Genomic DNA, 222258 nt, shown 5'->3' with positions numbered 1-222258 from the left:
TAAGCAGAGAAAGCTCAGGGCAAAGGGAGGCACAGGTGACAGCACTACTTCTGCTGAGCCGGTTCCCGTTCTGCAGCAGGGCACTCCCCGTGGTGCAGTGTTGTTGGGTTCAGAGCGATGTCATGGCTAAAAGTAACAGTTACGCTGGCACTATTTCTGTCACGCCAGCTCCCTCGGAGAATTGATCTCCAATAAGAGAGGAAACTAGTTTGCACTATATTTCCTAGTCTAATATCCCTAACCAGTCTCAGGAGGGTGTGCCACCCCGATCAGCATCGTCATCATCGCCACGCACGTTTATTTAGAGCCAACAGACACGCTGATTCAGCAAACTGACTAAAGAGGATTTAAAGGGAAGAGTAGAGGCAACAGAAGCCATGAGATTCTTATCACTTTATAAGTAGTGAATAAATATAAACTAGACAAGAGGCAGTTCTCCACAGTTCATGTCGACTTTGTAACCCTCTTGTGTTCATTGGTCCACTTAGACTGGAGAAAGATCCGTTTACTCTTCAAGCAAGTTGCGACTTTTTACTATGTAATGGCATTTCACTGATCTCAATAAAACACTAGTATTTTAGCAATCGGTCCAACAGCAGTTTAATTTTTTTTTTTAAATACAACCAAATTCCAAAGCCAATTTCCTTTGTGTGCGCCCATTTTCTCTGGGGAACTGGTTCATTTTTAGTGGAAATGGGGCCTTTCTTTGAGCAAAACCAAAACACGGCCATTTCTGCATTTGTAGCAAAATGCAAATAAACTCACATTTTGCGCTGTTTCCCGTCACTTTGTGCGTATTTCACAGGCCTCTATTTTAGCACTCGTTGTCAGTCTAAAAACAGGGCTGAATGCACACAGGCTATTGGGGAAGCAGAAACACAGCCTGACTGATTTGAGTCAGGCTCCTCAGCAAGCTCTAGCAGCTACAGGAGGAAGTGCAGCTGCTGCTCGCAGCTGAGCAAGACATGACATACAGGCCAAACTGCAGGAATACATGTCAGGCAAGATGCCTTATACTTGGTGGGACTGTCCCTAACACCCCTGGACCTCAGCACCTGGTCCCAACAACCCACTGCTTCCTTCCCCAGTTTGGGGCCACCACATGGGACTGGAGCTCCACCCACTGACTGTCTCTCTCCTTCCCCTCTAACATTCCCTCCCTCTCCCAGAGAGCTGGGCTGCATTGATAGTCCTCCTCCCTCTCAGGACCGTGTGGTTCTTCCACTTTCTGTGAGAGACAGAGAGGGAGCACCTGGCCATGTTCCCCAATCACACAGACTCTGCTTCAGAGGCTCACCCCCACTTCCAAGATAACTGTTAGGATCTATAACCTATCCTGAAGGACGACCCATCACTCTCACAGATCTTGGGAGACAGGCCAGTCCCCCAACCTGAAGCAAATACACACCAGCAACCACACACCACACAACAGAACAACTAACCCAGGAACCTATCCTTGCAACAAACCCCGTTGCCAACTGTGTCCACATATCTATTCAGGGGACACCATCATAGGGCCTAATCACATCAGCCACACTATCAGAGGCTCGTTCACCTGCACATCTACCAATGTGATATATGCCATCATGTGCCAACAATGCCCCTCTGCCATGTACATTGGTCAAACTGGACAGTCTCTATGTAAAAGAATAAATGAACACAAATCAGACGTCAAGAATTATAACATTCAAAAACCAGTCGGAGAACACTTCAATCTCTTTGGTCACTCGATTACAGACCTAAAAGTTGCAATTCTTCAACAAAAAAACTTCAAAACCAGACTCCAACGAGAGACTGCTGAATTGGAATTAATTTGCAAACTGGATACAATTAACTTAGGTTTGAATAGAGACTGGGAGTGGATGGGTCATTACACAAAGTAAAACTATTTCCCCTTGTTTATTCCCCCCCTCCACCCCCCACTGTTCCTCAGATGTTCTTGTCAACTGCTGGAAAGGCCCACCTTGATTATCCCTACAAAAGGTCCCCCCCCGCCCCCGACCCCGCTCTCCTGCTGGTAATAGCTCACCTTAAGTGATCACTCTCTTGTTACAGTGTGTATGGTAACACCCATTGTTTCATGTTTTCTATGTATATAAATCTCCCCACTCTATTTTCCACTGAATGCATCCGATGAAGTGAGCTGTAGCTCACGAAAGCTTATGCTCAAATAAATTTGTTAGTCTCTAATGTGCCACAGGTACTCCTTTAGTTTTCTCCTAGTGCCCGCTGATTGAGTTAGTTCTGTATCATGGACTGCTAACATTGAGCTACAATGCTCAAGGTTCAGCCCCAGCTGGTGATGCGTGATTGGGGAGGGGGAGGCTGTTACTGCACCTAATAGAATTTTCTTCACTTTTTTCCCTTAAAAAAGGATCTAGGGAATTAATTAAATACAAAAAACGTTGTTAAAAGAACATTGGTTAGGTTGCAAAGTCAAGCACTTGAAAGTTAGGAAATTCCAGATGTATAATTGCCTGTCCAACGTTAATTCTGCCTCATTGTACGTTGGTATTATGATGAAGTCTTCAATTACGTAGCCACGTACTGTTTTTTCCACGGGACTCCGGCCTTGAAGGACATAGTGTAGGTACTGATATGGCTCACCATTATAATCGTATTTGAACATTTTAAGGTATATTTACCCGCAAAAAACCCCTCTGAAGTAGGAAAGTGCTATTATCCCCATTTTACAGACGGAACTGAGGTATGAGAAACTGAGGCCCAGAGACAGAGTGAGTGAGTTTAATCTGGTTTCTCAAGTCTCAGGCTAGAACCCTACTCACAGGGACCAGCCCTCCTTCATATAAAAGCATAAACACACCCTCTTCAATTTAAAAGGAATCTATTGCTTCTCGGTGTCTAATAGCTTGTAATTAAACAGAAAACATCTGTACCCTCATTTTTAGAGATGAGCCTGATCCAAAACCCAGAATCCAAACAGACTATCTCAGACAGATGGAAGTTTGGATCTGGATACAGATTTGTATCTGAACTTTAGTGTCTATAGCTACCTCTCTCCGGATCAAACCAAAACCCCAAGTCCCAAAGGACCGGAGCTTTGCAGAAGTTTAGAACCACCCGCATGAATTGCAGTTCAGAGCCTCTCTTATGTTGCAATGTAGGAATTTCGCCTCATAAAACAATGTTTTTTGGGGGAAGGAGTGGGGAGAAAGAAAAATGCAGTTTGGCAAGGAAGCACCTAGGGGGAAAGAGGAATATATTGGCACTTCTTTCTCCTCTGTTACTTGCTCGTGTATTGAAGGAGAAGCCCTGGGGGATTTGGCCTTAGTTTCTCTGTTTTTACTCAATTATATTACAATTATGGCTTCACATTTTGGCACTATCTGAAAGAGACTCACCCTTGCAAAGGCTTCAGGGCAGGTGATTTTGCTGCTGTACCCATTCTTCATCTTTTTTATTTGATTTTATTTGACTTCAAATCCTTATCACAAGCTACCACAATGTGAAGAACAAACTCTGCATCAAGGAGTATGTGCATTTAAGTGTGATAAGGAGAGAGAGGCATCCCTGAGTTGTATAATAGATCCAACTGCTGGTAAAGCTCCAGGTATTTTGCAGGAAGATGAACTGAAGTACAAGGCAATATATACACAAGTATTGAGACAACCACTGAGTATTCCTGAAAATGCCAGGTCTCTTGGGTGACTAGTCACATAGTAAGAAAAATGAGTAGTGAAGAGTTGAAACAAATAGTTCATAGCATGAAAATCATTCATCCAAACTATTTGAGAAACAAATGATGAATCAAGAATGGTTTGTTGTTTGGAGTGCGGGGGGTTGGAAGGGGAGAAGAGGGCAAAAGACTACATTTGTAACAAATACTATTCACAACAAAGTGTTTGATCCGCTCTCTTTTAGCTGCCCCTTCTTAAGATTTGAAGCATACAACGCCTTAAAAATGGGAGGGATGGGAGAGAACAACAGTCCTCCTGAGTATAAGCCAAACAACAGCATCTGACAAAAGTAATGAGACAGTATAAAACTTGTCATTGGTTTTCTTGTCCAGGTAATGACAGCATACTTTAAGTTGTAGTTCTTCCAGCTCCCTCTTGATGTATTGTTTTCAACTTTCCAACTCTCTCATATGCTTTTACTGCCAGCTGGAACATGGGAACTGGTTGGTTTGTTCTCCGGGGTTGCATGTTTGTTTATAGAAGGGGTGGCACAGGGTAACCCAGAAGGACTAGTAGGAGGTAGAAGTTGCTTTCACCAGCCTTAGCTTTCTGTTGTTCTGTGACATACCATTGACAATTTCTCCGCCCCCTCTCCCCCGCACCACCTAGTAGTAGGATCCAGGATACCTATCTGACTGAAATTTTCTATTCTTTTGGGTAACAGTGGAAGTGCTTCTGGATATCCTGATAAAGCCCAACCTACCAGCAAGGGTTGGGATTTGGCTGCAACTCCCAGAAACACAGAATATGGGCCTGTGAAGAATATGGGCTTGTGAAGTATTTAAGTCCCAGTTTTAGGCTCCATTGCAATCCCCAAAACTCCCACCATAGCCTGTAAGCACCTAACCTCACTCAGTGACTAAATTTTCAGGGTAAAAATTCTCTCGGTGCTTAAGTTTCTACCTCTGAGTACATGCACTGCTGCCTTGCTGTAGGCATGCAGGCACTTATCTCCCACCTGAGCCTTCAAGTGATCCATGAGTCAAGGGAAGATAGGTGTTCAGCCACCTAATCAACATGCAGGTAGATCCGGCGGGCAAGTGCAGAGGCCGCCTACCAGATTGGGTTCCATTCAGAATTGGGGGAGGGGGTTGTTTGCTGCCCACATTATGATTTTTTTCCTAGTGGTTAGAGCACTCTCCCAGGAAGTGAAAGACCCACGTTCAATCCCTCCCCCTCAGGCATAGGAAGAGGAAAAAAATTGAATAGGGGATCTTCCACCACTCACAAGAGCGCACTAACCCCTGAGCTATGGGGTATTCTGGGGTGGGGCTCCCTCAATCTTTCCTGTTGAAGCTGTTCCACTGCGGATAACCAGAGTAATTGGAGCACGGTACTGGACCCTGAGTCTCCATGTGGGCGCCCTAACTACCAGACTACCAAATCATTCTCACTCTCTCTCTGGCCCAATGACATTTTGTGGATCCGGACCTTAGTACCTCCTGAGGGCAACTCAGTACTCCAAACCCTATTGGCTTCCATAGGCGTTGACGGGACCCATCCTCCTCTTCCAGGAAGTATTGCAGGAAGAGTGGCTTGTATTACTAGGAATGAAAGAGAGCAGCTTCCTTCCCCACACCAAACTAGCAGTGTTAAGGAATGAGTGATATAACATTAGCCACTGACTGGTCATGTGGCAGGAGTATAAACGTTTGTAACCTTGAGTCAGGGCACGTGACTCAGGCCAGGCAGTGAAGTTCAATCTCTTACCAGTGCTCCATTGTGTCACATTTTTATTATAGCTGTCACAAGCCCTTTCAGAATCACTTCCACTCTTTTTGAAAGAGAATTTGGCCCGCACTGCTCCCTCAGGAATGATCCAGTTCCTCCACTGCTAATTTTTCCAGCAAGGACAAAGAGATCTGACAATTAGATTTTAATCGTTCTATCACGTAGTAATAAGCATCATATGGAAGCTGGAGTGTGGGAAAGTTTTCCCTTTACCTCTGTATGCCAGCTCTCTTTGCCAGGCCAGTTCACACAAAGCTTCCCCTTTTACTTTGCTACCATCTCAGATGCACTTTCCTCGGACACCGATTTCCTCAGTTGGCAGGTCAAATGCCAAAACGTCTCTGCATAGTTGTAACTCTTTGTTCAGCCTGAGGAGGATAATTAAAAAAGAAAAAAAAACAGTACTAGGCTTCACACATTGCTTCTGTCTCTTCATAGGAAACATCCTTTTGGATAATAATGCCTCTCTCACGCTTGATATTTAGTTTTATTTGTATGTTTAAGCCATGAATGCAGAATGCAGCATCAGAAAAGCGTTAGCTTGGCTACAGTGACTCATTCTATAATGAAGTTAGAATCACAGAATATCAGGGTTGGAAGGGACCTCAGAAGGTCACCTAGTCCAACCCCCTGCTCAAAGCAGGACCAATCCCCAATTTTTGGCCCAGATCCCTAAATGGCCTCCTCGAGGATTGAACTCACAATCCTGGGTTTAGCAAGCCAATGCTCAAACCACTGAGCTATCCCTCCTCTGTTGTGCCAATAGAGATGTGTTTATATATAATATACACACTGTCCTCTCCCTTCATTGGGCCACAAGAATACAGTCTTCTATAAAGACTATATAACAAATTCAGAAAAGAATTGACAGATACTGAGGTGAAAGCGACAACTAGCAGCCAAATGTTCAGAGAAGCTAATGAAACTGATCTAACCCCATCATGCTTTAAGTCAAAATGAATGAGGAGAAGTAATTGACTTCCTTGCATAACTGAGAATTGTTCCTAACTAGACTTATGTGGTCAGCCGCTTTCTCCAGCAGTGGCATTAGGAGGGTTCCCTTGTTTATGCTGTGATAAGAGGACCAACCTAATAGAGCATGGGCTGACCTCATTGAGGATGTGACATTGACAAGGAGACAGAAGTATTGCATATCTCTTAGCTATGCCATCAAAGTGAGTCTTTGGCAGTACGTAAAGTGCTCCCAATGCTGTCCAAGCAGACCTCTGACAAGATATCAGCCTCCCTAAAACAGATTCTCAGTGTTGCCAGTTCTTGCAATTTTGTCATCACAATATTTGAGGTTTTTCTTAGTACCCTAGGTCCTGGCATCATGCAACTACAACAGAATCTGCGCTTTCGGTGTTTGGGGGTTTTTTTTGTTGTTTTTTTTTGTTTTCTAATCCTAATCGTTGTGGAGAAAAGCTTGAAAACGTGACCCAAAAAGGTTCAAAATCCAGAAGGCAAATAACAATAACTCCAAATTATTATTTTTTAAAATATGATTTTTAGGGCCTAAGTCATGATTTTTGAACACTTGTGTTTGCCAATACTGGTTTCCAGCCACATCCCTACGCTGGAATAGAACATCTACTGAGTAGGAGAATAATTCAGAAGAGAAACAGGGGACCATGGGCAAGCATGGCTCTCCTTCCTTTGTAAAGAGGTGCTTCCCCTCGAAGCCAGGACTAGGAGAGAAGAGGGATGTTGAATGGAGACATTTGAGCTCAGGCTGGAGCCCAGGCTCTGAGACCCGACAAGGGGGAAGGGTCCCAGAGCCCAAGCTCCTGCTTGAGCCTGAACATTTACACTGCAATTGTATAGCCCTGCAGCCCAAGTCAGTGGACCTGGGCTGGTGTTTTATTGCAGTGTAGATTTACACTTAGTTCACCAGTTCAAATTGAGCTAGAGTCATGGCTGAAAGTCATTACCATCAGACTCCTAGGTCGTGGCCTATGCAGAGCGAACAGTATTATACCGGTGTCTAGCAGACAGCTGTTTTCATCACAGAAACTGCCACCCACAACTGGCATCCTAATTGGCAGTCCCACAACCGGGGCTGATTGGAGACTGAAGTACCCTTTTATCCCTAAAGGTGTCCCTCTGCGTGGCAGCAGGGATGGGTCAGGTCTAAGCTGTAGATGTTATGCGGCTAAACAGAGGACGTGAGTCCATGGCACTGTCACTTCAGCACCTTTTGAGAATACTAAATTGACACAAAGCTGGTTTAGGGTGGGGGTTTTAGAATGTGTTTAACTGGCTAAGTCATGCTTGTTTCCTCATCCATTTTCTTTATGAAGTGTGCACCGTCCCAGTCCCAGAGCTGATAGGACAAGTGCTGATGCAGCAGAATAGGATTGCCAGTCAGTTTTTATGACATACCCATATAAACCTATCTCAGCTATGTAATTCGCATAAGTGTTCAGTTATAATCCACAGATGGTAAATCAAGATAGCAAAAAACCCTTCCCCTTGCAATAGGGGTCAGAGAAAAGAATGACAGAGCAAAACATAAAACCAGGCATTCATGGAGGTTTTTCTGTGCAGTGAACTCGTCAGCCTAACCCCAGGGAGATTTTTTATTTGTTTTTTTAAAGCTAGGGGGGGGGGGGGGGGGGAGGGCAGTGGTCTGTACAGTGTTTTTAATTTGGCAAGTCCTGGGAGTGTAACTGCTTGTCAGCATCAGAGCAATTACAGTGGAATCTGGAATAAAATGATTTTGGGGGGCCTGATGGGAGGGCGGTGAAAATGTGAAAGAAAAGATAAAATTCACACTGTGTTCGAGGCCTTCTTCACAAAAGACTCATCAGGAGAAGCAAACAGATGAGAGCTCTCGCCAAAACAAACCATCGCTGTGTCTGATGTGCACAGACATCACTGTCAATTAGAAAAATGGAAAGAGACAGTCCTGAACATTTTTTTCCTCCTTAATTATGGATAGACTGGTTGCTCAACCCTATTTTTACTTCAAACAGCCATAGTCAAGTCTGTGGCTCCCTCTAAGGGCTAAAGTCAGTTGTGCTTCAAAGGTGCAGGAAGGCAGCCAGGGCAGGAGTGTTGCTTAACAGCATAATGCAGAAAGAATCAGAATTTTAAATGCGCACACACACACACACTCAAATGAAGAAAAGCAATCAATTCAATTTAGAACTTGTGTCATGATTTTTTTCTTCAGGCATAGGTTATGCAAGTTGCTAATCTTAAAGGAAGAAGACACAAGGTTTTTTTGTTCCACAATGGCTAGTACATGCACATAGTGGTTGCTCTTGTAAACAGGGGACAGCAAACCCACCTGTTGTCCAAAGGACATTCATGGTATGTAGCAAAAAAGAATTCCAGATTCCTGTCACTGCATGTGCTTGAAGAATTCACTGATTCTGCAGTTACTTCCCTTAAGGGTTTTATTTAATTAATTTGTTCAGGACTATGTACTTAATTCAGCTACTTAAGATTGGAGCCTGGCGACTATGGGTCAACATTTCAGGAGTACCTCTGTTTCTTGCATTAGCTCCACAGGAGCTCATTAGCAAAAGGCACTTAAGAAAGCATCTTTCAGTCCTCTGTTGTAACTGCTTGGCTATGTAGTGCTTTCCATCCCCTGCTGGGTTGCAAAGACTATATACCATGTAGCCTAGAATACTGAAGCAACTAAAAAGATCCTTCATCTAGAGAAGTGATTGTTAAGTGACCAGCTGAGAATAGCACACTGAAATGGTATGAAGGTACATTTATTTTACTGTGGCTTTATTTTTCCATATTTCTGAGTGGGACTGCAGACACTAGCTAGATTGCCAGCTCTTTGGGGGCAGGAATCATGACATCAGGTACTACCAAAATTTAAAAAATAATAAAATAATAATAATAAAAAATAAAAATAAAAGAATAGAGCTTTATATAGCGAGCTCTGAAGAAAATGGATGCTGTGTGACCTATTTGAAAAAGGCTTATATCCTACAGAGATAAAATGCAGTACAATATCAAACAAATTAATAAAGATGGATGGTAGGGGCCTGATTCTCCTCTCATTTACATTGCTGTAAGTCAGGAGTGATGGCTTGAAGACCATGATTTTAAACAGAATAAGGACACTTTACACCAACCAAAGAGTGGAGCCAACAAAGTTACATAGGTGTAAGTGAGAAAAGAATCTATATTTGTATATATAGGAGCCCTATGAAACACTTCTGGCATCCTGTTTAAGGCTTAAATCTTTGCACCACTGCAACATTCATTAGCTCTTGAGACCTAGCTCCTGGGTGGGTGTAGCTATTATAAAAGAGCCCTGATAATCGGTCCAACATGCACATCAGCAAAGCCAATAGAGAGCTTTAAAATTCATTGACAGTTATATACCCCTTTTCAGTATGAATACTTGGCAATTCTCTAGGTGCTTTCTTCTGAGCATTTCCAAGCACTGAAATTTAAAAGACTCCCAATACACGTGGAAAGTGTGTTTTGTTATGCTCATGCTACAGATGAGCAAAAGGACACATACGTGAAGAGACTTCCCCCCATGTCTGATGACAACTCTGTTACAGACTTGGAAATAGGCTCAAGGACCAGTCAGTCATCCAGTCACCTCTTCCAACCACTTAACAGAGGAAGTGTGGTGTAGAATACAGATGCATGCCTTTTTGCAGTGTGGAAGACAGAAGCACACCCAAAGCTTCAGCCCTTATTTTTAACCCACAAAGGGAGTGCGAGCAAATCTGCAGTGGAGAGGCCTCTAGATGGCAGAGGTAGGAGAGATGGGATTCTCATCTCAAAAATGGGAAATTCCCAGAGTAAGTTTAAGACTTCCTAAAAGGACAGATTCTGGATATCAAGAAAAAAAAGTTAGAGGAATTAATACAAAAAACACTTTATTTGCAGTACAAGATTTCAAAGATCTAATCATTCTACTAACACAGAGAGAGGTTTTAGGTGAATTCAGTGCTTTGTAACACTGCTTGTCCTTAGTAAAAGTCAGCTCAGCATTAGTTTTGCCTAGCAGCAGTTCCACCACAGAAGATGACTTTAGATCTGTCCCATTGTGTCCCCTGCCACCACTGTTCTACATCTGATTACTCTGGGGCCTGTGCAAGTCTGCGTAGTTCAGCAAAATTCCTCAAAGCTTTCACAAATTGGTTCAGAAAGGGCAGCACTTCAATTTTTGTTCCAATTGGTTGTGGGCCTTTGAAATTCTGACCTACATTACAAAGGGCCGAGGTTAATACAACTCTGTGAACTTCCCTACCGATAGTTTACAGAGTTTTTGTGATTTCCCTCCCTTCACAGTACTCTATATGGATTCAACCTGAATATTAATATCTATGCAGTGCCATTAGATAAACTCAGCTGAAAATAGGTGAGTGTGCGAAACACTTAGAAGGTCCTGTGACTTTTTTTCCACACCTGGAGAGGAACTTACATCTTGACCCTGGATGACTTTTATGGTAGGTTAAAGGAAACAAGAAAGAACAAAAATAGAGGCTCCATAAGACAGAGCACAAGTGGCCCCCTCAGGCTACGTCTGAACTGTACACAAAAACGCAGCGGACTTCAGCAGACTCCTAGAAATTTAAAGGCACAGTTCAGAGGGCGGAAAAAAGGGTTACAGATGACTAATACATACCTACCTAGCACCAGAGGGCCCTGCCATGTTTTGCATAAAAACATTTGGGCCACATTCTTCTCTCATTTGTACTGTGTACCAATGTGGTGTTATTCCCTATTTACACAGGAGTAATCAAGCTCTTTGGGCCAGATCCTCTGTTAAGGAGGAAATCTGCTCAGTGTGTTAAAGAATGCAATCTATCAGGAAGATAATTATGGCTTCCTGAGTTTCTGCATGCCTCTGACCTGGCTTTGACATAGGTTATAAAAGCCTGGGAGCTGCTCTAACCTGCCACCTGAGGATACCCATAGCACAGTGCACCCGTGCCCCACCCCCTATAACAGACCAGAAAGCTACTCTCCATAGACGTAGGTCGGCCATGGCAATCCGGGCATATGTGATCCCCTCAGGGTTAATTTTATACTTTATATTTAGGACTGAAGCACCCTTAGCACCAACTGGTACAAAATACAATAGTCCCTCTTCCCAGGAGTAGAGAGGTCCCAGTAGCGTAGGGGTAGGCTGATTCCTTCCCCCAACTGATGTGGAGCTCTGAAGTGGAATGAATTGACTCTGGCTGCTCAACTGCTAGGATTTTTCAGTTTTAAGACTGATTGAACCTCTTCTTTGCTCCTCCCTATGTGACTTCTAGAATAGAGAAGTCAGCCAAGAAGAGAGCTGTACATGCAGGTTGCTAGCCCCAGCTTGCTTTAGCACATCACATCAGGCTCACTGAATTCCTCCACTTCCACTTCCAGGACCCCCATTGCCAGCATAATCACAGGCTTTCTGCCACTGGGAAATAATTCAGAATCCTGCAGCTCTAGAAGATGAAGTGTGTCTCCTTTAGAAGAGTTAATAGGGGTATCTGTGGAGTCCAGGAGCCAATTGCCACTGGAACTCATTCCTTCAGGATCAAGTTCATTTTCAATGAACTTCACTACGATAAGCTCCGTAAGAAATGTCTTGTTACAAGTTACATGTGCTTCCTTTCTCAGACATATATTCATTTAGCAAGATGCTTAGTAAATTCACCCTTTCCCTCTCATCTTACTGTAAATGCACCAAATGTACCATGTGAGTGCTAGTTTTCTTTAATACAGTTCCTGGTACAAAACAGCAGTCACAATATATTAACGTCACATCATATTTCACCCTGCATTATAACAGCTAAATTAATCAGTGGTGTAACTGAAGCCCATCGATAAGAAAATTGTTAAGCAGTTTTATGCAAAAATAATTCCTGGATTAGTCACATCATGTGACAGATTTTGTAGCAATGCATGAGATTTTGCTCATCTAAGCCAACCCTCCCCATCACCTTACTGGGGAATGAAACCCTGTATGTTTTACAAGAGGCAGGGCATAACCCTTTGGGCACATTGCATGATATTCCCCTTGACTATAGGGCTGCCATCATCTGCGGGACTGGGCCGATCACACAGTAGATGCTGCCAGTTGCTATCTTGAATTGCAGCAAAAGGATGCTTTCCAGTTGTCTCTGTATGTGTTTTACCCTCTCACAAAAAACCAGATTGTCCCTGGCCCTCTCCCTTCCTTTGCACATACTGTGCAGGGACCAGGAATAACAGCATTCTTTGTCCTCTGGGGAGCGCATAGATTACACCTTCTGTACATCCGTGTCTCATAGGAGGTGGAGTCCAATCCCTCTTCCTTCCATGCTGGCCTATTAAGCACTCCAATCACCCCAGGTCAGAGCAGCCTTCTCATTCCTGCAGGCCCCAAGGAACAGCCTTACCCTGCTCTCCCACTGGGGCAGGATGACACAACCTTACCCTGAGCCCTGACTATGTCTAAACAACACAACTTAGTCCAGAGAATTCCTGGTCACTTGATCCATTAAGGGTGCAGATATATTGGATAAAGTGTTTATAATTTATTAAAACATCTATTTATGGAGAGCAATGTATTGCTTATAACCCAGGTTAATTAATAGAGGATAACCTGGAGTTTAGCTTCACTCTGGACAATCCAGGTTTCCTTGTCTACAACTCCTTTCTCTAAATTGAGAGAATAGGATTGGTGTAAAGAGGGGTTGGGCTTTTAAGGGGAGTTGGATACAGCCCCCCACCTGTGATTAATGAGCAGCCTCTCAGCTGAGCTGTGAAGCCAGAGATCAGGTGATAGCTTCAAGCCCGGTCATAGCTTGAAGCCTTGTCCTCATGAAAATCAGCATGTAGCTGAGCTGATAAGTGAGAGCAGCAGGAGTAGACTGACTTCTGCAGGAGTCCATGCATCAGGGAAAGGATACATAAAGAGTGTTACAGGCAGCTAGGTGAAGAAATTGGCTGGGGATATCTGCAGCGTAGGTTGCAGCAGCAGCCCTCTGAAGCAGAGGCCTTAGGAGAGGCCAGATGGCAGGTTTTGGTGTTCCTGTTTTGATTCACTGTATTTGAACAGTACAGGCACCCCTTGGAAAAGAGACTGAAATACTGACACTGGTGAGAGATTCGGTTGATGCACTACTAGTGAGTTGGCCTGCCAGCTTGCATATGTGGAGAAAGTGAGGCAGGGTCCTACACTGGGTTGGGCTGGTTCCAGGGATGCTGTGAGCCCCAGTTAGCAGCAGGTTGTTAGGGTACATTTTGCTTCTCCCAGTTTTGGATTAGATCATCACAGTCCTTATTTGGTTGAGCAGAACAAGGAGTAAAGCACCCCCCTGCTTGGCCCTGTTTAGAGTGTGACTTTGGTTGCCATAAAGAGAGCAGGTGCAACTCATGCGATACGCTGTGCGGAGATAGGCAGGGAGCAAAGGAAGTCTTGGTTTCATGCTCCAAGAGTAAACTGCAAATGCTTGGGCCCTGGAACAAGTGAGTGGGACGTGTCCAGACAAGCCTTTACAAAGGTGCTAACTGGCAATCCGTTAATTTAAGAGCTTGTCTGCCGTAGATATTTTTACTTTTAGAGTTCCACAGGCTCAACACAGAGCCTTCTCCATTTCCACCTCCTTTAAAAAACTCGATTTCACTTGCTTCCATAGAAATGACTGTGGGGATATCTACGCTGCAATGTAAGCCTGGGCTCAGACTCAGGCTCAAGCCCAAACCACCCTTCCATGTACACACAATTCTGCCTGACTTGGACCCAGGGCCTCACAAGAGTGGAAGGTATGAGCCCTTGGTCTAGCAGGAGCTTAGGCCCAAACTCCATCATTCTGCAGCATAGATGCAACTCAGGCCCCGACCCCCTGGACTTGTCCCCTGAGAGTCCACCACTGCTGTCCCACAATCCCACGGGCTGGTGGTCTTTGTCTCTCTATCCCAAGCGTAGCAAGTCAGCTCTCAGGAAATGGGAGCAACCCCCCTTGTTCAAGTATGTTAGCTCGGCCTTTAACCCTTCCATTTCATCCTCACTCATGAGCTGCAAACACGTTAAATCTTCTCCTGCATTTGCAATGGCCACTAGACAAAAGCAGTCCTTTGACAAGCTCTGTGCTTCCGGGTCACAGGAGCATAGCCACACTTTGGTGAATCTCCAGGGCAAAGCTAGCAAAAAGTTTGATATTAGCAAGAGTTCCAGGAATGACCATTCACACCAGCAAATAGCAAAGAAGCTGGCAGTGTTGGGGATGCACTGGACCGATGACCAGTGCAGGGAGAGGACTATGTGACACAAGACTGATTATCAAAGCTAGGAATAAGAACTGCAGCTCTGGGTACTGCACAGAGCCACCAGCGAACACTTTGGACAGTTCCATGGGTGGGTGGCTCAAGCAACCGGGACTTAGCAGCAGCTGGATAAGGCAAATCAACCTCCGGCAGTTTTCTACCCCTGTTCAGGCCCCCACCCCACTGAAGACCTCCACACCTATGCAGCAGCACCAAGCATGTGCTCAATGCACACGAATGGTGTCATGCTCCTGTGCCAGATATGGACTGGCTCCAGAGCTTCCTTCTGAGCCACATACACACCAGCTGGGTTCAGTGTAAGATCCTTTAATGCCCTGCCCATATGGCTGATGTTAGCATAAATAAGGTCTGTTATACACAGGGCCGACTAGAGGCTGAGCAGTATAATTCATTGTAGCATTCCATTACAAAAGGGAACAGAGAACGGGCCAGAGGACACACAAAATTAAGGGATTGTTTTGATGGCACTTGACTTGTGGCAGAGTGCAAGTTGCACCCTGCTCACTGCGGTTGCTGCAGCCCAGAGAAGGCTGCAGGCCTAATTGGAATCAATCAGCCTGTTACTGGTGGGGAGGATTACTGACACTTGATGGCTAGTGAGGTAATTGGCTTAGTAAGGGGAGGAACAGGAAGGAAAGGAGGGAGCTGGAAAGCTGTTTAGAAGGCTCCTCCTGCTGTATATGCCTGTGCTATGTCCTAACCTGTTTGAAAACAGAGAATTAAAGGTGCACGGGGTGGGAAAGAGTACAGACTGTGTGTTTGTTACTGAGAGACCACGAACACAGGCAAAGCAGTGCTGCTCACTGGGTAGCTGAAGAAGCACTCTGTGACAGCACTGGTTTCATTGTTTGCACTGTTTAGTGCTTGGTTTATGCACTTTGATTTATTTCTGGTTTTGGTATTGGTTTATGAGTATTGTTTTGGCATTCTGATGGCAGCTGGCTTGCCTGGCAATGCTATAACAATTTTTTGTAGTACATCTCTATTCACAAATAAAGGCTTTTATTTAATGCAGAAAGTTTTACTGCTATCACTACATCACATCACACAATGTGAATTTCAAGTGACATGCCACGTCATCTGTGAACCTTCTTAATCGATTCGGGACTGGGCACAGCCTTTGTGCAGTCAACAAGCAGCGCTGGGGTCTTCAAGACAATCCAAGCTGCAACTGCAGCGCAGATCAAACAATGATACATATTGTTGAGGAGTGCCTGCTAACAAAATTCAGCAGCTGGCTCCAAGAGCTCCACTTTGCCACCGAGAATGCCATTGCTTGGCTCGGTGAATATGCAAACACTAAATAAAATCAATCAGTACATTGAGTGATGTGACTTCTTCATATACTGTAAGTATTACTGTACAAAAACATTCAGGAACTTGCTATTATCCCTCTTTCGTTGGCCCACGTAGGTGCCATAGTGAGGGAGCACAGAATATCCCTGAGTTCTGTTGCCTAGGGGCAGTTCAGCAATCCATTACTGTCTTAGCTGTATTCAGGGGCAAATGGCTCACCTTTGGCTTCACAGAGGTAATAATGAGCACAGCAAGCCACAATAATGGAGTCAGCACTGATGACACAGGCATCTAAATGTGTCTGTAAACAGCACCAGCAGGGGTTCAGGCTGCCAAATGCACATTCACCCACCTGCTGGGAGTGTAATTGAACCTTCTTTTGCCAGGCACTCTGAGATCAGGCTATGGTTTCATAAGCCAAGGCCAAAAAGAGTGTACACAATGTCCCCCAGAATAACAGTGGGAATAGTAACTCCATTTCTGACAATATCATTTGGTGGGAATAGCATCCCAGCCTGTCCATGAATGTGGACTCACTATCACTGGAAAACCATGGCATCATGAACTTTTCCAATGCAGCCCACACTGCCATCCATAAATCAGCCTCTGTGGTCCAAAAATGCTTGCATAATAATGGAGTAGTATTCTTTGAGGTTTAGGTATTCGTTCGTGCTCCTTGAGGAGGGCAAACTATGGGCACATGAGTCCCATCTATGGCCCCGGTGCAGTTTCACAACCGGCAATTACATCAGCGATATTGTTTATGCCCACCACCTTGGGTAAATCACACGCCTGATTGTCTCAGAAACCTGTACCACTACTTCACCCACAGCTCACTTTGCAACACCAAAGTTGTTAGCAATGGACCTGCAGCAGTCTGGAGTAGCCAGCTTCCAGACGACGATAGCAACCTGCTTCTAGACCAATATGGCCATCCTCATACATGTGTTGTGATGCTGGGCGGGGCAAGCTGCTCACAAAGCTCCAGATATATAGCTTTCTTGATGCAAAAGTTCTGGACCCACTCCTTGTCATCTCAGGTCTGCATGATGATGTGATCCCTCCTGTCTGTGCTTATGGTCCTGCTCCACAAGTGCGAGTCTACATAGGAGTCATCAGCGGCTATACCAAGAATCATGAACCGCATCTGCCAATTCAAGTCTGTCATGTCTGTATTGTCATCCTCCTCCGCCATCATCGGGGGATTTCAGTGTGCCGGATAGAAGTGCTGCCTGTTTCACTTTCACTCCAGCCTCAGGAAAGCAAGAGAAGCTCTTGAAATGGTGCTTGTGACCCTTGCTGGGAATGGGCAGATTAAAATGTGTTGGAGGTTTGCAACAACTTACCGTGACATGTGGGATGGAGAGTTTTTTCCCCCCACACTGTACCATGAACCAAAAAGGTTAGAGTGGCCACATGTCATGAGGGCTCTAGGAAGTCTGGGATATGGTGAGTTGGACTCAGGTGTGCATACCAGAGCCTGGGTGTAGGGCCCAGGCTCAAAAATTCTTAAAGTAGGGTGGCCAATCAGTGTGGATGCTCAAGCTGTGGGCTTTCAAACCCAGGGTCCACGGCCTCGAGTCCCTTACATTGCACTATAGACAGACCCTGGGTCTCAGTCTTTATCCTGTTACAATTCAGAGTACCCAATCTACCTGATCCAACCCCACATATTGGTAGCCACCTGACATGGCTCCTATCACACCCTAGGAAATGTGGGCAGTAGGTGTGGCTAAAGGATCAGAGTTAAGTTTTCAGAAACCAACCTCACTTAAAAAGACCCATATGACTGGAGAGTTAATTACAGCATGATTAAAATAACTTACAGATTTACAGTGGGCCAGATTCTCAGCTGATGTAAATCAGCATAAGGCCAATGATCACCAAGGAGCTCATCTGATTACCACTAGCTGAGCATCCAGACCAGTAAATGTATCGTAAGTATTTTGTGTGCACATGTGCCAGAGGAAAAGTTTGAATCAAGATTGTTTATCTTTCTAAAAGATATGCTCAAGCTCAGGGATCGGCAACCTTTGGCATGCGGCCCACCAGGGTAAGCCCCCTGGCGGGTCAGGCCGGTTTGTTTACCTGCCATGACCGGAGGTTCGGCCGATCGCTGTTCCAGGCCAATGGGGGCTGTGGGAAGTGGCCTGGGCTGAGGGATGTGCTGGCCGCTGCTTCCCACAGCCCCCATTGGCCTGGAGCAACGAACCATGGCCAGTGGGAGCTGCGATTGGCCGAACCTGTGGATGCGGCAGGTAAACAAACCTACCCGGCCCACCAGGGGGCTTACCCTGGTGGGCTGCGTGCCAAAGGTTGCTGATCCCTGGTCTAGCTCAATCAGAATTGAAGGATTACACAAGCCTCAGTATCTCAGTGGCTGAAGTCTAAACACAATGCATTGTCACTTAAGGTTAATGTTTCCTTGAGTTTATGGTTAAATCATAACTTGCGAAAAATATGAATACATTGTTTTGTGCATCGTTAAAATCACCCTAATTAATATGTATAGCAAATTGGTACTCTGTATGACATTTTAATTACCAGCATATATTGAATACATCATTTTAACCATATAATATTCATTGGGAAAGTATACCGTATATACAGCGTAACCACCATTCATTCACCCTTGAACACACTATTAGTTTTTTGTTTTTGTTTGATATACCTTAGTAGAGTTTCAGTGTGGTGTTTAGAAAACAGACATTAGACAATTAAGAGTCAACCAATTTTTAAGGGGTAAATTAAGCCAATACTGTCCAATTTAAGGTATATATACATAGTATTTACATTTTCATTAGTACTGTCCATTTCTACATATTAACTTTTCTATACAAACTATTTCCTTCCAGAAACCTGGTTGAGTATCAAGTTTAGCATTTCCTGAATGCTTCTATAAGTTTCCACTTCTACTCACCCAGCACTTGGTTCAGCAGAAAAGTTCTCAAATATAATGTTAGTATATAGATATTTAGGCCTGTCTGTAAAGGCCTATATTTTAAGAATTTGGGTATATGTTTATCATTTAGCTAGTTATAGAGGTATAAAAGAAAGAATCAAAATCACTGTCTGCCTGTGTAAGCACCTTCTCTCACTGTGACAGTCTGAGGCCCTGTTCTTAAGCTAAGGCCTTTGGCTAAGCAGCCATAAGCTGGAAAGCGTATGGTCACGTCCTCACACGTTTCAAACCAGTCATATTGAAATAAGGCAGTCTGAGCTATTAGAAAGGTGATCCGATCTATCACCTCCAGCTAAAGAGAAGAGCCTAGAAGATGTAAAAGGAAATTTAGTTTGATAGTTTTCTGTTTGGTAAGAACTCACTTATCAGTAGACATAGTTGGGAAACCCTTATGTCTTTATAGATGTAGTTATGAAATCCTCACTTCTGTATTGTTTTGTCATTATAGTTCTCACTTTGCTATTGTTTATTTGCATGGTCTCTGGTTCTGTGATTGTTTCCGTCTGTTGTATAATTAATTTTGCTGGGTGTAAACTAATTAAGGTGGTGGGATATAATTGGTTAGCTAATCATAATACAATACGTTAGGATTGGTTAGGTAAATTCCTGTAAAAACACTGGTTAAGGTATAGCTGAGAATATTACTATATAAATTAGGGGAAAACATGAAGTAAGTTGGGATTCGAAAATAAGGAAAAAAGAACTTGGATTTAAGCTTGCTGGAAGTTCACCCCAATAAACATTGAATTGTTTGCACCTTCGGACTTTGGGTATTGTTGTTCTCTGTTCACGCAAGAAGAACCAGGGATGTGGGAGGGTGAAGGAATAAGCCCTCTAACATATATCTGTTCATGGGTAATTGTTCTGAGCAACTATGTTCTTTTGGGCCCTGATTCAGCAAAACCATTAAGCATATGCTTAACTGCACTGACTTCAAAGGGATTTAAGCATATGATTAAGTGGTTTGCCAAACAAGGCCCTAGTTAGAGCTGTTAAAGAGCCATTGTCTGTTTGAAAATATGTTATTTAAAAACAAATTGTGCTTCCATAACATGTCTCCATGGATTTTTTTCTTCCCTCATTTTCTGTTACTATATAGGGCCCCTGCATGCAAAGCATTATTCTTGTGAGTAACTTTAAGCTTAACAAAGTGAAGATTAAGGAGTGACTTGATTACAGTCCATGTACCTACACAGGGAATAAATATTTGATAATCTAACAGAGAAAGATAAAACACGATCCAATGGCTGGAGGTCGAAGCTAGACTAATACGGACTGAAAATAAGGTGTAAATTAACCACCGGAACAATTTACAAAGGGTTGTGATGGATTCTCTCTCACTGGCAATTTTTAAATCAAGACTGGGTTTTTTCTAAACTGTATGCTCTAGAGATTATTCTGGGGAGAGTTCTAAGGCCTGTGCTGTACAGGAGGTCAGACTGGATGATCACAGTGGTTCCTTCTGGCCTTGGAATATGTGAATCCCACCGAAGTCAATGGGACTAGCCAAGTGCATAATGGTTTGCAGGTTGAGTGTGCAAATATACCCACAAACCAAGTCCCCCATGTTTCCCTGCTGCTTACTTCCCATCCCCAGCCTTATACTAGGACATCACAACTAGCTTCTGTGAAGACAAAATTAAAACTGAATTTTAAGCACCATAGGAGTTGCAATAACTCTTGTGAGGTCATTCTGTTCTCTTCTATGGAAGCAAGGGAGATGGTGAATTTGCCATATCAAGCTTCATACTCTAGTGCTGCAGGGCAACTGGGTGAAGTTTAATGGTCTCTGTTATGCCGGTGGTCAGACTAGAAGATCTAATGGTCCTTTCTGGCCTTAACGTCTATGAATCTGTAACATGAACTCCCCAAGGAGTGAAAGACTGTTTCCAAATGGAGATTTCACTGAACAGTATGCCGAAACCAGCACTTACACATAACTGCCAGCAGGCATTGGGATAATGCAACGGTCTTAATCTGGTAATTTTATTTAGTCTGTACTTTGATCACAAAAAATAATAATCCTTATAACTTTAATAACTGTTAGAGAACTGAAAACTAAGCACTTTTTATCCTTCTCTAGGATTTATTGGATTTGCTTGCAGATTTAAAATCTTCAATTACTTCTTTCTTTGTCGGTCCTGCTGAAAGTGGAGAAACATAGGCCTCAATCCTGCAAAGATTTAGGCATGTGTTTAACTGTTCGCACTCTGAGTGACACAACTGAAGTCAATGGGATAACTCATGCTACATATAGTTAAACATGAGTTTAAGTCATTGCAAGATCAGGGCTGTACATTTCACACTCCAGAAAAAAAAAATATATATATGGGTCAGATCCTAAGCCTGAGGATTCCCCCACTACAGAGGAGGAATTCCTGGATGATGTAAAGCCAGTGTAATAGCTCTACACTCCCTGGGTAGCCTTCCCCAGCATAGGAGGCCTGGATAGAGAAAACAGACTATATGGCTGGAGTCCCCATTGTGCTCTGGGTAGCACCTCAAACCCTTGGGGCAGAGGGCACTCAGGCATAAAACTTACAGCAACCCTGATGTTTCTCTGAGTTACACTGGGGTTTGAACTGGCCCAAGCAAGCCCCAGGGTTGAGAAGCCAGAAAGGAAGCATAAAGTGCTTCCCCGATCACTCCAATCTGCATTAAGCATGGCTCAGCCAGATCTGGTCCTAAACGTAGCTAAATAATTTTAGCTTTTCTTTTCCCCCTTCTTTGTTTCTTTCGCCATCAAGTCCATATAAATATTTGGAGAACTATATTTATTTGGCTATTATCGCTCTGTTCCAAAAATGCTACATAACCTTTTATTTTCTGAAAAGAAAATCTGTTGCACAGCAAGTGAATTATGTTTGCATTTCTCAGGCAAGGCACCACAGACATACAGTATGTAGAACAGAGATTAAATAGACTGTAGCCTGAGAAAGTATTAAGCTGCAGGAAAATGCAGAGGGTTGATAAGTAGCCCTCTTAAATTCAGAGCTGTGGTGTTTTTTTTAAATGGACAAATTAGAAAAAAGGGAGGAGAAGGAGAGCAATGTCAGTACTGGATTTTGTGTTTAAAAATAAAACAAAAGGAAGGAAACTGAATCTATCCCAATTCAACAAAGTTGAACACCAAACATTTTGGCATGCTACCAGTATGTGAATGAGACTGGAAACATTTCCCCTGTCACTGTAAATAACGGTTCTTAATGCTCCACTTCAACTTCAGAGGATTATCAATGTTTACTTCTACTAGACACACAGGCTTAGATGCTTAAAGGTATTTAGGCACAGAAGTCAGTGGGAGTTAGGCACCTAAATATCTATGGTGATCAGGACCCCAGTCTTTGAGGTTTTTGTATCTTGTGCTTAGTCTTGCCTAATGCACACCGGTATTTTCATCTGTCAATGCATGCCCATAACTCTCATTAATACAATGGAAGTGTACAGTTACTATTTGAGTTGAAATTCATTAATGCACTTGATATTTATGTGATCTTCTGCCATTAGCTCTGTCTGCTTGGCATGGAAACAGAGTGCCCTTCTCCTTAGCACATAAAACTCAGAACAAACTTCTCGCTTCATCCTCCGGCACAAAAACAGCTGAGGAGAAGGGGGCTCTGGAACAGATTGTGTTCAGACATATTTTACTAGAAAGCCAATCTCTACTTGCAGGCTGCACACTGATAGACAAGATGTGTTTGTTCAGGAATAAGGTGCAAAGATGTCAGTCCCCATTAAGTCAAATATTTCTACAGAAATCTAAGGATGGATCATGATCAATAAGGCCCATAAGAGAGCTCAGAAAAAAGCCCCATTCTATTGAGCATTGACAGTTACCTGCATCTACACTGCATATTTTGGGGGGACGGAGTGGGGAAGAGACAAAGGGCAGATAAAGTTCCTACAGCATTATGGCTTTGCAAACTGAGGTCAAGATGTGTCAAATGTGGCAGGAATAATAAATCTTTCTTCTGGCTGTGAAACACATTGCACAACCCTTTAGAAGTCTGAGGTTTGGGCATCATCTACCTTTTCACAGGTGTTCTTTCCAAGAAAGAGGAAATGGGGTATTCATGTGAATTTTTAATCCTCACACAGGTTTAGAGTATTGTAGTCAGAATGCAACTAAAATTTTCCACTAAGTAGTAATTTGAGTCTTTTGTGGTACAGAACAGCATCAAGTATGATATATATATATATATATATATATATATATATATATATATATATATATATATATATTCTTTTTTATTAACCAAGTCAGAATACTACTTCATCTAACAAAGAGTACTTAACCATGGGGCAACTACACTTAAGGAACTCCTTTATGTGTCAGTTTGGACCCTCACCCACCATCTCTGGCACTTCTTATATCAGGGACTGCAACCCGACCTTAGCCACTTTGGACCTGGCTGAACTGCAAACTCCACCTGTTTTCCTCCTATGGGGGGCAGCCAGCCAGCAATTGGGTCCTAATCTAAAGGTCACTGAAGTCAATGGGATTCTCCATTTATTTCAAATGGACATTGCATTAGCCCCTTGGACCCTTGATATTAACAATCAAAGGTGAATAATACAACATACAATAAAAACAAAGACGGAAAGCCACCCAATTGATAGGGGGCTGAAGAACAGGAGAGGTCACCAAAATGTAACCTTAGTAATGAAAAAACCCTATTGATCTCCATTTGAGAACATGAATGGGGCATACAAAAGAAGGGGGGGAAGAAAACAGAGACGAGATTTTTTTAAATGTAAGTAATAAATTACATACACGACAATCTCTCACTAGTACTTTTCAAGTAACAATGTAATAAATTGCATCTAATGTTCAAGAGTTTGGAATCTTAGAACATGAATGAGATTAATTGAAAACAATTGAATCTGAAGCTCTTTTCTAAACCTTTCCCTTGAGTGATAAGTACTAATTGTAAGAAGAAGAATGACCTTATTTTCCATGTAGTACGTGCTGCTCCACACAGGGATGATATTAGAGCTAGTTGGAACATTTGATTAAATTAAATTTTGTCAAAGCCAACACGGTACATGGAGATGTATTGCTTTTGATGAGGTTTTTGCTGAGGGGGAATAGGAGCAAGAGTGACTTTCTAAAGTCTGATGGTTATGGCACTAACCCTGTTTTTAGATGACCCCACTTCAAGTGTCTGCACTGCCTGATTCAGGGTGATTGGATTTTTAAAAAGTTGCTCCAACTCAAGCAAGACAGTGCCCTACACACCAGGCTACAGCAGAATATGCACATTTTCAACTTAAGAAGTTCAGATTTTAATACAAAAATTGATATTTTGGTTTAATTCCAATGCAAAACAAAAAAACAAATTTCAAAACTCAAAAGTTGCTGCAAAACAGAAATGTCATCCTCCATTCAGCTCTGATAGCGATACCTGGCATCTAGAAAGGTATGTGTAGCAAGATTCACCATCTCACAGCAAGACCCAGCAGCCTGCCTCAGTTTTCCCATAACAATCTTCAGCCTACTCCCACAATAAAGGTGACTTGTTGCAGTGTCTTGTCCCTCCAGCTAACTCATTGACCAATGTCCACCCCTTCCGAGGAACCCAAGTCCAAAACAAACAGAGTATCTGGCAGAGTCTCAAACTGGACCAGCCTCTCCTTCCCAAGGGATCTGTCTTCAAGTCTTCCACACACCTTTACCTGCTTTGCACTCTCCTCTGACTACTCAGTGCCTTGTGTTCGCCCTCTAGCCAACTCTTTGTTGCTGGGTTTCCTTCCTCATAAAACCAACATCCAATCCATGTGCAGTGGCCAGGTGGCCCCGTCTTCCCCTTCCTTTCCTCCCCCCAGCACTTAAAGGGGCAAACCACCCTGTTACACTGTCCTTTTACTGAACCGAGTAAATATCAAAACAATATGTATAGAAAAATCTGACCTGGGAATTTTACATCCATACCACATGCAGAGGTCTTTACAGTACACACCACAGAGTAACACTTCTTTTGCTTAAGGGGCTGGTCAATATCCTTCAGGATTGTCACTAACTGCAGTTACCAAATATTTCTTCCACAGAAAACTCAGTGGAAGGAAGGTAGAAAACTGCAGGAAGCTTCTCTTGGGGAGTTTTCTGGGAAGCATCCACTTATGTAGGAAGGGTTTGGAGACCATAGATTTGTCAGGAGGTGATGTCTCCCCACTCCACAGAGCTCAGGGACCAATGGTGGAAAGGAGCCTCCCTCTTGCTTTGAGTAATAAATAAAATATTGTAAAAGATCCATGGTAATCTGGCACTTCACAGCTGTCTGTGTGCTGCACATTATGACATTCAAAACTTTACAGTGGCAGTAGGGAAGAGAAATTTGATCCTGCTGCTCCATAACAAAGTGCTCTACTACTTCAAGTAAAGAAAAATCTCCATTAACTGTTAGCAATATAAGGCATATGACATATAGATGAGCAGCTCTTATTCCATTCAGTAGATAGCAGGGGTGTGCAGTGTACACCCATTTTCCCAGTTCATCAGAATTCTGTATTTTGCACTTCTATAGCATCTGAGGGCTTCAAACTGATCAACAGATACTAATCAGTTAGGCCTTACAATGCTCCACTGAGGTAGGCAAGTAGTGTCCCTATTTTAAAGTTGGAAAAACTGAAATACAGAGAGGCTCCCAAGGTTTTCCAATGCCACACAGCAAGTCAGAAGCACAGCTGCGAATAGAATCCATGTAGTGAATATTCTTGGTATAAGCTTGAAGGCATATATTCTCCGCTACTTTAAGAAACCACCAGAGAATTTATGATAAAGCACAGTAGAGGCTCACATCACCTTAGAATTATATAGTCCCTTTCACTGACACAAAATACTTTACAGCTTGGGGTCCATACATGTATGGCCTTTGCATGAAGAACAAAAACTCTGTAGAAGTCAATGGGAATTTCACCTGGGATTAATAGAGAGAGTGATCTTCTGTCTCTACTTCAAGGATCCCTTTACCTAGTGCTGGAATGCAGCCTCATGAGGGCTAGAATCAGAGCAGTCATTCTGCCCCAGCAGCACTACTCAACAAGGTTTTAGGGAAGGGAAGAATAATTGTCCAAATCCATAGCAAGGGCAATGTAGTCCCAGTATTGGCATAGGAATTTGGCCAACATGCTGAGACTAATGATGCTTATGGCTTTGAGAAAGCTGCTCTGAGCTCCTCCAGTGACACTTCTGCAGACCCAATCAAAGGAGGCTAAAAATAATGTTTTGACAAGTCTGAGAAATGTTAGCATGTGGGCCTTGTGAAAATGATTCATGCAGGAAAAGAAAAAGGTAGCATAACACAGATACCACTGGCTTGAATCTTTATGTACAAGCTTCCTAACTAGAACTAAATTCAACCCAGATCACATGCTATTATGCATATTCCTGTTAGTCACTTGTTCGCCCTCCAGGAGTACCCTCTTTCTTAGCAGCATGGTGAGTGCTCTTCATCTGCGTCTTCTCAGAAAGGGAGTTTCTTATTGGCCCCAAAAAAGCATAACTTCAGCTCCTCCAGGCCTTTGCTTGTCATCTTAGAACTGCAGATAAGCACCTTATAAATTTCTCCGTCAGCTCATAAAAAGCATGAGGGAGGAAAAGAGAGGATAACGGTTCTTTTTAAAGTTGTGGAAGTAAGATAGCAGGCTGACTGGAAAGGGGTATGTACTGCTTTTCCATTGTAGCCAGGCATTTTTATTCTGTACTAAAGAGCATAAAAATCAGTGCATATATATTTTTATTATAGCAACAGCACACTAAATTCACACAAAAATTAAACTGGACGTAAAATGTGCTAGTTAAAGTGTTGCAGTAAGGGAGACGGGGGAAAGACAAACCGTCAGAAAACAAGGGCACTTGACGATCATTATCCATTAGTAGTAGTATTACAGTTGAGATCGAGGTCCAAAGGTGCTAGGCACTGTAGCAATACTTAGTAAAAGATAGTCCTTGCTGCTAACATCTTATATTCTAAATAGACAAGACAAAGTATGGCAGAGGAACACAGAAACAAAAGAGGTGAGGTCACACAGCAGGTGAGTGGCAGAGGCAGGAATAGAATCCAGTGCCCATCCAGTGCCACACAGCCGCATAGCTTAAAGGGTTGGAATGCCAAACTATGAGCCCTGCCTATCTTTGTTTTTCTTTTCTTTTTTAAATGTAAGTAGAAGTTTCCACATGGCTCAGACCTACAGAAAATGGATCTACGGGGGAAGTAGGGGGAGAGGGGAAGAAGGATTAGAAGTGGGAGGGAAATCAGCCAGCAGAAATATTTTTTCCCCGTGTCTCTAGTTGGCATGTTTTTATTTGTAGTGCATTCCCAACATTTCCTTGATTAATCAATTTCCTCTCCATCGGACAAACAAAAGTTTTAAAAGTATAAGAAGTCAGCCCTTACTTTTCTCATGGGATATCCTTGAACATATTATCTGAGCAATTCGATTCCCATGAGGGACATTTTGCTTAGAGATGTTCTCTAAGGTTCCAATCCAGTTTATACTAAGTACATGCCTGGTCTCATTGTGTCAGTGACAGGGACTGGGGAAGTCATGCCCAGTGGTTAGAGCAGAAATCAGGAATCGGAGCTCAGGCTTAGGACCAGGTTACCTGGAATGAAGCAAGGCGGGGGCAAGGCGGGGGCAAGGCTAGAGGGGACTTGAACAAGGCTGGAGCAGGGCTGGGAGCAAGCAGGCAAGGGCACCATTACAGTCATGGGCAAATGCTTTGAGTAGCTGCTGAACTGCTGCTATTGCTGGGCTTAAGATTCTCTCTATTGGCTGCAGCCCCTGATTAGAAGAGTCAATCAGGCAGCCTATTACAGGCCAGATTTGCTTGTAAGGTGGCCTAGAGACTGAAAATGCCCTGCTTCCAGACTGGCTGTGCTGCATGCCCTGATTCCTGACATATTAAAGTCAATGGAATTACTCACTTGCTTAAAGTTACACATGGGTTTAAGAGCTATGCTGGATCAGGACATAAACAGGTACAAAAGAAAAACATAAACCAAATCCAATGTGGTGCATTGTGCAGAAAGCCTGCCGTTTACAAAGCAAGAAATAAAAATGGAATGTACGAGAACCATATTGCTCAAAATGATCTACTGCACACTACAGGAAAATATTGTTCCAGAGAAAGATATGTACTATACACTTACAAACAGGAGATTTGCCAGAGTAAAAATTCCTGGATTTGGCCCTAGGGCAAAGATTGTTTAATATAGTGCATGGTTTAAAAAAAAACAAAAAAACCCAACAATGTACTTCTAAACTGTAGATAAGACTTGTAGTTTAGGACGTCATCTTCAGTAGATGAATAGCCTTGTTATTTACACTAGAAAATCCTAACAGTTTGCCATAAATCATTTTGTAAAGTGATTTATTTAAACCAAAGCACACACCTGTGTACCCTCTTATTTCAGTTTAAGATGGCTTCTTTTGGTTTAGCATTCATGACTAATTGACTTTAGTTAAACCAAAAGAAGCCCCTCTTCAACTGAAATAAGAGTGTTTGCACAGCCTTTTGTACCAGATCAGTTTAGAATCACAGCTATAGTTCAAACAATGCAAAAATCTCATGTAGACAAGCCCATGGTGGGCTCCTTATATTACTGTATGTGCTTTTGTGAGTTATTTACACAAATGAATAGCATCTCTAGTTATACATAGTTTTAAGTAATAGTGATATCATTTTCATTTACACAGCCTGTTTCTGAAAAGGATCTCTAAGCACATTATGAGCATTTCTCTGGACTCTTCATTTTCATGCTTCGGGGGATAAACTGATTGCCAGTTGCAGGCAGGAAAGTCATTTATTAATAAGCAATTTCCTTAGAGAATGTTCTAAGGGCTAATGCAGTAGGCTTGCTTTCCTGTGTCCTGTGGAGGTGTGGGAGGATTGTGCATATCAGACGCACAATCCCTCCCAGAGCTCCGCATGGGGTAGTACATCTCTGCACCACCTCCAGCACACTGCTGTGCTTTTCAGGCACAACTGGGCCCTATAAAATCCTTCAGGGTGAAATTCTAACCCTAACTGAAGTCAGTGGGAATTTTAGCATTGACTTCAGTGAGGCCAGGATTTCACCTCTAGTTTTCTAGAGCATCACATCTTAATTCAAATTCCCTTGTAAGTAAGTGTGTTAAAGCATGATCCTGAAGCCTACTTCTAGCATCTACCATTCTCACCCTCTGTTCTAACACCTCCGCTTTCCCTTCTGTTTTACTTCGATTTATTTTAAACTCAGTTACAGAAATGGCATGCTTTGCAAGTGATGGTTTCTTGTCTTAAAATATTCAATTGCCCCCCAAATAATTCGCAAAAAGAAAAGGCGTACTTGTGGCACCTTAGAGACTAACCAGTTTATTTGAGCATAAGCTTTCGTGAGCTACAGCTCACTTCATCGGATGCATACTGACAATTTATTTGAGCATAAGCTTTCGTGAGCTACAGCTCACTTCATCGGATGCATACGATGAAGTGAGCTGTAGCTCATGAAAGCTTATGCTCAAATAAATTGGTTAGTCTCTAAGGTGCCACAAGTACTCCTTTTCTTTTTGCGAATACAGACTAACATGGTTGTTACTCTGAAACCCCAAATAATTGCATCTATTGGAGCCATGAACAGATTAGAGTGTCCTTTCATTGGTATTCAAAGAAGAAGAAATCTGATATCATTCAAAGGAGTTACTGACTGTATGGTACCCAGCATAGAGGAGGCCTTTGATAACATTCTCTTTGATTCCTAGTTTTCCCTTTTCATATCAAAACAGGTGTCCAATTTTATCTGAAATGAGGCTGTTTTACTTACAATTATATAATAGAATGCATCACTTTTTTCTCCTCTAGAAAAATCCAAATGCATTTGTTGACCAATTTATGCTAGGGTGATATATATCAATTCCATTATCAATGTGTTAATCACACCACATATTAATACGCATTGAGCACAAAATATTATAGATATTTCTAGCAGTTACATGGCCAATTCACTTCACCTCTGTGCTTCTGTTTCCTCTCCCATTCTTTGTCTGTCTTGGCAATTTAGGTTGTAAGCTTTTCAAGAGCAGGGACTGTTTCTCACTATGTATTTGTTCAGCCCCTAGACAATGGGGCCCCAATCTCCTTTGGGGTCGTTAGGTGCTATTATCATATAGTTATTATACAGTATGTCCACTTCAGTGTGTGAGAGAGAGCAATATTAGAATTGTAATATAATTTTAGATTGGCTTATTCTGCCAATCTGGATTCCCATCCTGTCTTATTTTGCAGTAATCTTTGTAGCTGATTAGTTTGCACATAGAACCACAGTTAATTTGGCACAGGATTTCCAGACCTGGCTGCTTGAGTGCTTTGTGCAATAAACCTCTGTTGTCCCACTGATATTCACTGCATCTTGGTGTGATACTGAAGATGAGATCATCAGATGTACTTTCCTCTTTGCTTCAGCCAGATAACCATATACTTTATTTTGCTGCTTTTGTTGTGTATAGCCTTTTGCAAAGAAAAACTATTCCTACTTTCTACAGCTATCTCTGGGCCTGACCCAATGCTTGTTGAAATCCATGGTAAGATTCCCACTGGATGGTGGATGAGGCCCCCATGTAGGCTGGATACTACTGGCATGTTCAATGCTATAAAACCACCACCTGTGACTCTCTGTATTGGACTGTGCCTCTGTGCTGGTTTTGTACTGAATTTTGTCACTCTTTGGGCTATATAGTTTCCTGTGTGTGCCTCTGAAATGCCAGTATTTATCCCTCTTGCTTGCATTTATTCTGAAATTCTACTACCTCTGCACATGTTTACAGCATGTGGCAATTCTAGTTTGGATTTTGTCAACATCCTAAACCCAATATCCAGATCTTTGATGCCCAGCAGCATGCAGTTATGTGTCAATTCATTATGCACACTTCCACATTTACACACGGCAGCAGGCTCTCTGTATTTTGTGACATACTCATCTACAGCACTGGCTGTTCTTGGTCTCTTTTAACACGTCATGCGTATCTATAATATTCTGAGTGCCTGGAAACATTTCTCCAGTACACTGATGCCTATGGAACATGCTGTTTTTCTGCATCTGCCAGCATGACATGCTGATAAATATGTAAGCAGCTTTCCCCATTATTGAATGTAATGGAGCTTAGGACCTTTATTTTCCAGTACACTTACAACTTCATACACATCCCATTGTGACTGAAAAAAATATCCATTTACCAGTCAGCTTGCCCTCCTGGCTCATGTGGAGTGGAGAACATCCATTTTAACCTTTTTTTAAACTTATCAATAGACATTCTAACAAGTCCAGATTTTCTGTTTCTTTACTGGATTTCCAAGCTTGAAGCTGGTTAAAATAATACCCATTGTCTGTAGGATTTAGTGATTTAAATACAATAAACACAACTCAGTGGTCCTAGCACCATGATTCAACATAAAGTATCAGTAAGGCTAAGATTTAGTCACTCATGGACAGGTCACAGGCAATAAGCTAAAATTCACAGCCGTGACCCATCCATGACTTGTACTATAAATACCCATGACTAAATCTTAGGTAGGCCGGGGGGGGCTCCTGGGTGCCGCTGCTGCTCCTCTGGGGGGCTGGGATGCTGCTACTGCTTGGGGGCAGGGGCACCCAAGCAGCTGGCCTGTGCAGCTGGCCCCAGGGCCGCCCCAGCTGCTTGGGCAGCACTGGGGTCAGCTGCACTGGCTGCTGCAGAAGTCACAGAGGTCCTGGAAAGTCATGGAATCCATGACTTCCGTGACCTATGTGACAGACTCACAGCCTTAAGTATCAGTAACAAACTTTATTGAGCATTGTGCTACTATAACCAACACTAACATTTAATGCCTGCTGGGTGGTACCACACATGGCAGCTCAGTCTACTTTCTGATACAATCTTTAGAGTATTAATAGCCATAGAGTTTTACCCTTAAATGCATACTAAGCCACAGCGCAGGGTTTGTAACTGGTTATAACTGTCCCCAGTGAGCCAAATTTCACTTCATTTGTTCAGCTGTTAGATACTTGACTCACAAAATAAAGTAGGGCTGGTTGAAAAATGCAGAATAAAAGTGAATTTTTGAAACTCTTAGTTGAAAAATAGCAACATTTTTTCTTGCAAAACATTTCAGAAAATGTACTAGCAAAAAAAAAAACAACAACAAACCACAGTTTGAACAGGGCAGTTTCAGGTTTTGACAAGATGTTTGTGAAAAAATATACAACTTTTTGTAGGATGAATATGAAGAGTAAACTATGATCAACTGAGTTCAAATGCTTAGGACCAGGCTTTTGAAAGAACACAGCACACAATGGCTCTAAATAAACACGCCAGATTTTCAAGAATGCTCAATACTGAGTAACTTCTGGGTGCTGAGCGCTTTTTAAAACCCTCAGTGTTAAGGTGCCAGATGGGATCTGGGCTCCTTTGAAAACTTGGCCCTTATTTAGCTCAATTGTCACACCCCTAAATGAGAGCAGAGGCAGATTCAACAGAAATTTAAGTTCCTAAAGGTTCTCTGCTGGCATAGTAATTACTGTGTTTCCATTTCTGTTAATGACATCTAAGAACTGGAAACACAAGCAGCGGTGGGGGATTAAGTAATTAGGGAGTATTAGATGCATTTGAAGATCAGGGTCATAGAAAAAGAGGAGAGAGAGAAAGCTGTGGGCTGCTTGTCTGCCTGACAGCTATAAAATATTCTCCTTATCCTCAGCTTGGAAGCTGTAAAGGACAGAGCTTCACGCTACAGATCGGCTATTCTTTTTTGTCCCAATTTGGAGAGCTGTGGTTTTTATGGGTGAGTAAAGCTTATGCTAAATATAGATAGAAATTATATTTAATACATGGTGTTTAATTTTCTTCTTCACATAGGAATTGCAAAAATGTTTGGGATTTCTTATAAATATAAGATTGCCTTGGGATCATTTAATTATGGAGGTTGATATTCTGGCACATGCATTACTAAAGTGACCTGAAATCTTTTGTGTCACATATCAAACAGTCTGAGAATAAAAACAGTCCCAAAAGAATGCAAACAATAAGGTGTATTTGAATATTAACAAGCTGCAAGAAAGCATCAAATTCCAATTTCATACGGACCCACCAATTCACACCAATTTGTAAGAACAAAATAAAATGCAGCACAGCAGTTTGAGGAGGGAGGTTAATTGTTTCATTGCCCATTGGATGCACAGGACAAGATACATTGTAGCTTGTATATTTATGGATCTAGATGCCACCCGGAGGAGAGAGGGAAGTGCTGAATTTAAATGGTTTGGTCTTAAGTGTGGGTTAACAGGTTTCAGCAACTGGCTAGGTAAAGGAGGAGGGTAAAGCCTAACTTTGAATTGCCCTATTTTGTGAAAAGGGTCACATTTATAGTAGAGTTAAAACATATTTGAGATTTAAATTCTGCTCTTTGAATGATCACCAAAAAATACCAGCAAGGGCTAATCAAATATTAAGGGCAAGATTTCTGTCACCCTAAATCACATTATAGTAACTTACTTTTCAATTAAACCTAATGACATCACTGGGACTAATCTCCGAGTAAACATGAGTAAATGTGAAAGAAGCTGTCCCTAAATGGATTATGACAACAGAGCAGCTGCGTGGAACAATTACCTTAATAAATAAATAATAGAACAAAGTAATTTAAAAATAAAGTACAAGCTCTTCCCCTGTAGCATTCAGAGCATTGCACACACACATTAAAATACAATTAAACAGTATAAGAGCCAGATATATTTATTATTTTTATTATTATGTATTATTATTATATCCTATGTAGGGTAAACCAGTATAATACAAGCTTCTTGGCACTTGGCTCTAGCCTAAAGGGTAAATGCTAGAGATGGCTGAATTAGAGCTTTTTTATTTATTTATGCATTCGTCATCAATCAGTCCCATTTTCTGTATTCAGTGAATATTTCAAAAGAATAAGCTACAGATTATGGGTTGCTGGCAAATTGTTCACTTCTGCTCTTTTGTAACTGCTAATCAGTGTGAAATAGGTCACATGACATTATTTCTGGTCCCTGGTTAGATTAATGAAACTTTGAACAGCAGAATAGCAAATGGAAAAGAACATCCCACTTCAGGTATAGATTTGTGACCCTTTTTCTTTCAAAAAAACAAACAAACCATTCATTTGTTTGAAACAGTTTCATACTCATATTTTTCAGCAATATTGCAACCTAATCTAGATGCTGGCAATTCTTTACGTGTGTGGCTCTCATTTTCCACAGTATCTGACCATATACTGGTTACTTCTTCAACAGCATTACACTAACACACCAATACCACAGGGAAATCCCAAAGCTGCTGCCTTTGATTCAAGCTTTTTTCAGAGATTTGGGGGGTGGGAGAGAGGGTCAGATGTGCTTTATAGATTGGAGTCAGCAAAGCTTGTTGTTGCCTGTGCCTGAGGGAATGTCAGCTCCCTCGAAGTCAATAAAGTTACACTGACTTACAGTAGCTGAGAATCTGGCCAATTGGATTCAAACATGCGTGGTTTTGAGTGACCCTGAGCATCCTCAATTCCAATTGAATGTGAGGGTGCTCAGCACCTTGCAAGACCCAGGGCCAGATTAAGTTACAGGGAATTTAGGCCACTTTACTCTTGAGTGACAGCATCCACATCTAGTTGGTTAATGTACTTTAAATTATTTTCATTGACTTAACACCTTTTAGTTGATTCACCTCAGCTGTCCTACATGTCACCATTTAGACAAGCCCTAAGGTTTGTGTAACTAAAACTTGACAAGGACCCAAGGCCAGCAGTCCCTCAATCTGCTGGTCATCATGTGATTTTATTTTTTTTTAACTGGGTTATCTTTCTTTCATCATATTCACAGATAGAACTTGAAAGACTTTCATTGACTGACTCTTTTCTGTGCTGATCAAAGTTGTCTTCATCTGCTTTAAATATAGTTCCTGTGGCTTACTCAATAGTGATTAAAACAATGTTTTTAAAATACTTTTATGTTGCATTAACACTTTTCTGCTTAGATACCCTAATGTCCAAGACACATGTTCTATATTTATTTAGACCCTTTAATAATACATAAGAATCCATTCATCCAGAACTCGGTCCAGCAAAATCATAAGCACGTGCCTAACTTTAACCATGTGGGCAGTCCCATTGATTTCAGTGCTTTGCTAGAAGAGCAAATGTAGAATAGCCCCAGAATAGCCCAAATGCAGAATGGCCCCAATCACTATTATATTTGGATTGAAAATACATTGCGTCAAATCCTACTCCTGCTTATTACTGATGTAAACCTGAAGACACTCCATTCATTTGAACAAAGACAGCATCTTCCTGGTACCCTGGACCTACCCAGAAATGCAGATATTACAATAAAATATCCTCACATGTCAAAAAGTGGACTGTCAACTCTGTCTACAGTGGATGCCTATTCATAGTTACTCTGGCTTTACATTGGTGTAAATAAGAGCAGAATTTAGCAGCATGGTTCTCATTGATCCAGATGGATCTCAAAATACTTTACAAACCACATACAGAGTAGAATCCTTTTGTCCACCATGGAAATGTGAGTGATTATATGACTTTTACAGCAGTCAGAAACACAACTGTTTAGGAAAGGTGTCTGATTATAATAGGGTCACAGTCCCTTTCCTGTATTATACTAAGTGCCCCTTTATGCCAACTGGCAAAGGAAACACCCTGCACTCTCCTGTCACAATATTTAGCAAAACAGTGCCTTGTAAGGTATCATATGCAAACTGGTCATGAGTTACCATCACGCTGGTCATGAGTATCATTGTGTAACTATATATACAGGTTACGTATAAAGAGTTATGCTGGAAATAGGTTATGGAGGCAATTGATAAACAAGCCTGCCCCAGACAAAGGAATGTAGTTTTACCTTTCTGCATGGATCAAGCTAATGGGTGGCTAAGGAAAACAGAAGTACATCTGTATCCAAGGTTGATAAAGTGATCAAGCCAAATCGAGAAAGCAAATTGACCGGAGGATGAAGGGCTATAAAAAAGGAAGAAAGGGGACTCAGTTATCCATTTCTTAGGGGACAAAGGGAACAGCTCTCTTTGATTGTGGGAGAAGTGGATCCTCCTAACTGAGGGGCTGGAGATGCTGATCACTTGATGTAAGTGTGGAAGGTGCTTAGCCAAAGACTATGGCTCGCTGAAGTTAAGTTTTAGACTCTAGAAAGCATGTTGTTATTGGTTTGTTTGTAATCATTCCTGTCTTTTTCTCTTCCTAAGTATCACTTAGTATTACTTAAATCTATGTCCTTTTAAAATAAACTTGTGCTTAGTTTTTCTATAAATTATCTCCGTGCTGAGTATTAAAGTAAAATGTTTGAGTGAGGGCCCATAAGGTGGTGTGTGCATTGTCTCTCTTTGGAGGCAGCAGACTTGGTTAACTTTCTGTGAGTGTCACAGTGGGAGGAACTGGACACTGCAGAGAGATAGAAGCCTCTGGGGAACTTGGGATTCACTGAATGTTAGCGGCAAGGCAAGGTTTAAGATTCTGCCAATCTAAGGCATTTGCTGGTGAGACAGACTGGTGTGGCAGGGAGCTGTCACACAGCTTAAGCTCCAGCAAAGCACTCTTGCGGAGGCAGACAGGTAACACCATGGCTTATGGTTCTGGACTCCCTAAGGAGAGTGTCACAGGGACCCACACAAGTAACTTAAAATGTAACCATCCTATGAGTAAATATCCACTACTGTCAGAAGAGGTAGCCCACATCTGAAAAGGGAAGGTATTTCATTGTAAGAGCTGCATTTCTGGCAATGTCAGAGAATCTCTCTGATACTCCTTTGTTTGACCTGTTAACGGAAATAAATATTTTGCATACCTGAAGTTTCATATTCTACCTAAACTATTATCATTCTTGAGTCACTTCAATTTTTTAAAAAATGCCTGTGTTTATGATTTTTAAAAAAAGGAAAAAAATGTAGACCAAAAATACCCAATATCCTGTAGAAACAAAGAAGGCCAGACAGTTGAATTTCTCACAGTATTGTATGAGCTTAAAGACAGCCCTTTTGTAGAGATTCATATTAGTCTGTATCCAGGCTCTAACAGCTAGAGAAATCACAGATGTAAAAAGGCTAGTAGGTTATCCTGTCCTACCATCAGTTTACCAATGCAGCACTTGTTCACAGTCAAGTTTTGGAGGCACTGTAAGACATACAGAAATGGACCTTGTCCAAACACTCAAACAAAAGGAAAGGTGAATAATGCCATATCAGAGCACTGAGGGAGGGTATGTATCAAAGCAGAACCTTTGCCACTCATTCCCCAACCCCCAATTATCTGATCTGATTTGTTCACATAAAATGGAAACCACCTTGACCTGAAGAAAGTGTAAGGAATGTAGTTTTCTCCCTAGTTAGAAGTCTTTTAATTTTTGTTAGGGAAACAGAGAAACCGAAAGACCTGTCCCAGCAGGCAAAAGCATTTTCAGTCATTTTAATTGTTAGTCCTTGTTTCTTCTCTCTAATATATATCAGTCAGCAGGGCAGGCAGCTGAGTTGATGTGTAATGCCAATACAGTACACAAATCATCAGTCAAGACACTCTGAGAAGGGCAGTACAATCATCCGTCATAGATGTTTAGCTGTATCATTTATCTCACGTACAGAGAGGGGCCAGAGTCTCAAAATTAACTCCCTCAGTTTTGGGCACTGACACTAAATGTTCAGATAAACCCACTGAACAGGGAGGTCTGGGGTCACAAAGTTTTTAGATCTGGATTTGGATCTGAATCTGAGTTTAAAAACTACAGGAAAGTTCCATTTTGTAGTGTACTGTAGTCAGTTTCTTTAAGGAGAAGGTTGGGTGGCTCACATCTGTCCAGGAAGGAGGCAGAACCAGTGAAATACTATTTTTGTGGACCCTAAAGAAATCGGGGATTTTCCTGTATTTTAGTTATCAACACGTGAGATGTTTAAAAGAACATTTAGAATCTCTAGGCCTTTGGGCCATTAGACTTCAAGCATTTCTAAATAGCTCAGGTTTGGGGCGGGCGGGGGAAGTTCAATAGTGTCTTTAACAATTCGGTATGGAGCGGTCAAATTTTGTGACTCTACCAGTCACCCTCAAATCTCCAAACACCCAATAGTCAAACCTCATCTAAACATCAGAAGTTAATTGCTTGTACTTATACCTTCCTTGACAGATTGTCAGAAGCTGCTTGTTTGACTTCACCTGCAAATAAAAATGAAACAGCAGTTAGTCAGCTTGGACCCCCCCCTCCACCCCCTTACAATTGCAGGCAGAGAGCAAGAGGTGCGATGTTTTAGGGCAGGCATCCTGGCTCCAATTCCTTAGCTTAGTTGTCTCTAGTCAACTGCTCCCTTGGGGCAGGGAGATGCAGTCCTGGGTGAGCCAAAGGTGGGAGGATTCAAAGAGAACTCAGTGTGTCCTAGTGATTCCCAGCAAAACAGATTGGTCTGTAGGGGACTGCTCTAGCTGGAGTAATTTAGAGCAGCCCCAGTCAGGCAGAGGATCTGGTGAGTGGAAAAGTAGCCTAGATGCATCTTTCATCCCATGCACATGTACACAGGTCATACCCAAAACCTTGCAGGGCTCGTTTGGCCACAAGGCTGCAAATTAGGGATCCCTCTCTCCAAGATAGCACAATAAATTGTGCATTTTTTTGCAAGGCATTTTTAAAAAGTTAACTAGCCTCCATGTTTATGGGAGTGAAAGGGAGAGCACAGTCATTCTTTTAATTGCCTTCCACACAGAAACAATAGTCACTCTTCAGAAAAACAAATAACCTTCTCCTACCTCTATTTGTTAACATGGGTAATGCAGGGAGTAGCAAGAATTTGCTTGGTTGGTACAATCCTGAATATTTACTTCTATTTGAAATTCTTTATGGCTACAGGCTAGGCAGAAGTAACCTACAACACTGTCCAAAGAAACTACAAAAAAGTAAGGTCTGCTGAGAAATTGTTAATTATGTCCCTGTAAACTTTTGGATACTAGCTTTAAATCCCTTCCAAAGTGCTTTTTAATCTGCTGATACAGTTTTAGAATTCTCGTTACCCTTGAGTTCAACGACAGCACAAGACACATAGTCTAACATGGATGTAAGTGGCTTTTCACAGAGACTGAGATAATGGTTTATCTGACTTGAGACAATTTTCCGGTTACAGGTTTAAAAGTCTGAAAGAGATGGCAAATCTGTTCCTTTACTGTATTTTATGCTCCAAGATAAGACACTTATACTGGAAACAACATAAGTCAGCCAATCCTGAGACATTGTCATGCCTTTGCAAAGATGAAATATAATCAATCATTCACTAAAGGCTAGCTCCTAATACCTTTATGCATGTTATGTAGCACCTTATGCCACGAGTAGAGTCTCGCTGCAGTCCATGGCGCAGATTCTGCAATCCTTGATTTCAGTTAGACTGTGCAGAGTAATACATTATTTCTCATGTGCAAGGTTAGGCTATTTGGCCTCATGTTTTAGTTAGTTATTGACACATGCCAGTCACCAATATTTGTTCATATTTGATTTTTATCCCTCTGTTTCATTACCAAATACCTGATCTTTCTCCTAGGGGAGGAGGACTGGAGCCTTACATTTCTTCCACTGAGTATGCAGGCAGGTTTGTTGTAGAGTTACTCATGAGAGTTGAAGAGGAAAAATACTATGAGAAAACAAAAGCTTATAACAAGCTGCATGGCTTTTGAAGATGTATACGAGACTAAAACAAGACTTGTCAAATTGTTTTTGACTGCCCATAGAAAGACCCTACAGCTATTTTTCCAGCATTATGAACTTACCATGTGCTTTCTTAACCTGAAGCAGAACTTCTAGCATAGCATGAGCATAGACTCCCATCTACTATACACTATGCTCTTTAGATTACCTAGAGAGCATTCATATTCCTGGCTTTAGAAATTTCTTCTCAGAAATTAAAGATTAGCAGATGAAGGGTTTAGTTAAGTGCAGGGGTGCACAAACTACATTCCACATCCAGCCCCTCAGGGCTTTGGATCCGGCCTACGGGATTGCCGCTCTCAGAAGTGGCCAGTACCACGTCCCTGCAGCCCCGGGGGAGGGCGGGCGGGCAGAGGGCTCCCTGCATTGCCCTTGCCTCCAGGCACCACCCCCCAAAGCTCCCATTGGCCAGGAATGGGGAACCACAGCCAATGGGAGCTTCGGGGGAGGTACCTGGAGGCTTGGCAAGGGCAGCACGCGGAGCCCTATGCCCTCCCTCCCCCAGCAGCTGCAGAGGGACGTGGTGCCAGCCGCTTCCCAGAGCAGTGCAGTGTGGGGCCAGGGCAGGCAGGCAGGGAGCCTGCCCTGGCCCCGGTGCATGCTGCCGCCGCCCCAGAGCCTCTTTTAGGTAAGCAGTGCCAGGTTAGAGCCCGAACCCCTCCTGCACCCCAATGCCCTGCCCTGAGCCCCCTGCTGCACCCCAACCCCCTGCCCCGGCCCTGAATACAATTTTCCCCACCCAGATGTGGCCCTCAACCCAAAAAGTTTGCCCACCCCTGGTTTAGTGTATAAAATTGCTGGGGAAGAGGGAAAGGATCAGGTAAAAAAAAAAAAACTAGACATAAATTGGGGTCGTCCATTGAAATGAATGGGGCTATGCTGATTTACACCAGCTGAAGATCTGCCACATTTAAAAAAAAAAAGGCAAATAACAGAGAAATGGTTTCCTGTATCTCCCAACATTTAAGAACTAGGTTCTGTTTCCTCTGCTAGAATTTGAGATCATTGGATGAAGCTAAAGCTAGACTAATTCAGATTAGAAATTAGGCACATTTTGATGAGGGTAATTAACCATTGGAACAACTTACTTAGTGATGTGGTGGATTCTCCCTCAACCGAAGTCTTTAAAGCAAGATTTGGATGCCTTTCTAAAAGAAACATTACAGCTAAGACCGAACCTATGGGCTTGATGCAGGAACCACTTGATTTAACTCTATGGCCTTTGTTACGCAGGAGGCTAGATTCTGTGATGATGGTCATGTCTGACATTCAAATTTATTAATCTACAGCCATCATTTTTTTTCCCCCCTGTGTTCCTTGCAGTGCAGCTGCTGCCACCACTCAGATGATCGTGAAACGCCACATAACACACACTAACATTGTGTAGCTCCTTGTACCTGTTCTACTGGTTAGACCACACAGAGGGGTGAGCCTGCTACTGCACCTGTACTGATGGTTGTGACCCTTTAGCTTAGTCACAGGCTTTCACGCCCGGACATCCAAAGTCCACTCCCTGCAGATGACCCACCTAGGGGCATGGTTAATCAGCTTTCTCCCTCACAGCCCATTTCACGCACCCTGCCCCAGCTCAGTCACAGCTAGAACTGACAGAACAGATTTCCGTTGATAAACGCTATCTGGACTGAAACATTCCGTAGGAATGCACTGATTCCATCCAACCTTTGACAGAAGCCAGGCGGGCTGTCTAACCAGCCTGCTTTCCTGGCAGCTCCCTAATAGCCTAGGCACCGAAACAGATTGCCCTGTTTTGCCAGAAATTCTGCAATGTCGATCTTGGATTGCAATGTGGAACTTCCTTTTACCATACAGCTTAAGGCATAACCTGTATTTGTGCCATTGTGATCTGCTCTCAATGAAAGGGTTGAGGTGACTTTTTTTTTTTTGGCCACAACTCCACTTTAGGCTCAAACAAAGGAAGATGAGTAGGATCAGTCCTACACTGATTACACTCAAGCTCTAGTAAATAGCAGACAATTTGGGGGTCGGGGGAAGATGGGTAGCAGCATCTAAAGGAGCATATTTAAAAAAAAATATTTGAAAGTTTTTTTCTTCAAGTCAGTCTTTCTTGAACATAGCTTTTATTCTACCACTTTTTATTCTCTCTTATGGAATTAAAATAACCGCTATAACACAATGGATTTTAACCAAATGGAATATTTTCAAGGACTGAGTGTCATTGTGCATATGGTGTTACTTTGACTGATCTAGTCCCTAGAGGAATAACAAAGCACCTGGATTTTTAATTACCAGTCTACATGAATAGCCCAGGATAATGTTGATTCTGTTGCATGCTATTTTTAAAACAACCTCCTTTGAGTTGATATGATTTTTCTGCCTTTTCACTTTCAAATATTAGAGATTTAGTTTGGAATTTCTTAGGACAGCTAAGATATCATTGCCATGATTAGAGATGAAGCAGATTGTCTTATGGGGTTGGGAATCTTTAAAAGGGAGAATCCTAGAAGGCACCAGACCGTTCACTCTGACCCCAATCTGCCTCAATATTTTTGTCAGCATTTATAACCCTGCCTGTTAGCTACATTTTAAGAAACGTAACCTAAAGACTGCACAACTGTCAGGGTGGTTGTTGTGGCATTTCTTAAAGCTGCATTCTGGAATCATTTAACTCAAATGAAATCCCTTTAAGATATATAATTCTGTTACTTTCATGTGCATAGCCCTACAGAAAGGGAGATAGCTACAGTAAGTTAGAAGAAATGGTTCTTCTTATCCACTTCCCTATTCCAGGGGAATAGGGTGTGTTTGCACCACTAAGCAATGCTATAATTTCTCAAGTTGCTTTGCTTTGACACTTCCCCTGTTGGTTATGTCTCTGTTGTCCTTTGTATGTGGTTTTGGGGAAAGTTAAGTGCTCAGACAAAAGCACAATAGGTCTTTTAATTATAAAACCTCTCCAATACAGATCAATGTCTACAGTGTGTTACTCAGGATAAATAAGGACCTTGAACAGAGAGAAATTGATCAAATAAATCCTTTTGGGAATCTGGCCCTTTTTAATAGCACAGCAATTATATTTTCACAGCCAAACTGGCCAGTGGGGGGAAGAGATGTGCAGGGGCTGGTAGGGGGCAGCATGCTGAGAGAAGCAGAGCATTTGATCACGTAGATCCCTGCTTAGGGGCCTATAAAGGCAGCCAGCCAATGGCACAGAGCTGGAAGCAGGGGAGTTTTAGTAGGAGTTTCTAAGGGGAGTTTGCAGGAGGGAGTGCATGTGTGCCTTCTCTTTGACAGGAGGGAAGGTTATGACTGCTACATAGACAGCAGTGGTAGTTGTGACAGGTTGGGTCACAGAAAGCCCCTTGGGACTGCCACCTGATTTGCTGAGACTACCTCTGAGCCTGTTTTTTCTGGCAGCTTGGGACTTCAGTACCCTGTTGTTGAGCCAGACACACTAGCCTGCTGCAAACACAGACCCAGGTCTGAACCACATACCCCAAAAGCTACAGGCTTAACTGAAAACAGCTTAAGAAGTGCTCCTGTCTCCAGCACCAGGATACCCAATTGCCAGTGGGGTCCAAACCCCAAATAAATCCGCTTTACCCTGTATAAAGCTTATACAGGGTAAACTCATAAATTGCTTGCCCTCTATAACACTGATAGAGAGAGAGAGAGAGAGAGAGAGATGTACAGCTGTTTGCTACCCAAAGTATTAATTACTTGCTCTGGGTTAATAAGCAAAATGATTTTATTAAGTATAACAAGTAGGATTTAAGTGGTTCCAAGTAATAACAGACAGAACAAAGTAAATTACCAAGCAAAATAAAACAAAAACACACAAGCCTAAGCCTAATACAGTAGGAAACTAAATGCAGCTAACACTCACCCTCAGAGATGTTCCAATAAGCTTCTTGCACAGACTAGACTCCTTCCCAGTCTGGGCCCAATCCTTTCCCTGGTACAGTCCTGTTCCGCTCAGGTGGTAGCTAGGGGATTTCTCATGACTGCAGCCTCCTTTGTTCCCCTTATATGGCTTTGGCACAAGGCAGGAATCTTTTCTCTCTAGGTCCCCACCCCTCCTTCTAAATGTTAAACCAGGTTAAAGATGGATTCCAGTACCAGGTGGCAGTCACATGTCCTGTGAGACCCCAAGCCTTCATTCTTCCCAGCCTGACTCACAGGATGGCTTGCAAGTAAACAGAACCACCTTCAGTCAATTGTCCTAGTTGATGGGAGCCATCAAGATTCTAAACCACCATTAATGGCCCACCCTTGGCATAATTACAATAGTACCTCAGTTATATTTTTATACTTCTAGTTTCAGATACATTTATACAAATAGGATGAACACACTCAAATTATAAGCTTTGTAATGATACCTTACAAGAGACCTTTTGCATGAAGCATATTCCAGTTACATTATATTCACACTTATTAGCATATTTTCATAAAATCGTATGGAGTGCAACGTCACAGTAGTGACCCAGGGAATGGAGAAGACAATGAAGATCTTCAGATGTGGAAGGTGGCATGTACATTATCTTGGAGCAGGTAGCTGAGAAGTGCTTCATTTGTATGAAATGCTGCCTGATAGAGCTGATGGAAGAGAAGATCTGAAGTTTGGAGACGTAGATAGAAACTATGGTCAAGTTTTGAAGGGATTCGAGCAGATGATGGAGGCATGGCAAGAAGCGGTTGAATGGAAAACTCAAGATGTGCAGATGCAAGCTGGACTGGAGAACTGGGAGGGGAGACTGCTGGATAAGGAAAGTGGAAGCATGAGACTGAGAACTAGCCAGAAAAAAAGACCAGCTAGTGAAGTAGAGCTCAGGAACAGGTTTGCTGAGTTGGAAAATGAATCGCAGGCAGTAACAGAAGGTGGGAGGGCAAGAAAGAAAAGAGCAGCTAGTCCTACAAGAAGAGAGGGAAAATCAATGGAGATTGCAGATGAGAACAAAAGACAAGATGGCTTGCAGCCAAAAAGAACAGACTGGGGAAGGCTGAGAATTGCACCAACACCAGGAAGAGGCAGATTCTCGTGACTGGGGACTCCCTACTAAGGCCTGTCATCGGAGCAGATCCAGAGAACAGAAGGGAGTGCTGTTTACCAGGAGCTAAGATACAGGATGTGGACCTGAGGCTGAAAAGCTCCCCAATGGGAGCTGGAAAGAGTCCACTGATGTTCCTTCATGATACTGCTTGATTCTCCTGTATTACATCAAGGGAGACTATGCAAAGCTGGGGAAGACACTTAAAGAAATAGAGACCAAGGTGCTCTTCAGTGGGAATCTACCTGTCCCTAGAGGAGGACAACAAAGGCTAGACAGATTATTATGATCAACAGATGGCTCAGGCAATGGCGCTAGAAGGAGGGCTTTGATGTTAGACCACTGGAAAGCATTCACAGGAAAGGACTGTTGTCATGGGATGGACTCTACCTGAATAGGGAGGGAAATTGGCACAACTGATTAAAAGAGCTTTAAACTAGAAATCTGCGAGTCTCCCAACCATCTCCACCAATTTCTATGCCTGAGTCTAATGTTGAGGGGAAGGAAAATCAAATGAGAGGAATAGAAGGTAGGAGAATTGATGTCAAGAGGAAAGGTAGCACCAGTACCAATGATACTAACAGTCAGGCAAGCAGTACTGGCAGTGGAATGACTGTACCAAATCAGGCAAGGAATTGAGGTGAAGCCAAGCACAAACAACTTAGATGTCTATACACCAATGCAAGGAGACCTGGGTAACAAAATGGAGGAACTAGAATTACTGGTGCAGGAAGTGAAGCCAGATACTATAGGGATAGCAAACCTAGTGGAACAGTAGTTATTACTGGAGCACAGGTATTGAAAGGAATGTATTGTTCAGGAAAGACAGAAATAAAGGTAAAGGTGGTGGAGTAGCATTGTAATTTAATGATTAGGTAGATTATAAAGAAATTAGAAGTGATGGACTGGATAAAATGGAATCTGTTTGCCAATCATATGTGGGAAGAAAGGTTACAGAAGCTCTACTCGGATGGTGCTTGGGGTCAGCTACAGGTCCCCAAAGATCCAATTTAGGTATCGATAGAGATCTCTTTAGTATTTCATTGAAACGAATAATACTGGAAATTGTGGGATTATGGGAGATTAATTTCCCAGCTATAAATTGGAAGACAAGTGCTACTAATAATGGTAGAGACCAGATATTCTTGAATGTGATAGATGAAAGATTTCTTCACCAAATATCCACCAAGCCATGATGCCATTTTATATTTAGTATTAGTAATTAAAAGGACCTCAGACAAACTGATTGCAGAGGACAGCCTTGGTTTGAGTGATCATGAGCTAATTCATTTTAAACTAAATGGAAGGATAAACAAAAAAATAGATCTGCAATGAAGGTCCTTGGTTTTTTTTTAAAGGGAATTAGTTAGGGATGTGGACTGGACTGAAGAACTCAAGGATATGAATGTGCAGAAGGCTTGGAATTCCTTTAATTCAGAGTTGCAGAAACTATCTGAAGCCCGCATCCCAAGCAGGGGAGAAAATCACAAGGAAGGGTTGTAGACCAAACTGGATGAGTAAGCATCTCAAACAGGTTCTTGAGAAAGCAGTAAGCCTACAAGGAATGGAAGATAAGAAGGATCAGCAAGGAAAGCCACCTCTTGGAGGTCAGAAAGTGTAGGGATAAAGTGAGATCTGCCAAAAGCCAGAGTTGGACCTTGCAAAAGAAATTTAAAAACTGATACTTAAAAGATTCTATAGTCCTCAGTGCTTAGGGTCCCACTTCTTTCCTTGTATTTATAGGATGTGGTGGAGACTAAAGATAATCTAGGAATGGCCCAACACCTAAATGAATATTTCCCTCAGTTTTTAAGAAGGGTAATGAGGAGCTTAGGGCTAGTGGCAGGGTGGCCAATGGAAACAAGGATATGGAAGTACAAATTACTACATCTGAGGTGGAAGTCAAACCCAAACAGCTTAATGGGACCAAATCGGGGGCCTGGATAATAATCCAAGAATATTAAATGAACTGGCACACAATTGCAAGTCCCATAGCAAGGATTTTTAATCTGTAAAGTAATGGGTCATACCCTAAATGGGAGAATTTCTAATGTAGTACGTATTTTTAAGAAAGGGAAAAAACAATCCAGGAAACTACAGGCCCGTTAGTTTGACCTCAATTGTATTCAAGGTCTTGGAAGAAATTTTGAAAGAGAAAGTAGTTAAGGACATAGAGGCAAATGGTAATTGAGATAAAATACAACATTGTACAAAAGGTGCCAGACCAACATGATAACTTTAAAAAAAAAAAAAAAATCAGTTCTCTTATTAACTAAATAGGAAATGCAGTAGATCAAATCTACCTGGGTTTCAGTAAGGCATTTGATACATTTCCACATGGGAATTTATTAGTTAAATTGGAGAATTAAAAAGGTGGATAAGAAACTGGTTAAAAGGGAAATCAATTCATAGAACCGTAGGCCTGGAAGGGACATCCATAGCAAATTGTTTCAATGCTGAATTACCCTGACGGTTAAGAAGCTTTTCCTAATGTCCAACCTAAACCTCCCTTGCTGCAATTTAAGTCATTGCCTTTTTGTTGTAGTATGTCTACTTTAAATGGACACAAATCGGGAACAGTAACATACACAAGCCAGTAGGAGAACACTTCAATCTCCCTGGACATTCTATAACCGATTTAAAAGTAGCCATACTACAACCAAAAAAACCCTCAAACATACTTCAAAGAACTGCAGAACTAAAATTCATTTGCAAATTTAACACCATTAATTTGGTCTTGAATAGGGACTGGGAGTGGCTGGCTCACTACAAAAGCAACTTTCCCTCTCTTGGTATTGACACCTCCCCCTCAATAATTGGGAGGGGAACCACATCCAACCTGATTGAATTGGCCCTGTCAGCACTTGTTCTCCATTTGTAAGGTAACTCCCTTCTCTTCATGTGTCAGTATAATAATGTTTGCATCTGTAATTTTCTCTCCATGCATCTGAAGAAGTGGGTTTTTTACCCACAAAAGCTTATGTCCAAATAAAGTGAGCCTTTAAGGTGCCACCAGACTCCTCATTGTTTTTGTGGATACAGACTAAGACAGCTACGCCTCTGAAAGTTGGGAGTATTGCCAATACAGTAGGACAGGAATATCATACAGGAAGATCTGGAGGACCTAGAAAACTGGAGTAATTAAAAATGGGATTAAATTTAATAGTGCAAAGTGGTGGTTAGTCCATAAGTGCATAAGAATTTTTGCTATAAGCAACTGAAAGTGACAGAGGAGAAAGACCTGGGTGTATTGGCTGATCACAGGTTGACCATGAATTGCCACTGTGATGCAGTCGTGAAAAAGGTTAATGAAATCCTAAAATGCATCAAGTGAGGAATTTCCAGTAGAAATAGGGAAATGGTATTGACGTTACACAAGGCACTGGTGAGTGTTTACCTGGAATACTGTGTGCTATTCTGAACCCCCATGTTAAGAAAGGTTAATTCAAACTGGAACAGGTGCAGAGAAGGGTTACTTGGATGATCAGAGGAATGGAAAATCTGCCTTATGAGGAGACTCAAGGAGCTTCACTTGTTAGCCTAAATATCTTGAAATTAGATGAAGGTTTCTAACCATCAGAGGAATGGAGTTCTGGAACAGCCTTCCAAGGAAAGCAGTGAGGGCAAAAAACCTTACTGGTTTCAAGACTGAATTTGATAAGTTTATGGCGAGGATGGTATGATTGCCTACAATGGCATGTGTAACTGCTGGTAGCAAAAATCTCCAGTGGCCAGAAATGGCACACTGTAGTAACTCAGAGACCTACCTATCTAGAGAATGCTTTCCCAGATATCTGGCTGATGGGTCCTGCTGACATGTTCTGGGTTCAGCTGATCACCATAGTTGGGGTTGGGAAGGAATTTCCCCCCAGGCCAGATTTGCAGAGGCCCTGGGGTTTTTTTTGCCTTCCTCTACAGTATTATGCCTGGCTCACTTCTTGTTTTAAACTAGAGTAAGTCACAGATTCTCTGTAACTTGAAGTCTTCAAACCATTATTTGAGGACTTCAGTAACTGAGCCAGAGGTTAGGGGGTCTATTACAGGAGTGGGGGGGGGGTGAGGTTCTGTGGCCTGCAACATGCAGGAAGTCACACTAGATCACAATGGTCCCTTCTAGCCTTAAAGTCCGAGTCTAATTGCTTTTTTCCATTTCAACCAAAAACAACTTTTGCCCCATAGGCAATAATAACCTTCAATATTGCTCCACTCCCTTTAAAAACAAACAGCACAAGACACCAGTGATTTTGCTGGAGAAAAACACCTCCTGCACAGCATGCACACCAGCATTTAGAAAAACTCACCTCACTTAATCAACATACCCAGAGAGAGAAAATAGCAAAAATGTCACGAGCATCACTACAACACCAAAAATGGGAATGATGAATTATCACTACTAGGAAAACGCAGAAAATTTTCTGGGGTGAGTCTTTGCAAGTTTTTTTATGGAAAAACAAACTTCTTAGTGACCAGTTTGTGGAGTAAAAATTGTTTTATTGCAGCTCCGATAACAAAGGCTCAGCACACTTCAATGTAATTTCTGTAGTCTACATCCCACGAACTCAGGCCATAAATCATCATGCAAGTACATTTTATGCTTAGTCTAGCACCCCACCAACATGACTGGGAGTGGTATACATTCATTGTGGGTTTCTGGAAATAAGTGTGAGTGATTACTCTGATCTATAAAGAAGCTTGAATGATTTTCTTAAAAGTACAGATCCTTGTTTCAAAATCTTCTCTTCCCCATCACTGTTCATCCAAAACCAAATATAACATATACCCCCACCCCCCAAAAAAAGTCTAATCCCTTCTAGGAATGGGCAACACCTGAGCTACTTTTGTTATTGGTTCTGCCAAATTTCCTCAGATGCATGAACGTTTTATTACACTGAAACCATGAGTGAATTGGTCAGGGTCTCATTTTATTCTACCAAAGGTCATGTCTGCAGAGGAGGAAGAGGTGCTTGGGGGCGGGGGGGGGGGGAAAACGGTTCTGATTTTTTGTCCCTCTGTCTAGTCATTTTTCTTTCTCAGCACTTTTCAAAGTACTTGTTGTTTAAAAAAAACAGTACAGTGGGGCGCGTGTGTGTGTGTGTGTGTATATATATATATATATATATATATATATATTAGTTGCATATCTATGCAAGGCAGTATTTTCTTGTATACTTGACCTTGGTAAACTGTACTCCTGTGCAACTGCTAGTTGTGGCCCTAGCTGATACAGGAATTCTGAACTCAAGTAAGACAAAATGAGCTCGCTAATTAATATGTCTGTAATACCAGTTGGGATTCCCTCAGACCTTTTCCACTCAACTGATCCAGAACATGTCGCCAGTTCTCTGGGATCCAACAATTCAGTTCAGCTCCAGCTCATCACTCAGGTTACTTTATTAGCCAAAAGAAAAGGAGAACCTGTGGCACCTTAGACTAACAAATGCGTTTGAGCATCAGCTTTTGTGAGCTACAGCTCACTTCATCGGATGCATGCAGTAGAAAATACAATGGGGAGATTTTATATACACAGAGAACATGAAACAATGGGTTTTACCATACACACACTGCAACGAGAGAGAGCAGGTAAGGTAAGCTATTACCAGCAGGAGAGAGGAAAACCTTTTGTAGTGGTGATCAAGGTGGGCCATTGCCAGCAGTTCACAAAAACGTGTGAGGAACAGTGGGGGAGGGGGAAGAGAATAAATATGGGGAAATAGTTTTACTTTAGGAGTGGATGTGTCATTACACAGTCTCTATTCAGGCCTAAGTTAATTGTGTCCAGTTTGCAAATTAGCCAAGTAATAGCTCTATGCCCACACTTGGCAGGCCCAGACACTGGGGATTTAGGTATAGTTGATACTACAATTCCAAATCATATCACAGACTACACAGTTTATGTACACTTTTCCTAGCTACTAACATCTATACTACTTGAATGTAATTGGTTTGGACACTGTATTGGTCCTTACATGCTCCATCACTTATGTTCTCACCTTGTCTACACTTCAAACTTATCAGTTCAGTATGTTCTGGCTTATCTTGGTGAGCCCAGAAATATTCTCTTCAGCACACAGCTTGTCACACTCTTGTTTACAGTCTAACCTTACCTTCAAAGGTTAGGCAAGCTTACTAATGCCCAGCAAGATCTATGCCTACACTACCTAGAGTGCCTTTCCACCTCAGACATTTCATAGCAATTCCGTTATCTGAGATCTGGGACAAAGATAGATTTGGGCCACTCTTTTCGATGCAATATGTCTTCTTGTGACTGTGTTTAATAAGAGTGCCTAGACCCTTCATGAAATGGCATCATGGAGATCTGCTAAAATCTGTTTCCTCTTTAAACAGAGTCCCTAAATCAACACCTGGAATGTCTCAAAATCTTTGGAGATGAAACTGAAGGTCAGATCCTTGAAAGTTTAAATGGGATTCTTCTGGCTCTGGCCAAAGACAGTTAAGTATCAATCCGAACCATTTTTCATTGCCTAGCCGCACCAGCAGACTTCCTGAGGACTTGTTACCTATCATGACTATATCTATTAGATAAAGAGATCACTCCTAAAATGTCCTGTTTGCTGCTGTTTTGGGGAGTGGGAAGTCTCTGCTGCAAACAGGCTAACTGATTAATTAATTTGTCCTACTCTACCAGGCGAGTGCTTTAAGGCAGCAATATTAAAAACAATATCTAGCTCCTAGCTAATGGGCCCATAAATTCCTAACCCTTCACTGGTTTCTACACCAGCATAACCCCGTGGAGCCCCAGCAGATGGATTTCTAGGGGGTTCAAGGGCATTGTGTGGGGAGATATTTGAGGGCTGCTGCTGAGATCTGTCAATGGAGGGGATGATCCAGCCTTGATTATTTAGCTTCAGTGGAAATTTCCTATTAGTCCTCAAAAGGTACTTGAGACTAACGAATTGCAAGCCAGTTGCTTGAACTGAGGTTCTTTATTGGAAGACTGACAACTGTAGAACCTTAAGAGTAAATCAGAGCTGGGAGGGTTTAAGCAGAAGAGAAATAATTGGGATAGCCTTAAAACAAACTACATTCCCTCCTAGGCTGAGATTTACAAAAGGGAATTATATCTGCTGATTCCAAACTATAGCCATTAGCTACAGTGTAGTTAAGATGATATGAAGAGACTTGTATTGAAGCTGCTGGCCCATTCCCTATTCCATTTAAATCAATCATTTGAGCAATGTAAAACTCTGGGAGTCTCCTCAAGTCTGACTGAGCAGACAAATATACTGTTCAAAAAAATCTGAAGGGGCAAAGAAACTCTAGGTTTAATTTCTTACCTAAAATATGCCTGAGTCCTAAAATCATCTTTTGGTGACTTTCCCCAATAGATTATTACAGCTAACATATGATAACAAAGTACTGGTCTAAGTTATACATTTAGACAGGAATTAAAATACTGAACTGTGATTAAAGGTTTATGGCTAGAAAACTAACTGCAGCCTTAATAAATCTGAAGTCTACACTCACTGGGACTTATTTTAATAAAGAAGTCATACAAATTTCTTCTAAAAGCTGATTCACTAATAGCGACATAGTATCTACTTTTCACTTAGGAAGCACTGCATTCAACTTTACAAAGTTGGAAGTTCTGTTACTACTGTAACAAACTTCAGTCTACAGTTTGATCACATTGTACACTTCCATTCTGTTCCTCATTGTCCATGGTGTGTGGTTGGTCACTTGTCACAAGTTATTTTTGCTCCCTGATTGGATTTGTGAATTCATTTAAACAGGAAAATGAACAAACTTCTGCTAGGAATTTTCATATGAATAAACATGCGCTAAAATTCCAGAAGTAGTTTGGATTTGTGACCATCTTCAGGAATAAACCATGCTTATCCAAATCACAAAATGAATATTGCAGTAGAACTTCAGAGTTACATACACTGGAGTTATGAACTGACCAGTCAGCCACAAACCTCATTTGGAACTGGAAGAACAATCAGGCAGCAGCAAAGACCAAAAAACCCCCCCACAAACGTACAGTACTGTGTTAAATGTAAATTACTAAAAAAAAAGCAGCACTTTTTCTTCTGGATAGCACAGTTTCAAAGCTGTATTAAGTCAATGTTCAGTTATGAACATTTCAGGGTTATGAACCATTGCCATTCAAGGTGTTAACTTTGAGGTCTACAAATCAAACATGCCACTTTTATTCACAAACAATTTGCAAATCACACCATCTATTAACCCCACTTTTCAGGCCCCCCCCCCAAAGAAAAGATGAGGAGACAGAAAAGATGAAAACACTAGGCTGTTGCAGATAAGAGGAATGTTACAAAAGCCAACCTAATTTCAAGCTGCCTTTCTACTGGACATCAGGGAAATGCTGTTCTTTCATTATTATCAAGGGGTCAGCTCACACTCATTCACCATGGGCTTAAATATTAAAGCTGCAGACAGTGACAGTCATCTGTACCATACAGGCTAGAGCTCACTTTCCATTCTCTGAAGCATTGTCAGCCTATTAGTGTTGTTTCCAGAGGATGCTGTGTAGAAAGGTCTGGCAGTCCCAACCTATCCCCAGAGCCCTTTGCTTCTCCCAAGTATGTTGCTTGCAAAAATAAAATAAAACCATGCACCTTTGAAGATTCAGTAAATAGGCCTGTCTGGGGCCTAATTTCTTGTTACTTGCAGCTTCACTTATTTTTTGCTGAGGTGGTGGTGGGTTGGTTTTACCTGTCAGCATTTGCTTGGCACTATTGCCTCTCCTTCAGAGCTTGGGGATTTATTCAGTTGCCATGGCAATGTGGCCTGCATTTGAAGGTTAGACTCTGTGCAATACACTTGCATTTGACAGCTCTAGAAAGAAACCCACTAATCATATTTTCAGAACTTTATCCTACCTCCTCATTTAATTTATTTCAGACATTGACCCCTGAGGAAACTCAAGAATAAATGTTTCAAGTAGATTTCAACTATTCTTGTGCCCTCTCCCCCACCTGCAGAGGGGATGACATAAGAGCTCTTATGCCTATTCGGTGGCATGCAAGGATCCCTCTGTCCTGGAGTGGATCTTGCCCAGTACTGCCAGACATCTTCCTTACTTGTCCACAAGTAAAAGGTTGCAGGACTGGGCTCATCGCTGTTAGAAATGCACCAGAGATTTTCTCGGTGATTTTTCTGCATAACAAAGACTTGCATAATTTGGCACAGGTGGTATTTTCTGCACACTGGGGCACAGGACTGGAAAAAACAGAATGTCATACTTAAGGATTCAGTATATTAGAACAGTATTGCTGGGGAAGCTTGCACCTGTCAGCACAGGCATGTACTTTGGCACCAAATTCCTCAATCAAAAATATTATGCAAATGCTGATTGCAGCTCAATATTTAAAGTTGTGCTGAGTTTTGTACACAAACCTCTTGTAATCTTATTCTTAATCTAAGAAGGAAATCTTGTTAGCTGTGTTTGCGGTAATATTTACCTTGTTATTTGCAACTTTTTACAAACATGTTAGTTTTACTTATTATAGTGTATGTAGTTACTTAGTTTCATTAGAAGAAATTGTGTTTTTTTTTAGAAAACATATCCAAAAAAACCCCTCAGATTACATGTTTCTGGATACTGAGGAAAGGAAACAAGTAAATCAGTTTAGATTTTTAGAGCAACAGTAGGAAGTCTCTTAAGAGTAAAAGAGGTGAATCACAAACACCATGATAGTGATATGCCTGTCATCACAGAGCTAACAGCAGCTGTGTTACATTGTTATAGTTCAAGCAAAGTAATATGTTTAGAAATGCCTAGCATGATTTCAGTCTTTAAATATCACTTGTGTATGATAATGGCCTATTTACCTGGGTTGGGGCATGGATGTTTGTTTAAAAAAGCAGGTAGTAATAAATAAACTTAAAAAAAATCTTACGTACAACATGGAATTATTCCAGGATAGCATATGAAGGAAGTTGTCCTTTCATGATGGAAGGTATGTGTGACCGACTAGAGAACAAGGCAACCTATTACACTAGGAAATTATAACCAGGCTGAGTCCCACTTTTTCCTATTGAAGTTTTAGCCTCCTTCAGCCAGTGTCAAAGCATAAAAAGACTATCAGCCAGTACTCAAGCAGGAAAGAGTAGCATTTCTTATAGCTCTGTCAAAAGACCAGCCTTCCCCCTCCCACCACTCTCCCAGCTGATGCCAGCCGGTGTTTGTTTATATATCCATCCTTCAGAAGACTCAGTGGCCTGATGACAATTAGACTTGATGAGACAGCAGGAATTCCTATTGTGGGGTAGCTGTATGATGACAGTCCTAATTGCTAGGAGCAGCTGCTGGATGACAGGCCAGATACCATCCACAGTTCATTTCTCAGTCGGCGAAGAGGGAAATCTTTCCCTCTAAGGTCTGACACACAGGGCCCCTTCAGCAAGGTTCTTAAGCACTTACCTGACTTTGAACAAATTAGTAGTCCCAGTGACTGCATATGCTTAAAGTTAGGCAGGCGCTTAAGTACCTTGCTGAATCAGGACCTTGATTCCAACACTGCCTAGACCTCTGCAGAAACCATGAAGGCAGATACAGTAAATAAAGCAAATTCATTGCCATTACTGTTAACATTCTCTATCATTGCAGAGCAAAGATCCTCCAGCCTACTCACAAACAGTGGGATTTTCCCAACTTTAGCTCAAATTCTCAAAGGCAATCCAAGCTGTGCAGTAAAGGCAGCCCAGGTGATTGCAGAGATAGCAAAGAATGGTACGTAAAGTGTTCCTATAAATGTTAAATCCATTATTCCTGGTTACTTTCAATCCACTTATCTGTTCTATGGATGCTAATTATTGGCCTTGCAGTTGATGTATTGGTTTTATTTCAATAAGGCAAGGTCCTAGCAGCTTCTCTCCTCTGTCTGTGTAGAGGAAATGAAGAAGCCATGTATCGAAGCAGGTTTGGTTCTAGCTTTGGTACCTCTGCTGGAGAGCACAGACCAAGAGACATTGCTTCATGCTGGGAGGGCCATTGGCCGCATCTGCTATGAAAACAGTAAGTACTCAATTTGCTGAAGGAGTGCTGTACATTCTGGCTACAGTAGTAAGGGTGTCTTTAAAAAAAACAAAAAAACAAAACACATGGGCTTTCTACTTAGACTGAGGTTAACATTCTTTATATGTAGTGCTATCCACCATTGGTGCTAGTTCAGTTTCCAATTGCTTCTACAATAGCGATACCAGCAAACACAGCATGGTTTTGACAACAAGGAGACTATAAGGGGTTAGATTCACTTTTGAATAACTTTTATTCATTGTAATTACAGTAAGTTAATACCAACCCCCCAGCCAAATCATTTAAATAGCTTTCACTTAGGAACAGCATGCTTTATCAAACTGCTTCTTACTAAATTGCAATTTGTATTACACTAGTGCCTAGAGACCCCAACTGAGATCAGGGCCCCATTCTGCTAAGCATTGTATATGCAAACAATAAGACACTTCCTGCCCCAAAGAGGTTGGACAAATAGACAAGACAAAGGGAAGAAGGGAAGCTGAGATAACTGACTTGATCTAGATCACACAGGAAATCAGTAGCAGAGAACTCAGGTCTCCTGATTCCCAGTCCATTGCTTTACCTACTGTACTGCACTACCTCTCATGGTAAAACATGTTTATAAAAGCAGTACTGTTTCACTGTTAGGAAAATTTGCCATAGGGGAAAAATCGGGGCATATATTGTGGCATTAGGGGTTTATTTTGATGAAACCCAAATCAGAATGCAACATGTTGGGAATTAAAATATTGTAGGTGATAAGGCTGGTTGGATGCTTCAGATGTGGAATAGCTACAATTATCTGAGTCTGTCAGAAATCCCATAAATAAGAGGGAAAATTAACTGTGTATATTTAGAACCAGATTCCCACCTCTTGTAAACTGATGCAGCTCCATTGACTTCAGTGGAGCTATGCTGACATATACCAGCTGAGGATCTGGCTTCTAAGACATAAACACCGTACCGAGCTAGGTGCTAAAGTGCTGTTATATGTCCTGAGACTCTTTGGCACTGGAACAACACAGATTACCTCTCCACCTGAAAGATAACAGCTGTTAAAGCAATATGAAAGCATAAGGTGGTCTTCCTTCTAGAGAACATAATGTAATGGTACATGTTTAGAACCTTTATCTTTCCATGAAGACATCTTCTCAGAAACAACCACAATTATTCTAGAATGCAAAGAGCTAAGTTTTGGCAGTGTCAAACTGCATGTAAGATACAGGGTTGCACTGCCCCAGGAGCACACCTGGATCTAGACTATGAATCAGTCACAGTATGGTTGCTAGTTCTCATCCTGCTCCAGTGGGTAAAATAATCTGCACCACCTCTACGCCTGATGCTCCAGGTCATGTGTACTGACTAAGACACTGAGGGATCTACCTAAGATTCTGCCTATTCCCCCTCCCATATACCTACATGAGGGCCAGGCATACATTTTTAACAGTGCAGGTAATTTAACCATTAGGATAATTTACCAAGGTATGATGGGGTGTGACTCACCATGACAGTGCTGCCTCCTTGCAGTCTTGGAGATGAGCTCTTTAGGTCGGTACACCCTCTCCCAAGGGTGCCTTGCCCACAGTCACATCTGCTCTCTGACCCATGTCTCTCCAGATACTGTGGCATCCTCTTCGTGACATGGCCAGAGGGCTGTGTCATGGAAACCATCTGTGCTCCCCGCTTTTGTGGGTTAGTACTGCAGTCCAACTGTCCAGCCATTTCCAGTGCAAGGACCCAGGCCTACCCACTACTCCAGGTCCCAGCCTAGGTACCCTGTTGATAGCCACATTGTGTGTTTCCTTAACTCCCCTATGATTGCTATGCTTCCTTCAGCCTCTTCCCTTGGTGCCCCAGCACCTCACCTCAGGGCCTTCAGACACTGCTCTCTATCCAAAGTACTAGCCTTCCTCTTGCTAGGAGCACAAACTTCCCTCCTTGAGCTCTAGGCAGCTACTAACTCTGCGCTGCCCTGCAGCTTTTCTTATATTGGCTGCTCCTCACAACCTCTTATTGGCTGCTTCCCTGTGCAGCCTCCCTACATGCCAATGTGGGGCAGATACCCCATCACACGAGAGTTGTGGTGGATTCTACAGCACTGACCATTTTAAATTGAAGATAGGATGTTTTGCTACAAGATGCTCTAGGAATTATTTTGAGGACATTCTACAGCCTGTGTTATACAGAAGCTCAGACAATCTATAATGGTCCGGAGGAGTTTGTTCTGAATCTTGTGCTGCTACAGCCTTCCCCACCTGCACCACACTTTAGGGCTATTGACACTACCTGCAATGAGGTAAGCATTCAATTTAATGATATCCTTAAAGCACTGCAAAACCTCATTTTAGTCGTCTCCTATGTTAGGCTGTTGTATCATCTCTGACGTGCTCACTCCCACTACAATTGCCTTAACACCTCTTGTATAATGGCTTACCTGCTCAGCTCCCAAAAAACAGTTTTACCATGAGGGTAGAGTTTAGGGATGCAGTTTTGGTCTGTAGAGTAGCAGTACTCTACAAGTACTCCTGTTAGTTTTGGTCTTGTAATTTCACAGCAGGATTCTTGACCCCAATTCTTTGTTCATCCACATCCAGAACTTCTATTTGGATCTATATTAACCTGAATCTGCAAGGTAAAACTTAATTTGGAAGGATAATGGAGTCAAGATCATGTGATAGAAGGCCAGAATGGATGGACTAGTGTGATCAAAGTTTGATCTCCCTGAATTAATTCCTGTTTTTAACTAGAGCATTTAAAAATAATTAATCTTAAATTTATTATTTCCAGTGATAGATTATCCACCACAACCCAAATTGTTCCTATGGTTAACTACCCTCAGTTAAAATTTGTACCTTATTTCTAGTCTGTAGCTTGTAGCAACACTTTGTTTTAACTCTCTTACTTTAGGGATGCCTCCTCCATGCCCTAGTTAGTATAACGATGGATTAATCCAAGATGAAATTCCTGTTGCCTTTCATTTCTATGCGTTTGATTTCCAGGTGACCTTCAGGAGCAGCTGGTGAAGGCAGGAGTGATCACATCACTGGTCAGGATATTAACTGATTACCCAGACAGTGAGCCACTTGTCCGTGTCAACCTGTTGGCTTTATGCAACCTTGCAAGCCTAGGTGGGTATTAAAACATTCCCAGATTTGCGACTGTGTTGGTTTCATTTCTCATGCTACCACTGGCTTGTTCTTAGGCAGTGTTTCCACAAGTAGGGTTGGCCATAGTAGGCAAATGTTTGTCCTGCTATCAGGCAAAGTCACTGCACAGAGATTAGACACCTGCAGTTGGGATAAATGCAAGACTGTCTTTATTTCTTGTTACACAGAGGCTTACCTCCTTGCTATGTGCCCCCTTGTGGCCAACCTAAATAGACTAACAGTTCATAACTAAACACCAGAACCTGTAGCAGTTGCTGACCAGCCACACACACAAATAAGTAAGATTCAATACATGTCCTCCTAACCTCTTCCCAGAGAAAATGAATGGGTTGTGTCCTTAGCTGGTGTAAACTGACGTAGCTCTGACTTCAGTGTATATGATAGTACTTTTTTATTTAAAATGTGTTGCAATTTAATTTCATTAAGTATCTCATACAGGACCAGGGACACTAGGAATTTGATGCACCTTCTCTCTCTACCATTCATTTATATGTCTTAATAAAATGGCTTGATTCTCTTCTCACTTACACTGGTTTAAAAATGGTGTAGCTCCATTGACTTAAAGGAGTTGCTCCTGATTCATACAAGCATTAGTGAGAGAAGAATCAGGTGTGAAGTCTCTCATTTCTCTTCCTATGGAAATTCTGTTATGATTGTGAACCCCAAATTTGGGGTTTTTTGGGGGAGTCTCTAGCCCTCATGGTTGCTGATTAAAAAAAAAATTCTTAACAAAAACCCTAAAGGCTCACAAAACAGAAGACAAAACTCAGTGGTTTTTTTTTAATTCATGATTTTTAAGCCAATCTCATGATTTTTTGAGGAAGGGCTGACTGTTTCTGAACTCAGAATGTTAGAATATGTCCAGAATGCAGTATTGCCATTTCAGCCATGTCCTTTATACTTTTTTCCTTAAATTGTTAAATCTTCTATATCTCATGGCATTATGGCACATATATGTTAAGCTTTTAAAAGAGCTTGTGTGGAAAGGTTGACTGCCCATCCTGAACAAATTAGTTAGATTCTTGCTGGGATACTTTTTTGTGCAGAAAATGTTCTGGTAAAGTGGTACATGCTGTCATACCACAAAACAAATTCATCACTGGTATAAAGCCATTAAATTCAATGGAGTTAGGACAGCAATTGATTTGATTATTATTAAAAAGGCATAGCCACTGGAATGACAACTGGATTAGACAGCAGAAGAAAAATGAGGCAGATTGAGGGGATTTAAAGGGGAAAAAACAATGATTAGATGTTGTGTATTAAACAAATTAGCAAGGCAACTAGATTCAAAGTAGCATCCAGTCATTTCTCTCTAGGAGAGTTTTTTTTTAAAACATACAAAATCATATTATCCACACAGAGATAGCTAAAGAAGCTCTAAGCAAGACAAAGGTTGCTGAACATCTAGTGAAGCAGCTGAGAAGGGCAGAGAACCATCAGAGGATAGAAACCATCATTGAGGTTCTACAGATGCTAGTGGAGAATGGTAAGGGTTCTCTTATCTTGATGACTAGGCTCCTTAGTATGGAGGATACTAGCATAGTGGCTACAACAAACGCTCCAGGGTTTTCAGTGGAATTCCATTACTGGAGGCAGGGTCATAAGCCCTCCTCATAGAAACAATGGGTGAAATCCTGGCCAGATTAAGGTCAAAGGAAAAATTCCTGAATAAAATATATGGTGAGGGAATGGTACGAAATGAACCATTTGATAATTTTGTGTATGATACACACAGCCTCCATACTGTGTGAGAACGCAGAAGATTACTGGGACCTTAGAAAAGTTACTGGGAGCTGATCCTAAAAGATACTTTACAAATTATAATGGGTATAAATGGAGATAGAGCCCCTTTACTAAAATCAATCAGCCATGGTTGACTAACGAGGCCAGGCTACTTCAGTGAATCAAATGATAGTTAATGCTAAATCAACAATTTCCATGGAAATGGTATTTCCATGAATATATTTCTAGCACAATACTTTTGTGTATTTATTTATAATTAAAGAGATCGTACATCTGGGTTTCACAGGGACAGTCCCGTCTTCAGATGAGGTCTAAGGAACTTCTTTGGGATGCCTGAAATGGCCCAGTTTTTCATTTCCTCCATCACAATATTTGTGGGGTTTTATTTAGGTTTGTTCAAGACATTGCTATATCACACAATTTGTTCAGGGTTTATCAGCAACAAAGTCTAGTGGAATGAGTGGTCAAACAGCATTCCCCACACTAGAGTGAAGAGTAATAGCTAGAGATGTTATCAAAGCTGTTTGTTTTGTTCAAACTCAATATTAACACCACTGGAGAAAAATCCCCCACTCTGAGAAATATAGCCATGGTGCTGCCAAGTTGCAACTTGGCAACACCAATACACCTGTTAGTATTTTGCAGTTCTTACTTTATAAGAAGGGTGATATCTTTTTGTCACAAAAAGATCTGGAATGTAACTTTTAAAAGCACAACATTATAAATTGCAATAGAAATTCCCCAGTTGCCTCCCCCTCCCCCCGCCACCCATTCAGAAAATTACAATGATCTATCTAAAAGGTGTATTCTGATTGTGGTGTTTTCCAATGGCAACATCCCTGTTTCTGAACAAGAGTCCCACAAATTACTGCACCTGGAAACATCATAAATTTATTGGGGATTTAGCCTCCTTGCATTCATTTTTTATGCAGTGACCCAAAGAGAAGCCATTAATATGCATGTTCTCCTGACCTCTGCAGATGCTTTGAAAGTGCAAATGGTAGAGGCGGGTGTGCATGAGGCACTGTCAGAGATCCTGCTGAGGCTCCAGGGTAGTTCGCAAGCAGAAGATATGTGCAGTGTGAAGGCTGCATCAGATCTCATTGTGTCTCTGCTCCTTGGAGGTAAGATGCATGGAGAAGCAGCAGAAAGCCCCATTAGCAGCAGGGATTGCCATATGCTCCTGTGCTTTCATTTCCTTTCTTCAGACACATCTGCAGCCTGTTTCAAGATTCCTTGGGGGAATTCTCCTCAGCCATTCTTTTTTCCCCCACTTACACTATGATTGTAATGCTCATGTTGCCATAATTTTCCTCCAAGCATATACACATTTTGCCTCAGGCATTTAATGCCACTGTGCCTGCTCCTAGGCAGAGGCTAGAAATGCAGTAGAACAGTGTACTGCCTTCTTAATTGTGGCTTTGTGTGTCAGTCCAGTCCATCTAGAGCTGGGTTTCTCCAACTTTCTGATAACCTGGCTCCTCTGGGTAGCCACTGAAATATGCAAGCCTCCCCAAAAGAAAGGAAAGCTCAGATATAGGACCAGATATACTTCTTGAGTTAACCTCAATTTTAAAGGGCCAGATCCTTAGCTGCTGTAAACCAGTGTAGCTCCACAATCTGGCCCATAATGTGAAGAGGGACTAAGAATACTAGTGTTATAGCACAGACAGTGCCTGCATCAGTCTCTACAGACTAAGCTCTGCAGCTGAATAATGAAGGTCTATATGACCACCCTTTGTCTGCCCCCTTTCTCATGGGGGCATTTCACAGTACAGTGAGTCCTTTCAAGTGAACTGGCTTCTGACATAGCAATCTCAGACTGGTGTTCTCAATTTTTTCCCCTTCAATACACCTTAACTCATTCAGTACATTTAAATACCCCTTTAAATATATTCATTGCATACATTCTTCATTCATTCTTCAAAAATGGAGCAAGTGTTTGAGCCATCTGAATTAATGAAAGAAGGAAACATAATTTAAAATTACTTTGTATTACACGTTTCTATGTACTGAAAATGGAGAACACAGACCTTCTAAAAACAAAAAAGTCCTTGTGGCACCTTAGACTAACAAATTTATTTGAGCATAAGCTTTCATGGCTTGGGAGACAGGCCAGTCCTCACTTACAGACAGCCCCCCAACCTGAAGCAAATACACACCAGCAACTACACAACAAAAAACTCCAACCCAGGAACCAAACCCTGCTACAAACCCCATTGTCAACTCTGTCCACATATCTATTCAAGGGACACCATCATAGGGCCTAATCACATCAGCCACGCCATCAGGGGCTTGTTCACCTGCACATCTACCAATGTGATATATGCCATCATGTGCCAGCAATGCCCCTTTGCCATGTACATTGGCCAAACCAGACAGTCCCTACGCAAAAGAATAAATGGACACAATCTGACATCAGGAATCATAACATTCAAAAACCAGTAGGAGAACACTTCAATCTCTCTGGTCACTCAACAGACCTAAAAGTGGCAATTCTTCAACAGAAAACCTTCAAAAACAGACTCCAATGTGAAGCTGCAGAACTGTAATTTGCAAACTGGATACCATCAGATTAGGCCTGAATAGATACTGGGAGTGTTTGGGGAAATTAAGTTTAGGTTTTGTAATGACCCAATACTAATTTCTCCCTACTGTTACTCACACCTTCTTGTGAGCTGTCTGTAATGGGTCACTCTTAGCACTTCAAAAGAGATTTTTCCTCCCTTGGTATCCTGCTGTTAATTGATTTATCTTGTTAGACTGACCTCACACTGGGAAAAGCAACCCCCATCTTTTCATATATTTATACCTGTTCCTGTATTTTTCACTCCATGCATCTGGTGAAGTGGGTTCTAACCCACGAAAGCTTATGCCCAAGTAAATTTGTTAGTCTCTAAGGTGCCACAAGGACTCATTATTTTTGCTGATACAGATTAACATGGCTACCACTCTGAAAACTGACCTTTCAGAGTATACATTTTGCTGCCCCAGACCTTTCCTCAGTCACACTGCTGCCCTGTGAGCAGGGATGGAGTCCAGCAGCAGGTTTTGAAAACAGCATAAAATGCCATAGAAGGCATCTGAGATGCTGCTTTTGATGTGTGAGACACACAGAATCTATGCTCAACCATCAGGTACAGCAGAAAAATATTAGCTATCTCCGCTGATCTTAATTGTAATTTGGTTCAGATGGCCTTTTATGGGTGACAGCTTTGCAGCATTTGGGGCTACATGAATTAAAGAACTGCACATAATTATGCATTTACATTGCATCCTTTGCCAAAATCTCAAGGTAACTTTAAGTTTAATTAAACTTAAAGGTCAAAGCTGTGGCAAACATTTGAGTTAAACACTGTACTATATTTGGATTTCAGTATAAAGAACTAGTTCTAGATTACTAATCACAAATCTGTGGCTTTCATTCTTAAGATTGCGTTTAGCCTATGCAGATCTCAATGAGTAACATACTGACACTGAACACTTGGAAACACAGTAGATACATACTGTTCCCTCAATCCCCACTTGTAAATCCTAGGAGACTTCCATGCATTGATTACGTGTGTGTGTGTGTGTGTATACATACATACACCCTTTTACATGATCTAGCCTTTATCTGAGCTGTGATCACCTTGCCACTTAAGATTCCATCCTGCAAGGTACTGATTTCATGAGAAGATGAAGGCACTTAGCACTCTGCAGGACAGATCTATACAGGCATCAGTTCAGCAGAGTGAACAGCTCTGTTCCTCCAAATCGTCATATACAATTGCTATTGTATTATGCCTCTGCTTGGGAGAAACCTGCTAGCAGACTACCACAAGACTGAATAACTTCACATCTTCTGAAGGAGATGGTCCTTTCAGGCAAGACTGGAGCATATAGCTAAAAGTAGTATGGGGAACCTTGGATAAGGCTACTAGCCATATATTGAGTGCATGGATTAGTGTAAGACATCTAGAATGATCAACTTTAAAGCCTTCACTTCACAGAATCACAGGCTCCTGCCAATTCTGATGTTCTGTTAGAGGAAACAATAGTCTACAAACTTCTGAAACCTTGAGCAGTACGATTCCATAATAGATGTGAAGTAGAGCTTAGATGTACTTTAGGCTTCTCTTCATTTATTGTACCACAGATGAATCCATGCAGAAGATGTTTGCTAATGGATGTGGCATTATCTACCAGAAGGTTGGTACCTGGCTTGCATCCAATCACCCCCAGCTGCAGCTGACAGGAGCACTGGCTGTTGCCAACTTTGCCAGGAATGGTAAGATTGCTTATTCATCACACATCAAAGTGTCCAAGATAGCTAGTATTGTTTGTTTCTTATTAGAAAGTGCAATGCTATTAGATTTCATGGCGCACACACTCACACCACCATTGTATAGGAAAACAAAAGGGTGTGAGAATCTTAATTATGGATGCTAATCATTTTAAGGTCATTATGTGGGCAAGTCTGCAGCCTCACTCCTACTCAGTTAATATAGCTCCTGTTCTAAAGCAGCCTCCACTAGTCCAGTCCTGAACCCCTCCACCCCCACAAATGTCAAAGCACCTCAGTCCTGACCTGCAGTTTCATTTGCTGACTCACTTCAATCAATGGAAATGAACTATGCAAATGAATGGGAGGGAGGAAGTGCTGACTGACTGAATTACCTCTGCTGTCACAATGCTCCTCAGCCTGCAGCACCAAATGGATCCTGTGAGCAAAACAGGATTTTCTAGAGTTCCACTTTTCCAGTTGTCACCAAAACTGATAGACTTCTTCCCACTAATACCTGGAACTTTCCCTGAAACTAGAAATGAAACAGGAGTAGTCTTGGAAAGTTATTGCAAAATGCCATTGAGTGGACTATTAGGCCTCATTTCACTCAGTCATTTGATGTTACTAGAGAGTTGAACACTTTGCTTCTGTTGGTCAAGGTCATTACACATACTAGACCAGGGGTTGGCAACCTACGGCACGCATGCCGAAGATGGCACATGAGCCGATTTTTAATGGCATGCTGCTGCCTGCCAGGTCCCCGCCGCAGGCCCCACTCAGCCCGCGGCCGAACCCAGGCTGAGACCCCAGCAGGCAGCAGTGTCCTGTTAAAAATCCTTCCCGCCCCGACCCGCTCTTCTCTGCCCGCCGTGCCCCCTCCCTGGGGGGGGCACGGTGAAGAAGCTTGGTCTGCAGCTGCTCCTGCAGAGCAGGCAAGCTCCCCCCTCCCCTGCCTCTTCCCTAGTGTGCTGGGTTCCTGCCCCTGCCCCTCCTCCTCCTCCGTCCCTGCCACCGATCCACTGATGGCCCTTGTGAGGAGGGGGAGAAGTGGAGCCGCAGCGAGCTTGCCGCTCCGGCAAGGAGGCGGAGAAGAGGTGGGGACGAGGCCTTGGGGAAGGGGGGGTGGAATCAGGGCATATCCCCTCCAGTCCCCTGCTGTGAGCTACTCTGGGCAGGAGGCTGGGAGCACCCCAACCACTGTTGCCCACACCCCAACCCTCTGCCCTGACCCCTACACCACCCCACACACACTCACAGCCCCCCCCACTCCATGCCCTGACTCTTGCACCCCCACCCTGAGCACTGAACAGGAGCTCCTGCACCCCCCTCCCCACATTCCCACCTGCACCCCTCACACCAAATGGGAGCTGCCCAGGTAAGCACTCCACACCCAAACCTCCTGCCCCAACCCTGAGCCCCCTCCCTCATTGTAGCTCCTGGCCAGACCCTGTACCCCAACCCCCAGCCTGCTCCTTCACCCCCAGCCCTGTGCTCAGTGCACTCCCACCCTCAGCTCAGTGCAGAGAGAGAGGAAGAGAATGGGCTAGAACCAGGGAGAAGGTAGGTACCCACTCTGTGGGCAGGGCCGGGATCCCAGACTGGCAGCGGGCTGAGCGGGTCTGGTAGCCGGGACCCTGGCTGGCAGGAGCCGGTGGACGGAACCCCAGACCAGCAGCGGCCGCAGTGGTAGCGGGGTGAGCTGCTCAGCCCACTGCCAGTTTGGGGTCCTGGCCACCAGCCCCACTTAGCCCACTACCAGCCTAGGTGAATGGAACCACAGGCCGGCAATAGGCTGAGCGGGCCGACAGCGTAAGATCAGCATTTTAATGTATTTTTAAATGAAGCTTCTTAAACATTTTGAAAACCTTGTTTAGTTTACAATAGTTTAGTTATAATATATAGACTTAGAGAGACCTTCTAAAAACATTTAAGTGCATTACTGGCACACAAAACCTTAAAGTGAATAAATGAAGACCCAGCACACCACTTCTGAAAGGTTGCCGACCCCTGTACTAGAAGCTCCAGGCAACCCTCCCCTCCCGCTCTTATTTTAGGGACTCCATGCATTCCACCCACTCTCTCCTCCCCTGCCAGGGGTTCTGGGCGCCCCCTATTCCCCTGATGCCGGGGCTCTGTGTACCCTGCTTCCCCTTCATTCTGATGTAGGATAAAACTTCCAAAATCACCAAGTGACACAGGTTCCTAAGTGTATAAATCCCATTTCCAAAAGACACGTATGTGCTCTGGAACATTTTACCCACAGTCATTTCAGAAGAAAAATTGGGTGGCTTGAAATTAGGGACGAAATTTCAAGGGAGACCATTTTGTCACACTAAGTACCCTCAGTGTAAAGAAAGCAACAGTGATTGCTAAGGACTATAAGCAGAGGAACATAGAAGTGGCATTGCCTATAGGAGAGGAAATGAACTGCACTTACATTCAAAGGACATGGTTGAGAGGCATCATTAACAAATGACATAGCCTCATCCCTAACACTTTCTGTTCTCTCTCACACACAGGCTTGAGTTCTTCGTTGCATTTTACCTAGCAGTGAACATTGTACATGATTGCTCACTGGAAATGTCCTCTATGCCTTTAAAAAACTTGCTAACAGATTTAATATGTTTGACTGAATGACTTTTTTATTCCTTCACCCCCTGTGCCATCCCTTCCACCCCCAACATTAGATATTCTGGGTAGAAGAATAATCCCTATCTGGCCTCAGTCTGTGCTGCTGATGTATGCACAGCCTTTAATCTAAGTAAAGAAATCCTGTGGCCATTTGATTGCAGTGCTAAGGGACCTCTGATGAGGCAGTAAAGATGACTGCTTTTGCAGCTGAAAAAATAACAGTTCCTAGCCAGTTTTAACTGTGAGCCATTAAATTGAAGGTACATGCAAGGCTTCCACCATACAGGTAAAAATCCACAGAAAGAAAGCCTCTTGGGAGCTTTGCAACAGTCAAAGAAAGATGGCCACTAAAGGAATTGTGGCTGTTTGCATATTACTAGAGAAGGAAGGGTATTCTCGTTTCTCTCTCTAGTTTGTATTTTTTTTTTTTTTTTTAAAAGTGCAGTGGAAGTGAGACTATTTCAGTATAGACTTGAAAGTATTGAAAAACCTCACACTACATATTTTACCTGTAACATTCTGTCAAACAAAATTCTTAACTTCTTTCCAGAAAGAATACATGGCTACCCACAGAGACTTGTGAATTTTCTCAGGCCTCTGATCTCAAAATACCCAGGATCTTGCAGGGGAGCATCTCCGAGAAATCATAGACAAAATGTCACCATTAAAAGCTGCATTCATGAATGGAAATTGAAAGATTTTTCTTGAATAAAATCCGCAAAATCACAAGGAATGTTGGTTTTCACACAAGTACACTTTTTTAAACGTCACAAGTATTTGACAAGTTTCAACTGAGATATGTAACAAAGGAAAAAGCATAGTTTAGCTGAAATGCAATGGTGGTAATGATGCTAGAGATACACACATCAAAAAGAACCTTGCATCCCTCAGCACAGATCAGGAAGAGATAGACATTGCAGTGGAAAAAGCATTGAAGAATCCTATAGTTTAGAAGCAGTTAAATAAGGTCAATCACTTGCAGGGAGAGAAATTCTGAAGAAAAAAAAATCAGTTGAAATAATTTTGTTGACTGTATAATGGATTTAAACTAGGGGTGGGCAACCTATGGCCCAGGGGCCACATCAGGCCCTCCAGCTGGTTTAAACCAGCCCTTGAGCTCCTGTTAGGGAGCATGGTCTGGGGCTTGCCCTGCTCCTGTGCTCCAGCTGCAGAGCGGGATCCAAAGTCATGCTGTGCGTGCATGCCAAGGCTCCTGGAAGCAGTGGCATATCCCCCCGCCAGCTCCTATGCTTAGGGGCAGCCAGGGGGCTGTGTGCACTGCCCCCACCCCAAGTGCCACCCCCGCAATGCCCATTGGCCTGGAACTGAGGCTAATAGGAGCTGCTGGGGCGGTACTGGAGGACAGAGCAGCACGCAAAGCCTGGCCACATCTCCATATAGGAGCTGGAGCGGGGACATGCCACTATTTCAGGTAAACGCCGCCCAGAGCCTGCACCCCTGACCCCCTCTCATGCCCCAATCCCCCTCCCACCCTCTGAACCTCTTGGTCCCAGCCTGGAGCACCCTCCTAGACCCCAAATCCCTCATCCCTAGCCTGACCCCAGAGCCTGCACCTCCAGGTGGAGCCTTTCCCCTCCCCATGCACCTCAACCCCCAGTCCAGAGCCTCCTCCCGCACCCTGAACTCCTCATTTCTGCCCCCACCCCAGAGCCCACACCCCCAGCCAGAGCCCTCACCACCTCCTGCACCCCAACTCCAATTTCATGAGCATTCATGGCCCACCATGCAATTCTCATACCAAGATGTGGCCCTTGGGCCAAAAAGTTTGCCCACCCCTGATTTAAGCCCTCTTTTAGAGCCAGATCCTCATCTGGTATAGTCCATTGAAGTGAATGGAACTTCACAGATTTATACCAGCCTGTGGTATGCAGTACTCAATTTTCTTTCCTATATTTTACCAGAGTTTACATTAAAAGGGGGTAGGGGTAGGAAGCATTGCCCTGACTATAGCAAAGTTCAACTAATACCAGAAATGACTTTTTTCCTCTGGGCCAATAATTATACTAGCAAAAATTTGTTCTTTAGCAGTATAGGCACCCTACTGCACCAAAGGGCATGTAACTCAACACTTTCTTGGGGAAGGATTTCCTGGACACACAGGAATTAAGGGAAGACAGGGATTAAGAAAAATTAGAACAAGAAGGACCTAAAGGAAAGTTTCCCTGAGAGCACAACTTCATGTCCCTCTTCTGTAGGAGGCTGCAGCAGCTCTGATGACAAAGGGTTCTTAGAAATAAAAGGTATATGTAGCAGGGTTTCAGGCCAAAGGGGGGTTAGGGTAGGGGACATGAGCCTGCCCTATTCCACAGGGTCCCAACCCAGAGCCATGTGGAACCAGCCTTCCTGGTTTCAGGTTCTCATATCAGCAAATGTATTCCCTGGACCACTGCCTACCCTTGGTTCCAAATCCTGTAGTCCCTCAAAGGGTAGCGGCTTCCTGTCTCCCTCATCCTACATGGTCAGCCAGGGTGCCACAGTGGATTCAGCATCTTTGGCCCCTTCAGGCTGGGACTCTGGCAGGAGCCTGTAGCACACATCTGTTCTCCTCCTCAGTCAGCCCAGAGTGAGCTGAGCTACGTCCTTTTATATGCTCCCTCCACCGGGAGCATGCCAAGCAAGGGCAAGGGGGCATGGCCTCCCAAGCCCAAAGTGTGTGGTTAACCCTTGCTGGGCCAGTGCATAGTTGGTACACCCCATCATAGTGTAATATACAGAAAACAAAGGCATAAGAGTTTCAAGATAAGTACATCACTAAGGAGGGTATTTGGAGAAAGTGCAATACAAAGCAGGAATTTCTTGGGACTGATTATTTTGCTCTGACTCTCACCAGTGTTAAACAGGTAACTCATTAAGTCAATGGGAATTTCACCAGTGTATTAAATGCAAGATCAGAATTTGGTCCCTTACACCGAAGAGGCTAAAGTAACTATGGACCCAGTTCTCTTCTCACACCGGTTAATCAGCAGTAATTCCACTGAAGGTGGTGGAGTTATAGCAGTGTAAAATCAATGTGAGATCAGAATCACACTTGACGGGCTAGATCCTCAGTGCTCCTAAGATCTCTTGGTGCCTCTAAAGTGGCACTGAATGACATTAAAGCTGCCCTAATGAAGCAGCAAAGGATTCTACCATCATGGAATTGGGGCTTGTTGGAGGGTAAACTGGGCCTACAGACAGTGAGTCCAAAGCCCTAGCAGACCATTTTAGCTGGCATAAGTTAACTTGCGCTGGAAGCAAGCTCAGGGCAGGTGTAAAGGTAGCTTAAGGTCACCTTTGATGAGCATGAGGGCAAGTTCTGTGCAGCTAAGGATTGCCATTGCTCTTGCTAAAGCATGATCCCTTTTGAACCACAAAACATCCAGGCCAATAGTTCCTGGCGTTCCCCAGTGGACCACTGCTGGGCATAACAACTATCACTGTGTCTCAGCTCTCCTCCTGAATGTTTTTTTCCCTCTTTCTTAAGATGGCAACTGTGTACGGATGGTGCAGCTGGGAGTGGTACTTCAGCTTTTGGACCTTTTAGAGCAACATGTGGAGAATGGGGACGTTTCTGTTCAACATGCTGCACTCAGTGCCCTTCGAAACCTTGCTATCCCAGGTACAGAGCTGGTAGACAATCTCCTATTCATAAACAACTGGTGCCCATGGAGGGACAGGTCAATACCTAGTGTAGATCCACTGAAGTCACAGATTCTGGTGCATTTTCAGATTCTGACAGGTACCTGAGCTTTTTTCCTGCAAAATAACTCATGCATGTGACTAACTCACTGGGACTACTCATGTGCAGAAAGTTAAGGAGCTTAAAATTATCCACGGGGATCTTATTAGTCACCACTGAAATGGTTTAACATATAGTCGCACAAACACTATATAACAGGACAGGAAATGAAGAACAGTAGATACACTTTAAGCAGCGTAGGGAGCAGGAAGGAATTATATCACATATCTTCAAGGGATTTTACAAAACTGCTCCTCTCCTTCTTTGAAACCAATACTAATTTAGATTGAGTTAAAATTTTGACCTATATGTTGCAGTGTAGAGTTTCTGCTCTTGGGATCATTAATAAATAAATCAGGACATTGGTTCTACGCCTCATCTCATGTCAAATGCAGCTCTGCTGTCCGGGAGTGCAATTGAGAGCAGGAATTAATTTGTCTGAACACTTCTAACAGTCCAGTGCCACCCAAAATGATGTTGGGGCACTGATTTAGCGCTGGCTCAGAGGAAAGAGTGCCAACTACAGAGCCACCAATACGCTACTCTTATCTGCAGCAACAGGGTGTTCTTGGAGGTCCCCTCTTCAATACGAAACTGACCAGGTTGTTTAACTTGTCTGAGCACAAAATGGTGACTTTATATGATAAAAATGTCCAAGAGTTTGTCAAAATAAATCAAAATTAATGCCATGGAATATATTTGTATCCTTCTATTGATTAGTAGCTAGATCTTGTGCCTCTTCTCCACTGCCTCCTTTTAATATTTGGTAAATGGTTTCTCTCTGAAGAAAATATGAGTTTCATTTCAGAAGTTCATTTATTTCTCTCAATACTCATGTTTAAAGTTAGGTACCATGGTGAACAGCATGGGGCCTGTGTGTTGATCAAACTAAAGTGATAAAGTTGGCCGTAGTGTGTGTGTGTGTGTATTTTTGTTTTGTTTTTAATGCAATGTACTTCATAGCACAGGCCCGGTCAATTGTTCTAAACTGGTGATATTCATTTGAAAGGTGAAGAGGATAAATTTTCTAAAATTTCCTAACGTAACATCTTGCATAAACCAGTGCATGCGCGCATATATATATATAGATAGATAGTGAGTGTGTGTGTGTGTGTGTGTATGTTAGTCGACACAGCCCAACATACAGGTGTTTCTTGGTGCTAAAAGTGTACAACAATTTTTATGGCATATTTAACTAGAGCTGTTTTTAATCAAAATCAAAGTGTTTAAAAATGTTTGACAATTTTGTTCAGAAAAAAAATAAAATGAAGCTTTTCAATACTGTTGAAATGTCCCATTTTGACATTCTTGGAACTCACTGTTTCAGTTTTTGAAACAACTTTCCAAAACAAGTTTTTACAAGTTTTAAAGGATCAAAAATCCAAATTATTTTTTAATCAAAACATTTAATGTTTTGGGAAATTTCATTATTTGCTTTTGACCGATTTTTGGAACAGAATTTTTTTTAAATAATGGAATTTCCCACAAAATGGAAAATCCAGTTCCTACCCAGCTCTATAGCTAAACCATATTTCTTTCGTTTAAGAACAAACATGGCTATTACTGCAAAGTAACGTTAGTTACAAGTGTGTAACAGGGTCAAGTGCACAAGATGTCCATGCTATGCAGGCATATAAATCCCAGACAAGTCATATACCTACCCTCCTACACAGAAGGTCTTACATTGTGGTGAGGGAGCACAGAGAAGGACAAATGATTAAAGCAAAGAAAGGTGCTTTATTAGTCATAACCTGGAAGTAACAGATGGTTGAGCACTACTTCCCATTTCAGGGAAGCCTTCTAGCACAGAAATGCTGAGATAATACCCATGCAAAAATTATATAATTATATAGCAAAAATTAATAAGTTATTCTACAGACATCACATTCTGCTGATCATCTGACTGTGCCTTTGCACGTGAACTAACCTAAAGTTTCTGCTCTCCAATTCCTGGACTCCTTAGCACTGACCTTCCACTGTCTCTCTGCTTGACTTTAGCCAGGAGCCTGTCCCCTTCAGTGGCTAAGCCTTAGGATTATGTGCACAGGCTCTGGCTTGGCAATGACAGTACTTATTCTGCATCTGCTTTTAAAAAAGCTCCTTCCTAGGATCTTGTGGCACCTTCCCTCAATGCTGCACTACGTACAGTAGCCCAAGGCAGACTCTTTACAAACAAACAGTCTGACCTTGGAGTACAAACACTGGCGCTGCAGTCTCTGGGAGGAAATTTAACAGCTGTTTAACAGTGCAGAGCAATACTACACAACACTTTAAGTCGGGAAGGGAGAAATAATACCTTATCCAGCTGAAACAGTGAGGGTAATTTAGGTAGGCATGATGTAATTACCTACATTAGACTGTAGGGTGAGATTTTCAAAACTTCAAAAACTCTCATTGATTTTATTCTTGTACTATGTCCTGTGGGATCTTTAATGATTACAAGTAGCGAGGACATTGATCAATCTCTCATTTGAAAGATAGCTCTTCCAGTGCTCAGTTCTCCTAAACGGCAGTCTGGGACATTGGTATGATATGGACTCAAGAGGAAGAACCCCCTTCAGTGAATCCCCAGTCCCACTTTCTGTAGTATAGGACCTAAATGTTCCTTGGAGGTTTCTTAACCAAGCCGTGAATGACCCAGACCTTGCACAGTTTATAGGGTCTATCAAGCTGCAGTTTAATTCCTCCTGTATCCTTCCTTGCTAGGACAGACCAAATGCCAGCCAATCTTAATGGCTTGTGCGGTTGTACTTTAATGTGCTGAACTATGTGTTGTCAGATATTTGTGCATTGATTTAGAGTCTAATTTAATTTTGGTAATCTTCGTTGTTCAAATGTCTATTACAAACATATCATGATCTTTTGAAGTGTGAGTTTCTTCTGGGAAACTAAAAAGCTGTGCATCAGAACATGAAAAGGAAAAAAATCATAGATGGAGGCTAAATAAAGAAATCTATCAGTTGCCAGAGGCTGCATGAAAGGAACTAATGAAAGCAACTGGAGAATGTTGAAAGAAAGAAAATCCACACACTGTGATTTACTTAAAAGGAGCAGTAATGTACGGAACACAGCACTTATAAATTCTGTGAAATCCTATTCTCATCCCAGGTCTTTGCTAGCCATCGCCATTAAAGCAAGCCTCAAAATATGGAAGTTATCAGCAGAGCCCCCATACTGAGGACATACTCCCCCTCAGCATTAATACTACACAGGCTACATCTTTAAAGGGGCATAAGATAAAACTGCAAGGGAAGTCAAACAGAACATAAGATGGAAATCAATTAGATACGTTCTAAAACTTACGGATGGGCACAAGAGGTGTCTTTTTAATTGATTCAAACTGAGTAATACAGAGAGGGGTTTCCTGGTGAATTCTACTACAATCAAGAGACTGGGGTTTGAGCTTGTGCTACTGGAACCAAAGGAAATTACAAACAAGGTAATTAACAGTTAGTGTCTGTTTCTTGGCATGCATGCAAGGTCGGTAAGGGAAAGGACAGAAGGATTCTTGCCTGATGCAGTTGCCCCAGGAAAGACAAAAACATGCAGAAGGGGAGGATAACATTACTTTGGAGAAAGACTTTGGTAGCTGAGTTAAGCCGCGTTCAGGTTTTTTCCAGAGAAGCTTCTGATCATTACCAGGAATTATTGCACTAAAGAATGGTGCAGAGAAACAGGATTAGGAAGGTAAGGAGAGCACAGAAGCAATGGTATCAGCAACAAAAGCATCAGGTATCTTAAATACAAAGGCACTTCACCCTCCAAACTGACTAAATTATTTTTACTGCATCTCCTTTTGGATAAGGATAAACAAACAGAGAGCACAATTTTCTGAACCCTGGCCCCGCATTCCAACAGGTTTGAAAAAGCAGTGAGTGAGTGAATGTGTTTTCACAAGAACACTGTTCCTGTGATATGTGTAGCTCAGTATAAGACCAAAAGGTTTGGACAATTCTGACCTTTATTTGAACCAAATTGAACCATTACAGGCTTACCCCTTGTCAATGTTTAGTAACCACAGAAAAAGCAACTGTTACACTGTCAGCTGAATATATCTAACTTGTATGGTCTTCATCCTTGTAGTATTTGAGCTACAAGTTCACATTCTCCAAAATGATCAAGTTCTCTCTTTCTGGTTCCATTTTCTAGTTGCTAACAAGGTCCAGATGCTGGAGGAAGGCGTAGCAGAGCGGATCCAGATGCTTTTGAGATCAGAGATGGCTCCTGTGCAGTTTAAACTTCTTGGAACACTGCGAATGTTAATAGATGGTCAAGGTAGAGAATTGCTGAGCACAGACTAATGTCACCTTGAAATGTTTTGCAAGCTACAAATGAAAGGGAAAATACACTTTGGAAATGTGGAAAGTCAATGGGCCAAATGCTCGGCAGATAACTCCACTAAACCAGCAGAGTTAAAACAGCAGAGAATTTTGTCCGGTGTGTCAAGTCCACTTGAGCAAAAAACTCAAACATCTTGACAGCAATAGATAAGATATGGAGAGGCCTGAACAAAGAGGTTGCAAAAATCTAAGTGAGAAATAACTAAGGCCTGAACAAGAGATTTTTAATGGAGTTACGCCAGCATAAAATTAGTATAATGGTAGGGAGAATTGGGCCAAAGCTTTATAATCTGACAGTTTAAAGTGAGTGAACAGTAGAATTGGGGAATATAAAGGATCGAGAATATGTGTGTGTGTGGGGGGAAGGTTTCTAGCACTCTAAAACATTTCTGTACAGTCGTGATTCTTACAGATTTATCCTACATCCTGCAAGTCTGGCTGCATATCTTCAAAAGACCGGAATCTCTTTTGGGCATTGTAACAGGATGATACCGTGTGCTTCAATTCCATGTTTGGAAGCCCAAAGCCTACAGTTGGCTACACAGATGGGCATAAAGTATGACAACACTCATTTTATGTATCTAATTGCCATTCTGAGAACCAAGATGCAGGAATGGGCGCTCAGCTTAGGCATCCAAGTTTGAAAATTGTGCTCTCCATTTACCATCATATGGTGATTCATCCTGACACAAACCAGACAATGTCCTACCAGAATATCATGGCATGGGAAAGCAAACCCTGTGCTTTTGAGATATCTTAGTTATTTCAGTGCACATGAGCAGATAACCTAGAACAATATTCCTCACAGACTTGTGCATTAGGTTTAAGGACCAGAACAAGGGGGAAAAAAATCCAGAAAACTGAGTGTTGGGTTCCCATTTCAGAACTGTCACAGATTGCTGGCACACGCAGAGCAAGGTCTTAAGTCACATGGATTCATCAGCTATGTGGGGAAAACAAAGGGCTGATTCTCTACCGCCTCATATAAAGTACCACAGTTGGTTTGTCAGCAATTTGCAAATGAATACACCAGGTACAAGGCAATGGAGAATCAGGCCTGGAATCTGTGTGATCAGTACAAAAATCTTTAATTCAATAGAAAGTTTCCATTTGCATCTGACCACAGTAGATGGATGACATTACAAACTACAAGGAAATTTAGCATAATAAAACTATTTTTTCTTCTCATGCTTTGGAGAGAGTTACTAAAATATTCAGTCTATTATGATTATTTGAAGAATGTTAAAGGTGACAACTTCAGAGTTGAGAGGACAGGCATCAGAGGATACTTTTAGGAAATTAAGTAACATTAGGATAAGCCCTGAATTACAAAACACTAAGAGGCAGCTTCTGCTCTTGCTCACACTGGTTGTACGCCAATAAGATTCCAGTGACTTCAGTTCAATTATTTTAGATTTACATTGGTATAAGTGAGATCAGAAATTGGCCCCAATGAGACAGCAATAGCTGAAACAAGAATCCACTTCTGATTTTGAAATAATGTAGCATATTCTAGTGTAGAGTAGGGAAAATCTAAAATGCTACTTAAGTTTTATCCTTCCATGGTAGTAAGTGCAGAAGCTGCCCGTCTTTAATTGCCTTATGTTCTATTTACCCATGAGCCATCATTGACCTTAATTAACACCGCATGAAACACTCTCATGAACATGTGTAACAAGTCCCTACTAAATTAGTTAATTGCATTATCTATTGTAAATTCATTACTCTGACAATTGCTGGGCATGCTGATGCTTGCAGAATTGAGAAAGGCATGTTTCTCTCTAATTATAGCAAGCTAGGTGCCTTTGTGCTTATCACTGTCAGCATCACACCACCAAAAGGAGGTACTTCCCAACAGTAACTCGTTCCCCCAATGTATTGCTGGTGAAGCCACATTGACCGATTTATGCACCTAGCCCCATGGCCACAGTAGCTTTTTAAGCAATAGCTGGATGTTAGGAAGTGGGCACGATTTACACAAGCCCCACATTCCATAAATTGAAGATATAAAGAGTCTCTCCTTCTAAATGGTGTCTAACTAGACTTGGGCTTAGAGTGCATTATTGCCAGCAGAGTCAACAGAAAGTCCAACTGGATAAGAAACTGGGTCAGGGCCTCTGCCTTGAGCAAGCCTTTTAAACTGGTTTTATTTGCCAACATGGCACCTCTTAGAAGAAAGCTGTCTGGACTCTGACTGGACTGCTCTGATCTCTTGAAACAAATACAAACAGTTCTGGCCTTGAAACCACTGCCATTCTCTCACGTGAGGTGACTTACGGTAGTGAGTGAAAAGTCTCTGTCATTCTGCTGGGTGAAGAGATCCTCACACAGAAAAAGTGAATGGGGGTGATCTTTGGACAGGTCCAGAAGCTCTGAGAACCAGTTCTGCCATGCTTATGCTGCCACTCGGACTTTGTCCTATCCACCCTTCCTCAGTATTCTGGGGCTGAGAGAAAATGGAAGAAAAATATAAAATGCCCTCCTATTGGACACTTTTTGAGTAGACCTGGCAAACAGCCTGTACCAAATGCACTCTAGTCAAGACATAAAAGTCACATTTCATGCCCAGATGAAGCAGGGAATATTGCAGGGCAAGAAGGAACACCTCTTAATCCCGGATTTCTTAGGTGTGTACATCATGGCTCCATGGCAACCAAAGAAGTCAACCAACACTGCCCTCACTCCTGAAAAGCTAAAATAAATAAATCAATCTTTAAAGTCAACTGAATCTCAAACTACAAGCTAGACCTAAAGCTTAAACACGATAGAAAGGACAGGTCTGTTCTATGACCACTCTGGCTGGTGTGTAGAGAGGAGCTGAGGGAGTGTTAAGGGAGGTTGGGTAGCTATATCCTGTGGCTATGGGGCACAAGGGATTGTGCACCCTTCCCCAACTATTAATTACTGCACTAAATGCTTCTGTGGTCACGTGGATGGGCACTCTACTTTTACATTGAGGCTTAGGAGAGGTGAAGCAAGTTGCATCTCATCTTTTGCTCCTACTTCATCTCCTAAAAGTATACATTGAAAAGACACCTCCAGGTTTATCTCTGGTGTTTTTTTGTGTGGAGTTCTAAGACCTGATCCTACAAAAGTACTGAATGCCCTCCACTTCTATTGTGGGCAATGGGGACTGAGGCACTAAACGTTTGCCTGGTGGCGCTCAGACCTTCACAGGAGTGGATCCCTAGACAGCATCATATTTAGTTAGAACAAAAGACTTTATATGCCTCAGTACCCCTTTTGCAAGCACTTTTTCTTGCACTGAGTAGCACTTCTAACCATTTTTAATCAGTAGCACTTTGTAACAATGTGGCTTTAATTAAGTTAAATTGCAATAATGTTCCGGTGGAACTGTGTGTGTTACAACTATATGGATATCAAAGGAGTTCATCAGGATCATGCATAACCTCTCTTTTGCTGTTGTCGGAACTTTTAAGGGTTGTGGCAGCCATTTTCTTCAGAAGCACTAGGCTTCATGAGCTACTGCAGACAATTAGAGGCTCATTTGGTTATAAAGAGGATTATCAAGTGAGTTGTTTCTGCATGACACCCACAAAGATTAGAATTCCTGACATCTTGGTATCTCATGAGAGGACTCTGGTCTGATAAGGACAGATGGGTGAATAGGTTCAGACAAAATAAGAACCTCCTGCAAACATTGTTCAAAATTTGAATTAAGTCTGACAAAGAAAAAAGTGTTCTTCTGAGGTTTGAGAAAGTTCATTTAATTTTTCTCCTAAGTAACTTTGAATTTCCAGGTTTCAGAGTAGCAGCCCTGTTAGTCTGTATTCTCAAAAAGAAAAGGAGGACTTGTGGCACCTTAGAGACTAACCAATTTATTTGAACATAAGCTTTTGTGAGCTACAGCTCACTTCATCGGATGCATTCAGTGGAAAATACAGTGGGGAGCTTTATATACATAGAGAACATGAAACAATGGGTGTTACCATACACACTATAATGAGAGTGATCACGTAAGGTGAGCTATTACCAGCAGGAGAGCTGGGGGGTGGTGGTGGTGAACCTTTTGTAGTGATAATCAAGGTGGGCCATTTCCAGCAGTTGACAAGAACGTCTGAGGAACGGTGGGGGGTGGGGAATAAACAAGGGGAAATAGTTTTACTTTCTGTAAAGACCCATCCACTCCCAGTATCTATTCAAGCCTAAGTTAATTGTATCCAGTTTGCAAATTAATTCCAATTCAGCAGTCTCTCGTTGGAATCTGTTTTTGAAGTTTTTTTGTTGAAGAATTGCAACTTTTAGGTCTGTAATCGAGTGACCAAAGAGATTGAAGTATTCTCCAACTGGTTTTTGAATGTTATCATTCTTGATGTCTGATTTGTGTCCATTTATTCTTTTATGTAGAGACTGTCCAGTTTGACCAATGTACATGGCAGAGGGGCATTGCTGGCACATGTCACATTGGTAGATGTGCAGGTGAACGAGCCTCTGATCGTGTGGCTGATGTGATTAGACCCTATGATGGTGTCCCCTGAATAGATATGTGGACACAGTTGGCAACGGGCTTTGTTGCAAGGATAGGTTCCTGGGTTAGTGGTTCTGTTGTGTGGTATGTGGTTGCTGGTGTGTATTTGCTTCAGGTTGGGGGACTGGCCTGTCTCCCAAGATCTGTGAGAGTGATGGGTCGTCCTTCAGGATAGGTTGTAGATCCTTGATGATGCACTGGAGAGGTTCTTCTGAAGTTTTAGGTAGAACTGGTGACGAATTTTTGGACAATGCCCCCCAGGTGCTGATTTGTCAAAACCTAAACTTTTTTTGCAAAAGCATAAGTTTTGATGAAAATTTTGTCCAGAAGTTTTCTTACGTCCTGGATGGATGGTTATAGACAAATGACACCCCATCCACGCCCAGAAAAGCCAATAGCCCAGTGGTTAAGAGTTTCACCTTGGATGTCACCCAGGTTCAGGTTCCTACTCTTGCCTGATTTGGAGCAGGGTCTTGAATTGGGTTTTCCACATCCCATAGGTGTGCCCTAATCATCAGTTATTGGTTATTCTGAGATCTGGCTAGGGTTGCCAGTTTTGGTTGGACATATTCCTGGAGGTTGATTCACAACATAATTTTTAATTAAAGATGAATCTTTAATTCCTGGAGTCTCCTAGACCAGTGGTTCTCAAACTTCAGCAACCCAAGGACCCCCATTTTGATTTAAATTTTTTCGTGGACCTCCAAGCCCCCCTTTTCCCCAAGGCCCCACCCCTCCTCGTACCCACCTCTTTCTGCCTTCTCCCCCTAGCATGCCCTGTCCCAGCACCTCCTGCACACCGCTGAACAGCTGTTCCCTGGTGTGTAGGAGGAGCTAGGAGGGAGAGGGAGAAGTTGATCAGCAGGGCCCACAGACCCCCTGGAGTGCCCTCACGGACCCCCCCCCCCCAGGGGTCCACAGACCCCAGTTTGAGAGACGTTGCCCTAGACAATCCTGAAGGGTTGGTAACCCTAGCTCTGTCTGCGTGTAGCTCTGATTTTTTTGCAAAAAATTCAAAGGGTCTCTATTTTGTGCCAATGCTGAACAAAAACAAAATTTCAAAACCTCAAAATTTTGCACAAGATGGAATTGTTTTCCAGACAGCCCTCCTTTCTTCTTGGGTGCATTATGGCAGCACCCAAAAGTCATATTCTGGATATGGTCCTAGTTATAATATAAGCTCTTTAGGACACAGACCATCTTTTCATTTGTACAGCGCCAAGCACAGAGTAGTTCTGGTCCATGACTAGGACTTCTAGGCACTACCACAATACAAATAAAGATTGTGCTAGAGGCATTGGAATATAGACCTCGCGCCCCGCTTGCTCGTCTCTGCCCTTTCCCTCCCATCGCTCAACCTTACAGCCAGCAAGAAGTGGGAGGGCCTCCCACTTTTTAAAGTGATGGGGCCATGACCCCTGCCCCCCATTCTGGTATTCCTGCATGGATATCTTAAGTAACTAGCCCAGGGTTGCACACTAAGTCAGTGGCTAGGCCAGAAGCCCAGCTGCCATAAATCAGTGTAGCCTCATTGACTTCAATGGAGCAACCCAGTTTTATAACAACTGGGATTTTGTCCAAGTGCCAGGAAGCCTGACTCCCATTCCCCCGTTTTAACATTCAACAACTTTTTAATTTCTTAGAATGTCTTATGTCTGACTCACAAGTGCGTACTATAGTCCCAAACAGCTTGTTTGTAGAGTGTGGTACCATGCAAACCAAACAGCGGTGTCCTTCAGTAGGGCAAGTGAGGTCATCAGCAGAATTAGACATCTGCAAGGATTCTCTTTTAGACTGCATCCTCTATGCTACAGGCTCTGAATAAACACCTGGACATGCCATTCTTCTCTTTTCAGCTGACAGTGCAGAGATGCTAGGACAGGACCCCCTGCTGATCAACAGACTTGTGCAATGGTGTGATGCCCAGGAGCACGCTGGTGTTCGTGGAGAAGCAAACCGATTGCTGGCATCGCTCTTGCGGCACAGCAGATCCCAAGTATGAAATTAGTGGTATAATTTTTTTTTTAATTGTCAGGAGTGCTTACTGCCAGGCTGGCAGCCTTGTTGCTGTGTGCTTGCTGACAGCACACACAGAATCAGTACAAGCTTTTCCATACCACCCCTCCAACATGCCTCAGATGGACGGACTCCTTTCTGGGGTAGGAGAGCGATCACCCCTCGTAACCACACAGTCCTTTTGGCTCAAACTACCCATAAGGTAGCTAGTGCATGTACCTAGTGCATGGGTGGTGGCTGTTTTGTGATATGGACACCTGTCAATGGGCATGGACTTAATTCACATTAATTTCAGACATCAGCTGGTAATAACTTTCAGTCACTCAGCAAGCTGGGCTGGATTTGAACCAGCAGCCTAGAGGAGAAAAACACCCTAACTGAATACCAGTTCCTGACTCCTCCATCAAGCATCCTAGGTACAATCTTCTTTTTCATAAAGATTTTACCATGTTCAAACATGAAACCAATATTAAAAAAACAAAACACAAACAGCTGAAAAAACCCACCTGTGTCATATACCAAAATCTCTTTCAGAAATTTTAAAGAGTTGACTGAGGCTGCCTAGTCCTTGCTTCAGGGAGAGATGAATGCAAGTTTTCTGATGACAATATGCTGTTGATATGTTAGCAAAGGCTTTGTTGCTTATGTTAAGGCTATTCTGATTGATCATACAGAGGATATAAAATGGAGCTGTAATTTGCATAAAGTGGAATAAAGTAAAAATGAGTCACCACTAATTTAGAAGCTTTAATAATTAAAAGCTTGACCATGAGGAACCACAAGAGTAAAAGAAAAGGGAAGTACCTCTAAACATTGCTATTTCAGCTAAAGGAACGCAAGGTGGCTTTCAAGCTCAGATGAATGACTAATGCTGACAAAAAATTCTCTCTTCGGCAGTGCAGGCAAAATACAACACATGTATCCAGAATAGCGCTTCAGTGATGGCAGGGGAACCATTTCCAATCGATTCAGAGACTTTCAGGGGTGAACCGTGATTTCCTTTTGTAACCTCAGTGTTATTTGTGCCTCAGCTTTTGATTTGTGATCCTTTCACCTGACCCATTTCTTTTGTTTGACTGACAACAGGAAGTGGTCAAAGCCATCCAGCAGGCACAAGGAGTGAAGCACCTGGTTTCCATGACAACAAGTGAACATGTTATCATGCAGAATGAAGCTCTGATTGCACTGGCCATAGCATCTGCAATTAATTTAGGTATCCTCCCTCTCCCAGAACATTGGCCTGAGTAACCATTTAAGATGTTGTTCTTGTTATTTATACAAGTATTTTATAGCCCTGTTAATTTGCACAGTGATTTACAGAATTTATGTAAGGTATATTCCTAGCCTTGAAAAGATTATGGTCTATTTTACCGTCAAAAGGACAGAAGCAGAGGGACTGGGGGTTACCAGTAAGAAGCAGGAACAAGGGATTTCTTGAAGCGGTTGGTTTTGGGGAGAGATTTGAAGAATCGAGGATGCTTGGTAGATAGGGACAAGAAATTATTTGACACGTGTTGGGCAGTGTGTTAGAAGGCATGAAACCAAGATCATGACAAAGGGAGAATCAGGAAGAGTAGAGAGGAAGCAAGAATTTTAACAGGGGAAAGGAGTGTAGAGATGTTAGTGGAGTCAAAATTAGTTTGGGCCTTCATTCTTAAATGACAGCCAAGATGATTCAAGGATAAAGCAGTGTCAGGGTAGACAGGAAGAGGACTGTAGCAGAGGCATTTTGGATAGACTTGAGAAAGTATAAATGACAAAATAGGCTAAAGGATCCTGCAAAAGCTCTGAATGAAAGAAATGAAAATACCCTCTGCGTCACAGTTACAATTAATAGGTTGGATTCCTAGTAGCATGGAGCACTCACAGCTCCCGTCAGCTTCAACTGGATTTGCGGTTGCTCAGCACCTTTGAAAAAATGGGGCTTGATATTTATTAAGATTGGTGCTGCATATATAGGACATAAAAGACACTATCCTGAAGATCTTACAGTCTAATCTGAAGAACAACGACGATTGCATTTAAGACCCAACTACAAGAAGCCAATATTAATGCTAAGCTCCATCATGGACTAAAGCCAGAAAGGAATGTACTCTTAGACATGGATCAGTGCTGCCAGCATTGGTCAAGTCAGAAAAAGATCTATATACAGAAGATTAAGTCAGCTACCCACAACTATGAGAATGTGAGGGAAGGCTAGTAAAGATTGATACATATGAATTAAGCCATGATGTAGAAAATTTACTACCTATGGCTGAGCTGTTTTATGGGCCTGATACTGCGAGGTGCTGGGGGGGTGCTCAGCACTTCACTGGACCAGGCCTTATATCTGCATTAAGGCAAGTCAGCCATTTTCTATCTTGTTTGACAGACCTTCATTTTTCATATGCAAGTTACCCAAGAATTTTTCATTTAAAACATAAGTTGTCATGGAAATAATTCTAATTTTATTTTCAGAAGTCATCAAAGATTCACTTAAGGAGTCGAGACTAGTTCGAAGCTTACATAAGCTTCTACAAGACGAGAGCACAGGTCCAGAGGTGAAATATAATTCAATGGGCCTACTGTGCAGCCTTCTTAATTCAGGTAATTTCACTTTGGCACTAAACGCCTGTCCATGTCTGTTACTGTGACATCACAAAAACCGTGTCACTAAGTATTTTCAACCAGGTGCGAGGTTGCATCCAAACAACAAAGTAGCAGCAGCAAGACTCAGAGGTTTATTTCTTTCTGCCAGGTAAGGACCAGACAGCCATTCTTCCTCTCATGGGATACCACCTTTCCCTGTGAGAAGTCCACTGAGGTCATTGGAACTACCTGTGATGGAGTCAAGAGTCAAAAGTCTAGAGGAGGGAGCAAAGTAACACAGACACCTTCACGCTTCCTCAGTTTTGGGGCTAGCATGCACCAGCTCTCATACCCAAAGCAAAATGTGTACGACAGCCTTGCAACCAATTAGCTCAAGATATACTGGCTCGCTGACCCCACCCCCCATCTCCTAGCCATGTTTTCCCCTACAGAGGCTAGGGAGCGGTGTGGACAAACAACTGCCATGCTGGCACCATGCTGCCTAGAAATTCCTCTCCTGGGAGGAATCCCCAGCTGCCTGATTAAGCTGGCTCTAAGTCTGCTATGTGTCAATAGAGAGTCTGCCCAAATAGTTCTGATTTTTTTTAATCCACATTTTTCTAAAATGGTTCAGGGGAAACCTGAAAGTGGGTTCCAGTTTTTTAAATATTTTTTGAAAACCCAAGAATTTCTAAGTTTAAAAATCTATTGTCTGGGCAGACTTTTTCCATTTATTATATTCCAACAGTCCTCATACCACCCCATGGACCCAGACTGCTGAACCATAAACCAGGTAGGTCAGATCCTCAGCTGGTATAAATTAACAAAGCTCTATTGATTTCAGTGGAGCTGTGCTGGTTTACAGCAGCTGGGGATCTGACCCATAAAGATTTTCTCAGTGGTCTATTTCATTAGCACGCTACAGACATCTTTTAACTTTGATGCTGAGTGTCAAATCTTCCTGGTATGAAATGCTGAAGCAAAATATAAAGCACTAGGTGGAGGCAGGAGCATGGCTGTTGTAATACATTCTGAAAAATTATTATTTTACAACTAGTTCTTCTGGGAAGGGTGAAGTAATAAAAGAAAAGATATTTAAACATGGCAATTAGTTAACAGTTGCAAATAAGTTAACTTCTTTACAAAAATCATCATCCCAAGTGAGACTCTAAATAAGTTTGTATTTAAATAAAACACAGGGGAGTTAACCTGCAGCTGTAATACATCCTTACATTGTAGTATCTCCTTCAGAGTGTGGACTAATGCATGTCATTAAAGTCTGTGTTTGATCTCCCTTCAGGTGATTTGAAGCAAGAAGTAGAAGAGGACAACATTAAAGAAACCTTGGAAAAACTTTGTAGCCATAGCAATGCAAATGTGGTCAAGCAGGCTGTGATGACCCTCCAGATACTGAGAGATGAGAGTCAAAACACCGGCTTTGTTTCTCCATAGCTGTTGGTGCTGCTTTCTCTGGCAGCTGGGGTATTTCAATAAAACGTTATCTTTTGCCAACAGCCACCATATTTATCACGCTGATGTCCACTAAATGCTATTAAACATAGTGCAAGCTACAGCTCTCATTGACATGTAGGGCCTCATTTTCAAAACTGTACATGCAACACTGTATATCCATTTGTACTTCTGGTTTGCACCCACACTGCATTACTGCAGCTGCATGTACCTACAGGCAATCCAGGCTACACTACAGCAGGGACACCCCCTGTGGCAGGGACAGGGGCAAGGAGCTGCCTCCTCCCTCCATAGAAACTGCAAATAAAGATCCTTCTTCTCCTGCTCCCTCTTTCCCCCCAGGCCTAGCACTAGTGGCAAGATGTGCCCTTCAGCCCTCTGGAGAGACAGGTGCAGCAGGAGGGGGTGTCCCCCCCCGCCCCCAAGTCTGACACCCTGGCTGCTGTGGTAATCTGTTTGGGAAGTGGGCCAGGCCCACTGCAATTTTTATTTCCCAACGTGCAGAGTCCTCTGCTGAGGCAATGTTGGCAGGAGGCCTCAGAGCTTGAGATGGACACTGTGAGCGATGGATGGAGCAGCTCCTACTCCCTTGGCTTTCAGAATGTCTGCTGACTCATTACATGACTCATTAGAATGATTCTCATTTTAAACTAAAGGTCCCTTTATGCTAGTCTGGCAGAATAAAGTGGCCCTAAAGTGGGAGTAAGTTGTATTTACATTTCTTTAAAGGCTCCATTTCAGCACCAGAGCAGCTCTGATGGTCTCAGATTCTGTTTTCCTCCCTAATTTCAGCTGCTTTCTTGATCACGATGCATGACCAAATGTCTTTTTAAGGAATAAATTTCAGTAACTGCATGGATATACTAGGTTGTGTTTTGTTTTAACTCTTCCCTGGTTATGCGTATTGTTCCTGGGGAAAGGACCCCACACACACTCCTTGCAGTATACTTCACTACATTACTGTCTGCACCAACTGAGAGGGACCAAGCATCTACAGCTGCATTAGACACTCCAAGGGACACTCCAACATGTCAGATTTTATAAGGTGACATGGGACAGATTGTGCCCCCCCACTTGCCAGACTAGAAGCATAAGGGGCTGGGGAAGAACTCAGCTTCTGCACACCATAGGGCTACCATGAACAGACCTACCCTGGCCCTCTCTGAATCCCTGGTACAGGGGACACATCCAGGGTGAGAGGGGGAATCTCTACAGTCCACGTCATTACGAAAATTCTGGAGCAGTTCATGGACAGCCCGCAAGAAACTGTTGTATACTGGAGCATCCCTCAGGGTAAATCAAACATTTGTAACCCACAACAAACATTTGTGGAATATTTAGATTAAACCTTCACAAGGGTGTTAGTCTACTCCAGCTAATTAGCAGTCTCTCAACTCGGATTACAGTAGGGCTCTAAACTCCAGTCTAGATGTATTCGAAAAGGAGAATCAGGGCCTGAAAAGTTTAGTTTGGAATGATTTCAAAAATTCACTCTCTACACGAGGGGAATATTCAGTCAATGTTCTATCACAGCAATCTTACATGGCTGCATGAATATTCTTGTACAAAATATTTAAATGTCAGTCATGTGTGACATCAGAAAAGCTAGTCATTAAGTAAAGGAAGACACTTAAAATGAATGGAATGTCAATAGAAACCAAGGTGCAATAGTGTCATAGAAGACTAATTACACACAAAAGGAATGAATACAGATTTGTGCATACATGTAACACACTTGTACAACTCACCTTTCAGCAAGGGCTGAAATACAAAATATTGTCTCATTTCAGATATCTTCATTTTTATCCCTCCTTGCACCTCCTGGTGAAGGATTTATTGAAAAATTTAAAGCATGTCTAAAAAATAATTCCTAGTATAGAAGACATTTTTCAAATTAGCTATATTTTTTTTTAAATTGTCCATGTAGCTGGTCTCAGAAGCCTAGCAACGTGCAATATCATCAAGTTCTGAAATTAACAGACCTGAAGTAAATGTCATGGCAGAGAGACGTTAAAGTCCTTTCTTAAAAAAAATAAAATTAAAAAGATGATACATGTAATGAAAATTAACTTTATTTATACAAATTTTAGGGACTGCAAATTTAGCCACAATGCATTTTACAGTTCTCCTTGAAACACTTTTACACTGGCTTTCAACATTCAATTACAATCTTTGACGTTGGCAGACCATACAGAAAGCATCTGTGCAATAAATCATAAGCAACATTTGGCAGCTGGGAGTACAACGTAAGAATGAATTAAAAAGGTCTCAATGTAAAAACATAACAAAAGCAGGTATGCTAAAGGCACCATCTCATTTGTTTGTGCTGGTCATCAAAAGCATCAATAGAGAATTTAAACCTCAGCAATAAAAACCACTCAATTTGCAAATGGCTGGATCCAACAAGTCTCAGAGCTGAAAAGAAAACACAGGTCCAGTGATGAAAGACATGAGGTTTGATATATTAAGTCAATTTATTTTAAGGCTTAGAAGACAAAGGTATTGGAAGAAAAAGAAACCAAACTCCAGGGAAACCAACTGGGGAGCAGAGTTTGATCCATCCTTTTGTGGACTAGAAACACTGTTAAAGCTACATGTCTAGCTTCTGGAAAAGAGGGGAGCAGCTTGACACACAGCTCAGGCTGAGTTGTGGAGCAGCCTTGACAGACTCTGATGGGAGCACACTCCAGCCTTCTTGTGCTGTACAAAAGGTCATTGCAACATGGGGTGGATTGTTCAGATTCCCAGGAGAGGGGTGCTCCCTTGGGAAGAGGATACACTTCTGTGTGCTTTACTCAGTCTGGGGCTCACAAAAGAATCTATTCTCATCTTGATCCGTAAGCAGTTGTGTGTCTGAATCAAGGTGCATTAAGCGGAGACCAAAGCCCATTATCACTGTCACTCATAACGGTGAAAAACTAAATAAAGATAAAGTATCCCAGAAATAAAAGCACTCACTTCCTAGAGATTAAATGTCCTCTCATAGCCCAGTCCATTAGTTCTGCTTTTGTCTCTCAAGTTCAGGTCATATAAGTTAAAGTTCACATCTGATATCTTCATTAAAAAAACAAAAAACAAAAAAAGAAAGAACTTGTTTCTATTGTAGTGTGGTGGACTTGGTCTGAATGCTACCGTTGAAATCTCAACTTCAAGCATTTATGAAGTTTGGCGGTGGAATGATTTGAGTTGCTCCTCATTAGGAGCCTTAGAGGCAGCAGAAGCAGTTAACTGGTTAAGCTTTGCAGGACTCAGGCAATCAGAACCTACATATCTCTAGCAATTAAGGCACCGCAGGTTCATAAAGGATGTTCTATTTAAAGGTGTGTTTAGTAAGCAACGGGCAAATGTTCATGTTTCATATCAATTCAGGGATCTAGTTTTTGCGAACTATATTTGCCACTGCCAGCAGAACTGCTCTTTAAAATGGCTGGGAACAAAATTTCCAGAAGTACCTAAGTGACTTAGGAGCCAAAGTCCCATATTGAAAGTCACTTTTAAATACACTTAGGCTCCTAAATCCCCGGGTCACTTTTGTATGTGGGATTTAGGCACTTTGGAAATTCAAAAGCAGAAAGAAGTGAAAAATGATGATAAAACCCTTTTCTCTGCTTTTGTGAGGCATTAAGCATTATTTACAAGAGTGTTGTAAATAGCTGCTATTAACTTTAAGTGTTAACAGTAGTAAAAGCAACAGGAATAAGCACCTAATTGTGAAAAGCTACACTTCAGATTTTGTTTTGCACAGAAGACACGATTGATAAGACAAGAGGAGTTAGACACTAATTTGCCATCAAGCAAGCAGAAGAAACCTGATGATACAGAGAACTACAGAGAGATCTTGCACCTGCCCAGATCCTCAGCTGGTGTTGGGGTAGTTCCAATGAAGCTAGTGGAATTGTGTTGATTTTCCCCAGCTAAAGAAATGGCCTGCTGGTTTTATTGGTCTTTCAGGGAAGTGCTACCTCTTCACAAGTTCAGAGAATAGTGAAATCTATTCCCTAGATGCAATTCAGGTGGCTACATTTCACAAACCGAATGTAGTGTTTTCAAACTAAATGGATTACTGTATTGTCACAGGTCACAAGCATAAATTGGTTGATGTGGCTTTAAGCCTCGGGTTGTCTGGCGCTGCAAACCAATGTTCTTAGTGGAAGAACTTGAAGCAATAATTATAGACATTGCTGTGCTACCTACTAAATGCAAATATCAGCAGAGAGTTTAAGCCTGTTATCGCTGCAATAGATCCAGCAAACATGTGGCACAGACTTCAGTTTCAGGGCTCTGTAGAAGCAGCTTCTTTTGCCCTCTTTCCAGCTTCTCCTACTTACTGTTTTTCTTCTTGTTGAAGATCAAAGAAAAAAAAATCACAGTATATGCCTGGAGATTTTACCTTCAGGTCATGTAGAAGGATACAATAGACACTGTATTCTGTGTCGGTCTCTGAGGAAATCAGCCATTCTTAGACAGGCTTCCTTTTCCCGTTCCGTCTCAGTCATTGGTCAGAAAAAGAAACATGAAAGCTCAGCTGAAAGCCACATACAAAATACAGCATTGTCCATGAAATGTTTCACAGAATGTCAAAGCAGCCTTCTTCTAGCTTTCATGCAAGAAAGGCTGGTACAGATCCCTATTGGTACCACCTTTCTTCCAGTGAATTGCTCATTAATACTTAGATAACACACACAAGGTTAAACACATGTACATAAAAAGATGTAATCAGAAGTCTGGCATTCTAAGAAAGCATAACACTTTGGAAACAAGCATCAATGTAGTAAAATATAATTACAAAAATATATACTTTACTAGAATTTACACGACATTAGGCACTGCAAATAATTGCTATCCCTGAAAAATAGGGTGCCATTACAAGCAGTGAACAGTTTTGTTAGTAAATAGCCCATAGTAAAATTGACACTGCAACAGCTATTTAAAAGCGTTCCTTATTATGTATCACACATTTCAGCTTTTACAGTTAGTTGTACTCTGATTTTTGATTTCACAGAAGATCAGAAGAGCGGTTTGGACTAGCACTACAGGCCAGATCCAAAGCCCACTGAAGTCAATGGGAGTCTTTCCATTGGCCTCCATAGACTTTGGATCAGGTCTTAAGCACACCAGTTTGCAGGAAATGTCATAAGGATTTAATTTCATCCCTGGTGTAAACAGAAGCCACACCCGTTTTACTTCAATGGGAGTAGCACTCACTTTGGGCCAGGGCCTAAAGCATTATTCTGGAGGCACAGCTCTGAGCATTTCTTCAACATGACTGGATCTGGTATTTTTGCAGGAAAGGCTGAGCAGCAAAGGACAAATGGAACAGGAAACAACAATGCATTCAAACAATTTCTTAAAATAAATTAATGCTAGTAACTCCAGTGCTCCACTAGACTCTTATGTGTATTATATTAGCTTTTGACTAGCCTGGAAAATCCTGAATCAAAGGTCTGACAGAGTTTAGCTTGTCCTTGAATGTCTTCTTAGTCCTACTATAGCAATCAACAGTCAAAGAAGATGATAAACAACAGTGTAGTGGACAGGTGTGAAAGAGAACAGATGGCAGACTAGAGAGCTTTTGACAGATACAATCGCATATTCAGTGATCTCTTGTACCAAGCAGAATTGTTAAATGCCTTCAGCCCAGCAGATATCACTCTTTTTAGAAGTAATTGCTCTACAAAACAGTGTAAGCAAACGGTGAGATTTTCTCCTTGATAAATTAAAACTATTTACAAACATCTAAAAAGGAGTAATAGCATCAGAGAATCCACCTACCCTCATGAAAAGATTTCCAACTATGCTATCAATATATAATTAAATTACTCTCTCTTGAGAAACTTATGTGGCAAGAACTTTCAAAATAAGTGGCTTCTGTTACTCAAGCATTTGAGTCCCTACTGAAATATCTACATTAGCTCATAAACATTCCCTACTTCTGCACAGCTGAGGTTCCATCTGACAACTGGAGACTTAATGACATTTCTTTATGGTCTCTAATACCAAGACTATCATGACTCCCAATAATCAAATGACATAACTGCCGGGGCCTTCCACTCACATAGGACGCAATGAAATGCTTGGTGTTTCGAGAACAGACTACAACGTTTTGACAATAGACGTTAAGTAACCTCCTTTGCCTATTCCATCAATGGGGACATTGTCGATCTTTAGGACACTCTCTTCTAAGACCATGACAAACACTACAACAGATGCAGCTATGGTCCACATAATGAACGCAACATTTGCAACCTCCAGTGATGGTAGCTGGGAGCCAAGACAAAACAGGCCTCACAGCAGCAAGTTCTTCAAGGTAAGGGACTGGTTTACAGCAGTTTCCATTTCTGCTTACTGAAGTCTTTCAGTCCATCCCTTATAGGTTTAGAGAAATGTCTTCCACACCAAAAGAGGTTTAAATCTAGTCTTCCCCTTGGAAAAAGAAACAGAGGTTGCGTTGGGGAGAAGGGGATTAGGAGGAGGAAGCAGTGTCTTCTTTCTGCACCAGCCTGCAGCAAAAGCAGAAGCAGAGTAACATCTGGCTGATACAAAAATAAGGCTTTTAAAACCTGGAGCACTCCAAGGCCTGTGTGTCTCTCAATTTCTTTTCACCTTGATGTCACATCAATAGCAGTGAAATGTATTTGTCTTCACAGCTGGTGTCTGCTTTCCTCTTCAGAAAAGATGACTTGCCTTTACAACTTCAATATCCGAAATCAGTGACCTGGCCAGGAAAATCCCAAAAATCTAAAGACAAACACAAAAAGACACAAAACCTGTAAGCAGTCTGGGAGGAAAAATGCACATTCTGGAGATTACCAAGTTGTGAGGCTGCTCTGAGTAAAGGGACAGATTCTGCTACCCTTAGTCAGGCTCCAATTCTGCAAACACTTAAGCACATGTATAACTCTTCTCAAATGAGTATTCCCATTAAAGTTAATGAAACTACTCATGTGAGTGACGTTATGCTTAAGATATTTGCAGACTCAGGGACTTCTCACCCAAATAGCTACACACTACCCAATGAGGGTAAGGGTGGCATAATCGGGCCGATAAAACAAAAAGCTGGTGATTTAAAAAAAAAAAAAAGATGCTTTCATGTAACACTTCTACTGGGAACAATCATATGACTTCTGTGTGTCAGAATGGGAAGCCAGGTTCAGCTAGGTTCCTTTAGGTCTAACACTCTCCCATCATTTCAATTACTTTTAAACATTTCAGGCATTTCCATTTTTCTGCCCAGTTCAGTGATTCAACTTGAAGATTTATAAAATCAGAGGGTTAGAAGGGACCGCAAGGGTCATCTACTCAGTCTAATCCGCTGCCAAAATGCAGGATTTGTTGTGTCTAAACCATCCAAGACAGACGGCTGTCCAACTTCCTTTTGAAAACCTCCAGAGTAGGCTTTTCACAACCTCCCTAGGCAGTCTGTTCCATTGTCCTACTGTTCTTACAGTTAGGAAGTTTTTCCTGAGAATTTAATCTAAATCTGCTATGCAGTAGTTTGAACACATTGTCCTTTACCCTGCCCTCTGTGACAAGACAGAAAAATACTTTTCTCCATCTTTTTTTTAGGGGAGCCTTTCAAGTATTTGAAAACCACTATCACATCCCCCCCACCCCTTAATTTCCTCTTTTCCAAACTAAGTATACCCAATTCCTTCAGTCTTTGCTCATATGACTTGCATTCCATCCCTTTGATATCATATAGCCTGACCCTATCTCTCTCTTTTAGTCAATATTCCACTTTGGAAGCTTTTTGTACGTTTAATTCACATTTAACTGTGCCAAAGGAATGAAACATTTACCACAAACTTTAGTGTGAAAAATGTCATCATATCATTTTGAGCCTTTCACCAAAAATGGCCTTTTTCAAATTAACCCCCCCCCCCCCCCAACATTCAAAGTTTTGCAATGTTTCAATGAAAACTGGTTTGGGTTGAAAAGAAATTTTGGAAAAAGGTTGTGGGTGTGCACGTGTTCAAAAAAAAAAAAAATCAGTAAAACTTTCATGTTTTTCACAAAAAATTGGGCCATTTTTGAAAATTTAAGAGGAAGTTCAATTTTCTCAGATTACGTTTCATTGTGGGTCCATCATGCAATGTAAAATAATTTACTGATTTAAGGAGAAGATCTAGTCACTGAAGACTTCTATGATCTTGAAGACGAGCCAGTTAAAGATCAGACATCGCTACTATTCTAGTCCTGGGCTTCTCCTGAGCACAGATTACCAAATAGGTTCATTGATACCAGACCATGTGGTGGTTTTAGGATATTGATGAAAAGGGGCATGAAAGTGCAATGAGACCAGCAAATCCATGTTAACTTGTGACAAAGGCAAGCTTGAACATAGGTCTATGGAAATGAGAGGTCACAACAACACCTCCGCACTTTGCAGCCTTGTCCTTACTAGCAATTTTAAAAAAACCTAAAAGCCATACATTTTTTTCCTTAAAGAGAGACTTAATATTTCACAAAGCTAAGAAATTAAAATAAAACCACATACACTTTCATCCTTCAAAAACACAGTGTTAATTTTTTTGCTATACTGTTCTTGCAAAACCCAAGGATTTCAAAGTTTCTAAAATACAGTAACTCCTCACTTAACGTTGTAGTTATGTTCTTGAAAAATGCGACTTTAAGCAAAACGATGTTAGGCGAATCCAATTTCCCCATAAGAATTAATGTAAATAGGGGGGTTAGGTTCCAGAGAAATTTTTTTTTTGCCAGTCAAAAAAAAAGACTATATTATACATACATACATACATACATACATACACACACACACACACACACACACAGAGTATAAGTTTTAAACAAACAATTTAAGACTGTACAGAGCGATGATGATTGTGAAGCTTGGTTGAGGTGGTGAAGTCAGAGGTTGGGATATTTCCCAGGGAATGCCTTACTGCTAAATGATGAGCTAGCAACTGGCTGAGCCCTCAAGGGTTAACTCATTGTTTTTAATGTAGCCTCACACTCTACAAGGCATCATGAATGGAGGGAGGGGAGACAGCATGGCAGACAGAGACACAAACCTTGTGTGTGTTTTAGAGAGAGAGAGGGGCGCATTTCCCCTTTAAGTATGCTGACCCCACTCTTAAGTGCACTGCCTTGTTAAGTAGATCAGCAAGCTGAGAGACCAGCTGCTGCCAGGAAGCTCCATCCGTGCTGAAACCTCTCGTGTCCCCCCCCCTGGTCTACGGAAGACGGGGTAAGCGGGGTGCAGGAGCAGGGGGGGAGGGGGACACACTGACATTAGCCCCTCTATGGTCCCTGCCCCTGCACAGCAAGCAGGATGCTCGGGGAGCAGCTGGGCGGCTGCGGCACAGGGAACTTAGGGTAGCGGGGAAGCTGATATGGGGGCTGTTGGTCCACCCTGGTTCCAAGCCCCCACCAGCTAGCTGCAACGGGCTGCTCTTCCTGCAAGCAGTGGACAAAGCAGGCGACTGCCAAACGACGTTATAAGGGAGTATTGTGCAACTTTAAACGAGCATGTTCCCTAACTGATCAGCAACGTAACAACTAAGCAATGTTAACCGGGACGACTTTAAGTGAGGAGTTACTGTATTGTTTTCCTCCCTTCAACTACCTTATAGTAGACAGAAGATGTGAGGCTGAAGCTTTTACTGTAGCAGTAGAAGAATGAAACCACTGACCTGTAGCAATGAGATAGCTATGAAGGCTCCTGCAACAATGTAGATGTTTCGGGGTAGCCAAGCTTCAAGAGCAGGGATACAACCCTTGGTGAAAATTAAGTTGTCCCATCGGTTTTTCTTCTGGGTAGACAGGGTGGGGGGGTGGGGAAGCATGTTACTTTTTCGTTTATATTTACTAGAACTATGCAGGCAACATTTCTTTGTATGGCTCTGTAGTTGACAGAACTAGTATTTTTAAAAGGAATCCCGAAGTACAAGAACTAGAGACTTGTAACTCAGATTGTCTTGAGCTTCATGAATCAGTACATATTTCTTGCTGCAAATTGACTATTATTTTAGTAACACCCTTCAAAAGTTCTGATAAATAACCAGAAGTGTAGAAACTTATTTGGAATACACTTGAACTTTGAGTCTCTTCTTTCAATGATAACAGCGCTACCTCACCACCTCCCACCAATTAAACATATCCACTGTCTCTCTCCACCTGTCCCTAGTACAAGCAGACCCTCTCACTGGCTACAGGAAATCCCCAGGGCAACTTCCATGCAGGTGATGGTATAGTCCAGCATACAGTTATTTGTTCTTATAGTTTTCCCTTGCTGCCCTATTTTATCGGTCCTGCATAAACATTGACTATTACTCTTAGTTTCTCAAATTTAAAAAGATAGGCCAAAATATTTAAGTTTTTCAAAAAGTGACCCAATCTAATTTATCAGTGTGTTAGATCACACGTCTGAACCACCACCAGCTAGAAACACCAACACTGTAGGTAGCAGATACTCACCTGTGCTCTGATGTCATATCCACACTGCGTATTCACAACCTTTTGCTGGGAAGGGGGAAAAAGTTAGAAATATTAATACAATCCTACCAGCTTGAGTTCACAGGACATTGTTTATCTGTTAGAAGACTCGTGATCAAACTACAACCAACACCAACTGAGGGAACTACTCTATTTCATTTTTTTTTTTAAAAGCTTATCTTTTATAAGACCATGAGACATGCTGAAGTATACGGATATGTTACCCCATTACTTTATAGGCCCCACACGTCCGTACAATCTTGTTTCTTCCACCCTCAGCTTTCATCACCAAGGCCAACCCAACATCATAAATTACAGCTCCCTCAGCTGTATCACTATTCTGCAGACATCTCTAACACCTACTTCTTGAAATACTAACGATCAAATACCTATACCTTCAAAGACTTCTGTCACTTCAGCCAACTGACTTCAACCAGCTTTATGGAGTATTGTGGCTGAAGTCCCACGCAACAACAGTTGAATGTTTTGGAGACGGGATTAAAAAAACAAAACAAAAAAAACCAGCCTGTTTATTTACACAAGAGTGCAGGGGATTTTTGTAAGCCAGTCGTGCTCCCCCTTTCCCCCTTTTGGTGGCATGTTTGTGATTTTGATCAGCTAATAGCTGGACTCCTACAAGATCACAAGCTATTTGACTTAGATTATTTTTAGTGCATTTAGTTCAAAAGTCGACCAAGTAATCAGACTCTAAAATTCTAACAAACCCTGAAAATAGGACCTGACATTGAAGCGTACTGAACTCTAAGCCTTACAGAGCACAAAGACCACTGAAATTACTTGTGGCTTCAATGGATACAGAGACACTTGTGTGTGTGAGTAATTCTGAGATTCATTTCAAGACCACAGTTTTGTTAAGAGGAAAGCAAAAAAATTAAAATAAAATAAAAATGAAAACCTATTTGCTTCATAATTATAGTTGTCAATTTAACATAATTTGCAGTTGTAGGAATCAAATGCCCAAAATAGCATTTTGTGCAAAGAGGTGTTTCACAGTACTGAATGCCAGAAACAAAAACAAGTTTGTGATTAAATCAAACTGAGTGCGACTAATTCAGACTGCTATTAAAAAAAATAAATAATAATCAAACCTTGAGAAAGGGGCGTCCTTCAAATCTCTTCTGAAGCACTGAGATACTACAGTCCTCATGTCCAACTCAAGGTTCATGTCGCAGCCAGGCAAGCAAGCCAGATAGACTGCTTTTGGGCCCGAATCCAGCAAAGCACTAAGGCGCATAAATCCCACTGAGGCCAATATGATTACTCATTTTATCCACAGAGCCAGTGAGTCCGTGCTATTTTATCTATCACAGGGGTGGGTACAGAACAGTTTTAAGATACCCCCTTCACCCTAGGGACTGAGCACACTGCTCAGACAGAGCTCCCAGGTCCCATCAGCTTTGGGAACAAAAGACCAGGAACTCAAGGAAACAATGGATTTCTAACAAAACAATATCCAACATCCATGGGCTTCAGGGATACAAAATTAGTTTCTCTAGTTCTGACATCAGTGTTTTTCAGCAATAGACTATAAGGTTTCTTTGGATCTCTGAGGAATTTGGAATAGCAATGTACAGTGAGACAGATTCTCCAGCAAGATAGGAGCAAGTGTAGCATATATTCTCAGAGGCTCTCCCCTCCATCTTCATTTACTCTTCCTGTTCGTTTTAAGTCTTTTCATACTCTCCCCAACCCCAAACACAAAGAAAAAGAGAGAGAGTTTATTTCCAGCATATTTTCTCTTCCTCCCAATCTTTATTTCCCTTCTTCTTAAAACCCTAGACATTACAGCATATTCAGGAAGCACATCCTTTCAAAATTCTCCAGTAATAATATAGAAATACAAAGGCAGGAAATAACTCACAGCAGGATCAGGTACACAGCAGGAAAAGGGAACCCCACACTTCTCACGACTTTTGCTTTCAGTGCTGCAGTTGAAGTAAATGTTAAGATCCCAGTCATCTGGCCCCTGAGCACCACAGCAATGGTTCTGCAACAGATGAAGAAAAACTTAGAAGTGCTGTATAAAGAGAATTGTCCTCATAATAGCCCTGTGAGATAGACAAGTGTTATCAGCTCAGTTTAACAGATCGAGAAACCGAGAGAGAGAGGTAAAGTGACTTGTCGAAGGCCACCCAGTGAATCAATGGCCAAGCAAGAAGTAGAATTTTGAAGACCCTAGTATCCAGCTCTATGTTGCTTACCCTAGACCAGTGGTTTTCAAACTTTTTTTCAGGCGACCCAGTTGAAGAAAATGTTGATGCCCACGACCCAAAGGAGTTGGGGATGAGGGGGTCAGGGCTTTGGGCTGGGGGTGCGGGCTCTGCGGTGGGGCCAGGGAGGAGGGATTTGGAGTGTAGGAAGGGGATCCGTGTTGGGGCGCGGGCTCAGGGTCGGGGCAGGGTATTGGGGCACAGGCTTATCTCGGGTGGCTCCCAGTCAGCGATGCAGCAGGGGTGCTAACGCAGGCTTCCTGCCTGTCCTGGCACCGCAGACTGCGCTGCACCCCAGAAGCGGCCAGCAGCAGGTCCGGCTCTTAGGCGGAGACATTCAAGCAGCTCTGTGTGGCTCTCGAACGCAGGCACCGCCCCCCTCTCCCGGCTCCCATCGGCCGGGAACCAGCCAATGGGACTGCAGAGCCACTGCTTGGGGTGGGGGCAGCACACAGAGCCCCGTTTCCCCACCCCCGCCTAGTAGCCAGATCTCCTGCTGGCCATTTCCGGGGCGCAGCGCAGTGTCAGAACAGGTAGGACTAGCTTGCCTTAGCTGGGCAGCACCACCGATGGGGCTTTTAACAGCTCGGTTGGCGGTGCTGACCGGAGCTGCTATGACCCAGTGCCTTACATTCCGCGACCCACTACTGGGTTGCAGATTCGCAGCTTGAAAACCGTTGCCCTATACCAGGGTATCTGTTAAAATTGTAACTTCCGTCCAGTTCCTGGGGACAGACATCAACATGACAAGAAATGTCATCACAACTGGCACTCTAAATGGTAGTATCAGAAGAAAGGCCATGGAGAGACTTGGCCTCAGAAAATGAAATATCACTTCACTTCTATGAGTTGATCCCATTGCGTTCGGGTAGATACATTATGGAAACCATGCACTTCCACTGTCAACCTACGCTGTACCCATTTTATATAAAGCGGACTTGATTCTCATATTAATCAAGCAATATATGTGTTTATATACTTTAGACGAGGTACTGTTAAGCAAAGCAAAACTACAACTAGCAAATTTTGAATAGTTATAGGGGTACAACTTTGTCCCACCCTCCACAGACCAGTTACACAAACATTTGCCATAAGCAAATACAGAAAAACGTTACAGAGATTGAACTTTCCTAAAACGTCAGTGTTTTATGAAACTGTAATTAAACACTTGAAATCTCCACTACAAAGTAGGATTTTCCCATCCCCATTTTACTGTGAAATTTGTATACAAAACCCACGAAATTTACAAAGCTTAATCAGAAATACATTCCTGAAACTTTTTCACCAAAAAGATATATACATGATTTGAGCTAACAAGACAAAGAATCAAACAAACAAATTTACTGATCCAGAGAAAATAGCCTGATTAATGAAACAAGACATTTTCAAAAGTCTCCATTATAATTTTAAAATATTATGGGAAGTGTGGACCAAATATAATGTGTTCCATTAGAAAGAAAAAACTAATCAACAATAACTTCAGGAACAGCAACATCCAACAGACAACACTGGAAAATAAGTTTGTTTTAGAATGGACAGCGTCACAATAGTTGGGGCAATTCAGAAAAAAATGCATTAACTTTGGAGGAAAAAAGGTTTGCAGTAGTGGCTAGAAGAAGGAGGGGGAAAAAACTGCTAAAAATAATTCTGTGTCAATACCTTCCTTCTACTTCTTTAAATCAATATGTTTCAGAGGTTGTACAAAAAAACTTGGAGACAGCAGCAAGTGGGTTTCCGCCTTTTCATCCACCCCTTCTCCCTTCCCACTCTCCCCTGCTCCACTCACCCAAAAAAATCACTGCTAGATGCCATGCTCCTACTAAAAATGCCAATCAGTCTGTGTAAGTAAGGTAAGGCTATAAAGGAGAAGCCCTGCTCAAATGTAAGCCACAAGGTAATGTGACTTTGCATTAGTCAATGCAATGAGCTGTATACAAAAAGCTCTTCACTAGCCCAGAGTCACATATTGAAGGCACTGCAAGTCAGCCCGTGCCTAGTTAGAAGATGGATTTCAACATGGCACTGAAAGAATATGGCAGTACCTTCTTGAAGGGTTTCCTCAATCTTACAGAGCTACACTTAGGGATGGATGTCAAGTTGTTTCCCTGTTGCCTAACCGTGTTCCCCACTGTGGGTGAGTGACGGGCTTATTCAGAGATTTTCTGGCTTTATTTCCACATTTCTTAGGCTGATAATCTAGCTGTGGAACTCTCTTTTGGGGAAATTTAGCCTTTTATTTTTATTGAGAGCATTTAATAAGGGTTCACCTGTAAATCAGCTTAGCACATTAGCCTGTCTCATTGCATTAAACCTGGATCAATAGCAACACCAGGAAGCATGAAAATAGTATGCTGAGCTGAGACATTTACTGATGCTGAGAACTCATTGCGAACAGGTAAGAATGAGCTGTGGTGACCTAATCGGATCTATTAAAGAGCAACACATTGCACAAATTGCCTATGGCATCCGCCAGTGTAGAAATCTGAGAATTAGAACATCTCCAACAATCTACATGACTATCTGAGCTAGTCTTTCTGCTCGTGCTTAACCACTTCTACATCTAGTGGTTAACACCTGGATGAATGGACAAAAAGAGCACTGGGGCACTGCTTGCATCAACCATCCAAGTGGAACGCAAGTGCAAAATAGCATTGCTACCAGTTTCTGAATCCTTGGCAAAGAGACTGATTTCTGGTTCTTAGCCTGTAAAGGATGGAAAGAAATTGCCTATAAAAATCTTGTGTGCCATTGGGGGAAAAACACTGAACAGAGGAAGTTGACCCCCTTCACCACAGCCTGTGTGAGCTCACATACACAATGGTTATTCTTTGAAGGGCCAAAGTTTGTCCCTGATGAAGTGCTTACTGAGCACATGGGTAGCATTAGAGGTGTGCTTTGCCTTGCATACTTACATTATGGTAAGAAGCTGTTGGCCAACTGATCTGAAAACCACCACTCAATTATTACTGTAGGACTTGTAATATCCTGGTGTGTGCATGCACGCCATTGTCCTCTAATGGATGGAATGTTAGCACCACTCCCATTAGTAGACTTGTCTTACTCTTTAGGATAGGCCTTCATTGCACAAGGCGTTGCTCTTAACTCCCCTCCTGTCCACACACACAGACCTCTCATCTGAGTGTAGTGGTGCTTTCAATCTGGGCTAGCTGGCCCAGGGTTATAGCCCAGGTTCTGCTTTCAGTCAGGCTGGTAACTTGCCAACTTTGCAGGACACAAGCTAAATCACTTGAGTGCTGATAGGCCTGCAACGCTTTCCCACATACCCAGAAGGGCAGAGAAGTTCTCCAACAAATCATTTTGAAAGAACCAGAAAGCAGCTCAGCTTACTAAAGCACAAAAGCCCATGGGACATGCCCCACAGAAATCCTTGTAATACATGCAGGTGAGTGCACAGTAACTCAGGTAGGGCTTTGCAGTATGGCTGCTCACCTCTGTGCTAAGCTAACCTGGGCGTCGATCACCCAGGCCTACTGTACTGAAGAAGTACCCTTTGAGACTGGCCCATTGAGGATAAGATCCAATACCTCTATACTTAAGATAGTCTCCTTTGGCTCAAGTGGTAGAGGTCTAGGTTTCTGAAACAGAAATGTCCTGCACTGTGTCCATGTACATGGACAGTGAAGTCCATGTAAACGCGATGTGATGATTAAGTCAACAGCTATGCAGTTTGCTTGGTTGCAGAATTATTTTAGGGTACTGAGAGTTATCTTCATTTTGCTGGAGGGACACATCTATTGACACCATTAAGTAAAATCAGGGCAGTCCAAAGAAGGCAGAACTTAAAGTAATTTTTTTTAAATCTCCTGAGAGAGCATTTTTTTTAAATGCTATCCCAACAACTGGAAAACCTCAAAGACTAAGATTGTTCTTAGGGTGAAAAAGAGAGGCAGAAAATGTGGCACGTTAAAGGATGACTTACAATTTTCTGCAGTGAGTCAATAAGGTTCTGTAGGTCGATGTCATCTCGGTAGGATTTAATGTTATTCTCAAAGAATTCCTTGAACCGGTCCCTCACCCAGTCCTGGAACAAGAAAGCCAGCACTGCTGCAGCCAGCTCCAACGTAAATATAAGTACAATCGCTCCACAGAACTGCAAAATAAAGTCACAGGGCACAGATTACAAAACTCTTATTTCAAATACAACCACATCTCAACTCAATTAAAAGTAGACACAAGGACTTCAGTAAAATGCTCACAAAGTACAAATCTGATCAAGACACAAGGCAAATTAAAATTAAACACAGTGGGAAACAAAATACAATAGGTGGAGTTATCTTCTTATTTGGTCGTCTTAAAGTCTGCAGTGAACATAGACACTGTGTCATAGTCCATTGTAATACAGAGATAATGAAAAAGGAATAAGCCAGTCAGAGATGGCAACACATGAAAATAATGGTCCTGACAAAGGTAGCTACTTGGATTTTTATTTCAATTCTTTTCTCAATTAAGCTGTTAGCTTCTGGATCCAGTGTAACATTAGAATTAAAACTGAGTTAAGCATTAATTTCTGTGCTGGGGTCCCACAGTTCCACCTACCAACCATTCAGAAGAGAAATGCATTTTAACTTAAGGAAAATATAGTTTATAAAAATTTTCCACAAAATCCTCTCAACATTTCCTGTTTTATTGAAGGTATCCTAGAATGCCTAATTTTGTGACATTAGAAGTGCTATGGGTTGCAGTGAGACTTCTGGTATCGGAACATATTCCAGAATGTAAGAGAAAGAAAGAGGTAAGTCTAAATATACTACTGTTGTGGATACCACGCCCAGCCACATCAACAGGAACATTTACCACACACTTCTGTGCTTAATTCAAATGTCTGGTTTCACTTAACAGTTCTTCTTTAACTGTGACACTATCCTTTCTCTTCCCTGAGCACTGAGCCACCAGACAGCACCACCAAGTTACTTACGAACTTCAGAAGGCAGATGTTTTCCCTCAGTGCTCCTACACAACCAGCGAATCCCAGAACAAACATCACTCCTCCAACCACCAAGACAAGTACCACCGGGTCAAAGCCATGGAGACGGGTTACCTTCGTGAGATCAGATAATACACCCTAAGGAGAATAATCACAAGGGAAAATAGGTAAACAAAAGGAGCACGTTTTTCATGATCAGGAGTTGTATTTTATTCCCCCACAGTTCTACTTCTGTATCCTCCTGCATTCATACTTGCTTATCAATTCAATGTATGTGCAAATAGCCACCATAACACAGAAATACTCTCTGGAAAAATTTTAATGTGCAATCTTCCACATGCTAATTTGTGTATTATACCTACAGATATGTCCCACAAGGGTCAAGCCGTCCAAGCATCAGGCCTCCCTAACCTTCAGCTTCTCCAGCTTCCCGACCTGCCTCTCCACAGGTCACCCAACAAACCAGAAAAAAAAGAAGGGACAGAGTGGGAGGGAAGAGAGATGGGAAGCTCAGCGGGAAAGTGAGCAGTGTGATGCCTTTCTGCCCCAGAGGGAATGAGACAGTGAGATTACCCCAGGAAGATATAGCAGAGCCCAATCCTCTCCTCTCCCATTTCACACCTGGAAACACAGAAAGCTAGGAAGAAAAAAAAAAATACTCTGATTCATGGTAATCTGCAGCTGTGCACATTTATGTCAACTTTCCACAAAAGAAAGCTTTCTTTTACCCTTGTGTAGGCAGGGCTGTTGAAACTATATGGGAGAGAAGAGTTTCAAAATTTTTAAAAAAGTTTAGTTTATTTTGTTATTGTCTTATGCTAAATAAGAGCTAGGACAGGCTTTCAGTAAAAGGAATGCAAAGGCACTTAAAAAGAAAAAAAAATTAAGCATGGAGAAGCCACTAATGCTACATTGATGTTTTAGAGGAAATTCTGGAACAGGAGTAAAAGTTGCATAGACAAAAGGCTACATGCAACTGTAACCCACACACCTCCTGGCTGTGGTGTTCTGTCCCACTTGTAACACCGACAGACCATGGTTGTTGGCGGGCAGGATCGAACCAGGGACCTCTGGAGCTTAGTGCATGAACCTCTATCGCATGAGCTAAAAGCCAACTGGCTCTTAGCTAAGACTGTAGAGCAGACTCATTTTATCTCTCTCTTTAAGTCAGGGGTCGGCAAACTTTTTGGCCGAGGGCCACATTGGGGTGCAAAACTGTATGGTGGGCCGGGTAGGGAAGGCTGTGCCTCCCCAAACAGCCTGGCCCCCGCCCCCTATCCGCCCCCTCCCACTTCCCGCCCCCTGACTGTCCCCCCTCAGAACTCCCAACCCATGCAACTCCCCCTACTCCTTGTGCCCTGACTGCCCCCTCCCGGGACCCCGCATCCTCAACCGCCCCCTGGGGCCCCACCTCCTACCCAACCCCCCGCTTTTTCCACCCCCCAGAACCTCTGCCCTATCCAACTGCCCCCTGTTCCCCTCCCCTGACTGCCCTCTGGGACCCCCTGCCCCTTATCCAACCCCCCAACCCCCCTACCATACCACTCAGAGCAGCATGTCTGGAGCCATATACACTGCCGTGCTGCCCTGCATGAGCATGCAGCCCCACCGCACAGAGGCTGTGGGGGAGGGGGGGATGAGCCAGGGGCTAGCCTCTGGGGCCAGGAGCTCAGGGGCAGGGCAATCCCATAGGCCAGATGTGGCCCGCTGGCCATAGTTTGCCCACCTCTGCTTTAAGTGGTCTTGGTGCCACTAGAAGGGACAGAACACCACACCCAGGAGGTGTGTGGGTTATATACTTCCCCTAGCTGAGGAAGCATGTCCTGCGCATCAGGGTCTTCCCAGCTGAAATCCCAGAAGAGCCCCTACTTGTAACGCTGACAGCCCCTGCTCATCGGCAGATGGGATCAAACCTGGAACCTCTGCAGCTTAAAGCATGAGCTTCTACTGCATGAGCTAAAAGCCAACTGGCTATTAGTTAAAGCTGTAGAGCAGACTCATTAATTGCTCTCTAAGTGATCTCGGTGCCATTAGCTGGGACATAACACTACACACAGAAGGTGTGTGGGTTTCACAAACCCCATGAACACCTTTTGCATGTGACCCTCTAGGCCTAGGGAAAGCTTGCACACCATAAGGAGGTTTTCCTGGAAAATTGTTTATAAATAGGTGTTTGATCAATCACACCATTTCTCATCCAGCACAGCAAATTAGTTGAAGCAGAGCTGCAGTAAGAAAGGTGAAAGAAGAACTCACAACCTAGCACTAGCTTTGCAGAAAAATCAATCTTCACGGAGATTTCAACTAAACAGGCTACCACAAGATGGTGCTAAAAGCCTGGAACCATCACAGCATTTCCACCTAGCGTCAAGCCTGAGGATTTGAACTAGGGCCACAGCAAAACAATTAGCATGCCGAGTGTGGCAATCAGATAGGGAGCTTTCAAGCTTCAGAACCACCTTTTCCCACCTTAAAGCCCTGAACAATGTCACAGCTGCTAAGGAATCAGTTACAGATGATGGGTCTGTGGGGGATGTTTTTGTCTTGAGAGACATGGGTGTTTTCCCCTCAAGACATTTTGCTGTACTCTTGAATTCAATTCATCTTGACTACTACCACGCTTTGGGGGTCTCCTTGGACATCTTTCTGCAAACTGAGGGAAAGCAATGTACAAACAAACAAACAAACAAACTTCTGCCAGTGTTACAGGGGAACCTACATCAAGACAAATTAATAGTTCCTTGAGACCACATGATGACATGAACACATTACGGTTATTTAGCAATACTTACCTTCCAACACCAAAATACAACATTGTTTTGGCTTTCATTGACCATTATGACTAGCTTATGCATATGCACCTGTCTTTATTATATACTTTTTCATCCACCTCCTCTTTGCTTATTGTAGTTTGCCTAATCTTAGAACATGAGTTCTATGAGTATCTTTCTGTTATGTGTTTGCATAGGACCTAGTATGATGAAGCCCTGATTCGTGCTGACTGAGGTTCTTAACACTAGCATAATAGAAATTACTAAAAATTACATACAAAATGTAAGTGCACAACCAGTTATAAACGTACACTACAAAGATGATCTTTCTAGACGGATGAAAGTAAATGAGAGTATAATTGCAATAATATTTAATATAGTAATAGAGCATGGGACAAACTAAGGTTTAGTATTGTTTTGTTGAGAGAGACAGGATAAAGAAAAAGTGGGGAGTACAAGACCGATCTTTGGTGATATCCATGTGGCCGCCAACTTTGTGAAAGCATGAAAGTTTCCAAGTTACCAGCAATATGAATACAAGAAGCATTCTAAACTGAGGAAGACCTCAGTCTTTCACTCTATAATAAAAAATGGGTAAAGATCAACAGGTTATAGAGTGCCATTTACAAAGCAGTGCTGGCAATTACGCCATGAAATGAAGATGTGTGGTTCTCTCAACCAAACTAAATCTAATAGTAAAAAGGGAGGTCAGAGAATTCAGAAATATAATTCACAGAAGCAGCCTACTTCTCTCAAAACATTGTATATTGCCATCTTGCTATTCAACAGAGACACCAGCGCTGGAATAACTAAAAATACACATCACAAAAGGGGGATTTTAGAGAGTCAATACTATCCTCTAATAAGCATGTAAATATAAGGCAAGGATATTGCTTTTGGGAAATTTTGTGATTGCTACTCTTTGGATAGGGATAGCACCCCAATGATATTTAAGAATTATTACACCTTCCTCTATAATTTAAAACAAACTGCCAGAGTGGGCTCTCATTAGAGCTGCCAGGTTGGCAGCAGTAACATGCTAACAGAACTTTACTTTTAATCAGCATTTGTCAAAAAGTACAAGAACTAGAGAGGAGCCGTTGCATGTTACACTTCACTCTGACCAATTATCATAGCCTGGGCATTCTCCATTACAAAATCGCTGAGAATATGTAGACTCTCTCATGATTATGAATGTCTAATAAAAAAAAACCCTGCTGAAGAATCAAGCTGAATTAATTCCGACTGGAGGGGAAAAACGTGAGGAATTCAGAATTATGTAGGTGCCAGATACGTTTGGATGAGATTAACAGTTTGCACCGGGGGAGAGTTCAGAACTTCTCCTTGGCTCTTCCTACATCCACCTCCATCATTGGTGAACTTTGTTTTGCTTTATAAATAAATTCATCTCCCCGGTTTATTGCAGCATCATAGCTCATGGAGTTGTTTCTTTACTGTACATTCAGAGTTCCATCTGCACAGGCAAGTAGACAGGACAGATCCACACTTCATCTGCACGAGAGCTGAAGAATATCAGCAACATCAAGGGATTTAGACACTAGTTTTTCTCACTGATTGTTTTATCTTATCTGTAGCTAACTACATGCACAGTTTACGGGTCTTTAAGCCACATTCACTTTGGTTGTTGGTCAAATCTGTAACTGAAATTCCAATAAGTGCTTTTTCTCCCAATACTGTTTATATTTTGCCAATTCCAGCCCTTGCTCTCAAATCTATTTAGCAGTTCCTCAACAGCATATGAAGTGAGATGGGGAAGAGATATCTCAGTTATCCACCACACCTAAGGAGTAATGGGAAAAAAATTAAGGGAATGTATAAACTTACCAGGGATCGATGCTGCAGGGATCGATGCACTGGGAGTCGATTCAGCGGGTTTAATGAAGAGTTATCTAGTCAAATTTTAGTGAAGACCCGCTAAATCGACCACAGATCGCTCTCCCCTCGACTCCGGTACTCCACCAGAAAGAGAAGCATAAAGTAAGTCGATGGGAGATTGTCTCCTGTTGACCCAGCGCGGTTGCAGACACCGCAGTAAGTCGACCTAAGCTACGTAGCTGGAGTTGCGTAACTTAGGTCGACTTACCCCCATAGTGTAGACAAGGCCTACGAAAGGGAAAATTTTGGTTGAATATCAGGAAAGCTTCCAAACTATGATCTACTAGCCTTTGGAATAATCTCTCACATCAAGTGGGGGAAATCTCAGCTCATTTAAAATTTGAGTAGATAAAACTCTAGTAGGTGTACAATAAGGTGATTTACTGACAGGGAATTGGACTAGATGACCCAATAGATGTATTGCATCTCTACAATAGATTCTAAAACAAAGTTTGTTAACAGAAGTTGTGACATTGGGGCTCAGACTTTTTTCCCCCTACAAACATCCCACCTCCACTACCAATTACAGCAACTCAACAATACATACACAGGCACTTGCAGTTCCAAAACCCTGTTGTTTAATTCTAATCACAAGCAAGTCACAACAATGCTGGTAGCAACAAAAAGAAATTTTAAGAAAAAAAGGTCAGACACATATGGCTAAAGCGTACCATCATCATCATAATGGATGGTTCCAGCTATCATCTATATTGGTAGATCGAATTGTATACCTGTACATATTTAGTCCAGCTCACTCCTCGTGGCAAATGGAAAAATAACGGAGTGATGCTGGGGTGACTACCACAGGACTTTGAAGGGGAGAATAGGTTAATCTAGCAAAATATAAGAGGGATATTATACCTGTGCTGCCTACTGTACATAGGCCCTACAGACACAACCATCCCTATGAAGGGCAAAAACTAGGACTTTATTCTATAAAGTAGTAAATTATTTTTTCCTTAAGAATTTAGCTCATATGTTTTTAACTCCTATTGTTTCTTGAGGATGGGAAGCTAAAACACACTTAAGAAATTGGTTAATGCAACATCAACAATCCTTCATAGTCTTACCTTTTCACTCCATGCCCAAAGCCCGGCTGCTAGGAAAGCAACTCCAGCTAGCTACAGAAAAGAAAATTTGATTAGTACACTAATCAGGAATGAAAACAAGACTTCCCAATGTGAAATAATATGCTCCCCGCACCCTCCTTAGAAATAATCACCATAAATACAAAAAATAAAGCAAATAGGAGAATGTATTTATGAGTCTCTGTATGCGTATAGGCTTACATAGAACAGCAGTCCTTTTCTCAGAAAAAATTGTTACAGCATAACATAAAAATCATCTGATAGGAGAGGTTTCCTAATTAAGTTAACACTTCCTGTAGGAACAGGAGGGCTTGTCAGGACTCTAGAGTTCTGTATAAAAGTGATGAAGTGAGCTGTAGCTCACGAAAGCTTATGCTCAAATAAATTTGTTAGTCTCTAAGGTGCCAGAAGTCCTCCTTTTCTTTTTGCGGATACAATCTAACACGGCTGCTACTCTGAAACCTGTATAAAAGTGTGTTCCCCTCATGTGAGGTCTACCATTGTATCCATACTGAAGAAACAAAAACATAGGACAAAGACTAACAATGATTGAGGAAATAGGAAAAAAAGTCTTGAATTCAGGAAGCATCACCTACAGTTTTCATTAATGTTAAGCAAATTTAGTACTGGCAAAGGATACCAGATCTATAGCACAACTAGAGAATGAGATTCTCTGACTAGGCACATGGCTCGGCAGTGGCAGTGCATGTTCCCTCTGCCATTCCACATGTGTGCCTTAAGCTTGTCCTAGGGGAAACATCTCCCAGAGATATGCTGAATCTACTCAGTTCTCTGTGAATACCTCTGAAGAGACTCTGAGCATCTCACAGGATCAGGCCTGACCATCAGCTGTGGCTAGTACTAGGTACTCTAATGATGAATGGGTCTGAGCCATCTCAACCCCAGACTCTCAGACTTGTGATTCTGCAATGCTGATACAAAAAGAGTTTGCAACAATAAAAGGCAGAGAGCAACAGATGTGCTTGAAAAGAATGTACATTGGGTTTAAGGCCCAGATATTGAAATACTTATGCATATAAATAATCCCATTGATTTCAAGGGGAATACTCATTTGAATAAAGAAAAGGATGTGAATAAATGTTTGCAAGATCAGGGCCTAAAATAATAATTCTAGTGTTTTGTCTCTTTAAATCTTAGAGTACTTTGAGATGGTTAGTATCATATCCCCATTTTGCGTAGAGAAACAATCTCTAATGTCCTCTTCCTAGCCAAAACTCAGAACCAGTACTCCATCCTCATCCTCCTTGATGACAGTTGACCATGCTCTCCTAGGAGGACCAGATGTCCCGATTTTATAGGGACAGTCCCGATATTTGGGGCTTTTTCTCACATAGGCTCCTATTACCCCCCACCCCCATTCCGATTTTTCACACTTGCTATCTGGTCACACTATCGCCTTCTTTAAATCTTGCTCTCCCTTGGGTTCTGTGACTCTGTACTATGCTGGTTCTCCTGCCACTCTAATCATTCCTTTAGAGGATACTCCTCCCCTCCCAGCTTTCTGCAGGGGTTATAGATGGCTTTGTCCTTGGTCCCCTTCTCTTCTTTTTCTAAGTAATCTCATCTGCAAAACACAAATTCAGCTACCATCTCCACATGCTGATGACGTGCAGATCTACCTCTCTGCTCCAGGCTTGTCTCTTTCTGTCCAAACCAAAATCTCAGCGCCTCCCACTCTCTCCCCAACATCTCCTTGTGGATGCCTAGACATCAACTCAAGTCCTCCCACGTCCTCTCGTGATTACAATGGACACCATCACAACACAGGCATGTAACCTGGACATCTTTGACTCAAACCTCTTTCTACGTTGCCACATCCAGGCTATATGTAGCCCCTTCTCCTGTTCACTGGGCCAGTATGAGGTTGTTCAAGATAGGGTAAGCCTGCCTTGCGACTTTTTACACAACTTTGGGAAACTGGGCCTGAGGCTCCTTTCTGTGCTCTGCATTGTGTGTCAGTGTGTGTTCACCTCAGACCAGACCCACTCAGACAAACCACCAGGAACAAGGCTTTATTCTGTAAAGAACATAGAACAGGATTACAGTCCAGTAGCCTCCTCTCTGCTTGCCTGCTACGTGCTCCCAGCTCAGTCAGCGCTGAGACCTCCTGCTGGCGGAACAGAGGGTACATCCTGGCAGGAACCAGCAAGTTCTCCCAGCATGCCTCAGTTTGTAGTCCACAACTTGTAGTTTCTGGGGCTGCTGTTGAAGCACACTGGACCTTGGGCTACATATACCTAAATCTTGCAGGTTATGCAGAAATAATCTCTCTAAAATACCACCTCTCCTATCAATCAATGCAGCTAAAATGCTCATCCAGGCTCTCATCATCTTGCATCTCAATTACTGCAACATCCTTCTCTCTAGCCTTGACAAATACAATCTTGCTCCACCTATACCCATTCACAAGGCTGATTTAAAAAAAAAAAAAAGTCACTCATAGCCCTTTGCTTTGACCACATCACCTTCCTCTTTGCATCCCTCCACTAGCTTCTGCCTCTACCGCACCAAAAACATAAGCCGCTTATTGTCACTCTCAAGGCCCTTTACAGCCTATCCTCACCGTAGCCATAATGTTTCATTCAGTGTCAATTTCCATGCCCGATAGGTCAATAAGTGTAGCCTCCATTATGCAATTATTGTATTTTCAAACAAGCACCTTCACGCTTTCCTCCCATGCTCCTCCCTTCATGTTTGAGAGGAGATCCCCATAAACGTCCACAAACCTACCTCATTATCCTCCTTCAAATTCATCATTTGCTGTCATGCCTACAAAAAACTTGACTACAGTTAGGCAGTGGTCTCAGCACACCAGCAGCCTGTCATGCTGACCAATATTGTCTCATTGTTTCCTTGTATTCCCTCAGTCAGTCTGTCAATATCCATATTAGATTGTAAACTCTGTGGGGCAAGGATCTTTTTATTCTGGTTCGTACGGCTCCTACTGCACTACTAGCCTCAATCATAGATCAGAACCCCAGGAATTACAGCAGAGTCGCCAACTTTCCGATTGCAGAAAACTGAACACCCTTGCCCTCTGCCCCACCCCCTCCTGATGCCCCACCCCTTATCCAAGGCCCTGCCCCCTGCTCACTCCATCCCCCCTCCTTTCATCACTCATTTTCCCCCACCCTTGCTCACTCACTCAATTTCACTAGGCTGGACAGGGGCTGGGGTGCAGGAGAGGGTGAGGGCTCTGGCTAGGAGTGCAGGCTCTGGGGTGGGGCCAGAAATGAGAGTTTTGGAGTGGGGTGGGACCTCTGGGCTGGAGCAGAGGTTTGAAGTGCGGGGGGAGTGAGGGCTCCAGCTAGGGGTGCAGGCTCTGGTGTGGGGCCGGGGACAAGGGGTTTGGGCTGCAGGAGGGAGTGCGGGTTCTGGGAGGGAGTTTGGGTGCAGGAGGCGGCTCAGGACTGGGGCATAGGAGGGGGTGCAGGCTCCAGGTAGTGCTTACCTCAGGTGGTTCCCGGAAGCGGATGGCATTTCTCTCCAGCTCCTAGGTGGAGGCACGGCCAGACAGCTCTACACGCTGCCCCCGGCCACACATGCCACCCCTGCAGCTCCCATTGGCCGCTGTTCCCACTACACTGTCCGAGCCGGCACTTGAGGCAGGGGCAGCACGCAGAGCTCCTGTGGCCAAGCCTTTCTTTGCCTAGGAGCTGGAGAAAAATGTCAGCCACTTCCAGAAACTGCGTGGAACCAGGGCAGAAGACACCCACCCAGAAGTATGACCTTTTAATAAGCAGGATTACAAACATAAAATGGCCATACTGCGTCAGACCAATGGTCCATCTGGCCCAGTATCCTGTCTTCTGACAGTGGCTGGTGCCAGATGCTTCAGGGGAATGAACAGAACAGGGCAGTTATCGAATGAGCCACTCCCTGTCATCCAGTCTCAGCTTCTAGCAGTCCAAGGTTTAGGGACACCAAGAGCATGGGGCTGTTTCCCTGACTTGTCTTGGTTAATAGCCATTGATGGACCTATCCTCCAAGAACTTAACTAATTCTTTTTTGAACCCAGTTATACTTTTGGAATTCACAACATCCCTTGGCAACAAGTTCCACAAGTTGACTGTGTTGTGTAAAGTACTTCCATACGTTTGTTTTAAACCCCTGGTTCTTGTGTTATGTGAAGGGAATACAGAAGTGTTGTTTATCATTTCCTCCACACCATTCATGATTTTAGAGACCCCTATCATAGCCCACCTCAGTGATCTCTTTTCTAAGATGACCAGCCCCATTCTTTTTAATATCTCCTCATAAAACAAGCCTTTTCAGGGCTTGGTTTTAGCCCGCTGCATTTTTTCCTCCTACAAATAAAAAATTAACTCCTTTTAAAAACTGTTTATTAAAAAAGTGCATGCTGCCTCCTTAAGGTATCATTCTATTATCCCATGGCCCATTTTTTTTTTTAAAACTGCTTATCTGCGCTCTGGTGATGATTTCAGAGAATTTCATGCACTACTTCACCCAGCTCATTCCCCTGTTTAGTAATTTCACAGGGCAGTACTAGACTGAGTGCTCCTGTATTCCCTTTTTTTATGATTTGTCTGTCAAGACTCATTACCTAACCTCCTTCCCATTCAATTAGATAAGCCATTTCTTTGCTTCCTGCTCCTAACTTTAAGCCACTTTGAATTAGGTGGTAGGGATGGTCTCCAACTCCTTCCTTTTCAGAAAGCAGCAAGTTTGAGAAACTAACCCAGATTTTGCACTGACTTAAACATTCTATAACCCCCATTAACTCAGCTCTTTCATGTGAAGCAAAAATTGATCCTTGCTCTGACCTCAACACTTTGTAGTCACAGGCAGCCTCTGTCTTAACACCCAGTATCAGTATCCAAACAAAGATGAAATTTTCCACCCCCAATGTCTGAGCTAACCAGCTCTTTATCTGCTCCCCTAGAGCATACCTGCTGACCTTGTAGGTTAATAATATGCTGCTATAGCAAAAGCTTTTCCACAGTTTGAGAGTAAATGAGGTCTCATTCTCACTTCTCTAAGTCTATAACAGAAACCATTTACCCAAAAGCTTGGAGGCATCTCAGAAACCTATGCATAAACAGTTTCAGATGAAGGAGAGGAGACACCGACCCAGAGGCCACTCAAGACAATCAACATTTCAACATGCCACCCTCTTCCTCCTAGGCCTTGAGTGGCAGATTTAGCCAGGCTGCCCCTCCTTCGTGACAGAGGGGTGAACAGGCCAAACCTGCCATCTTAGGCAGCTGCCTAGTTTACCGATACCTAACCAGCTTTGGGAATGCTGCCTTCTGGGTGTAGAGTAGTTAGAGATAGGAAAAAACTCTACCTTGCCCTTGGCACGGAGGGTACAGTTCCCCAGAAACAGGCTGAATCCAATATTAGACTGACACCATACTTGCTTTCTCTCAGCCAAAAGGAAGTGCAGTAGGAATGCTAACTCAAGTATGCAAAGCCTGGGATCATAACCAACTTTCAGGAGTTTCCGTTGGCAAGAGCTGCATTGTGCTAGAAGAACACTGTTTTTTAAACTGAAGTCAGCTCTTTGTGCATTCTTGATTCTTCTTAGCATATGTGCAACATGCCTCAGGTGGCACGTGAACCAGGATTCATCAAAGTATTTGGTCCGCTGGTTGGATCGTTAGCTTCCCCAGTCTGGGCACTGATGGGGAGTGCGGTATGAACGCTGCCCCCCTGCTGACAGGCCATAACCAGACTCTAGACAGCCAACAATGGCTTTTCTAAGGTGCTTAGCAACAAGGAACCCAACCATCACTTGCTAGGTGTCCCCTGCTGCTTTTTATGGGGTGGCTTAATTGTGCTCCAGATTATAAAGGATTTTTCTTAAATTTCTCAGACAATTTCCTTATTACTTACAGCAATTCCTCCCAGGTCTGAAATTGTTTGTTTGCTTGTGCTATATTCTCTCCCCCTTCATTCACTTTACAGAAGCACTTTTATTACTATTTGTGAGTGCTAGGCAGCTGGCCATATTTCTTTTTAATTAATATGAAGAACTGACTGCAGACATTACATATATAATTTTCAATCCAATTTTGGGCTCACCAAAATGTGTCTTCTGCTCTTTTGTAGTAAGCCTGATTTCTCCCCTTGAGCTCATATTAAATGGTGTTCTTGTCTGACACTTCCACTATCTCAGAACCAGTACTTCTTCTATTACCACTATGGAGGACTTCATTTCTCTTGAGTCTGTGATCTGCTATTCCCCTCTAGGCTTGACAATACATGCCTGCTGAGAAGTAGAGGGCAATATCTTAAAAAAAAAAAAAAAAAAACCATTTTCTAGCAAAAGCAGCCATATCTGGAACGACCACCTTGTGTGAGCTGAACACTACAGCTAATTCCACATGATGGAGTCAAGGTGGGGGGAAAGCACAGAGCTTTTTTATCATTACGCATTAGGCAGATGTCAGGATTTTGAAGTGTCACAGCTTCTATTGCCACAGGCACAGCAGTGATCAGAGTGGGAGAAATTCCTAGTTTGCTCTGTGGCTAAAAATGCTGAGGGTGATGTATAAGCCATTTTATACCTCGTTACTCAAAAGAGTGTCAGATGATTCTGCAAGAGCTCAGTACCACATAGTAGGACAAGCACACAGAAAGTGATGCAAAACAATTGCACATGAAACAGTCACGGGTGGACAAAGTGATGCTAGTTAAACTTCCATTTCAAGGTTAGATGAGCAATAGCATACAGTGAGCATGCAACTTGGTCATGTTGAAGCAAGTACACACCTTGAGTGTTAACAAAACCTCCCCCATTTTAATAAGCTTTGAAAAACATATGGATGTGTCAAAAGTAGTAGTGACCTAGACCACACCTAAGTCTCTAAGCAGTGACTTTTTTCAGGTAGGGAATAGAAGTGTTTCATTGTGGAGTTTCTATTATACAAAGTTCAAAGCTAGAGCTAGTTAGGAAATTTTCCAGTACCGATTTGCATCAGAAACTGCTGATCTATGGAAACATTTTGGTTTCAACAAACTTTTAACAGAACCCTGTGTAGTTTCCTGCCAGGTCACCTGGTGGGCTGCTGGGGATCCTGAGCCTCCAGAGTCAAGCTTCCAGGACAGCCCCGCCATTTAGCCTGACTGGGAGGTCCAGGACTTCCAGGGTCCCTGCTGTGGAACTGGACGTCCTGGCTTGAACTGGGGCTCTCATGCCTTCTAGGCTCCCACAACTCCAGGAGGCAGTGCAGGAACTCGGGGAGGAATAGGCGGGGAAGCAGGACCCCGGAATGCAGCGTAGAGAAGGGGAAGGGAACAAATTGAAATACTTCAATTTTTCCCCAATATGGAAAAAAATTGATTTTTTTTCTCTTAAGGAAAATTTTGAAAATGTCTAGGTTTTGTTCTAGTGAGAAAATTTTCTTTTCAAAGCATAGGCATATCCAGTGGAAAGGGAATTCTGAGTTTCAACCAGCTCTTTTTAAAGACATCCATCTAATATTTCCTACTCATGTGCCACAATGATGCCAGAAGGCAAGAGAAGAAGAGGCTGGTGTAGGGTGCAGGAGACAAGGTAGCATGTTGCCACAGCATGGGTTAATCTTGGCAATAGGTAAAGGGTTAACTGGAACTTGAGGAAGATTTCTAGAAAATTAATGGAAGGGGACTAGCTGATACACACAAAAAGAAGAGAGGACCATGCCGCTATTCACATAGCGAGCTATTTAACGCATTCATGTTTGTTGTGTTTGAACGGATTACAGCCTTCTGTTTTGTTCCCATCCTAATTTAAAAAAAAAAAAAAATGGATTTCTTAATTGAGAAGCATTTATTCTGGTTTCCATTAGGCAGCATATTTTACCCTGCCTAGATAGGAGTTGTTGGACAGTGGGACTGGACACCCAACAATTAAAACAGCTGCGTGTTGCTTCTGATTATTTATTATTGTACTGCAAGAGGCTATGGAGAATTTTTCAGAGACTGACAGGAAAACTGCTTCCCCTTATTAAGATTCAGCAGAAAAGACATTCTGTCCCATTGGTCCTGGAAGGAAAGGGGAAGATAGTGTCTTTTGATTTCTCTCTACAGTTCACGTGTCTTTGTTGCTCCCAATCTGGGGATAATAAAAAAACATGTTCATCTGTTTGGTATAACAATGTTTTAACTCTAGATGAAGGATCACAGGGGCCTTTGGACATAGCACAGAAAAATTAAAATTGATTTGCTATGTACATTCCACTTTTTCCCACTTCCTTGTTATGTACTGTCACTCAGAGAGGTGATTGACTTGTCTGTTACAGTAATAGAAATGAGGCAAACTTGTATTTCTTTCAAAGTGTAGGTCTACTCTGAAAAGTGACTAAAAACAGCACTTTGGGTTTCCATGTTAATCACCTCTAGCACCTTCCAAGCCGCATATTCTCAGTTTACAATTAAGAGGATATATTTTTCTGTCACCACAAGCTCTCAGGTTGTGCTCTGAAAGTCAGCTCCATTCTTTCCTTCTTGTGCATTACCAGCCAGCTATTTTGTAGGCCAGATCATACCCTCAACAACTTTGCAGCCTCACTGTTGAATCTCAGTCAATTATGCATTGAGAATCAACAACGGAAACAGTAGCAGGCTCACTCCTTCTTAGCCATTTGACTCGCTAGAACTAAGAGATGTAGAAGCTTATTTCACCAAGAACAAGCTGCCCAGTAGAAAAGAGCTGTTTCCCTGTTCAGATTCATTTGAAAAAATGTTTTGGATGAATGCATGTTAGCTTATGAATTGTCAATGGTGCACTATGGGCCAAATTGTGACACCCTTACTCACTACATAGCCTTTAGGTAAGGGTATCACAATCTGGCCCTTGGAGTATTGCTGCCAGTAGTCACAATTTGTGGAGGCCTATCACAACTTACTGTGCGTTCCCAATTGACTAAGAGCCTTACATCCAAATTCAGCAATATAATTTGATGACCTTGCAAGCACTTCTGAAATGAATACACCTTCTAGCATGATCACACAGTGAACCAGCATGTTTTTCCAGGCATGAGCTTCCACCCTCACCTCCTAAATGCGCCAGATATCCATGAGAACAAAATCTTACACAAGTGAGTGCTGAAGGAGCTGTGTGTGAGCACACCCAAATTTAGAATTCACTGTGATTTTTATTCCACACTATTCTCCCAGATCTATTTCCCAGCCTGCGCGGCTCTAACGTGAGCTACAAGGACCACCTCTCAGTCTCCATGCTCATTTGGTCTTTGGTGAGAGGTTAGACCAAAGAACTGCCAACAAGAACTACAAATGAATCTAATTGTGGTGTTGTTTTTGTGATGTGGATACCAGTCCAGAAGCAATGGATAGAGAGCAAACCCACCATTAAATGGGTCATCAGACAACCATCCTATTTTAACAAGTTTTGGTTACTATCCAGATAGGCTGGGAGTTGATCCAACCATGGTGGTAGTGAGGTGACTCACCATCAGAGGTGGTACTCTCCTTGGTCTATGTGCCTAATCGTCCAAGATGTTGAGCCACCTCAACCTCAAATAGGAGCAGGATCAGGCCCCAGATGCACTGCATTTGAAATCACTGCTGAAATAGGTCACAGAACTCCATAAATATCAGTGAATTTATAGAAGTGGAATGATGGAGCAGATTCACATGGCTGCCAAAGTGCAAATATTTAAATGAGTGAGAGTTCCTTGTTTTTAAATTCCATGTGAGACTTTAAATGCCTCATTGATAACTGCTGAAAAAATCTGTAATGATATTCTGTAGTGACAAATGGCCTTGAAAGTTAACCCAGAGTGAGTGTGTTATGCTGCAAATTAGTGAGCCTTGGAACGTTACAGAAGTTTCTGTTTTAGGCATCCGCCTTTTACATGGACTCAAACAATATGTTTTAAAAGAAGAATGTCATCTTGGATCATCCAGATGGCCTCTACACTTTACAATCAGTAAACCCACATGCACCATGAAAGAGGCTGGATGGAAACATACACAACAAATCCACCACACCTCTGCGAACAGGAAGTTCAAATGAGCCACCAGCAGCTGCGCCCTTCCTGCCTTTGGGTTTATAGATCCATGACAACTTTGAAATGTTGGGTTTTCTTTTTATATTCTGTTCAGAGAGAAATGCCCTCTTATTTTGTAGGATTGTCTGAATTATTCACTGTTATATAGAACAACTGCACTCTCAAAGGAGTAAAAATACCTCCCCCCATCTCCTTACAATGTGTATGATAATCAAGTTGGGCCATTTCCATCATACACATTGTAAGGAGAGTGATCACTTTAGATAAGCTATTACCAGCAGGAGAGTGGGGGTGGGGGGGAGGTATTTTTTCATGCTTTGTGTGTATAAAAAGATGTTCTACACTTTTCACACTATGCATCCGATGAAGTGAGCTGTAGCTCACGAAAGCTTATGCTCAAATAAATTGGTTAGTCTCTAAGGTGCCACAAGTACTCCTTTTCTTTTTGCGAATACAGACTAACACGGCTGTTACTCTGAAACTGATTGTACTGTTATGTTCAGGCATACACATGGAGAAGTTAGAATTCTATGTTTTTAACTATTACTGGAAGGTTGCAACATAACACTATTTCTTAAAATACACAACCCTTAATATGCAAGAACTAAAAACGAGAGAGACAGAGAGCACAAGCTCTCTAAAACAGAGAGATACAACTCAACCCATCTCTCTCGAGGCTGGCTCTCTGCAGAACTGACTGATTGCATGCTTTCCTGCAGAGCCCCTTGGCCTGCAAACAGGACCAGAAAAACCCTTAGGATTTACAGTGATGCTGGTAATTTTTACACAGCTTCCAATACACCATATAGATACCAAGAGACCCATATTTCTCATCAGAAAATGAGATATCAATAACTTCTTGCTTACAACCCTTGATCTGAACAACAAAGGTTTTATAATCATGGATAATTCTTCTAGAGCCTAGTTAAATTTTGGGCCTGCCAGGGTTAAAGTTATATTGGTCTTAAAAAACAACCAACCAACCAAACCCCACATCATACCTGTATCACATTGCTCAACTACATTCTATATACATCAAAGCCACTGATCAGTTACTGGTGGCCTGTCATTCAGAGTACACAGGGAAAGGTGACAGCCTTGTTAAAGGGTCTAAATGTCTGATCAGCTAGACACATGAGAAAAATGAAAGTATAGCGAACACTGGGGTAAACTTCATAGTTTAAACAGCAGACATCAGGCAAATCAACAGCAGGAAATGGTCACAATGTGGAATCTTCAATAAGGACGAAAGAAAAGAAAAATATATTTATATCTATTTTGGGGAAATTGAAAGTCTGTCTCAGCAAATCTATAGGTCACAACCTGACTGCTTCTGGTGTGAGATGGAAGGGGGGGAGAAAAAAAAAAGGGGGGGGACCACAAATTAATGTAGTGCCATAACAGACAGAGATCATCTCAGGCACTCAAGAGATTTAATGTAGAAGGCCATGACTGTTTCCTGAAAGGAAGCAAGTTTTTAATATAAATTTTTTTCCCCCCAAGGAAATAGACATCTCTGAAAATAGCTATTTGCAAAAAGGAAAAAAAATACCAAATTCCCTAAAGAAAGAGTTATGTTTATTTAAGCTGTATGGTTTTATTCAGCCTTCATGAGTATCTATTTGCCCAGGCACAAGAGCTACTTGCCTGCTCTCTCCCATGATGAGTGAGGACAATGAAAAACCTAGAGATTTTACTTCGCCCTAAACAAGCAAAATCTTGCAAGGCTGATTATTTATCTATAGTTGATTTGAAATATCGCAAATAAATATTTTAACAATACCTAGATTCAACACTATCCTATTTTTAGCTAATCCAGTGCCATTGGATCTCACAAGCTAGGGAAGGTCAGGCTGAGTCAGGTGAGTATTTGGATAGGGATCACCAAGTAGCACTTCAGGCATTGTCTACACCACAAGCTTGCATATGGAGGTATGTCAGGGGATTGAAAAGGTGGCTGCAACACCAAAACTGTTATGTAGACAGCAGGGTATGTGATACAGGAAATGGCATTGGAGATTCAGTAAGTGGAATTCTTCCTTCCAAATCTGTATTGAACCAATATCCTATCTTGGCACTGGGGAACTCTGTTGCTAGCAGACTTTATGGATACAACATAAATGCATTTTGGAGCTTAGTACGTTTTAAGCACAGAGTCCTGACCAAATCTTACTTAATCTATTTCGTTTTTCCTTCCTACTTCTCCATTTCCGGGTCTGAGCTGTCTAACAACTCACAGCAGCACTCCTCAACAGCTCATGCAATTCCAGTCCACAGATGGCTGGCTTTTTTAGTAGTGGGTGAAATGAACTCTATACCTAGTTTAGGGAATGCCTATGCTACAGTGATACCGTTATGACATTTCTCTGAGAGGTGGGAACTGGGTTGTCAGAAGAACCTTAGGTATATCTACGCAGGGGGTTAGGTCGACTTAACTACAGCATTCAGGGCATGGCATTTTTCACAGCAATGTAGTTAGGTTGATCTAATTTTTAAGTGTAGCCCAGGCTTTACTGGGGCTCCTCATGCTCACAAGGCATTTTGAGATCCTTGGATGAAAGGGTCCCCATCAATGCAGGAGTCCATTATAATATTGCGAGTTTGGCTTCAGTTGCCACCAGGAAACAGATTTTTCTGTACACTCTTGACTGCATGTACATAAAATAAGTGGTGGCAGAGACAATGTGGGGTTGTGATAGCTGTAAGGCTAGGTTTGAAAGGTGCACGAACAGGCATAATGTTCTTTGTGTGCTTAGGGTGACCAGGTGTCCAGTTTTGGACTAGAACACCCAGTCAAAAAGGGACCCTGGTGGCTCCGGTCAGCACTGCTGACCGGGCTGTTAACTGTCCAGTTGGCAGTGCTGCCACACCGTGCAGCGGGGCTGGCAGGCTCCCTGCTAGCCACTGCACTACGCGGCTCCCAGGTTGGCAAGCAGCTGGCATGTCCGGCTCCTAGCCTTAGGGGCAGCCAGGGGGGTCTGCGTGCTGTCCCTCCCCTAGTGTAGTTTCCATTGGCTGGTTCAGGTCAGGGCAGGGGAGGAACTAGCACGAGCACGACTCACAAGTGCTCAGCAGGCGGCACGCGCCTCTCCCGCTGCTGCCCAGCCCTCTTCTCCTCATGTGGTTGGGCTTGAGCTGCAGTGTGTGCCATGCGGCGAACTGCGGTCTGTCTATTGTCCCATCACCAGCACCCAGGAGTTTGAGGTATGTGTACCCCGGTCTCCAAGTGCTGGGAATGGGGTTGCACCCGCACCCCTCCCCAACCCCCCCACACTGCTATCCCCATCACTGCATCCCTCCACTGTCCCATCCTGTCCTGCCCCCCACACCTACCCATCCCAGCCCCATACCCCTTGCAGTGCTCTCCCACCCATCCTCGCCACCTCCCAGAGCTGCCACCCTCATGTCCCTCACCCCCCACAGTATCCCATTCACCTCCATACACTGCTGCACTCCCATTATGTCCCTATACACCCCTGTTTCCCCCACATCCTCATGCTCCTGTAGCCTTCTGCCTCCCCCTGCATCCCCACCCACCCCCACACCCCTCCTCTCTCCTTCACTGCCCCCTCTCACCCCCATCCTGCTCTTATCCTTGGCCTCTTTCCCTCCCCATCCTCTCTCCTCCACCACCCACCCCCATCTTTTCCCCTTCAGCTCACCCGCCTCCTTTCCCAGCTGGGTGATTTAGGCAGCCCCTGGAAAAGCATATGAAAAAGTGTCTCTGTGTAGGCAAGTGTGTGCATGTATGCATTGTATGTGTGTAAGAGACTGTGTCGGAGTAGGGAGATGTGTGTATTGCTGCATGTGTGTACACCTGTGTGAATAAAATTTGCAGCCTGACTTTTAGTCTTTCTGTTGGCTTCCGTACAAAACAAAATTGATGACATAAAATAGATGTGTATTCATTTCATAACAAGTTTTTAAAAAAAGGGATCTCTAAAAGAAATGTATTCTTTCTTAAAAAGTGACTGTTGTTGACTAGTAATTGCAGAAGAGCCAACATATCATACATTTCTCCCCACCTTTGTCTAGCTACATTATAAACTTTGTTGCAGACTCTTTTTTTATGTTTCAGAGTAGCAGCCGTGTTAGTCTGTATCCGCAAAAAGAAAAGGAGTACTTGTGGCACCTTAGAGACTAACAAATTTATTTGAGCATAAGCTTTCGTGAGCTACAGCTCGCTTCATCGGATGCAGGCAGTGGAAAATACAGTGCGAAGATTTATATACACAGAGAACATGAAACAATGGGTGTTACCATACACACTGTAAGGAGAGCGATCAGGTAAGGTGAGCTATTACCAGCAGGAGAGAGAGAAAAAAAACCTTTTATAGTGATAATCAAGGTGGGCCATTGCCAGCAGTTCACAAGAACGTGTGAGGAACAGTGTGTTTGGGGGGGGGCAGAATAAACAAGGGAAAATAGTTTTACTTTGTGTAATGACCCATCCACTCCCAGTCTTTATTCAAGCTAAATTAATTGTATCCAGTTGGCAAATTAATTCCAATTCAGCAGTCTCTCATTGGAGTCTGGTTTTGAAGTTTTGTTGTTGAAGAATTGCCATTTTTAGGTCTGTAATCGAGTGACCAAAGAGATTGAAGTGTTCTCCGACTGGTTTTTGAATGTTATAATGCTTGATGTCTGATTTGTGTCCATTTATTCTTTTACGTAGAGACTGTCCAGTAGGTCTAGCACTTGCCTCCCTGGAGCCCTGATCTTAATAGGGGTCTCTAGGCACTAAACAACAATTGTAATATTAAAAAATGTGAAAGTAAATGTGTTCGTGCATGCTAGATGTGTACACATGAATATACATGTGTACCTACGTGTAGATGTGGGAGTCAGTTGCTACAGATTTATTTATATCGTTATCTGGACTGGTATGCATTTCTGTGGTTGTAGTCTATGGATTTGGGTCTGGGCTTCAGGATTGGGCCTGTAATGGACCCATTGCCGCTATGATCATGTGTGGTCCTAATTCCACACACAAAAATTACAACAACTTTAGTGAACAAAAAACATGGAGTTCGTTGCAAAAGAAAATGGAAAGGGGGGAGAAGAATCATGAAAACCTTTATGAAATTTTTTTTAAATGACCCTTTTTGACTATTTTGCTGCCAGCTCTAGCATCCAGTAACAAATAAAACCTGAACAATAAATGTGTACATTTGGGCCTTGCAGTGAAAATGAGCATGTGAGGGGGGTGGGGGAGAGCAAGCAATGAAGGGAGTGGGGAATGCAGTGAGCAGGGGATGGAGCAGGGCAAGGGTGTTTGGTTTTCTGGATTGAGAAAGTTGGACACCCTGTCTGTGCTGGAGGAGTGTGCTTATCTCAAGCAGTTTCTACACCTGTGTAAAGTGTGGCTTGTGCTATATCCCAGTGCTGCTTACCAGCACTAACTAGTGGACACGAGAGTCAGGGTCCTGAACTTGCCCCCACCCAGATTCAGGGGCGGCTCTGCCAATTTTGCCGTCCTAAGCAGTCGCCGCCGAATTGCCACCACGCCCAGAAGAGCGGTGGAGCTGCTGCCCAAAAGCCGCCGTGGGACACGGACTGCCGCCCCATTGGGAATGCTGCCTCAGGCACCTGCTTGGAAAGCTGGTGCCTGGAGCCGGCCGTGCCCAGACAGGAGCCTGGAGGATGTTCAGCTTTCATGGCAACGCTGGTAAACCCCTTTTCCCCATTGCATTTGTGCTCAGAGAGATTATGGTTGCCCTCTGCATCTGTGCTTTCAGGGCCTTTCCCCTATAGCAATATTGTGCAGGGACAGGTATAATTTGGCCTATTATTCTCCTGTACATTTTATATTTTGCAGTGGAGAGTGTCTTCGATCTTACCCCTCCCTCTAGACATGTAGTGTACTAACAAAGGGTGAGTATGTAGGAAGGAATCTCAGGACTAACTAAAGAAGTTATTACCCCATTCAGATATGTTCGTTAAGAACCTTTCAGATATGCCTTGCAATCTTTTCCTTTGAGATACTTCAAGAAAAATGCTGTAGGTGTGTGCAGTATTACGCAAGACAGAGACAAGCTCCTTCCAAGATCACTGTAACACAGTTCTGTAAATGGCTGAGATAGGCTTGTGAAAGTGCCTGTACTTTTCTCCAATTCCAGCCTTCCTCCACAGAGGGAAGCAAAGTCCTGAAGTCACTGTCAAAGCACAGCCTGACCCTCCCAACCACTTTACTCCTGACCTCATGCAACAGACTGCCAGGTCAGCGGAGAGAGGTACTTCCAAGGGGTGGGTGTGTGCACGCACCCGCAATTTAAATAGCCTCTTATGCAGCAGGTAGGTCCCCATATTGTATCTTATCAAGGAGGTCTGAGCCCTAGGTACAATCATTTACCAGCACCCTCTGGACACAGTTTTTAATGCAAGTCCCAAAACATTAAATTGGAAAGGTGCAAAGACTCAACGAATATCTCTTCAAAATTACAACCCTATGATTAAATTCAGTACTGGAAACATTAAACAGCAATCCGGAGGGGGGAGGGAAAAAGCTGTAGCTCAAAACCATAATACTCAAGTTCTCTGCCCCTTTATCACTCTTTAGCAAAGAACCTTTACAAAATTTTTGCTCTTTCTTCTCTCAGAATCAGCTCTCATTCCAGTGAGCAACAAGGCAAACTGAAAGCCAAGAGGTAAGAAAAAGGAACAGTTAAGATCACTATCAGTTTTTAGAAAGGTTGGGAACAGAGGGGTAAAGAAAAAGGTCATTCTATCCTTTATGAAGAAAAAGAAAAAAAAAAAAAGTGATAAAAAAGAATGGAACAACGTAGAATGAGAGGGAAAACTGAGTGGCTGTAAAAGACCAGTTACAGATCTTGGATAGTCTTGCGGAAACATCAGGGACTTCTGACCCTTTCCAAGTGCTGTATATTCTTACTGTCAAGTTACAAAAACAAAAGGATTTGACAAGCCTACTACAGAAGGTTAGAACTATCATAATGCTATAATGGAAAACTGATTCTCCAGCAGGGGATATTTCCATCTCCTTTTTCCACATTACTTGCTTTATTGTGAGCTATCATCTACAGTATCTCAGTTTAGAGGTCCCGGTTTTCATTAAAACGACTTGCCTTTGGCTAAGGATACGGCGTACTAAACAAGGATGGTCACCAGTGAGAGCAGCTTCCTTCATAGCCAGATCCCCAGCTTGTGTAAGTCAATATGGCACCACTGGCTTTAACAGAAATATGTCAATTTATATTCTTGGTATCAAGTTTTATGAAGGGGAAAAAAAAGTCACTTTCATGTCTTCCCCTGAAAACTCCAGCCCTTAAGTTTGCTCCAGTAAAGTTTTGATTAGCTACACTGCAGAGTCAACATATTAGACCAGCTGCATGCAGTTTGGCATCATGGCCATTTTGAGGTCTTTATTAAACTTCTGGTTCAGAAAGCATCTCCTCACCTTGCATGCACAGATGTTGAAAGGCCAGGATAGTTAATGAACATAAGCCTAATTTAATATGCACATAGTATAAAGTAACAAGAATGGGTGGATACCATTTTCTGTACCCCTTTTACTGATCCTGTTTAGGTTAGGGTCAGGCCAATAGTTCAGAAGTCATAAGAACCAGCTCAGACCAAGATAACCAGAGGTTATTTGCCTTGTGCAGTAATGGTGGTTCTTTGAGAGGTGTGTCCCTATGGGAGCTCCACTTCAGGTGTGCATATGTAATGCCGACAGACTCCCATTGTTGGTGGGTGGAATTGAACCTGGGACCTCTGGAGCTTAGTGCACGAGCCTCTAAAGCATGAGCTAAAAGCCAACTGGCTGTTACCTAAGACTGTAGAGCAGACTCATTTTTTCTCTAAGAGGTCTCTATGCCACTAGATGGGACAGAACACCACACCCAGGAGGTGTGTGGGTTACAAGTACGCCTCTCGAGCCCTCAATCAGAGATTTTTCCATTGCTATCCATTTGCCCTGTGCATGTACTCTGTACAATCTCATATCACACACAGAGGGGATACAGAGCTGTGCGGACAGTTCCTTCTTTATCTTTAACACAGTCTGAAGGAGAGGGGAAGGAGGGCAGTAGTGGAGCACCCATAGGAACACACATCTCAAAAGAACCAGAGAGAGTTACTGCACAAGGTGAGTAACCTCTTCTTCTTCGAATAGTGTCCCTATGGGTGCTCCATTTTAGGTGACTCCCGACCAGCATCCCCACAGGGCTCGAGAGGTGCACGCCCATCTGAAATGGAGCGCCCAAAGCGATACTACTCAAAGGAAAATTAACTTTTTTGATGTTCAGAAGATCTTGGATAACTTCCCGCGAAACTATTCTTCAACACACACACACACACACACACACACACAGAGTGCTTCCTGGTTCCAGCCTGGAGCAGGACAGAAGAGCCACAGTGCCCAGGAAAGGCTATTTCCATACCCAAAAGATTCCGACTGGAGAGGCATCTGAATCAGTCCATATACCTGGATGTCTCTGCCAGGAGCCATCCATAATTCACATGGACATCCAAGCTTCTGAGACTAGACTATCAACTTCTATATTGTGCATCTGCATTGTTTTTCTAACGTAAACTGTCAACTCACTGGAGCAAGGACCACATTTTTCTCTATTATTGTACCGGATTGAGCCTACAGACATGCTGAAACCAACAAGACAAATTGAAACATCTGGACATTTGCCTGCCTCCAATTTAAGTTGGAAATGAAATGAGTTTGAAGGTTTCAGTCATGCTTGGACATATCACAAAAGCCTCCATCCAAGTCCATGACGTTCACTTTCTCTGTGAGTAATATGCACATGCTGAAGGACATAATTTCAGGGAGACAAGTCCCAGGCTGAGGATCTCATACTACAGAAGGAGAGTTTTGGCCTTGTACTCACCCAGAAGATGATGTTGTAGCTGAAAAGCAGATATTTGTACCAACAGCTGATTTCTGGGTTAGAGTATCGGTAATAGTGCATCTTCTATAGAGCAATATCTGCAGAGCAGGAAGAAAAGAGAGGAAAAAAAAGTTCAGTCTAAAAATTCAGACGTTTAATGTGAGCTTTCTTCTACCTCAGAAAAAGTAAAGTCGCTATTCCAAAAGTTTATATTAAAAGAATTACTGTAACTTGAAATCTAGTCAATTTCAAAAAGATATTCAGTGAAATTTCAAATACCACACCTGACTCCAAGTCCCGCTGCCAATTCTTGTGGCTTTACAATATTTTCTAGTTTTTAACTAGTTCTCTCTCTGCCTGTTGCCATCTGAGAGAGATAAACAAAACTGACTATACAGTTAGAGTTAAACCCAGAAGATGTACATCGATGGGTTCAGGCTCTGTATTAAACAGACAACCCCTTTTGGCCCAAGACACTCCATGCACATGCATGGACTTGGACTTTGCATACAGGCTGCTTGTCCTTTTACCACCATGCCTGTTGGACTTAAGATGTGATGGTAAATATGGTGGTACGCAGTGAGATGGAGAAGACACAGCTTTAAGTAACTGAGAAAGAATGGAATACTTGTGGCACCTTAGAGACTAACCAATTTATTTGAGCATGAGCTTTCATGAGCTACAGCTCACTTCATCGGATGCTCACGAAAGCTCATGCTCAAATAAATTGGTTAGTCTCTAAGGTGCCACAAGTACTCCTTTTCTTTTTGCGAATACAGACTAACACGGCTGTTACTCTGAAACCTGAGAAAGAATGGTGCAGTGGGAGCTTCTGTTGTTAGGCTGTGACAGATTGTAGCACTGTGATATTTTTAATCTTCCTATACTGCATCAAATTTGCATAATTGGTTTTATTTAGATCATAAGTCATGCAGTTACAAAAGCTTTGATCTGATGGGCATTGCAGAGTTCTGCTTTCTGTGCTTCTCGTATTTGAAGGAGGTAAGCATCAGCCACTGGAGTTGCTCAATGTTTCAAAAAACTGAAGCCTTCTAGGGCATTATGCCTAACCCATCTCTCTACAGGAATGCAGCAGAATGCCCCATATAGAAAACCAAACCCACAAACCTCCCAGCTGAAAGCTGTTATGCTTTAGAAGTCCCGAAGAGGCCAGTGTGTGGGAAAGGCCCACCAGCCAACACCAGTTGGTCTGTCACTCTGAGAGCTGGGCAGGAGAGGGGTTAACACCATTCCCACAATTCAACCCTCTAATCATGCCTTTAAATCAAAGGTTTCCCTCCCAGGGGATTTTAGTAGAAGCTTAGCAATAAGATTAAGATTTTTCAAATGGTTTTACCCCAAATAAGGAAATGAGACAAGATGTTTGTTGTGGAATTACATTAAATGGTGTAAAGAGAAAAGGAGTACTTGTGGCACCTTAGAGACTAACCAATTTATTTGAGCATAAGCTTTCGTGAGCTACAGCTCACTTCATCGGATGCAAAAAGGGAAGGTGGGAAGAAACAGACATCCACAGTACCAGCCTGATAGGGCTAGACTGTAACTTTATAGAATAAGGCGGGGGCACGTAGCGGTGTAGTCCCAGAAGCAGATTCAACCACAATTCCTCCCCTTTTGAGCTGGAGAGCAAGCAAGTTATTTCAACTCTTTTTACAGCAGAGCATACTCCTGCATGTCAGCTGGCCATCTGGGAGGAGGTGTAGAGAAAGGACAGCTCCTGAGCTACTTCTAACCCCCAACCCATCTGCTCACTTCTTTGCAGGGGGGAATTCAGGGTGAGCAGCTACTGATCTTCCATCCCCTATGCTGTGGCTGGGGTCACAAGCTGTGCACGACAAGTGGGTGAATAGGGCCCTCATACTTAATTAAGCACTTTTCTAATAATTACACCTTGGTATCTCACTGAGGCATCACAGAATGGTCTAGCACGAAGTTGTCTTGTATTCTTGGTTGTAACAAGAAATTCAGTAGGATGATGGATAGGTTTGTCATACAGATTCACTATAAAAATCATTCCACCCCTTGACACCCCCATCCAAAAAAAACCAACTATTATCTATTTTGAAGAATCTCTCATTTTACATAAGACTACCTCTTTTAGTTTTCAAAACGGCATTGCTAAAAGTTTCCAGCAGCATGATGGAATACTGCCACCAAGTCTGTTTTTAAGATTCCTAACCAAACCCTGGCTCATATCAAGTTGCCATGAACTTGAAACTCAGCACCAAGCACAAACTTTTGGCTGCAAAAAGGAGAGTAATTCCAAACCAAGCCCCTAGGGAGAAGATAGGATTATGCTTTGCCCATGGGGTTCCATGTGTGGAGTGTCCAAGATGCACCTCTCTCGGAAGGAAATTAAGTGGTCTCATAGATCTGGTCTTCACTTCCCCACACATCACCTGGTAGTCACTTTTGGGCCTCTGCGGTTTTCCTGACAACCAGCTGCGTTTGGTGGTCTCTGCCTATTTAGAAAACAGATCAAAAGATTCTCATCCCATGCTTACTCACTGACATATTCCGCATCCAGCATCCCTTTGTGATGTTCCTCTCACAGCTTTTGGGAAATTTCCATTAATTCAAACACAAATCCTAATTAGGAGATTCATTATCTACCTCAGATTATGGGAAATAAGATTTACTTATATTGGGCTATACCTAGAACTCTAAATAGCCAGGCAGCAAGTACAGGTACTGCTAACATTATTTCATCCAGAGAAGCATCTCTTAACATCAAAACATTGAACTCAAAATTAAGTTCATATTGCTGAGGACCTTGGGAGGTTTATTTTGGAGAGAGAGAAGGCATAAGAGAGCCAAAATCAACCTCCATGCTGTTGGACCAATTCCCCCCTTTTCTCATTAAGCTATTCCAGCCAGCATGCCCTTTCACTTATCAGCAGAAGCTCATAATGGAAACTAGAAGGTAAAATGAGGAGATATGGACTCTGGTCATTTCATTTATGAACAGTGGACAAATCTCATTATTGATAATCAGGTCTTTCCTTCTCCAGGGATCAATTCACTCAAAATATACTGGTTGGGCTTTGCAAAACGGTTCTGTATTAGGCTAACTCCTCTGCTTTTGAAGTCAGTGGGATTTTTACTGGACTTCAATGTGAGCAGAGAATTAGGCCACTGTAGAGGGCTTTTGAAAATCTATTCCACTGAGTGCTTATCAACTCCCACCTCGACGTATGGGACAGACAGCAGGGAGGAAACAGCCAAAGCTGGGAATACTGCAGTGTGGGGGGAAGTGGTAAAGTGGGGCCCATCTGGGACCATCCCTTCCCCCAGCAGTGTGCTGGGGAGACCCCCCGACTCACAAACTGGGGACACCAGGTAGTGTCAAAATTACAGATAGGAGCAAGCCAGGGACTCCAGACAGTAGAGGGTAGAAGCAGCCAAAGCAGGGACCTTGGTAGACTGTTCTCCAAATGCAAAGGATCCGTTTTGATTGAACTTTCATTGACTGGCTGTTTGCTGCAGCCCTCCCTCGGAGTCTCTTCACTCCGTATTGGCCTAACTTCCTTTCCCCTTTAGCTGATCCCCTCTTATCATACTGTTCATTCTGCTAGTGGGTTCTACCCCTTCCTGCACCTGTGACTGTCTTGTCCATTTAGATTTTAAGCACTTCAGGAATGAACAGTCTGCTACTTTGACATTTCCTAACACAATGGAGCCCCACTGCTGGTTAGCCCTTAGGCACTATAAAAATGTTAAAACAAGAAAAATGAGAGAGAGAGAGAGAGAGAGAGAGAACGTGATACTGTTGCTACACAATACCAGTAGCTATGACAAAAGCATTGTCCAAATGCAGTGGGGGTTTTTTTTGGTTTAAAATAAAAGACATCTCTGGTTCTTGTATTGCATGACAATGTGTTCACTTGTGCTCAGAAATGGGTAAATGATCTTTATTCTTTTAAAAATATAGAGAGCAGTAGCACCTAATTCAGGCCTCCAAGGTCAAAGGCACATGAATGAAAGTACATTTCATTTTCCCTTTTCGCAATAGATCGGACCCTCAGCACAACTTTATGACAATTCCCCTTGACACAAAGAAAGAGAGCACACATTTTAGCAAATGAAAGAATTCCAGTACATTCTTGGCTGCAGGAGGCTGCCCTGGCCCCCCAAACAAAAAAAAAAAAACCAACAACTACCACACATCCCTCAGTATTGTGTGGCCATATAAGGCTTTATAGATTAATGAGACAGTAAACAACTTCTAAAAACAGAGGATCTAACTACTGAACTCAGTGGTCACCACTCTGATGTGAATACAAACCTTTTCAATGGCCACTGAAGGACTGATCTGTATTAATTTACAAATACTGTAAGCAGGAGCCTGCACAAGGGGGGAGCAAGTAGGGGCATGGGCTCCCCAATAATGGGTAGGGGCACAGAACTCTTCTGGCCCAGGGCTGCAGTGGGGAGAGTGAGCTCCTTCAACCCCAGGGCTGCGGCAGAGGCACAGAATGTGCCCCCTACAAAAATGGTCACATTTGAATTCCTGCACACGCCCCTAACTGTAAGCGAGCAACCCATGGGAATGTTTATTGTATACATATACTGAAGGGTTTACTGTGGGCACCTGGAGGTTCAGGATAATAGCTGGCAGGTAACAACAGCTCCAGCTACAAACGCTTCCTGGTAAACAAGGCAGAAGGTTAGGAAACAATGTCTGTGCTGTTAAACGGCGAAGATGATACTTACAGGTACCTGCTGAAATTATAAAGCTTGATTTGCCCAGATATGGAGCAGGCTGGAGTGAAGGGGACTGAAATACTTGAACCCTAGAGAGAGGGGTGAGAGTTGTCAGCAAGCACAGAGACACAGGCCCTGAAGCCAGTGAGCCTCCTTAACCTTCCAAGAAGGATGGTAAAAATAGGGTGAGAGAGAAGACTTTAAAACAGTCTGTGGGCAAATCTCTTACCCATACTGTGCTGTGTTTCTATCATTAAAACAATACTTTTAGAAAGCTGCCTGGTCACGCCTCCCAAAGGGAAGACTTGCAGCTGAGTAGTACAGTCAAGAAGTGCAAAATCTTAGAAGGGTGCACTCAGAGAGGACAGAGAGGGATGAAAAAGCAGCAGCTATCTCTAACTATGACAGACCCCATCAGCTTGAGAAGACCCAACACCATCTGACAGTATTATTCCTGTTAGAGCTAAAAGTAGCATCTAAGGCTGCTAAGCAGGATTACAGGGCTGTCTGACCCACCCACACTCTTTCAGTTTACGTTGTGCAGCGTCAGCTTCAGTGTTTTGCTACTTGTTAGTTGCACTTCCTGGGCCTGTTTCTCCACGGCCTTGTACCTTGTTAGAATCGGGTTCCCTTTCTCATGCTCTAACATTGCAACATGACTTTCCATGATGTATTCTGGGGGAAAGCTCACAGCCACACCTTATCACAGGACCTGCAAGAGACTGTTTCTCAGAAACAGCAAAGCCCAAATGGAAACTGAGCAGACAGACACGTCCACAAAGCGCAAAAAAAAGGGTGGCCCAAGATTAGCACTTCTGTCGGTCACGGGTGTCAAAAAAACCCCACATCCTGGACCAACAGAAGTGTTGGTGTGGACAGCGCTATGTCAGTGGGAGAGGCTCTCCCAGCAACATAGCTACAGCCGCTCACGGGGGTGGCTTAATTATGCTGGCAGGAGAGCTCTCTCCCGCCAGCATAGAGCGGCTACACACAAGAGCTTACAACTGCAGTGGTACGGCTGTAAGGTCTGTAGTTTAGACATAACTAAGCTGATGCACACATAAAGAAACAAGGGTGAGAGTCTCCCTGGTTCATGTGGGGTGTGTGTGGTCGCAGAGTATTTCAATTAATTATATTAAGTATCAAGCTGCAAATAGACAGTTATATAACCAGGGTATCTTGCCTCTGAGCTAGTAGACCAGGAGGATCCGGGGGGGGGGTGGGGGGGGGGGAACCCAGCAAGTTAACAGTCCTAAAATGCAACTGAAACAAAAAAAGATAGCCAAGCCATTGAAGGAGTCCTCCCCGTCCCCCCAGTTCGAGATCTTATTTTCTGCCTGGCTTCCTCCCCTCACTGTTTCTCAGACCTACCTTGATTGTTCAGGCCTTAACTTCAGTGAAAAGCCCACTACAGGAATATCAGCTTCTCCCACATCCTTACTGACAAGCAAGGGTCCCAACTGCCTAATCATCTTGACCTCTCTAGGACTGGTAACACACTTCTCCTACTTCCCCTTCCATTGGTCAGCTGCCCAGCCATGACGAACCAACTGCCTGCCCTGGAGGAGTGTCGCTGTGTAGGTAGTGAGGAATGCTACAGTATCACGTGATGCCAGGGGATTCACACTTGATCAAGCCACACTACTATAAGCCATCTCCCCTCTTCAGGAGGTAGAGTGGATCTCCAAGACAATGTGCCTGCAATGGAGATCCTTACAAGGGGCACCACAGCAGAAACACACACAGTTCCCCTTCTGAGCTGTCAGCCAGGATGAATGTCTCCTTCCACATTGCTGAACAATCTGTTCCACCTTTTATTCAGTAGTGATGCACTGAATGCCTTTCCCAGACCTGAAGAACTCTGTGTGGCTCAAAAGCTCATCTCTTTCACCAACAGAAGTTGGTCCAAGAAACAAAATTTTCTCACCCACCTTGTCCTCCCACATAGGTGGCTAGGGAGCAGGAAGGGCAGCACACCCTGCCCCCCCCCCCAAAATTCCCTCCTCCACAGGGATGACTTCCAGGAAGGGGTAGGGAAGCATGTGGGAGCAGACAGCTGTGCAAGAATTACTGCAAAACTGAATGACAACTTCCTGAAAGGAGAAAGGATGACAGAATGGAGTTCTTTGGAGTTCTCCATCCTCTTTAGCAGAAGTGTGGGACCTATCTTCAGAGCTGGAGTCCTGAAAATAGAGAGAGGTAAAGGGCTTCTGTGCCCCTTACTCCCACCTAAATTAAGGTCAGGATTTGGCCTATTACCACTTTTTTGAGAGGGGGAAGGGGAGGAAAAAGTGACAGAGATGGTATCTTGGTTCTTTCCATTGAGATACACACTGCTGTTATAGCAGCAATGCTGTATGGAGAGGCAACATGTTCTAGGCAACTGAGGGCTTGTTTACACCAGCAATTTACAGCGCTGCAACTTTTTCGCTCGGGGTGTGAAAAAACACCCCCAAGTGCTGCAAATTTCAGCGCTGTAAAGCACCAGTGTAAACTGTGCTCCCAGCGCTAGTAGCTATGCCTCTCGTTGTGGTGGGTTTGGGGTTTTTTTTTCCCCTCTCTCTCTCTCTTTTTTTTTTTTTTTTTTTTTTTTTTTTTTAAGAGCTCTCCCAACCCTGTGCCTCGACTACACAAGCCACGTTAAAGCGCTGCCAGTGTAGACTAGCCCTAAAACTGGTCATGTCCAACTCCCATCCCAAACTTTATTCCTAATTCTGCAAATGGATTGGCTACATGCACTTGAACAGGTCACTTAGTCTCTTCCCCTTGGTATGTTTCTTAGTGTAGGAGATGCTCAGAAGTGTCAGTTGCCAGACTACAAATAAGACACGTGGTTAGTAATATTAGCTTACCTCATAGGTTTCATTGATTAGCTAATTAGTATTGTGAAGTGCTTTGAAGAGATATAAAATGATATGTAGGTGGTAATCATCAGCTTTCCCTGCAGTATATCTTATTCTTCTATATGGAGTTACACGGACTCACTCAGCCAACAGTTATTTCCCACTTATAGCAATGGGAATTTCTTTCAGAGAACTAATACAGAGGGATACTGCTAGCTTTTTAAAGACATATCATTTCAGCTCACAGCTGCACTGATGAAAGATATAACCATTCAGCAAAAGACTGCTGCAGTTTCCAGTCAGACAGTTCCAAACCCACAGATTACACGGTTATCTACAAAGTGCAAGGACCCTAAAGTTTTTATAATTGTGATATTATTCACTGCCCATAGATTTTTAACCCTTGCAGCACATGCAAACCAAACAGGACAAGTATCAGGGGGTAGCTGTGTTAGTCCGTATCCACAAAAACAACAAGGAGTCCGGTGGCACCTTAAAGACTAACAGATTTTATTTGGGCATAAGCTTTCATGGGTAAAAAACCACTGAAGTAGTATTTTTTTACCCACAAAAGCTTATGCCCAAATAAATCTGTTAATCTTTAAGGGGCCACCGGACTCCTTGTTGTTTCTAAACCGGACAGGTCTTTCCCATATCTATTACCTATGAAATGGTTTTAAAAACAGAGAAAGGGAAAGGAAATGTTACAGATTTCCAAAAATACTGCAATTTTTCTACAAAAGCATTGAAAAGAATGGACCAGAGCCTCAGCTAGCGTTAATGGAGCAATGCAGATTTAAGTCAACGTAAATCAGCTGCAGATCTGATCCAGTGTTTTTAAAACTATCCCAGCGCAAACGCAGGCAAAAACCAGAGCAGATATGGAAATGGGGGGCAAGGGTGGGGAAATGAAGGCTCCACCTAGTAAACTAATACATTAAGTCAAGCGTTAGACATGTGTTAGTAGGTCCACAAAGCTAGCTAGTAAAGCAACAAACCGTAAAATCAAGTATCAGAGGGGTAGCCGTTTTAGTATGAATCCACAAAAACAACGAGGAGTCTGGTGGCACCTTAAAGACTAACCGATTTATTTGGGCATATTTCTTCACATGCAGCTAAAGTGGGGTTTTTTACCCATGAAAACTTATGCCCAGATAAATCTGTTGGTCTTTAAGATGCCAGCGGACTTCTCATTGTTTTTGTAAAATCAAAACAATCAGAGAGCAGAGCAGTGTTTCAAGAAGGTTACAAGGCTGTTGGTAACAAAACATTGAACTATTGGGAGTGAAAAACATCCCGTCAAATCTTTTGGCATGCTAGTTACTTCCATTATTTCATCCACACTGTATTGTTCTAGCTTGTTATTTTTTACAGTATAACAAGCTAATTTTTTTTTTTTTTTTGATCTGGCAGCATGTGATTTACCACCTATCCAGCTGAAGGCTTGAAGCTGACAGGTTAATGTCTATTTAGAGGTGCCAACTATGGTAAGCTTTTGTGAAAGCAAACTATCCCAATACAGAATTACCCTTTTCTCATCTTGTCAGGGTAGATTAAAATCAAGGCAATTTAAAACACCATGTGGAAAGTCTCCATTTAAAAAATCACTGAATTCAAATCAACTTTTCTTTAGAAAATAACTGAAGTACAAATGGAAAAGTGCACTCTCACTGGTTGATATAACCATTAGAACTAAATAGAGCCTTAATACCAGACGGGATACATCTTTTTGCTACTTATGAGGGTACTCCATAACTATACACATTTAAGCAATTACATTAGAATCTCAAAAGATTAAGCAAATTGTACATTTTTAGTATATTAGAAAATGGTGAAGGACATCGCTTATTCACTAGATAATTAACTTTCTGCTCATGATTTGTGGCAAGCTGCATTAGGGTGGTAATTAGAATTTAATTAACACACAAAACAGCATATAAAATGTATTTGTATTAAACAAAAGAAGCCCGTAGCACAGTACATGACTTATTGTGCCATATTTAAAAAGGTTAATCTCAAGTTAAATGGTCCTTCCCCCGCCCTCCCGGTTTTCTCTTTATCTAGAGAAGCAGCTTTCAAACTCAAAGTTTTTGACACATGCATGGATGCAGCATACTTATTTATTGAAATATTTTGTGACAAAATATGCTAAGGTGTAAATGTTAAGTTCAGATTTTAAAAAGATTTTTGGAAAAACATTTAAGCAGAATAAAAAAATCCAATATATAAGATTGATTATTTTGGTTAATGGTTTATTTATTTATGTGTTATTCACCTTGCTCCCAGCATTACATTTCATAGCACTTTTTGCCAGTTCTCTCTACAAAGAAGGACACCAGTCCACTGATATTTCTCTCCTCCCCATTCGTATCCTCCAAATATTCCATCGGGCAGACCAGGTGCAGTGATGGTTCTACGAGCTGTTATGTGTAGCACCCAGATCTAATGGAGATAGCTAATGAGCTGTACAAAGAAAAGAAAAACCTGAGGGACCCTCCCAAGGCTGCAACAAACACCATAACCCCTCTTACTGTGAGGTAAAGGGAAAATCTAAGAGCTGTTGATTCTTTCAATAGAAGAGAGTGTGAATCATCAAGTACAGTATCAGGTAAATCTGAGGGCGTGCACCTATGAGTCACTGAACAGTCACTTTCCCAAGAGCTCTGGCTGATGCTGGAGTGAAATGGCTCAAGGATTCTTTCCTTATGGACATACATTTACTTCAGCTGTGATGTGACAGTGTGGAGGAAGCTCTGCTCACTCCTGAGAGACAGATGAAGCATTTAGTGTTGAGTAAGCTACAAGAAAGGGAGATCTGGATCACGGAACCTGAGAATGCAGTGGGGCAGGCAACTTCAAACTATAATTCTATAGTCATGCAATGTACAACCATTTCTAACATGGTGGCTTGACTAGAAAATAGGGGCTGAGAATTGTTCTAGGATTCCTGAAGTTAGTGGAAATGACAGACAATATCTTTGCTAAATGACTTCTGGACTTTTTGTTTTGATCATCAGTGCTGTTCTGAAGGTCCGGGTCCTCCATTTTTCCACAGAACAAGTTCAACATGAGCAGTAGCAGTGCAGTCTCCCCAACATCACCAGTGAGCCCATCATACTGGATAGAGGGGAATCCAGGCTCCATGACTATACTATTTACTGAGACCAACTACAGTGCCTCTTACAACCAGGTCTCATGGAATATTCTATGACAGGGACCTCTCTCCTCTAGGAACTAGACAGAAACCAAACTCTTTCACATAAACCAACAGATGGTCACGGAGTAGGGAGGGACAAAGTTATGCAGAGACTTTAAAAGGAGCACGAGTTCGTGTAGTGGAGAAGGGGGACCCAATACAGGTATTCAGAAAGGCACAATTCACAAAGAAGTCAAGCCAGTAGATGATGAAGTACTGGATGAGGAATTTTAACTGCCTTGAAAGAGAAAAAAGTTGAATCTTAGAAATATTGTGGAGGAAGCAGCAGCAGGGTATGGGCACAGGCTGGCTGCAAGGAAGTCAAAGCTAATACCCATTATGTATAGGGATGACAATGTAATCTTCAACAGTGACAGTACTGGGGTGCAGAAAGTTCAGGAGAGATCAGGAATTCAAGTTTCTCCATGAGAAGCTTAATTTGACAAAGAGACCTCCAGGGGAGTCTTGGGAAGCTCCCATACACCAAGAAGATTTTCCAACTGAAGTTACACCCACATACTGCAATAAAGAGTAATATGCTTCCTAGAGTCTCAGCAACTTGCAACAAAAATGAATCACATCAGACAGGATGAAGTCATTAACAATAATGATTAACTCGAGTTCTAATTGTTTACAATGTAGTCAAGAGAGACTTAGAAACTGCAGGCATGTGTCTTATTTCTTTCGGTGTCAGGAACCAAGCATCAGGCATCACAGAAAGTAAATTGTATGTAGCCAGTAACAGACTCCTCAACAGCAATCTTCAATGGTTGATTACAGAGCAGCAGTGACAAGCTTCCAGTGGAATTCCGATCCATCCCCCTTGGCAGGTGGATACACTGAGGGCCTTCAAGAAGGAGGGCTTGTCAAGCCAGGCACTCTCTACAGCTCTGATAAGGACCCCCCAAGAAATCCCATTCCAAATATTTTTTATATTGCCAGGCTTTTTAAAGGAGATGCATCATGATCAAAAGTACTGAGCTTTGAACTTTTTTAAAATTAATGTTTACATGGATTTATTTCCCTACATAATAAATAGCAATGTCTTGCATTTGGAAGCCAATCATTTTCCCAGCAAGTTTGCACTGATAAATTTTCCTCTCTCTACTAATTAATGTGTTTTCTTTCAGAGTCTGTAGACACAATGTCTGAAGAAAGGCATTCGGTTGTATGCTTTTCTCTCTCACACTCATGCCACAGGTCCCAGCAAAGGGAAGAAAATTTAGGTCTTGAAGGATTTTAAAGGAACTGATCTTGCAAACATTTAAAAGATGAGTAACTGTACTTACATGGAGCAGTTCCATTAAAGTCAGTTGGATGATTTGTCTAAGTAAAGTGACATGCTTAAATACTTGTGGGATCTCAGCTTAAGTTTGTGTATTTTTTATTATTAATTATTCTTAAAGGTTTGAGCACTGAGAAGAGTACATTTTTTTTTAAAATAAGATCATTCTCCTCCAGTGAAGTTTCAGTGGACTCCTAAAGTAGTGATTAAGGGACCAGTCCTGCAGACACTTATGCACAAGGAGTATCTTTATCCAGGAGTCATCCCATTGGTGTCTTTGGAACTACTCAACGCTTATCCAGCAGAGTAAGCTCAAGCTATACATCACAAGACCCTGATTCAGTCAAGCATTTAAGTATGTGCCTAACTTTAATCATGTCATTAGTCCCATTCAACTTCCTGAATTGGTGCAAGAGGGAGAAGACAGACTTGAGAAGCAGAGGCAAAACTGGAAGTAGGAAAGTCAAGGATTGGATCCCTAGCATTCTAAAGGCTTTGGGATTCCTGGAGGAAAGCCAGCAGCAGGCATATCAATCCAGTTTCCAAATGGAGCATCAGGGAAGGAAGCCAGCAGATAGCAGCTTGCTTCACTTTGTATTGATAATTTGGCTTTACAGGCAAATGCCTTAAACTAAAAAATACCAGCTGTGCTGCAGAAATTTCAGGTGGGACTATAATCTGGGTGGAATCATTGCAGATCAAAGTTACAGATAACACTTTATGGACAAGTGCTCTGGTGCTCACAGTGTGAGTTTTGAAAGGTTATATTTACACTGTCTACTTACTGACCCTATACATTCACTTAAACATTTTAGAACTTCTGTAACACTAATGAGCAAAAGTTACCAATCCAGTACAAACAACATTAAAATAAAAGAAGAACAAGCTGGTAAAAATGGGAACAAAATCTGCCACCTGGGTACATCTTGCATACAAGGGGCTTAATTCTTCACTGTGTTCCACGCTGCTGCAACTCCATTAAAGCATAAAAGGAGTAAATGGAGCAATCGGTTTCTGTACTACATACGTAAAGGCTTCCTTACACAATACGCAAACTAAAAAGGCTGGAATCTCTGACCTAGTTTTGGGTAACACAAAAATACAATTGCAGAGATAGAGTGGGGAGAGTTTGGAAGCAGAAATGACCATAACAATTAAAATTTCTGTGAGTCCACCTGGGGCAGGAGGAGAAGAATGCCTAGAAAATAAACTGAAGGAAAGGTCATAAAGGAAATGAGTCCAAAAGGGAATTTGAGCCTAAACCGGTAAGTACTGACTTTCAAAAAGAGGAAAATAGTTGTGAACTTTCCAACATTACTCATCTTTGTAAAGCATTTTGTGATCTGCAGGTGAAAAGTTCAGGACTAAGTATAAAATATAGACCTTAATCTGCTCGGATACTACCAAAGTCACTCCTGATACTCAAAATCAGGAGATCTACGAGACTGGAATTAGGTCCTATCATTAAAATAGCAAAGTGGACACTCACGGTATCTTTGGGAATGGAAAATACATGTGCAGGATCTTTGCAAGACTTAGTAGTTTACAATGGGATTTCACCTATTTGGAATTAGTGCATATTTGGAAAACTATTACTTAAGAGTCCTGTAAAAAACCACCACACACACACACGAGAGACTTGCTATTTACTTTTTAGTAAGTTTAAATATTGTGCATTGTTTAGAGGTTCTACAAGTCATTTTTGACCATGGGTTCATTAACTCCACGACACAAAACTGCTGGAAGCAGCAAAGGGAAACAACTAAACTCCGAAAAATTAGTAACTGACCTAAGGTAAACAGAAGACAGCTGTGGACAGTAATAAAAGCCTCAAGTACTTTGAGGGTTGTAATTCTCACAATCCATTAATAGTTTATTAGGTCTTTATAATTAGAATCTTAATACATGTTACCAACTCACAGATTCATACATTTTAAGGCTGGAAGGGACCATTACAATCATCTAGTCTGACCTGCTGCATAACATAGGCCAAAGAGTCCCCAGTTTGTCTAGCTTTAACTTAATCCTGGCTCAGTGGGAGGGGGGGAGGGGAGGAGAAAGAGAGGATAAACATGACAGGACAGGACATTAGAGGACTTCTCAGGGTCCCTTGCAGCTCTACATTTCTATGATTCTATAATTGTGTCCTATATCCGCTTTTCCATGGTTTTGCCTAAGATGTGAGTCATAAAAGCTGTTTTATAGTTAATTTCTCAGGTCTTTTAAATACGGGAACAATGTTAAACTTCCCCCTTCCCCCAGTCCTCTGGAGCCCTTCTAGTGTTTCAAGATTTGTTTAAACACAACCACCCACAGTTCAGAGAGCTCCAGAGCCAATTTAAAAAAAAAAAAAAAAAAATCCTTCAGTGCAAGTTATTCAGTCATACATATTTTATAAGTGTTTAACTCTTTAATGGTTACTACTGAAACATCCTCCTTTGTTACAGTCCAAGGAAAGTATATTATCTCTGTAAGTGATGAATACATCATCCTTTTGATTTCCAAATACGGAACAGATATTTTTCTACATCACAATTGACATTTTTACTATCCTTTTATAGTATAGGACCTATATCATTGCTAGGATTTAGTTTGTTCCTGATATATTTAAGGTACTCCTGATTGTCCTTAACCCTACCGGCCACAGTTTTTCCATTGATGCATAAAATTGATAAGGAAAGCTAAAGATATTTCCACCTAAACTGCTGATTTATATTCATTGCTATCAGCTTTGCCATTTTTCAATTTACTTATATTTAGGTTGCTGTCATCACCTCCCCTTTTAGTAAGGATATGGTTGTGGGTGGGGGGACATAATGCATTCTTAACTAATTTCCAATCATTCAATATCTCCTCCCACTGAATTATGCTCATAATTATTTCCAGCTTTGGAAAACTGGCTTTTTAAAAATCACCAAGGGGGGGTGGGGGGGAGAAGAGTGTTATGTAACTGGCTGGGACTACACTCTGCATGCAGCAAATGAAGTTACACTGGCATCATTTGTACCTAGGCAACCACCAGTTTTCAGTCCACATTTATGTGACAGAATGAGGTCTCATAATAGAATTGCTCAAGTTAGATGATAAATTTGTAACATTTGCAATTATCAGTTTGAGACACTCCAAGAAGTTTTACTAGTGGCAGCATGAGACCTCGTCAAGTCCCCCAGATTGAAATCCTCTATGATAATGCAACATAGATAGATATTTTATGACAGGCATATCCTATCCCCTCAGCTGAATTAGTACAACCAATCCACCTATATGCATTACATGTCCTATCAATAGAAGGTTTGTGAGCAACCCAGAAGCAGGTAAAAGGTATCTATACCATAGAGTGCCACCCCACCTTCTCTTCAGCCCACTCTGTCTTCCACTAGAGTCACCCTATTATAACATTCCAATCACGTGAATCACCCCACCAACTCAATACTACCAACCATATCAAGTTTCTTTTCATAAATGAATATTTCTAATTCTTATTCACCACCCAGACTTCTAGCTTTGGTGTATAGGCAACTGAAGAATTTATTCTCTTTACATCCCTTGATTTGTTGCCAGAGTTATATTTGACCATATGTCCTGTGTTTATCCTCTTCCTCCTCACCCTCCCCTTCTGATGCTAATTTAAAGCCCTCATGACTACTCTCAGGCCTGGTCTACACTGGGGGGCGGGAAATTGATCTAAGATGCGCAACTTCAGCTACAAGAATAGTGTAGCTGAAGTCGACGTATCTTAGATCAACTTAGAATCACTTACTTCGCGTCCTCGCGGCGTGGGATCGACAGCAGCTGCTCCCCCATTGACTCTGCTTCCGCCTCTCGCCATGGTGGAGTTCCGGAGTCAACGGCAGAGCAATCGGGGATCAATTTATCGCGTCTATACTAGACGCAATAAATCGATCCCTGATAGATCGATCCCTACCTGCCGATCCGGTGGGTAGTGTAGACATGGCTTATGTCTAGTTTACTATCTAGAAGCTTATCTCCCCTTCTACCAAGATGGTGGCAGTTGTGGGGCTAAGACCTAATACTGATGCAAAAAATAAAATTTAACTTAAAAAAAATTAAGTTGTTACAAATTTACCTTCACTAAATATCAAGATGCAGCCATAAGAACGTTATAGCCAGGATGTTTGGAAATATGACAATATACATAGTTAGCTTATGTTACAAAACTTTAAAGCTAAAATCAGAGAAATTCCAGGTTTATACTTTTCTCTCTCTAGACCAAGCAAACATCAAGCCTACAAATCACAAACATTTGGAAGAAATCTGCCTGTGAAAAGAATGCAATGTTGTGGCATCAGAACAATAAACCCAGAGGAAAAGCAGGCCTATAACAAATCCTCCACCACCTTTTTTCTCCAAAATAAAACTTGAGCTTAAACCCACAAAGTATTCTAGAAACATGTTTATTGACATTGATTTCTTCTATACACACACCAAAGTCTTCTTCATTCTTTAAACTTGGAGAACATTTATGGTGGTAAGTGATATATAGAAGATACTGGTTACGTTCAACTCATTTTTCCACTTAAAGGAGAAAATCTTTGTTCTCAAATGCTTATGATGGCATAAGATTCTTTTAATGTGTATATTTGCAAGTATTTTGTATTTAAATGCAAGCCTTCACATAACTGCCTGATTTTGTTATATGACTAGTAAGATGTTTTATGTACAAATACAGAAAAATCATTTGGTGCTAGGCTAATTACTAATGTAAGCAGCACTTACATTAATGGGAAATTAATCAATCACTGATGGTGCCTGAGCAAATCCTTACCCGATGCAAGATGACAATTGTTGAAATGATGATTTTCTTGTCATGTGGAGTCAACAACTCAGGCTAAAGGCTTTCCAAGAGTTATTTAATTTTAAAAGACTGCTTTGAGAACACTCACACCAGGGCCAGCCCACAACATTTTGGCACCGGAAGCAGGAGCTCAAATGACACCCCCATTCCCTCTTGCTTGGGCCAAAACTTTGAAAGGTCTCAATTCTGCCTTCTTCCTGTTCTACTCCTCTCATGGTACTGCTCTGCTACCTACCAATAAAGGAGAACTGACAACGTAAAATGCCTTGGTCAAAAATTTTAAGTAACGCTTAACTTTCAAACGCCTGAACAGCAAATTAACTTTTCTTTTCTGCATAGTAAATACTGGCATTTTTAGCTGTTTGATTAATCATAGTGGTGCTTTCCCTGCCTTCTTGGCTGCAAAGATTTGAACTGCTTCCTGATGCAGGTCCAAAGTTTGGGCCAGCTCATGTTCTATTGAGATGGTTGCAAGGCCGACCAGCCTCTCCTGTGTCGTTGTGGAGCATAGATGTGTTTTTATTAACTTCAGCTTGGAGAAGCTGCATTCTCCACTGGCAACTGTTACAGGAAGTGTTAGAAGTACATGCAGAGCAACAAAAGCATTTGGAAAGAGGGTGGTCATCTTATTTGTGCATATATATTCCAGAACAGTCTTTGGGGTTGATCCTGCTGAAAGGTATCTTGAAAGGGCTTTCAAGTCATCACCTAAATCGCGCGCATCAATATCGCACATGTTATGTGTTAACACTGTTTCTAGTGCCCTGCATTGCTGGTGTAGGTCTTCAGGTATAGTGAGGAGTTTTGGATCATCATACAGCATCCCAAATACACTGCTGTGTTCCTTGAGCTGCATGATATGTTCAACTGACTTTATTGCACAATCTAGCACCTGGTTAAAGAATTCAACTTTGAATTGTTGCTTGGGGTCTCTTATGGGATTATCCCGTGCCTTGTAATCAAAATTTCTTCTTCTTCGACTCTTGTATTCTTGAATGGGTGGGAAAATAGCTTCAGTGTGAAGTTCCTCTGCCAACTTCTGTGCACTCTTCAGAATGTTTTGAAATCCCTCATCTGACCGGTAAGACTGTAGATAGGACTTTGCTTTGTCCAGTTGTTCCATTGCTCCAGATATATCAAGGTCAACACCTCGGAGTCTCTTGCTTACAACATTTATGTCATGCCACAACCCTAAGCCACACAGAAATTTGAAGTTATGTATATTTCCCTCTGCCACTGTTCTCCTACGAACAGTTCCTCTCCTAGCATTATCCTCCATAATGGCAACTATGGCATCATCTATCTTCCCAATTTGGTGTTTGATAGGCTTTATTGCCTCTACTCGACTTTCCCGTCGTGTGCCACTCAGTGGTTTCAGTGTCAGAGAGGATGTTCCCAGCTGTCGCTTCAAAATTTGCCATCTATGAGTTGATGCAGAGAAAAATACATAGATGCTTTGGATTACATTAAAAAATTCAGCAGCCTCACTAGAAGCTGATGCTGCATCACTGACCACCAAGTTCAATGAATGAGAACGGCATGGGACAAAAAAGCTCGAGGGTTTAACTCTCAGATCCGTGTCTGCACTCTTCTGTTCCTTCCTCTCATGTTGGCACCATTATTATAGCCCTGACCTCTCATGTCAGCTATCGCAATTCCCATATCTTCGAGCTTTTTAAGAAGCACATTTGTCATACCAGTTCCTGTAGGATCATCAATGTCAATAAATTCTAGAAAATGCTCTCTGACAGGCACCATTACTGGGACATTTTCACTAGTTCTGTTGTTGTTACAAACGCACCATTAAAGTCATTTGTTCCGTATGGCTGATGTCAGGTGTGCAGTCCAGAACAACATCTTGCTGACTTCAGATCTGCCACAATCTTCTGTTTGACTTTTGTTGCTAGTAACTGTAGGTTCTCATTTTGAATTGTTTCTCCAACGTAGTGGTGTGTGTACATTTCTTGGGTGGTGACTCTTCTTAGATGCTCCTGGAGTACAGCATCAAACTCAGCCATCAGCACCACAATTTTGTTTGGCACATACAGCTGATCTGAAGTGCCACGCAGTGCTAGGTTTTGGGTAGCAAGCATTCTCACAATGGCAATGAGCCTTGTCAGAACATTTTGCCAATAAAGAGACTCTGATGCAATCTTCTCTTGATGCTGATCATTTATGGTGGCCTTTAACCTTAGTCTCATATCGAGCTCTTTCCACCTATGGAATGCTCTCTGGTGATTTGCTGCCTTCTCATGCCATGCCAGGTTTCTAGACAGATTTTTCCAGTCCTTTGTTCCTGTAGAACCCAGTGTGGCTGGAACGTTAGACTGGAAGAGTTTGCAACAAAAACACTATGCAGCATTCTGGGTTTTTGAGTACATAAGCCATGGCCTCTCCACTTTGTCACCATTGGTATTTCACACCAGTAATGTGTTGGATGGAAACGTCTATTTTCATTGTCTTTGGGGAACATGAAGCTTTTCACTTGCTGTGTCCTATGCAGTACAAGGAAGTCCCTCAGGCTCCTGCTCAAGTGGGTCCACAGTCCTGGATCATCTAGACTTAAGAAACTAAACTCAGCAGCAGCTGTTTCTTGTTCCTCCACCACACTCTTCTCTGATCTACACTTTTCTTCAGGAATGTGCATGGTTACATCCATTTGAGATGGAGATATGGATGCTGCAGTAGCTACCAGGTCACCTGCACTCTGACTAACTGGAAGATCTGGCATCTCCTCACCAGGGCTGGAAGGCTCACCGTGAACATTTGTGGCTATGTACCTCAGGAGAGCTCCTTCCTGCTTGGATAGAAAAGCTTCCTTTCTTTTTCTTAATGCTGCCCCAAAGGGGCATTTTCTTCTTTCACTCATGACTGCTGTTCTGGGCCAGCTAGAGTGGCTCTCAACATGCAATTGAAGGGGAAAAATAAGCAGGCTGGTAGCAGGGCCTGAGTGAGGGAAGAGATCAGCGTCTTAAGGGCCTAATTTGTTCCTACTACTTCACTGACTGCCTGTTCTCCTCAGGTGGGTTCAGGGAAGCAGCAGGAAACAGGAAGCTCCCTGAAAAGCTGGTGCTAATCGTACAGGCTCCTGCAGTGCTAGAGAGGTACATAAGAGGCTCCTTCTCCTCTCTCCCCCTGCAGCTCCTGGTGCTTTGTGTTATTTCCTCTAACCTTTTCTCCTGCCTGCCTGTTGTGTCTCTTGTGCCCTCCTTCCTCCAGCACAGCACTCCACCATCTCTGTGCGTCTAGAGCAGAGAGAATACATATGCACCAGCAGACGATCTTCTACACTCTGGGTCCTAGTGGTGCCCCCCCACAGTCTGGCACCTGAGGCAGTCGGCTCAGTTGGCCTCATGCAGAAGAAGAGGAATTTCTGGATCTTTCAAAACCAGAATTTCCTGTCAAACTCTAATAAAAAAATAAAATAAAAGTCGGAAAGTGTACTGGATTAAAAAAAAGCTTTCCTGCCACAAGAAGAATGGAAGCAATTAAAGAAACGTTGCATATTCATTAAACCAGTGGTTCGTAACCTGGGATGCACGCACCCTATCGGGGTGTGAGATACGCCAGATTTGTTTAGAAGGTAAATCATCGAAAACACAAATTAAGCACAGGCACATAAGTACAACTACTTTGTTTCATCAAACCTATGTATTTATTAACATTATACATTTTTAACGATTACTGTAATATACAAACAAAAATATATCTAGGTTTAAAGAACTGACCTACTTCAACGATTTTTGATAAGGGGTGCGAGAACATATTTTGAGAACCAAAGGGATGCAGGCTGCAGTAAAGGTTAAGAACCACTGCATTAAACAGATTGTATATTCAGGAGCTGAAGGTGTCACCTAAGCAAACAGAGTGACAGCAATCAATTTGAATCTAAACGAGCATGAAACAGATACCTTTTTCTTATTTTAATGAAATTATAGGAAAACCTATTTTATATATTATTATATATATAAAAAGACTCTGAAGTGAGCATCCTACACTCATATGCTGTCTAAGCACAGTAACAGGAAGCACTTCACAGCACATCCTGTCCATTTCTACAGGCAAGTTGCCACAGACAAGAAAAACAGAACACTCAAGACAAAACCAACCCCCCAAAAAAAAAAAAAAAAAAAAAAAAAACTTTCAACATAGATTGGGGAGAGGAAGTTAATTAAGGCACTGCCAGTAAATTAGATTTAAAACTCCTGTGGTAACTGCTGGAATTTTGAAATGCTTTTGTAACTTAAAAAGACAGTTACTCCTGTTAATCACTAAGTGGTTAGATAATGTATTCGTGGAAAAGTGAGTAGAGCGGAGGAATAATGGAATTTAATCGGATTTATGATTCCTAATACTGGCTAATTTGCCTGTCCCAAGACAGCTCCTTAAATGGCTTCTAAGCAACTGATTTAAGTATTCGCTTTGGTTGATGTAATTAAGATTGCTTACTTTGCCAACTTTAAACTGAGTGGTTAGACATTAATAACCAAACAGGTCCATCTACCCTGAAATGAAGTTCTGTTGCCCATATAAACATTCCTTGGTATCTAAGGATATACTAAAGAATGGAGTCACAATAATTTTGAGAAACAATATACTTTGGTTACAATCTCTTCTGTATGCAGGTCTGTGGAGAGTTTTTAAACAGAGGTTACACCCTTGAGAGTGAGCACCTCTGAGGTGTGCACTCCTCTTCATAAACAAAAACCAAAGTAACCAGTGTCTCGTGTTTTTAATGTTTCCTTTTCCTTTCTTTAATAAAATAGCCATGGTTACTAATTGTGATTATTTTGCTTGGTCTTGATTTTGGTGTCCCCTAAAGTAGGTAAAAGAACCCTTCTGATTAAATAGTGGAAGCCACTCTTAAGTTGGCAACAGCTAGGAAGAGCTGGCCTACCATTTCTTCTTTCTCCAAACTATATAGTTTTAAAAACAAAGGTTACTTGGCATCTGACGAGTTAAAGCTACACCTTTCAAACCCACACAGTCCAAGCATAAATCTTCTTCTCCATATAGAAGGTGGCCCCATATTCCACAAAACAGAAACCCTCTATTCTACAATGCTTATCTCCAATATCTTCTGTTGCCTGTCTTCTCTTGCTCTTGTAACAGGAAGAAACTTTGAGAAGATCATCTGTATTTCCCCCTCCTTCAACTCTCTTACAAGATCCCTGAAGTGTCTTCTGAGGCAACACCTTTTGTAATAATGTGTATAGCCAACCGGATCCTTGACTGAAGTCTTCAAAATCCCACCCAACCTTTAAGAGACTGCACAGAGTCCTGCTGTTCTTTTGTCACCTGCAGAATGTATTGTCCATTCTCTAACAATGAGTCCCCACTGCAGGGATTGCGTGGCCTCTTCTCTGGATCTGTTTGATGTTCTCAAGGATTGGGCTGAGCTCAGGCATGTCCAATGGAGATCCCTTTTCCTTCCCTCCAGATGAATCTTCCAATACATTCTCTGTGGTCCATTTTAATCGCAAGTCACACAATATTTGGCAGGAACTGGGGCTTTAAGCAAAGGATCTCAGTTTTGTTTAAAGAAAAAAAAAGTTTCTAGAATTTGTAGCTGTGGAGAAAATCTTGAAAATCATGAGCCAGAAAGGATCAGAAGCCAAAAGGCAAATAAAAGCCATCCCAAAATATTTTTAAGTCTTGTTATTTTTAAGTTAGTCCCATGATTCTTCCATGTTTGGAGTTGGCAATACTCTTAATAGAAAGTGTGACTGAAAACAGAGGATGTCCAAGATAGCGGCACATCTCAGAAGAATGGAGAAGAAGTGAGTTTAAGTCTAGAGTAGGTGAGAAGCAAGGGAAACATCAGGCACCAAGTTCTGTTCTCAGGTATGCCAGATTTGCACAAGTGTATCATCATTTAAAGTCTGTGATACCCTCGATTTACACTATAATGAGAACAGAATTTGGCTCCAAACAAAAAGGTCAGCCAAATTAAGTATTTCTGTATCTCTATCCTCAGGCCTGGAAGAACAATGGCGATTTGTCCAGAGTTGCACTGACTGAGCTGTGTGGCCAAAGGACAGCGCCTGGCCATGCTGTAAGTGACTTTTTATTTGTACTTTTGAGCATCGACAACACTCTCAGAGAACTCAAGGTTCTTATATAAAAAGGCAGCCTGAACTATCAGATGCTAGGTTAAAAGCCACACCCTTCTGGCTGTTAAATGAGAGGGATGGTGGTAAATCACTGGAAGGTAGGTGTCTGCACATTGCACTGAATCACATATGTTTATTCAGATACTGAACTTTCAGCACAAGAAAGCAGGAAGGTTAAGACCATAAACAAGAAAGCCATGTGCACTTGGCAGTTAAGGGAGCCCAGTTTTTCCGACTGTCTCAGTTAGTTTCAGGAAGAAGGAGATGTGGTTCTTTGTTTATTGTACAATTCAACTAAAATCTTTAATATATTAAAGTCTCATATTTTAAAGGAGTCAAGGAAGGAAGTGAGCAGTTTTCTTTGCCAATTTTAAAGGAAATCCAATTTTAAAAAGCCCAACACTGTTAACCTTACCTCACTGTCCTTGTCAATGGATGCCACTCATTTTAGTCTCCAAGTTACCTACATGCCACACTAACTGGCATCCTCTTGTCTTTTACAATTTAAGGTTATTTACATGCAACTTTCAATACAGTTATTTACACAGAAGGAATGAATCTTGCAGCATTGAAGTTTGCTGATTTTGTTTTTTAATTTATTTAAACATCTCTCATTTGGGTCTGTGTCACACACTGTGCCCTTGGCAGGCCAAGAATTGTGCTTCAAACTGAGAAGTTTTTTAACCTACTATTGTAACAAGTTAAAAGGATACTGTTAATTTCAAAATTAAAGAAAGAAAACCTCTTCCAATATCAACTATCTTGTGACAAGAAACGGATGCATTTTTCTATGCAATGCCAGCTACATTTGTGATTTGTTTAGTATAATCAGCCAGGTAATGTCCATATTACTGGGACATGTAGGGCTCCATCACTGAAAGAGTTCGATTTTATTTTTGTCTTTTAAGACAAAGATCTTTCCATTTCAGCAAATCATATAAAGGTTTCTGGCCCATTCAAAGCTTAAATTTCAGAGCTGGTTGCAAAGGAATGTATGTCCCGAGTTGCACTCAAAACTCACTCAGAAAGGACCTTGTTTTACGTGCAATTCATGAGAGTTAAGCACATGGATCACAAAGAAAATGGCTCTTTGTGGCCATTTAGACAGCTCAACAACTCTATGTGGTAATTATTCTGCCTATCAACTGAGCCTTTCTGATAAAGAGATGGGCTTGAAAGACTTTTGAAAGAGAACTAGCAAGGAGAGCCCTGAAACACAAAGCAGTGGAGACCATGAGAAAGAGTAACCAAAAGGCATATTCTCAGCTTCTCAACAACTCACGCAGCTGAGCTAAGAGCAGAATTTTGGCTGGTCATGCAGGATATCCCCAACGGCAAGATAAAGTGAGCCAGCGTGCACTGTGAAAGACACACAAGTTTGAGGAGATGTGTGGGGTGACCAGGTTTATTCAGGGCCCATCACAGCAAGACAAAAAACAAGCTGCTCTAGTCTGATACAGCTGGCAGACAGTCTTGCTCTTCTCCCCCTTCCCCAAACACACACAAAGGGCGGGGATGGGGTCATGAGAAACTTTGTCAATTGTTTCACTAGGACTCCCTATTCTCCCCAGGGAATCAGGATAAGCTTTCCACCTCTTGTGAAGTATGCCAAGAAACAACAGCCTACCTCCTACTGATGAAGGCAGGAACCAATTTCAATAAGAATGTCAGAGCTCCTTTAAACGCAGATTTTGCCTTATATATTTGTCACCCATTGTGAGAAAAGAGACGCTCCCGTATCTGTAATCATTTGAAGTGCACAAAGGATGAATTACAACATAAAAACTTTCTAATCAGTACCTGTAACAGAGAGATAATTCTTTTTTCAAGCATCCTTAAAGTGAGAAGTGACAGCTGAAACTACTGTCCTGACAGGCTGGTGATATATCTGGTGACAAAGGAAGTACAGCCCAGTTGCAAAAGCATGAGAGGCAGAGCATTTCTGTCTTAAGAGATCTTAAAAATTGAAGTCCTGACTTTTGGTAAGACAAGGGCTCCTTTTCCCCCCACCCCCAGTCCCAAGAGTCCCTTTCCCTCATTGTTGAGCAGTACCTCGTGGGCAGAGGAGAGCATCTAATTGGGACCTCTAAGAGCTAGCTGCATTTCACTGATACTGTATAATGTCTAACACTACTCTTGCGACATGAGACTTCCAAGTGGTAGCTCCAAATTAGCCAGTTCCTTCAGTAATCCTACTTCCACTCTATGCTATTGTTTTTCCATTCACTAGCTGTAAGTATCATTATGCTGTCTATGTGAAGATTTCACGGCTATTCTCTGACTTGCCTGGAGGTTAAGTGCTTCCTCTAATACAATTTAACAGCCAGGCGTCAGAGACAAAAAGTGGGCATGAAGAAGATCAGCTACATGCCTTGGCAAGCAGCAAAAACACTGTCACACATCAAGTATCGGGGGGGGGAGCCATGTTAGTCTGTATCCACAAAAACAACAAGGAGTCCGGTGGCACCTTAAAGACTAACAGATTTATTTGAGCATAAGCTTTCATGGGTAAAAACCCCATTTCTTCAGATGCAAAGTTCAGCACCTTGGGCAAAGTGATGCCATTTCCCAGTTTCTCTCGCAGGTGCTTCTGGTGTCAGGCTTTGGCTTTTAGAATTAATTATATGTGTCAAGACAAGAGCAGACCAAAAAAAAATTAAAAATAATTGTGCTTCTCCTATAATTCACAGCATTCAGCTGCCCCAATGGGAAGAGCTGTAGTGCTTCATTCTACTTTCTATTGCTTTAGAAGCTACTTTAAAAAAGAAAAAACAAAAACAAAAAAAACCCCACCACACCTACAAAATCCCATCTATTATTTAGGAAAAACAGGATATTAAATATTTAATCTGGCACAGAAAACTGCACATTTGAAAAGGCGTGAACTTAGGGTTGTCCAGTTTTCAACCAGAAAGTCTGGTCCAAAGGGGACCCAGGCAGTTTCTGGTCAGTACTGCTGACTAGACATCAAAAGTCTGTTTACCATAGGAAGTTAGGAAGAGCAGCTACTGCTGGACTGGAGAGAAGCTTCGGAACTGGCTCCCGCAGAGGAGGTAGGTACCGTCTTCTCAACTTCCTGAGACCCCAGCTCTCTCCCGCCCTTAACTCCAGAAACAGACCCTCCTCCATCCCGATTGCCCCAGCTCCTCACCCCTGCCATGCCACAACTGCCCCTGGCCCCTCGCTTTGAGACTGACACCCCCCTCTCCACCCTGCCGTGCCCCAATTGGGCAGGTAAGCTCCGCGTCAGTTCCTCCCAGCCCCTCTCTGCAGGCGAGTCCTGGGGGAGTGAGGAGCAGACAACAGGGTCTATAGTGTCCGGTTCTGAAAAATTGGAAAGCTGGCAACCCTACATGAACTACTAAAAGGACCATGGTACCAATCCCTATTCAGTCCACCATCAATCCATTTTTTAATTAGACTCAGCTAGGGCCTGAGCCAAAGCCCATGATTGTTGAAGGAAAACTGCCAACCAATTTTAATGGTCTTTGGATCAGGCTCTTACCAAAGAGATTTTTACCATTATTCGTTATTTACTTATATTCTCAGTCACAAAATCAGACAGGCAAGATAGAGACATTTAGTCAAATAATAATATGCCTGGAGTGACTGGAGGAATAGTTCCAAGATGCCTACAGTTGATTCCTCTCATTGTTAGAGACATAGAACCTTTAAACCCTCGCCTCTGGCTTTTGAGTCTGTAATTAAAGGGTAAGGACGACCTAATAGTCACTGCTTTGCCAGAAGCTCCAGCCCTTGACACTCCAAGGATGAGGATGGACAGAAGCTGTTCTCCAAGCAAAAACAATGTTTGGTTGTGGAGAGGCTGATCAGAAGGGGGAATTCACAGTTTTTTGGCAGCATGAGCTTTATTCCCAGCACAGAGCACTTATTTGCTTCTGAAAGAGGAAGATAAAGAGGGAGGGCTGCGGGCAGGAAACCAAAAGAAAAAGAAGACGGTCAGACCCACTTGCTAGCTGGGTTCTACCAGGGGCCTTCTGAATGCATAGGAAACACAGGGAGTGTGATTTGTTTCCATTTCCTGCTGGAAGCACAGGTGTTGGAGCCATTTCATCTTGGGGCTGTATCTGAACTTCATTTTCCAACTATATGTTGTATATTTAAACAGTGAGATGCAGGTGCAATGCTGAAATGATGAGTCAATCAAGCAGAATGAGGCTTGTTTTTCCCCTACACAGAGCAGCCATTTGGAGCTTTTTTCCCCCCGAGTGGTGATGCTGTAAATAAGGTCAGGTCGATAAGAGCCAAAAGAGTTTGAGTGTAATAAATACACTGATAACTGAAACTCCTAGAAAAATAGTCTCATCTCCTGAAGTTCCCTCTGATGAGAGCTTCCAGCTTTGAGATGGATAAATCCTCACTTTGGGCAGATCAAATGACCTGAAGAGCTCACATGCTGCTACACTCCCTTCCTTTGACTCATCCTCAGCAGGAGCAGCTGATGAAGAGCAGGAGAGGAGCAGTCATCCCTTGGCATCCTGCCCATACAGCACAGCTATCCCTAGTTGTTGAAATCCAGCAGTACTCAATGTACCCAGGTGGGCTTATAAAACCTGAGATGATCCGTAGCAGCTTATCTGCCAACAGTCCTGTTCTGGTAGTGGCAATAGCAAACGAGGACGTGGAAGAATATCGAGCCTGCACTGATGGAGGCAGATGCTTTCCAAGGGTGGTCTCTTGTTCTACCTTTATTGGCTGAGAGAGCAAAAAACACATGCGTATGTCTATTTGTTCTGATCGGAAGGTCAGAGGGCCAGTAGGTGTCCCCTCATAATAAAAACTGAAGCAATAGATAAGAATATACACAACGCACACTAAAGTGGTTTTGTTCTTTTAAAACAAGGTGGTTCCACAGAAACAACTTGTCACAAAGAGGTAAACACAGCATCCATGAATTATACACTGTTAAGTACTCTTAAACACATAATTTATGCCAGCAGAAAGCACGGTACCATAGTCTCCTTTTTTTGAGACGTATTGGCCCAGAAAGCCTACAATGCACAGAAGGATGGCATAAAAATAAGCTTGTGGGTAGACACATTCTTGGCTCTGTAATGCAAACTTTGAGCAAAAAAAAAAAAAAAAAAAAAAAAAAAAGCTTAGTTGTTTCAGAAGTATACAAACCACACATTTTGATCTTCCCCCATCCCCACCCCCTGCCAACTGTAGTTTGGTGGCAGAAGAGTTCAGTTACAAAGTAGAGGATCTAACAGAGACCGGTTTCAGAGTAACAGCCGTGTTAGTCTGTATTCGCAAAAAGAAAAGGAGGACTTGGAGGACTTGTGGCACCTAAGGTGCCACAAGTCCTCCTTTTCTTTCTTCTAACAGAGACCAACATTCAAACCCTGCAGAGTTCACACTGAAGACAAAAACCAGACAACACAGAACCATACACAAACTCAACCTGTTCTAACTAAGGGTGCTCAAACTTTGCAACACCTGAGGCTGTTCAGGCAAAACCTGATAGATGAATAGGAAAGGTTTGCTGAGGTCAAGGCTCCAAGCAATAAAATCCTTGTCATCTTTACCCTGCGATTGCAGGAAAAAGGATGGCTACTGCTCCCCTTTCAAGGCTCCATGGACCACATTTAACCACCCTTAAAGGAACACATCAACATCACAACATACTGAGCTACTGCTTAAAAAGAGTAGCTGCCCAATTGCTCATTCACTGCAAGTGTGCTATTTAACTTCCTGCATCCCAAGTACCTGTGCTACAGACTTACATTAAAACACAGCAAAGTTGTAATCTTCAGTCCCAGAGAAGGTGCTCTAAATTGATGTCTGGTCTAGCGTTATGCTTCTCTGGCCACAGAAAGATGTCTTAGAGTGGTCACCTCCCACACAAACAGACCCCTTGACAGTACTGATTTATGACCTTGTTCCCATCCCAATCTACCCTAAACTGGGGGGAGTTATTCTGAGTTTTTCAGGGGCTATGGGAAGCAGAGCATAAACAGAGCAGTATCAAGTTTGCTCTGACTTTCATTAGGGGCCTGGCAGACAACTGCATAGCCCCAGAGTATAAAGAGCTCAAAGGTGGCTTTAAGCCACCTTTGCCCACTCTCATTCCTGCCTCAAGCAAAGGCAGGGAATAGGGTTGCCAATTTTGTTTGGATATATTCCTCGAGATTTCATTACATGACATGATCTTTAATTAAAGATTAATCTTAATTCCTGGAGACTCCAGGGCAATCCTGGAGGGTTGGCAACCCTAGCAGGGAGTAACCTAGAATCAGGCCCCTGGATTTGATTCACATTTCCACCACTGACTTGCTGCAGGATCTTGAGTATGGCATTCAGGCACCAGGAGCTTCTGCCACCTCCTCTGTAAGCCCTGGTCTACACGGGGGTGGGGGGAGAAAATCAATCTAGGTTACACAACTTCAGCTACGTGAATAACGTAGCTGAAGTCAACGTACTTAGATCAACTTACCGTGGCGTCTTCACCATGGTGAGTCGACTGCTGCTGCTGCTCCCCCATCGACTCTGCCTGCACCTCTCGCAGTGCTGGAGTCCAAGAGTTGACGGGAGAGCGCTCGGGGGTTGATTTATCGTGTCTAGTCTAGTTGCGATAAATCAATCCCCGCTGGATGGATTGCCGCCTGCTGATCCGGCGGGTAGTGCAGACATACCTTAAGATGAGATAATACAATGTCTACCCCCCAGGAAGTTTCCAGGCTTAGTTTTAAAAAATGAAAACTTATAAAGTACTTCAAACTACTCACTGAACCACCACAACAATGCTGCTATAAACATTTGTTTCCAGATTTTTAAAAACACAAGTTCCATTCTTTAGAAGAAAATGCTGTTTCAATAAAAACAAGTTGTGTTCCTATTTTCTTAGGAAAGCATTGCTGTTGTTTTCAGCATAGTTTGCTCAAGATGAAAATAACTGAGCTTCTTTTAATACCATTACTAGATTGACACACCACACCCACTAGACACTCTCTTCAGAGTTGATAACCCCACATCACAGAACACCAATCTGAGACAGCGAGGGCCCTAGATATGTGTTTTTAAAGACAACAGAGAGGAGTTAAAATACAAAACAGCAGCACTCTTCCTCCCCACAAGGCCAGCCACATTTTATCCCAATTAGGAGGCCCAGAATGGATTAAAATTCCCAGCCCACGCTTTCCCACAATTCCCCCACACAGAACTCCAGCTTCACACAAACAGCAAGAATGACACACATTCATCCATGCACAAGCGCTTGAAGCTAGTCTGTATGCTTAGCTACTTAGAACTAGTAACGATAACGCTATCAATACTGGACCCGGCCTGGGGATTCACAAGTGGTTGGTGCTGATAGCCGAAGGCTGCATCTCTAAATGAATGCCTAGGAGTGACTTTGTATCTCCAAGAAACACTCTGTGCTTTCATTATTTTTCTTAGAAATTCATCGCTTTAAGGCACTGCCAGTTTTAATCACTTAAACAAGAGTTGCAGAGTGCCTAGATGTTACAGTGCTGAATCAATTTTTCCCTCCCATGAGACACTAAGGCCTGACTGTCCATCCCCTCCCTCCTACCCACGCGCACCACCAGAGTGCAAACTCTTATTTACAGTATTTTTTCTTCTTTGCAACATGGACAGCCTTTTTGGTTGTTTCTGTACAGCACCTAGCACACTGGGATCCTGGTCCATGCCTGAGGCTCCTAGTTGCTATAGCAGGGGTGGGCAAATGTTTTGGCCTGAGGGCCACATCTGGGTATGGAAATTGTATGGGGGCCCATGAATGCTCACGAAACAGGTTTGGGATGTGGGAGTGGGTGAGGGTGCCAGCTGGGGGTGCAGGCTCTGGGGTGGGGCTGGAAATGAGGCATTCAGGGTGCAGGAAGGGGCCCTGGGCTGGGGCAGGGGGTTGGCGTGTGGGTGAGGGCAAGGGCTCCGGCTGGGGGTGTGGGCTCTGGGGTGGGGATGAGGGGCTGCGGGTGCAGGAGGGTGCTCCGGGCTAGGACCGAGGGGTTCAGAGGGGGATCAGGGCTGGGGCAGAGAGTGAGGGGCATGGGAGGGTGTTAGGGGTGCAGGCTCCGGGCAGCTCTTACTTCAAGCACCTCCCGGAAGCAGCAGCATGTCCCAGTCTCCTACGTGGAGGCATGGCCAGGTCGTTCTGTGCGCTGCCCTGTCAGCAGGCACCACCCCTGCAGCTCCCATTGCCCATGGTTCCCGGCCAATGGAAACAGCGGGGGTGGTGCTTGGGGCCAGAGCGGGGACGTGCCGCTGCTTCCAGGAGCTGCATGCGGCCATGGCACGCGTGGAGTGGGGCAAGCCCCCCAACCCGGCAGGATCTTGAGGGCCAGCTTAAGACGTCTGAAGGGCCAGATACAGCCCCCAGGCTGTAGTTTGCCCACCCCTGTGCTATAGTAATACAAATAATAAATAAGCATCATGAAGGATTCCAAATGGAGTCAACTGAATCAACAAGGTGCTTAAATATGTGCTTAACTTTAATCTTAGATTAGGCATGTGTTGAATTGAGGCCTTAATGTTCACACAGCACTTTGAAGATAGTAAAGTTCTACTACTCCTTGTCTACATAGGAAAGTTTTACCAGTTACACCAATTCTGCAGTTACACTAGAATAGCTCTCACGTGGGCACTTATGGTATGAGTTACTTTACTGAGTTTATCTTAAACCGGAAACCTACTGACCGCTATACTTACCTACATACTTCCAGCTTCCATCCAGGACACACCACATGATCCATTGTCTACAGCCAAGCTCTAAAATACAACCACATTTGCTCCAATCCCTCAGACAGAGACAAACACCTACAAGATCTCTATCAAGCGTTCTTAAAACTACAATACCCACCTGCTGAAGTGACAAAAAAACAGATTGACAGAGCCAGAAAAGTACCCCAAAGTCACCTACTACAGGACAGGCCCAACAAAGAAAGTAACAGAACGCCACTAGCTGTCACCTTCGGCCCCCCAACTAAAACCTCTCCAGCGCATCAAAGATTTACAACCTATCCTGAAAAATGATCCCTCACTCTCAGAGATCTTGGGAGACAGGACAGTCCTTGTTTACAGACAGCCCCCCCAACCTGAAAGAAATACTCTCCAGCAACCACACACCACACAACAAAAACACTAACCCAGGAACTTATCCTTCCAACAAAGCCCGATGCCAACTCTATCCACATATTTATTCAAGTGACACCATCATAGGACCTCATCACATTAGCACGCCATCAGAGGCTCGTTCACCTGCACATCTACTAATGTGATATGTGCCATCATGTGCCAGCAATGCCCCTCTGCCAAGTATATTGGCCAAACCAGACAGTCTCTACGCAAAAGACGACATCAGGAATCATAACATTTAAAAACCAGTAGGAGAACACTTCAACCTGCCTAGCCACTCAGTAAAAGATTTAAGGGTGGCAATTTTGCAACAGAAAAGCTTCAAAAACAGACCCCAAGGAGAAACTGCTGAGCTTGAATTAATATGCAAACTAGATACCATTAACTTGGGTTTGAATAGAGAGTGGGAGTGGCTGGATCATTACACTTATTGAATCTATTTCCCTAAGTTAAGTATCCTCACACCTTCTTGTCAACTGTCTAAATGGGCCATCTCGATTATCACTACAAAAGTTTTTTTTGCCTGCTGATAATAGCTCATCTTAACTAATTAGCCTCTCACAGTTTGTATGGTAACTTCCAACTTATATGCATGTGTGTATATATCTTCTTACTATATGTTCCATTCTGTGCATCCGATGAAGTGGGCTGTAGCCCACAAAAGCTTTTCTAATAAATTTGTTAGTCTCTAAGGTGCCACAAGTACTCCTGTTCTCCCTTCCTTAATGACGACTAAAAAAATAAAAGGGGGGCAGGCACTCATACTATAATGGGAGAGAGAGGTTATTCCAACATAACTACAGAGGTTTACATTTACACCCTTTGGTTATACCAAAAGACCCTTTCCCATGTAAACAAGGTCTAAAGAAGGAGTATTACTCAACTCACCTCTCCAGGTGGAACAAAGCAACTGTTAAACAGTGCTCTGTAATAGCATATTCAGTTGAAACTGCAGGGGGAGGGGCTAGTTAGAATGCAATTGATTAAACTGCAATTGGACCTGAACATGTTAATTCTACTGCTGCAAGATGCCCTTTTAATGGCCTCAAGTGGACAGGACCTCCACTTTCTGATTCATCTGGAAGATAGCCCATCCAAACTCATCTTGGCAGTATTTTGTTATTGAACCAGAGGAAAGAGTGTGTCAGCTGTGTACTGATGCCACCACCTCCTGCAGCATCTTATCTTCCTCATTCAAGTACTGGCTCAGTTGGATCCTGATTAGCAATATCAGATCTAACAACTTTAGAGCTGGGTGATATAGGAAACCCGGTCACATTTTAAATACTGTTAACAGAAACCAAAATAGGCCCTGGTGATTTCGATTGAGCTCCATCAGGAGTCTGTTGCAGGATCAGAGCTTTACTCATCTGGGAAGGCTGCAATTGAAGCCATGAGATAGTACAATATACCAATGCCCTTTAATTGCATTGTTATGAGCTTTGAGAAAATTGTGTGCATGTGGAAAGGAGGGGGGGAAGAGCCACTAAAATAAATTGTTGTGAGAGCATCCCCATCAGTCCAGTAAATCATTATTAAATGACTTGTAGAATTCAACGTGGATGGTTTAAAGGGCATTCACAGTGCAGGCAGACCTGTTTCTTAAATAGCTACAGTACGATTACAGGAAACTTTCTCCCATAAATTGTTTAGTCTCTAAGGTGCCACTAGTACTCCTTTTCTTTTTGTGAATACATACTAACAGGGCTGCTACTCTGAAACCTTTCTCCCATGTGGAACTAATTGCATCTCAACCACCACAGGCAAGCCCTGCGACAACTTAAACTCCCAGAGAAGCCTCTCAAGGTTGCCTTCTTGAGCTTCTTTTCTCTTGAGCCTCAATCTGCTCAGCATTTTAGAAGTTTTATGCACATCTCTTCTCTCGCCTATTTATGTGAAGGTATAAACTAAGACAGACTCATGCACACTCTCTCTCACTATGTGACAATACAAATAAATTCCACGTGGGCTCTTCGAACCCACCCCAGCGAACATGATCAACTACAAAAATTGAGGCTAATGTACATGAACCCGTGTGAGTGCCCGCCCACTGCCCGGAACCCAATAGGACTGAGTCCCGACAGGCACGGCAGACTAACGAGAGAGAACATTCTCATTCATTGTCTAAATCCCCAAGAGAGAGGAAGGAAAGACTTACAACCAGAAGGCTGGGTGCAGCGTTAACAATCGGGCTGCTCCTGCTCCGGGCTACGAACGAGAATCGCTCTTAGAAAAAGCCCAGGGAGAAATTAGCTGGGGAGAACGATTGTAAAGAGCCGAAGACCAGGAAACAACAGCACCTAAGAGAGAGTGACACAATGACGGCAGCACACAAGGAAGATCGGTACACAGCCGAAAGCAGCACAGGAAACGAGACTCACCCAGGAGCAGCCCCGGAGCCTGCTTAGTAAGTTTCACCAACTTGGGTGAAAGGCAAGAGGCTGCTAAAAACACAGGCGTTCCTCGGTTGGTTCCTGCCTCGGTTAGTCCATGAAAGCGGATCACACGTGAAAAGGAAGTCCCCCGCGCTCAGTAAATAATGACACCCGATTCTGCAGAGCTTTCCCTGCTGAGCTCTCCAGTGGTGTGCAGCTGGTGTACTCCTTGGCAGCACAGGAAATGTACTAATCGTGTCTGTCAGGCCCCGCCTCTCTTTCGCAACAGGACGCGCACACAGACAGGGTCATTTTACACAAAGGAGAACTTCCAGGGAGCAGTTGCCTGAGTTTGCCTCTCCTTCTGGATACAATTCTACCCTGACCTCTCCATGCACATCAACTAGCTTTTTTTTTTTTCAACCCGTGTCTCTAATAGTTTGTAGGGGGGAAGTTCATATACTGGCCTAAATTTAGCTAAGAGAAACACCCACTAATTCCAGTCACGTGCATTTTAGACACTCCCACCAGTTAATTTTTGTATGCCGTTTAATATGATTCCTTCCCCTCCCCCTCCACTATTCATAATACTTGCCATCCTACAGACTCAAAGGGCTTTACAAATATTTGTAACGCTCATCAGGCTGACAGTGGCTCAGCTGTACTTCATACACACCAGGAGATTAATTAAGGTACACAGCCTTCCTGAGAGGTTATAATTAGCCCACTTCCAGCCCCACTCTGTCACTTGTTTTAGATTAAAAACTGATTTAAAATTAAAGTATTATATAGAGCATTGCTATAATCCTCATTTTTAATCACAAGTCTTGCACTATTTGCTGTTTGTCTTCAACCCCCCAGTTCCTGGAGTCCTGTGACTAGGTGGGAATCTCACTTTATTTGTTTTTTTAAGCAAAAGCTAAATGTCTAATCCTCACGGGCATGACAACAATAGTGTATTGATGCCTCAGTGGGCCCTGGTGCAAGAATAGGTTAGGGGCCCCCTTCCCAATTCTGAAATCTAAAGTTTTGCTTGCCCCCAATATCCCCATTTGCACCACAACCCACCAACATCCTCCACTCCCTCACCCCCACCAATCCATAGCCCACCAGCACCTTGCCCCTCACCCACTGCCAAGGGCAATTTGTTAGTCACTCACCCCTCCTTCCTCCAGGTCAGTATTCTGCCCCATCCCAGCCTACAGGCAGCTGCTCACATCACCTGACCCACCCTGTCACAATACCAGCCAAATTTGATGAGTGGCATCACAACCTGGCACATGGAGTCAAAGCTCCACTCAGGTTTGGCCCAGCTGCCCCTCCATCATGGTGCAAGGGAGGCTGGGCCAAACTTGAGTGGCACTACAACCCCATGTGTCAAGTTGCAATGCCACTCACTCACATTTGGCCCAGCTGCCTCCTCTGCAGTGATCGGGGTGGGTAGCAGGACCAATGAGTGAGTGGTTTTGCAACCCTGTGTGTGCCAGGTGAAGTGCCAGAATGTTATTCCATTCCCTAAGCTCCTTGGGGGATTGAGTTCAACTGCACCATTGTACAGTGGTACCTCAGAGTTATGAACACCAGAGTTAGTAACTGACTGTTCAATCACACTCCTCATTTGGAAGCAAAGTACACAATCAGGCAGCAGCAGAGACGCCCCCCTCCCACAAAGCAAGTACTTTACAGTGCTGTGTTAAATGTAAACTACTAAAAAAATAAAGGGAAAGGGAAATAAAAAAAGATTTGACAAGGTAAGAAAACTCATTTAAATTAAGATGGTTAAAAACAGCATTTTTCTTCTGCATAGTAAATTTTCAAAGCTGTATTAAGTCAATGTTCAGTTGTAAATTTTTGAAAGAACCATAAGGTTTTGTTCAGAGTTGCAAACAACCCCCATTCCCAAGCTGTTTGTAACTCTGAGGTTCTAGTGTAGCTACACCGCAGTGGAGAAAAGCTTGAAAACATTTAACTGAGAACACACTAAAGGTTCAGCAACCAGCAAGCAAAGAAAAAGAATCCAAGAACACATTTTAAAAAATGTGTCTTGTGATTTTTAAATCAATCTCCTGCTTGTGGGGGATGGACTGATTCATGGGTTTTGAACACTTGCAATTGGCAATAATGTTCAGAGAGGTGAGAGTAATCATATAGTCTGGTTTTATGGGAACACCCCGAAGTAAGGAGATTTCCCCAGTCTTCTGATTGTGTTTATGAAAAACAGATCCCTGTTCCTACCAGTCCCTGAACCTGGTTATCATTAGATTGCTCAGACCACCTTCACACGCTGCCCCTGGCTATCATTAGATTGCTGTGCTGAGCTCCTGCACATCAATGCCTCTGCTGGTCACCGGGAACAGCTGCTTCCTGACAGTTACAACTCAGCTATTCAGGGAGCACCAATAACTTGGCTCTCTTGGGTGAATAGTAGGCTGGACCCTCCTGACCCACAGAGTCTCTGCTGAGTGATATTAGCAGGTATCCCCAGCACAATGGCTCTTAGAATTAACACACCACAGAGATACATGGGGCAGTTCCCACCCCTCAGAGCCATTGTTTCAGACTGTCTGCAGCCTGAAGCAGACAGCACTGCTTCGGTTATGCTCAGTTCATTTTTTCCAAGCATTTCTTCACAACCTGAGGGCTGCAAACTTAAAAAAAAAAAGTCTGATGTAATTCAGTGCCTCCTTGAGCTGGAGCCTGAGGTACAGGCCTTATGGTGTCTATGTCTTGGTGCGGTCCTGTTGAGTGGTTTTGCAACGAGGAGAAGAGATCCAGTGCTTCTCAACCCATTTACCATTGTGGGCTGCATCCAGTACTACCTGTATGGCCCTGAGGATGTCACATGGGCTGCAGGTCTGTGCTGATTGGGCCGCAAGCAGGCCGCAGGTTGAGAACCACTACCTGAGCATTGCAGGATGCCGTGCTGGCCATTGGTGCCTTCTTCTCTCCAAGATGCCCTCTTCCTCTTTAACAGTGTAGAAAGTTGGGTGGGAAATACACTGTCACACTCACACCACTCCTCTCTGTACTGGTGTATGTCAGCAACTTGTCTAATCTCTGTCCATGCCCTTTGCCTGTGGACGCCCATCTCCCCTGCCATCAACATCCCAGACTTTCATTTGAAATGATCTGATCAACCGGGGGGGGGGGGTGGGGGAGAGAGTCTAGAAGGCTTTGGTACTGGTAGGCCACTAGCCATGGAGATTGCAGCAATCAACATTTTAAACAGATTCCACATCCTTTGTGACAGGCATGTGAAAGGGTTGCTGTTATACTGTATGCAGGGAACATTACAGTGGGGTATATTTTCATCTTTAAGAGTGGGGATTACCGCAGTGGTCACTCTTAAAAATGTTTCAGTTGCCTTTGCCACTAACCAACCAACCTTCCCTCTATATTCACAATAGCTCCTTGTTGTAAAGTTTAAATAGTATCCCCTCTATTGCAGTAATTGTAACTGCAAAGGCAAACTTGTAAAGTCTGTAAAGCTTTGCTTGGCCAAGGCTTCAATTTTCTCACTAGAATGAAGAGGCTGAAGTGGAAAACAAGACTGATAGAGATGCAAACTGTCATGTTTACACATAGCTCATCAACACCGTTTCCTGTGGCCATCACAAAACATTTCCTAACATTAAATGAGGGACCAGGAGAAGCTGCTGGAATGGGGCACAGGGACCACAGCTGTTCACTAGTCCCTGCAACTGAGGACATTATTGCTATTATAGAATTATTATCTATTGCTTCTCCTGACTGAAGTACGAATTCGTAGGGGAGGAAGGTTCTATTGCTGCCAGGATGTGTCACTGTACGCAAGTGGTTTCACCTGAGATTGCGATGTGTGATTGCAAGCTCCACTGGTTAGGAAAGATATAGGCAACAAGAGAAATATAAACGGGGATGAAACACATGAGAAGATTCTGAGAGAGTTCAAACAGTCTCAGATAATAAGGCTACAAGAAAATAATTAGAAGCTAAGGAGGTAAAGATTTAAATGTTCTTGTCCTTTTTAAGCCACTAGCCCAAACTGTAGTTTGGCTGAATCAAGCAGCCAGTAGGATTAGACTGGACCATTTATTCCAGCTAACTCACACTGTAATTGCTATTTCACATTTCTCCATATTTTCTCCACCTCATCTCCCTCTAGCATTTCCAATTGGGTGGTGCATGTACTGGCTCATTCACTAAATTAGTCTCAGCTGTAACAGACCGTCTACAACGGAAAGTAATTGAGGAACGTTCATTCTCGCTATCCAAGAAGAAGTTCGATAAAGCATTAGTGTGGGAATGACAGAGAGTCTATTATCCTCAATCCACCTGCAGTGAACCACTGTCATTCCAACTAATGTTTTATCAAGTGTTTTCGCTGTAGTTCTATTAAATTAGTAATTTCCTCCCAAGCCCATTTTTATAAATGCATATGTATGGTGTATTTATAAAATGGCCAGACTGTACCATTCCGCCTCTCCCCATTAGTCCCATCCCAAATCTCCTATATTAGGAAAGTAGAACGTACGTAACAGTAAAAAGGGCACAAGAATATTTGTCTTTCAGCTGCTCCTGTTGTCTTTTCTAACAGGTTTCTTCTAGCCCAGTAGGAATCCATGGTGTTCAATTTCTGGCACATTTATTTACTTTGCAAATTCTTTGCAGTACCCCTTTTTCCCTGACCTTCCTTACACCTGGAGAAGCAGTGACATCAAGTGGTGAAACTATACAGAGTAGATTTCCTTGTATGTCTGCCTTAAAATGCTCTCTTTGTTTTGTAGGAAATAAATCTGAAAAATGCAGGGAGGATTCCTTGGAATTCTCTTCTTTTTATACAAGCTTGTAAATGGCACCAACTTCACGTGGTCTCACAGCAGCAAGAATATATTACTGACAAAGTGAAACAAAAAACACAGCATAGAAAACAAACAGAAAAGACCCTGTCATGTAGAGAGTTTACCAGATGACTTAAAGGGACACTGTAAACCTGAGATCTACATCAACATTTTTAAAAGAATGAGTTAAAAGCAGTTTCAGCTACTGACATCTGCCCCCAAGTCTTCCTGCTAATTTGGTGATTTCACAACAGTATCCTGTTGTTTAAAAGCGTGTTCTCATATTTGTGTGGGAAGAAAGAAAGAAAAAAAAAAAAAATCAACAAAAACAACCTACCCCTATCCCAGACAAAGGGAAATAGGCTACAGTGAAACAGACCTTACACAAATTGCTTTCTTTCACAAACACAGAGTAAACCAACTGAAAAACTAGAGTTTGCTTTCTGATCTCTTCTAGTTATAGTCATTTTACCATAATCTTACTTGTAACTAAAGTAGGCAAACAATTTCCAGACCAAAATGATTTAAAAGTTGAGGATGTCTCTTTAAAGGAGTCACTCAGATTTTGTGTACCTATTTATTAAAAAAGCGAGCAGAACAAATGAAATAAATGTAAGAAGCTGAGCCTGCAGGGGTCACTGATGCTGCACAGCAACCATCAACACAGAGGCTAATTGCAATGAGCAAAAATACATTGAATTTTTTTTTTTACATTCAAGTAGAGAATATTGTGATAAAGCAGCTATTCAGACGACTCCTTCCCCACCCACACACTGCAGTGAGGCAGCTTCACCAGATGCTCTGTTATCATTCCAAGTAGATTTTGTTTTTCCTTCGCATTCTCAAGATCACTTGTGCATTATCTCCTAGAGACTGTCCGCTTCACATGCTTTATCCAAATTCCTCTTATTCCCTGTTTCTGTCTGTCCTGGAGCTCTCACTAGATTTTTTTCAGTCCCCTCTCTCTTCACTATTGCCGCATGTTCAAAAAAAGACAGGTCAGGCCCCCAAAAGTCTCACGATTGGTTTAAAAATCATGGGATTTTACGATTTTTTTAAAAAAAATACTAGATTTGGAGTTTCTTTGCCTTTTGAACGTTTAGGGTTTACAGCTTTGGGGTCTTCTCTGCAACCAGGAGAAACTAGAAACTTACATTTTAAAAGACCAAAAAACCTGAGATGCTGATACCGCCACAGGACTCGGGAGTTTCAGGCTTCAAGCAAAACACCACATCTCACTGGAGTTGGTAGCACTGCCCCGTAACGGCTCATGTCCAACTGCCACGGAACATTCTGATTCTAACATTCTCTCCCTTCTCTGGCCAGAGGCATCACCTGAATAGTCCATGTGCTGTGCCTGACCTGAGTGCAAGAGGGCCTGACAGCCCCTAGGGGTGATTCCAGTCCTTGATAAAACATTGCACAGGGCCTTTTGAGAGGCATAGTCATAGGTCAGCCTGGCTGAACAGGGTAAAGGGATACATATAATGCCCTTTAAACAACGGCTAAGCATTTTAAGCCTGAAGTGGGACGGGATGAAAGCTGGCTTCCTGCCTCAGTTTCCTTAACTCCACTGGATGGTGAAAGAAATGGATGAAAGTGTAACCGTGACTTGGATGTGTCATGCAGGGGTTGAACCTTAAAGCTCTGGATCTAAAAGCATGACCCCTCTGCCAAGAGAGCTAGAAGAAGGTCCATTATGTTGGAGTCAACAGCAGACTTACCCCCTCTTACATGAAGAAAAGGAGTACTTGTGGCACCTTAGAGACTAACCAATTTATCTGAGCATAAGCTTTCGTGAGCTACAGCTAACTTCATCGGATGCAACCTCTTACATGGTATAGCCACTAGAGAGGGACATAAGCCCATGTTCTGGCAGGATGGGATACAAAAGCACTGGAATTTTTCGGCACCCCACAACAACATTTTATCTACATACACAAAATGTAACCTTTTTAACTATATCAATATATTAAAATGGTACAACCTTCCCAGTATGGACTTCATTATAGTGGTATGAAGGTACTTATACCAGCATAATTTATCTCTGTAAATTATACTGCTATAGCTTTGTCCCATAAGGCACCTTTATGCTGATCTAACTGCACCCCCACTGGAGGCTGAACTGGTTTAACTATTTCAGTAATAGACAGACACACACACACACACAAACTGAAAGAGTTAAATCTGTACATAAACTGAGTGAAGACCAACCTAAGATATAGGACAGTCTAGGGCAATTTTCTGAAGAAAGGCAGAGACATGGGCAAAAACAATTTGCTCATTCTGCAGGAGGCTGACTAGGGCTAAGAGTTAGCTGTTTGTGGACAGATGTTTACATGACATTTTAATAGACCCGAATCAGAGGTGGGCTGCTGTTCTAACAATATCACTGCCTCCGTCTTAAGCATCCACGCTGTCTTTTTAAATTGGGAACTGTGTGCAAAAAGTACATCCCAACCTCTATTAATGACCTCACATGTCAGACAGGGTTACACAGAGTAAGGTCAAATGAAATGACTAGCTGATGTAGAAGCTGTGCTGCATTTGGACCCCTCACTAAGGATAGAAAAAACAAATTTCAAAATAATGGCAGTAAGCAAGAGATGGGCTCAAGTATGGCTTTCAAATCAAATGTCTTAGTAAACATGTGGGTACCAAATTTTAGATGCCATAGGCTCACGTACATCCTCTTCACAAAGGAAAAACAAAAAGGTGGGTACAGACAGAGGTTTAGTCAAAATAGTTCTCTCTCTGGGAGAAAGTATTTAAAAAAAATAAAAAGAGTCCTGAAGAGTGTCATTTAAACACTGTGAGAGTTTTAAATAACCTAGATGTGCTAATACTAGTCTGCAGTGGTTGGGAAATTTCAGATTTCTTTGAAATTGCCTTTTTTAGCTGCCACAAATAGACAAGAAGAGATCTCTCTCCACTGAGTTGAGAATACAGTAAATGAAGAAACACTGACACAAAGGTAGCAAGAGTGACATGTGCCACAGTCAAACTTAAGGTTCTGTTTTCAGAGCTGTTAAGTATCCACTCCTCCATTAAAGTCAATGGAGTTAGGATTCACAGATTTTAAGGCCAGAAAGGATCATTATTATCATCTAGTCTAGGGGTTCTCAAACTGGGGTTGGGACCCCGAGGAGGGGGGGAGGTCACAAGGTTATTTACCTGGGGGGTCATGAGCTGTCAGCCTCCACCCCAAACCCCGCTTTGCCTCCAGCATTTATAACTGTGTTAAATATATTTAAAAAGTGTTTTTAATTTATTGGGGGGTGGGGAGGGGGCGGTCGCACTCAGAGGCTTGCTATGTGAAAGGGCTTACCAGTACAAAAGTTTGAGAACCACTGATCTAGTCCAACCTTATGCCATAAACCCAAGACATAGAACTGCGCTCAGTAATTTTTGCATCAGCCCAATAACTTGTGGCTGGGCTACAACATTTCTTGTAGAGAGAGGCCTAGTCTTAATTCAAAAGACTCCAAGTGATGGATAATCTGTCACATCCCTTGCTAATCTGTTCCAATTATTAATTGCCCTCCCTGTTAAAATTTTCCACTTTGAGTGATCAGTACCTCTGAAAAACTCAAGCCCTTCATTTCCCCAAAGGAAATTAATTCCTTCCCCCAGATTAGGCCTTTTAACAACATACAGCTAGATCGAGGTATTTGGCTGTACCTGCTATTGTATCTCACATGATCTGAATGCATAATGGCAGGCCCACCTCCCAATATTACAGGGGAGCATGCCATCAGCCTTGTCACTGTGTTGACATGTTTCACTCTTGCTACCTGATATGCACTTATTATTCTCTGCTGCATTTAGAATCCTTATTTCACATAATATTGGGCACGTCCCACCTTGTGGTCATTATCACCGCCTTTTAAATATGTCCAATGCTGACTTTTAATTTACCTTACAAATCAGAATATGAAGCATATAGGGCACCATCTTCCTTCAAACAAAGCCAATGGCCGAACTACCACTCAATTCAAAGGGAGCAGGATTGGACCCCACGTGTAAAATCAGACATGTTTCTAAGATTCTCCGCACAAGCAGAAAGGCTGGACAAGTTTTAGTCTCCCATCAACATAGAGGCTTCTAAATATTTTAATAAAATTAGAAATTTGAAAACCAAGACATTTCATTTACATAATTTTTATTATCTTTCAACCTCACTTACTCCTGCCTTAGCAATGTCCTACTCCCCAGGCACACAGATATTCTCTTATTTTCCTGGCTCTGAATGGACCTATCTAGGTTACGCCTTAAGATTTTGGGACTAGCCCTTCATTAATGCGGTAAGAGACAAAAAACTAGTAGAAACAGTGGGCACCTGAGGGGCTACAAAGCACAAACAAGTCAGCTACCATCAAAGAGGTTGTTCATTTGTTGACTAATTTCAGAGAAAATCCTCCAGCTGAGCTATTACTGACTAGTCTAAGAAAGCAATTACACTGCATTTTCACATACAGACATGTTCTACATTTTCAAGCCAAGACTAAACATGTGTCACTATTATTCGGTGTCTGCAGCTTGTGGTTTTATCTTCTCAGCAGCGTCAAGGACAGACTGAAGGATCACTTTGTCTCCAAATTCTCTCTCTCGATGCTCCAAGAGAACACCCTAGTGAGAGGGAAAGGAAAAATGTGCAGTGATTCCTTTTTATATGGGGATACATTTAAATAGAATGCAGCATTTAGGAACTTAAAAACATTGCTTTTTACTTTCTATCTGACTGAGAAACAAGGAGTGAAAGAAGATATGATCCAATTTCTCAGATACAGGTTTAATCAAGTCAAACAAATACATGAGTTTTCCCTCATATTACTTATGTTAAGGCACATGTTATGCAAGGATACATGTTGTGGCATTTTCCTATAAACTAGATAAACTCTTCTTACAGTACATTCATGCTTCTATCTCAGGAAGATTAGTGCAAATACAAATTTCAAGTAGCCTGCTCAAGGCCATGGAAGCACCATTAGGAAGACCTTACCAAATTCATGGCCAAGAAAAATGTGTCACAGACTATGAAATCTGGTCTCCCCCCTTAAAAGCTGGTCTTTTGTGTACTTTTACCCTATACTATAAAGATTTCACAGGGGAGACCAGCATTTCTCAAATTGGGGGTCCTGACCCAAAAGGGAGTTGAGGTGGGGGGCAGGCCACAAGGTTATTTTAAAGGGGGGTCACATGCCACCCTTACTTATGCGCTGCCTTCAGATCTGGGCGGCTGCGGAGCAGCAGCTGTTAGCCAGGCATGCAGCTCTGAAGGCAATGCCCTGCCAGCAGCAGTGCAGAAGTAAGGGTGGCAATATCATGCCATGCCATCCTTACTTCTGTGTTGCTGCTTGTTGGAGCTCTGCCTTCAGAGCTCGGCTCCCGGCCAGCAGCCCCCACTCTCGAGCTGCCCAGCTCTGAAGGCAGTGCCACAGCCAGCAGCAGAGCAGAAGTAAGGGTAGCAGTACTGCAACCCCCCCACATAATCTTGTGACCCCCCCCCAAACTCCTTCATGGGTCAGGACCCCTAAAATTACAACACTGTGAAATTTCAGATTTAATTAGCTGAAATCATGAAATTTACAATTTTTAAAATCCTATGACTGAAATTGCCCAAAATGGACCCTGAATTTGGTAGGGCCCTAACCATTAGGCTCTGAGCACATTTAACCAAAACAGCAAGTTAGAAGTTCCCATAAGACATAGGTATAGCAAAAATAGATTTTCAGTAGACTGTGTATACATGACATTTGTTGCATACTTTGTATAAATTTATTTATACCCTGGTGCCTCCACTCTTCGGAACTTTCGAGACAGACAGACACCCCCATTCTAAATCTTGCTTTGACGATCTGTGCGATTACTGAACAAGCAAATGTTTCTTGGCAACATCAATTATCCGGGAATAAATTTCCAAAGACAACTAGTGATTTTTTGGGTGCCCAACTTGAGACAATTTAAAGGGGGCCTGATTTTTTAGAAGGTGTTGGCCTGCCACCTTTGGAAATTTAAGCCTAAGTTTTTTGCTGTTTTAAATCACAATTTATCAAGTCTGCTACATATTTATCTCCATACTCTAAAAGTTTACAAAACCATTTGATAAGATAATACTATACAGTAAGTCTTTAGGATGTTATATTTAAAGATGGACCCCAAGTTGGATCTAGAGATGATTTTTCCCAAAATTTGATGGTAGTTAAATCCAGACTTCGAGTTCAAGCCCATCTTTCAGGTATATATTACTATGTTGTTTTGTAAACAAACTGAGGATGGTTATCAAAAACATATATCGATCATTTGTTCCACACAGTGTTTGATTTGAGTCAATGTTGTCATGAAATCTTTGTTTGTTTAAGAACATGAACGAATAGCAACGATATTTAGGACTGAGGTTTCCCACCCTCACACACATCATAACCAGTAATGGGAGATCACTTATTTGGTGCAAAGTCACCCCAAAATTTTAAATTAAAAATGAGATGTCATTACCAGGGGCACATCCACCAGCTGAGCAGAAAGTGAACTGTCAATTGTAATTTTTAAGAGAATGGGAGCTCATCAGTGGAGAGCAGCAGATGGAAAATCTCCTTAATGGGTAAGTGTCAGAACATTTGGAAGTGATTATGAGAGATTTTGTTTTCAAGGGCAGCAAACTGACTGAAGTTTGTGTCAAGCATTGGAAGATGTTCTGTGAACGTCACTGCACAAGACAAGAGATGCCGCAAGCCCACAACTAGAACACAGTGCAGGGCAGAAATTAGCAACTGTGGCCTTGTCATATTCTAAGAGTAAGTGGCTAAAGCAGGAGGCCTTTGGGCTCTCATAGGGGCATGAAGGAAACTGAAGGGAAGAGCGGAGGAAGAAGAAGAAAAAAAAAAAACCTCCCGAAAGCCATGCAGTACCTGCTTTCCAGCACCAATCACGTAAACTCCTCCCAGGATGAACCCTTCTCCTTCCAGGTTACCACTGTATCCATTCTTCCAAGCGCGAAGGAAGTTCTGCCAGACTCCTAGGCGGATAAAACCCATCAACAGCATTTTTCGCTTGTGAGGACCATAGAACTTTTTCTGTAGGAGGACAGAAAGAAAATTCAATAAACAAGAAACAGTGACAGAGTGACAGTGACAGTGACTTCCCCAACTGTAACCAAGGCAGCCAGCCAGCCTCTGCATCCAGAACAGTTTCTAACAAGTAATATTTGGGTATACCAAACTGAATGATGCCTTTAATAATCTTATCAGGACAGAAGTTCCTTTAAAACGGTAAGAGGTCACCTACTTTCCACACAATCAGCAACATCCAGTTGTTTTTCTCACTGCTGCCATTCCAGATTTATGGAGCTGATCAGCCTACTAGTGTCACTTCCTGGATATCTTGACTGGTGATAGCAGGAGCGTGTTTTCAATGAACAGATTTGTTTTGAACTACTGGGCAGAACTCCCTCTAGAATAGCCTGTCTTGTTTCATGTGCTGGAGAAAAGGGTCAGGGTTGCCACCTCCCACCATTTTATTACCGGTCTCATTATATTGTTTTTCCTAAAGTCCCAGCTTTTGGGATCATGCAATTGAGAGACCTGAGTGTTCACCCAAGACATTGTTCCTAGACCTCAAGTGTTGGAGAGATAAGCTGGGAAACATGACCCCCGAAAGATCCAAAAACAACAGAAGGCAAATAAAAGAACCATATATCATGATTTCTAAACTCACCTCAAGATTTTGAGGGCGTGACGCACGATTTCTGAATTCTTGTGTTTGGCAACAGCGTAAGTTTTCAGTAAACATAGCAACAAGCAGTTCTATTCCTACCATTTGTTTTTCTTAGAATGTTGTGCTGCAGCTAATGAACTTATCACACCCTTCTATTTTATTGTTAATCCTTGGCTTTAATACCAGGCTAATTAGCAGATAGTGCAGCCCAGTGCAAGAAAAGAGAAAAATATTTGGCATGTTCTCACTGTTTGCTTAGGTGTGTGTGGGGGAAAAATCATGCAAGAACATGTCAACAGAACACAGCAGAAAGACAGCTGAGCTTGTAAACTGAGCAACCTTATGTAGAGAAAAATCTAAGCTAATTAACTTCTTAAGCTACAAAAGGCTATTAAATCAATTTCCAGATACCTAAGTTTCATTCAGGCCACACTATGCAGATTGCTTGAAAAGGCTTGGTGGATACAGATGCTGACTCAAGCTAAGAGTCTTGCATAAGTCTTGCTTAAAACAAACAGCGCAATACAAACATACCTTTTCATCCAGAAATATTTCCCCTTTGAAATAATGCTGGAAATCCTCCACTTCAGTCCCAATCTTTTCTTTCACAACAGCATAGAGGGGGATGCCAAGTTGGTCAAGCTGAGGTTTCAGAGAGGAAAGCTCAGAAGCCTCCTAAAAGACAACGAGCGTGATGTCAGATTTAACCACTGGATGGAAGTCTGAAAGACTCAACATTTGGCACGTAGCCACTTCGGTGGATGGTAGCCAGAGGTGCAAACTGGATGCAATGAAGTGTAATAAACAGGGCATATGAGTGAGTTCTATTCCTAAACCTTCTATTGGCATAGAGACATCTTCACCAGAGATGAAGGTGTGATTGCAGTGTGGGCAGGTATATGCGCACTAACTTTAATCTAGATGGTACAGCTAACAGTAGGTATGTATTCAGGTTGCTGGCCTGTGCAGAGATCCATGCTACTGCATATTCACTGCTATTGTTACCCATGCTAGGTAGATTAAAGCTAGTATAGGTATGCTTACCTCTCTGCAATCACTCCTTCATTCACAGTACCCTTACTACGGCTGACTTCACTAGGAAAGGGGGATAGTTTTAAGCATGTATTTGCTAAAATCCTAGCAAAGGGTAAAGCGAAAGTCTTAATTAAGGCTACAACTTGCCTTGTCCATTCTAGGATTTTAGCATTTGTTAAACACACACATTCTTTCCTAGTGAAGATATAGCCACTGTGTGCAAGTCAATTAGCCTCTCTGTGCCTCAGTTTTTCCACCTGCAAAATGGTGAATAGGCATCAATTACCCTTTTCATGCTGCAGATCAAAGAGTGATATGCAGCTCTTATTACACAAGAGAAGAGGAAAAAATGAGGTTTTTTTTAGCACATACAGTGAAACTGTGTTTCTTCTGCATGCACCTTCAGGATACCAGAAGTTATGCTGCTTTATATGTCCCACGCAATGTGATATACTCCTGGGGGAATTCTGTGCTACTGCGCATGTGCATAATTAATGAGCCATGCATATTTTTAATCTTTTGTGCAGAAAAAAGCTTGTGTCAAAATGTTGCTGCAGTTCTGCCTTTTGCCTACCACAGGGCGCAGTGGCAATAGAACACAGCAGCAGCTCCCAGCCAGCTAGGGAAGAGAAACAGCCTGCCTTCTTTGCAGCGCCTGTCAGGCCACATCAAGAGACAGGGGCTATGAGGAGACAGACAGAGTGGGGTGCTGAGGGAGGTCAGACTGGGGTTCATAAGGGCTAGGGGGGAGGACAGACTGGGGCAGGGGCTGAATGGGAGTGGAGGCACAGGGCCACAGGGGAGAGGGAGGTGCAGGGCCACATGGTGATGGGGCAGGGGATGCAGAGCTAGACAGGAACAGGGGAGTGGCTGGGTGGGGGCAGACACACATGGAGAAGGGGGAGGGGTGCAGGGCCACATGGAGAAGGGGGGAGTGGGTGTCAGTGAGGGTGGATGGACACATGTGGACAGGGGGTGCAAGAACACATGGGGGTGCAGGGGCAGATGTGCCTGACTGAATGGGAGAGGCTAGGGGGTCAGCCAGGGTCTACATGGGGGAAGCTCCCTGATAATACCTCCCTGCCCCACAAAGAAACCTGTTCTATACTTTTCCCACCCATATCCAACAACCCTCCACGTTCACACCCAGGCTCCTTCCTGCAAATTAACTTCCCTCTCCCTCAGCTCCTCCGTTACCCTTGACTCCCCCAAACCTTTGCATTGCTTCTTCTGAGGGGTATGGTAAATACGGTTCTGTATTATGGTTTAAGTGAATTATTACTCAGAGTTCTGTATTAATGTGCCTAGTAAGGAATCTATCAGGGTGGATAAAAATCAATTATTTAAAATATATACATACATACATACATACACACAAAAAATTGGATTTTTTTAAATTTAAAAATCGGATTTTTTGATACAATACTTTTTGAGGAAAAACACATATCGAAAGATATTTTTAATTAAGATACATTATAGCTCAAAGATATCTCATCATGGAATGGGGATTATAAATTCTAATTCTATAGTATGAGACAATATAGTCATGTAATGTTTAAGAAAAGTTTTGTAAATGAGTTCCAATAGTTCATGGATTAGGGACCCAATGAGGTTCCAGGGGCTTCTGTATAGATTATTTAGGTTAATCTTTCTATCCACCCGATGGGACTCAGTGCTCAGTCTAGAAGATACCATCAGACATGCTTAGTTTTGCAATTCTCAAACCATGGATGTGTCTCCCCAGAGGTAACATGCTCGTTAACAGCAAAAATGCTTTTAAATAAATAATATATAGAGGTGAGAAATAACAAACCTCAACTCTATTGTCCCTCTGCAAATTTGACATGGAGTCAATCCCTTACCTCTCTCTAAAAGTGCAAAGTTTCAAAAAGTTCAATGAATAGAAGATTGTTGGGGGCGGAATAGATCTGGACAACGAGAAGACGTCTGGAGATAAATGTGAGAAGCGAGGGACATATGCTTATTTTGTTAAAATATTATATGTTTGCTGTTGAAGAAAAAAATCCAGAATACTTAATGTTGTTGTTTTAGTTAAATAAAAAAATTTAAATGTCTGCCTGGTGATGTTCTCCTCCTAATAGAGCATGGCAAGAAAATCCTCCAAATACTAATGATTAAGCTGTTGAATTGGAGATAGTTCACCTCCCACTGACTTCATAAATATCTGCTTCAATTACCTTTGTAAATGAAATAACCAAACACACATTCATTTTCTGATATAGCTATAAAACTAATCTGAAAAGTTTTCAAAATAAATCACTGTTTAAAAAATGTATAGTGTGTACCTTTCAAAAAATGAAACCTACATCTATCTCTGAGTTGTGAAGAATATGTATTAAGGTTATAACAACCAACAACAATGCACTTTTATGTAGAAAACCATGATTAAATCGAGGCTTCCTGACTAGTGATTTAAATCAAATCCACCCTGGAACCTCTGTGTCAAAAAACATTTCCTGAATCTTTTTTGTTGTCTGTATTGTTACAAACATATTTGCTGAGAGGTATTTTGAAATAAGTGACCAAAAATAATTGAAACTGGTGTGATTATATTGTGTTAATCTGACAAATAAAATATGCAGAATTTTAAAATACTGTGCACAGAATTTTTCATTTTTTTGTTGCAGAATTTTTCATTTTTTGGCACAGAATTCCCCCAGGAGTAGTGATAGCAGCAGCAACACCAACCCATCTATGGGTTTTCCACACGGCAAAAGCAGTTTGTGGAGGCGGAAATTTTTTCTCCAGCATCTTCTAGCTTCCAGTGCCAGTTCCAATATGGAAAAGATGAGACAGTGGCTGAGGGGGTTTTGTGCCTTTTAAGGGAGAATATGGCCTTTGCTATGCAAAATAACTCCGACACTACTGCTTAAAGGGCACAATCTGCATACAACCAGTTTATGAGAAGCGACTGAATTGCCTTGACTCAAAATGTTGCCATAATTTAGGGAAGATATCAAGTGTTCCAAGTAGAACACTCAGGGGAAGGCAGATGGCAGAATTCACAGACATTACGAGGCAGATGTCAACAGGCCAGAGTGAGTCTGTGTAAGGGTAAGGACAGAGCTCCAATCTGCTACTGCCAATCCCCACACAGAAAGCTCAGAGGAGATAAAGAGAGGAAATGAATAAGCATGAATCAGCCTTATGACAGTCAGTGAGTAGGGAATGGGAGGCATACTTAATACTCCCATTTTTGAATATATCCTTCAGGGAATGTAGCAAAGGCTCATTGGACTCACTCCACCAGTAGCCCCTCCACCCCATCTGTTTGCAAAGTTCTGTTAATTCTTTGCTGTTTTCCCTAAACCAAATGCTTGGACTCTCTTTCTATAATAATTAAGCAAAACTCCAAGACAACCCAGCGTACACCATCCACCATGAAGTACTCACTTTAAACAAAGGCACCTCTCTATTCCATGATAGTTGTCTAAAATTCTGAAACATGATGCTGCAGTCCATTACTGTAGTTTTGCTTATAAAAACAAAAAGCTCCCTCACGATCAGGAACCCATGTACCCCTGGGGTCAGAAGCCCTAGCACATAGTTGGGAGAACAGAGGCAGAGAAAGAAGTCAGTGTCTGCTTGGCTTTTTTAACTCCCATCAAAGAGGATAATACAGCTGTGCCCTGAGCTTAGCAACATGTGCCCACACAAGAGAACAAACCACTTCCCTGGCGCCGGGTATGCACCCGGTCGGTCTAAATGAGAGGGAGAGCAGACTGAACAATGGCAATTCCCATGCGGGGAGGAGAACCTGGCTCTGCCTTTCCCGGCCAGCTAGCAAACCAGGTTTACACGAGAAACAGATTATTTCCTCCCCCATCCACCCACCCAAGCAAGGGGTGGCCAGCAAGAAAAGTCAGTCTGGGACAGTTCCCTCCCTGGTCTGCTCATGGGGTGTTGCAGCAGCTACACCTCACCCCTTACTCGGGACATAGTGAACATTTGCAGCATAGCCTATGGCATTCAGCATACCTCTGGCCTTTTTGCCCACTTAAATCATAGTATAATCATCAGCAAAACCAATGGTTAAACATTAGTTTTCTCTTCCAAGTCCATCCCAAGGGCAAGCCCCTGCCCAGTGCCTCTGGTCAGAACCACAAAGTAGAAAGAGCAGCAAGAGACTGACAATGAGTTAGTCTCAGATCACCAACTTTTCCTCCTAAGTTGGCAACCTGCTCCCTCACATTTACATAGATATTTTTAAGATGCATATTAAAACTTGGTTAAAAGAAGTCCATTTTATGACAGTGAAGAGTGCTTACTGTCAGGGGACTGGACAGTTTAGGAGCTACATGATGGTATACAGAGCTTTTCCCTTCTAGGTCACTGGCTCATCCCATGTAACTCCATGTGCCCCCCCATGCCTTGCCTCTGTTTGGAGCAGGCAATGCCCTCCCCCCAAAAAACTGCACCCATGGTTGCCCCCCCGACCCACCCCACGGTTTCCCTTTGCTTCCCTGCCATTTTCTGCAGGGAAACAGGAAATCTGGGGTGGGGGCATTTTTGGCAGGCACACCGTCCTGCAGAATCCCCCCTGCAGTAAGGGCCTGTTCCATGATCACAGTATTTCAATCTGTCTCTTTCCATGAGAACTAAATTCATTGAAGCATACAATGCTTTCTAATATTATGCGGTATAGGGACTAATTAGACCCTACAATTAAGTGGTTGCTAGACTAATTGCTTGGTTTTATTAACTGGTGAGTAATAACATAATTGCTATGGTGGAAATATCCTAATAAGTGACCAAAATATAAGGCAGGTTTTACATTCAGCAGAGTACCGAACTGATCGTGAACAGCAAATGTGTGAACAGCAGGCTTTTCCTTCCTCCTTTTGAAAGAATGACTTTAATCTCCAGAAAATGAAACACTGACTGGAGTAAGTTGGTGATAGACGTTTCCCAATCGCACGCAACGCTGCTGTGTCAGTAAACTGTACCTCCAAGATTCCCGCTAGTCCATTTCTGGGCTTCTCTTGACCACAGACCACCTATCTAGCCATTTATTTTGGATCTGCGGGGCCAGATTCTCATCCCATGTTAATCAGCATAACCCCATCACAGTCAATGGATGTATGCTGATTTACACCAGCTGAGAATTTAGCCCATAATATTGACAAATGGGAACAGAGATAAACAAAGTTCATTTTCACGTGGGAGCAAATCTGGGATTGGAAACAAGATTTTCAGATATGCAAAACTTGTGTTTTAGCTGACTGCCTCCCTGGCCACATCTAACACAAAGACACATAACTAGAGCAAAACTCTCTGAATTAACCCCTAAGCCCGTCACAATACCTCTCTGCACAAAAAGCATCCAGGTCTCCGCACAGCCATGATCACTGCACCATTCTTCTTCCATAGCTCACCTGCCTTGAATGTTCTCTCTTCTGCTTAGAAGGGAGAAATAGCATAAATTATGGCATCTATTTACATAACTACAACTTCTGATGAAGAACACTAAGCATGGTGAAAGATTCCCAGTTCAGTATTCCATGTGGGTTTATATTCTAATCAAGACAGAGGGGGAGATTTTCAAAGTGTATTTAAATTCCAATTAAATGTATTAAAAAAAGTCCATTTTAAAGTATCAGTTTGATCAAGATCCCTGAATTTATAGCACTTTTCAAAGACAGGCATGAATTGTCATCTCTAGTTTCGCACATGGGAGTCAGCTCCCAGCTCTGCCAAACATCCTAACTTTCTGTTCCCTGCTTGGTTGCCTCCGATTGTGGTGCATTAGTGGTGCATGTTTTGAATAATAGTGCTTATGTTTGGAAACAAGAGCTACTGTCCCAAACAGTGGCCCATCCATTTGTGCCATAGAATGAAACCCCTCTCATTTTGAGATTTTAAATATTCCACTGTGTTATACAAGTTTTGTGCTAGTAGAACTCTACAGAACTCAAAAGTCAAACGTAAGCAATGCAGAATCAGGCCTTATGTCTGGACATAGCATTATGGTGTATAAGTTACTTCCCACTCAAGCACAAAACATCCTCTTTCAGTCCCCCTGCGTACATCTGTGAATTAGATGTCAATGTGTTCACTTGAATTTTTCCCCCCACCCTGCAGTAACAGGCAATTAGCCAGTGAAAACTCTAAAGAGGCATTCTCTGTTTTAACCTATATTGACTCCTGCATGTGACCTTGCACACCTGAATAATTCTCTGCCTTGTTTTGAGCTTTTGTAATAGAATTAAACTGCACAGCACCTTGGGGAAGCGTTTTTAATTTTTTGTTTATGTTTACTCTGAGTCTGTTTTCACCCTTTAGCGCCTATCATCAGGCATGTGATGGTTTGGGCAGGCTGGAAAAACATGCTCTTTGTCAAATAAGCAACAAATCAACAGGGAAAAAAAGTTTTGTATCTGTTAGGCAAAAAAATTATCTAGCTGACATAAAAAATGATCAGAAAGTAGAGAAATCTGCAAAAGATGACACAGAACCATGGAACTCTAGAGGAGGCCACATGGCCTAGTGGAGAGATCACAGGATCGGATTCAAGCGATCTGGTTCTATTCCCAGCTCTGCCACTGGATTGGTAGTTGACCTGGGCAAGTCACGTCACCTCTCTGTGCCTCAATTTCCCTATCTGTAAAATGGAGATAATAATACTGACCTCCTTTGTAAAGTTTTTTGAGACATATGGATGAAGAGTGCTAAATAAGAGCTGGGTATTATCATCATTCATCTGGCAGCCATTCACTCAAAATTAGATGCATCTTATTTTTTCACTTCAACACCATCCTTCCCTTCTCAAGAAGAGTCAGCTATTTCCCACACCATTTACTGAAGCAGGGAAAGACAAGAGTGGTTTGGTGCCCTCCCTGAACTGCTAATACATAGGGTAATAGTCAGGGACAACTCTCTCTTCCAAACACACTCCCTTGTCCTAGGAACCTTTGTTTTCAACCCTGGCTTTAAACGGTAAAATTAGCTCTACCTAGGTACTTTTATAAACTCCATCACTGTAGAATGTGAGCTCAGTTTTCCAGAAGAATCCAATCCTTACCTTCTCCCAGAGATTTTAGCTCGGTTGTCTCTAAAAACTCCAACGAGGCTACCTCCGGTTTGGAGAGAAACAAGTCGGTGTTAGCAAGAAGAATCCCTGTCACAGCTACGCCAATAGCCCCAAGGCCGATAGACCACATCCCCATGGTGAAGAGCTCCAAGTCTGGCAGGGAAGACATTTCTGGAAATAAGAGGAGGAAGAAAATTATTCCAGCTGCTGTAGAGATTCCAAGGGAAGGGGAGGAAGGGATAGGTAGGAGAGTTCAGAAGAAGAAGAAGGAGTCAGCCAGTGGTGCCCAACCTTATTACACCTAAGCACAACCTGGTCTGGCCAAACTGATTCTACATATTTTAATAAGATTTAAAATCACCTGTATTGACTTATATCTTAAGTTCAGCTTGTTTTGTATGTATTTAGATAGGTTGTTTCTATGTACAGTTTTGTCTATTTACATACCTGTGTAAACTAAAATGACGTAAACATGACAACAAAACACTAATGAATTGGCCATTAGTGTATTGTGTTGAAGCAAGCTGCGGGCCTTATGAAATACTCTGGCAGGCCGTGTACAGCCCGTGGGCCATAGGTTGGGGACCCCTGGATAACATCTTTTGGTATAAGTAAAAGGATTGTCTGATGGTTAAGGAGACCTACATTCAATTCAAGCTCTAACCCAGACCTCCTCATCAGTAAAATGGGGTATTACTACTTTCCTGCCTCACGGGGGTATGGAGAATAAATACAGACTGCGAGGCATTCAGCTATTATGGCATTCTGCTGGGTAGAATGATTGTTAAAAAAGGGATTCCCTAACTACAGTAACAAAAGAGGACATTAGGATTACTCAGCAATGCATGTTAAGCCATTACTGTAAAACACTGCAGATAGTTTAAACCAAAGGAATGTCGGTAGGGCTACCATGGGTCCTGCCTTTTTTGGTCTTGATATTTAAAAAAAAAGTTCAGTGGATTTTGCAAATATGCTACAGTGCATCTATGAGAGAAAGAACTACAGAACGGCAAGATACAGTTCAGCACAATTGGCTGTCTCTGATTCAACCCTAAACTGAAGCTGCAGAGTGAGACAGAGCAGATCTGTCAGTTCAGAGCACTGATGCAGAAACATCTACGCCTTTGACATAATTCAGATCACAGTATATGACCCAACCTTACAAATACACTCCAGACAGCACCTACTGCCCGTTAAGGCCTCTGCAATTTAGCCTTGATAACTAGATTCCATTTATCAGTTCATGCAGACATGTCAGGAACAAACAACTTAACCTTAGCCTGGCTGGTTGAAATAGATAAAGCTGAAATGGAAACAAACTGTGCCGACTGTCCCAGAGGCAGCCATTGGATATTATGAACATAACTGCACCTCATCAAAACGTTGGTTCCACTCTCTCTTGTAGCTCAAATTGTTTTATTAAAGGTTAGACATATCCTCCCTGAAGGGCCCCGAATGCCTCATTTTCACTCCTGCCAACGTTCAAAGAGTCTGCCCAGCTACCGCTCCTGGCAGCACTGTTTCAGCGAGAAAGCAGCAGTTATGAACTTTGTACAGAAGCAAATATAAGCCCGTTGCTATTGAAGGGAATAGTGGAATCCAACCAATGAATTAAAATGGTACAGAAGAAAGATTGATTGGATTTTGTCTGTTATGCATCAAAGTGCTTTGAGGATGGAGATTCCCTGACACCATCTCTCCGCTACCCCTTTAAAGCTAGACTCTCAGTTAGAAGTCATAAAAATCCTAATTCCAGAATTGCTAGTATTTGCTGCAAAACTGTTAAAGGAATTTAGAAGAATTTAATCATTGCTTTATTCTTCTTGTGCTGCATTCAGTCTCAGCCTCTTACATATCTTGTATTTCAGGACACTGAATGGAGGACAAGGCCGGTTTACACAAATGTAGTGCAGATAAAAGAGCAAGGTCTAGCCAGTTGCATCTCTTCTTTTCAATGTAGAAGTCTTCACTTGATGTTAACCCTGATTTCCCCTATGTGCGTTTTTAGATGCAGTGGCTTTTCAACATAAGGACAATCATGACAGTGATTTTTAAATTAGTGATCACCTGTTGAAACTGATCGGCCAGTGAATGAAGTTTACTAATGCCATTTTAGAAATGCTCTGTAAAACTCTGAAAAGAAATTAACTGAGTCAGAGACGAACTCAGTATATAAACTGCCAGAGCTTGTTTGTATAATGTAACCTAATATTGCAAAAAGTATTGAGAGGTCCCTTGAGAGATAAGATTCCATTGGTATCCCCACTGATCCACAACTCTGCTCCACTCAGCCTGTCCTTCCTATAATAAATTAAGAGGTCTGCTCTTTAGGTCTGAGTCTTGTCTGGTCCTGTGCAATTATTACCTGTTTGTGGGTGGTGGATGGTAAAAGTGGAGGTTAACACCCACCAAGCTCCTATCTTGCCAGACAGGAGCAGTATTGCACAATTCTTGATTCCTCAGATGATTACTGCCAGTGGCTGGGGCAGATTATTTTTTAAATTACATTTGTTCTTGAAAGATTTCACCACAAACCACTATCCCCTATCATGTCACCCCCTCTTTAAAAAGCCACAGTCAGATCCGCAGCAGGTATAAATGGAGCCATGCTGATTTATATACACTTCAAATCTGGCCTGCAGTTTACAGTTCTATAAGGAGTTGGTTTTTTTCCCAAAAGAAAGGACAGCATTAGCCTGGATCAAGAGACAAAACTTTTTCAGCTATACTGGGTTCATTTTGATGTTTCTTTCTTGGATAACAGAAAGGCTGTTCTAGAGAAACTAAGAGCAAACCTACTGATCAAGTAAACAGGGACATGGAAGAAACAGCTCGCTCCACAATAACATGAAACTCCTGCTTCTGCTCAGCTCAATGGCAATCAACAAACAGCGAAGTATACTAAATAATGCATATTTCCAGCAGCAACTACCATGATCAATAAAACACTAGCAGACAGAAGACCTTGAGCCCTGAAACATCTTTTCTACTGCCTAGCAAGTTGGAGAGAGTTTTCTCTTTAGTCTCACTGCCCATACGCTGTAGCATTGCTTTTTCTACTTCCACAGATCAGTTTCAGCTCTCGTAATGCCTCTCAAAGTGATCCGAAGCTCCACAATATTAATGCTTTTTGATTCAAAGCCATGAAGAGTTTTACATGTAAAAAACCCAAAGCATCCCATTATAGCAGACTGTTAACATTTTAGAATAATGCACTCACCAGAACCCATGTGGCCAGTGTGCACATATACCTCACCAACTTTAACACTTGAACTCCATTTGAATCAGGAGAGAAACGGGAATGGTCCACGGGAGAAGGCAGACAGCTACTGTGTGCTACTGCTGGTCCTGAGGAGGTTCCTTAGGCTCTTCCTCCTAAAGAAGGCAGATTAGGTAGGCAGGACCAGGCAGGATTCCAGCAAGGAAACCCTTATGTTACTGACAGTGCGTAAGTCAGAACATTTTTGAGCAATACTCATCACATTCAAATGTGGGTGGATTACAAGATAACAGCTGTCACTCAAGAGATGAGACTGCTTAAAAGGTATTCCGTTTAAGATGCTAAGAAGTTTGAAGTCATCTAAGTTATAATGTTACTCTGGAGGGGTCATAGGCAGCACAAGGGAACACCATAGCATTGAGGAGAGGGTTCTGTACTATAATGAAGGGGGCTTCATGCAGAATTGTTATTGAGGATTTTTAGTGGTAAATATTCTTCCCCCAACTCCTCAGGTTTTAACTCTACTTTTAATCTCCCCTCCTCCACAGACTGATAAAGCAATCCTGTGACTCTGGAAACAAAGCAGCACTATTGGAAGGAAGTTCAACAACATACAAGACCACGGTTTTCAGAACTGGCTGCCTAAAATCACACAATTAACCCTGCTGTGTACACGTCAGGTTACCAGTTTTGCCCGAAGCTTCCATTCAGCACAGAGTTAGTTCACAGGTATTGTCGGCGCCATTGTATGGATTGAATGATGACAAGACATATGATCTGTATGACAGAGGCAGTTTTCTTTCAAAAGTACATTCAATCAATAACTCCCCCCCCCCACCCTTTGTTGGGCTCTCGCGTGGCTCCTGATGCTGCAGCCATATATTTTAAGTTTTGTTTACAGAATGCAATTAGCCATCTTTGAACATGCTTGTGCTCAGACCAGAGCAGGTTCAGCTAACTTGCTGGTTAAAATGCCAGCTAATGCTCTATAATGTATAATTTAGCTGTGAATAAGCCTTTTTGTGTATGTGCTTCTTCTATGTGTGAAGAAACCACGCTAACACATGGTTCTCTAACTTTAAAAAACAAAAAACAAAAAACAACTTTCCCATATCAACAGAAGAGGAATTTAATTAATTGTTATCAAATATCACAGCCATCTTTAAACAATTACTTTTGTAGTGTATCCATGGCATCTGCAGGTGAGATGACCGCACTAGAGCATGAGTCACTAACCTTCACAAACGCACATGCAGAACAGTATCACTCAACGCGTCAATCGGAGCAAACCAAAAATGGCAACAGTTCCACGTATACACTGGTCTGGTTTACAGTTAGGTTATTCTGAAAATCTCACCACTGGTAGCACCAGCGCAGTTACCCAGTGCTAGCAACACTTGCCTACCAACAAGAAAAAACATACAAGAGAGCTGTAGTAAATCATCCCATACACACACAAGGAGGTAGCAGCATCTTCACAAGCCTTTACATGTGGCATAGCCACTAGAGAGGGACAAAGCCACACTTAGCATGGGCTACAAACACACGTTAATTTCTGCCTACCTACAACCAGCATGTAGGCTATTCAGCTTTCTAGAAGTCTTATCAAATAAACTCTTGCTGCACATTACCAGATCTATTATGGACTGTCACTCTTTCTACAGTAAGCATTCAGAGATACAACATAAAAACAAATGAGACAACTGAAGATAATCTTTTAACAAACCGTTGAAGTGTGAACATAAGTGGTTCTCCCACCATGGAGCAGATTTTTATTCATTACTGTTTAAGAACTTTCTCCTTTAGCAGGTCATTTCCTGTATCAAGCATTCTGGTCAGCTAGGTTTTTATACAGCATTCGTCAGCATAGCATCTAGTCCAAAAGAACTCCATTGTGTCAAACAAGCAATGCTATGTTCCACCGTTCTTTCAAAGAAAGGGAGTTTGAGGCCAGATCACATGATCTAACTAAAAACATTCTCTCTCTTTATAAAGACTTATGTTAACAAAATCCCTGCTCCTTGGCTTCCCAGTCCCCTCCAGGAAAAACATCAGCAACAGCAGATCTAGCATGGCCCTCTACCCCTCTCACTTATCCGAAGTTTCCAAGCCCCACATGTGGTATTCAAAAAGTGAATGATAATGAGTTAGATACTGTGCTAGGGTGAATGCAGAGCCCTGCTCAGCCACGAAGTGGAAAAATCCTCATTGCTCCTAGGTGGACAGGTGGATGTGAAAAGGGGAGAACTGGGAGAGTGTCCATCTTGTGGGATTCTATGGGCTTGATTTTCAGAAGAGTTGAGCTCCCCAAACTCCAACAAGGGCTGTAGGAGTTCTCTGTGGAAGTGGTGGATACGCAGGAGCATAGCCAACAGAACTGTAAACTGTGCAGAAACACTGTTCCCAAAAGGCACCCTCAGGGCTCTCTTCTCCTACTTAAATCCCACAGTAGCTGCCACGAATGCACGTTTAAATTGAGAATATCTTTCTTTTGCCCTGTGCCTTTTGACCTTTGTGAGCTTGGCTCTGCGCTTAGGATTTTAGCTTTAGTGTCTGTCACAGTCTCCAAACCTAGGGCACTAGCAACTGTTTCTTTTGTAAGAGGGAAGAAAGCTCTGTTAATTATTGTTGCACCATTTCTATTATCATTGTTTGTGATGCACCAAGTAAGGCCTCATTGTTCTAGGCTCTGTACAGACATGCTGTAAAGAGACAGTCCCTCACAATCGAGCTTGTGACAAGCAACAGATGACGACATGGACAAATAGCAATAGGAAGGATGGGGTAATAGTAATGTGCACAAACTGACATAGTGATGTCATAAGAAGGTCTCAGGGACCTTGCACTGACACTAAAGGGTCCTGATGAGGCCCTGTTAGAGTTTACATCAAACGTATGTAGCATCTCAGATCCTAACACAGTATGAACTACTCTTTAACAACGCCAATAATCCCCCTGCTTTCTTTCTATTAATTTTGTTATTCAGCATATATATTGTCTCATAAAAGGGAGAATAAGTCATCACAATAAGAGCAGCCTGTAGAAGTAGCTGTTCGATTTCAAGGCCACTGTGAGATGAGTAGACTGTTTGGTGAAAGGATTATAGCATCAGAAGTAGTTCAGCCAATCACACAACTGACTTGAATTCTGTGCCCGCAAGGGCCAGGGCAGGGGGGAGATACCAGCGAAAGGAGGACACTCAGGCCTAAGAATAGTGAACTATGCTTTATTGAAGGAAGAACTTACGCTCCAATCAGCACGGGGAACCCCTAGGATGCACGGAGGGGCTGCAGGGGACTCTGGCCATTCGGGACAGCTGACCAGGCAGGACTCTTCCGGGGGGAAGAAGGGGGGGGGGGGGGGGGGGGGAAAGAGTCCTCTGAGGTGCTATATTCTCTGCGATTATCTCCGGGTTACATGGGGCCAACACCTGGTTACATTCTTATATGTATGATTTATGCTTATTACATAAAATAACTTGTTTACAGGCAAAAATATGCTGAGCTATGCTACAATATCTTTTGACAGGGTCTGTCGGACAAAGTTCATTGAAACTGCCTGCATCCTCTGCTTACATTCAGTCACATACTCAGTCCACCACTTAGCTCCTCACCAATCTTCCGCAACCTTGCCCCTACAAATTCATTTTATATAAAGCACCACTAACACATCAAGAATGGAGATCAGTTTTACAATCATACAAAAGCGGTGATAAAGGGACAAATTCTGCCCTCAGTAACACTTTGAGGAACAGAAGCAAGTCCTTCAGAGTGGGGACTGTGTCTTTTGTATGTTGCACAAAGTTCCGTAGGCATTTGAGGAACTACACAAGTTTTTATTAGTCATCAAGGTTCAAGTCCTTTGCTCCTTGATACAGGACTCCAAGGTCAGTGCAGTGCTGAAAGATTTCTGTCAGTCAGTAACAAAAAGAAAACGACAAGTTTTACCTCCACCTCTTTATTTCTCAAGCCAACAGGTTTAAACCTTTTTAGAAGGCAATTCCAAATCCAGTTTTATTGGAGAGTGATAGCTCCTTACTTTGATCATTCAATCACCCCTCTGAATCACCCCCACGCCCCTCCAGCAAAAACTGTGAAGCAAAGAGCTTGAGCTTTGAAGCTGTTGCAGATTTGCAGATGCTAATGTTTCAAGGGAAAGTCAAGATGCTTTCTTCCAGACTCAGCACTTGGCAACCAACAATCCATTTCAATACATGCACAATTTCACTGGTGAAAAATTAAATTAAGCAATCTGGTCTGGTTTTCAAATACATGAAAGTTACAAAATTTACTACACCAGAAGCCCAAATTACTCCAAGACACAGGTATACCATATGATGCTGGTGTTTCTTTCTTCCCAGCTGAGAGATCTTGTGTAGAAGCCAAGGAGATCTGAGTCCAATCCCACTTCTACTACAGATTCCTTAGAATATATGGGTTGGAAGGGGACCTCAGGAGGTCATCTAGTCCAACCCCCCTGCTCAAAGCAGGACAAATCCCCAATTTTTGCCCCAGATCCCTAAACAGCCCCCTCAAGGATTGAACTCACAACTGTGGGTTTAGCAGGCCAATGCTCAAGCCACTGAGCTATCCTCCCCCCCCCCCAGTGACCCACGGCAAGATCATTTGATCTCTGAGTTTGACCTCCCTATCTGTCAAATGGGACTAGCAATATCTCCTTGCTCCTACCTATTATCTGTCTTGTATGTTTAGATTGTGAAATCTAGCCTCGGATGCTTGTGTGCATATTGTGTTATCAAAATGGCCTTGGTCCCACATGGGAAAGATGAAGCTTAGCAATGTTGTAGACTCTAGGGCGAGGCAGAGATTGCTGCTAACGTACCTCCCCTTACACAATACGTTTACACAAGTCCAGCCTGCCATCACAATTCAAGTCACCAAGGGTTTATATACTGCACAGCTCTGCTGCTCCCTCCTCCCAATCTCTAACCCTGTTTCCTCAATCGCTCAGCTGATAAACATGGCAGCTTCCTGCGGCAATACATCTGCTAGCCGATGACGAGCCCCTATGCGAGAATACAGAATTAAATCAACCAGCGTCAAGCCGATTTTCCAATCCAACCATCTGGCCCCACGCTAATTAGACCGTTAAAAGCCCCGCCTAGGAGTCAGCAAAGGAGGGTTCCGGCTTCCCGTGGGGAGGCACTACAAGGAGAGATCGCTCCCGACACCGACCTACAATTTCTAACCCGGTCCCCTTTGTGCTTTATACAGCTCTGCAGGACCGTGCGTCAGCTCCCCTCCAACCTGCAATGCGGGGTGCAAGGGACGGAGTCAGGAGAGCCAGCCGCCTCCTTGCACTTTCTGCAGCCGTACTCGCCAACCCGCTCTCCCCGGCAGGGACTGGGGCTGTTTAGCCGCGGCCATCAGGCTGCAGCCCCCCGCGGCACAGCAGCGATCGCTGGGCCCGCCAGCCCCGGGGTGGGGAGAGGCCGCCGATACTCACACTGGCGCTGCATTCTGGCAGCACACGTGCGCAGGGACGCTCCCGCCGGCGCCTCCTCCCCCGCACCTGCGACCCGGGCCCCCGCCTCGGCTTGTCTGGATACAGATCGCTCCCAGCCGCCCTGCAGGTGCATTAATCAACACCACGTGCCCCGATTCCCAGGGCGGGAGAGTCCCTTTGCAGCGCGCCGCCGCGGGTTGCCGGGCTGTGTGTGCGCGCGTGACTCAGCAAGAGAAGGGATTTAAAACCCAGGAGCATGAATGCGTTTATTTGTGGCGCCTCAGGAACATGGCTCAGCCAAACCAAGGAGAATCAATGCCTACAACATGTGAAATCAGGCCATTCACTCGGCAGCCTCCTCTGCCTGGGTCAAGAGCTCTGGCTTGGTGGTAGGGACTGGCTTCCGCCCACCCACGCTTCAGGCCATCCGGTAGAGCAGCGGACCCGCGCTCTATCTCGGCATTTACCTTTCTGCCACGCATCCGTCTCTGCCGGAGAACTGGCATGGTTTAGAGGGCAGGGTGGTAGAGCGGCTCCGGAGATGGACAGGACTACTCTGTTGTCTGACCTTTCGAGGGTGGGCACTGGTGCTCAATCAACTAGTCCTGTCCATGCTCTGGTACCGGCTCAACACCCTGGTTCCGGCCCCGGATTTCCTGGCCAGCCTCCGGAAGTTGATTCTGGAGTTCTTCTGGTCAGGACTGCACTGGGTCTCTGCAGGGGTTCTCCATCTACCCCTACAGGAGGGAGGGCAGGGCCTGAAGTGTCTCCGCACTCAGGTCCATGTCTTCTGCCTCCAGGCCCTGCAGAGGCTCCTTTATGGTGCAGGTAGTCCTTCATGGAGCATATTGGCGCACACCTTCCTGCGCCACTTCCGAGGGCTCTGATATGACCGGCAGCTCCTTTATCTCCATCCGAGAGGTCTTCTGCGAGACCTCTCCGGGCTGCCGGTCTTCTACCAGGACCTCCTCCGGATCTGGAAACTGTTCACAGCGACCAGGTCCGTGGCGGCCTCCGTGGGGGAAGATCTCCTCTCGAGCCCCTGCTACACAACCCCCAGCTCCGTGTGCAGGTGGCGGAGTCCCCCTCGATGCGCCAGAGGTTGGTCCTGGCAGAAGTTACCAGAGTTGGAGACCTCTTGGACTATGACCGGGGAGACTGGCTGGATCCCCTGACGCTCGCTTAGCGCATGGGGCTCTCCAGACCTCGTACTCCCCTGCGCGTACTTCAGGAGGTGAGGGACGCTTTGCTGCCTGCTGCTCGGGTTTACCTCGACCGGGTCCTAAGAGAGGGCGTGCCCCGCCCACGCTCCACCCCAGGCCCTCCGGACCTTTTCATCAGGCCTGTGCCCCGTGGACCCAACCGACCCCCTCCGCCCCTTCACCGTGAGCCGGCTACGTGAGCTGCAGCCGGTCCGGTTCCAGACCGCGCCAAGGAAACATCTCTACACGCTCGTACTCCACACCCTTCATGTCCTCACCCTCGCGTCCCGCCCTGACACAAAGTGGCGGGACCTCCTGCCACCTCTAGAGGGTGCGGAACCCCGGTGGGCCACCCTGTATTCCACCTTAGTCCCGAGACCTGCCGGGGATATCAGTTGGCGGCTCCTTCACGGGGCCGTGAGCACGGGCGTGTACTTGGTGCGGTTCACCCCAATCCCGGACACCTGCCCCTTTTCCAGTGTGAGGGAAACCCTGGCGCACGTCTACCTGGAGTGCGCCAGGCTGCAGCCCCTATTCCGGCTCCTCACGAATATTTTGTTAAGATTTTGGTTGCACTTTTCCCCTCACCTCCTTATCTATGCACTCCCTGTCCATGGCCCCACTAAGTCGCGGGACCTCCTCGTCAACCTCCTCCTGGCCCTGGCTAAAGTGGCCATCTATAAAACCAGGGTGAGGAGGTTGGCCGATGGAGTCTCCTGTGACCGTGGGGCCTATTTCTGATCCTCCGTCCATTCACGCCTTCGGATAGAGTTCCTCTGGGCGGCATCCACTGACTCCCTTGACGCCTTTGAGGAGCAGTGGGCGCTGTCCGGGGTTCTCTGCTCAGTATCCCAATCAGGTTCCCTTCATTTGACCCTCTGACCGCACTCCTGTCCCTGTTGTTCATTCATTGTCCCCCGTAATTATTTGGTTTTCCAGGTCCTGTGGACCCCCTCCTTAGGCTCGGGGGGGATCCTTTAGCAGTGGGCGGGCATGGATCCCAATAAGACATGAAACCAGAGAACCAGTCTTAAATCCATCCACATTCTGCAAAGCATTTAATGAGCTGTTGGAGTCCCATTAAGCCTCAATTTACAGTTAAGCCTGTGCTCAAGTGCTTTGGTGAAAGGGATGGGCATGGGAGCAGGCATACATGCTTTCTTGACTCTCTCATTCTCAACGCAGTCAGTGAAAATCTTGCATGTTGATACATTCTTCCTTATGCCATTTAACATTAGTAGTTTGTACCTAATCAACTCTTTGCATAATAAATATACCACTACTACACTGGAATTACAGAAAGCTCTTTTGATAAGTAAGATTATCTCATATTTAAGAAGGCAAAATGAGTAAATGCCCTTCATAGAGTTTTTTTTTATTAAACAAGAACTTTTTCTCTCTTCAGCAGGGCTACATTAGCTGTTGGTGAGGCAGAGTGGTAGTGGAGGGCAAGACTTATTTTAAGATTTTTCACTGGTGAATTTCAGTTTATTAAAAGTGGAAAGAGTGAAATCACTGGTTTAAAGCCAAAGGCGGTGTATTCCGGTATTCATTAGTCTAGTAAATACAATTATCGTTGCTTCTGAAATGCTTACAGGTAGATTCAATAGAATATACTTCTTCACATTAATCAGCCAGTAATGTATCACAATGTTTAATAAACACTGAAGTCCCCCAGGAACAGAGACTGCCAATTGCTTGTGGTTATTAGGCATCACCCATAGCTGGTCCAAGTGCTTATCCTTAGAGCCCTGTGTGGATACAAAATTTGTATCCGTATGTGATCTGCGAACATGGTCAGCGGATATAAAGCCGATATCCGCAGATTTACAGGACTCTGCTTCTCCTCACTAGTGAGTTAATATGATGTACAGTTTGAGTGTTCTCATGAACTTGGAACACAAATGCATCAGTCATGTGCAGTTGTATTTACACAAGTTGGCGTGACTGGGCCCTGGCACATGTATATTTAGAGTGTGCCAGGCTGCAGCCCCTTTTTCGGCTCCTCACAAATATTGCGCTTTTGGCTGCACTTTTCCCCTCACCTTTTCATTTACACACTCCTCATCCGTGGCCCCACAAAGTCGCAGGATCTCCTGGTTAACCTCCTCCTAGCCCTAGCTAAAACAGCCATCTATAAAACCAGAGAGAGGAGGTTGGTTGATGAAGCTTCCTGTGACTGTAGGGCCGTTTTCCGATCCTCAGTACATTCACGTATCCGGGCAGAGTTCCTCTGGGTGGCGTCCACCGACTCCCTTGACGCCTTCGAGGAGCGGTGGGCGCTGTCCGAGGTTCTCTGCTCAGTGACCCCGTCCGGTTCCCTCCGTCTGACCCTTTGATTGAGGGGAAGAGCGAGAGACCCCAGCCCCAGCCATTACCGCTGTGGATACCATTATCATCACCACCTAGGAGGGGCCCTTTCACACGTGGGTGCACGCCCCCCCACCCCCAAACTGCCCATCCCGCAGCCTTGCCTATCTTGTTGGGCACTCTCAGGCGAGGAATAGTTAGTGACACTGGGCGTGGCACTAGGTAACTTGAGGGGGTGGAAGACTATGAGCATCGAGGAAGCCCCCCCGCTCTAGGCTACCAGGTAACTCAGGTGGGTGGAAGACCATGAGTGTCAAGGAAGCACCCCCGCTCTGGGCCCAGGCAAGCCTGAATGCTTCTCTCCCCTGAAGGCTGCTGTGTTATACATTGCGTTTGCTTTTGTTTTGTTGCATAGTTTTGTTTTATCTTCTTTGGTGATTTGTGTAAGTGTGTTATGCAAATAAATTTTTTTCTGTTCAAAAAAAAAAAAAAAAAAATAGAGGCCAGATCTTGAGTAAGTTTTCCTTGAGAGCTGCTAACTCAAGCTATCTGTAGTGTGTTCACTAGTGCCACAAAGCAACAACAGAGAGCTTTTAGTCCTCCAGTGCCTTCCCACGAACCCTCTTCCCTGTGCCCTTTTCTTGACATCTACACATTCCCTGTTCCTGCCTGGAAGTCACCTATAGTGCACTGCAAATCTGCAGATATCTGCTTTATATCTGTGGATCGCTTTTGTGGATCGGGTGTGTGCATACAAATTTTGTGTCCACGCAGGGCTCTCGTCATCTACCATTGCAAACAGGCCTGCTCAGCGCTCTTCCACCTAGTTGCTTACAACTTCAAGTACCAACAACTGCTCTCATTGCTTGTACAGAGCTCCATTTTCTGAGAATCTTCCCCCCAGCATATTCCCAGTATGTTGTCAACAAGTCAGAAGCTGGCACCAAGGTACACCATGGTGGGTTTCTGCTGCAAGGCTAGAAAAGTCCACAGTTTTAGGGTTCAAGAGGCATTTATGGGATTCCATGACAGAATGTCATTGTGAAACATTTCTCCAAACTATGCCTTAGCATCACAATAAATCCCTAAAAGCGTATGAACACATGACTATTAAATATTCTACAGGACATTATATTATGACTATAAATTGGAAAGTACTGCAGTAGAACTTTACTGAACTGCATTTTGGCAAGCCACAAATCTGCAGTGTAATTGTTTGGGGGATTTTGCCACGATGGCAGCAATGTCATGGTTTTGGCCTTTCTAAGGCTTGTGTCTTTGCTGCTAGGCCATGTATGCCTTATGATGTCTGGAGCAGACTTTTCATAATAAAGCTTTTGTATTTTAAACATAATGCTACAGTGCTGTTACTCATGTTGTTTTGTTTTTACAGTTTATTAGTTAACTGAAGCAATGACCAATAAATGCACCTTTTAGAAATGTAATGGACTGTAATTGACACCAAAGTAGCATAGGCAGTCTCACCAAATATTTTCAAAATCCACAGAAACTCCAAGGCAAAAACTAAGTTAACCTGGAGTAAAGTTGGAAGAATGCATGTCAATAAACAATGGGAGAAAAACATTTGAGAACACTGTAGTCAGGGCCATCCCTACCCATATGCAAAGTACGCAGCTGCGTGCTGCTCCAGCCCCTGCTCTGCCACTTCCCCATGGCCCCTGCCCCTGCTCCGTTCCAGCCCCGCCTCTTCCCACCCTTGCTCTGCCCCCCACTTCCTCAGGTTGGGCCTGCACTCACCAGCAGCGGGAAGTGCAGCGACCTGGCCCCAGCTGCACCACCGGTGAGTGCTGGGGGGTGGTTCCCTCCTGCCCCCCAAGCCAGCCCCTATCCCACCGCGGAGGCCTGGGGCCTCCCACACACACCCTGCAGGGGGGCTGCGTAGGGCCCCAGAATGGCTAGGGACAGCCCTGACTGTAGTTTTCTCAAAAAAATACAAATATTAGAAATCTTGGAAATTCAAGTTTGATCTTATGTATAGACGTTACAATGTTCTTTGGCGGGGTTATTGGCCTAGGGAATTGGGGGAAGCAGTCAATGTGACATATCTTGATTTTAGTAAGCCTTTTGACACAGTCCCATATGAAATTCTCTTAAGCAAACTAGGGAAATGTGGTCTAGATGAAATTACTATAAGATGGATGCACAACTGGTTGAAAGACTATACTTGAAGAGTAGTTATCAATGGTTCACTGTTAAACTGGGAGGGGGTATCGAGTGGGGTCCTGCAGGCGTCAGTCCTAGGTCTGGTATTATTCAATATTATCATTAATGACTTGGATAATGGAGTGGAGAGCATGCTTATAAAATCTGGAGGTGGCACTGAGCTGGGAAAGGTTGCTAGCACTCTGGAGGACAGGATTAGAATTCAAAATTACCTTGACAAATTGGAGAATTGATCTGAATTCAACAAGATGAAATTCAATAAAGACAAGTGAAAAATACTAAATTTAAGAAGAAAAAAATCAAACACACAACTAAAAATGGGGAATAATTGACTAAGTGCTGACAAGGATCTGGGGATTATAGTGGATCACAAATTCAATATAAACAATGTGATGCAACTATGAAAAAGGCTGGTATTGTTCTGGGGTATATTAAAAAGAGTATTGTATGTAAGACATGGGAGGTAATTATCCCACTCCAATCAGCACTAGTGAGGCCTTAGTTGGAGTACTATGTCCCATTCTGTGTGCTACACTTTAGGCAGGATGTGGACAAATTGGAGAGAGTCCAGAAGAGAACAACAAAAATAATAAAAGGTTTAGAAAACCTGACCTATGAGGAAAGGTTAAAAAACCTGGGCATGTTTAATCTTGACAACCGAAGACTGTGAGGAGGGAACCTGATAGTCTTCAAATATGTTAAGGGCTGTTATAAAGAAGATGGTGATCATGTCCACTGAAGGTGAGACAAGAAGAAATGGGATTAATCTGCAGCAAGGGAGATTCAGGTTAGATATTAGGAAATATCATTGTTTTTCAGGGAAAAATTTCTAACTGTAAGGGTAGTTAAGCACTGGAATAGGCTTCCAAGGAAGGCTGTGGAGGTTTTTATCGTCACTGGAGGTTTTTAAAAACAAGCTAAAACAAAACCCTGTTTGAGAATGACTTCTCAAGGTCCCCTCCACTATGATTCTATGTGTGAAAATAAACAGCTAAGATCACTCAAACTACCTTAACTCTACTCCTCTACCTCTACCCACAACAATTGAGAACTAAAAGACAGTCAACAGATATCTTCACTGCAGTAATGTATGAAAGTTGAAAGTGAGTTTACTTTCTTTTTATTCTACTGATTGAGAATTACTGTAGCAGGAAAACTAAACTGGCTTTAAAAATATGACCATACCAGGATTCACATAGCTACACAATACTGCTTTCTTTAAGACCGTATGCAATCATCAAGGAAAAAAAAAACAACACAGGCTTTTACATCGTTTTAGCAAATGTTTAGAACAATCATACAGGGCAGTTCCCCAAAAGCGTATGGATGTTCAAATATAAAAGTTTGTCATATTGTGAGACTCAGACTATTCATGAGGCTAGTACATCTACGGATAAAAACACTTTGAGGGTCAGGCCCAAAATTAGGTGGATTACACATCAGGGATGTGCGTGATTATTACATTTTACATACTATAGAAACACACACCCAAACCAGAAACATGTGTCTGCCATAGTATTCCTCCAAATTATATTTTTAACACATCACACAACATAATATTTCAATGGTGGGGCTCTGTGCATATATAGTACAATCTATGCCCCTTCTAATAATATATAGGGGCTAGTCACTATGCATGTGCACCATTACTGTCTGCTTGATAGAATGTCTGACCTTAAGTTTGTATGACTGTTTCTTCTATGGGCTGCATCTTACTGTGGCTATGTGCCTTAAGACTCCTGCAGCCAATTTAGATGCTTCTTTAGGTCAAGTGGCTGTATTTTGTTAACTGAATCCTATGCCCAGTGACAGCCATAAAGCACATGTGTCCATGGTGTGCAGAATATACATGAGCACTATGAAGTCTATGAAGCCATGAAATTGTTACAACTGCCTTTGAAAATGTACCCTAACTGCACCAGGGGAAGGCAGTGGATGGAAAATAATCAGGAAGCCATGTTGGTACTGAATAACCAGGCTAAATTCAACATTTATAAGAACACGTAGAAGAGAGATTTTTTAACCAAGGCAGTCCCAGGATTTAGCGTTTGTGATGGGAGACAGGTTGGTGAGAGTTAAGAAGATATAATTCCCTAGTTAAGACCCCACCCAGTGGAAGAATGCTCTCTTTAAACCACTAAGCATAATACAGCCTAGTGCCTTTCTCACTGTCTTGAAGACAAATTGTAAACAAAAGAGATTCTCTCCTCCCCACCTCACTGTACTTTAGCAATCTGTGCAGTAACATAATTACAATATAGTGATAACATGACTGCCATAAATTATGCCTGTCATCATACGTTATAATCTTGGCTTCTGCAGGTTGTCAGCATTCCTTGCTTCTGAACTTTAAAACCAGCTTTTTGACTTTTCACCAACAGCACTGGCCCATCCCTAATAGCATGTTTGTTTCCTTCGTCTCAGGGCTGGGTTCTTTAAATGCTAACTGTCAAACCTGAGGGCAGTTATCCAAACAGGTATAAGCATGAAATCCTGTTTTCACAGATCAAAAAAGGATTTAAGAACAAATTGCATGATGAAAACCTACTTTAAAACTACTATTCTCTAAATAAGTGTAGCTTTTTAGAGCTGGAATAAATCTGTGCAAAGCAGGAAAGCCAAGGAGCCTAGCTTAATTATAAATATTTCATTATTCGTAACCTGTATGATTACTAAAAATATCCTTTTAGCGTGTAGCTTATTTACGATAGATGAGATTCTGATTCTGTGTTCATCATTGCTCATATTAGAAAATACAACATCCATTCTTATGCAGTTTATACCTAATTTTTGTATTATACAAGAGCTAGTTAATTCCTGCATGGTCTGCTGCACTGAGTTTGCAGTGGAGTTTTCCAGACTTACACCAATTGCACACATTTAATAATATGTCTCAGTGCTCTGGGTGTAAGTACACTAAGGAAAACAAATTTTATAAATAACTATCAGCAAATTTCAAACACTAATTTTTTTTTTTTTTTTTTTTTACCACAGTAGCCCTTCAAGGAGTAATGCAGATACTACACTTCAGTATCATGCAGCTCTGAATGAAACCAATTATACAAGGAAACTCATCAAAGGTAAGCTGGTCTTGAAGGAGGTATCAAATCTGTTTGGCCTCAAATGCAAAATGCAAGTTTCGTTAAAAGAAAAGAAGAAAAAAAAAAAAAAGGAAAAGCATGTTTGGGAGTGGAGGGAGCAAATGACATTTAAGACTACCTAATAAATGCTTTCATGGTTTTTTTTTTTTTTTTTAAATTTCAGTGAATTTTTGTTGGAATGATTTAGGTTTCCTTGCAGTGCAGAAAATTCTGACCCAACAGGCATTGTACTAGTGGTTGCCCGGAGAACAGAGCACTGGAGTGGGACTCAGGAGACTTGGCTGCTAGTCCCAATTCTGCCACCAGACTACTGGTTGACCTTGGGCAAGTCACTTCACCTCTATGCCTGTTTCCTCATCTATAAAATGCAGAAAATAATATTTGCCTCCTTTGTAAAGTTCTTTGAGATCTACTGATGAGCTGTTAGTGCACCCGTTCTCAAATTCTGATCTGCATGGTCCAACTCCCCTTCCAGCCTCAGTCCCATAGCTTCCCTACAACAACTGGGCCACTTAACTACACAGAATTAAAGAAACAAAATGAAAATAAAGCAGTTTTAAACTGATGGATGTGACTGCTTGGCCCTGCCCCCCCAGTCTATATCTTTTCTGTTTATTTTCTCTCTGACTGTAGAACTTTACTTGCATTAGATCTTCCCACAGTGTCAGAGACACAAGGTCTCTAATCTCTTCTGATTCTAGTTTTGTACTCTTATATGTTTATTACCCCTCCTGTTTTGCTGCTATGTACAAATTTAATGGCAAGTTCAATCTACGGTACATTTTAAAAAATACAAAGCAGCCATGCAGGGTGGACAGAGGTACTTGAGTGGTTTTTTTAGTCTGCAGAAAAATAATCTCTGGAAAGTCTGAATGTGTTCTGGACTAAGTTGCAATTCCCAGGAAGTGTCACTGCTTGGAGACCACCGCTTGTTTTTGCTTTATGCCAGAAGCAGTTCCACTTGGATGACCAATGTAGAAGAATCAGAAAGTGATGATAAACAAGAAATGAAACTAAATAGGACAGCTAGGGTATCCAGGCTAAGAGGATTTAAGGAGTAAACAAACAGCATAAAAGGCAAATTATTTGCTGTTTGAATGATCCCACATGTAGGTATTTGTGACTCAAGAACCCCTCAATTTCAACTGGCAAGGGGGGGGCAGAGTACAAGAATATCCTGATTCTGGTATAGAATGTGTGACCTGTCCCTCGGGGGAACACTGTACACCCCCATGTTCATCTTTATAAAATGGTTGTGTGGTATCCCATGCAAAGTTTGTCATGTTGGGTATCTTTGAAAGGCTCATAATGCACTGAGCATGGTTGTTATAGTGATGTTATAGTAATTGTTACAGTAAGGTTATAGGTTATAATTTCATGTATATAGTTAGGAGGCTCAAAATGTATCCTCATAGCTTAAGCAAGCCCATGCAAAAACTCTCCAAGAACTCAGTTCACATCTCGTCAGGGCATGGATGGGACAAACCCAGCCCAGCCTCACAGGAACAATGGATACTGGCTTAGGAAGCAGCAAAAGAATCTGTTAGACCCTTGAGGGAGTCACCCCCTTCCTTTGGGCAGTTTGGGACTGCGATGAGGTAATACTCACTTGACTCTGAAGGGGTGGGGGCAAAGCCAAGAGGAAAGAAAGAACATCATAAAAGGGAGAGACATTTTGCCATGCTCTCTCTCTCTTCCACGTACATCTACAGACACCACCACCACCACCAAGCAACTGAAACGCTGATGGAAGGGGAGAGCCTGACTGAAAAGTAACCAGCCAGCCTGTGGTGAGAAGCATCTAAGTTTTAAGGAATTGAAAGTGTTAAGATCAGCTTAGAATGCGTTTTGCTTTTATTTAATTTAACCAAATCTGACTTATGCTTTGGTTTATAATCACCTAATCTATCTTTATAGTTAATAAATCCATTTGTTTGTTCTACCTGAAGCAGCGTGTTTCGTTTGAAGTGTGTCAGACTCCCCTTGGGATAACAAGCCTGGTGCATATCAATTTCTTTGTTAAATTGACAAACTTATATAAGCTTGCAGCGTCCAGCAGGCATTACTGGACACTGCAGTACAGAGGTTCCTAGGGCTGCGTCTGGGACCGGAGATACTGGTTAGTATCATTCGCTTGCAAGTAGCTAGGAGCAGCTTACATGGCAGAGGCTGTGTGTGAACAGCCCAGGAGTGGGACTTCTCACAGCAGAACAGTGTAAGGCTCGTTCCCAGAGTCAAGGAGTGGAGTGGTCTAGCAGATCACTAGTCCAGACAACACCAGAGGGGAACATCACACTATGTACATTTTAGTTCATCAAAGAATGTCATGGGAGGTTTAAATGACAGCCAGGGTCATACTGGTCACGAATACAGTTGTGAAATGTATGCACAGATACTGTGTAAGAAGTTATATGCTGCAAATATGTTTTAAAGTCTGTATCAAGGCAGAGTTAACAGACAGGCTTTCTGTCAGACATTGGATTTTTATTCTCCTGTCTCTCTGTCAGCATGTAAATTAAGCATTGTAAGCTACCCGGAGGGAGGCACGCTTACATGTTAAGTCAACAGAAAGATCTAACAGGTATAGGTACGCAGAGGGGAAAGAGAACCTTATTTTAACATGCACCCCAAAGCTTTGTTTGGGCAACAAAGAAGACACCCCGTCCTCCCCAACCTAGGAAGTAAACGGGCAGCATGTTTACATTCATGAAAAAGAAATCAAAACCAAAACCAGTCTGTGTTGCAATGCTGCATGGGACATTTAGGATAAGATAAACTTCTTTAGAAAGGGGGATAAACCTGTTAGTTTAATCTCTAGAAAGCACATTATGACTTTGTTTTATATGTAACCTTTCGTTTCCGTTATCCTTACTCACGGTCTCTTGCCTCTTTGCTATTAAAATCTGTTTTACCACAAATATATCTCACTGCTGTGGTACCAAGCAAGGTGCTGATCCTGCACCGACTCATACAAGCTTTTCCCTTGGAGACAGCCGACCTAATATTTCTGTAGTGAGTAGATAAAGGACTGGAACCTAGAGCCCTGTACGGGAATAGTGTAGAACCCTGCAGTGGGACTGGGATCCCATGGGTCCTGCAGGAGCTGCTGCCATAATATCTGGAGTGGGATTAAAAGAACTGCCACACAGGGTTCTACTGTATGCTACAGGAGAACACTTCAAAGGGACTCTCGGTCTAGAGTGCACTTATTGTTAGCCTGCAGGTAACGTTCCCTCTAATTTTTGACAGGCCGTACGCACAAAAAATTTCTTCTGGGCAAATTGTTGTGCTTCTGTGCAAATTTTTGTGCGTGCAGTGTTTCACTGTGTGCACAGGGTTTAGGATCTGTGTGCATGTGCACACATGCACAGCTTAGAGGGAACAGTGCCTGTAGAGCAAAATAAGGTCTGTCACAGGCCAGAGGACAGTGCTTGGGAGACTAACAGGCTGGTGGTGTCAGGGAGCTGGCACCCAGTTAAGCACAAACAAGTCTCCCTGCTCCTAGAGGCAGGGCAACAACAAGCAACTCTCACTCCTGGGTACCCTGAGAATTATCATAGTATAGCATTAGAAGAGGCTGACCCTGCTGTTTGTCAAAAGGCAAAACCTTGGACTCCTGAAGCTGCAGCCTTCATTTTAATCATTAGATTATACTTCATTAGGAAGGCAACAAAACAAACCAAGACCGACCTTTTTGTATTAGAATTCCGTATCTGGAGAAGACTACAAAAGTTACAAGACTGGTTACTAAAGAGTTAAACCCTTCAGATCGAGTTGATAGTTTTATTCCTCAGAAGCAATGAACATCTCTTAATAGGTAGTTTCAGCTTTTTTGTTCTTTGAGTTTTACTTACTGTAGAAATCTATCATCCAGAGCTTTTCACACATTTCCTAATTGAACTTTAACATTTTTGCAGAGAGGTGGGGCATAAATTAAACAAAATTAGTCCCCAGTGCAACTTAATTGAGTTCATGTGACTTACATCAGGGAAAAAAAAAAAGTGAGCCAATGTATTTTGATTCAAGCAAGGCAGTTTTCTTAATTTTATACTGCAAAGAGAAAACTTCAAACTATTAGTTCAGTGGTAGATCCAGGATAATAAAAAGGGCCCAGTGGCATAATGAAAATGTTAGAGCCAAAAGACTAGAAACACCATGGCTAACAGACCCCCTCATCACAAGGGCTCCAGGCCACACTCTCCACTGGAGAAAGGGTTCAGCTCCTCTGCAGTTAGAGGAATTTCACCATCTTATTCCAGAAGTTATTTTGGCCCTCTTTGGGCTCCTACTGCCTTACTTCCCATATGATGGTAGAAAGGCATCTAGGTCACTGCAGGAAAGTTGCCTGGAAAACAAATTAATTTAAAAAAAAAATTTTTTTAACTGCACACCTGCTGTGTTCATTATCTCAGTGCCGGAGGCTCCTTGTGATCAGTGATAATTTAGTTTTCCAATACAACCCCTCAAACCCTACACAATAGCTTCTTTCATTAAAAATTGTGTTAGATAATAACCATTCTGCATGAAATGTGCTGAGAAAACACTGCACAGACCAGGCAGATACCAACATTAAAGAACAAACAGTATTTTTCCTGTCAGAGCTTTTAATAATTCTAATAAAAAGAAAACCCAGCCTGCCTTATTTTCCTTTGTTCTGCATAATCTGTAGCCACAGCAGCATGCTTGATTGCATTTGAAGAATGTCTTTCTGAAAACTTTCCATGTAGCACTTGCTCAATTTTTCCTTAACATGCCATTGCATAGCTCATCACTAAGATTTGTAACAACAGATACACATCATCTATACTAAAAGGACAACACTCCCAATGTTATGATAGAAACCTGCAATGAGTGTACAGCATCCTGAGGCCTTTCATGTTATGTTAACATATTTCCATTTCTTGATTAGTCCTGCTATTACAGATCATGCTTTGGAGAAAGTGCTTTGCTTAAAGAAGCTGATTAAACAATCTTTTTCTCCCCCTTTTTAATCACAAAGAAGGAAAGCCAGAAGTCAAGCATGCAAACAGCACAAAATGGCACTCTAAGGCAGAATCCAGGTCCTTTGTTTGGAGAGGGGCTTCCAAATTTAGGAAGACTAAGCACTGGACTCCAAAGAATCCATCACCTTTGGCATGGGAATAGAAAATTATGCTCCGAGCCTTCAGCCTCAGCACTGGCTAAAAAGGTCACTCTTCAGCTCCCTCCAAGAACAGTCAGGGAGATAAGGAGATAAGCACCACTGGCCATGCTCAACCCAAAGATCAACTGGTGTTTTCGCATCAATTCCACCTCTGTGGTGGGTCATAGGAAGTGCTAGCAAGAACCGTATCCCACTCATGAAAAGATAGAGGAGGAATTTCTAGGATATCTTTGCCCTCTCAACAAAATGCCACGCAAAGAAGCCACTGAGATCCCCTCACAATCATGCGAAAGAATGAGTAGGTCTCATCTCTCAACCAGGATTGGAAGGCAAAGGTTAAAACCCTATTGTCAAGAGCCAAAGAAGGGCGTTTTCTAAATCCCTATCTTTTGGAAGCCAGAGAGGGATTCATGTATACAGCATGACTGACTCAGCATGCTTCTGAATATATTACTGTAGGATAAAATTGACTGAGGCTTATACACCACCAGATTGGTATGCAATGGAACCAGTGATTGTGAATTAGTAAGCTTTAACTAACAGAAACTCGCAGGATGAGGGACAACTGTAGAAGTCTGAGAAAGGTCCTGAAGTGATGTCCCACCATGAGTTATTCAGGTGTATTTAAGATTATTAGTAGTATTATCCTAATGCACAGCAGCCCCAATTAGGGACACGGACCCCATTGTGCCAGGCACTGTATAAACAGAACAAAAAGATCATCCCTGCTCCAAAGAACATACACTCTAAGTGCAAGACAAGAGACAACAGCAGGTTGTAATGAAAATTGATGGTCCTTTGGTTATGCAGTCTGATAACAAGACAGTCACTCAGTCAGTGGCAAACAAGTTTAGAACAAATACGTCACACAGCACTGGTATATCCAACCTGTGGAATTTACTTCCACAGAAGTCTGAGTCATGCCTGTGGAAAGAATTCAAACAGAGCTGAATAATTTTATGGCCAACAGTATTTGCAGCTGTGTCTGCTAAAATAAGAGTAAATCAAATATGCCTCAGGGAATAAAGTGTTCCCCATGGAGGGCTATGTAGCACTATAATCGCATCAATTTTGGACACTTACTAATCACTGTGGCATAAGATGATGTATTTTACATTGTAATCTTTTCTCTCAACTATTGCTAGCCAATTATTTCTAGGAGTATGCAGCAATTTGCTTGGCTTTTTCTTTAAAGGATGTTTGAACCATCATGTAATTCTGGATCAACAGGGTTTTTGTTCAGTATGTCATTTCTAGTGCCTTACCTCCCACATAGCTTATTAAAGGAACATGAACTTCCATCCTCTTGTCTTCCTCAAGTTCTATTTTAGCATTTGGCCTGTCCCATCCAGATCTTTTGTCAAAAAAAGGCAGAACTGGGTCCTTAAAAGTTAACATATTAAGGCTTAAAACATGATGAGCTTGAAGAACCAGAAAAAAATTATATACAGAACCTCTTAGTGGAAGGAACACCAAATGCATGTAGGTGATCAACTGCGTTTTCTGCTCTCATCTGATGGAAGAATTAGTGTTGCTACTAAATTCTGTGTTGCAAAAGTAAGCATGCTCTCCAACAACACTCTATTGTGAGAGACTTTAAAAATTTCATCTTTGTGTTTCATAATAATCAAACACTGCTGCTAAGAAAGTGAAAAGAATGCTTGAATACAGAAAACTAAACAGACTGAGGGATCGGGAAAGAGGGGAAAAATTAACAAATAGGAGACACACAAAGTTTAAAAATGAGTTATTAATATACATCTGAATACAAAAATATTACAATCATTGCAAAGACTGAAAAGAACCCAAGATGTTTTCTTTACATCATCTCTCTGATAGTTTGGCAAATGCTTGTGTTCTTTGTTCTGCTGTCATGTGCTCACAGGCTTCCAAGATATTTGCCACAATTAAAGTCTGTTGAATTGTTTTTGCCTTTACCCATATTCTTCCATTCATTCCAAACACTATCTCAAAAGGGTAGAGTTGTCCCAATTCCTGAATGATTTCACAATTGGGAGCTAAAAGCCTGAAAACAAAGTAAAAGGGATGGCAGAAGAAGAAATTATTGTGTAACAAATACATTTCAGTGTTGCTAGTCAATGACAGGACTACTGCTAATACCACTAGTAGTATAAAGGCATCTGTAGCAACTTCAATAGTTAAGGCTGAATTGAGCTGAAAACATGGATTCAAACTTTGTTATAATATAACATAGTAACATTTTGAACTTCTGGTTTAGTGCTCATGTATGAGTTTAATTTTAAAAAATTCTAGAACCAAGAGGAAATTAAGAGTTAAGATTAAATTTAAAAATCCCCCCCCAAAATGTATCCTGCAGTGACACCATGCAACAATCATAATGAAGACAGTCTAGTGTTTGTGAACCAGACTTAATTAAGTTGATTTTTAGCTCCTCATTTGCGACTGAGCAGAAAATAGGATTTATTCTAACCTGTAACAGTTCATCCAGACTGTATGAGAAAGAGGTGCTAATTAAAAATCTTTGAACAACAGAGGGTATTTTTTGCTATTGCCCCTTCCTTCCCTCATCCCCTGCATAGCTTTTGGAGGGAGGAAACGGAATTCTTTTTTTTGTTTCTTCACAGTCCTTTTCTTGGTACTCTTTGGAAGAGAGACTTCTAAGGATGCTTGAGAATGCCACTGAAGGCTGTGTGAAGACTGTGTTCAAGGAACTGATGTCATTCTCAGACCAATTGCTATATACAGATTCTACTCTACCACTGAAGACGGAAATATGTACATAGCAAATTTATGATTAGCCTCCATAGGTGACAAAAGCAAGTTTCTGATGGATTGGGTTCACAATATTTTCTAAATAATGTAGCAAGAAGATCAAGTAGAAAAGAAATTCCACTTCAATACGCTACCACGTAATAAAGTTAAAAGGTAAAGTCTACAGTAGAATATGGTTAGAATACAACTTTCTCAAGGAAGCAGCAAAGAGGCTTATTAATTTAAAATGCCAGTTTGTAATTGAGGAACAGAGAGGAGCATTTTTAGTTTTGTGACATCTGTTGGTTTCTACTTATTGTATTTTATCGTTCGTTTCCCCTTTCTTTATACTATATTATATTTGTATGCTGATTACAAACTTAGGACCACAAAAAACAACTTTGTCAGGCAATAATGTTGACACTATGTGCCCTAAGAACAATATAATACACATCTGTTACTCCACGTGTTATGCTGCTCAGACCTGCTGGTTACGGACATCCAATGCTAAAGCATTAAATATTATGGTGCATACCAGTTTTCATCAAGATGAAGAGTTTCACTCATCTGTCACAGCTCAAAAAATTGACAAAATTCAGCTTCTCTCTCATTCCTGGAAAGTTAAAAATTGTAATACTTACTTTCTTATTAGACCTAAAGAAACCTTAAACAACAGGCCTTCGTGTCCAATTACTCCCATTCCATTCGCTCTTCCACTGCTGTCTATACAGACCATCTCTGGTTCCATGTCTTTATTGGCTACAATGAATTGACCATAAATAAGATCTCCCACCTAAAACAAGCGATGGGAAATGTTCAGAGAAACTGTATCATGTCTGTATATTTTTTTGGTTAAACTCGTCCCTAGGTTCTTTACAAAAATATACCGTTATGCAACAGTAGATTGAGATATATAAGCAGTTTATTTTTCAACATTTATCCATTCTTCCAGTGCAGTCATGTCTTGTGGATGCTACAGGTGTTAACTCGTATTATCTACCTACTCCTTGGCACAGTTATATAGGGTTGCCGAAGACCTCAACAGTTGCAAAAGGAACTCTGCGTGTATGTAGCAGAGACTTTCCTTTAAAGCAACACTCACCACAAACCTCATATATGGTATTTTTAAAAATAAACCAGTTTCCTCATCTTTTCACTCCTTTTTAGATTTAAAACAGAAGGCTTTTAAACATAACTTACTTTCATAATTTAAATAGTTTACTTTTTCATTTCACTCAGCTTGGATAATGAAAATGGGTTAGTCTTCTTTTCTCTTTGCTTTTCAGTTTTACTTTCTGGTTATGGTATATTAGCAGGATGCAGCAATACTGGGACACATATACTAAAGAAAATAGTTTCTATTTAAATATTAAAGACAGAAACATTTCTATTGATGTCACTGTGATGCTGGAAAACCCTGTTTTAATGGGGTTGACAGGGCTGCTGTTAGACTTGCTGGGGTCTGGGGCTGAAGCCGAAACCCAAGCCCCACCACTTGTGGCCAAAGCCCAAGCTCCACTGCCTGGGGCTGAAGCTGAAGCCCAAGGGCTCCAGGCGTGAGTTGCGGGGCTCAGGTTACAGGCCCCTAGCCCCCTCCACCCAGGGTGATGAGGCTCAGGCAGGCTCAAGCTTCAGTCCCCCCTGCCAGGGTCATGTAGTAATTTTTGTTGTCAGAAGGGGGTTGTGGTGCAATGAAGTTTGAGAAACCCTGTTCTATGCTATAAGAAAATATCTACATTTTTCTTAATAACCTTGAAAATGTTTGCACTGAACTTCTGAACTAATTAATGGCCCTATCCAGTGGTGAGCTGGAGCTGGTTCGCACCAGTTCACTGGAACCAGTTGTTAAATTTAGAAGCCCTTTTAGAATCGGTGGAGGGACAACCGGTTCTAGAAGGGCTTCTAAATTTAGCAACTGGCCAAAAGTGGTGCCTTAGGCGCCGACTCCATGGGTGCTTCAGGGCTGGAGCACCCACGGGGAAAATTTGGTAGGTGCAGAACACCCACCGGCAGCTCCCTGCCCCGCACTTGGCCCCAGCTCACCTCCGCTCCGTCCCTGAACGCGCCACCCCCCTCTGCTTCTCCACCCCCCCAGGATTCCCGCGAATCAGCTGTTCGCGCGGGAAGCCTGGGGGAGGCTGAGAAGCAAGCAGCGGCTCTGCGCTCAGGCCCAGGGAGGCGGAGGTGGCGGTGAGTTGGGGTGGGGAGCGGTTCCCCTATGCACCCCCCTGGGTTACATGCTGCGGTGCGGGCAGCCCTCCTCGTGCCCCAGCTCACCTCCGCTCCGCCTCCCTGGGCCTGAGCGCGAAGCCACCACTTGCTTCTCAGCCCTCCCAGGCTTCCCATGCGAACAGCTGATTCGGGGAAGAAGCAAAGCGGTGCAGCGTGTTCAGAGGAGGCAGCGGAGTGGAGGTAAGCTGGGGCCGGGTGGGGAGCTGCTGGTGGGTGCAGAGCACCCAGGGAGTCCGTGCCTAAGGCGCCACTTTTGATGTGATCAGTGGGTGAATGGCCGCTCCCCCTGTTCCCCCCCTAACTACGCTACCCCGCCCCTAGGAGCCAGAGGGACCTGCTGGATGCTTCCTGGGAGCTGCCCCAGGTAAGCACCGGTGGGACTCCCCACCTTGCCCCCGGCAGGTCCCTCTGGCTCTTAGGGGCAGGGCAGGGTGGGCACCCACTACGGTGGCCCACGAGACCCTCCTTTCCGGTTCTGGAGGCAGTCAGGGGACAGGGGAGGGGGGCGGATGCGGCAGGAGTCCCAGGGTCGGGCCATGACTCCCTCGTGGGGTGAGGAGGGAACCGGTTGTTAAGATTTTGGCAGCTCATCACTGGCCCTATCCCATCTTGGAAATGCGATGTGCAAGGAAGCTCATCCTGCGGACTTGGAAGCTGAATGAAGGAAATAAAGTCACAGGAAAATGTTCTGTTTCCCTCTTTGCTGTTAGCTTTGAATTGGCAGGGCCAAAGTCTTGAGGCAGAGATCCCCAGGGGTTACCCCTGGGTCTGCCCCGAAGGACACTTTCAGTGACAGATCATTACAACTCTCATGCTCTTAGGATTTAGGTTATAACTCATTTATATGTATACACTTGCTTGCTTTAACCTGTAAGTAACTCTCTTATTTCTTTTTCCTAGTTAACAAATCTTTAGATAGTTTATTACAGGATTAGCTACAGGCATTGTCTTAGGTATAAGATCTAGGGTACCAAATTATCTTGGGTAAACGTCTCTTGGACTGAAAGCAACTTGAATGTGGATTGACTTTTGACCGTTAGTCCAGCTTGTCTGGGTGGCAAAATAGGCTGGAGACTCTAAGGGGAGTGTTTGTGATCATAGGCACCGACTTCCCCTCTGCCCCATGGGTGCTCGACTCCCACCCGCCCCTGTCCACCCCTGCACCACCCTCGCCCTCCCCCCAATCCCTCCCCTGCCCTGCCTATTTACTGCCTCCTCCCCCGAGTGCGCCATGTCCCCAATCCTCTCCCTCCCTCCCGGAAAGTCCTAAGCGCCGCCGAACAGCTGTTAGGCAACAGGTGGGAAGCATTGGGAGGGGGAGGAGCAGGGACGCCACGCTCGGGGGATGAAGAGAGAGTAGGCGTAGGGGGAACTTGGCTGACCGTGGGAGTGGCACACCTGCTAATTTTTCCCCATGGGTGCTCCAGCCCCACAGCACCCACAGAGTCAATGCCAATGTCTGTGATTCCCTGGTAAGACTGTTGCAGTGATCCCGGAGTTTACATTTGTTACTGGCTTGGTGAAAGCTAATTATAGAACACATCACCAGGTTGAGAGGGGTGGGGGGGTCCTACCCTGTTTGACAGTCTGCCCTGAAGTAGGCACTCACAGTCGGGCGCTACTCCAGACAGCGTGACAATCACATTTTGTAAGAGCCTGTTTTATAAAACGTGAATTTTAGGTGTAAACTGATCTCAGACTGTCTCTTTGAAGGGCTATTCTACCACAGAACTGCCATCTTCTGCCTGTGATATTAAGAGAAGATACAGCTGTAACATCCTCTGTACAACAAATGGCAAAGTCTGGCACATATTGCTATGATGGTCAGCGATCAAAAGAAGAAAATCGCGGATCTGTAACTGACTTCCTCTGCCAGAGCCCAACAAAAAGGCCAAGGAGAAAGGGAAGGGAACAAAGCCACTACAGAAAACTTTGTGCATGTCATGGAAAATCTATCATATATCAGAACATTTTATGACTAAGGGATACAGACAAATATTTGAGTAAATTTTAAATAGTTACTTTGCAAGAAAGTGAAAACATAATACTTTAAAGGTTTCAATACTGCCAATATATATAACAAGAACATTACCTGCACATTTGGTCTGTTTCTTTTGGTTGCACCTTCAAATGCCAAGTAGGACAAAGAAGCTTGCTCACTTCCACCGACATCCACTTTGAATATGTCACCTGCCTTGACAGTCACTATGCCTATCACATGATCTCCCTTGACTGGGACATACTGAACATGAAAACAAAAGACATATACGAGAAATGAATATATATTTTTACATGTATATACACACACACACAAGCATCATGTACAAAGAAGCTGAGTGACCAAACTTATTTGCAAAATAAGTTGCTGAAAAAAAAATCTTGATACAGTACCAAAATGAACTTCTATTTTTAGAAGGCGCAGTACTATAATACCAGACACTGTGGGTACGTACTCAGGAGACTAGCTGCTGGCACACTTCTATTTTTAGTGCATTAGCTTGAGCTAGCACACCTATCTACCTCCACTGGGAAGCACACTCCAGCTGTAATATAAACATACCCTAACAATGTGTCTTCACAGCAGTTAGGTCAAGTGTTATCTAGCTTGACTTCCATCCACACAAAAATCTCTAGCTCAAGTTAACTGTTGCTTTAAGCTCAAGCTAGCTGACCCTTTGAGGGAGTGGGTGGGTTGATGCTTGAGTGATTCTGAATCTAGTAATGCTGTGTGAATGCAACAGCTCAAATTACAAGAGTCTCACCAGCAGCAAATCCAATTACTCTGCGTAACTACAGCGTTGTTTTCTAGTGTGGTGGTCACTCTCACTGGAACTAACCTAGCTTTGAGTACAGTGAAGACAAGCCCTTAGAGTTACACTATAAAATTAGGACTGTAACAAAAAATTGCAGAAAAACATCCTGATTGCATCTCTCTTTCAGGGGAAGTGACAGCAAATTCACAAGGGACAACCCTAACCCTACGTAATAGGGGATAGATTAGAAATAACGGTCTTCATTTTTAACTTCTATTGTATCTACAAATTTCTGTTAACATGATGACTAGCGAAATAATCAGTAGTGCCATTTAAATCTTCTTTAAATTTCAGCATTAACTCTCCATTAAGGTTACGACAACAATTTACACATCAGAAAGATATTATTTCAGTATGGCAGCAGAATGAGCAAAAACATTACATTAATTAATGTTTGGATGATTTCTCTTTTAGGAGGCCCCTTATCCACATTACTGCTAGAACTGAGAGTTTGCAACCAAATAGGGTCACAGTCCACTTCACCAATAACAGTTTACAGCCACATAGCAACTTTTCAGCCATTACGGCCATGTTTCTATTTCTGTAACTAGCAACTCTACCTAACAGAAGTTTATTATGAGAAATTTTGGCCAACTATCCCATATCCCACCAGTTGCTGCAGCCTGCACCAAGTGAGGTTATTTTAGAACCTCCTCAGCCCCCTTCTTTCCACATGAGATTACAGTTAAGTCTTCTGAGTAAGTTTAGATGCTGGGGAGGATTCCCACACTTGGCACAAAGGGGGGAAAAAATCTCCCATTGTTACCAGCAGCAGTGCATTTTTACCAGTGATACCTCTAGCGACCTCAGCTACCAGTTGCAACACTCAACGGAACAAGGAACATATCTAGCTGGTTTGTTGCATGCAGCAAAGGGCAGAAAAACCCTGTATACGGTAGCACTCCCACTTTCACAACCACATCAGTAGTAAATTACCGCCTGAAGCCTGGTACTTATGTGGCCCTAGAGCAGCAACTTATGTACACCGTTGGATATACAACTGTACAGTGTTATGGAAGGGTTAGTTATTACAAGAACACAGTTGTGGATGACCTCCACGCAACAAAACAACAGCGTGCATCATTCCTTACAAGGACTGATCCCTGTGCCACACTAGCCTTCAAGTTGGGGATTATAAGCAGCATCGTAAACAGATTTTAGTCAATCGTGCCATTGTGGCACACTATAGTAGTAATCTGTGTGTGGACGGGAATAAATGGACACCAGACGTTGGCTGGAGCCCCGCAATTCCCAAGGAAAGCAATGGAAGGGGTTTCCATTCCGGTTCTGCCACTTTGAAGCTCTGAATGAAGGGTGCCACAGTGAGCTTTAAAGAGAAAGCCAGCTGCAGCTCCTGGAGAGTGAGAACGTGGGGCTAGGGGAAGGGAGAGAGGGACCGCGGCAGCAAAAGTGAGCTTCAGAGCCAGCTCACCCGGGCTTCTGCCAAGGCGCTCCAGCCGCAAAGCTACACGGAGCCCACCAGGGGAAAGGCACGTGCAGCCAGAGACGAGCTGCCAAAATCTTAACAACCCTTTTCACCCCACGAGGGGGTCATGGCCAGCCTCTGCCCCTGGGACTCCTGCCTCAACCAACCCCCTGCGTTCCTTGATGCTCCCCCTCGCGGGACCCCTGCCCCATCCACCCCCCTCCCCTGTCCCCTGACTGCCTCCAGAACAGGGCAGGAGGGTCTCATGGGCCACCGTAGTGGGTGCCCACCCCGCCCTGCCCCTAAGAGCCAGAGGGACCTGCCGGGGGCAAGGTGGAGAGTCCCGCCGGTGCTTACCTGGGGCAGCTCCCAGGAAGCATCCAGCAGGTCCCTCTGGCTCTTAGGGGCAGGGTAGCGTAGTTAGAGAGGGGACAGAGGGAGCGGCCATTCACCCACTGATCACATCAAAAGTGGCAACTTAGGCACGGACTCCCTGGGTGCTCTGCACCCACCAGCAGCTCCCTGCCCAGCCCCAGCTCATCTCCGCTCCGCCGCCGCCTCCTCCTCTGAACACGCTGCCCCGCTTTGCTCCCCCCCCCCCCACCCGCGAATCAGCTGTTCGCGCGGGAAGCCTGGGAGGACTGAGAAGCAAGCGGAGGCTTCGCGCTCAGGCCCAGGGAGGCCGAGCAGAGGTGAGCTCGGGCACGAGGAGGGCTGCCCGCGCCACAGCAGGTAACCCAGGGGGCACACAAGGGAACCGCTCCCCGCCCCAGCTCGCCTCCGCCTCCCTGGGCCTGAGCGCAAAGCCTCTGCTTGCTTCTCAGCCCTCCCAGGCTTCCCGCGCGAACAGCTGATTGGCAGGAATCCTGGGGCGGAGAAGCAGAGCGGGGCGGCGCGTTCAGGGGCGGAGGTGAGCTGGGGCCAAGCGCGGGGCAGGGAGCTGTCGGTGGGTGTTCTGCACCTACCAAATTTTCCCTGTGGGTGCTCCAGCCCCGAAGCACCCATGGAGTCGGCGCCTAAGGCGCCACTTTTGGCCAGTTGCTAAATTTAGAAGCCCTTCTAGAACCGGTTGTCCCTCCACCGGTTCTAAAAGGGCTTCTAAATGTAACAACCGGTTCCAGCGAAGGGGCTCCAGCTCACCACTGCGGGCAGCCCCCGCTCTGCAGCGCCACCCGCCTCATTCCTTGGCCCCGCCCCGCCAGCTCCGGCGCTCTCACCCGCTTCTGCTGGGAGTCCACCCAGTAGGCCCCGCCGGAGCCGCCTCCGGCCCCGCCCGCCTGGCGGTGGCGCAGCAGCCCGCACTTGGTGACCAGCAGCCCGGCCCCGCAGCTCCTCAGGCCCGGCCCGCACACCAACCGGCCCGGCAGAGCGGCGCCCGGGCCCAGCCACAGCCGCTCCCCATCCGCCTCGGGGTGGGCGGGCAGCAGCAACACGTCCCCCGGCAGCACCACCTGCCCCACGCGCTCCTCAGCGGGCAGGGCCCCAGCCTCTGCCGCCGCCATGGTCAGGGTCAACCCCTTCGTCGGGCCGGCCAGCTTGCCCGAGCCTAGCGCGCGTGCGCGACAAGATGACGCGTGCGCAGAAAGCACAGAAAAATGGCGGCGGGGCGGAGTGGGTCACATACGCGCGCACGCGCACTCTTAGTCGCTGCCTGGGCCTCCGTTGCCGCGGGATCGGCGGCGGCGGCGCAGTTATGCTGACGGGGAGAAAGGAGCGGTGGTGTCCGGGCCTCAGCTGGGCTCGCTGCGGCTCCTGCCATGGCGGCGGGTGTCAGCCCCGGTGCCAGGGGGGCCCGCAGGCGGGGGGCGTTGGGCTGGTGCAGCCGAAGGGCCTGCCCCTGTGTCACACTTGTGCTGCCAGGCATGAACAAAGGGCCGTAGCGTGGCCCTAACTGGCTACTAAGCCTGTAAAGTCAACCTCCGTCTCCGCCTAACTCCGCAGCCCCCCCCCCCCCACTGGCGGACTTCACGCTGAAACTGTGCGATCGGAGGTGGGGGGGTCTGCCCCTCTGCAACACATTGCAGGACCAGCTCCTGTACGCCCGCAGTAACTTCGTAGGTAATCAAATCCGCTTACTCGTTACGGTTGACTGGTTCTATTTGAAATGTACACAACCCATTTTTTTCTCTAATATTTTAATCATTCACTCGTGTACATATATACTAACTTCTAAACTAGAAAGCTGGAGTTATAATGAGAAAACGGAACAGAAGACTGATCTGCCGCTGGATTGTTAACTAGTGGCGACATCACCTGGCCAAAAAAAATACTTGGGGTTGATTATAGTAATACCATGTCAAATTGACTTAGAAATTCACCTATCCTTCCTGCCTGTCTCTTAAACTCCAGCGGGCGCATGTGCGGCCTTGCGATTAATTTTTGTTTTTACCGCTGCGTTGTGCCAGGCTGTGTTACCATGAGCTTGCCCCTGAACCCCAAGCCCTTCCTGAACAGGCTGAGGGGGAAGCTGAAGTGGGGGATGGAGTACAAGGACTAACTGCAAAAAGAAAAGGAGGACTTGTGGCACCTTAGAGACTAACAAATTTATTTGAGCATAAGCTTTGTAGCTCACTTCATCGGATGCATGGAGTGGAAAATACAGTGGGGAGATTTTCCACAGTATGCATCCGATGAAGTGAGCTGTAGCTCTCGAAAGCTTATGCTCAAATAAATTTGTTAGTTTCTAAGGTGCCACAAGTCCTCCTTTTCTTTTTGCAGATACAGACTAACACAGCTGCTACTCTGAAGGGCTACCTGGTGTCTGTCAACGGCTACATGAACATGCAGTTTGCAAACACAGAAGAATACATAGATGGTGCATTGTCAGGACACCTTGGTGAAGTTTTGATAAGATGTAACAATGTCCTGTACATCAGAGGAGTAGAAGAAGAAGATGGAGAAATGAGAGAATAAGTTTGTATATTTCTGGAAAATAAAGATCAGTTTTTCACAACTTTTTTTAAAAAAAACAAACCAACCCTTCTACCATGATCTTAAATAAAAAGAACCCTAAGAGTTTATTTATCAAAAATGTAACATGAACATGCAGACTATTGAAAAAAATAACAAGGTAGATGTAACAGCAAACTTTTAAATCTTGTCTTGCTTCCAGTTGCAGAGCAGAGAAAACCCCACCATTGGATTGGTGAGCTTGGCTATGATAGAACCTTAGCCAACTGCTAAAAACTCAGACCACCTGCTGCTCCTTCCCCAGTACCATGTGCTCTATCAAAGTGTCCCTTCCTTACTGCTAAAACCTCCAGTTTCCTCATTAACTGCTGCAATGCAGTTACACTAATAAATTCTGCAGATTTACCACTCTACACGTGACAAATGTATTTATGTTTGTTTAAAATCAACACATGTGGCAGCCATTACTTATGACTGGTAAAAACTGATGCATTGAAATGGAGAAAGAAGATTTTAAAAATATCATACATTATAGTGTAATGCAGTCTTTCATTCTGGGAAATGTAGCTAGCCATTAAGGAAATATATTTTTCTTCCCTAACTGCTGGGTTTAAGTGGTACTCGAAGGGATTGTGGGTTGATTGACTAAGTTGCAATGATTTGTTTTCCTTGTGTTACATGGTCATCATGTAAGGTTGTCTGGTAAAATAAATAATGAGCCAACTCTTTGGAGCCATATATGATTATGCCCATGCCTCTCCTTTCTGGCCCCCCAGAAGGGGAGCACAGGCCAGAAGTTTTTCGCCACTGATTATGACTGCAAAGGTTGGGCGTTTGATTGGTTAAATATAAAAATAATCTCATATTTTAAAGCTCTAATTTATTAGAGCAGTAACAAAACAGACTTTATAAACTCCAATAGACTTAGCCTTAAATCAGGTTCTCAATCTTGTTTTAATCACATCCCAAGTTGGCATTTTTTAAAATGTGGAATTCCCCCTAAAAAGTTGGCTGGTCTACCTCTCCCTCTTGAAGGAGCTCCTGCATCCTGGCATCTTGAAGGAGGGGCAGCCCGGCCAAATTTAGTGGCATTGTGACCTTAGGTGGCTCACAATGCGACTCACTCAAATTTAGTACTCCCCTAGAAAGTTCGGCATGCCCCACTGATTGAGAACCTCTGTCTTAGATAGAACCTCTGTCTTAGATAGATATGCCTAACTACAAAAAGCAGGTTACTTAACCGCCGAGTTATTTTAATTCAGGAAACGTGAAACACCTTGAAATTCACTTCTAAAAAATGAAAGACTGGCACAGTGATGCAGTCAAAAATGTAGGCTGCCACTGACATCAGATCATTCTTGCTAGGATATTTGACAATATTTGTGATGAGTTGGCATTATCTGACTCTTCAATTGACTGGCTCGCTAAACCTAGATCGGGGTCGGCAGCCTATGACACATGTGCCAAAGACGGCACGCGAGCCAATTTTTAATGGCACGCTGCTGCCTGCCGGGTCCCAGCCACCAGCCCCACTCAGCCCGCTGCCGAACCCAGGCCAGGACCCTGGCAGGCAGCAGCGTGCCATTAAAAATCTTGTCTGCCCTAGCCCTCTCTTCTCTGCCCCCCTGCAGGAGCAGGGTGAAGAAGCTTGGTCCTGCCAGCTGCTGCTGCAGGGCAGGCAAGCTCCCCCCTCCCCCACCTGTTCCCCCAATGTGCTAGGTTCCTGCCCAGAGAAGTGGAGCCGCAGCATGCTTGCTGCTCTGGGGAGGAGGTGGAGAAGAGGTGGGGACGGAGCCTTGAGGAAGGGGGGTGGAATCAGGGCATATCCCCTCCAGCCCCCTGCCGTGAGCCGCTCTGGGCAGGAGGCTAGGAGCACCCCCACGACACTAGCCCACACCCTCAACACTCTGCCCTGACCCCTACACCCCCCCACACACACCTCAGCCCTGACCCTTGCACCCCCCACACACACTCCGAGCCCTCTGCCCTGACCCCTGCACCCCCTCACACCTCAGCCTCCTGCCCTGACCCCTGCACCCCCTCACGGCCCCAACCCTGACTCCAGCACCCCCCACACATACCCAGCCCTCTGCCCCGACTCCTGCTCCCTCCTCACACACCCCCAGCCCCCTGTCCTGACTCCTGCACCCCCCACACATACCCAGCGCCCCCACACACCATGTCCTGATTCTTGCACCCCCCACATTCTCACCCCCACCCTGAGCACCAAACGGGAACTCCTACACCCCCCCCCCCACATTCCTACCTGCACCCCTCACACCAAAGGGAGTTGTGGAGCAGTTCTGTGATAATTTATGAATGTTGTATGCTATGTTGACCAGGTTATTGGGAAGTTTACTGTATGAATACTGTACATTGGTTTAGTGTAATAGCGTGCTATAAGAAAAACAAGCAGAAAGAAAATGGAATGGCTGGAGATAAGCCATCCCTTGAAAAAACACTTGTGTTGTTGAGAGACAATGCCCAAACTATTAACTTTTAATATTTTACCTCCTGATTCCATCCATCTTACAGAACTGGCTTTGAGAAGCAGGGCCAAGGCCTGGGATCAAAAAGGACTATAACAGGTTAAAAAGATCTCTCAAGAAGAGGTAGTTGTTGGAGAATTGTTGGGAGAAACCAGACTGACACAGGCACCTCCTGGGATATCTGAAGAAGCTGGGACTGTAGGATTTAAGTAAGATAGATATGCATGTTGGTTGACTGTTTCAAAATCCTTTTTCTCTAAATGCTTTGTTCCTAGTATTAAACAGTGCTCTGATTTTGAAAAGGTTGTCTGATCACTAAATTTCACACTAATCACAGACTCCCAGAAGGAAGAACTACAGGTGCCAAATTCTGTCAGATCTCCTGGGTAAATACAATTAATACATAGGATACTAAAAAAAAGGAGTACTTGTGAAGTGATGTCCGATGAAGTGAGCTTTAGCTCATGAAAGCTTATGCTCAAATACATTTGTTAGTCTCTAAGGTGCCACAAGCACTCCTTTTCTTTTTGCGGCTACAGACTAACACAGCTGCTACTCTGAAACCTGACATAGGATACTGTAGCCCAGGCCGTGGTATAAGAGTGGGAGATTTGTGGAATTCCATCCCAGGAGAGGCAAGGGCATGAGGCCTGACATCTAATGGGGTGCACTAAGAGAGACCAGGAAGGGGATGGAGGTGGAGTTAGTCTTACAACCATGAAAAGTCACTTCACAAGCCCTTTATGATAGGAGTTGCAAGAAGGGTGTTCAGGGGTTAGCTGTAGGGGATATGATCTGTATGTACATTTGTTATAACTTAATTAGAGGAACTCAAGTTTCTAAAATTTTGTATTGAATATACTCATTCCTTACCTATGAGGAAATCTACTAGTTCAAAATATAAAGTGTAAATTGTCCCATTGGTATGAACTCGTCTATATATTTTTGAACTTCTACTGTGATGTATTCATTTGGTAAGATTTTACTGGTCTTTTAGTGCAGTCCTTTTTAATGACAAACTCTCTGCCTCATTTTGAGTTTAAACTGGCCTGAGTATTTCCTTACGTATTAGGGCTGTTGATTAATCACAGGTAACTCATGCAATTAACTCAAAAAATTAATTGTGATTAAAAAAATTAATTATGATTAATCACACTGTTAAAAGAATACCAATTGAAATTTATTAAATATTTTTGGTTGTTTTTCTACATTTTCAAATAGATTTATTTCTGTTGCAACACAGAATACAAAGTGTACAGTGCTTACTTTATATTATATTTGATTACAAATATTTGCACTGTAAAAATGATAAAGAAAAGAAATAGTATTTTTCAGTTCACCTCATACAAGTACTGTAATGCAATCTCTTTATTGTGAAAGTGCAACTTACAAATGTAGATTTTTGTTGTTGTTATATAAAGGCACTCAAAAACAAAACTATGTAAAACTTTAGAGCCTACAAATCCACACAGTTCTACTTCTTGTTCAGCCAATCGATAAGACAAACAAGTTTGTTTATATTTATGGGAGATACTGCTGCCTGCTTCTTATTTACAATGTCA

At 42.9% G+C, this 222258-nt stretch overlaps 4 protein-coding genes and 1 long non-coding RNA gene across 17 annotated transcripts; 2 read left to right on the top strand and 3 right to left on the bottom strand.

Annotated features, from left to right (window-relative positions):
* Window positions 1-32379: 32379 nt before the first annotated feature.
* LOC102938126 (rap1 GTPase-GDP dissociation stimulator 1) lies at window positions 32380-86989 on the top strand. 3 transcript variants are annotated; one of them, XM_007067246.3, is made up of 14 exons: window positions 32380-32731; window positions 51041-51145; window positions 55290-55412; window positions 55572-55697; window positions 58697-58825; window positions 60228-60353; window positions 61591-61734; window positions 64749-64880; window positions 70993-71127; window positions 75397-75522; window positions 81933-82072; window positions 83179-83305; window positions 84550-84678; window positions 85961-86989. In XM_007067246.3, the coding sequence occupies exons 1-14, from the start codon at window positions 32728-32730 to the stop codon at window positions 86110-86112; spliced, it is 1698 nt and encodes a 565-aa protein (XP_007067308.2). In that variant the 5' UTR covers window positions 32380-32727; the 3' UTR covers window positions 86113-86989. The 3 variants fall into 3 exon arrangements, with proteins under 3 accessions (XP_007067308.2, XP_037761468.1, XP_037761469.1); XM_037905540.2 differs by lacking the exon at window positions 55290-55412 and having other exon boundaries at window positions 32525-32731; XM_037905541.2 differs by lacking the exon at window positions 60228-60353 and having other exon boundaries at window positions 32528-32731.
* On the top strand, window positions 37705-47358 carry LOC122466565. Its single transcript, XR_006292190.1, has 3 exons — window positions 37705-37719; window positions 45683-45688; window positions 46786-47358. It is a non-coding gene; the product is annotated as an uncharacterized LOC122466565 (long non-coding RNA).
* Window positions 86990-88180: 1191 nt separating the features above from the next.
* TSPAN14 (tetraspanin 14) lies at window positions 88181-163484 on the bottom strand. Of its 7 annotated transcripts, none has more exons than XM_043551187.1 (10): window positions 162855-163368; window positions 162632-162773; window positions 128379-128476; window positions 109499-109549; window positions 103753-103899; window positions 102757-102927; window positions 98468-98593; window positions 96568-96612; window positions 95784-95903; window positions 88181-92868 (listed from the first exon to the last, which is right to left on the bottom strand). In XM_043551187.1, exons 3-10 carry the CDS (start codon window positions 128457-128459, stop codon window positions 92797-92799), a joined length of 813 nt encoding a protein of 270 aa, XP_043407122.1. In that variant the 5' UTR covers window positions 128460-128476; window positions 162632-162773; window positions 162855-163368; the 3' UTR covers window positions 88181-92796. The 7 variants fall into 7 exon arrangements, with proteins under 7 accessions (XP_043407122.1, XP_043407123.1, XP_027685292.1 ...); XM_043551188.1 differs by lacking the exons at window positions 162632-162773; window positions 162855-163368 and adding exons at window positions 133113-133192; window positions 157814-158253; XM_027829491.3 differs by lacking the exon at window positions 162632-162773 and having other exon boundaries at window positions 162855-163484.
* Window positions 163485-171813: 8329 nt separating this feature from the next.
* Window positions 171814-192334, bottom strand: PRXL2A (peroxiredoxin like 2A). Of its 5 annotated transcripts, none has more exons than XM_037903440.2 (7): window positions 192154-192322; window positions 186688-186842; window positions 183459-183638; window positions 181742-181836; window positions 175916-176056; window positions 174577-174741; window positions 171814-172297 (listed from the first exon to the last, which is right to left on the bottom strand). In XM_037903440.2, the coding sequence occupies exons 2-7, from the start codon at window positions 186695-186697 to the stop codon at window positions 172190-172192; spliced, it is 699 nt and encodes a 232-aa protein (XP_037759368.1). In that variant the 5' UTR covers window positions 186698-186842; window positions 192154-192322; the 3' UTR covers window positions 171814-172189. The 5 variants fall into 5 exon arrangements, with proteins under 5 accessions (XP_037759368.1, XP_007067310.2, XP_037759370.1 ...); XM_007067248.4 differs by having other exon boundaries at window positions 181742-181833; window positions 192154-192319; XM_037903442.2 differs by lacking the exon at window positions 175916-176056 and having other exon boundaries at window positions 192154-192334.
* Window positions 192335-207825: 15491 nt separating this feature from the next.
* Window positions 207826-217067, bottom strand: EXOSC3 (exosome component 3; the record flags this gene model as incomplete). Its single annotated transcript, XM_037905360.2, is given in 5 exon segments — window positions 207826-208119; window positions 209468-209619; window positions 213151-213300; window positions 216515-216868; window positions 216870-217067. Coding segments are annotated over 5 exon segments (1056 nt in total), but the record flags the coding sequence as incomplete, so codon positions are not given.
* Window positions 217068-222258: the final 5191 nt, after the last annotated feature.

This window comes from Chelonia mydas, chromosome 7 (assembly GCF_015237465.2).
Source record: "Chelonia mydas isolate rCheMyd1 chromosome 7, rCheMyd1.pri.v2, whole genome shotgun sequence".
Taxonomy (NCBI): domain Eukaryota; kingdom Metazoa; phylum Chordata; order Testudines; family Cheloniidae; genus Chelonia; species Chelonia mydas.
The sequence above is the reverse complement of the archived record's forward strand: the minus strand, read 5'-3'. Positions and strand labels throughout refer to the sequence as shown.

What these genes read in the sequence shown, in the direction of transcription:
- LOC102938126 (XM_007067246.3), top strand. An exon ending in TGTGTCTCTGCTCCTTGGAG is followed by an intron (nt 61,735 to 64,748) that starts GTAAGATGCATG and finishes ATTGTACCACAG; the next exon opens with ATGAATCCATGCAGAAGATG. An exon ending in AGCATCTGCAATTAATTTAG is followed by an intron (nt 83,306 to 84,549) that starts GTATCCTCCCTC and finishes TTTTATTTTCAG; the next exon opens with AAGTCATCAAAGATTCACTT.
- TSPAN14 (XM_027829491.3), bottom strand. Translation starts at nt 128,459, where the DNA reads ATGCACTATTACCGATACTCTAACCCAGAAATCAGCTGTTGGTACAAA. An exon ending in TTTGGGCATGGAGTGAAAAG is followed by an intron (nt 103,900 to 109,498) that starts GTAAGACTATGA and finishes TATTCTCCTTAG; the next exon opens with GGTGTATTATCTGATCTCAC. An exon ending in TTGACTCACTGCAGAAAATT is followed by an intron (nt 98,594 to 102,756) that starts GTAAGTCATCCT and finishes CATCTGTTGCAG; the next exon opens with AACCATTGCTGTGGTGCTCA.
- PRXL2A (XM_037903440.2), bottom strand. An exon ending in AAATATTTCTGGATGAAAAG is followed by an intron (nt 174,742 to 175,915) that starts GTATGTTTGTAT and finishes GTCCTCCTACAG; the next exon opens with AAAAAGTTCTATGGTCCTCA. An exon ending in TGATTGGTGCTGGAAAGCAG is followed by an intron (nt 172,298 to 174,576) that starts GTACTGCATGGC and finishes CCCTCTCACTAG; the next exon opens with GGTGTTCTCTTGGAGCATCG.